We start from the raw sequence: 274,717 nt of genomic DNA on the forward strand, positions 1-274,717 counted from the left end.
CCCCAGATAGCCACTGATTTTGGGGGACCTGGATGAAGTCAGTGGAAGCTGCAGAGGCTTAGCACCTCTAGAAAGGTTTCAGAGTAACAGCCATGTTAGTCTGTATTCGCAAAAAGAAAAGGAGTACTTGTGGCACCTTAGAGACTAACCAATTTATTTGAGCATGAGCTTTCGTGAGCTACAGCTCACTTCATCGGATGCAACAGGGAGCTGTAGCTCACGAAAGCTCATGCTCAAATAAATTGGTTAGTCTCTAAGGTGCCACAAGTACTCCTTTTCTTTTCACCTCTAGAAATTAATCCCCTAGGTTCTGAAGTCAGAATTGCATAGGCACCCTTCTTCAGGAAAAATTGACCATTTCTGTAGCTCAGTTTCCATCTCTGTAAAATGGGCCTAATGATAGCAATTCCCCTTTGTAAAGCACTCTGAGAGCTACAGCTGAAAAGGACAAGTAGTTATACTTTAAATTAGTGCTCAGTTTAATTTGTAATCTACCCTAGTACAGTAGGGTTTTATGCTTGCTAATTTGGTAAAATTCAGACATTCAGTCTGCTTTTATTTTCCAACTAATGATTTAAGGGGGGGGGGGGCAGGAGGGGAGAGGGGACTTCAAACTACTGGCCTGATGTCATTCTTGCTTACTTTAGGGTAACAGGTAAAGGAAGGAAAAGGCTTCACACTACTGGCATGATGTCATTTCCAGCCACCATGTTGGAAGCTGGCAAGACTGAAGCACGAAGTTTCTTCTGAGGTTAGGATGTTCCCTATCCTTGACATATATGTACAAAATCTTCTGGGCTATGTGATCTTTACAGACTAATGGCTTCATTCACTCTATTTACCTTCTCCTTTACAGAAAAGATATAGAGCATTTGCCTTTTTCCTAGGGCCTGATCCAAAGCCCACTGTGGTCTTGGATAATGCTCCTAGTGCTTCCATGACAGATATCACAGTCATGATGCAACATAGTGATACCATGGAAAAACAAAATCACTTCCTAATGTAATGTTGTGCTCATCATGTGACATACTCAAGATGTGATGACACTTTTCTGGCCTGACACGCTTTTTAGGACATGCAAAATGGCATTGCAATCAGGATGTGTGATTGTGTGGGTAAAATAGCTACAAAATTAGAACTGTTAGCACTGGCATCTGCAAACACTGAAAGAGCCGCTCAAACTGTCCAGAAAACCACAACAAAATCTTTGTCTACAGAAAACACACATTCTGAGTTTTAGGAATTTCATCCCCATCGCTTTCTTGACTGGGGTCATTTGTATGAAAACCAGGCATTTGCAGTGTGGTTCAGACCCACAACCTTTATCACACTTTCAGTAGGGCCATTTAAATACCGTTACAAATGTAGAACTGCTTCCTCTTCCAGTCTTCTTCCATCATCTCTAAAATAAGTAGAACCACATTCTAATTTCTCCTCAGTTCTACGTTAATGCAAGTTCATGGATTTCAGGAGGTTAGAAAAATATAAAATAGAAACAGTACAACTTCCTAATCTCAAACATTGGAAGCAGGAAATAGAAGAGGAGTCTTTTTGACCAAATTAAATACTCTTATTGTGTTGACTTCAGGTAGATGTTTCAGAGTGGAAAGTATTAGGAGTTTCAAAGGGGGAGAATTGACTAGAAGTCTAAAGGAGGATTATTATTTATATTGCAGTAGCAAGCAGGGGCCTTGGTCATGGATTAGGCCCCCTCTGTGCTTGGCACTGTACAAATAACAATGAGGCCCCATCCCAAAGATATTACAATGTAAGTATAAAGAGGAAATTGTGTCAGCCAAGACAGTATTTATTTCCCATCTGCAGCCCTTTTATTACAATATTGTTAGTTAACCAATGTAGAAGCAATGGTGATGTTACAGAGATTTATGACTCTAGTGGGGATGAGCAGCAGGAATAAAAAAGGATCCTTAAAGAAGCAAAAATCTAAGCTTCATGTAAATATCCCTATAAACAGTACACTGGAATATATATATGTCAGCAGGAGAATGGTTTCAACTGAAACATTTTTTCAGAGATTTCCACAAGGCTGCAGCACTTTAACAGCAAATCCTCTATGTGTTTGCAAGAGGACTGTGTATTTAAAGCCCATAATACAGCCAATTAGTTTGGGGTTTGTATGTGTTTTATGTTGTTTTTTTTTGTTTGTTTGTTTTAAAATATATTTCGGGAAGATATTCAGGTGGCCTAACAATAGGTCATAGGTCAGGGGTTCTCAACTTTTGTCTTTCTGAGCCCCCCCCATCCCCGCACATGCTATAAAAGTTCTGGGGCAGGGGAGCCTCAGGACTTCATCTGCAGAGGGGCCTTGGGGTTCTAGGCTTCAAGTGGCAGGGGGCGCATTCAGGCTTCAGCCACAGGGTACCAGGGCTCCGAGCTTTCTGCCCTGGTTTGCGGACCCCCGGTTGAAAATCACTGTGTAACAGGGTTCACAACCCGCCCCTCTTGCTGGGACCCGCTTGCTCTCCACAATAAGGCTCAGAGAGGCGCAACACCTGTGTCTTTATTTACTTAAGGTTGTCCCACCACCAGTGTCTATCTACATACAAGCTTTACAGGCAGTCAGCCTTTAGCTAAGAGGCCTCCAGCTCCCTCCCTGACTGACTTCTCCCTTGCTGCCCCCTGCCTTCTGGTTCCCTCCCAGCCTCTATAGCCCTTGGCTTGTCAAGTTAGCAGGTGTTGCCAATCCTCAGGCTGGTGTTACCGGCACCCAGTGCCGAGAGGCTGAACAACAGCTTGAGTTGGTTCGTTACCCGGTGCGCTACACCCAATTTTCACAACGGGGTGGAGAAGCAGAAAAGTTTATTTGAAGCTTCAAATAGGTACAGGGAGATTTGACTCAAATCCTGTACACAGAGCAGGAAGTTACACAGGCTTTTATACATCCTTTTTCCCAGCATACTTATCCAATAGCAAGCTGCCCCAAGTATCCATATAGCCAGCCAATCCAGTTCCCAGCTAGTTCCCTGGTTCTCTGTATCATTTGTTAAACTATACATAAAGCTGCTTTATTCAGCATTGTTCTTCCATATCTGCCCTGTTTGGCCTTGCTTAGTTTCAGGCAGTCTGACTCTGCAACATATTGTTGCAGATCCTCAGCATAACTGCTGTGTGTGCCTCCAGGCGGGGGGGGGGCGGGGGGGAAGGACACTTGGGCCTAGTACGCAGAGCTGCTGCGAGTGCCTCCAGGCGGGAGTGGGGGCCAAGGACACCTGGGCCTAGTGCGAGGGGGCTTCATCGACACTCGTGGTCTTCCATCCCCTCGAGTTACCTAGTGGCCATGCCCCAGTGTCCCCAACAACTCCCCCCTTTGAGAACACTCAACAACCTTGGCTCTGAGTTTTCTCACTTGGGCTACTTATTTCTTTACAATAGGACTTTGCATAAGCACTTTGTGATAGCCCTGAAAAGAATGACTTATTAACTTTTGCAAAAGGGCCCTAACACATGATACTGTACAGCATAATATCAGTAATACAAGCAATACAGGAAAGAGAATTTTCAATAGCAGGCTAAATAAACCACCAAGCCAAGACGACAAACCCCAGCCTGAAAACAAGGTTTGCAACCAATCGTTCTCTGGGGCAGTATAGGCAACCTGTGCTCCGGCTCGGGCATGGGCCTCAGCCTGTACCACCTTTTCATAGATCTCATAACTGCTCTCATTTACATATACACAACATCGGGGCCCAACGAGGGTACAAACGCCTCCTTGGGATGCCAAGAGATAGTCCAAAGCCAGCCTGTTTTGGAGGGAAAACGTCCTGAGCTGCTGTACCTCTTTATTTAATGTTTTTACTGCTGACCCTAAATCACTAACCGAGTCCTCTAACTCTAAGGCCACTTTCTCAAGTACCATCTGCAGCCTTAAGTATAGCGGCCTATGCATGCCATGGCTGGTCCAGAAACTAGTGGCGCTATTCCCAGTACAGAGCACCCTACAAGCTTCTCGGTTGTGAGGGGATTCTTCATATTGCCCTCCAATGCCTTAGTTAGTCGCCGCAGGGTCTTTTCTCGTGACTCAACAGAGGTGTCTCGGGCATTTCTAATCTTTCCTTTGGGCAGTGTGGCAGTTATGGAAAGATGAGGAACTCCATGAGCTATATAACAGCTACCTGTCCAGTTGGCTGGCAGCACCTTGTAAGCCTTTCGGCCACATACAAAATAGTGACCCTGTAGGGCCCAGTAAGGACTGTTTCTTAAGGGGATTCCTGGGATATTTAAGGCTGCTTTGGCTACTTTTTTAAACAATTTATATGCCCCTAAGGGGGCATCTTATTTTTTTGATTGGGTACAAGTGGGGGCGTTTCTAATTGTGCTGTTCAAATTACACTCTCCATAGAGACCACTACAAACCCACCATTGGCTTGCTACATTGGAGATGTTAACTGGATGGCAAGTTACATTTCCAAACCCCTCTTCTGTGGTAAGATTATTTGTAAGAGTTTCCCTAAAAGGGGAGGAACTATTACACCCACACTGTTGGCCTCCCCTGTTGGTCTTTATCCAATACCCATCAGCCCACTGTGTAATAACACAGGAGCTTTTTCCCCACAGGACGCCCATAGTGATCAGATTGGTTTCGGGTAAAACATAACACTCCCTCACTGAGTACTGCAACTGAATACTCCTGGTCCTGATAAGTGGCTTGCTGTAAGGAGGTCTTATTCCAGAACGGCGAATCCGTTCTTTCCTGCTCTTTGGTGGTGGCTATTTCTGGTAGGGTCAGGGGCAGCATGTCAAGGGACATTCCCGTTTTGGGGGACAGTGGAGTTGGAGCACATACCCAGCAATCAGTCTGGTTTGTTAAAGTAGCAACATGGTATGCAAGCGAAACAAAAGAGTTATGCTCCCAATATGCACAGTTTGGAAATACCAATACAGAGAATAACAATGTTACCCAATTAATTATCACCAGAGTCTTCCCAACCCAGGGTCTCCAGTACCTGGGTGGGCCCATTTTAGCATTAAGGTGCCCGCTATTTGTGTCTTTTAAACAGTAGCTTTAGCCTGAGATCGTCACTGGATGAGGAGTCAGCAGTTTGGACGGTCCACTGTTCTGCGGACAAGGGGGCGGGTACTGCCTTCAGATGAGAGTGATGGATCCAGTTCTTGTGTCCCTCGATCTTTGCCACTGTATGGGAGATCAGCAGGACGGTATAGGGTCCTTTCCACTTTTCCTGGAGAGGCTCGTCTTTCCAGGTGCGAACAAGCACAGAGTCACCGGTCTGTAAGGAGTGGACGGGAGTGTCCAAGGGGAGAGGCTGGGAATCCTTGGTATACCGGTGAAGAGACAAGAGAACAGCAGACAGGGAACACATATACTGTGACAAAAAACCATTACCCAACTCCCATTCCTCTGACAGAACCGGGATGCCATTCATAGGCCATGCCCTTCCACACAATTTCAAAGGGACTGAGCCCTAATCTACCCTTTGGGAGAACGCGGATACAGAGTAGGACGAGGGGCAAAGCATCAGGCCATCGCAGTGAGGCTTCTTGGCACACTTTTGAGAGATGTCATTTAAGAGTCTGATTGGTACGCTCCACTACCCCACTGGCTTGCGGTCTCCAGGGTGTATGGAGTTTCCAGGGGATCTGTAAGGCATGTGAGATGCTTTGAATGATTTTTGCCATGAAGTGTGTCCCGTTGTCAGATTCCATTCACAGGGGGAGTCCAAAGCGAGGAATGATCTCCTTAACAAACTTGAGGGCCACTGTTCTGGCAGTGCAGTTACGGCATGGGAAGGCTTCTGGCCATCCGCTGAACCGATCCACTATAACAAGGAGATATTTGAACCCTTGGGTCCGGGGAAACTCAGTGAAGTCTATTTGCCACACTTGTCCAGGGCCCGGAGTGGGTTCTAGGGCAGCTGGTGGCACAGGATGTCCCGGTCGGGGGTTATTCTTTTGGCAGACTAAGCAGTCCGCTTGTACCTGGGCAGACAGGGGTCGGAGTCTGGAAGTGATAAAGTATTTTCCCATTAGTTGGATAAGTGCTTCCCTGCCAGCATGAGTGGTTTGATGTAGTTTCTGCAGCACTGGCCGGATTAGGCCCTTTGGTAAGAGGACCTTCCCTTCTGGGGAATGGAGCCATCCCTCCTTTTCCCAGAGACCGAGTTTGTCAGTTAGCTGTCTCTCCTCCCCAGAGTACTGAGGGGTTGGAAGCTCCCCTACTGATGGGATAAGGGCATGCATATGGGCGTTCTCAGTCTGAGGGGATGGCAGGGTGGCAGCATTCTTAGCCTCTCTATCTGCCCGGGCATTACCTCTGGCCACATCTTGATCCTCCCTTTGATGGGCTTTACAGTGTACCACCGCCACTTCCGAGGGAAGTTGTACGGCTTCTAGGAGCTGGAGGATTTGGGGCCCATACTTGACTGGGGAGCCTTGGGCTGTCAGCATTCCCCTTTGCTTTCATAGGCCAGCATGAGCATGCAGCACACCAAAAGCATACTTTGAATCAGTAAAAATGTTGACCCACTTTCCTTTTGACAGTTCAAGTGCACGGGTCAGGGCTATTAGTTCGGCAAGCTGGGCAGAGGTCCCAGCAGGCAAACCTTCAGCTTCCACAGTGTCATGGAGGGTCACAACAGCATAACCCACCCTCCTTTGCCCATCTATTACAGTACTGCTACCATCAGTGTACCACTCAATCTGCAATTGGGAGGGGTACATCCTTTAAATCCGGACAGCTGGAGTACTGGACATCTATGATCTCTAAACAGTCATGTTTCTGTTCCTCTGTTTCTGGCAAGAGAGTGGCTGGGTTAAGGGAGGGGCAAGGCTGTAAGGTGACTTCAGAGTTCTCTAACAGCTTAGCCTGGTACCGAGCAATCCAAGCCTGGGTGAGCCAAAGCCCTCCCTTTGCATCCAATAAGGCTCGGACCATATGGGGAGTATGTATTTGCATAACCCCTCCCAATGTTAGCTTTTCGGCTTCCTCAAGCACTAGGGCAGTAGCTGACCACCGATAAACATGCTGGCCAACCCTTTGCAACCTGATCCAATTGCTTAGACAAATAAGCCACCAGACATCTCCATGCTCCTAACAGCTGTGTGAGCACTCCTAGGGCCACCCCCCTTCGTTCATGTACATACAACTGAAACAGCTTAGAGAGATCCGGCAGGCCCAGAGCCAGGGCTTCCATCAATTTTCTTTTCAGGATTTTAAATGCCCTGTCAGCCTCTGGGGTCCAATAGAAGGGGTCATGATCTGCTCCTTTTACACAGTCGTACAGGGGTTTAGCCCACAGTCCAAACTCTGGGATCCATATCCTGCAAAAGCCTGCCATACCCAGAAATGCCCTGAGCCGCTTACGGTTACTTGGGGTAGGAACTTGACAGATAGCTTCCTTTCTTTCGCTTGAAAGCTGACGCTCCCCTTGCCATATGTGAAACCCGAGGTATCGTATCTCTGGGAGGGAAATTTGAGCCTTACTCCGTGCTACCCGATATCCCCGGAGTCCAATAAAATTCAGGAGGCTCATGGTGGCTTTAAGGCAGGGGATTTGGCCCACAGTGGCAATTAACAAATCATCTACATACTGCAGAAGGAGGGCCTCCTCATTATCCCACTCCTCTAGGTCCCTGGCCAGAGCCTGCCCAAAGAGGGTGGGGGAGTTTTTAAAATCGCTGGGCCAACACTGTCTAGCAAAGTTGCTTTTTAACCCTTTTTCGGTCCTCCCACTCAAAGGAGAAGATCTCCTGTGACGGGGTGGCAACTGGGATGGTAAAGAAAGCATCTTTCAGATCAAGGACTGAAAAATGGGTATACTGTCCCCCTATAGAAGCCAATAAGGTATATGGGTTAGGACAAGAGGGTGCAGAGTCTTAACCCATTCATTGACTGCCCTTAGGTCCTGTACCAGCCGATACGTGCCATCAGGCTTCTGTACGGGTAGAATGGGAGTGTTCCAGGCTGACTGACATTCCCGGAGAATACCATACATTAGGAATCGATCTATAGTTTCCTGTAAACCTTCTCTGGCTTCCCTCTTGATTGGATACTGTTTTACTTGCACTGGGCCTTTCCCTGGTATGAGCTGAATAGTAATGGGGGTCTGGTGGGTGGCCTTTCCTGGAATCCCTGATGCTCACACGAGGGGGTACACCTGGTCTTCCCACGGGCTCCATTCTGGGGCTTGCATGGCTGAGGGCTCAACTGCAAGGGTCATGATCCATGCATTCTCAGGGGGTAAGGTAAAGGTTATTTTGTCCTCAGTAAAATGCAGGGTGGCACCGAGGCGACAAAGTAGATCCCGTCCCAGCAGAGGTGTTGGATACTCAGGGAGGTATACCAGCTTGTGGGATATAGTCCTGTTTCCCAAAGCACATTCCGCTGGGGCATACACTGGGCACTTGGTGTCCCTGCCTGTGGCTCCCACCACCGTAAGGGAATCTGCTACTGGCAACTGAAGAGGCTGATTTACAGCAGTTTGGGCCGCTCCAGGGTCCACTAAAAAAAATCTATTTCTGAACTTCCCACCCACATCTTTACTCAGGGTTCCGGGGGTAGGGTGGTCCGTCTCCCCTGACATCCCTATTCCTGCTCCGCCATCGCCATTATAGGGGAACCCCCCCTTTCTTTCCTCCTTGGGCACTCATTTTTCCTGTGTCCCTCCTGTCGACACAGGGCACACTGGTTGCGACCCAGTCGTCTCTCCTGCGGGCCCGGACGGTCGCGTCCACGGCCCCTTCCTCCCCAGCAACTTCTCTTAGCGTTGGCCTGTACCGCTGTTACCATCAATCTCACTTGCTTTCTCTCCTTCTCTGTCTCTCTCAGCCTATAAGCTCGGTTTGCAGTCTCTAAGATTTGTGCCATGGTCATGCCCATTAAATCCTCCTTTTTTTGTAACTTTCTCTTAATATCAGGGGCTGCTCTGCTCGTAAAAATTCCCTTAATAATTGACTCAGTTGCCTGATCATCGGGGTCTGCATTAGTGTTCTGTAGAATGGTGTCCCGAATACGCTGTAGAAAGGCCCCTGGGCTCTCTTTTAAATCCTGCATTACTTCATATGGCTTTGCCCAATTATTATGTCGGACAGCCAAGTGACGGAGTCCATGCAAAAGCAACTCCTTATAGGAGGTAAGGCGGGTCATATCCCTTTGATCGTTTGGATCCCACCTGGGGTCTGCTTGGGGGACTTGTGCATCCAGGTCAGGGACATTAATACGATCCCGGTCGTACCGTCTCTGCGCCTCCTCCCTTGCCTTGGACACAACCTGTTGTCTTTCAACCTCAGACAATAGGGTTCGCAGGAGGACGTTACAATCATCCCAGTCCGGCTTGTGACTACTGAGGCACCCCTCAAAGACTGATATAAACCTGCTTGGGTTGGTGGAAAACTCTCCTGCCTGTGCTTTGAAAGCAGCCAAATCCACAGGATTAAAGGGCACATGAGTATAAACCTGCATAGTCGTGGCCGGACGCCTGTCCGATCCAGACCGGGCGACTTTAGTTTCGGTGATTAAGGGGTATAGGCCAATCATTGGGGACTTAGAAGGTGTGGGTGTAGGGGCTGAAGGGGACACCAGCTCTGCCATTACAGTGGGGGTGGGGATCTGGGGACTAACATTAGCTGCTACCGAACCAGTCGGAGTCAGATTACAGTGCTGTAAAATATCTGGTCGAGTACATAAAGTCAGAAACAAATGTGCATACATATGTTTATTCCATTTCCTTGTTCTCTGACAGAACAGGAGTAACTGAAGGATCATGTTGTAATTAATTGACCCTCCTGGTGGCCACCACTCCTTGTCCTCTAGTTGATATTGAGGCCAGTCAACTGTACAGAATCGTTTTAATTGGCTCTTAGTCATCGGATCCGCACCAAATATCTTCCAGTTTGCTAGAATGCACTATAGGGGCGTACACCGTGCCCTAATCCCTGAGCTCTGTCCCATACCTACAGGGTAACTCTGGGCGTCCCCAGGTTCCAACAGAGCATACAATCTGGATTTCAAAAAGGTTCCTACCTTATCCAAGGGACCAGTTCTTCACCGTTGTCCACCACAGCTGCTTCTCCACTATATGAGTGCGTTGCACCGTTGTGCCCTTCGGGGTCGATCAAATCGCGTCTTCTCAGAGGCCCCAGTGAACTCACCAGTGCGCACTGGGCGTCGGTTCTCGCCGCAATCCTCAACCTCCAGGAAGGGTCTGGGCAAGGCTAAATTGCAGCCTCGTCGCTCACCCAGGGACACCAAAAGCTGTTACCGGCACCCAGTGCCGAGAGGCTGAACAACAGCTTGAGTTGGTTCGTTACCCGGTGTGCTACACCCAATTATCACAACGGGGTGGAGAAGCAGAAAAGTTTATTTGAAGCTTCAAATAGGTACAGGGAGATTTGACTCTCAAATCCTGTACACAGAGCAGGAAGTTACACAGGCTTTTATACATCCTTTTTCCCAGCATACTTATCCAATAGCAAGCTGCCCCAAGTATTCATATAGCCAGCCAGTCCAGTTCCCAGCTAGTTCCCTGGTTCTCTGTATCATTTGTTAAACTATACATAAAGCTGCTTTATTCAGCATTGTTCTTCCATATCTGCCCTGTTTGGCCTTGCTTAGTTTCAGGCAGTCTGACTCTGTAGCATATTGTTGCAGATCCTCAGCATAACTGCTGTGTGTGCCTCCAGGCGGGGGGGGGCCAAGGACACTTGGGCCTAGTACGCAGAGCTGCTGCGAGTGCCTCCAGGCGGGAGTGGGGGCCAAGGGCACCTGGGCCTAGTGCGAGGGGGCTTCATCGACACTCGTGGTCTTCCATCCCCTCGAGTTACCTAGTGGCCATGCCCCAGTGTCCCCAACACTGGTATCAGGCCTTTTCTGTCAGCCCCAATCTGCTTCCCTTGATTGGAGCTGACTGGGCAGGGGCTAATTAGGTGTTTTTGCACCAGCACCCCGCTACATACCTCCCCCCTTAAGCCGATGCCAGGCCTGCTCTTGCTCGGCCCCGCTTTTCTTGGCTTGGGGTTTTACTCTGGAGATGGCCTCCCTGCCCATCTGGGTGGTCCCCGGGCTCAACCCTTTGGGATTTTGGCACGCCCCACCCACAAAAGGTGCATTGGGTAGGGGGTGGGCCACTCCACAAGTCCACCTCTCCCCAGAAGTCATCACACCAGTCACAACCTTGGGCAGGTTGCCCCGGCCGTTCTCTTTCCTTCCCTGGTTGGGGAGACGGATCGGCACCAACTGACCCAAGGCTGCCACGTATCGCCGGTTCTGGGCCTCTGCCTATTGGAGTTTGAGCCTCCCCCTTTTGGGTTCCTATTCTCTGAACTTCCTTCGGCTTTTCTTCCTCTATCACGGGAATTCCCTCCCCTGGATGGTCCCGTCCTGGGACCTTCCGTTCCCTCTTCGGTCCCCTATCCTGGCTGTATTGTCTAGGGTTCCTATCATTTTCCTCTTGAGGGTGTGGGGGCTCCCCTTTCTCAAGATCCACCCCCGGTGGGGCCTTGCCCCCTCCCTCCAGGTTCTTCCCTCTTGCTTTCTCTGTTGGTCTCCTCCCTGTGCCTTCTTTCCCTTTTGGAGCAGGGTTCCATTCCAACCCCAGTACCATAGGGTAGGGCAACCCCACTATTACCCCTCACCCACTTCCAGGCAGACCTTCCCTGCACCTCCAGGGGTACCTGGGCCACGGGACAATACTCCCCATCCCCGTGAATGCACTCCTCCACCATCCTTTCTCCAGGGATAAGCCAATGTGGCTTTACCAAGCACTGCTGTATGAGGGAGTGGGCTGAGGCCGTATCCACTAGACTCCTCTGGGGCTTTCTTCCCACCCGCACAGGGATAGTGGCTATCCCACGCCTCTTCTTCCGCCTCCCAACCTTGGTCCAGCCACAGAATTCAGTAGCCCCACAGTCCATCACCAGGCAGTAACGGCTCTTATGCCCCAGCTGTCCACAGCGCCAGCATACAAGCTGTCCTGGGCAGGTAGGGGTTCCCTTGTGCTCCTCCCATCTCTTGTCTACCGGCTTCCCAGCAGGATGCTCTCAGGGTTTCTTGCCTCCCTCTGTGTCACGCAGGGTCCAATGCTCCCTCAGGGGGAAGTCTGCCTCTGCATATTCCTCCGTCCTTTTGACGGCAGCTTCTACAGTGCCAGGCTGATGTCGCTGCACACAGACCTGCATGCTATCGGGGAGGCACTGCACAAACTGTTTGAGGATCACCTGATCCATAACCTGCCCCACTGTTTGGGCGTCGGGCCTCAACCACCGCATTGCCCAGTCTGTCAATTTCTGGGCAAAGGCCCAGGGCTACACGCTCCCGGCTCACTGGGCTGCCCGAAACTTTTGCCGGTATTTTTCTGATGAAAGCCCCAGGCCATCCAAGATGGCTGCCTTCACCGGGTCATAATCTCTAGCCAGGGCATCTGTCAGAGCCATATACGCTGCTTGCGCCTCCCCAGCAAGATATGGCTAGCCCCAGGGCCCATGTTGTCCTATCCCATCCCATGCCCAGGACCACCTGCTCAAAGGTACCCAAAAAGGCATCAGGGTCATCCCCCAGGGCCATCTTACAGAGGTGGAGGCCCAGGGGGCGAGAGCCATCTCGCCCCACAGGACTCACCAGTTTTAGCAGGAGCTACTGCTGCACCACTGCACGTTCTTTATTAAAGTCCTGCAAAGTCCGTTGTTGCTTGGCCTGCCAAGCCAGTAAAGCTTGCCTCTCTGGCTGGTGGGACTGCTGAGAGGCCTGCAGTGTCTTCTGCATCTCCCAGTGTTGCTCCGTGAACCACTGCAGAGTGCCCCCCATCTCCAAGTCACCAAACTGTGTCTCTGGAGAAGGATCCTGGACAAGCCCCCATGTGTAACAGGGTTCACAACCCACCCCTCTTCCTGGGGCCCGCTTGCTCTCCCCAGTAAGGCTCAGAGAGGCTTCAGGATTGTGCAACAACTGTGTCTTTATTTACTTAAGGTTGGCCCACCATCAGTGTCCATCTATATACAAACTTTACAGGCAGAGTCAGCCTTCAGCTAGGAGGCCTCCAGCTCCCTCCCTGACTAACTTCTCCCTGACTGTCCAATACCGTCTGGTTCCCTCCCAGCCTTTATAGCCCTTGGCTTCTCAGATTAGCAGGTGTTGCCAATCCTCAGGCCGGCATCAGGCCTTTTCCATCAGCCCCAATCTGCTTCCCTTGATTGGAGCTGACCAGGCAGGGGCTAATTAGGTGTTTTTGCACCAGCACCCCACTACACACTGTCATAGGTAACATGGTCTTCACCCTATATTTCCACCACCTTGAAACCTGATCTTGTCATTCTTGTGTTGTTTCAGTTGCAAAAGGACTGCGGGGGGAGAGGAGGGAAATGAACACACACACAAAGAAATGTATATACAAGCAGAACCCCATTTATCTTATCTAATTGAGACCAGGGCCAGATCAGATCATTAAAAAATTGGATAATTCAGAGAATGGGAAAGTGCGAGGCTGCATCACCATCTAGCGGCCATAGGAGAGATCTTCCGCTTCTGGACCTGCATGCTACTAAATCTCTTCAAACATCCCTACCACACATATTTTTCTTTAACATCCTCTTCTTGGCACATGGTTTTGTTTCACCTTTAGAGCATTATTGCCCCCCTGTGGCCAAAGACATTTTGGGAAGTATTGCCAAAGGACTATTAATTTTTTAGCATCCAAAAACACACAACATGCACTGAAGAGCTTACAATCTAAGGCAGGGGTGGGCAAACTTTTTGACCCAAGGGCCACATCTGGGAATAGAAATTGTATGGCGGGCCATGAATGCTCACAAAATTGGGGTTGGGGTGCCGGAGGCGGGGGAGGGCTCTGGTTGGGGGTGCAGGCTCAGGGGTGGGGCTGGGGGTGAGGAGTTTGGGGTGTAGGAGGATGCCCTGGGCTGGGACAGAGGGGTTCAGAGGGCAGCAGGGGGATCAGGACTGGGGCAGAGGGTTGGAGTGTGGGAAGGGATGCAGGCTCCAGCTGGGGGTGAGGGCTCTGGGATGGGGATGAGAGATTTGGGGTACAGGAGGGTGCTTCAGACTGGGATTGAGGGGTTTGGAGGGCAGGAGGAGGATCAGGACTGGGGCAGGGGATTGAGGAGTTGGAGGAGGCTCAGGGGTGGCGCTTACCTCAAGCGGCTCCTGGAAGCAGTAGCATGGTCCACCTCTGGCTCTTATGCGAAGGCGTAGCCAGGCAGCTCTATATGCTTCCCCTTCCACAGGCACCTCCCATGCAGCTCTCGTTGGCCATGGTTCCTGGCCAATGGGAACTGCAGGGCGATGCTTGGGATGGGGGCAATATGCAGAGCGGAGCCCCCTGGTTGCCCCTACGTATAGGAGCCAGAGTGGGACCATGCTGCTGCTTCTAGGAGCTGCGTGGAGTGGCCCCCGGCCCTGCTCCCTGGCTGGAGAGGGGCAAGCTCCAGACCCTGCTTCCATGTGGGAGCTCGAGGGCCAGATTAAAACAGCTGGTGGGCCAGATCCGGCCAGCCAGCCGTAGTTTGTCCACCCCTGATCTAGGTAGACACAATAGATGCAGACTAAGAAGTGATGCAGCACCCTTTGGAGCTGGGGGTATTACCTATAGCTTTCCCTGTCAGACAAGACTTCATAAAGATTGTATGTATGTCTATCCATGTAGGTACTAGAAGTTCCTCCTGAGTACCATCCTGGGGTTTGGCTTTATTTTATGCCAGAAACATAACATAAACCTCAGTCTAAGCCTTCTCCCTAAGTTTGGCTGTTCTTAGAGTTTCTTTCCATTACTTTCTCTGGCCTAGGTTTTTAGTTCACATATACTTGTGTTCTCCCCCTTTATATCCTGTTTGGAGATAACTGAACTCACCTGCCAGCGTGTCTCAGCAGCACTTACCCTGAATTGTAATACAGTGTTTAAACACTGAGCTTAGTGTGAGTCAACAAAAGAGCCCCTGCATTTCTGTAGAGTGTCTTAGGGCTTGTCTACACATATGGCACCACAGGGGCGCAGCTGCAGTGCTTTAAGTGAGAGCTTCTCCTGTCAGCGTAGTGAATCCAGCACCACAAGAGGCAGTAGTTATGTCAGCAGGAGAAGTTCCCCTGTCGACATAGTGCTGTCTACACCCGGGGTTAGGTCGCTAGAACTACGTTGCTTGGGGGTGTGGATATTTCACACTCCCATGCGACATAGTTATACCAATGTACATTTGCAGTATTGATCTGGCCTAAATCAGCAACCCTTTTAACAGCCCATTGAAAAACCTGAAATAATTAAATCATGATGAAAGCCTGATCTTAGACTTTAAGGCCCAGATTCTCAAAGGCATTTAGATTCATAACTTCCATTGAAATCAAGTTTTTAATGGGGCACAGGAAAATGATTCCCCTGGCATGTTTTAATTTGCAGGACCCAGGCCCTAATTATCTCCTGTTGGCCCAAAAGCATGATTTATCAATACCATCAGAAGGTGATTTACTTAAATACTTAGCTATGTTTCAGAGTTGTGTAACACTGTGGGGCATGGAGTGACATTGTGTCACTCCCTTTTTATTCATTTTCTCTCTCCTTTCTGATAATTGGAACTCAGTCTGTCAATTTACACAATGTTGGAATTTATCTGGCAAAATGACAGCTTTAGATTATGGACAATGCCTTTACAAAATTGGCTAATTGATAGTAACAAAGGTTTAATTGCTCCTGCTTGTGTAATATTGATCAAATGCAATTGGGGCCTTTTTTGCACTTATATAGGCTCAGATCCACAGATATATTTAGAACCTAACCTTAGATCCTAAATACCTTTGAGGATCATTCTAAGCCATTGTTATGGCATCTAAGATGCAAATAGGCACATAGTGAAATTTACTCAGATGAGTAAGTATGTAAAGTTTCTCATGTACATAAGTATTTGGAGGATGAGGGCCTTGATGATTTTTCACCATGTGTTTTCCTTATTCCATCACTTCATAACTAAAGGCTTGTGTGAAAGACCTGAACTCTATGACTCAACCTCTTTTGATCTGATTTCTTCATGAAACCTAAATAAAAACAAATATTGAAAAAAAAATACTTGCCACTTTTGCAGGATGTCTGTGGTTTAACAGTATTTGTAAAGTTTATAGAAACCCCTCACTGGAAGGTGCCAGTGAAGTGCTAAGTAGTAAAGTATTTGTTATTACAATCCCGTAGACTCTGGGTTTCTGTCCCACTTGGGGAAGGCTCTTTCTCTCTTCTATCCCAGTCTGATCTTTTCTCCTTCAGAACTTTATCTACCTTCAGCTTGCTGCTTATGACTGCTATTCCCAGAGGTATTTAGTAATAGAAAGATTTGAATGTCAGAGGAGAGTTCATTCATGAAGACACTTAGTAGTTTGAAGGCATCTTTCATCCTAGGATCCAAGAGCGCTTTGCAAAGGTGGGTGAGTTTTGCTAACCTCATATAGTTAGGTAAATGGAGGCACAGAGGGGTTTAAGTGATTTGCTTCAGACAAGTCAGTGGCAGAGTCAAGACTAGATTTGTCAGGTCCTTGCTCTAACCACTGGGTAACACTGCCTCCTTGTTTAGAACACTAGAAACGTGTGTGGCTCTTATCATTAGTCCTAGTTGAGATGTAGTAGAGAACCCAGGGAGTTACAGAAAGGAGGGAGAGAAAGATGGCACAGGTCTGTTTTGCAGCATTGGTCTGGGGAGCTTGGGGAAGGATTATACCACACAATCCCTCCATGAAATCCCCAGCACTCTGAAAAAGCACTTGCAAGGAATGCACAGGGAGGGAAGGTCAGGTGGTCCCCAAGGAAACTATAGGGTGTGTATGTCAAATCAAGCTATTGTGCACAAAACCGATACTGATACCTGGGAAATGCTGCACACATCAGTTCTCACCTCCTCTGGGATGATAGTTGGCATTGGTCTGCATTGTCTGTGGAAGGCAAGGAGACAACGATGACCCCTTCCAGTGCAGAGAGCACTCAGGAGAGCTGCATTGTTTCCTTCCTTCACTACATACAAGGAAGGTGTTCGTGGAAACCCAAAGGTGTTATAAGAATTGGGGCTCCCAAGATCTGAATGAAATGCTGCTGACATGAGCATACATCCCCTCCATCCTACTCACGTGCTTGACTAGCAAGTACATCTTCTGTCAGTCACCACGTGTTCTGGGCTGCATTTGTCTCACAGGCCAAGCTCCTCAGAGTTATTTAGGCACCTAAATTTCAATGAGAGTTAGGATACCTTTGAGGATCTGGACTACAGGGACCACTGCAGTAGCCACTAGGTGAGCAGGGAAGACTTGAAGTATCTGTGCCCCCTTTGTGCATCTTACTCTTAAATCTGCCTGCTGTCCGCTAGGTCTATTAAACCCTCAAACCACAGCTGCAGATATTTTTCCTGTTATAAAGTGTATGGTAATTTGATATAAATTAATATACATTTTAAAAAAAATTAATTATAATCTTTTTATTTAAAGGAGATTAGTCTTTTAAAAATCTAACCCTCCTGGAATAATGCTGAGGTCTTACTAGGACCAATACTGGGGCCAGTACTGGGGTCTGTATTGAAACCAGTGCTGCAGTCTTACTGGGTCCAGTACTGGGACCAGTGCTGGGGTCTTACTGGGACCAGTGTTGGGACCAGAACTGGGACCAGTGCTCAGCACTCTACTGGGATCAGTACTGGGGTGTCTATTGGAACAAGTGCTCGGGTCTTACTGGGCCCAGGTCTGGAACTAATACTGAGAGTCCCCTGTACTGATCCTAGTAAGACTCCAGCACTGGTCCGAAGATAGTTTCCAGTACTGTTCCCAGTACAGACTCCAATACTGGTTCCAGTAGTGGTCCCAATAGAGACCCCAGCACTGCTCCCAGTACAGACCCCCACATTGGTCCCAGTGATACACCAGTAATGGTCTCAGTGCAAACCCCACACTGGTCCCAGTATAGATCCCAGTAATACTCCAGTACTCATCCCCATACTTATCCCAGTAAGACACCAGTACTGGTCTTTGTACTGGTCCCAGTATAGACCCCTGTATTGGTCCCACTAAGACCCTTTCTAATCTTGCAGCTGCACTTTGCTTTCGTTCACTGGAGGTGTCCTCCCGACATGCCCCGTGCTGCTTATCTGCCGCACATTAACCGTCTCCTTCTGGGGAGTGTGAAATGTGGCCATAAATCATCGTGTGCAGCTGGAGCCAGGAAACTCTCACTGTTCCATCGCAAACTGCACAGGGTGGAAATCCTGTCCCACCAGGCCACTGATTTATGCTGAGGATGTGAGACCAACCGAAGCCACATTGCCATTGAAAGAGGCTGTCTAACATAGCTTTTCACTGAGATAAGTTGTTTCCTGTCTCTGTTACTCTGAGCTGCTTTCCCTGCACCCTTCAGCTCACACCTGGTTATGACTCGTCCAAGGCTGGTTGTGTTTATGCTGTTCTTGCTTCACCAGGATTCACCCCTCCTCCAAAGGGGCCAAATTCTGCCATCGGATCCATGGTGCTGATCTCAGATAATCACCTTGATGGCAGCAGTTTGGGGCTGAAACACAGGTATAGCCACTCTGAATCAGGATGGATCTCCTGTCTGGCACACTGGGGCCAGTAGATCCCAAAGGGGATGTTCAATGCAAATCGCCACTCAGCTAGTTCTGCTCCCTTAACGCTTACTGCAATGGAGGTCAGTTCAGAACTGAAATTAGTTTTGAATTTAAGTGAAAGTTATTCCAGTCTTTAAGTAGAAGTGGGCCATGTTGATTTTCACAGTACCTCGTTTGTGCATTCCATAGGGCTGGGTTTTTCATTGTGGTAAAATCTGGATCCTTCCTAAAAGGAGTTAGTGACCATCTTATAATTACAGGATAGCCCTTATATGGCATTGCCATCCTCAGTACATATGCCTAGCTAGCATGACATAGGAAGATCACAGCAGTTTGCAATTTTGTCAAGGCCCAATCAATTTCATCCTGTAAGTGTGGTACTCTGGATCTCAGGAGAGGAGGAGTACCTCCCTGCCCTGCTGACTCAACAAGCCAGCTCTTATCTCCAGTGCCCTGGGCTTGTCCACACCTGCCAGAGGGAGCTCGCCCCATGTTGCTTTGTTTACATGAAGCAGCAGGAGCCTGGCCTCACAACAAAAAGAAAGGAAATTCCAAAATAAAAACATCATCCCCTTGCAGTGAAAGTGGCTTATTGCAGCTCAAGGAAAGGTGCAGTGTCAAACACCTCAACGAAAAACCCAGCCCTATGGAAAGCACGAGCCAGGATTACACTTGTCTTATAGCTCAGCTCATGCACATACACTACTACCCCAGAAACCATCTCAGTGATCAGCACCCAAACAGTGTGAACTCAGTCCCTACTTTTAGGGCCCAATTCAATTATTTTGGGGCTGGATCCAGCTTCCGCTGAAGTCAGCAGTAGTCCTTCCTTTGGCTTTAATGTTAACTGGTCTTTATATGTCTTATTACAGGCCAGACTGGTAGATCCTCTACCTAGTATTAAGGTTGCCTGATACTTCCCATTAGAAAACCCTGTTTTCAGTTGCTTGTAACTTTGCCGAGCTTTAACTGTCCAGGTGAAGTTTCCATGCTAGTTGTCTCCCTCAGGCTGGCATGGTTCTGAAAATTTCAGCCAAAACAGGCATTCCCGCAGAACATTTAGATTCCATCAAATCAGCATTTTCAGACAGAAACCTGTTCCATCAGACAACTTTTGACCAGCTCTGCTTTTGACCTTAATCTCTGTGCCTCAGGTTACCATCTGTAAAATGGAGATAACACCCCCCCTCCTCTCACAGGCGTGTTGTGAGGCTAGGTTAATCAATGTTTGTGAAGTGCCATATAACAGCCTACATGGAATGTTACTGGGTGGCTGGCCCCTCAAGAGGAGATGGGCCCTGCCCACCTGTGACACAGGCTATACTCCCCAGACGGAGGAAATGAATTGTGATGTGCGACAAATGGTTATGTGACTAAACCAAGCCTTGGGGGTGGAGGGAGTGTTAGAAAAAGAGAGGCTTGTGGACAGTCAGGGGGGACAGGCTGAGAGCTGGAGCAGAGAACAGGCTCCTCAGGAAGGAGGAGCTAAACCCAGGTGGAAACTGGTGGAAAGATGCTGCAGGGACCCTGAGAAACCAGGAAAGCAGCAAAGCTGGTGGAACAACTCCAGGTAGGAGAAGCCTAGGAGAGGCCACTTGAATTATTTTGGGACTTTGAGGATGGTTTGAATTATTTTAAACTTTTTGTTAATAAACCCAGACCCCAGGGAGGGGTGTTACTAGACTGTGAAAGCTTTTTTTGAGTTATTGAGGAATCCAAACAAAGGGAAACTGAGGCAGCATGCGTTGGAGCCACCTCTGGCCATGAGGAGGTGCTTGGGAGGTGGCCAGCTCAGTTACAAGGAAATTAATAATTCGGTCTTCAGAACAGGGTTTGAATAGTGTGCGGTAAACAAGGCCTGGGCCACACATTGAAGAATAAGGATAAAACGAAGTTTGACTAGCTGATCATTCACTGAGCACCATCCACCCTGGGCGCTAAATGATGCAGGGGTCCTGTGGAAAAACAACAGTGCGAAGCAGTGGGAAAAGGGGCTAATGCAATCCTTGAATGTGTAAACAGGGGAGCAGTAAGGAGGAGGAGAGAGCTGATTTCACCTCTGTTTACAGCATTTGGGAGACGAATACTGGAATCCTGCTGATAGTTCTGGTGGCCACATTTCAAAAAGGATGTTGAAAAATTGGAGAGGCTGCAGAAAGAGTCACAGCACTGATTTGAGGGCTGGGGGAATGCCTTATAGCGAGAGACCTGAAGATCTCATTCTGATTAGTTTATCAAAAAGAAGACTGAGAGCATTAAAGTGCATTAGTTCTGTCACAGGGAGAAAATACCAGGTTCTAAAGGACTCTCTAATCTAGCGGGAAAAGGCAGAACAAGAGCCAATGGCTGAAAGCTGAAGCCAGTCAAATTTAAATGAAAAATTAGGCACATATTTTTAACAGTGAGGGTGATTAACCATTGGAATATACTACTAAGGGAAGTGCTAGATCCTCCATCTCTTGATGTCCTCCAAGGGGTCATCTTGATGTCATCTCTGGATGGCTTTGTGGAAGATAGGCTTTAGCCAAGCACAAGTTATCTAGCTTAATACAGGAGTAACTGCGTGAAATTGAATTGCCTCTGATACACAGGAGATCAAACTAGATGATCTATGGTCCCTTCTTGCATTAAACTGAAACTACTAAGTATGTGATCATAGAATTAAAGACTGTCTCATAATGTGTACACACAAGAGAACTGAACTAAGATTGTATTTGCTAACTTGGTAACTCTCATTTTCTAACTTTTGAGGGCTTGAATTTACAACAGCAATAATGTTCTTTTAACATAGTTCTTTTGTTTGTAACTAGTGTTTATAATGCAGGATAATGAACTGTGCATTATATTTCCTTTGTCTGATGGTTTGCTGTATCATGAAGAGTTCCTGATTTAGTATATTGGGTGTCATTTTATGTTCTGGCCCACGCATTATGGTTATTCTATGTTTGCACAGTTACTTCATCTCTAACGGTATCTATCTAATTAGGAGCACATGCAATTATTTTGCTCCTTAAAAAAGATTACAGTTTGGATATATTTACGAACTACAGTGTTGGGAGCTATACGCAATTTTTAATTAGTTAGATTCTGGTAGCCTTAAACTCAAAGCATTTTTGATTTTGTGGATGACTATGGTTGCATGAAAGATCAATCTTTTTATAACATATGTACTATTATTATTATTTTGATTATACTAGCATCTAGGGGCTCCAGCCAAGATCAGGGCCCCATTGTGCTATAGGGTTGGCACCTCTGAGCTACAAAAAAACAGGACATCTGTTATGCTCCTGAGCGCATAAAACTGGACAGCTGGCAATGTGTACTGAGCTCACGTGCAGATTTCCCAGGACAGCTGCCTCCAAAAAGGGACAATCCTGGGAAAACATGGACAGGTGGCAACCCTACTGTGCTAAGCACTGTGCAAACGCGTAGTGAGAGATGGTCTCTTCCCCCAAAGAGTTTACAGCATAAATAGGCAAGGCAGACACAAGAAGTATTATTATCCTCATTTTACAGATGGAGAATGTGATTTGCCCAAGGTCACACTGGAAGATTTGTAATCAGAGGAGTGAGGTTCTGGAACAGCCTCCCGCTACGAGTTGTGGGAGCAAACAACCCAATTCATTTTAGGCTAGAGCTTAATAAATGTCTGAGTGGGATTTTATGCATCAGTGGACACGGCAGCCCTGGGATCCCTTCCAGTTCACGTCTTATGATCCTAAAATCTCATGCTTCAGGTAGACCTGTAAGGTCTAGAAGGGATTTCCTGCCACCCCCAATGTATTATGGTGTGTGGTTGTTCTGGTTTGATTTTTGTCTCCTTCCTCTGAAGCAGCAGAGATGGCCACAGCTGAAGAAGGGACATGGGACAGTGTGGCCAGTACTCAGAGGTGACACTGAGAATTCTTTCTTGAGCACTGTCTGGTGCGTCTTACTCACATGCATAGTTTCTGTCACCGGATGTGGGAAGGAATCTTCATCTAGGTCAGATTGGCAGGGATCTTGGGCATTGGCACACCTCTGTCCCTCCTGTTCTCTGCCTATGACACACCATAATTTAGTGTCCTGAGGGCTGTAATACTTTGCACTAATTTTGATGGTTAGCCTTGGTGTATAGGTGGCTGGGGTGGCCTATGCTATACAGAAGGTCAGACTAGATGAGCAGTTTTCAAACTGTGGGTCAGGACCCCAAGTGGGTCACAACCCCATTTTCATAGATTCATAGATATTTAGGTCAGAAGGGACCATTATGATCATCTAGTCTGACCTCCTGCACAACGCAGGCCACAGAATTTCACCCACCACTCCTGCAAAAAACCTCACATCTATATCTGTGCTATTGAAATCCTCAAATCGTAGTTTAAAGACTTCAAGGGAGCAGAGAATCCTCCAGCAAGTGACCCATGCCCCATGCTACAGAGGAAGGCGATCGGGGTCGCCAGGGCTGGCATTAGATTTGCTGAAGCCCAAGCCCCACTGCCCTAGGTTGAAGCCCAAGCCTGAGCCCCACTGCCTGGGGCTGAAGCCCTTGGGCTTTGGCTCCTTTCTTGGGGTGGGGGAGTTCGGGCTTTGCCCCACCTAGAGTAGCAGGGCTCGGGTGGGCCTAGGCTTTGGTTCCCCCTCCTGGGGTTATGTTGTCAGAAGGGGTCACGATGCAATCATGTTTGAGAACCCCTGGACTAGATGATCTGATGGTCCCTTCTGGCCTTAAACTCTATGTGGCAGAGGCAAGAATTGAACACAGATCTCCTGAATCCCAAGTCCAGTGCCTTAACACCAGGCCAATTTTCCTGTACAAATAAGTTCAAAGGTAACATTTTCAAGAAGAACCTAAGTTCCATTTTCAAAGCAACTCAGGAATCTAAATCTCAAGGAAAGTCTTTATGCACCATTCTGAAAGAGAGTTATTAGGCTGCTGGTTCATTTCAATGTATTGTTTGTGTAGGTTACTACTTGCCTTGAGGTACTAGAGTTTGGCTCTTAGGTAGATCAGTTGAGTTACACAGGGTGTGGAGTGCAGGTAGAATTTGGCTCTTACTCAAACTCCCTGTTTTAATTGACACTGAAATACATACCAGTATGCCAGAAACCACACCATGCATATTAAAAGTCTGTATTCTCATCTGCAAAATACTCACAGCAGCCATGATTAAAACTTGCATCAATATGATACGTACATAGCAAGACAATATCACTTCTTTAAACTCCCATCAAAGCACACCTAACCCTAACCTGGGCCACTTTCCAACCCTGGGTGTTAACTATGGCTCATGGCAAAAGTCCCTACAATTATTTTGGACCTGGCATAGTAACCACTTTGTCTCATCTCAAGCCAGACTGATGCTACACTTGGTTTTTTTTCTTCTCTAACGGTCTTAAAATAAGGTCAGAGTAAATATAACCCACCCCTGTTGGAAGTGGGGAATTTGTGAAGCGATCTGTCCCTTCTATTCTTATTTTTAGTAAGCAGGGCAGTTGTAAGGGCTGCCTAGCTCAGTGGTTTAGTTGGGGAGTTTTTTTTTTTTTTGGTCAATTTACTGCAAGATTCCAGCTGAGTTAAAGTGAACTTTTTTTCAGTTTCACTTGCTGTCACTACTCAGGACTGCCATCAGAAGGAGATCACAGGCAACGCTTGCACTGCTTTCCATATCACTAACTGGGAGTGAAATAAATAGTGCGCGGCTCATTGTAAGGCTCCTGAAATGAATGTGTGTAGAAACCTAAGCTAGCTCCTTCTCCCCAGTGCAGGAGGAGTGTCAGTCACTGGAGAGCTCTGTCTCTTTCTCCCCTGTTTTCACCATTAGCTCTACTGGGGCCAGGTCAAGTGGAGCTGTCCAAGTTCTTGACAGGTAATTTTGCTTCTTTCTTATCGCGTTACCGAACCTGCATTTGAAATGCATGTGCACAGCTCATGTGTTAGAAATGGAGAGATCACCTAGCTCTGGGAAAGCAATGATTATTAATTGCATCTTGGGAACCAGAAAGCTCTGCACAGAAATAGGTCATGGAGCAACATCTGGTCCTAGTCCATCCCTCTGCCAGATCCCTGAGATGTCTTTGCTCACTGGCCATGCAGAGGACCATCTCCTGGGTGTGTGCATGAGGACACCACATAGTAAATGCCAGTTACTGGATTTGGGTGCCCCAGTGACTGCTGAGGGTTGGAGCTTTGCATAGGGACTGGATGCTATTTGGGATAAGAGAAGCATAGGATTGTTTTAGTTTGTGCTAATAGGTTTCTCTTTATTCTCTTATTTCTCTGCTGGTTCTGGATTATTCCCACTGGGTCTGCTCTGGATTTCCACAGGGAGAGGTGTCTAGACAGGGAAATTAGGACTCAGAGCTGGGGAAGGAGGTTAGTAGGGGAATCTGGGACCTGGGACAAAGACCCTGAAAGGGATCTGCTGATTGGATTAGGGGGGTCTTCAACCTGGGAGGCGCTTCAGGTGTCTTGGATCCAGACATGGACCTTGGTACTTTTGGTGGGAGGGTGCTGGGGGAGTCTGGGACCTAGGACCATGCCCTCGACCTCAGGACCACCCCTGTATGTGAATCTCCCTGAGCTGGGCTCTGATCCCACCTTTCCTCTCTAGCTTGGGGCTGGATGTGGCTCAGACACCCTGTTTAGCTGAGCATTTCAGCAATACCCTCCAGCTCCCAGCAGTCCCAGCCTGTACTCAAGCTGCTGCCATGGCCCCAGGATTTCAGGGGGGGAGTCTAACTCATGACTTTGTGCCAACATATGTCCTGCCAACCTGGCCCCATGGGAGACACAAAGCTGTCTTCACCACACAGCAGGGTGTAGCAAGCAATTCCTACATGTGCCTGCAAATCTTGGGCTGTAGCACAGCCTCCCTTGGTGCCTCCCCATCATCTCCTAAGCCAGGGCTTGCCCTTGTGCTCACTAGCACAGCAAGTGCAGTGAGCTATCAGATATAATCACGGCCCCCTTCTTTAGCTCCTTCGCCCTGAGGATCCCAAAGTGCTTTACAAACTGTAGTGACTTAACCCGCCATTTCCCCCATCCCCGGAGGTAGATGACTATTAATATCTGAATTATTACTTATGCCATAATTTTAGACAGGGAAACTGAGGCACAAAGCAGCTACAGAGGCTGTGGGAGAGCCACAGGACTAGATCCCAGATCTCCTGAGTGCCTATCCCCTGGTTCTAACCACTGGGCAGAGCTCCCTTGTGTGAGTATTGACATTTGACCTCTGTTCATATCCATCACCCAGCAGTGCTACTCAAGGTTCCTCCATGCTCTGCCTGGTCAGAGTCCTGATTGTGAAGGCTCCAGGACCCTGGTAGATGTTGGGGGAGGGGCTGTTGGAGCCTGCCAGTCACTGTAAGAAACATAGCCATCCACACTACAGGAAATTAACAATTCCATGTGATGGTACATGCCCTCCTGTGCCAATACTCCTAGGAAGACACCCTGGGGACTCATAGCTGCTAGGGACTAAGGGTTGAATGCTCAAAAGGAGTTAGGTGCATAACTTCCATTAACTTCATTAGAAGTTAGGCTCCTAAGTTTTATTTAGGCTTTTAACTATTTTTGAGTAGTCAGTCCTAAATACCACCAGTCCTCCTGTGTACGGAATCCTGAGGGCTAGGGACAGCTCCTACTGTAAGACACTGTTAGAGAGGACAGTGCACACCTGGCAGCACGAACTCAGCCCCTGCGGGGGATAGGGGAGAAGACAAAAGCTGAGGCAATGGAAGAATAAAAAGGAAAAAAGTTTGTGCCTCCAATTCCACCTCCCCATGTCAGCTTTCAGATTAATGGCACCTCCCTGCGACACATAAAGCTGGGTTGACAGCCAGTGTGACCTGGGATGTTAACCTTCCCCAAAGTACCTTTCCTAGGCAAACTCATCGGAAAAGTAGCAATGACCAGGCTCCAGCAGTCCCATTCCTTTCAGATGAAAGCCTACCACCCGTGACTCATGTGCTCATCTCCACAAGACTGTGGTACTGTAATCCCTGCTGCCTAAGGCAGCCGGCCAAGGCCTGTTAGACTCCAGGCTGTGGGCTGGCAGCTGTGAGCACATCAGATCGGTTCTGCATGTTTTACACCAGTTCCCTGATTGCTTCTAAATCATCTAGTTGAAGGACGTAGTCCTAATCTTCCAGGCACCAGATTTTCAAAAGTATTTAGGAGCCTAAACATTCAGAGGAGTGCCTAGTGTGATAGGCACCTTTGGAAAAAAATAAGTCCCATTGATTTCAGTCAGAGTTAGGTGCCTAGGCACTTTTGAAAATCACACTTGGTACCTATCTGTATCCTTAGGTGCCTAATGCTTTTGAAAATCTTGCCCAAAGTCCTCCAGGGTCTTGAATCAGGGTATGTCAAGGCCCTCCTCTCCATATATGCTCCACCAAGACAGCGGTGCTCACTGGGGACACAAACTAGAAGGGGCTACAGTGAAACTGGCACAAGCTGGAGTCAAGGCATTCTTAATGCTGGGTCCTTGCCTGTGGAACCTCCTACTGGAAGAGTTCTAGGGTAAATCCTGGCTCTACTTAAGTCAGTGGCAAAACTTCCATTGGCTTTAGTGGAGCCAGGATTTCACACCTAGTCTGTCTGTTTTTAGAGGCAGGGGCAAAACCTGCCCTTTCCTGGGAGAAGGGTAGGGAGAGAGGGAGAATTCTGGACTGTGTGGCTGGACTCTGGGATAGCAAGAGCAGAGCCCGCTGGGATGATTTATATGATTAACTTAATGAATTTTGCACCTAGACACTACTCTCATTGGCACCCAGGTGGCTGGGCAGACAAATAGATTGACTAGAATGGCACTAAACATGGGTTTTCTGTCTAGAAATCCCTCTTACAGCAGGTTGAAACTGGATGATTCAGGAGCTGGGTAATGGGAAATAGAGACATTTACACCTACATCACTGGTTGAAACCCAGCCGAGGTCAGCAGTAAATAGCCCTTTTGTGGAGGTAGCTGTCTGGTGGCCCCTATGTGAAATGAGCTGGTGGCACTATTCTGTTTCTTAGCAGACAGTCCTTTGATCCTGAAAGCCGCCATCACAACTGGCAGGACTCAGCAGCCTTGCTGGCTATGAAGGGACTGAATGGACAGAGAGTAAACTCTTCCCCCCTGGCTTATTCAGGTACTTATCCCATGCCCATCACCATAGTATCTGAGCACCTAAAGGATTATTCCCATTTTCCAGTTGGAGAAACTGAAGCACAGAGAGAGACTAAGTGACTTCTCCAGGGATGCCCAGGAGAATCTCTGGTACTGTGAGGAACGGAACCCTCAGAACCCAAATAGAGCTTCTCCCTCAGCCCCCGAATTGGCCTTCTCAGGACAGGTGTGAAGCAGGGAAGCTTGCACACCTGCTGTCCTTGTACCTTATGGGACTAAAGAGAAGATTCCAGTTTCCTGCACTGTGAGTTGGGAACCTTTCACCACCACTATAAAATACCTGGTCAATGGTTTGCTTTAGAGGCAGCCCACCTCTCCCTCTCCTGAAAGCAAGTTGTCAGTGATGGGCATAGAAAACGCAGAACTGGTACTCATCTCTGCAGGTTCCTGGGGCGCTGGTTATACACACTTGGAAACTCACCTCGTTAACATTGCGCAAGGGCGGAATTTTTCCAGGTGATTTGGTGCTGCACTGTTTCTGCAAGTGTATTTCTCTGACATGTCAGGGACAGGCTAGACAGGATGGCTTCATTTCCATATAGGAATCTTCCAGGGAGGGGATGTTTTCCAAACTGTTGCAACTGTCCCCTTCTCCTGGAGATAACATTTAACTTCCCAGACAGCGCAGTGCACTTTCTGAAGAGTTCATAGGAAACGACAGTGAGCCCCGATATCTCTTGATCTGCCAGCAGCATCTGTAGAGACATGAGTGTTTGGTTTCTCGGAAGGTGAAAGTAATTTCCCATAAGGTTAAAGCAGATCATTCTTGCTACAGTCATTGAAACGAAAGGTTTCTCTTTGCATTGCCTTGCCTTCTCAGTCCCTGTGTATTCAGTATTCTGTCCTCAGTTTGATACAGGGCTTGGGTCAAATTCTGCTCTCACAGCTACTGGTGTGAATCACGCCTGACCATATTGATGTCAGTGGAGTTACTCTGGACTTACATCATAATAAATGAGAGTGGACTGTGGCTCTTTTTTTTTGTGAAATGAGAGTTTTGCTCTGTGAATGTTTCCTTTTGAAGAGAAAGCCACAGTTCTATAGTCAAGGCTATAACAAGGGCTCCATTATCTACCCCCTCGATAGTCCTTTAAAAAAGGTTGTGTGTACTCCACATTTTGCAGGTGTGCATGGTGGCTGGAGGATAGGTTTCTGGCAATCATACAAACCGTTTCTGAGGTCGGGGTCTTACAGAAAACAAATGTATTTTTGGCATGTATTTCTACAAAACGAAACTGACTTAGCAACTGCAGATTTCCCTAAGGAGATGAAGTGCTCAGGAGTGTTTCTGGAAAGTGGGGTGTTCAGTTTTGGAGATAATAGAAAGGTGTGAATACATTACAGGCCTCCACTGAGGGCATTCTTGTCATTCAGGCCTGGTGCACTTTGCAAAATTCATCACAGGTCCACAAGTTCTCTTATGGCAATTATAAATCTCATGGTGTAATGGCTAGAGTGCTGTCTTGGGACTCAGGACACCTGGGTTCTAGTCCCATGACTACCAGTGGCCTGCTGGGTAACCTTAAGCAAGTCACTTTGCTTATCAGTACCTCAGTTTCCCCACCAATATAACATGAATGAGGTTACCTCTTTGTAAAGCCCAGAGATCTACTGATGAAAAGTGCTCTGTAAGAACTAGGTACTATGATTGTTACAAGTGCTGCTGTCTTGTACAAGCCTAGCATCGACTCCTGTGGTGTTTAGAAGCCACCCCTCCAAGGACTTTTGCTTGCCAGTCTCTTCTAATCCCCATGCCCCAACAAATACACACCTCTGGGAAAAAATGTATGAACACACTGTCAGCTCCAGGTGACCTTCATACATTTTTCTGCAGGCCTAATAGACTTTATGAAGCTTGCCACACACTATAAAGTTTGCCATCGGTCTGGTAGGATTTAGAAAGTGTCCCTGTACGGGGACTAGGCCTCTCCGAATCTGTACAAAGGAAAACACTTGAGTTCTGCATGCTATGCCTGCTAAGCTTGAACATGTACACCCAACACACAAAGTCTGGGGTTAGTCCACCCCTAAGCTACTCAGCAGGGGGATAGTTTCCCTGCATGCACACATCCCCTGGGAAGTTTGCTAGAACTTAGAAGGAAAGCTGGAGGGATTTGTAAGTTTCATTGGCAGATCCAGCACAAGACCCAGAGCTCCTGTTCCAGGGGTTTGTCAAGACCTCTGTTGGATCCAGCACTCATTACAAGCGTCATTAGACTCAAAGTTCTGACTGCAACGCCGAGGTGTGTCAGATCAATCCATACAAATAGAGTGGGCTGGGGCAGAGGGGGATGGAAATTCCCCATGCAAAAGATTGGTTGAGCTAGGATTAAGGTTGAAAGATCATATCAACACATAAGGTAAAATCCTATTAGATCATTGTAGGTTTACAATAAACAAATGTTGGAAGATCACAAAATTCTAAGTTAAGCCTGCACAATTTAAAAATAAAACCCAAACAATTAAAAATATGGAAGTGCGGAATTAAGGTACCATAGCAACCTTAATTCTGCCCCCTGTCCCTGCACACTCCCCCTCCAAATACATCCTTTACATTGTATTCCCAGTCTGGCCAATGGCCTGCTAGTGACCTTGGGCAAATCATTTCGCTGCTCTGGGCCTCAGTTTGCCCAAGTTTTCATTATCTGTGAAATGCAGATAATGACACCGACCTCCTTTGTAAAGCCATTTGAGAGCTACTGATGAAAAGAGCAATATAAAGGCTAGGTATTATAATTATTTCATTGGCAATGTCAGCCACTCCCCATCAGTAATGCTCTCATTCTGCATTAGAGGTTGTCCAAAAATGTCCATTGAAAGTAAATTGTTTTCATTGTCTGAGTGGCATTTCTCCAAATACAGTAAGTACCCACTGTCCACAGGCTACCTGCATGACTACAGTTTCTTCACCACTGCTTTGCTCAGCAAGCCAGCTTCACTAACATCTTGTCATGCACTGCACATATACATGCTATAGCCATGTCCATTCTACCTGTTTACTCATCTTCTCTTCTACGTACGCCACAAGCAGCCTCCACAACCCACTCTCCACCACTATTCTAGAAGTGTCAAAGCCACAAGAAACTGAGGGAAAAATTAGGCCCTCCGGGACACCTGTGCAACCCAGTTTCCAAAGGTGCAACTGGGTAGAATTTAACAAACACTGCCATTCAGGTGAGAACAGGAACTTCTAGGCATTATTTTAGAACAATACAGAAAATCTTATGCTATTCTATAAATCGACAGTGCACCATCACCTGGGATACTGTGTTCCACTTTAGTCACCTCGGGTAAAATCTTCTACAGTGATTCAAGCACTCGGCAGCCTAAATCTCATTGAAAGCCAGTGGGATGTAGGCTCCTAAGTACCTACATCACTTTTGAAAATGTGATTCACCTAAGTGACTTAGGAGCATTATTTAAAAAAATGTTACCCCTGGGATGAGGGGAACCCCATCGTGGGCGAGAAAAGGTTAAAGGTCACTTAGGAACATTCACTCCACCTGCATGGTGGTTAGATAGCTACTTGTCAGCCAGAAGGAGCAGGACTTAAAGACAGATCAAGTGCTAGCTGATACCTGGGCTTTATAAGTAAGTTGAGAGTGTTCAGACGCAGGGAGAAGCAGTTGGCTGGCTTGCTCCTCTGAAGGGCTGAAGAAAGACTAAGATGGGGTGGACCAGTGTGGGATACCAGAGCTGGGGAAGGCAGTGGAACCCCAGGCAAGGGTTGAGAATAGGATGGGGTGTTACCTCCCAAGGGGTTTGGACTATTCACTTCTCAGCTGGAGGGCTGAGTGGTGTGCAAAGACAGACAACCTGATGGGCATGCTGGAGATGAAACCCCATGCAACATTACACCCTAACGCATGGGAGCACACTGGTGGTGAGCACTCACCATTCCAACCCCTCATTCAGGAAAGGGAGAAAGAAATTGGCCCTGAAAAGGGCAATAACAATGATCCTTGGTTGAGAAGGGGATGGAGCTTCCACAGGAGGAGAGATTAAATGGACCAGGAGTCTTGAGATTGGCAAGAAGAGGAGAAAGAGCTAAGGGCTTTCTGTCGGGGGGAGAGATACGCATTGTCTTTCCATATTCAATGCTGTGATTCCTGAGCAGAGAATGGTTTTGATTCCCTGGCCACACTATTGTTGACTATTTATTTTGTGATCAGAATTCCTGCCGAAAGGGGATTCAGATAAGGCTGCAATCTCCATCTGCTTAGTCACTCCAGTAGGGCTCAGTTCGCTAGGCTTAGCATAGTCTTCTAGATGCTTTCTGTATTCAGTGCAGTAGGAAATAAAGAGCAGAGATCTGGCAGGTCAGATAGCAAGCATAGTAAGCATCCTTCCCAGGCAGAGCAGCAAACTGGAAGCTGTGCTGAGAACCAGGCAGGCACTGGCTGCTCAGCCCTCCACCAGGGATGGTCTGACACATAACCAACACAAGTAACTGCTGGGGGCTCCACCTATCTGCCTCAACTCAAGGCCGGATTTGCTCCACTTCCACCACCCTCTTCTGACAACAGAACCCAGGGAGAAGGTCCATTGACCCAATCTCCCATCACCAGCCCTGGGGTCAGAGGGTGAGGAGCTTCACAGTCTGACTTCCTTCTTCTCTCTGGCAACAGGACTGGAGGAGAACAAGCATGAACAAGAAAAATGACTGGTCCCCACTGTGCTCTCAACAGCTCATGGCCTCAGTTACTACTTGGAACCATACATGCACTAAGACCAGAGCGGATTCCAACCACAGAGAGCTCTCAATGGGACTTGGGGAGAGAAGGGTCAGATGGGAAGGGATGGAGTGGACATTAAACAGTTCTGCTCTTCTGACATCTTTCCCTCGATGTTAGTTTGTCTAAAGCAGTTATAGAGGAACCAAACAAAATAATGTGTCGAAATGAAAACCCACCAGAGAGAGACCTGGCCCTAGGTTGTACATGCTTGCTGTATCCTTCACAGGTTACTCCATCCTACTGGAAACAGTATCACTGATACAGCACCTGTCATCCAAAGGAGCTAAATGTTCTACAATCCCTGGGCTGAATTTACCCCATTCTGTCATTGTCCATCTGGTACCCAGTCCGTGAATAATTAGAGAACTTCTACCTTAAGGGCTATCACCAACGCCACATTCACCTCCTAAAAATAAATAGCAGCGCAAGGCTTTCATGTCAGAGGAGCGGGTGGGGAGAACAAATAACTGCTTACAAAATGTTCTTGTGCTTCTAGAAGGCAGCTGTGTCCTCAGACCCTCCTCATGAGCAGGAATGGTGACATGCTGTTATGCCTAATTCTATCTCCAGTTCTTGCAGGTGGAGACGGGGTCTGCTTGCAACAGAAGAGAAAGAGAGCAAGGAGGTGCGATTTTCATTCCCATTGCTTCAGCTGCCCATGGAAAAATAGCCTATTGGGTCATCATCTGGAAGACGTGGCGAGGGGCACCATGAGCAGCAGTGAGAAGCAAATGGACCCTGACTCATCCCCTCTGCCTGAGCCACCAAAGAGGAAGAGGGGAAGACCAAAGAAGCAGCCACAGGTGAGTACCCAAGGCCTTAGGAAGACAATGGAGAATGCTGTGTTGTTAGACTGTTAGATTAATAAGTAGCCACTGAGCAGGCAGTGGCTCACTGGCAGCACCAAGAAAAGCTGGCATTAATGAAATTATTAAACTAAATTAAACTATGCTGTGCAGGACAAGGAGTGTGAGGGGTCTGGGAGCAATGCGCTCTGTAGTAAACACTGCTGCTGCTCAAGAAAGGGACAGCATGGTACACTACGTGTTATCTGCCACCAATGGCAAGCACCTCGTTGTCTCAACCAGGTCTCCAAATTGGCAGCCCACGCCCACCTGGGCCATGGAGCCTCATCAGGAGAGTTAACCTGATGAGTGCCAGGGAATAAGGCTGGGTGCAATTTTTTTGGTGAATAGTTTATTTACTGAACAATGCACATTGGGGTTGACTGAAATGATTTGCAAATCAGGTTCAATATGGTGAATCGTTTTGGCCACAGAAAAAGGGAAGGAACTTCCAGATAAATTGAAACGTTTTGTTTAAAAAGAGTTTAAACAAAATATTTTGACTCTTTGTTTCAAAATTCAGCTATCTTTACTAAAAAACACACAAAAGGATGAAAAACACTTGAAAATGAAATGACGTGTTTAGTTTCAGATGGAACACAATATTTATTTGACCCAAAACAAATATCGGGGCGGATTTTTTTGGTTCATCCACTGAACTGAAAAATCAGTTATTCCCCAAGCTCTACTACTGTTTTGCTTCTGTGCGCATGACTTGGGGGTGGGGAGAAGAGGATATATGCTCTTTCACTCCTCATTCCATGCATCACAGCTCGAATGAACAAAATTTTGTCCTACATATATACACAATGCACTCAGGTTCATATGCCTACAAAACCAAATACATGCATTTGTGTTTATATATGCACCAATATATAGATAGAGTGCAGCTAAATTAATAAATATATGCATCAGCATATGCATCTTCGTGTAATGAAATGTGTGCATAACTACACACAGACATATCCACTGTGACGAAGTGGAGAATTTTCTTAGTGTTTTGCATGAATACTGTGTGGGTCTTAGTTTCCCTGTGTGCTGTGTGTTTAACGAGGTGGTGGGAGAGGGAGTTTGTTGTTGCAGAGGACCAGGTGTGACCTCGCTTAGCAGCAAGGACCCCGGACAATTGCCTGGATATGGGGGACCCTAGCAACTGGTGACCTGGTGACCAGGAGGCCCACCCCAGCTTGGCAGTCAGCCAGTTCTGGCCAGTGGGAGGACAAAGGGATGAGGAGAGAGGACCCTGGTGACCTGACCAGCCAGGTCCAGCCAGTGGGAACGAAGGATGGAAGAAAGAGGGCTAAGATGACCTATTTACCTAGGACCAAAGACAAAGGACAGGGGAGGAACTGTTGTGGGAGGTGATATAGGATGATCGGCTGGAAGGAGTGGGCTTCTGGACTGGGGAAAGAGAGCAGCCAGAGCCCACCTGGATACAGGCAAGACCAAGATGTACTGTGCTGAGGGTTGCTAGGCCCGAGGGCCCAGAAGTTTCCAGTGCTGTGTTCAGATGCTCAATAAACCCTTCTGTTTTATGCTGGCTGAGAGTCACTCCAGTCTAGAGATCAGGGTTGCATCATTCCCTCTGGGAATGGAGGCCCTGGGGGTCCAGAGCGAGTGGCCTCCCTGAGGGGGCCCACGGTGAGAAACAAGTGTGCTGAAAGCTCAGAGAGGTGCGGTTCCAGGAAGCGGAGGAGCCTACAGCTTAACCCCTGAGAGAGTGGACCCCGGAAAAGGGCTGTCACACTGAAGGGGGTTCCTCCCAGGGACTGTATGGAGCCGAGAGACAGCACAAGTCCTGTGAATCTGTGACACCCACAGATGCTAAGGCATCCTTCTGTCTATGCACACACCTATATGTAGGCTTGGAAGGATTAGATTTTATAAAGGTAAATGTCAGTAAATGTAGATTTCACCCTATGCACACAAATCAATGAAAAAATATTTCCATCAGTGACCACTGAAATTTGCAGATAGGCAAAGTAAGAAAAATGCTGCTTGAGAATTTATTAGTGTTTGACTTAAGGATATTTACTTGGTATAGTTTGCCATGCAATTTGTGTTTGAAGAGTTATAAAGCTTTATAACTTTTTGAATCTCAACATTGACGGTCATTAAATATTTATTGTCGGACTGCTGAGCTTGAATTAATATGCAAACTAGATACCATTAACTTGGGTTTGAATAGAGACTGGGAGTGGCTGGGTCATTACACATATTGAATCTGTTTCCCTAAGTTAAGTGTCCTCACACCTTCTTGTCAACTGTCTACATGGGCCATCTTGATTATCACTACAAAAGTTTTTTTCTCCTGCTGATAATAGCTCATCTTAACTAATTAGCCTCTTACAGTTTGTATGGCAACTTCCACCTTCTCTGTATGTATATATATCTATATCTATATATCTGTATATATCTATATCTTCTTACTATATGTTCCATTCAATGCATCTGATGAAGTGGGCTGTAGCCCACGAAACCTTATGCTCAAATAAATTTGTTAGTCTCTAAGGTGCCACAAGTCCTCCTGTTCTTTTTGCGGATACAGACTAACACGGCTGCTACTCTGAAAAAAATGCAATTATTGAAAAGGATTGTTTTAAGTTGATGACTGAGCTGACATGTTGTGAATTCCTTATAGCTATCTACATAGGCGGGTGGCTCCTAGACGGCTCAGAATGGGATTTGTATAGATCCTTTCATGTCTTGGTCATGGTGGTTCCAACTGAGATCAGGTCATGAGTGATGGAAAGCCGGTAGCACCTGATGGCTGTTTGGTAGCTTGTGTGAAATGAGTCTGAGGCCTAAATCCACTTCTTAGTGGACCATAACATGGTTATGCATCACATAGCTGAATTGCTTTCTCTCCATAGAGGTCAGCCTTTCAGGGCAGGACCAAGGCATATTAATAGGGAGGGGAAGAGAGAGCTTGTACAGCTTCCGTCCTATGGATAAACAGAGGACTTCTGCCTCCAGGGCTTTCAACATAATACATCTCACACTCTCCTCATTTACAAACTTAAAACAAAGAACCCTGCTTGTTTTTACTTTTTTCCATCAGAGTTTAAATAAGGAACCCACAGAATGTGAGCCAATTCCTGTGCATGTGCCAATTCATATAGGTTTGCTTTATACAACCAAATACTTTTTCTCTCTTCTTCCCTTTCTATGCTTCTATAAAGCTTTATTCTCCTGTGGGTACTGATCCAGTGAAAGTAAGATGCCTTCTGAGTCAGTACTGAATAGGTGGCACTGTGCTGCTTAGATGCACTGTCTTTTAGAGGTGACATAAAATCAAGGGCTTCCTAACTGCTTGTGGTCCCTTGGTACTTTCAGCGAGAGTTGAGAAGTTAACCCTGGTGTGTTGGCAAAATTCCAATTCAGGTAACTACTTCCTGAATTCCCTCAGCAGTTTAAATTGGAGCAGGTGTTCTTTGCTCGCTGTCCTGCACTGTTCTGTAGTGCTGCTGTGTTCCATACCCAGCAGTGGCTGCATTTTAGCTCTAGAACGTGTGATCCCTTGCAGCCGGTATAAGGTGTATACTTTCCTGGGAACCTTTAGGGGTTACATCAGGAGTTCTATCATGCTTTCAGGGGGGAGGGGCACAAGGGACACCTCCTATTCCCAGCTGCATAACATCCTTTTAGCAATTTTTAGCACAGGAAAGTATGTATCTATCTTGAGAATGTCTCTGACTCCCATTGCTGTAGTATCAGAGCACCTCACAACCACCATGTGAGGTAGGATGGGGAACTGGGGCACAGAGAGATTGTGTCTTGCCCAAGGTCACATAGGACGCCTGTGGTAGAGAGTGGGGAATTGAACCCCTGTGGTCAAGTCCCAGGCTAGCACCCTCATCACTGGGCCCTCCTTCTTCCCTGGATACTGTATGTTCTGCAAATGTACTTTAACTGTCTTCTAATGCAGTTTAGCCACTGGAAACAAGGAGCAGAGCCAGTGCCATGTGACTAGCCAGCACTCTGTGGAACACCAGCAAGTGTGTTGGGCGCCGCTCTTGGTCCACGGGCCGCAGCAGGAAATACACTGGGCTGCATACTTGAAGTTATCGTTTGACTGCTTGGTGTTCAGAGTGTCAGAGTAACAGTTACCCTCTTTTTGTCCAAGCAGGAGCTTCTGGGACCTTTGCCCCTAAAGAAACCACGAGGAAGGCCAAAAGGAAGCAAAAAACGGAATGCCCGTGATGGGCAGACGGTAAGAGACCATGGCATGTGCTCAGCTTATGGAAGGATGCAGAGCTCACCGGAAAGCAAATCCTTCTCTCCTCCAGGCTTTTGCTGGGAGAGCACGAGAGAGGCGCTCTCTCATTTAAAGGCAGGCAGTTTGTGTCATCTCCTTTTTCAGTTTTGTTTAAGTCTTTAAGCTCTGACAAACTTTACACTCCTCTCCCACTGTTACCATTACATCATCACCCTCTGCACTCTGTCTGCCACCACTGATTGTCCTCTATCATCTGCTGCTGCCTAGTCGTCTTCATCCTTCTCCCTTTTTGTCAGCCCTGCCTAGTCCTCTTTGTAGTCATCCTAAGCCTTTTCACACTAAGCCTCTGGCACCCAAAGGGCTGCCTCCTTCTTTTCTTCGTTCTAGTCGTTGTCAGCCTCAGCATCATCTTCCTCCTCATCCTAATTGTCCTCCTAGTCATAGTTATCCTCCTCCTCACCCTACTCCTCCTAGTGGTGGTCCTCCTCCTCATCCTTCTCCTCTTCCACTGTGTCTTTCCTCCTCCTCGTGCTTCTCCTACACCATAGTCCCCATCTGGCACTCTGTGCCTCCTAATCATGTTCCTCCTTCCCTTAGTCCACTGCCTCCGCTTCCACTGCCCAGTCCTTCTCCTAAATCTCCACCTCCTGGTTCCGCCTCCCCCTACTTGTTTTTGTCTTCATCCTAATTTGCCTACTCCTCTGACATCCTCCAATTCTGCCTGGTTGATATCCTCCTCTAGGCTGCCTCCGTCTTCTGCTTCATCTGTTTAGTCATCTCCCAAGTCCTCCTTCCCATAGAGCTCCTCCTTCTAGGTGTCCTAGTCTTAATCCTAATTTGCCTGCTCCTAATCCACGTCTGCCTGTCCTCCTCCTCTCTGATGCCTGGCCAGCAACCTCCTCTGCTTCCTCTGTCTCTACCAGGTCATCACCACTATTTGCCTTCTCCTCTTCCTCCTAAGACCCTGCCACCTCCTCCTAGTTAGTATACTCCTAATCATAATCCGCAGTCACACAGGAAGACTTTAAAATGAAGTCACCCTGACCAAGTTTAGGCCTCGCCTACACTTAAAAGTTAGGGCAACATAGCTACAGTGTTATGGGGTGTAAAAAAATTCACATCTCTGAACACTGTCACTATGAAAAATTCACACACACACCCGAGTGCTGTACCCATGCTGATCCAACGCATGGTGTAGATGCAGCTAGATCAATTGAAGAATGCTTCTGTCGACCCAACTACCATCACTTGGGGAGGTGGGGTTCCTACAGTGGTGGAAAAACCCTTTTCATTGCTGTAGGAAGCATCTACAGCATGGCACTACAATGTTATAGCTGTGCCACTGTAATGCAGACATGGCCTTAATGTGTTGATCACAAGTGCAATAAGTTATGAAAGAGGACTAGATCATGTCTTTTGTTATAACTAAAGGTAGAATCTTCAGCTGAGAAAAGACCAAGAGGGAGACCCCGAAAGTGGGTAAGTACAATGACATCAAAATCCTCTTTTGTTCCTTCTCCTTGAGTTCCTTCTCTCAAAGCCCAGAGGATCCCCCATCTTTCTGGTCTGCTCCTCTTCTCAAGCTTCTTAGCTGTGCTGATGCTCTTTCAGCCTAGGAAGCCCTGATGCAACCTTCTTTGGGTCTTGAGCACTGATCTGGCCAGATAGGAGAGCAAGATTCTTCCTCCTTCCTCTCCCCTGCCACCCCCAGGGGCTGAACATGCTGCAAAAACATTCTTATTCAAGAACCTCTGGCAATATGTTACACTTAATTCAGGAAGCAACTCTCTTCCACTCCCTATTCCTGATGCTTCAAAAGCAAAGATTCCTGAGTTTCTCAGCAAGAACTGTGCTTTCCTTGGGAATTCTGATGGAGTAAGAGGGATTCATAGATTTCAGGTTCATTTCAAAAGGGGAATTTAGAATTCAAGGGAAAGAGAAGGTCACTGGAGTGAGAAACCTAGAACTCTGACAGCAGAGGGTTCATTAATCTAGCAGACAAAGACATAAAGAGACCCAAGGTCTGGAAGATGAAGCTAGATGCTTTATTTCTAGCCTGAAGATGTGCATTTGTAACAAAGTGGGTAATTAGCTGTTAGAACAATTTACCAAGGAATATGGTGGATTCTCTTCACTTTACGTCTTTAAGTAAAAATGCGGTGTCTTTCTAAACAGAATGATCTAGCTCAACCACAAGATATGGGCTAGTTGCAGGAATCTGTGAGTGAAATTCTGTGACCTGTTATGCAGGAGGTCAGACTAGATCAGTGGTCACTAACCAGTTTATCGCGATCGACTGGTCAATCCTAGAGGACCTCCCAGTCGATTGCGATCTCTGGCGGCGCAGTGTGGCTGCTGCTAAGACAGGCTCCCTGCCTACCCTGGTCCCATTCTGCTCCCAGAAGCAGCCAGCACACCTCATGGCCCGGGGCTGGGGGGTTTGTGGGCAGGGGTCTCCCTCCGCACACTTCTCCTGCCTGCAAGCACTGTGCCCGCAGCTCCCATTGGCCGGGAACAGGGAGCTGTGGCCAATGGGAACTGTGAGGGTGGTGCTTGCAGAGAGGGGCAGCACAAGGAGACACATGCCCCCATCCCAGGCCACAGGGGTGCGTTGGCCCCTTCTGGGAGAGGCGTGGGGCCGGGGTAGGCAGGGAGCCTGCCTTAGCCTTGCTGCACCTGCCACCGACCGGGAGCCACCAGAGGTAAGTGCTGCCCGGCAGGAGGCCGCACCCCAACCCCCATCCCTGAGCCCCCTCTCAGAGCCAGCAGCCCATACAGTCTCCCAGAGCCCCCTCCTGCACCCAAACTCCCTCCTAGAGCTTGCACTTCTCACCCCCTCCTGCACCCAAACCTCCTGTTCCAGGCTCAGCCCAGAGCTCCCTCCCACACTGCAAACCCCTCTGCCCCATCCCAGAGCCTGCACCCCCTCCCAAACCCCTACCCCAGCCCAGTGAAAGTGAGTGAGTGTGGGGGAGAGCGAGTGATGGACAGAGGGGGGGATGGAGTGAGTGGGGCGGGGCTTTGGGGAAGGGGCGGGGTAGATCCTGGGTTGCCCTTAAATTCAAAAAGTGATCTTGGGAGTAAAAAGTTTGGAGACCACTGTACTAGATGATCACAGTGCATCCTTCCGGCCCTAAAATCTATGAACTCAGAAGATGATGCCCATGGAATTCCTCCCTAAGAATAAAGAAAAGGAGTACTTGTGGCACCTTAGAGACTAACCAATTTATTAGAGCATGAGCTTTCGTGAGCTACAGCTCACTTCATCAGATGAAGCTCACGAAAGCTTATGCTCTAATAAATTGGTTAGTCTCTAAGGTGCCACAAGTACTCCTTTTCTTTTTGCGAATACAGACTAACACGGCTGTTACTCTGAAACCTCCCTAAGAATGTAATAAGAAGGCTGTGGGAGATGGGAGTTGGAGCTCAGGGAACCCACAGGCATGAGGGGAAACTTGTGTCAGAAACTAATGCTGCATTAAATCAGTTCTGCAAGCTTCCTACTCCCAAGCCTTCTGATGGCTTTGACCAGACTGGTCCAAGTTGAGACCCTTCCTGTGACAGATGATCTGATTCATCAATAATATATATTTATAACCAAGGAAGATAAGTACGGAGGGAGGATAGGATTAAAAAACTCCACTGAAGCCAGACTGTAGTCATGCTCTGATACCTATCCCCAGAACAATGGATAGACCCATGATAAACATATAAGCCAGATAGGTTCATTGGCTTCTTTCAGAGCAACCAATGAAGGGCTGCACTGGAGGCTTGGAGGGAGGGAATTCCCATGGGGGAAGTGCCACAACTTGGAAGGATTGCAAGGTGAGCTCCCCTAATACAGTACTCCTAGGAGGAAGCACTTGACAAACAGTTCGTGAGGGAGGAATGTCCTCTGGACATAGCTCAGGGCTGAATCTCCCACAGGGAAGGCCAGAGAAGAGAAATGCTATTTACATATCAAATGGCCTTTTCTTCTCTGGCATCCAGCTGAGAAAAGGCCACATCTAGTTCAGCTTGTGAGAAGTGTAAATCCAGAGACAATACTCTAAACACTTCTTCTGTTTTAATTTCCTCTTCTCTCTTTTTACTTTCAATGCCTCTAATTCTAAGGAAATCCACTGTTGTGTGGGGCTTTTAGCCCTGGCCCTGAAGGGAGTAACCTCTAAGGAGGGTACAGAAGGCAAAAGGAGTTCTGGAACTTACGCTCTCCTCCCAGTCTTGGTCAAGGGCCATGGACAAAGGTGTCCTATCCCATTGAGTTGTGTGGCCTTCAGGCTATGGCAGGCAAACGCAAGGGGTGAGGCTTAAGGACCTAGGTGATGGGAGTTGGAGGTAGTGTTTGGTTTGCAGTGATAGCAGCATATTGGGTCTGGCTGTGGTGAAAACTCATAAGAAGCAACAGGTGAAAAAACAAGAATTATAGAGGGGGGAAAGAAAATCTGTTCTATACTTATTTTCTTTTTGGGTTAAGATTAGGAAAAGGCAGAAGGAGGAGGTGAGCTACGAGATGTTAAAGAAGGAGTAACAATAGAGCTGTGTGGGGAAAGAAAACTACTTTAGCAACTTCAGTAACCAACAAAAGCAAGTGTTGTATCCATGGTCACATGCAGCCAAATGGAGGCTCAGGAACTGCAGAGAATGGAGAAACCTCGAAAGGGAGGAACCAGGCACAGCCAGTGCCAGCAGCCAGGTCAGGGCCTGAGGAAGTTGAGGGAGACCAGGGCCACAGCAGGCCAGGAGAAGCTGGAGAATCCAGGGTGGAGGATGAGACCTCAGCGGGGAGCTTGGAGGATGAATGGAATGTCTGCAGTGACAGGAAGAACAGCAGAGCATCACCTGGGCAGAGTGCTCAGGGCAAATGGGTCTGGGAGTGGAAGAAAGACCAGCTGGAGACAAAGTGACTACAGCTGCAGGAAAGATAGTGTGTGGAGTAGGAATTAAAATGCCAACGTAAGAAGGGAGAACATGACAGACGGCATTATCATGAAGTGGTCACTGAGTGGTTGCACAGCCAGAGGCTAAGCTATTGGGTAAGTGGAGATAGAAATCACACATCTAATTCCACAGGCAATGTAGCTCTTGAGCTGTTTCCTAAACATAAAGAAGGTGGTACCATCTATGTTTTCTAAAGGCTTTGAATGAAGGTGCACACTGAACTGGGTAGCTGCTGTGGATAAGATGCAGTTTCCAGCTCCCTTATCGAATGGTTAATGTTAGCAGCATGATCTCAATGGCCAGTGAAGACTGTTTGAATGACAAGTTTAAAACCACTTTGCTGCAGAAATTTGAAGAGACCTGTGACTCATACAGAAAGAAATTTCAGGGAGCTTGGAAGCAGGGTATTGAGGGGTATTCTGAAGTTGCTGCTCAGTTTGGAGGAGATGGGTATATGGGAGAGGACTCTTCATAACAGAAGAGGCCTTTGCGCTGATTGAAATGGAACAATTTTATATGCTGTGCGCTCAGGAGTTGAAAGTGTGACTCATGGATCGGAAACCCAAAACTCTGTACACAGCAAGCAGATTAGCTGAGGAGTACATCGATAGTCCTTCTGGGACAGATGAAAGGTCGGGGGTGGGGGAGGTGATCACTGTAGTGCTTAGGAGTCCTAGTCATGGACCTTGTTCCCCTTGTGCTAGGTGCTGTACAAACACAGGTAGGAACTTCAGAATGATTTGTAAGCTGCTGAACTTGAAGCTTGGGAAAAGAGAGATTCCCCTGGGGGTTAACCTGGCTGGGGAGGTTGGCAGAAAAAAATGTTTGGGGGGATAGAAGATGACCTCAGGATACTTGATAATACAGGATACAGGATACACGAAAGCTCATGCTCAAATAAATTGGTTAGTCTCTAAGGTGCCACAAGTACTCCTTTTCTTTTTGCGAATACAGACTAACACGGCTGTTACTCTGAAACTTGATAAACAGGGTGGTGGAAACTCTTTCTAGTCCAGCATGACCGGGGAAGGTAATTGCTCTTTAAATGCACAGGGGTGCCTTTTCTTCTCTGTAACTGAGCTGAGAAGGCAGCAGCTAGTTCAGCTTCTGAGAAGTGTAAATTGAGGGTTGTTAAGCAAAACATTTCTTTTGTTTAAATTCCATTTTCTCTGTTCTTATTCTCACCACTTGTAGTTTTAAGGAGATCTGTTGTCATATGGGTGTTCCAAGCAGTCTGGCCTTGAAAGCAGCAAACTTGAACTTCTAAGAAGAGGTATAGGAGGCAAAAGGGGTCTCAGTCAAGGGGGATAGACAAAGGTGTCCTATGCCCGTGAATTGTGTTACCATCAAGCTACAGTAGGTGTATGCAAAGGGAGAAGCTGCCAATCCTTGATGAGAGTTAGTGGTGGTTGGTTTATACTCCTGATAAATTTACCCATTGGTCTGTAATAATCTGAGTTGGTTCATCTCTAGTTATTGCCACAAGACGCATCTTTTCTCCTAGGTCAGTAAGAAGATGGGTGAGGCTGGATACTTGTGTGAGCGGAGCTCTGGTGGGTCTCTGTTGGGATGAGTGCATGAAACATTGTCATCATGATAGTGATGCCTCTGTTTATCTGAGCAATGAGTTTAGCAGCAGTTGGAAAGCACTATTATTATAGAGCTGCAGAAATCTAAGCAAGTAAATACACAGAAAGCTGAGGCTCCCTAAAGAGCATGACTTGGACGGGAGGGGGGTAAGCACTAACCAGCTGTCAAACACCTGCTGGCACAGGCTGCCCTGTGGTTAAACTGACACTAACATGTAGGAAGGAGACTGGCTTAGCCATGATTCTCAGCCCACTTCGCAACTGTTCAGTGTGCCTGACATGGGTAGAGACCAGGATCACCCCAGGTGGCATTTGAAGTGCAATGGGTGGAGGGGAGGGCAGCTAGGCATGAGTTTAAAGGCATATGGATATCTCCTTGGGGCTCTAAAGAGAAAGTGAGGTGAGGAGGAGTAGGAAGAACTGAGAGAGAAGGACTAAGACATTCCTCCAACATGAAATAATTGAGCTAGGCAGAAAAGGTTGTTCCAGCAGAGGAAGTATTGTCCAACGGTTAGGGCACTAGTTTGGGGCCTGATTTCTCTGCTCTGCCATAAACTTCCTGTGTGACTTTGGGTATGTCTACACTATGAAATTAGGTCGAATTTATAGAAGTCGGTTTTTTAGAAATCGCTTTTATATATTCGAGTGTGTGTGTCCCCACAGAAAATGCTCTAAGTGCATTAAGTGCATTAACTCGGCGGAGCGCTTCCACAGTACCGAGGCAAGCGTCGACTTCCGGAGCGTTGCACTGTGGGTAGCTATCCCACAGTTCCCGCAGTCTCCGCTGCCCATTGGAATTCTGGGTTGATATCCCAATGCCTGATGGGGCTAAAACATTGTCGTGGGTGGTTCTGGGTACATATCGTCAGGCCCCCGTTCCCTCCCTCCCCCCGTGAAAGCAAGGGCAGACAATCATTTCGCGCCTTTTTTCCTGAGTTACCTGTGCAGACGCCATACCACGGCAAGCATGGAGCCCGCTCAGGTAACCGTCACCCTATGTCTCCTGGGTGCTGGCAGACGCGGTACGGCATTGCTACACAGGAGCAGCAACCCCTTGCCTTGTGGCAGCAGACGGTACAGTACGACTGGTAGCCGTCATCGTCATGTCTGAGGTGCTCCTGGTCTCCTCTGTGAGGTCGATCAGGAGCGCCTGGGCAGACATGGGCGCAGGGACTAAATTTGGAGTGACTTGAGCAGGTCATTCTCTTTAGTCCTGCAGTCAGTCCTATTGAACCGTCTTATGGTGAGCGGGCAGGCGATACGGACTGCTAGCAGTCGTACTGTACCATCTTCTGCCGAGCAGCCATGAGATGTGGATGGCATGCAGTCCTTCTGCACCGTCTGCTGCCAGCCAAAGATGTAAAAGATAGATGGAGTGGATCAAAACAAGAAATAGACCAGATTTGCTTCCCCCCCTCCCCTGTCTAGGGGACTCATTCTTCTAGATCACACTGCAGTCACTTACAGAGAAGGTGCAGCGAGGTAAATCTAGCCATGTATCAATCAGAGGCCAGGCTAACCTTCTTGTTCCAATAACGACAATAACTTAGGTGCACCATTTCTTATTGGAACCCTCCGTGAAGTCCTGCCTGAAATACTCCTTGATGTAAAGCCACCCCCTTTGTTGATTTTAGCTCCCTGAAGCCAACCCTGTAAGCGCCCCTCCCAGCGTCAGAGCAATGGCAAACAATCGGGCATCTGAGAGTGCTGTCCAGAGCACTCACAATGGAGCACTCTGATGGGGCTAAAACATTGTCGCGGGTGGTTCTGGGTACGTGTCGTCAGGCCCCCATTCCCTCCCTCCCTCCGTGAAAGCAAGGGCAGACAATCATTTCGCGCCTTTTTTCATGAGTTACCTGTGCAGACACCATACCACGGCAAGCATGGAGCCAGCTCAGGTAACCGTCACCCTATGTCTCCTGGGTGCTGGCAGACGCGGTACGGCTTTGCTGCACAGTAGCAGCAACCCATTGCCTTCTGGCAGCAGACGATGCAATACGACTGGTAGTCGTCCTCGTCGTGTCCGAGGTGCTCCTGGCCACATCGGCTGGGAGCACCTGGGCAGACATGGGCGCAGGGACTAAATTTGGAGTGACTTGACCAGGTCATTCTCTTTAGTCCTGCAGTCCTATTGAACCGTCTTATGGTGAGCGGGCAGGCGATACGGACTGCTAGCAGTCGTACTGTACCATCTTCTGCCAGGCAGGCAAGAGATGAGGATTGCTAGCAGTCGTATTGTACCATCTTATGCCAGGCAGGCAAGAGATGAAGATGGCTAGCAGTCGTACTGTACCATCTTCTGCCAAGCAGCCATGAGATGTGGATGGCATGCAGTCCTTCTGCACCATCTGCTGCCAGCCAAAGATGTAAAAGATAGATGGAGTGGGTCAGAACAAGAAATAGACCAGATTTGTTTTGTACTCATTTTCCTCCTCCCCTGTCTAGATCACACTGCAGTCACTCACAGAGAAGGTGCAGCGAGGTAAATCTAGCCATGTATCAATCAGAGGCCAGGCTAACCTCCTTGTTCCAATAACAACGATAACTTAGGTGCACCATTTCTTATTGGAACCCTCCGTGCAGTCCTGCCTGAAATACTCCTTGATGTACAGGCACACCCTTTGTTGATTTTAGCTCCCTGAAGCCAACCCTGTAAGCCGTGTCGTCAGTCGCCCCTCCCTCCGTCAGAGCAACGGCAGACAATCGTTCCGCGCCTTTTTTCTGTGCGGACGCCATACCAAGGCAAGCATGGAGGCCGCTGAGCTCATTTTGGCAATTAGGAGCACATCAACCACCACACGCATTATCCAGCAGTATATGCAGCACCAGAACATGGCAACGCGATACCGGGCGAGGAGGCGACGTCAGCGCGGTCCCGTGAGTGATCGGGACATGGACACAGATTTCTCTGAAAGCATGGGCCCTGACAATGCATGCATCATGGTGCTAATGGGGCAGGTTCATGCTGTGGAACGCCGATTCTGGGCTCAGGAAACAAGCACAGACTGGTGGGACCGCATAGTGTTGCAGGTCTGGGACGATTCCCAGTGGCTGCGAAACTTTCGCATGCGTAAGGGCACTTTCATGGAACTTTGTGACTTGCTTTCCCCTGCCCTGAAGCGCATGAATACCAGGATGAGAGCAGCCCTCACAGTTGAGAAGCGAGTGGCGATAGCCCTGTGGAAGCTTGCAACACCAGACAGCTACCGGTCAGTTGGGAATCAATTTGGAGTGGGCAAATCTACTGTGGGGGCTGCTGTGATGCAAGTAGCTCACGCAATCAAAGATCTGCTGATATCAAGGGTAGTGACCCTGGGAAATGTGCAGGTCATAGTGGATGGCTTTGCTGCAATGGGATTCCCTAACTGTGGTGGGGCTATAGACGGAACCCATATCCCTATCTTGGCACCGGAGCACCAAGCCGCCGAGTACATAAACCGCAAGGGGTACTTTTCGATAGTGCTGCAAGCTCTGGTGGATCACAAGGGACGTTTCACCAACATCAACGTGGGATGGCCGGGAAAGGTACACGATGCTCGCATCTTCAGGAACTCTGGTCTGTTTCAAAAGCTGCAGGAAGGGACTTTATTCCCAGACCAGAAAATAACTGTTGGGGATGTTGAAATGCTTATATGTATCCTTGGGGACCCAGCCTACCCCTTAATGCCATGGCTCATGAAGCCGTACACAGGCAGCCTGGACAGTAGTCAGGAGCTGTTCAACTACAGGCTGAGCAAGTGCAGAATGGTGGTAGAATGTGCATTTGGATGTTTAAAGGCGCGCTGGCGCAGTTTACTGACTCGCTTAGACCTCAGCGAAACCAATATTCCCACTGTTATTACTGCTTGCTGTGTGCTCCACAATATCTGTGAGAGTAAGGGGGAGACGTTTATGGCGGGGTGGGAGGCTGAGGCAAATCGCCTAGCTGCTGGTTACGCGCAGCCAGACACCAGGGCGGTTAGAAGAGCACAGGAGGGTGCGGTACGCATCAGAGAAGCTTTGAAAACCAGTTTCATGACTGGCCAGGCTACGGTGTGAAAGTTCTGTTTGTTTCTCCTTGATGAAACCCCCCGCCCCTTGGTTCACTCTACTTCCCTGTAAGCTAACCACCCTCCCCTCCTCCCTTTAATCACCGCTTGCAGAGGCAATAAAGTCATTGCTGCTTCACAGTCATGCATTCGTTATTCATTCATCACACAAATAGGGAGATGACTACCAAGGTATCCCAGGAGGGGTGGTGGAGGAGGGAAGGAAAATGCCACACAGCACTTTAAGCACAGCACTTTAAAAGTTTACAACTTTAAAATTTATTGAATGACAGCCTTCTTTTTTTGGGGCAATCCTCTGTGGTGGAGTGGCTGGTTGGCCGGAGGCCCCCCCACCGCGTTCTTGGGCGTCTGGGTGTGGAGGCTATGGAACTTGGGGAGGAGGGCGGTTGGTTACAGAGGGGCAGCAGTGGCAGTCTGTGCTCCAGCTGCCTTTGCTGCAGCTCAACCATACACTGGAGCATTCTGGTTTGGTCCTGCAGCAGCCTCAGCATTGAATCCTGCCTCCTCTCATCACGCTGCCGCCACATTTGAGCTTCAGCCCTGTCTTCAGCCCGCCACTTACTCTCTTCAGCCCGCCACTTACTCTCTTCAGCCCTCCACATCTCCTCCCGGTCATTTTGTGCTTTCCTGCACTCTGACATTATTTGCCTCCACGCATTCGTCTGTGCTCTGTCAGTGTGGGAGGACAGCATGAGCTCGGAGAACATTTCATCACGAGTGCGTTTTTTTTTCTTTCTAAGCTTCACTAGCCTCTGGGAAGGAGAAGATCCTGTGATCATTGAAACACATGCAGCTGGTGGAGAAAAAAAAAGGGACAGCGGTATTTAAAAAGACACATTTTATAAAACAGTCGCTACACTCTTTCAGGGTAAACCTTGCTGTTAACATTACATACACAGCACATGTGCTTTCGTTACAAGGTCGCATTTTGCCTCCTCCCACCGCGTGACTACCCCCTCAACCTTCCCCCTCCCTGTGGCTAACAGCGGGGAACATTTCTGTTCAGCCACAGGCAAACAGCCCAGCAGGAACGGGCACCTCTGAGTGTCCCTGAAGAAAAGCACTCTATTTCAACCAGGTGACCATGAATTATATCTCACTCTCCTGAGGATAACACAGAGAGATAAAGAACGGATTTTGGTTGAATGCCAGCAAACATACACTGCAATGCTTTGTTCTACAGTGATTCCCGAGTACGTGTTACTGGCCTGGAGTGGTAAAGTGTCCTACCATGAAGGACGCAATAAGGCTGCCCTCCCCAGAAACCTTTTGCAAAGGCTTTAGGACTACATCTAGGAGAACCGCAAATGCCAGGGCAAAGTAATCCTTTCACATGCTTGCTTTTAAACCATGTATAGCATTTTAAAAGGTACACTCACCAGAGGTCCCTTCTCCGCCTCCTGGACCCAGCAGGCAGCCTTGGGTGGGTTCGGGGGGTACTGGCTCCAGGTCTAGGGTGAGAAACAGTTCCTGGCTGTCGGGAAAACCGGTTTCTCCGCTTGCTTGCTGTGAGCTATCTACAACCCCCTCATCATCATCATCTTCTTCGTCCCCAAAACCTGCTTCCGTATTGCCTCCATCTCCATTGAAGGAGTCAAACAACACGGCTGGGGTAGTGGTGGCTGAACCCCCTAAAATGGCATGCAGCTCATCATAGAAGCGGCATGTTTGGGGCTCTGACCCAGAGCGGCTGTTCACCTCTCTGGTTTTCTGGTAGGCTTGCCTCAGCTCCTTCAGTTTCACGCGGCACTGCTTCGGGTCCCTGTTATGGCCTCTGTCCTTCATGCCCTGGGAGATTTTCACAAAGGTTTTGGCATTTCGAAAACTGGAATGGAGTTCTGATAGCACGGATTCCTCTCCCCAAACAGCGATCAGATCCCGTACCTCCCGTTCGGTCCATGCTGGAGCTCTTTTGCGATTCTGGGACTCCATCATGGTCACCTGTGCTGATGAGCTCTGCATGGTCACCTGCAGCTTGCCATGCTGGCCAAACAGGAAATGAGATTCAAAAGTTTGCGGTTCTTTTCCTGTCTACCTGGCCAGTGCATCTGAGTTGAGAGTGCTGTCCAGAGCGGTCAGAATGGAGCACTCTGGGATAGCTCCCAGAGGCCAATACCATCGAATTGTGTCCACAGTACCCCAAATTCGAGCCGGGAACGTCGATTTAAGCGCTAATCCACTTGTCAGGGGTGGAGTAAGGAAATCGATTTTAAGAGCCCTTTAAGTCGAAATAAAGGGCTTCACTGTGTGGACGGGTGCAGGTTTAAATCGATTTAACGTTGCTAAATTCGACCTAAAGTCCTAGTGTAGACCAGGGCTTTGGGTAAGTCAGTCTGTCTCTCTGTGCCTCAGTTTCCCTATCTGTACAATGGGGATAACAGTCCTGCCCTGCCTCTCAGGGGTGTTATGAGGATAAACATATTAAAGCTTGTGAGACACTAAGATACCATGTTAATGAGGACCATATAACTAACTACCTCAGACAGACAGAAAAGGCAGCGAGTATCCAAATACAGTTACCGAGGGTTCTTGAACACAAAACCAAGTAAAATAAAGAATTGTCCCTATGTGGCATAGCCTTGCACTGTCCTTTGACAGCTAAAACATCCGTTCACATTTTTATGTATTACATCACAAAAAAAACTACATTAAAAAGTAGAGCTGGTTGGGAATTTTCCACCAATGTTTTTTCATTGGAAATTGGTTTTCACAAAATTGAAAATTTCCCCTCAGGGAATTTTTTTTATTTCCCATCAGAAAAATCTAAACAAAATAGATCCTTCTGGGTTGGGTTGACCCAAATCAGAACATTTTCAGCTCAAATTGAATCAAAAAGTTTTGTGTCAGGGCAGTTCGGTGTTAGTCTGTGTCCGCTGATGCAGTGTCTCATGGGAGACGGTAGTTCAGGTGCTTCCTGCCCGTGTTCTTCTCTATGGGCCAGACTCCCTGACGAGACTGCATCTCCCATTATGCACCACAGTCTTCTCTCTGGCTGAAATGATGTGATGCATCATGGGAGTTAACGTAACCATGCATTTCCATCATGAAGATGTGGTCCAGCCAGGGAGCGCCAGCCCACAGAGGAGAATAGGGGGACCTTGAATTGAAACGTCTATGAGACACCATAGCAGCTGATGCAGGCACAGATTAATGCTGAACCAACCTCAAACAAAACATTTCAACAGGCTCAACAAACCAAAATGAAAGAGTTCGATTCAGCAATGTTGAAATGAAAGGTTTTGAATCAACCTTTTTTTTGCACTTACTGTTCTGTGATATTTCACTTTTCCGTCCCAATTCCAGCTGAAACCAAATTTCACAATATCGCCATTTCCACAGGACAGAAATTCTGATTTGAACCAGCTCTAGTTAAAAGGACATTACAGCTGCAAAGTCAAACACCCCAAAATTAGGAATGCCAGCATTAAGGATGCCTGTGCAACTCAAATTTTGTTCCTTTGTGCCGATGCATTATGATACAGTCTTTAATTATCTGATCCCATACTATTTTTTTCGACAGGACCCCTGCCTCTTTCAGTGCCGAGGATGAGACTGGGTGGAATAGAGCAGGCATTTAACAGAACACAGCAACATTACACAAGAGTTTTAGGAGAGGAGGAAAGGAAAGAGACTTTATGCATATAAAACTATAAGGGCAATCCAGGGAGGTAAAATATAGTTTCCCAAGATGGAATTTGTGGTTTACACCGCTGCTCTTGAAAAAAGTGCCATGGGATGTTTAATGACCACAATTGGCCAGGACCTCAATTTTACATCTTATCCTGCAGCGCAGCTTTCCCTGGTGCCATAGAGGGCCACTGGCTTAGTATTGACAGAAATCCTTACTAAGCCACCACTACTACTTCCTGCATCTCCTGTTTCTTCCTTGGAGGTCATCTTTCCACATACTGACCTGGCCCAACTCTTCCTTAGCTTATGAAAATGGATTAAATTACAGCGCAAGTGGGTAAAGCACAATGCCTTTTGGTGTTTAATGAACACCTGTAAAATGCTAATAGGACTCCAGGAGCTGGGGTCAGCCTGATGTTTGGACCTAAGCCCCTGACACAGTGGTATCTAGGAGCCCTCTTTCCATGAAGCATCCTTAGTAGTTAGAGTACCATGGTGCACAGAAGAACCAGCAAGGGAGGAAACTAGAGCACAGGTGCAAGTCAACCAATTCATAAGAGAATGTTACGGGGTGACTTGATCACTTCATAAGTACCTACATGGGGAACAAATATTTGATAATGGGCTCTATAATCTAGCAGGCAAAGGTAGAACATAATCCAATGGTGGAAACTGAAGCTAGAAATAAGGTGTAAATATTTAAGTGAGGGTAATTGGAACAATGTGCCAAATGTCATGGTGGATTCTCCATCACTGGCAATTTTTAAATCAAGATTGGATGCCTTTAAAAAAAAAGAAAAAGGATATGTTCTAGTTAAAAAAGGGATTATTTGGGGGAAGCTCTGTGGCCTGTGTTGTTCAGAAGGTCAAAGTAGATTGGGATGGGCAAACTACAGGCTGCATCCAACCTGTCAGACCTTTTAATGCAGCTTTCGAGCTCCCGCCAGGGAGCCGGGTCAGGGGCTTGCACTGCTCTGCATGTGCCGTGGCTCCATGCGGCCCCCGGAAGCAGCGGCATGTCCCCACTCTGGCTCCTATGCGTACAGGCAGCCAGGGGGCTCCGCACACTGCCCCCACCACAAGCACAGGCTCTGCAGCTCCCATTGGCCGGGAACCATGGCAATGGGAGCTGCGGGGGCAGTGCCCACAGACCAGGCAGTGTGCAGAGCTGCCTAACTGCGCCTCCACATAGGAGCCAGAGTGGGGACATACCGCTGCTTCCGGTAAGCGCTGCCCGGAGCCTGCACCTCTGACCCCCTCCCGTGCCCCAACCCCAACCCCCTGTCCCAGCCCTGATCCCCCTCTCACCCTCCAAACCCCTCAATCCCAGCCTGGAGCCCCCTCCGGCACCCCAAACCCCTCATCCCCAGCCCCACCACAGAGTCCGCACCCCCAGCCAGAGCCCTCACCCCCCGCCCCAGACCCCAACCCCCTTCCCCCATCCTGGAGCCCCCTCCTGCACTCCGAACCCCTCAGCCCCGGCCCAGAGCCCCCAGGCCCCACCCTGGAACCCAACACCCCTGGCCCAGAGCCCATACCCCCTCCCACACCTCAACCCCCTGCCTCATCCTGGAGCCCCCTCCATTATTCTGAGCCACTCTGCTCCACCCCCAACCCCCTCCTGGACCCCAAAGCCTTCATCCCTGGCCCTATCCCATAGCCTGCACCCCCAGCCAGAGCCCTCACCCCCTCCTGCATCCCAACCCCTAATTTCATGAGCATTCATGGCTCACCATACAATGTCCATACCCAGATGTGGCCCTGAGGCCAAAAAGTTTGCCCACCCCTGGGCAATGGTCCCTTCTGGTCTTGGAATCTATGCATACTGATAGTGAAATCTGATCAGTGGCTTGTGTCCTATTGTGATGCCATCCTTTACTATCCTCAGTGTGATATAAAAGCATCAAGGAGGAATAGACCAATGGGTTTATCTTGATAGTTTCAGGATCTATGGTAAATTGATATGAGTATCAAACTTTCTGTAAATCCAGCACACTGGTGCACATACGGTCCTCTTTATTTTCCATCTGCAAATGGGTTAAATGGGCTAGAAATGAGACGAGAGCAGAGCTGAATGGCTACCCTCTAGTTTCATAGACTGCAATCGATTTCTATTTCTGATATTCCACAGGCAGGCTGTGGGATTTCCTGGTTTGCTGTCTTGTGCGCCTGCATCATAGGTGAGAGTGTTCCCCACTAAACCGACATTGCACAGGCTGCGGGGCTGCCTCCCTCACAAATAGCATAATAACTGAATGCCTTCAACAACCATTTCCACACTCTCAGACATCACATACGCATATACCACAGGAACACATCCTGACACCACACACAATACACATTGAGTGCATGCATACATACAGCCAGCATGGGCACAGGCTGAGAAGATGGGCCTGTCCTCACTCCTGCACAGCTAATTGTTTAAAAGGCACTAATTAAAGATTTTTTTGTTCGGATCTAATTCGTTTGGTTGTATTTTATCTTCTCTGACATGATTTCTGTGTTGTTTGTTGGTGATTTGTTTGTTTTTTCTTTACAGCCTCAGCTACTGATCCAGGAGAAAGAAACTCAGGAAGGATATTCCCAAGAGAGCAGTGACCTGAATTCTAATTCACCGCCTGCCACAGGAGGTTTGGGATTAGATACACAGAATTACACACGGTTAAAATATACAGCCATCCTTGCAGTAAACCATGTATATATCCCAGCATCTATAACACCATATGCTAGGACTCTGCTGGATCTTAGAAACTAAGCAGTGTTGTGTGTGTCAGTACTTGAATGCAAGACCTCCAAGGAACACTGCATCAGTATGTCTTCTGCAGTTTCCACAGTATGCATCCGATGAAGTGAGCTGTAGCTCACGAAAGCTTATGATCAAATAAACTGGTTAGTCTCTAAGGTGCCACAAGTCCTCCTTTTCTTTTTGCATCAGTTTGCAAAGCCAGTATGTGACACTTCCCCCTGTATCAGTACTGAATAGTCCAGCATGCTGTTACAGGCAGAGAGAGGAAGCACTGTACTTCTGGTTTTCCAAGAGGTTATGAGACTGAGGTTCTGGCCACTTTGGATGTATTTAAGATCAACCAGAAATTATGGGCTTGATGCATGAATCACTGGATGAAATTCTCTGGGCTGTGTTATGCAAGAAGTCAGACTAGATGAGGTACCTTCTGGCCTTAAAAATAGGAGTGAAGGCTCTTCTGCTCTTTTCAGGAGAGTGTGGAAGTTGTTATTGTCATGGATAAATTCCATTCTGGATAACTTCATGCTGCCTCCAGTATGCTGTTCCTCTCCCCTTCCAGTCGTAAACTCTCGGTTAGTATTGTGTGCTGTTAAACGGTGGCTGGGATTTTACCAGAGATGCTAACATTTCAGTGGTCGATGAAATGACAGCAGCATATAGTGTCAGGTTTCAGAGTAGCAGCCATGTTAGTCGATATCCGCAAAAAGAAAAGGAGGACTTGTGGCACCTTAGAGACTAACAAATTGATTTGAGTATTAGCTTCATATTCTCTGTGTATATAAAATCTCCCCGCTGTATTTTCCACTGCATGCATCCAATGAAGTAAGCTGTAGCTCACAAAAGCTTATGCTCTGATCAATATGTTAGTCTCTAAGGTGCCAAAAGTACTCCTTTTCTTTTAGCATATAGTGTGTATATCCGATTGTAAAGTGCTTTGAGATTCTCCAGGATGAATGGTGCTGGGTAAAAGTAATACCATTGTCATAAATTTAGAGATGGGCCACAGCTAAAACCTTGGTTCTGAATACACCAGACCCTTGGAAAAGTTTGAATCCAGATTTGACCTTTGCAGCTTGAGCCCATTTCTCTCACAAAGACTTGTGCAGAATGAAGTTTTACCATCAGTGAATTTTGCAGGAAGCTGGTCCTTTAATGCTTTCCCTTGAGTGGGTAGGGAAAGGGAACCAGCAAGAGGTAGAAGTTGTCATTAACACTGACATGCGGTCAGCACAGCTGCACCCTCATCCCTTTACCGTTGGTGGCGTTTAACCTGGCGTGCAAAGCAAGCTAACTGACGTCGGGGAGCCAAACCCAATCTTGATTTCTTAGAAAGTCCCTGGAGATGCCACAGGATGAATGCCAAGTTTGTTAACCTCAGTTGTTTGATTCGGTTTCCTCTTTGACTCCTGCTCCCATATCACTTTCCTGCCACTGAGTTGCATGATGACATCAGCACAGCCCCAGGCTTATAAGTGATGACCTCACTTCCTGCCCAATTCTCTGTCTTATTTCTGCTTTTCATAGAGCTCTTAGCATCACCCAAAACCGCACCCTTTCAGTTTGAGCAGGACTGAGGGCACTGGCATGTGGAATACATTTCCCTCCTGTTACACCGACAGGCAAGCACAGATGTGTTAGGATAAGCAGATGCTGCAGTGAGTGTGAGATGGCAGTGTAGCATGTGGTACTGTAACACAGCCAGCTAGTTACTTCAGTACTTTCTGCTACACAGATGGGGATGCTTTCTTCTAGTGTGTGTGGTTCACTTCCTGGAGGTGCAGAGATTTGTAGCACTGGAGACAGGAAAGCTGCTGTGTCCTGGAGTGAAGTGTGGAAGGTAATACAAAAGCATGCATAGTATGAAATCTAATTCTCCTCCTCTCTAGAGTCATTCATAGCAATTTTAATTCAAACAATAGCCTGAAAATGAATCTGGGATGCAGTCTTGTATGCGGAGCCTTTAAGCTGCCTTGCTGGAGACTTTCTAGATTTCAGATTCATTCAGGAATGTGATGCAGCTGTAGCTGCTTCCAAACCACGAGTTTCTGAATGTGAGCCAGGTCCATGCATCTGCAACTAACTTAAAAACTGGGTGCTATGCTGCGGACAGGATTTGCACTCTCCACACAGAGTGTGACATCTCTAGGGCAGCTAATCACTGAGATGTCTATTGTCTTTATTGAGCTTTTGCAGGACAGGACTGAGATGCTGTGATAGGAACAAGGAGTCCTTGTGGCACCTTAGAGACTAACAAATTTATTTGAGCATAAGCTTTCATGGGCTAAAACCCACTTCATCAGATGCATGGAGTGGAAAATACAGGAGCAGGTATAAATACATGAAAAGATGTGAGTTGCCTTACCAAGTGTGAGGTCAGTCTAACAAGACAATTCAATTGACAGCAGGATACCAAAGGAGGAAAAATAACTTTTGAAGTGTTGATGAGAGTGGCCCATTTCAAACAGTTGGCAAGAAGGTGTGAGTAACAGTAGGGGAAAATTAGTATTGGGGAAATTAGGTTTAGGTTTTGTAGTGACCCAACGACTCCCAGTCTTTATTCAGGCCTAATCTGATGGTGTCCAGTTTGCAAATTAATTCCAGTTCTGCAGTTTCACTTTGGAGTCTGTTTTTGAAGGTTTTTTTGTTGAAGAATTGCCACTTTTAGGTCTGTTATTGAGTGACCAGGGAGGTTGAAGTGTTCTCCTACTGGTTTTTGAATGTTATGATTCCTGATTTCTGATTTGTGTCCATTTATTCTTTTGCGAAGAGACTGTCCGGTTTGGCCAATGTACATGGCAGAGGGGCATTGCTGGCACATGATGGCATATATCACGTTGGTAGATGTGCAGGTGAACGAGCCCCTGATGGCATGGCTAATGTGATTAGGTCCTGTGAAGGTGTCACTTGAATAGATATGTGGACAGAATTGGCACCGGGGTACGTTGCAGGGTTTGGTTCCTGGGCTGGTGTTTTTGTTGTGTGGTTGCTGGTGAGTATTTGCTTCAGGTTGGGGGGCTATCTGTAATTGAGAACTGGCCTGTCTCCCAAGGTCTGTGAGAATGAGGGATCGTCCTTCAGGATAGGTTGTAGATCCTTGATGATGTGCTGGAGGGGTTTTAGTTGGGGGCTGAAGGTGACAGCTAGTGGCGTTCTGTTATTTTCTTTGTTGGGCCTGTCCTGTAGTAGGTGACTTCTGGGTACTCTTCTGGCTCTGTCAATCTGTTTCTTCACTTCAGCAGGTGGGTATTGTAGTTTTAAGAATCCTTGATAGAGATCCTGTAGGTGTTTGTCTCTGTCTGAGGGATTGGAGCAAATGCGGTTGTGTCTTTAGAGCTTAGCTGTAGCCAGTGGATCGTGTGATGTGGTTTGGATGAAAGCTGGAGGCATGTAGGTAAGTATAGCGGTCAGTAGGTTTCCAGTAAAGGGTGGTGTTTGTGTGACCATCGCTGATTTGAACTGTAGTGTCCAGGAAGTGGATCTCTTGTGGGGACTGGGAGTGGATGGGTTATTACATAATTTTTAGTTTATTTCCCCATACTAATTTTTCCCCCTACTGTTACTCACACCTTCTTGTCAGCTGTTTGAAATGGGCCATCCTGATTACCACTATAAAAGTGATTTTTCCTCCTGCTGATAATAGCCCACTGTAATTGATTTGTCTCGATAGAGTTGGTAAGGCAACCCCCATCTTTTCATGTTCTCTGTATATATATCTTCCTACTGTATTTTTCACTCCATGCATCTGATGAAGTGGGTTTTAGCCCAGGAAAGCTTATGCCCAAATAAATTTGTTAGTCTCTAAGGTGCCACAAGTACTCCTCGTTCTTTTTGCTGATACAGACTAACATCGCTACCACTCTGAAACCTGTGATAGGAACGTGTCAGGAAGCTTGCACCTTCTAGGAACTGCCCTATGCACAGCTCTACTGGGGCTGATGGTCCCTTGTGTCGTGATCACTATATTAATACACAAATAAAAAAAACAAACCTGGAAATATCCAACTGGACATGGTCTGGCCTGACTCCTTGCTGGTCTCTCCTTAATGAGAGCTTGGAGGAGGAAGAGGGAAGTGGAGGGGAAGAATCAGAGAGGAGGGGCTCCTGCAAAAGTGCTGTGGGCGAGGCAATGACAAAGAGTTGAGAGAACTGTTCCAGAAAGAGTGATTTGTTTCCTGGGCCCTGTGCAGCCTGAACCCCTTCTTTCTGAGATATTCCCAGGGTGCTGATTCTAGGGTTTCCTAACAGCTCAGAGATTTTGCTTTGCGTAGATTTCATTACTTTTCAGTTGCCTATATCCTGTGATGACACCAACTGCAGCTCAACCATTGAAGTTTCTCTAGTTGCCCAGGCTGGGTGTTCCTGCCACCCCTCATGACAGAGTGCTGCATGATTAATGAGCCTGACATCACCTACTTCCCCAAAACCACAGAGGAAGCCTTGACTTGTTTTGTTTTATTATTTCAAAAATAAATCATCCTTTCTAGTGAAACATAGGGGAGCAAGAGAAGCCCCCAACTCTGCAATCAGTGCTGCCAGGACCCAGCCAGAAGCAGGAGGGAAATTTGTATTTTGTTTCCTCCCTGCCCTTCTCCCACCCTTCGCCTCCTCCCTTCAGTCGGGTTGGTGGTGTGAGAGTTCAGCCCACTGGCAAACCGCGGAGCCACTCCTTTCCCGGGACCAAGTCTAACAGCCATCCCAGCTTTCCCTGAAACAGAGAGCCAGGTACAGGTCGGGGGAACTCCCTGATCATCTGCTCTGACCTCCTGCATAACGCCAGCCAGAAAACTTCCCCCAGGGACTCCTGCATCCAGCCCATAACCTCTGACCTTTCTGAGCACACACTCATGTAACCACTGCAAGGTTCAGATATTTATTTGGACTCTGGGCCTGATTAGCTACCCACTGCAGTCGCTGAGTGTGTTGCCATTGACGTCACTGAGTCAGGGATCAAGTCCTTTATGAGTTCCCTTCAACCCACCTCCTCGCAATCCTCCATTTACTTTCTGACTCCTCCTTTCCTTCCTCCCCTGCTCCTCAGCAACCTCAAACAGCTGTGCGACTCCCACTCCATGCTCTCCCTACACCCTCCCAGTCCTTCCAATCTCTCCTGCTGTCGCTCCAGTGAAAATCTGGTACAGGCCACTGAAACCACCCCTGAGCATTGCTGCCCAGGTGCACCTAACTACTGTAGTTCAGGTCTTTGTACCTTGGGGATTTGGAAGGAGCCCCTCAAGGCTGCATGATGCTCAGGGACCACCCCTATTGCACATGGTGCTGGGAATTCTTTAACCCAATGCTGTTGCTGTAACAGGGAGGTGTGTGGGACTCCAGAGCTCTAACCCCATCTTTCTCATGCTATCTCCCTTTAGGCGCTCCTGGAAAAGATTCTCATAGGACGGGCAGGACTACAGGCCTCAGGAGATCTCTGAGCACTGCCCCGGCTGCACCACAGTAGCACCCTGCCTGCTGATGTTGTACTGAAGCCACAAGGATTAGGAAAATCAACCAACCCAACCAACCAACCTTAATTTCACGCTTAAAATACCCTCCACCCCATAACTTTGGCAAAGCCAGAGCCCCTGCTGCCCTCCTGCTCACCCAGACAGCAATCTCAGGCATGACAGCCAGAAAGCTGTATTGAAAAAACAGCAGCCTCCTTGTGAAGGGGATTCCCCCACCTGGTTTGTATTAGACCTTTGCAAGGAATTAGGGTTACATTAATCTCTTAAAAAGACTTTACAACTTGTAACTTGTGCTGTCAGGAATAGCCATAGTCCCACAGGGAAGGGAAGCTGACTTAATATATGCAAACACAGTGCATGTGACCTAGTCACACTGGCACTCTTTGAGCTCACCTAGTAACACCATCAGGGGGAATGGGGCATAAGCTTCTATTTTCAGGAGAGCATTGAGAAAGCCTTTGGGGACCAGCTCCTGGATTGGTTGCTGCTCATTTCCTCGGGCAGTGAAGAATCCTTTCTCCCACTCTCCCCAAATAGAAAAAACAATGGGAATTGCCAAACTGCCATGGGCCAGTGCTTCATCTAGTCAGTTACCCTTGCTTCAGTCTAGAGACCTTGGAGGAAAACGTAAGACTTGAAAAAGCTGGACTGCTGGGCGGGGGGAGGGGTAGGTCTTCCTCCCCTGTTGATAATCTTGCTCCCTGAAACATTTGGGTTGATGAACCTTATTTTTTATCCTAGCTAGTGTCAGTCCAGGGGTTATTTGGGGGGCCATATCCCCACAACCAGTCCACACCCAGGAACAACTCTCAGTGAAGTCAATGAGAATATTTCATGAGTAAGCACTAGATAAACACAGAGTAAAGACCCCTGGATTCTTAACAGGTGTGTCTGCAAAAAAAAGGGTTGCTTCTTTACTGAGCCTCATGACTGGTATTACCAACTCCAAAACCACCTTGGAAATTCAGTCACCCCCTGGTGTGTCTGCATGTTTAGAAACTAAACATATGGCATCCTCTGATCTTTATACTATCCAATTTCAGGAGTGCCTTGGGATATAGCGATAGCCAATAAGTTTCGGGTTATTGCAAGTGGCTGTTGGCCTCATGCTTCTGTACCAGATTTGATCTATCCAAATCTTGGGGTCCAGGGTGTTTTTAATATCCAGTCCCACGCAGTGGAAATCCACTGGTATTTTCTATCCCTTGGAATGAATTCCTGCCTCATAAAATCGGCGGAGTAGATATTTCAATTATATGGGACAAGATATAAAAGTGGACAGCTTTTACACTCGTTAAAATATTTAGTAGGACATAATTGGCTATATATGTAGGGAAGCAACAGCAGAAACCTGTGAAATGGCTGGATTTATTGAGCTCAAACGTTGACCTTTTACCAAAGATCTGTTCCTTTAGCAGGTAATTATTTCACATAGAAAAATCCCTGTAGCTTTTTAGGAGGAATGGTTAACTCTGGAGATGGGTAATAGAATGTGGGGCATTTCACCTCTAGGCTCTGAGATCAAATCCAATCCAACATAATAGTAACAAAGGATTTTAGACCCCTAACTTCCATTTATTTTAATGGAAGTTTGGCATCTAAGGCCCAGTTCCAAAGGGATTAAGACCTTGATCCTGTAGTTGACTCCACGCAGGGGGACTTCTTGCACTAATAGTTGTTTCTGTCTAATGGCTGCTCTATGGTAGTCTACTTGAAATGAGTTAGAATGACTCAGCTGAGTTCCTAGTGGAACACCACATCACAATAACCATTTCCGCTCTTCTGACAGTCTTATCAGAGCAGGCAAGGCTGAAGTGGTGCAGATACTGAATGACTTTATCAATGTGGTGGTCACTCCCAAGTCAAGAATGAGGCAGGTGGGTGAGGGTTGGGGAAGATTGCACTGCTACTTATGCTATCCCTGTTCTATAGATAAGTAGAGGAATTTAGGTCCCAGGGCTGACAATGTAATGGCTTTCCTAAGCAATAAATCTCCTCCCAGATATACAGAGAGAAAATTTTAGCCTTGCAAAATTTCCATGAAAATTTATCAGCACAGGCACAAAAACTGCCCTGGACTATGCTGCTGATGCAAACTGATGAGGAAGGAAGGAATAATATTTCCCTCACCTATAGTTTTCTTGTAAGTATTCTTGCTGAATAGTCCATCTTCCCCAGATGGACAAAATATTATTTGTGGTTTCCACCATCCTTCTCCATGAGTGCAATGATGGTGCTTTGGAAGGGAAAAGGTGAGCATGTTTCCTGCTGCATTTTCCTTAATTTTTTTTAGATACCTCCACTGCTTACCACTTTTAACTATTCCCAAACCTGGCTGCAGCGGCATAATGGGCGAGATTCATATTTTTTGGTACATTCCATTAGAGGATCCATTTTATGCTCTTCTGAGTTCAGCTACTGGAGCTGGGCTTCGTATCAGGTGGATACAATCATCCAGTTGTGGCTCATCTCACAACTCAAAGGCTGTGCTGGATGGACACAGAAATCCATTTCAAGTTCTTGACTCCAGGTGAATTGACAGACTGTAGGAGTTCTCTGTCTGCCAGACTCTAAATGCTGATTTAGCTAATATTTTTCATCTGTGAGTGTGACAGGCAAAAATGCCAGACTGGGATTTTCTCTTCACCTGAAATGGATTTGGAGTAAGCATTTGTACAATATGTGGTCTGGTTAATTACTGTATCGTGATTGACGTTCAGGCATTTCTCAGTATATTATCTAGATCTTTCTCAGTTGGGAAACGACAGGGAAAGGAGACTGGCTTTTGTTTTAACACAAATGACTGAAAAATCTGGTTAGTTTCAGGTAGGGAGGGCAGTTCCCCTTTGGCCACATCAGTGTCCTCTGTCTTGTAAAACGGGTCAGTCTTTGCTACCTCTTGCTGTCTCACTCAGCAACCACAACAGAAAAAGTTGCCATAAAAGCATGGCTATATTGGGAACAACAAGCAGAATTCTATATTGTTGGGAGATAATCTGTGTCTGCTCCTTTTAAGAGTCTGGTGCTGTGAAAAACTTACCTGTACTTTTTGTTTCAATCTTCCTGTAGAGACTGGGGGTGAAAACCTGGCCCAGCTGAAGTTAATGGCAAAATTGCTGTTGCCTTTAATGGGGCCAGGATTTCACCCTATAGCTTTATTAGTTCTTAGGAAAAAAAAATAGAATGCTTTTTATTCCCCATGTTTGACTTTTCAGTCTGTGCAAAACAATGGGCCAGAACCAAAACCCTGCATCTAAACAAATGAATTTGTAACCTTTGCAATGCAATCAGATCAAATATATCAAGTCCTGCAATCAAATCAAAATAATTACAAGACAGACAGATTCAAAATCTCAGTAGCCAGATTCTGATTTTGCAGAATAAAAATTGCGGTGGTTTGGATCTACATCCCATTTTATATGTGCTCTAAAGTTTGGTAGGATCAGCTAAATGGTTCTGGTTTTGGCCCATGGATAATGATAATGTTAATTTGGGATTAGCTTTTAATTTTGTTAATAAAGATGTAAGTCAGACAGCACCTCTGGGTTCAATTTTCTTGTTCTTTGTGCTTTCTCTTTGAGTGATGAACCCAGTGAGAGTGCATGGCATTTGCAAACCACAGGACATCTGAGCTTTTCTTCCTTCACCTTAAACAAAGATTATAAAATAATAATTGGTCTGTATGACACAAACATGATAGATAATGAACTCCAGGGAATGCAGCAGAAGAATGAACAGATGTTAGAGAGCTTATTCCTTCACTCTCCCACTTCCCTGGTCCTTCTCACATGAACAGAGAGCAACAATACCCGAAGTCCGAAGGAGCAAACAATTCGATGTTTATTGGGGTGAACTTCCAGCAAGCTTAAATACAAGTTCCTTTTCCTTATTTCCGAATCCCAACTTACTTCCTGTTTGCCCCTAATTTATATAGTAATATTCTTAGCTATACCTTAACCAATCATTCTACTAAAATTTAACTAACCAATCCTAACATATTGTAACATGATTATGTAACCAATTATATCCCACCACCTTAGTTTACACCCAGCAAAATTAATTATACAGCAGACAGGAACAATCACAGAACCAGACAGAGATTATACAGACAAACAATAGCAAAGTGGGAACTATAATGGCAAGACAATACAGAAGTGAGGATTTCACATCCCAGTATTGATAAGTGAGTTCTTGCCAGACAGGATGCTATCAAACTAAGTTTTCTTTTACATTTTCTAGGCACTTCCCTTTCTCTGGAGCTGATAGGCACTATCAGGACAGGATTGTATTCCTAACAGCCCAATAGCACCTTCTTTCCATGTGACTACTTTGGAATGTGAGGATGTGACCGGTCGCTTCCCAGCTTATGGCTGCCTCTGTCGCTTAGCCAAAGGCCTTAGCCTAAGAACAGGGGCCCAGACTGTCACAGTAAGAGAAGGACCTTACATTGGCAGACAGTGATTTTGATTCTCTTTTATACCTCTAACTAGCCAAGTGATAAGAATATACCTAAATTCTTAAAGTACAGGCCTTTACAGACAGGCCTGAATATCTGTATCCTAACAACAGACAAGTCACATAAGCCAAATTTTCAAACTTGAGTGCCTAAAGTTAGACACCTAAATCCTTATTTACCAGCATCTTCTGATAAAAAGACAGTAAATTTAAAGGTGCATAAACTGGAATTGGTTTAATCAGAGTAACAATTAATTCTGCTTCCCCCTGAACAAACGCATACTTCCCACAATTTATTCCATAATGCACACATCCCACAATAAAATTAATTCTGTAGTTCTTTGTACAACTAATTCTGCTCTCACACACACACAGGCTCACCAGTTAATTCCACAGCCTGCTGATCAGTCCTTCACCCCCACACAACTCCCCAGCACAGCATGTGTCCTCAGTCAGTCCTACCTCTCCATCAATTCTGACCCCATATGCTATCCCTCATCCTAATCAATCCTGTTCCCAAACACACCTCTTTACAGGATCTGTGGTTGAGGGAGTGGCAGCAGCCCTGGAGGGCTTTTCACCATACTCCTGGAAAGAGGTGGTTTTGTGGGGCTGTAACTGAAGCCCTGGGAGAGGAGGGCTACTTCTTCCCCCTCTGCCAGGGCAGGCTGTTTGTTCTCAAGGCTGGATCATTCCAGGAAAGCTCCAGCCCTGTGTTGGCAAGAGCAATGCCTGTTTCTCATGCTAATGGACAAGCTGGTCCCTAAGCATGTGCAGCAGCTCTGATCGGCTGTCATTCCCCAAAAGGCAGGGAAATAGGGCAGAGAACTAACTGTATGGGGATTTCCCCCTTAGATTCAGAGTTTTCCCTGTACACCCTGAAGCCCCACTTGGTTTTATGCCTACTATGAACATCTTCCCTCCCTGCATAGGGCTGCCCTACATTTCTGCACAGGTCAGGGGGATCTAAAGCTAGAGTGGGAGGTAGAGCAGAAAGGGAACCAGTAACTCTGCAGCATGCTCCCCCCAAGCCCTGATTCACAGCTCAGAGAGAGCTACACCTCTGCAGTGTTTGGGCTGCCTGGGTCAGGAAGGGCTGCAAATATGGTGGAAGAATGCAGGGAGCCACTGCAAAATGCAGCCTTCACAGACTGCAAAGTCAGAAGGGACCACTGTGATCATCTAGTCCAAGGGTGGGCAAACTTTTTGGCCTGAGGGCCACATCGGGGACTAGAAATTGTATGGTGGGCCATGAATGCTCACAAAGTTGGGGTGCAGGAGGTGGTGTGGGCTCTGGGGTGGGGCTGGGGATGAGGAGTTTGGGGTGTAGGAGGGTGCTCTGGGCTGGGACCAAGGGGTTTGGAGGGCAAGAGGGGGATCAGGGCTGGGGCAGGGGGTGCAAGTTCTGGCTGGGGGGTGCAGGATCTGAGGTGGGGCTGGGGATGAGAGGTTTGGGGTGCAGGAGAGTGCTCCAGGCTGGGATCGAGTGGTTTGGAGAGCGGGAGGGGGATCAGGGCTGGGTTGGGGCATGGGGAGAGGTTCAGGGCATGCAGGCTCCAAGCAGCACTTACCTCAAGCGGCTCCCAGAAGCAGTGGCATATTCCTTCTCCGGCTCCTACGCAGAGGCACGGCCAGGCGGCTCTCCACGCTGCCCCATCCACAAGCACCTCCCCTGCAGCTCCCATTGGAGTGCATAGGAGCCAGAGCAGGGCCATGCCGCAGCTTCTGGGAGCTGTGTGGTGTGGCCCCAACCCTGCACCCTGGCCAGAGGGGGGTCAAGCCACTGGTCCAGCCCCCGACACTGCACCCCTGCCAGGGCAGGGTCAAGCTGCATGGTCTGACCCCCAACCCAGCCGGAGCAGGGCCGAGCCACGTGGTGCGGCTCGCAGGCTGGCTTAAAAATGGCCCGTGGGCCATAGTTTGCCCACCCCGATCCAGTCTGACCTGCTGTATAACACAGACTGGAGAATTTATTCAAAATAATCCCTAGAGCAGAGCTCTTAAAAAAACAGCCAGTCTTGATTTTAAAATTGCCAGTGATGGCAAATCCACATCAACCCTTGGCAAATTGCTCTAAAGGTTAATTACTCTCAATGTTAAAAAGAAAAGGAGGACTTCTGGCACCTTAGAGACTAACAAATTGATTTGAGCATAAGCTTTCATGAGCTACAGCTCACTTCATCGGATGCATGCTTAAATCAATTTGTTGGTCTCTAAGGTGCCACAAGTCCTCGTTTTATTTTTGCACATACAGACTAACACAGCTGAAACCTGTCATCGGTCAACGTTCAGTCATTGAATCATGTTATGCCTTTCTCTGCTAGACTGACGAGCCCATTATCAAGTAATTGATAGGTAACTAAATTGAGTTCCTTGAGTCTATCATTATAAAGCATATTTTCTAATCCTTTAACAGAGATGCCAAGGGTTGGCTGTCCTTAAGAGTGAGATTTACAGCCCCAAAGAGTGTGATTCAATGACAAAAAGCGAGACTTTCCAGATGGAGTGTTAGGTCATTGCTCAGGAGCGGTGCTAGGAGAGGGTTGTGGGGGGCTATAGCCACCCCAAAATTTGCCTTATCCCCCCTGTAGCAGCTGCCACTCTCCAGCCACCCAGCTCTGAAGGCGGAGTGTAGAGAGTGGCGGCTCTTGGCTGGGCGCCTAGCTCCAGCAGCAACACAGAAGTAAGCCTTCTTACAGAGGGCAGAGGGCTGGGGGGCCCAAGAGCAGCCCCATCCCATGTTCCCACCCACTGGAGCATGCCGCTCAGGCCAGGTGGAGGGTCCGGGATTCCCAACAGCAGCCTGTACTGACCCGCTTCAGCCCAGGCTCCTGGGCCTCACCCTCCATGGTTGCTGCTCCCTGAGGCCTCTGTCAGCCTTGGAGCTGGGTTCCTGCCTAAGCAGCTCTTACCAGCTATGACCAGCCAGTGCCCCGCTCTGTCCAGCTCAGCTCTGGCTTCCAGCCCCTGGCCTGGCCAGGCCAGGGCCACAGATGAGGACAGTGCCAATGGAGGGATGGGGCCTCATGCCTAGGGAAGGTGCAGCCCTCCCAGTTTTCTGTCTTGTCACCTCAGCCAGTTAATAACCCCTAGTTTAGGCACACAGTCAGTGGACAAAACGAGAAATATTCAAAAATAAACTGTTTTTATATAAACTTAATAAAAAAGAAAAAACTGCTTTATCAATACAACAATATGTTTATTTTGCATATCACTTTGTCCTAGTAATCATCCATTTGAAAAACACTTTATAAGTACAAATACTATTTGGTTTGGGTAACATTGCTCATGTTACATTTACAACAAACTAAAATGATCAGATTCCAAAATAAATAAATGCAAAATAAATTCATTAAAATTAAATAATTAAAATAAACCACAAGCAAACAATACATTTAATAAATATAAAAATACATAAAATAATCAAATTAAATTTAATTAATTTGAAGTTAACAAACCATAGATAAAGGATTCAGATTCCACATTTCTTTTAATATTTAATTTGGTTTCACGTTTTATTTGTGTGCTTTGTTATATCGCCATGAGACCCCCTTTGCTGTTTTTATAACTTCTTTTGGTGGCTTAAACTTGTACCATGGCTGAGGATTTGCCAGCTTCGCTTGGATAATAGAGACCAGTGGCCCTTCTAGTCCAAGGTTTGGTTTGAATGGTGTCTTATTCTTTCGAACAAGACTGAACGCTCTCTCTTCTCCTGCATTTGAGTGGGATAAAACTAAGACAAGCCTGGCAACTGTGAACAGTAATGGGAACTTGAGAAGACCTAATTTAAAAAAAGAAGTCTTGCCTGCTACTGGGACAATGAAGGGCCATGGATTTGTCCAGTATGGTTTAAATTTTGAACTGGATTTTGCAGAACCTGTAATCTTTCAATCAAGTCCTGCTCATTTTTTGGGCAAACTCATTTTTTTGAGCATCAAGTATTCACACACACAACCATACCTCACTGCCGGATAGCCTCGTCTCTTGGGCCTATAGTCTTCATGGTTACCACAGTACACAAGCTTTGAAAGTGGTTGCCAAGCTCCAAGCCCTATGCCTGAGGCCCCAGGTGTATTGTTGTCTCTTTCAGCCCTTGAGTAAAAGTATTTTAAATCTTTGTATATTTACTCAAAATGAGTGAGATAAGTTTAGGAATATGTGTGAGAGTGAGATAGCATGCTAACAAGTGAGTCTCACATCCAGTGAGTGAGACTTGTCATGTCTGCCTTTAATCATTCTTCTGGCTCTTCTCTGAACCCTCTCCAAGTTACCAACATCCTTCTTGAATTGTGGGCACCAGAACTGGACACAGTATTCCAGCAGCGGTTGCACCAGTACCAAATCACCTCTCTACTCCTACTTGAGATTCACCTTGTAAAAGGGTTGAATTAGGCCAGGGGGTCCAATCAACCAATTAAGCAGCAAGCAGGGAAGAGATTTAGGCTAATTGGGAGCAGGCTCAGCTGGACAGGAATAGGAGGGGCCTGTATAAAGCCCAGGAGCTGGGGGCTACTGGGAAGTAGGTGGCAGTCACTCTTTAGAAGGAGTGTTTAGGTTTGTAGAGGATAGGTCATGGCTACTTTCTGTAGAGGTGTGTTGGGAGGCTTGTGAACCCAGAGCAAGAGAAGCGGCTTAGGGGAAAAGTAGCAAAGAATAGGAGTGTAGATCTTGGCTGCTGCTTAAAGGGCCCCTGAGCTGGAATCTAGAGAAAAGAGTGGGCATAGGTTCTCCTACCAGCCTCCTGGAATGTGGCACCAACCAGGTAGAGAACAGTGGACTACCTGGTTATGACATTCTATACCTTGGGGGAGCATGTTATAACCCCCATATTCCTCATTTTCATATAATTGTGATCATATGTAAAAAGTATGCCTTGTAAGGTATCATGGGGAAGGTTATGATCTGCTGAAAGTAATTTCTCTATCCATATATGTAGTTATGAGAATTGTGTAGTATGGTTGTCACTAAAACATGCTGTAAGTTGGGGGAATCAGCCAGATATTAGCTACCTAGAGGCAACAGCAAGGAAAGTAACCAGTGCCTGGGTGGGGTGTCAAACAATCCATCAACAGCCATTGTCCAGTCTAGGAACTACAATGCAATGACTCACCTGCATGAGGCCACACCAGGGAAATTGTTCAACCTTGCTTGACTTGAGGGGTGGGAAAAGCCAAGAGGGAAGAAAGGACATGGTAAAAGGTGGAGACATTTGCCCTGTGCGCGTGCGCTCTCTCTCACCGACATCTACAGACACCACACCAAGCGACTGAAGCACTGATCAAAGGGGAGAGCCTGGCTGAAGAGCAACCAGCCAGCCTGTGGTGAGAAGCATCTAAGTTTGTATGGGCACTGAAAGTGTTAAGATCAGCTTAGAATGTGTTTTGCTTTTATTTCATTTAACCAAATCTGACTTGTTATGCTTTGACTTATAATCACTTAATCTATCATTATAGTTAATAAATTTGTTTGTTTACTCTACCTGAAGCAGTGTGTTTGGTTTGAAGTGTGTCAGAGGCTCCCCTTGGGATAACAAGCCTGATATATATCAATTTCTTTGTTAAATTGACGAACTTATATAAGCTTGCAGCGCCCAGCGGGCATATCTGGACGCTGCAAGAGGGAGGTTCCTAGGTTCGTGTCTGGGACCGGAGATATTGGCTAGTGTCCCCCCACGCAAGGAGAAACATGTGGTGACCTGGCCACAGGGCCAAGTCATGAAGAGGGAGCCCCCTGGGGGGCAGATAGTGAGAGAACAGTGGGAGAGACACCATGGGAGAAGGGCACAATGCCTGGCCAGAGCTAATCCCCAGGATGGCCAGGAGGAGGTGCCACCAGTGGTGAGTGGACCCTGTGACACACCTGTTTATGCATCCAAGGATTGCATTAGTCCTTTTAGTCACAGCATTGCACTGGGAGTCCATGTTTAGCTGATTCTCCACCACAACCCCCAAATTTTTTTGAGTCACTGCATGCTGGGATAGAGTCCACTATCCTGAAAGGATGGCCATTTATTGTACCTAGAACAGGGGTTCTCAAACTGCATTGCACTGTGACCCCCTTCTGACAACAAAAATTACTACTCATCCCCAGGAGTGGAGGCTGAAGACTGAGCCTGCCCAAGCCCTGCTGCCCTGGCTGTGGGGGACAAAATAAAGTCTGAGCCCTGCTGCCCCAGGCAGGGAGGCTAAGGCCAAAGTCAAAGCCCAAGGGCTTCAGCCCCAGGCAGAGGCCCTGTAACCTGAGCTTAGGCTTAGGCCCTGGGCAGTGGGGCTCAGGCTTCAGCCCCGGCAAGTCTAATGCTAGCCCTGGTGACCCCATTAAAACAAGGTCCCGACCCACAGTTTGAGAACCACTGTCCTAGATGTATACATTTATATTCAGCCATATTAAACCACGTATTTGCTTGCGCTATGCTTACCAAGAGATTCAGCTGGCTCTGTATCAGTGACCTGTCCTCTTCATTATTTAATCACTCCCCCCAACTTTTGTGTTTCTGCAAACATTATCAGTTAATTTATATTTTCTTCCAGGTCATAATGTGTTAAGTAAAAACGTTAAATAGCGTAGTGCCAAGAACCAATCCTTGCAGGACCCTATTTGAAACACACCCACTCAATGATAATTCCAATTTACATTTTGAGACCTCTCAGTTAACCAGCTTCTAATCTATTTAATGTGTACCATTATATTTTATATCATTTTCATTTTATTGAAACGTCATGCTGTACCAAGCCAAATGGCTTACAGAGGTCTATTACATCAATGCTATTACCTTTATGAACCAAACTTGTAATCTTGTCAAAAAATAAAAAGTTTTAAACAGGCTCTACTTTCCGTAAACTCATGTTTATTGGCATTAATTATATTTCCTTCCTTTATTTCTTAGTTAATTGAGTCCTCTAGCAGCCACTCCATTATCTTGCCTGAGATTGATAGGTCTATAATTACCCAGGTCACCCTGTTTACCCTTTTTAAATATTAGCAAAACATTTGCTTTCTTCCAGTCTTCTGGAACTTCCCCAGTGTTTGAAGTCTAATTGAAAATCAACATTAGCAGTCCAACAAGCTCCTCAGTGTTCTTTAAAACTCTTGAATGAAAGTTAGCTGGACTTGCTCATTTCAAAAAAATTTAACTTTAGTAACTGCTGTTTAATATCCCCATGAGATAGAATAGAAAGAATGTCATCATCAGATGACATGACAATGTTTTTTCCCCAAATACAGAACAGAAATATTTATTAAACACTTCTGCCTTGTCTATGTTGTTGTTAAGTCTATCATTTCCATCTAGTAACAGACCAATATATTAAGAAACCTCCTTGTTGTCCTTAACTTTGCTGGCTGTAGAGTTTGCTTGTGTCCTTTTGCCTCCCTTATCAATTTTCTACAATTCCTATTGTCTCTGCAATCCTGGTAGATAGTCTAGTGTATAACAGCAAGGGACTCTCAGGGCCTCTTCAAGTAGTATTCATCCCCACTTTTTTTGCAATCTCAGAAGGATTATTATTGGTATGAGTGGGGATGTCCATGAGAATGTGGCTTGTCCAGAAACTGGGCTGCCAGAGCACAAGTTCCAACCACAGAAGCCCTGGCTTCTATACTCCTTGATCATGCATCCTTGTGATCTGCAATGTGGGTTGTCTCACCCCAGTTTGCTCTCCCCAGAGAGGAGCGTTCAGCAGAAACTCTGCAAGCCCGATTTTGTCGATCTCAACCTGTTGATATTTTTTCTCATGGAGGGGGAGTGTTTCTGCTCAAGTATTCAGTGTCTAGTACTGTGCTTGGAACATGCTGATTCAGCATGCATTGGGTATATGTGCTCAGCAATTTTTCCTGAAAAATGAAAAGAAAAAAAGACTAAAAATCATGCCAGATTTCATGTAAATACTTTAATTACATCTGAATGCTTAAAACTTGAGTTAAATTACACCTTAACACATCTACTAAATTATATGTATATGTCCAGTACCCTGTAAGGAGGTGCTATTACACTAAAAGAATGCTAAAGCCCAGCCAATAGTGGAAATATTCTTTTAGTCTTGTTATCTGTATTACATTGATTCAACGGCCCCCAGCACAGGACAGAGCCCCCTTATATAAGAGAACTGTTTGAATCTGAGTGGAATTCTGTCCATTTATTATATAATATAGGTCTTACCCCTAATACATGACAAGGTATGGGTTTCGTTCTGGATACACAGCAAGTGCATCACTCAGCAACTGCCTGAGAAATGCAAGGAAGGGGTTCACAGCGCTTTGCAAAGCATATTGTTGCTTTTAGGAAATACTTCCTGTTACCGTTTTGTGTATTGAATCAAAGAATTACAAAAATTCATGTCAGTGATAAGGAGTCTTGAAAAATGTTCCCCTAAAAAGAAAAAAGCCAATGTTGTTTAGTTTTCAAATAGTTCAGAAGCCCTAAGGCCTGCCAAGCCCCAGTGGGCCTTACAGCAACAGCTGAAATCTACAAGGGAGAAATCTGACAACTCAGTTGCTGGCAGCCATTTCTGAGCCAATAGAAAGAGATGATGGTTCTCCCAAAGCAGAGTAAAGTGTGTGATGTGTTTGGTTCAGATTCTCATCTGGGGTAAAATCAGTGTAGCTGCATTGAAGCCTCCAGGGCTCAGAACCTCAAAGGTATTAGCACCTACCTCCCATTAAATTAGGCACCTAAATACGTTTATGGATCTGGGCCATTGACAATGTCCACCAAACCCAGCGGAGATAGGCTGTATTACACCAGCTGAGGATCAAGCTTATTTCCATACACCTCACCCTGTTGTAAGCAATCCTTTTGGAGTGGGAACACTAATGGCAGCCTGTAGCTAAGGTGCTGGGATGCCTTTTCGTAGATTCCAGTTTTCTTCTGGCTATGAGCTGAGGGCCATTTTCCCAAAGGCAGCTACAGACTCCAGGATCAAACAGGTTCCAAGAATCCTCAAGCTTTTAACAGGGAGGGGAAGTTTAAAAAAAATAAACCTCCCAAAAGGCTCAGTCCTGCAAAGTCTTATGCAGGTGAGTAGTCAGTGAATACTCCGCTGGGTAAGGACAAGTTGCATGAGAAGGGGTTGCAGGATCGGGCCCATAAGCAGGAAAGGTATGTGCACGTATGAAAGGGGGAAATTTGTCAGAAAATGATTTGAGGGCGGGTACGCTGACCAGCAAGTCCTGACTTGTGCAGTTCGATGAATACCCAAACTACTGGACACTCTGACAGCCAGTCACCTGCCTCTTTGCATAATGCCCACTTTCTAAATATAGGTATGCATTCAGATTTTGGCTGCCAATTTAAAGAGAGCTCTTTACTTTGAGAGTCATGGAGTTGGCTCTCTCTGCACTGGAACACCTGGGCAGAAGGCAGTTCTGTTTGACAAATGCATGTGCTGAAGGAAAATCAATAGATAATCAGTGCATCAACTGTGATGGACACATGCATGTGCTGCATACATCAGGTCTCAAACTTATTGGTGGGACAGCTGGATCTCTTGACTATATCTATATAGATCCATAGGTACAGACCCATCACCTGGTCTTACAATTGTCTTATGATCTGGCTCTGCTGGGGGACATGGGTGAAGGGAAACTTACAGACAGCCTGTTTTTACACTTTCCTACTATCATTGCTTAGGTCCTGCTACTTGCTTTTGATGTTCTCCCTGCAGTGCCTGGCCATATTGCGCTTCCTCTTGGTGACTGCCAGAAAGCTCTGCTTATTACAGTGCCAGCTCCCTACTGCAGTGTGCTACGTTGGCCAGATGCAGTGGGGGCCTGGCAGGCACCATTACACCACTCTTGCCCAGGAGCTTCCTCTTCAGCACTCGCCCTATCAGTTAATGGCACAGCTGAGAGAGAAGTGCACCAGTCATAAAGGTGAACCAAAAGGATTTGTTTTTACCTACCAAGACCCAAGTTCAAGATTTTGCATTTCTTCTGCATTGCTGGCTGATGTGACTGAGACATAAAGCAGAGCGTTTTCTTATACGCTGTACACTGCTTTAGATGGGGTCATCTATTTCAGCAAGAGAAGCAAAGAACCCTGAATCCAGGTTCTGGCAGGTAAATAAGTAAGGATCACACTTTTGACTATTATGTACTGAAATTTATTTGTCCTATATTTTCTCACTCTCTCTCTCTCACACACACAGACTTCCTCAAAGTGTTGTTCTTCCCTTAGAAAACTTTGCTCTGTAAGAACCATCTTCCTTGGCCAAAGCACAGGAGTGGATGGGACTACATCCAATCCCATTTATTTATTATTAATATATTAATTCTACCACTGTGGTATCCGGTCACCAATCACTGCCACTCCTAGCTAAGCCAGAGGGAGCTCTACAGAGGGAGATGAGAGGTCCCAGCTTCTATGAGCTGAATGGCTTGTCCTTACATTCTTATTACATCACTGATCTGGGACATTCAACCATTTCCTCTCTTTAGATTTATGTAATCAATTTATTTTTCCAAAGCTCTTTGGTTCACCTTTAAAACTAGTGAAACTCCAGTGCTACCAAAACCCAATGGAAGACCACAAGGAATCTTTGAGTGCTACCCCGTGAGTGTGTTTATGAACAATCCAGGCAGCACAAGAGGCAAGACAGATGAGCTTGCCTTTGGGATAATATCATGTGCACTGCCGAGGAGACAGACACAGCTGCACTGCCTTCCAGCTCAAGGGGGCTTAAGTTGCCTCCAGGCACCCGCTAAAGCTCCGTGGAAACCATTAGATTACACTGCAGGACTCCAACCATGAGATGTTATGGTATAAAACCACTGGGAAAGCCCTTCAAAACAAGTGCTCCCACCCCTGCCACGATCCCATGACTTGGTAGGGTCCTGTGTTCTGACCGATTTAGCTTCAAGACAGTTTATCTTCATCCCTGCACAGCTTGGTAAAATGGCACTAACCAGGATCGCTCCTGAAATCTGAGCATGGCAGCTCAGGGCCCTTTGGTAGCGACGCACGCACCAAAAGTTGCTGCAGCCAGCCACCACCAAGCATTTGCTGCCTGAAGTGTGTAAATGCCCAGAACTGCTCCTCAGTCACAGCACAAACTGATGGGGTGGTCGGTAAGCTCGGTATCCTCATCCATGCTTGTGGTATGTAACTGGTTGGCTCCGTCCTCCCCGATCTCAGCGTGATCCAAAGCAGGGGCAGGTGTCGTTCACGCATTGATAGCGTTAGCGACGTCTGTGAACACAAGGCGGCTGGGTCTCTGGACGGTTCCCTGGCTCATCAGGAGGATCTGCAAAAATGAAGCAATGAGAGATGAGACAAGGCAAGGATCTGCAGAGATATTTGCAAACCCACATGTCTCTTCATAAACTTACACACTGTGTCTTACCTACATTCACAGGCCTGCGCAGCACATTTCATTAGGATGTGCACCCAGGGAATTTTTTTAAAAGGCAAACATTTATTGAATTACTCAGTCATAAAGGACATTATTTTTATTCATCAAACAAACTAAAACTAAAACTTACCTTAATTTTTTTAAATTAACAACGAAACTTTACTTAAAATATGAGGCACAAAATACCAAAGTTTTGCTGTAGTGATAACCAGGCGTATACAAAGATAGTAAATTTTCATGATCTTTATCTTTAACCAGATAATGAGCTAACCCAAACCGACCAAAACAGATTAAGGTTTCTTCATCTTCCTGTCCTAGAGAGTGAGACTTCGCTCACCAGGTGTTATGGACTTAAATTCCTCAATCACATCGTTGTAATTAACTGACAAAACCAATTCTTGTTCAATGTACAAAATCATGAGTGAGTCGAGGCGCTGTTGGGACACTGTACCTCTTAGATTGTTTTTTACATGTGCTAGTTTCGAAAAGGCTCTTTCACATGAACAGCTTGTCTGCTCCTTTTCTTAACTTAACAATGAACCAATCCATATTTTAAAATTAAAAGGGGGTGTCATACGATTGAATTAAAACGTAAAGCCACAGGCTTGTTAGGCTATTTCAGCAGAGTACATGTGACAAAGCTTACAAACACTGTAGACACTGCGCTGGGCATGCCTGACGCAGCCGTTTATATAGGTCAGGGGTCTGCAACCTTTTAGAAGTGGTGTGCCGAGTCTCCATTTATTCACTTTAAGGTTTTGCGTGCCAATAATACATTTTAGCGTTTTTTAGAAGGTCTCTCTCTATAAGTCTATATATTACCTAACTAAACTATTGTTGTATGTAAACAACGTTTTCAAAATGTTTAAGAAGCTTAATTTAAAATTAAATTAAAATGCTGATCTTACGCCGCTGGCCCGCTCAGCCCATTGCCGGCCTGGGGTTCCGTTCACCTAGGCCGGCAGCCAGAACCCCAGACTGGCAGTGGGCTGAGCGGGGCTGGTGGCCGGGACCCCAGACTGGCAGTGAGCTGAGTGGCTCAGCCCACTGCCGCTTAGCCCCCTGTCGGTCTGGGGTTCCGTCTGCTGGCTCCTGCCAGCCAGGGTCCCGGCTGCCAGTCCCACTCAGCCCACTGCCGGTCTGGAGTCCCAGCCCCGTCTGCATAGAGTAGGTACCTACCTTCTCCCTGGTTCTAGCCCATTCTCTTCCTCTCTCTGCACTGAGATGAGGGTGGGAGTGTGCTGAGAATAGGGCTGGGGGTGAAGAAGCAGGCTGGGGATTGGTGTGCAGGGTCTGGCCAGGAGCTAGAATGAGGGATGGGGCTCAGGGTTGTGGCAGGAGGTTTGGGTGTGGAGCGCTTACCTGGGCAGCTCCCACTTGGTACGAGGGGTGCAGGTGGGAATGTGTGTGTGTGTGTGTGCAGGAGCTCCCGTTTAGTGCTCAGGGTGGGAGTGGGGGTGCAAGAGTCAGGGCATGGGGAAGCCTGGGTATGTGTGGGGGGTGCAGGAGTCAGGGCAGGGGGGGCTAGGGGTGTGTGAGGGGGTGCAGGGGTCAGGGCAGAGGGCTGGGGGTGTGGGCGGGGGTCATAGGGGTGCTCCCAGCCCCCTGCCGTGAGCGGTTCACAGCAGCGGGCTGGAGGGGATATCCCCTGACTCCACCCCCTTCCCCAAGGTCCCCGGAGCAGAGAGCGAACTGTGGCTCTGCTTTTCCCTCTCCCCCTCCCTGCCAAGGGCCATCAGCTGATCTGCGGTAGGGAGGGAGAGGGGGAAGGGCAGGAACCCAGCATGCTGGGGGAAGAGGCGGGGGAGGGGGAAGCTTGCCTGCCGTGCAAGGAGAGGGCGGGGGGGCGGAAAAGAGCGGGCCGGGGCGGGATTTTTGGACCCCCGGAACTCCCACACTCCAACCCCCCGTTCCCCGTCCCCTGACCGCCGGAGCCTCTGCTCCAGCCAGCCCCTGATTGTCCCCAGGACTCCCGGCCCCCTTACCGTGCCGCTTAGCTCCACCTCTCCCCGGCGCCTCAGCGTGCCGCGTCCGGGAGCGGCCCTGGACAGCGCTGCAGCGGCGGGACCTGCGCTCGCAGCCCCGCCCCTCACCACACGGCTCCGAGCGGCGGGAGCTCAGGCCCCGCTGCAGCCGCGCTGTCCAGGGCCGCTCCCGGACGCGGCGCGCTGAGGTGCCGGGGGAAGATGGGGAGCCTCCCTGGCCGGGAGCTCGGGGTGGGCCAGGCAGGACGAGCTTACCCAGCCCTGCATTAGGGTGTGCCTGGGTACACCCTGTACGCACGCCTATGCCTACATTCATCACCAGGATTAGTCTGATTAGAAAACACTGGGCTTAACAAATATGTGACCCAAATATATATTAGGCCAGATATTGAAGTCAATGGAGACAAGCCAATTTACACCATCAGACAATGGGGATCATTAGATGTAGTTTATCCAGGCTGCATGGATAAACAACATGTAACACTTTCTTTCTCCCTGCATCATTTGGATGGCTTATCTCTTTATCAATATTTGTATGTACAAGGCAGTCACTTCCAAACTGTTGCAGCCCTATGGCTCTTGCACCTTGGAACCTATGAAACCTGCCACATGCTATACAGTGGCTCCATTTTGGATGTTCTCTCTTACTCTTTCGAACCTTTACAATTGCCATTTATCATCAGAGGCAGCTGTGAGGCAGCAGGCCCCAGGCAGATCTGAGGAGTCCAGCAGCACAGTCCTGTCCTAATCAGTTGCCTTTGGCATTGCTACTGTGCCATTGTTTCCCTCCCTCACCCACTTCATTATCTGAATGAGCTCTTCCTTATGCATCCTATATTTCTTCCTAGTCGCATTTTAGTCAGAATCCCTACTTTATATATTATTCCTCTACTTTTCAAAAATCAACATGTTAAACACACAACCCTCTGCCACCAACAATCCCTCCAAAACATACACACAAGCAGTGATACAAGGGGTAAGTGATCCCAGAAGAACCGGTCACCTAAAATGCAGTAACCCAACTCCCTGCTCTATCCTGTCTAGTAGAGTTGGGTTTGAAGAAACAGCCCACATTTTGGGGCAGGCAACTGGAATCTAAATCCAGATTTGGGTCCAAATTTGGCCACTGGCCTTTATTCTGACAATGGAACTATCAAAACCCCTTATCCAAAAGCCCTGTGAATTTCAGGGCAGTCAGCCTGCAGATCAAAGTTTTGTAGTTTGTGCCCATGTCAAGCGCAGCAGTGTGTATTCTCAGGGACGCTTTGTTAGTTCTCAAAAAGAAAAGGAGTACTTGTGGCACCTTAGAGACTAACCAGTTTATTTGAGCATAAGCTTTCGTGAGCTACAGCTCACCTCATCGGATGCATACTGTTAGTTCTGGAAGCAGAATTTTAAGATGGTGACTCTGTGAAGGAGAAGATACAGAAGCAAAAGCTGCCATTGTTTACTTGCTACCTCAGGTGTCTCTACCTGCCCACATGACAGTTTGCTACTACATTTTTACATGTGTGCTTAGGCAATAGGGGAGGTTCCTTTGGGGAAAAAGGCTTTACAGTTACAACTTCTACGTATTTTTCCTCTCCCACACTCACCTCCATTAATCTGCTGCCAATTAGTTAAGTATATAAAGTGAAGTATGTGTGTGAAAACAAGAGCACTTTCCACCCCTAAGGAAAAGCTCCATAGGAAATGGAAAGGAATATGTGGGCTGGTTGGTACAGCTGAAAAGAAATCTAAAGAAGGGGAGCTGTTTACTCTACAGAGGGGCTGCACCCTCACATCACTTGCTCCAAGACATACCTGTTCCAGCTATCCCTGATGCCTCTGCATTTCATAAGAACTTTTTCCCCCAACAATGAAAACAAAGAAGATTGTGAAACTGGCTGAGAGTGGTAAGCAGCTCCTTTCCCTGCTCCTCCCACAACCTGGTGCCCTGGGCAAATTGGCACAGAGCTAACATGTTGGCTGAGATACTGCAAAGACTATACCAATAGCAATTGAAAACCACTAGTGGAGACCCTCTTCTCAAATCACTCTAGTGTAGCAAATCGGCAGCATTGTGGGACTTTGCAGTTGTCATTATGGTGCATGCCGTGGCCATTCAGAGGTCTGCAGCAGCTGTCAAACCTAGAGCCTGGGCGCTTCTGCTGCAAAAGCCCGTCCCACTTGAGCTAAAGCAGAAACTCGCCTCCCGGTCTTTCTTCTAAAGCCTTGTATGCAGTAGCACTCAAGTAACCTGCTTAGCCAAGTCTATGCGTACTTCACCATCACTCCTCTACTTGGAAATGCAATGTGTGCTAACTGCAATGATTGGAAACTCACAGGAGGCTGCACCCCTACCCTCCACAGCAAGGCCCTTGCTGAGACACACTTCTCCACAGCTGCCTTATGGGCCAGCCAGAGGGTTAGATTCCTTCATGCAGATGAGAAATTGGTTACTCCCTTTGATGGGGCTTAACCCCCACCAGCTGCAAAGCAAGAGACAGAACTGCAACTAGGCATGCTCTGCACCTGGAGGGGAGACTTACTAATTGCCTCCTGACCAGAGGAGGCAGAGCTGGTCTGTGGAGCTCAGTTTGGGAGAGATTGCTGAGGTGGCAGATACTGGTGGAGAGGTGCTCTGGGACAGGGTTTAATAGGCAGGAAACAATGGTGAAAGAACTCTAGGCTAGAGGGGCAGGTTAGGTTCCTACAAGGGAACCTCTGAGGCAGAGGAAAATAAGGGAACTACACTGAAGCCTGAGGGGGCAGAAGCACTATTAGTGTGAAGATTGATTTGGACTTTTATTTAGATGGTTAGTTTGTGCTCCTGCGGAGGGGGTTTAGACTCTATCTAGTTTGGCTAGATGACCAACCTGCAGAACCACAGAGAGGGAGTCAGGGGAAGATGTGGCCTGAGATGCAGCCCCAGGGAGAGCCCAGAAGGAGGAATGCTAGAGACCAGGACCCCATGCAATGCTATCACTAGAGAGGAAGGGGTGCTCATGAGGTGAAGATGCCCTTCTCCATGGCCTGTGCAAGGGCTGCACACTTGGCCATGCATGTGCTGGGCTCTGTTTGTCAGCTCCCACTACCAGCACGTACCAGCTCCAACTCCATTTGATGCTCTGCTAGGCCCTTGCAACATGTTGAGAGATTAGCTATAGGAAACCTATCCCCTAATTGCTGAAACCCTCCCTTCCCCTTCTTCTAGTTTGCCAAATTTTGCATTTTCCCTCCCACCATCTCTCTGTAATGACAACCCTGTGACCTTCCCCTTTCCCTGTTCCCTTCCAAGCTGCTCTGGCCTTCTACCCCAGCCTGTACCACATGGTTAATGAAGACCCCAGAGGCTCTGTGTGGCTTATGCCACACACGGCGTTCATTACAAGACTAACTCCAATGCATTTGCCAGGCTCAGTAATAACAGGCCTGCACATCTCTGAGTGGGTTGGGTAGAAAGAAGCGTGATGTGACTGTGGAAGGCAACTACTACCTTGCTCTGGGTGGCCTGGGAAGATGCAGCATCTCTCCCATGCTCCAGCAGCTCTTGTTCCAGCTCGTCCTGTTCTTCTGTGGGGTCGAAATTGTACATGGGCATGAGCTGGTGCCGCAGCTTCTCTAACCTGCCAAAGGAAAGAAGAGCAAAGTGCAGCATCGAAACCTGTGGCTGAGGAAAGAGGGAGAGTGAAATAGACTGGTTAGTCTTCCCTCCCCACTCTGTTGCTGGGCAGCTGCTGAAACTTGTGTATGGATCTGTGTGTAGGGGTATATTTTATATTTTAGGGTGCTTCTTGCTGTTAAGAGAGGATTTGGCTGTAACTCACTAAGTGTCATGTCCCCATCCAGGGGCAAGAATAAGATCCAACTGCTGCTACCAGCTAACCAGGTTGTTTTGTTAGACAAAGTGGAAGAGGCCGGTACTGAATGTGCACGGTTCAGTTACTCCCGGTAACCTGTGGCTGCACAGCAGGGGCTCATGTGGGGATTTAAACTGACCTAGAATCTCAGGATAAGCTTTATGTGGCAGGGGGAAGCACGTACCACGCTGGCTCAGTGTGCTGTACACACACACACCCCCGCCTCCCAACCACAGTGGCTAGTCCACATGTTGGATAAAAACCTCCTACTGCTGGCAGAATTACATCTTCAGCTCAAGTGGTAGAGGCCTGTGTCTGGTTCTGAGTTCAGTCTCTGCCAACAACCTGGGAAGGAGGAAGGCGGGATTGGTACATAAAATCTAAAAGGAGCTCTTGAGGGAGCTCATGGACACACAAACACTTTGTAGTTCTGTGTGGCTTACCTGCTCTCACACTAACAATGTAGCCTGACCCCACAAAGAGTCTCCCTTCATGCTGGCCTAGACAAAGCAGTGATGAGAGGGACTGCTGACCCCATCACACAGGCATACTTGTGTGTAGCTGTCAAAGCCCCGGCATATGCTGTGGGTGTCACTTTGTGGGGAGGCAGGGATTCCTGAACTGTTCACCACCACAAATATCCCTTTTGGCCCAGGCTCAGATGATGTTCTCCACATGACCCTTGCCTGCTTCTGGCTGGGTTCTGCCCACTAAACCATCAGTATGTTTACAGGCTAAATGTTTCAGCACTGCCATTAGCTGCTTCTGTTTCTCTCAAGTCCCTGCTTTGGGAACCAGCTTGTAAGTTTTCTGGCTAGTAGCAATGTATCCTGCAGGCTGTGTGTAGCCTAGCATTGCCCACTGCAGTCACTAAGTGAGGCACCGTCCATGGCACAGAAATTCACCAGTGTCTGTGTCCATTTGGAAATAGCAGGAGAACCAAGGAGAGATGTCTTTCCCTGCTTGCCATCCTTCTCCTGATTTTCAGCAGCAAGCTTAATGGGTGGGTGAGGGGGAGACCACTAAATCTTGAGCTAGGAAACTTAGTGTCTTGCAAAACTGGATCCAGGGGAAATGTGGAGTCCATCATTCCGCCAAGTAGCACTGCCATAAACAGAGGAAAGCAGGGGGAAAGGTAGGCCCACAGCCCTTGCCAAGCTAAGCCGAAGCTTTGGAGAACTGGGGTCTGGCACATGTAGCCTTGCCAGGCAAACTTCATTACATAAGGCAGCTGGAGCAGAGGAGCCCTGCCTGTAAGCGTAGCATTTGAGATTGGCTGAAATGTGACAGACTCCACCGCTGATAGGACATGCCTGTTATATGGATAACCGCTTCTTTGTACAAACACAGAACCTTCCCCCTCTCTTTATCCCTCCCTATGTGAGATAAGTTAGGTGTTGTGTAGGAAACCTACCACACATTCAGAGGACTTTTGGCTTCCCAAATGGCAAGGAGCTGGCTTTGAAAAGGAAATCTACAACGGGGGGGGGGGGGGGGGGGAGAAAGGGAGGGAACTCTGCATTGCCATCTGACTCCCTTCCCCTGGCCTCTCTGTCTGCTAGAGATTACCTGGTCTTTGCCTTAGCTTTGATGCATTAAGATTCCCCAAAAGCAGACTGCACTTACCTCTTCCTCTTCCTGATATAGAGAACCTAGAGGAGAAAGAGAAACATCATTAAAACAGTTCCAGTGAGGAGAGGAGCAGGAGATTGTGCCTATCTTTAAAAAGGGGAACAAGGAGGACCTGGGGAATTACAGACCAGTCCTGGAAAAATACTGGATCAAATTACTAAACAATCAATTTGTAAGCACATAGAGGATAATAGGGTTACAAGGAATAGCCAACATGGATTTGTCAAGAACAAACTACACCAAGCCAAACTAATTTCCTTCTTTTAACAGGGTTACTGGCCAAGCAGATGGGTGAAATAGTAGATGTGGTATATTTCAATTTAGTAAGGCTTTTGACACACTCCCAGGTGATAGTCTCATAAGCAGACTAGGGAATTTGGGTCTAGATGAAATTACTCTCAGGTGGGTTTATAACAGGTTGAAAGACTATACTCAGAGGAGTTATGGTTTGCTATCAAGCTGGGAAGGAGTACCTCGAGGGGCCTGCAGGGGTCTGTCCTGGGGCTGGTACTAAGCAGTATTTTCATTAATGACTTGGATAATGGAGTAGAGAGTGTGCTTATACAATCTGCAGGTGATACCAAGCTGAGAGGGGTTGCAAGCACTTTAGAGGACAGAATTAGAATTCAAAACAACCTTAACAAATTAGAGGATTGGTCTGAATTGAACAAGATGAACTTCCGTAAAGACAAGTGCAAAGTACTTCACTTAGGAAGAAAAAAATCAAATTCACAGCTACAAAATGGAGAATAACTGGCTAGGTGTTAACACTGCTGAAAAGGATCTGGGGGCTATAGTGGATCACAAATGGAATGAGTCAGCAATGAGAAGTAGTTGCAAAAAAGCTATCATCCTGTGGTGTATTAACAGGAGTGTTGTATGTAAAACATGGGAGGTAACTGTCTCGCTCTATTAAGCATTGGTGAGGCCTCCGCTGGAGTATTGGGTCCAGTTCTGGGTGCCACACTTTAAGAAAAGATGTGGACAAACTGGAGAGAGTCCAGCCGAGAGCAACAAAAATAATGAAAGGTTTAGAAAACCTGACCAATGAGGAAAAGTTAAAAAAAACTACAAAAAACTGGGCATGTTTAGTCATGAGAAAAGAAAACTGGGGAGGACCTGATAAGTCTTCAAATATGTTAAGGATTGTTATAAAGAGGACGGTGATCAACTATTCTCCATGTTAACTGAAGGTGCGACAAGAAGTAATGGGCTTAATCTGCAGCAAGAGAGATTGGTTAGATATTAGGAAAAACTTTCTAACTATAACAGGTGTTAAGTTCTGGAATAGGTTTCCGAGGGAGGTTGTGGAATCCCCATCACTAGAGGTTTTAAAGAGAAGGTTGGAACAACACCTGACAGGGATGGTCTAGGTCAGGGGTTCTCAACCAGGGGTACATGTACCCATGGGGGAACGCAGAGGTCTTCTGGGGGTACGTCAACTCACCTAGATATCTGCCTAGTTTTACAAAAGCCTACGTAAAAAGCACCAGTGAAATCAGTAGAAGCAAAAAGTTCATACAGTGACTTGTTTATACTGTTCTATATACTATACACTGAAATTAATTGTAATATTTATATTCCAATTGATTTATTTTATAATTATATGGTAAAAATGAGAAAGTAGCAATTTTTCAGCAGTAAGGTGCTGTGACAATTTTGTATTTTTATATCTGATTTTGTAAGCAAGTAGTTTTTGAGGTGAAATTAGGGATACAAAAAACAAATCAGACTCCTGAAAGGGAAGGGGTACAGTAGTCTGGAAAGGTCGAGAGCCACTGGTCTAGGTTGACTTGCTTTTGTCTTTGAAAACTTTATTGAAAGTCTGCAAGAAAATTCTGCAGCAGCAAGTTCCACAAATTAACTTGTTGCAGTTTGTAAGGGAAACTGACCCTAGGAACTGATTTTTGTTGTTAACACCCATCTTCTTCTGAAAGGTAAACTAGCTTATTCTACTAGAGAAGGACCCCAGCCCTTTGCGCTGCCTTCTTTATGAGCAACACGCATTTAGGACTAAGTGAGAAGAAAGGTTTAGAAAGCCACTACCTATAGTGGAGATGGAAGGGCTGGCTCTGTGGAGCAGCTCGGGGAATTTGTTCAATATCCCACGGGAAGAGTGTGACGGACTCCACACCACACATCATTAGACATGCCAGTTGTTATTTGGATAACAGCTTCTTTGTACAATCACAGAACCTTCCTTTTTTCTTTAACTCTCCGTATGAGAGATGGGTTAGGTGTTATGTAGGAAACCTACCACACATTCAGAAGTCTTTTTACTTCCAAATTGCCAAGGGATCTACTCAGGAGCTGGCTTTGAAAGGAAACATGACAATGGGGGAAGAAGGGGAGGGGAGATCATTCCCCTCTTAATATTTCACTGCTTAACAGTGCATCACCTCATGTAATCTGAAGTGCTGACCTACTTCTGCTGTGTCCGTATCACAGGAAGCTAGACAGCCCCCGCCCCCGCCCAACTCCACCTCAGTCAAGGGAGACAGAACTTTCTGCAGGGGCAGAGACTGTGGAATGAACTTCCCCAGGAACTAAGAGCCATCACAAACCTCACTATCTGCTCCAAGTGCAAGGCACATTTCTCTGACCTTGTCTCTTCTAACACACTTTTAGTAATAGGTATATTTTTATTAAAAAAAGACACCCTACCAGACCAAGACTTTCCACTGCACATGCATGTTCCTCTGGGGGGAGGATGAGAGCATAAACAACAGATGGATAGTCATATGGCTTAATGCACTACTGGAAGGTGATTAGATGCCACAGTGATAAGCACGGTATAAAAACCTACATAGGACAGAGTAGAGTAGCTCACGAAAGCTCATGCTCAAATAAATTGGTTAGTCTCTAAGGTGCCACAAGTACTCCTTTTCTTTTCGCGAATACAGACTAACACGGCTGTTACTCTGTAACCCAGATTTACAACTCAGAGCAGAATCTGCCCCATTTTCTTTTAAATAAACTCAAAGTTATTTTAAAAAATGCTCATACCACATATGGGAACTGGTTCCTGGCATCCTCAAAACTACTGGGCACCCTGCCTGGACTGAAGTCCTGGGAGATCCCAGAAGCACTGATCATTGTGCTGCGATTTGGGTTCCTACTGGGAGCCTACACATACCTCCCAGACTTGGCTCTTTCTGAGCACTGGATAAAGACAGTTAAAAGTTGTGGATCTCCGACACTTTCGGTGCCCAAAACTTTTGTATGGTTCTCCGGTGTGGTGGCTCTTTCTTGGTTCAATCAAGTTACTGGGACTAAAACTCATGTTGATAAATCACACCCACCCTCCCTACTTTAGAAAGAAAAGTATTTAAAATGCTGGATGGAGTGGGTCTCTCTTACCATTGCTACAGCCAACCCAATCATAGTAATGATTCCAAATGAGAGAAGCATTGTGCTCAGGCTGGGCCCACTGCTGACCACATCTGGGATTTTGGTGCTGTTAAAGCTGGTGGTTTCAGGGCTTACGGTAGCAGTTTCTGGTAGAGCCCTGTCCATGGTTGACCCTGGGTCTGGCACAGAGGTGGCAGTGGTGCTGCGGTACAAATCGTGTACAGAGGGCATGATATAACTCATCCTGGACAAGAGCCCCACGTCCTCCCTTACTGAACTGTCTCTACCCACTCGGGACGCTTCGATTTCTGCTACAAAGTCATAGGGTCTCTCCTTATGTCAAGGGCGCTCCTGTGAGCACTGTTGTGCAACATCGTCCTTGTTGGCCCTTCTTTGAGGGAATCCTGTTGCTTCTCCCTGTGTTTGAGAGAGACAAGCAGAAGCTTTATGAGTCACAGATGCACAAGGTGACAGTCCTAAAGATACATGACCAACATTTTCTGAAATGGCAACTGATTCTGAGTATGAGATAGATTAGATATAATTGTGGGGGATAGGGGAGGCTTAGAGAGTATTTTTGGGTGCTCAACCTGAGATGGAAAGTGGCTGACTTTTCAGAGATGCTGAGTGCCTCCAACTCCAGTTGAAGTTAGTGGGATCTGTGGGTGATCAGCACCTCTAAAAATTGGTTAGTCTCTAAGGTGCCACAAGTCCTCCTTTTCTTTTTGCGAATACAGACTAACACGGCTGTTACTCTGAAACCTATCTAAAAATCAGACTACTGATTTACATGCCTAATTTCAGACACACCCAGATTTGCATAGGTGCTGACTTTTGTTTTTGCTGGTGGGTACTTTTGAGGAGGTGTATGTGACTGCCAGTTTTGGGGGGGAGGCTATTTTCAGCATATTCATATACTTATTTCATATTCTAGTTATTGAATGCATCTATATTGGTATCTTTACTATTTTAATAACGATTAAATGGCTATGAACTACATAATTACATTTTCATAAATTAAAGTATATTAAAATAATTGCAATCACCTACAAGCTGTCTTCACTAACCTCCAGGAGTGAAAATAGGGCACTACCCTCCAGTACACAGTACCAGCAAGAGATTTTTAGCGGGTACAGGATACCAGAAAGACTTGGAACTAGCTCCCCCCTCTGCTTAAAGGAGCAGAACGTGGCTAGGGAGGGCATTCAATCTTTAAATGGCATTAACAGCACAATACATATGCTAACAAACTTAAGCAAAGGCTTTGTTTAAGTTTGTTGGTTGGTCAGGAGTCCTCAAGAGGGGAGGGGTGGGAGGGACGGAAGGTGTTTAAACAGTGTTTTTTATTTTGTTTTCCCCATTGGTCTGAATTATCCATGACATCCATATTACATCACATAAAGTCCAAATCATTAGAGGAATTCCTCTGCTTGCACTGACCAGAGGATGTGTGGATTCTGATGTCAGCCCAATTCTGCAGCCTTACAGGAATCAGGTGTTGTCCCCAGTGTACACAGAATTCTTCTTTGCAGCCAAACTAGTCTAACATGCATTTTGTTAACTAGAAGTGGAACAGCAAAACAATGAAAACAAATGCCTCATTTTTCAGCTTTGTGGGTGAGAGAACTATAAGTGAAGATTATAATGGCAGACACTGACCGCCTTAAACCAGCTACCTCAGGAATCTGCCAAGAATTTTGCTGAAAATATGTTCCTCATCTTAGCAACAGAGCTAAGACTTATCACACATCTGCCCACCTTTATTTGAATGAAATTCCTTCTGATCTGACAGCTCAGGCATTGTCAGCTTCATCCAGAACAATTTACGAACTTGGAATTTAATCCTGTAACCCTTAATCATTTGATCAATCCCACTGAACACAATGGGACTATTTGCATGACTATTGACCACTTTTGTGGAATGGTAAGAGTTTTAGGAGTCTGCTCCTATAAAGGAAGTTGAATCCCCGATTGAAATGCCATATTTGGGTACAATACCATAAAGCAGTTTAGTATACAGTTCTACTTAAAATTTATCTTTTAATAAGTCATACATATGCTGAAAGAGCTCCTCACCCAACTCCCATATTCCATACAAACAGACTGAAATACTACATATTTGGGGGGAAAGTGAGTAGTTAAGCATGTTGATGATTGTATATACAAAGTGGAGTGTCAGAGGGGATGGGGAGAGCGTGGGGGTCCCAGACTGAGGGCAGGGAGGAGTCACATGGAGGGTCACGTGGGGAGGTCACATGCCCCCCTGTGTCTCTCCCATGAGTGTAGTACCAGCAAGAAATTATTTCTACTTGCACCATTGCTAACCTCCCAGTTTAAAGACATTATGTCTCACTGTAGCTTTCAAGATGAAACTGCCAGCAATCTTATTTGCATCTAGTTCCCTGGTATTGCCTTGATGCACATTAAGGCCAGCTACATTATTCAGTTGACTATCCCATTGATGACTGGAGATGATTTTTAAATCTTCTCAAGCTGGAGAATGAGTTCAGGGTAATCCAGGCATAGTGAAAAAGATTCTTATAAATTTGTAGTACTCTGGAAACATAGTGCTTCTAGAGTACTGCAAATGACTCCAAGCTCTCTTTCTTGATGGATAACAGCTAATTTAGACACCATCATTTTGTGTGTAGTTGGGATTATATTTTGCCATGTGCATTACTTTGCATTTAACATTGAATTTCATCTGCCATTTTGTTGCCAAATCACCCAGTTTTGAGAGATCCCTTCCTAACTCTTAAGTCCAAAGTAGACTGCAATCTTGAGTAATTTTGTATCACATTCCACACTCAAGATTTGGCTCCTGGGTGCTGAGCACCCACTATTTTTTTCAATGGGTGCTTCAGCCCCAGAGCACCCACAGAGTCAGCGCCTATGCAGGTTTGACAATTTTAGTTTTAATATCTCTATGCTTAGTTCCCCATCTGTATGGCAGGGCACTGATATTTACCGAAAGGCTTTGGATGTCTGGATAAAAAGGACAAGGAATTATTAGGATGTACATTATTACTATGGCTGGACCTATCACCCAAGAGAAGTATATTCAATATCAACCACCATCTCTAACAAGTGGTATTTGGTCATTGCAGCCTCATGGGATGTGGGTTTTCAGAGTGAGACCTTGAGGTTTCCTCCTTTCCTCCAGGTTTCCACCCTGTAGGTGGATGGCCCCTCAGCCTCCTATGTAGTCCTCTGTGGCACAGCCTGACTCCCACAGGCCCCTTGCCGCTCTGGTTATCATCTTTCCGCAGAGAGAGAGAGAGAGAGGCCATCCATTGAGCAGACTTCCATCCTACCCCTCCTCCTACTCCTCTATTCCAGGACTGCCATGTTGTCTGCTCTTTCATCCACTACTCTCAGGAATGTTCATTGCATCTTGTTGAGAAAATTCACCTTGACATCTTTCCCCATTATGTGTGGGGCAGGAGAGGGACTGCCCTGGGGTTACTATTTGCTCACTATCTGTCCTTAGGTACAGTATAACAGGATCTCACTTAGAAGGTGGTGGCTGGCTCCACAGCGTCTCCCAGACCAATCAATTATCCAACTTTTGTGAGCCTTTGCAGAGTGGGGTTTGGGCAGATGCCATCCCTAGTCCATTTCAAGGACTAGAGGAGACAACTGAATTCTGCAGAGTTGCCTGTCACAGCAAGGTGCTGGGGTCTGAGCAGAGAGGGTTTCAGGGATTTAGCTTCATGGACAGTCACTTCCCCCAGCACTGGGAAGTGTCCCTTCAGACTTTTCCAATGAGCCAAGCCTTCCCAGCCTGAACCATTTTGGGGCCTTGAGAGATTCTCTTGAGCAGAGGCTGGGACATGTCTCTCCTGGAGGAGAGACTGTTACTCAACATTGCATTTCTATCAGGATTATCCATGACTGCTGAATTTCAAACCTGTCCCTGAAGACAAGTCTGCCTGCTGTATGAGAGCGTGTCACAAGGGCAATGGGACCAGCCCTGCCTATGTCATAATTAGCTACCTCCCAGCTGAAGAAGAGAGGATTAACTGGGGTCAAATGACAATCTTATGAATACAAGGGCTACTAAGGGCAGAGAATGCAGTTTAGAGGAGGAACCATAGGGAAAAGGTTGGGTGCCCATGGAAGGGCCTGAAGTAGGGGCTAGAAGAAGCAAGGGAGTCAGGGCTTCATTGCAGAGAGATTTAAAAAGAGCCCAGAAGGGACTGGGAACTGAGCCCAGAGGACAGACTAGAGAGGAGTCCAAGAGGAGCAGAAGAACTTTTTGTTTGTATAGACTCTTGTTACCCAGGTTAAGTTTTGGCTAGTGACTTGGATGGAGGGCTAAGCCACATCACTAACTCCACCCTATGTGGGGAAGGCTGAGGGGACCTTCAGAGGAGGAAATTGAGGCATGGAACATCTGCAGAGCTCTCCTTTCACTCTTGGTTTCATTCAGTCTTGGGTGGGATATGACATACTAGAATAAGGGGAATGGGTGGGGGAAATTCATTGCCTGCCTGTATTAACCCCAATGTCCTGGCCAAATTCCAGCTCCATCACTTCTATTCTCCCTATATAAAATAGCCTGAACCCCCTGCATTTCCAATTAAAGTTACTCTTCACCCCCTCTTCTAAAAATATCTTTTTACAGTACTGCTGTTACAGGATGGCCCCAAATTCCACCCCAGAAGTAGCTGCATGTCCTTGCTGGGTGATGCATATTCACACAGCAATATGCTTTCATTGTTTAGGGCCAGGCTGATGCTACTGCTTCTCACATCAGCTTTCAGTCCCAGTGGCCTGCTCTGGATTCATCCCCTTCCCACTTACTTTCAGTGTAACAAGCTGGTGCATGCTCCCTCCTCCCTAACCGCCTGAACAAAACCGTGACATCAGCACTTACTTAATTCCTCCCAGATGAGGAATCGAGTCCCCTTCTGGTTCCAGTCGTCCGTCTCAGACTGGAAGAGTAGCCCAGGCCAAGCCTCCCCAGCCGGCAGGCAGGGGGAGTACCCACAGCCCACACAGAAACAGTAGCCGCTGGCCTTGTCCCCGGAGAGCTGCTGTCTGTCTGTCTAACCTCGTCGTCTCATACCACAACTGGGACAAGAGCAGAAGTGCAAAACGTTGGGTGATGTGTGTGTGAGTGCGTGCACGCTAGGGGATAGGAACAAATTGCCCTCTCATACAGAAAGCTGCTTCCAATGGACAGCAGAGAGCGACCTGAGCAGACGGATAATTCTTGGTTTGGTGGAGACAGGGCTGACGAGCCGCCTTGGGCAGTGGAACTCAGATTGCTTGTACCGGAGATAGAGGACCCGCGGCTGCTGTTAGTGCGCTGCTTGCCATTGTATTTTCCAAGATGCCAGGAGCTGCCCACCCCTCCTCCCCTTTCTCTGATCTCCTGCTTTGATCTCCTTTTTGCCGGGGATTGGCAGGGCGAGGACGGGGTTCTGGCTCACGGTTGGCCAGCCTGTTTGTCACTCATGAGCTTTTGCTGCTGCAGAGAGATTGAGGTTAAACAGTGGGAAACTGGGATTTGTAGCACCATGCACTCTCAGCCTGGAAGGATGCCACATGCCATTGCCCCCACAGAATTGGCGGGGGCGCGGGGGCTGGGAGATTTTAGCTCCTGTATAACCTTTAGGGTTGTGTTTCGCTTTGCAGTGCTGCCATCGGGCTTGGTTATACGGAATTCCAGCCTTGCCCAAGTCTTCCCAGGGGAAATCCACCAAGAGGGCATTTGTCCCCACCCATAACCACTGTGCCTTTTACCCAGTGCAATTGCCTCCGGTCCCTGTCAGTGATGGTCATGACACTTGGTACTTTGCTCTCTTGTCTTGCCAGGGTGCTGGAACAATTTTTATAGTGGGGGTGTTGAAATCAGAAACCACATATTTTGTTATTACTCCATCAAGCGAGGGGGTGCTAGCCCTAGTTCCAGCACCCCTGCGTCTTCCATCTTGTTTCTGAGGATCTCAAAGCGGGCGCTCTCTCTCTCTCTCTCTCTCTCTATATATATATGTTAACTGAAGTATAACTTTAACTGGCCCCTCCAATCCAATCTTGTAGTTTCAGCCTCTGTCTGTGGGAAAAAGGAAAGGAGTACTTGTGGCACCTTAGAGACTAACAAATTTATTTGAGCATAAAGCTTTCCTGAGCTACAGCTCACTCACGAAAGCTTATGCTCAAATAAATTTGTTAGTCTCTAAGGTGCCACAAGTCCTCCTTTCCTTTCCTTTTCTTTTCTTTTCTTTTCTTTTCTTTTTTGCTAATACAGACTAACAGGGCTGCTACTCTGAAACCTTTCTGTGGGAAGGAATTTGGAAGATAGAGGCAGTGGAAATCAAGCTCCTTTACACTGGGGTCAGTCAGGATCAGCTTTATGACATTTCACCAGCAGAAAATCAACCTGCTCTAAGTGGAAGCAGCATCGGCATCAGATGCACACTGCTCACCTGTCTATTTAGAAAACATCCCCGGACATCGGCAATACCAGGAGGGAGAAGCTGGAGTGTCTTTGAAAAGCGAAGTCAGGAAAGTAACTGAAATACTTCTCAGTAAATACAATCCAGTCATACAGTCCCTCAGTAAATACAATCCATCCTAAATTCTCAATTACTGAGGGACAATCTAAACTTATTACTATATTTGCTTTCCACAAGCTAACCTTTAGTATAACCTTTTATGAGTGATGTACCTGAATATCTGGATGCTAATATCTAAACTTTTTTGTTAAATTTATTAACCTGAATTTGGGATGTTGCAGATTGTGTACTATATATATTTTATGACCTTTAAACCTAACTTTGTACTTTTGGAACAATTCAAGCATTACACCCAGATGTATAGTCACTCTTTCCTTAACCTGTGTATTTGATAATTTTAACATTAGCTTTAATAAAACAATTTAAATATTTTATTGGATTAACTTCTGCTGGTGAGAGAGAGAAACTTTCCAAGTTCCTGAGAGGAGACCCTTGTGTTAGTGGCTGAAACCAGTCCCCTGAATTATTGTTTACACTGTGGCTGCCCCTAGAGGTTTCATGGGCGGCTGAGGATTGGAATTGTGCACAGGTGTAACAACCAAAAATCAGTCCTTGCCCCCAAAGGTCTTCCAGTCTAAGTAGAACAGATTCTGGTGCATTAGATCCCATGTCTGGATCATGAGGCATTGGGTCCAGTCTTCAAAGGTGACTGCCTGAGTCTTCCAACGAAGGGCACTGTTGATTGCATAATGAGGTTTAATGAAACTGGGGAATATCTGGTCTGAACTCCTGAAAATTACCCCAGCCGGGACGTGGCAGTCACTACAGTGCAAGTGGCACTGTTCGGGGACGCTCCCTTGTCACCCACCTCTGCACTGGGACCTTTTTTCCAGGGCGCAAGGGTGGGGAAGCAGCCCCCTCCCCGGTTTCCTCCCAGCTGCGTGGCAGGGCTGTTGGAGCGGCTGCTGCTGCCCTGAGCTCTCCCTCTTCTCCCCGGAGTGCTGCTGGCGGGGGAACAGTGCAGCGGAGGGAACCCGTGCACGGAGGCCGCGGTTGCACGCTGGATTGCGCTGCCTGCAGCCCCACCAGGAAGTGCTCCGAGTGCTCGTCGATAGAACGTGCTGCTGCTGCTGCGCGCGCTGCAGGCTCCGGCTTTTCCCGGGGAGTCCCTGACTCAAACCCGCCGGCGGGCTCGGGGCCGGACAGGGGAAAAGGCAGCAGGGGCTGCCAGGAGGTCTGGGTCGCTGGTATGTTGTAAATAACCCGGTGGATTTGCTGTCCCAGCACCTAGGCTCCGAAACAGGAGGGAAACCCCAAATAACTCCCCTCCTCCCTCTGGCTGGTTGTTTCTGGGGTTGGTTTTTATTTTATTTTTTTGCGTTTCCCTCAGCACAGCAGGATAAAATCCGCGGAGTCCGTCTGGCTCTTTTTGCTTCTAGTCAGTTCCCCTCCGGTCTGTTGCCGCGCTGGGAATGCAAATGCTGCAGGGAGGGGGGATGTGGCAGTGTGTGTCGTTAAAAGCCACTGTTCCCACTAGTCTAGTTTAAAAACAAACCAAGGCGCGAACATTTCCCCTAGTAAAATTAGTAAAACTTCCGGCGAACGGGGAGGTTACAAAACCCAATATTTTGGACAGAGGTGGGTTGACTCGGTCCCTTTAATTCTCACCTGATTGGCTCTCTCCCGTGTTCTTCCTCATAGGAAAACCTTTGCCGTTCTGTTCCAGACCATATTGCAGCTGGGAAAGGTTACTTTGCTTTTCACAGTGGCTCTCTATGCACTGGGGACAGGCATCTCGCAGGGTTGTTAAGCAGCACCCCATCAGCCTCCCAAAAAGAAAATGTGGGGGTAAGGAGAAGCCATAGCAACTGCAGGGAGCAGGGACTGAAAAGGGAGAGCATCCCCTCACAGAGCAAAACTGGGGAAAGTTTTGGCTTGTGTTTTCCATTAAATCACAGCTCCAAAGTGCGGTGTTGAACAACTGTTTTATAGAGTTCTGGCTCCCTTTCTCTTTTCCCTCCTGGACTTCCTGTTTATTTCTCTTCGTTCCATGCATGGATGCAGCTGTTCTTCTCTCCCCAAGATGCCCAGGGCTTCCCTCTAGCAGATTTTCCTGTCCTGACCTGGGCTTTCTCCACATTAGCGTGTTTCTCTCCCCCTCATTCCTACCCTTCATGAGCCAATCTACCTTCCATCCCCTCTTCCCAACCTGTCTGTCCTCTCTCCTTTCCCATGCCCAACCTCTTTGCATGGAGACTGGAGCCCAGCTCCCGCTCACTCTCCAATGCAGCTGATGAGAGTGTTTTGGAGGGTGACTGGCAGTGAATTTGCAAGGCTTTCACTCTTTCACTCCAAGAGTGGGTGAATGTCATGAGCTCACATTAAGATGGAGAATTTGGGACAGACTGGAAATAGAATGAGGGTGGCAGGATACAGAGATGGTGAATTGGGGAGAATAGAACCAAGGCAGCAGGACACACCATCCAATGCAGCCACCTCAGGTGCATTGTGGGACAAAAGGTCCCAGGCCAAGAAGTGGTGGCTGTTTAGCCATAGCTGTGTACTGGCTTCTCCCAGACCAAATGTGGTGACTGGCCCATCCTTAGAGGGACAGGCCTGCAAAGCTGAGCAGCGTTGCTATGATATGGACTCCAGAGGCAGCACTCTCTAGGTGAGAGACTAATACGCCCCCAGTTAGATTTCATGAGTCATTGTGTTTGTGGAATTATTTTACACTTTGCAAGCAGGTTTTGGTACTGAGGAGAGGTGCCGAAGCCTGGAGTCTGTTTATCCACAGCACAAGCAACAGCATGCCATGGTCTCTACAGGCTGCTCCAGCAACGTACTTCAACCCTGCAAGGACCACCTATAGGAGTGACAGGGGAGTCTGGATTCTGCATCTATTCGCTGCCTTTTCTGTAATGCCAGCAAGAGGATGGGGAGCACATCGAGCCAGTTATGGCAGTGGTTTGGTGTGTGGACAGGGCAGGGGGCTGAGACTATGGACTCATTTCACATAGGAGTCACCCTTTGCACTGTAACTCTCAGTTGCTACTGTCCAAGGCGAAACGGAGCTGGTGACAGGCGAAAAGCCCCGTTCCCCATTCCCAGTGTCCTGCCTCTACTAGTTCCCTGCTGTTTAATCTCAACCCTTTAAACATAGATGCGTTTTGTGATAGCATGAATGATTGTTTGTGTTTTCCTGTGGGCAGTGAGTGCCTTTCTGGCTGGGAGTGAGGAAAGCACCCTGCTCTCTGGTGGATGGATTCCCTTTGACTCACTAGCCCATAAGCTACATGTGCTCTCTCTCTCTCTCAGCAGAGGAATGATGCCCTGAGCTGGTGCCTTGATGTGAGGAGATGCCCACAGGATGCCTTTCACAACGCCTGTGGGCATGAGAAGACTCCCGCAGTGGCCGAGTGTCTGGTGGGCGTTTAGCAGCCGTGATGTGGGAGTGTCAGGTGGTGAGGAGACCATGTCCCCGGCCTGCTGAGCCTTGAGATTGACTAGGTCTGGTGAAGGTGGCCTGGGAAGGAAGGACACACGTGGCATCTTGGAAACTAGAAGTGGCGTCTGACGAGATGAGGCTCCTCACCAGCCCATTGCGCCGGATGCTGTTGGGCCTCCTGAATCTCTATGAAGGAGAGGGAGGGAGTCCTGCCAAATGCTGTGTCCTAAACCCTCACCGCCTGCTTCGGAAGCAGAATTTCAGTGCTAAAATGACAGCCACTGAGCTGGTCAGCTACTGGCGAGGTGTGTTTGAGGCAAACGGGATCCCTGAAGCACAGGAATCCAGCGAATATATCGTTTCCTACGTCCTGGGAGCAAAGACAGTTAAGTGGTGCAGAAAGGATTATGGTTGTGTAGTCACAGCACTCGTGATTCATCAGCGGACTTGGTGATCTTGACTAGATTGTTGAATTTCTCTGGGCCTCTGTTTCCGTAGCTATGAAATTGGGAGACTGACACTTCCCTGTCTCATACGGGGATTGGGGTGAGGCTGAATTCATTAATGTTTGTAAAGCATTTTGCCCTCCTCTAATGATTTCTATACAGGGGTCTGCCAGAGTTAGCACTGGTTATAGCATGGGAAACAGGCACCCAGATTGTGCCCGGACCTATGGCTATGTGGCCTTGAATTTGGCCCACTCTCCTGAACCCCAGAACTTAGCAGGTAAATGCAGAGGAACTGTTTGAGTAAGTCACTTCTAAGTCTCTGTGTAGATTCTGCTATTGATTTGGGATCTCAAAAAGTCTGGGGTGTTATTTATTGGTGAATGTTCCAATACCCTTTAAAGGTGCTGTTCAGGGACAGGAGAAGGAGGTGAGCAAGCTGCACAGTTGGGCAGGTATTAAAGCTATTTCCTCTTCAGTTTCACAGCTTGGGTGCTGGCAGCCTCTCCACCCCGCTCACATTGGAGCAGCAGCAGCAGATCCAGAAGCTGAGTACGAAGCGGCTACAAAGGTAGGAACGTCCCCTTTTAAAACCATCCCACCATCTTTTCCTTCCAGTGGGAAGGAAGTAGCATGGAGGAAACAAACAGAGCGAGGAGGGTTGTGTTCACATTCAATGGGCTAGAGCAGACGCTAGTGCTGTGTTGTCGCTGAATGACCAGGGAGTGGCGGTAATAGGAGTCTGCCATTGGAGCAAGGAGGCTGCATCGGGTGGAACTTTACAAAAGAGGCCAGGGCCAGCTGGATGTTAGCTCTGAGTCCATTAGAGAAACTATGAGTAGTGCCTCGTGCTTCCACTCCCCTGTCAGTTTCCACTGGCTACGGTCCTCTTCTTGGCTCCCTGACCTCAACTGTTGTGCAGTGTTGCTGTGCAGTGTTAAATAGCTGTCACGTTCCACCCCAGAGATGGCAGATCCAGCCTCTGGGGAATTTTCCTGATGCTGGGGTCTCTCTGGCTGTTGTAGAGTTGGCAAAACCCAGTATTCCCCTCCCTTCCCCCCAGGATCTCTCAGTACAGGGGTGAATTTGGCCAATGTCTGCAAGTCACCTGGAATTGGAGATGGTGTGGCAGTCTGTGAGGAGAGGAAATGCTTAGGGACTTGGATTATTGAGAAAACTGAGACCTCCAGAAGGCATCTGGAGTGAGCCTAGAGGAGATATGGAAAAAAACCTAACTCTTTGGATACTGCAGACATACATCCTCCCAATTATCCATGTGACTGGTGGTTGTGGAACATGCTTGTGTCCTGCAGTGAGGGTTAGCAATGCGATGCATGACAGAGGAGTCTGTTGGGGATTCTAGAAGAGGCATCATGTGTCAGTAGTGGATGCTGGGCTTCATGTATTATCCCCTCACTGCCCATGTGTTCATGGGTCATCTTGTTAGACCCCTTCAGTTCCACATCCAAGGATCTTTAACAGTGCTAGGCATTGCCCTCCATCCCCTGAAGTGAAGTTGCTGGCAATGACAGTGCCCATGGCTTGGAGGTTGATAAGAAGGTGATTGAGGGCTTGTCTGTAACAGGGGAGTCTAGTCCTAATGTGATGTGTAACCCACCCCCTCCTGTTGCAGGATGCCTGTGCAGTACGTCCTTGGTGAGTGGGATTTCTGGGAACTGACCCTCAAGATGAGACCCCCAGTCTTCATTCCTCGGCCTGAGACAGAGGTAAGACCTTGGAAAGGAGGTGTTTAAGCTGCTCTTCCATACACTGCGTTGCTACAGATGTGCCCTGTACTTTATGAGAGTCTATAGGTGATGAGCTGCCCAGACTGACCATCTCACTCTTCCTTCGGGGTCGGGTGCAGGAGGAGGCAAAAAAGGAGATATGAGACTATTGTAGGTGAACTTTGCTTCCTGGCCCATGCTGTTGGGGGAGAGGTTGTGTTTCTCCCAGTTCCACACTAAGGCAGGTTTTGTTAGCGATTCTATTTCACCTAGGCCAGTCACAAGGAAACCCCAAGTGGAAGTAGTTGGAGCGTTTTCCTTTTTTTCTGCTATGTAATGGCTTTCTCCATACCCTAAGGACATTGTTAATGGAGCCTAATGGCTTGGTACTTTGATACCAGAATAAGAAGCCTGCAGCTATTCAGAGTTTATGTTAACAAAATCAGCCTGTGGTTGGAGGTAGCAATCACTCTTCTTGAAATCTCAGGATATTGGTAGTGGGTATTTGTGTCTTTGCTGGTTCAGATTGAGCCTGAGTTAGTAGGGGATGGAAGCTGGTCCCTTTGGGTAGCTTCTGCAGGACAGGCACTGAAGAAGCAGGACTCAGATCACTGACTCATTCCCTAGGCCACCAAACCGGTCATTTCTGGCATGGGCTGGATTTGAACCAGTGTCCTAGACATGGTGGGGTCCATATCTCATCAGCGACCCCTTGAGTCACCATGTTTTCCTTATCTGCCTGGACTGATGAGAAAGTAAGGAGACTGGATGGCTAAGAGGATTGGCCATGGAGCTTTTCACCTCTAGCTCTCTGGCTCAGATCTGCTCCCTGCTGGTTAGTAACTAAGTACTTTTACCATTTGACTACAGCTTGGTGGCCATTATGAACTAAATTGGTGCGTCACTGCTTAGTTCCTCCTAGGCAGGTGCCCACGTCACAAAAATGACCGATACAATTAGCCCCCTTGCTGGCAGTCTTAGAGGTGCCAAAGGCAGTGAGTCATGGAGACTGAAATACCTCACCCATATAGGACTGATCTGCTACCTCAGGGGTGAGCCATGTTGAGGGGGGGAGAGAGACTGTGTGGAAAGCACCTAGATATACTGTACTTGATCTGTAGATAAAGAGAAGACCTCCAGTCCCAGGGTTTTTCATCCTGCTTCTTTCATTAACCAAAAATAAAATATTTGGGAAAAAAACATTTCTGTTATTTGGTTAGGCAAGAGAATTGGGGCCCAATCCAGCTCTTCCTGAAGTCAATGGCAAAGCTCCCATTGATTTTAATGGGAGGACGAGCAGGCCCTCGGTGAAGAATCCCATTACCCTCGCTTGTACAGTGACCGTATGAATGTTCAGCGCTGGAGTCACATTCAGGACTGTGACATCAGCGCAACCTCATTAGTTTCCTACTAATAGAGCCCTGGAAATCTGTGGCTATCTGCATCCATGAACCATATTTGCAGATTGTGGATTGGATGCAGATACAAATTTTTTATCCATGCAGAGTTCTACCTACTAGGCAAAACTGCACCAAGATTGCTTTCTCTAAATGTAGTGCTCGCATCCAAGAGTGGAGACTGCCCGAGTTGTGTCTGATGCCTTGCTTTTATCTTGCTGGTTATGGTTATTCAGTTTGGAGCAGGGGCCCTGAATTATTGTTTTCTTAGTTAGAAAGCTGCCCCTCAACAGCTACATCCAAAATCAACCACCAAAAAGGACAGTTTCTAGCAGCTGTGTTGCGTAGGTAGTCCTGTTCTTCTCAACTTCAGAGAGCATTTCCAGCCTCTGACCCTCTTCTAATTCAGCGCTGCAATGTTGGCACAAATGCCAGAGGGAGCTTGTATGTTCTGAAAGTCAAAACATCTGCTGATGAGGCTTCCTTAGGTGCTGTGCTCCAATTCTTTCCATGCAGCACCAGCCCCGCCAGTCCTTAAAGGCCTATTGCATACAGAGCAGGCCATGATTGCCAATGCAAGAGAGTATTGCTGGTTTTGCCCATGTGCTTGCATTGTTTGGTAAATACATCTCCACTGGCCCAAATTACAATACAGTGTGCTGGAACATGCTGCATTTAAAGGTGTTCAGCGCAGGCAGGAACCCAGAGTGAAAAGCTAACTGAAGCCATGTCTACAAGGGAAAGTCTTATCAGTTAGACCACTATAACCCACTGTGTGGACACTCCTATTCCAGTATAAGAGTGGCTTTTTTTTGGTATAGCTTGAATCCCTTCACAAGTGACATAAATTAAACCTAAAGGAGGTCTCTGTAAACTGGAATAAGACTGCCCACATAGGAGTTGATCCTGGTATAACTACAGTGGTTCACACCTTAGGTCGGGATGGGCAAATTTTTTGGCCCGAAGGCCACATCAGGGTTGCAAAACTGTATGGAGGGCCGGGTAGGGAAGGCTGTGCCTCCCCAAACAGCCTGGTCCCCGCCACCTCCCCTGCTCCTTGCCCCCGACCACTTCCCCTCCCCCCGCGGAACCTCCCACCCCTAACCCCCCCCCCCCCCCGGAACCCCACCCCCTATCCAACCCCCCCTGCTCCCTGTCCTCTGACTGCCTCGACCCCTATGCACACCCCCGCCCCCTGACAGGCCCCCTCCCCTCCCCCCCGGGACTCCCACACCTATCCAATCTCCCCGTCCCCTAACCGTCCCACCCCAGAACCTCTGCCCCATCCAACCACCCCCTGACTGCCCCCCCGGGAACCCCTGCCCCTTATCCAGTGCCCTCGCTCCCCACCCCCTTACCATGCCGCTCAGAGTGGCAGGACAGGCAGCCGCACTGCCCGGCCAGAGCCAGCCACACTCCCCGCACAGTGGCGTGGCTGCGGGGAAGGGGCGACAGCAGGGGAGGGGCCAGGGGCTAGCCTCCCTGGTCAGGAGCTCAAGGGCCTGGCAGGACGGTCCCGTGGGCTGGATGTGGTCCACGGGCCATAGTTTGCCCACCTTAGGTTATAACAAAAAATCTTTTCCATACAGACAAGGGCATAGATATCCTAGCCACAGTGCCTTTTTAACCAACAAAATGCAGCCACATTCCTTCATTCCACCCGATGGATCCCAGCTGAAATCTCCTCAGGGTCACCCCTGTTCTGCACATGGGTGCCAAACCCTTTGTTGGCACAATCCTAGAGATTCAAAAGGCTTTAAATTTCCCCTTTGTTGAGGTTCCTGGGAGTGTTTCTTATGTCAGCGAATTCCTTTGCAGAGAGACGTGGCATGTCTTGCCACCCACTAATTTACATCTAATTTGCCAAGCCTAACTGGAAGGAGGAAGCAATCAGGCAGGCACTTGTGAGAGGCCAGAGGCTGGCAGGCAGGTGGTCTGTGCTGCTGCTGAGTTTGGGAGGACAGAGGAGTTGTCCTATGTATCATTTCATCTGGAAATATAAGAGGAAATAGCAAAGGATCTGATGAGTGAGGGTGATAGGGAGGAGTAGTGGGAGGGTGCTGATGAGTAGGGTTTAGAGGGGAACCTACCCTGTGGCAGAGTAAGTATCTGTCATACTCAGAAAGCGCAGCAGCATATACCCCAGGCTGCTGTTGCTTCTCTTTTAGCTGTTGCTGTTTTTTGGCTTTCTGTTGTCTCATCATCATTTCTATAATGTCATATGCTGGTCAGCAGTGGCATGGCAAGAGATGGTGAGGTATGCTGAGCTTCACTCTTGCTGCTGTGTAAGTCTGTGTGTTGCTCAGGTCTGATTCTGTTGATCCTACATTAAATAATGGGAGCACCTGCTGCTGGCTCAGATGAAGCTGCTGTATTTTGAGCCAGCCACTTCTGGTATCTGATGCAGAGAGATACGGCTGAAGATCTGTGTGTTCTTTGTCTGGCCTTAATCCCATCCTACACTGTCACCATTCCCAGCCGTGCCCTCTAGTTTAATGTCAAGCTAACAAAAACATTGGGAACTCAGTTGTTTGTTGTCTCGAGAAGGTGTGTGGGCAAGACCATTTATGTCACAATCACAACAAACATGTGGCCCAATTGACAGGCCATTGACACTACGTGGGAGCACTCCTGGGCCAGCTTTGGGGGAGGATAGTTGGATAGGAAGTGGGTAGGGACAGGTCCAGATATTGAGCACCATCCAGCTGGGTGATGCTTTGTGCATGTACTCTTTCCAAGCACCACATACTGTGTATAATCTGTTGCACAAGCTGAGTGGATGTTCAGCTCCTTTCACTCTGCTGCTTCAGACATTGAACTCTGTGTGGTGTGTTTCAGGGGTGAATGTTGCTTTGCATATGTTGCCAATGTAACTTTTCAGGAATTCCATTTTATTTTAAAAATGCAACAGGAAAATCTCTGATTTATTTTTTGAGCAAATAATGTAGTCAGTACATTTGAGCTGTCTTCCTGCTTGTGATTTGTCTGCAAGCAGCTTGCAATGTTCTCATAGCGATTGGTGGTTAGAAATCATTCACCAGATAACGTCTGAATAATTCTTGGTCTGTAGATCATGCACAGGCAGCTCACTGCCAGTAATTCTTATCCCATATTTGAACTGGTTCATTCTGTTTGCACGCAAGTCATCTGGCATGTTTCTGTTCCCTGATTGGCTGAGTGTAACTCTTACTATTGAGACTCTGATGCAGATATATTTACAAGTACAAAATGTGCTTCCTGTTGCTACTTGGTGAAACTTGGCTGCTTCCACAAATGTTCCTGCCTGTAAACATGGACACAAGCTTGGAGAAGGGGCTGTCTTTATTACACATTTGTAGAGCACTTAGTACAATGGGGTCCTGGTTCTTGATTGGGGCCCCAAGGTGCTACATTAATACAAAAAAGAATAAGGAAACAGACGTGTAAGGGGTGTGAAACCAGCAGAATAATATTTGATTGTATGAGCAAATATATAAATGAAAAATAAACACCTTTTTCTGGTTTTCTTTTTCACCTGTTTGAAATTCATCACTTTCTACTCTATTCAAGTTCTTACGCTGCACCCATCTCCATGGTGTGTAAACTCTCAACCCACATTTTTTTGCATTCATTTCAGCTTATATGGTTTCACACCCTTTCTTGTATTTTACATTAGCATTTGGATTCCTTTGAAACCCATCATGGTAAAGCTGAAATTCCATGTGAAACCGGAGTTCTTTTAAGCTCTAATAATTGGCTTTGAGTCCATGAGTGCTCGTTCAGTTCAGATCCTTGCCAGATTTCTTTAAGAAACTGATACTAAACTCTGTCTCAGAAAATTTCTGCCTATTCAAGGGCTGCCTAAGATTTCTGAGAATCAAAGTGAAAGGCTCAAGACACCAAAAACCTTTTGTAAGCAAGGTGGTTGGCTTTATTTCTGTGTTTACATCCCAGATTTACCTATATCAGCAGTTTGCATGAGTGGAGATTTTCTTGCCAAAGGTTGGCTTTTCTCTACTTTTGATGTACTGTTATATATCTTATTTTTTGGATTGAAGTGGTGCCTAGTAGTCTCCAGCATGGACCAGGACCCCATTGTCCTAGGTGCTGTAGAAACACAAAACGACCGTCCCTAGCCCAAAGAATTTACAGTCTAGATAGAGTATAATTTCACAATGGGTCCTTGGTCTTTTGGGGAAACACCTTCCACAAATTCCCAGGCTAGATTGTGTGCTGTTCTTCTGCATAATGTACAGGTGTTTTAGCCTCTTATGCAATAGAGAAAAACAAAATAATGTGAAGGATGCCTCAAGCCAGAGGCAAACCATATATTATCTTACCTGTGTAAGCACAGGCTAAATTAAGCCTCCTCATAATTTCATGTATATGAGTTTTTAATTTGATCCTATTATTTACCTCCTAGATTATTTTGGTAATACACGTCTCACCTCTAGAGGGCACTCCAGGCTCAGATTCACTCTCTAGGTTCATTTGACGTCCAGGAATTATTTTCCTGTAGCTGATGATTAACAGGGTTTCCCGTGTCTGTTTTCCTCCCTGGCTGGTGAGGCTGTATTTTTAGGCAAATTAAGGCTTGCTTTGCTTTGGAGATGGCTTTCCTGCCAGAGAGGGATAGTTGCTTCCATCCAGAACCTTCTGAAACTCCTTCCTGTGGACTTGCTGAATGGAGAGCCACAGGAAGGGACAACTTCCAGTTATCCTTAGGAGGCTTTGCCCCCTAAGCCACAGAATGGTTAATTAGCACTACTTCTGACCCTCCTCTTAGGCCTTGTCAGGGCCCACCGCCCCACTTGAGCCTTAGGGGATTCATCATGACAACCTTTGACACCTCCACAGCCCTGTGGCTGGCTGGGATATCAGCACCATTTCAGAGCTGTAGGAGGCTTTTTAACCCCAGACAAGCCTGTCTTAGATTAGTTGTGGGGGCTAGATCATAGAAATAGATCACTGACCTGTAAAGAGGAAAGGATGGAGTCAGGACTAAGAGGCACATTCAGCATGAGAGATGTGTGCGTGTGTGTGTATGAATCGTAAACCCCATATTCTATGATGCACGTTTCCGATACTCCGTGTGCAAAGACAGGAAGAGGGATGGCTAGCTGGTTATCATTGCTGTGGGGCAGAGTTAAGGTTTTTTTGGGGAACGTGCATCCTTAGTTGTGCATTTCTTAGGTTTCTGACTCCTTTTTTTGTTTGTTTGTTTTTTGTTTTTGTTCTGGCAAGAGCAGGGGTATTGTGTTTTATTTATAACTCTGATGTTCTTGAATGGGAGTATGCACTAAAACCACTGCTGTCTACTTGCCCCCTTCAGCTAGGGGTGTGATTCCTAGATTGCAGAGAGAGACTCACGTTAGCTCAAAAGAGTAGTGTAGCCACAGAAGCCTGGGGAATGGTATCCTGATCCAGCTGCCCTGATTTACGTACCCACAGGGTTCAGGCGGGTTTGTACTCATGGTAACTAGCCTGTGCCACTGCTCACCGCTGCCCATGTTACTGTGACTACAGCCATCGAGCTAGTGTAAGTATGGCTCTGCAAGCTGGGGATCATACCCCTACCTTCAAGTGTAGGCTTTGCCTGAGTGACATTTTGTTTGTGTTGAAATATGTTCTACAAGCATGTGATCAAAATTGGACTCATTGAGGGCTTTCATGGATTATAACTGAACTTTTAGTTAACCTTAATTATGAACTTTTTAATTTCTTCAGAGCCGTACAAAAGGGAGAAGAACGAGAAAGATCTGGACTCGTTAATCTGTGTATTTTAAATAGACAGATTGCAAAGTGCGGGATTTCTCCACTGTTTTATGTGTAAGCGGCATTATGTTCATCTGCTTGAGAAGCCAGTATTGATGCTGGATGGATCGAAGCCTCTGTTTTTATTCCTCAGACTCCTTGTTAATGCCACAAATTGCATCACTTTTCAGCAAGTGCAGAAGACATGTAGTCTAGTGGTTAGAGCCATGGATTGGGAGTCAGGAGACTTGAATTCTCTTCCCAGTTTTACCAGTGAGCTGCTGTGTGACCCATGGCAAATCGCTTCCCGCCTTTGTGCCTCTGACTTCCCTGTGTATGAGGTGGAGATGCCAATGCTTGCCCACCTTTGGAAAGGGCTTTGGGATCCTTTGATAAAAGGAGCTATGCTAGGGCAGCTGGAGAGTGCCAAAAGAGACTCAGAAATGTCAATTTTTAATTAAAAATCCCCAACCTTCCTTTGCAAACACAATTTGCTCCCCTCGGTGCTGGGCAGAGAGGAGGCAGCTTTCCTTTAGGGACACACATGGACCTAGACATGCTTGGAGTGGATTGACTTAATGCATGCTCTGGGTATCGCCCCTCCACCATACTAGTTGTTCCCTGTATCTCTCAGCCCTCATACCACACATGGACTCTTACTTTCCTGCCTTCCAAGCCTCTGCTCCTTTGGAATCCTATTCTGTTTGAGATTGCGATCTCAGGTCCATGTTTTTCAGGTCCTTAGCTAAGAGGCAGTGTGATTTAGCAGTTAAAGTACAGGGTGGGAAGTCAGGACTAGAGCTGTGTGAAACTACCGCAGAAAAGTAATTGGGAAGAGTTATTTGAATAAAGCCTGTAGATTAGCTTGCACAGAATCCACAACCCATTTCCTTTGTCCCTCACCAACATTAGCCTAAATGGGGTTTTAAGAACACAGAATCCTGCCAGACAGGATGAGCTGAGTGGTTCATGTTGTCTGGGATCCTGTCTTTGATAGTGGCACCCGCAGCTTCAGAGGAAGCTGGCATTTTGCAAATGTTCAGGGGCAGCTATGAGGGGATGAAGATTAACGCTGGAGGCATCCATGTAGCTGCCTCCTGGTCCGTATAGGATCAAAGGCCCCCCTCAGTGGCCTTGTGTCCGAAAGCACTAGCGTGGCTGCCTCAGCACCCCATTGGCATGGAGTTGTCTAGGGTCTGTGTGGGAGGCTTGTGAGGTGTGTCCCTTTCCCCACACTGCCAGCCAGGGGATGAACTGGGATTGCTGTGAGCTGTGCTGCCATCTGAATATGGAGCTGGCCTGGAGGCCTTGTGTTTAAAAGGGGTCAGGGGGGAATTTCCATGGCTTCCATATGCTCACGTTTCCTGCTTGGCCTCCGTGTGCCCTGTTGCAGATCGATTGGGAGCCAATGGACAAACAGACAGGAAGGGGGCGATCAGATTAGGCTCTGCAGGGAGTCCTGGATTCTGGAAAGTGCAGTTTCTGGGGGAAAAAAAACACATGTAAAAACATTCCCAGGAAGCGAGAGTGTGTGTCTCTGGGTATTTGGACAGGGGTGTACACCCAACCTTCTGTATCGCTCACTGTCTCTCCCTGCTTCCCAACTCTAACCTGAGAGATTCATAGGCAGAACACCACCCTGAATGTTGACCCTCAAACCTCATTGTCCTTGCTGCCTCAGGACACTTGAGCCAGGAATGGCATGACTCAAAGGGATGCTCCCAGGGAGTGCTGAGAAGCATCAGAGTCAGCCTGTAGGAAGCGTTTGGGGTGCTAAGAGGGTTAACATGCTATCTCCCTGCCCCTGCAGCTGTTAATTTTGTGTTTTGTGAAAGAAAAACATGGGGTTACTCTCCAGTTTTTCTGACAGTACTGATTATTAATATTTATTATCTATGCTATCATAGCCTCTAGGAGCCCCAGTTATAGACCAGGAACCGATTGTGCTAGGCGCTGTACAGACATAGAACAAAAAGGCAGTCCCTGTTCCAATGAGCTTCCAACCTATAATACTCTATCATCCCATTGCTGGGCCCACACACTGCTCTGCCACTGCACCTCAGCCCTGGCCTACAGCCCACCCTGTGGTACCTGTCCTACCCTCCAGTATGCACAGTATTGAACTGCAGCACCCCGTCCTAAGACTGTTAAGCACAGAGGCTGCCAGCAGCACCAAACTGTGTAGGGTTTCTGTGGTACTGTTATACAGCCACTGGAGGATGACTAGATATCAGCAGGTTCTTTTGGCTTGTACCCATAAGAGATTGCATGAGCCCCCCACCAAACTCTAAGCTGAATCGCTTGCTATACCTCTGCTGACAGCTTTCGCACTGCAGTCTCCTAATGCAAATGGGACGTAGGATGACATCAGCAAAGCAGTGCTTGACCAAAGTTCGCACTGTGTTCCATCCTGAGCCGCAGAGAAGTGGTTGGGGTGAAGAGGTTAATTACACAGGGGCTTTTCAGCATTTAACTAGTTTCTTAAGGAAGATGTTTTTCAAATGATTTGTTCTTGTAATGAGCCTGGACACAGTGAATAGTTTGTGATGAATAACTTATTCCATGAAATTGACTTTTTTAAATTTAATTCACAAATTTCCTGTGAATGGCTTGCAAAATTCTATTAATCTGTCAGATAATTTTCCTGAACAATCATGGCCCTCGAAACATTAGCGAACAGTTCATTGTGATCTTCCGTACATGTGAAACATTGGTTCATTTTGATTGGAAACATGCATCACACCCTGCGGTTTTTGTTCCCAGAGTGGATGACCATTAACTCTTAGGGCTTGACTCACTCTGGGTGTTACACTGGCACAGCTACAGCCGTTTAGCATCATAGTGTAGGTGCTTCCTACAGCAACGGAAGGCTTTCTTCCATCAGTGTAAGTAATCTACCTCCCTGAGTGGCTGAAACTAGGTTGACAGATTTCAGAGTAACAGCCGTGTTAGTCTGTATTCGCAAAAAGAAAAGGAGTACTTGTGGCACCTTAGAGACTAACCAATTTATCTGAGCATGAGCTTTCGTGAGCTACAGCTCACTTCATCGGATGCATACCGTGGAAACTGCAGCAGACTTTATATATACACAGAGAATATGAAACAATACCTCCTCCCACCCCACTGTCCTGCTGGTAATAGCTTATCTAAAGTGATCATCAAGTTGGGCCATTTCCAGCACAAATCCAGGTTTTCTCACCCTCCACCCCCCCACACAAATTCACTCTCCTGCTGGTGATAGCCCATCCAAAGTGACAACTCTCTACACAATGTGCATGATAATCAAGTTGGGCCATTTCATGCACAAATCCGGAAATGGCCCAACTAGATTATCATGCACATTGTGTAGAGAGTTGTCACTTTGGATGGGCTATCACCAGCAGGAGAGTGAATTTGTGTGGGGGGTGGAGGGTGAGAAAACCTGGATTTGTGCTGGAAATGGCCCAACTTGATGATCACTTTAGATAAGCTATTACCAGCAGGACAGTGGGGTGGGAGGAGGTATTGTTTCATATTCTCTGTGTATATATAAAGTCTGCTGCAGTTTCCACGGTATGCATCCGATGAAGTGAGCTGTAGCTCACGAAAGCTCATGCTCAAATAAATTGGTTAGTCTCTAAGGTGCCACAAGTACTCCTTTTCTTTTAGGTTGACAGAAGCATTCTTCCATTGACCTACCAGCCTGTACTCTGGTGGGGGGGGGGTTAGGTCAGCAGAGCTACAACGCTCGGGTGTGAATTTTTCATGCCCCTGAGCGATGTAGCTAGGTTGCTCAACATTTTAAGTGTAGTTCAGGCCTAGGAATCAAGTTTCCGAGGTGGATGCTTGTACTTTGAATCTTAGATTTGTTGTTTACTTGAATATTTTTGCTGTTGGAAAGTGAATAGAGGAAGGACATTCGGTGAATGGGACGGGGGACTGGGACAATGGAGATCTGGGTTCAGCCACAGATTTCCTGTCCTTTGGTTTCCTCTCTGTAACATGGGGGTAGAGTTTCTTACAGGAGGGTGGTGAGAATAAACCCATTAATGACTGCAAGGAGGTTAGATATCCCGGGGCATATGTAAGCGTCTCTCTAGAAGACAGTGGAAAGGGGTGTGAACCTGGCCAGTTCAGATTCAGCATTTTGATTCTCGCTAATAGTAACAAACAGGGTAAGGTATTTTTATAGGTATTTGCTCGGCTCTAGTCATGAGACTCTCAAGTGTATTTCCACCTCCCCATCTTTGCATTGCAAGCTGCCTGGCCATATACTATCTGCCGGATGGAGCTGCATAGGTGGAGAGCTTGTGGTTTGGGTTCTGGCGAGCGGTGCCCTGACTTTCTCTTTGTGCAGCTGCAGTTCCAAGAAACACAGTGAACGAGAGACCCGGCCACAGGGAGTGGGGAGCTAATACCGAGAACCTGTGAGAATGTGTCTGCTGGAGGGGTGGGGTTAGGGTTCATGGGGAACTGGGAGTGTTTGCAAATGTACACATTTATTTCACAATTAGCTCGGGAAGTGGAAAAAATAAATCATAGCATGAAGTTAGCTGGATTCAGACAGTGAAGTCAAACAAGTCACTTTGGAAAAGCGGCTGAGGACTCGGTGGGTTGCTTTGTTAAGGCAAGCGAAAGTTTGAGAACCTCGGAATGATGGGAATCAAGCAACAGTGGATACACTTTTTTTTTTTTTTTTTGCTTGGTAAAGGAGATTGTTTGGAAAGCTCTTCCCCCTCTCCCCCCCACCAACTCCAAGGATGCCCTGCTCCATTCCTTTTCCAGTCTCTTCTTAAATTCCCTCCCTGTGTCAAAGATAAACAGGGGCTGGAAATCACTGCCTCCAGAGGCTGCGAACAGCACCCCATTTGTCTGCCAAAGAGGGTCACTAAAGCAATGTACTCATGGAGCTCACGGCCTCTGAAGTTTCATAGATTCATAGATATTTAGGTCAGAAGGGACCATTATGATCATCTAGTCTGACCTCCTGCACAACGCAAGCCACAGAATTTTACTCACCACTCCTCCTACATGAACTGTAAGGCAGTGCTACTCAAAGTGGTGGTCCGCGGACCGGTGCCAGTCCGTGAGCTATCGGCTACCAGTCTGCGCACACATTGGAAAAAAAATTGCTGGTCCCCCACATCAGATAGCTTGAGAAGCACTGCTGTAAAGTAAGGACTTGTCTGCAGCACAGGAAAATTGACCAGCATAGCTATTTCTGCTATAGCTATGCCAGTCAATTTCCCCTTGTAGACAAGACCTAGGTAATGTGGGATGTATAAGCTGAAGAGTGTTATACTTGTGAGCAGTTCTCCCAGCCTGGTTCAATGGGGGTGCCAAACTTGGATCCCCACACATAGCAACCCTTTACCCTCTTCCTACATCCCCAGCCCAACATCCTATAGATGATTACACAGTGTATGGATCACAGGTATTATGTATGGATCACCATGGATGGGGCTATTATATTTGTGGATTTATCCCCACACTGCCCCTGTGAGATGAGGAATTATCATTGTCCCCACTGTACAGGTGGGAGCCTGAGGAACAAAGAAAGAACATGACTTTCTCATTCTGTGGCAGAGCTAGGAATTAACCCGTGGTCTCCTGAGTCTCAGCCTGGAGCCCTGCTGCAGCACCATCCATCCTTCGCGGGCTAACCAAAGGCAATAGAGCAAAGCTGTGCTGGACAATAGACAGCACGAAGGTGGGCCATGCCCCTGCTTGCTGGACTTAGAGTGCAGCAGATGGGCACTCCTTATGTGGGTAAGGATAGGAGCGCTGCAGATGTGGGGCAATAATCTCTGCCCCTGCCCCCCTGGGTGGGACTGGAGGAAACTGGCCGCCTCGTCTGGGGAGGGAAATTCCAAGCTTTCGTCTGGTAGTGAAACTTCCACATTAAATGCATCACTGGTCAAGTCGATCATCTCTACTCTATCCCCTTGTCACTCTTTCCCTCCTGGGGTCAGTATTCTGTCCTTGCTTCACTCCATCTGCTACACTCTAGGGTCACCATCCTCTTCTCTCCCTCCTTTCTGCAGCCTTTCCTTCTGCTGTGGATCACCTTTAGGTATCCAGCCTCTGGGAGAAATGTACAATCTCTCCTTGAAGGCTGTTAATGGCTTTGTGGGTCATGCCAAAGGGTGCCTGGGTCCCATTTCCACTGGCAAAAGGAGAGGAGGATCTCACAGTCCGTCCCCTCTCCCCCTGTTCCCTCTCCCCCTAAAGACTACTGCGTGCCAGAGCAAAGGTGCTGGTAGGGGTTATTCTTGGGATTAGATGGGGAATTTTCTTTTAAACAACCTTTCCTCACACACACTCAGTTGCATAGAAAGGAGTATAAATCCAGCAGCTCTGCCACTATCTGTGGCAATGACTCAGGTCAGCAGGATTTTGAGCGTGTGAGCTGCATGCACACTGGCTCTGACATTTATTGTAAGCAATAATTTGCATTTTAATAGCCCCGTAATTGAGCATTTCTCCATCAAGTGGATAACACACCTCTCCAGTGCCCAGTGATAAATATCTAACTGGGTCGAATTTCTAAGGTGAATTGTTAATGTGTGTCTTAGGTTTTTAATATGCAGCAGTAAAAGGAAAACAAAAAAATAGTTTGGCGGTAACCAAGCACTGTGTTGACATGATCTGCACCATCTGATTCTGACCTTTCTGTTCTTCACTTTTCCCAGCTGCCTGAGAGGGAGACACTCAGCACAAGTTTTCAGAGCTATGCCAAAAGGGAAAAAATGAACTTGGGTCTCCCATGCCCCAGGTTAGGCCACTTCTCTGTTTTGCCACAGCCGCCTTCTTGTGTGACCTCAGACAAGTCACTCAGGCCTGGCCTACACTTAAATTTAGATCAGCCAAGCGGTGTTGCTCATTTGCTTAGTTACACTGGCCTAGCCCCCAGAATAGAAACATTCTTCCATTGATCTACCTACTACCGCTTAGGACGGTGGATTACCTACATTGATGGAAAAACCATATCCATCAATATAGGAAGTATCTATGCTATGGCGCTACCGGAGTATAGCTACAACTGTGCTACTCTATCGCCCATAGTGTAGACATGGCCTCAGTCTCTCTCTGCCTCAGTTTGCTATCTTTACAATGGGGATAATAGCACTTCTCTACCTCACGGGGTGTTGTGTGGATAAATACTTTAAATAGGGATAGGTGCTCACCATACTGTAGTTAATGGGGACATACAAACATCTAAGCTAAATAGGATGACTAGATATTCAATTTTTGTAGATTTTTAAGAGCAGTATGATTATTTGGTCTAACGTACTGCATGTAGTTCCTGCAGTAGGGGGAATTACTATTCCTTTTTATGTAATTGGCACTACTGAGCCCAACAAATTGTGTCTGAACTAGAGCATATATTTTAGAAGGGCATCCAATGTAATTAGTTTAAAGACAGCAAGTGATGGAGAATTCACCATATCCTTTGATGATCTGTTCCAAAGGTTAATTACTTTGACTATTAAAATGTTTCCTGTGATTTCCAATTAGAATTTTCATAATTTCATCTTCCAGCCCTTGGATCTTGTTATGCCTTTGTCTGCTAGATTAGTGGATTGAGATGACTGAAAGGACATCTACATTCTATAGCAGTAATTAGCTCAGTAAATACTCTCAATATGAGACTATATACTATATATTGTATAATTAATATGTAAAGCCATTTTAGAAACCTCTATTTCTAATCTATATTTCTTATAGCATGCTCATCACCAAAGTATTTGAGCACTTTCCAGTATTTCCTTAAGCAACCTAAAACCTTTCACATGTTTGTTTTCTCAGCCTCTCCCAAGGGGGAGCAGCATGTGCAGTGGAGAGGGGTTTCTGATAGTGTTTAGGAGGGAAGGGGTTAGTATACATATGGCTGTATATTTATGTTAGGGAATATAAGGTCAAAGAAATGTAGCTTGTACTTGGAGTGCAAGGTGGTGAGGTTTGTGCTCAGTTTCTCTATGTCAAGTGCTGGCGTCTCTAATACTTCCATTTTAATGCTACTTCCCAGCCGGAAGCTCCAGTCTGATGATGTAGAGTAGGATCTGGGGAATGAAATTTCCATCTGAATACAAGCCTATTTACCAAGGGTTTGTCTGTTTAGGGAAATTGACTGGCACAGCTGTAGAGGAATATCCTGCTATAGCTATCCCGGTATAACTCCCATTTGTGGACACTCTATTCTGGAATTCTAGAATAAAGTCACTTTTATTCTGGAATTGTGTCCTCGGTGGGGTGTTATATTGACACAACTTTAGAGGAACAATTAGGCTACACTGCAATGCAACTGCCATCACTGGCCTCTGTCAGCTGACACGGACTCGCAGGGCTCAGGCTGTGGGGCTTTAAAATTGCAGTGTAGATATTCAGACTCGGACTGGAGTCCAAGCTCTGGACCCTCCCCACTCGTGGGGTCCTAAAGCTCGGGCTTCAGCCCGAGCCAAAACATCTCTGTTGCAATTGTACAGCCCTGTAGCCTGAGCCTAGTGAGCCTGAGTCAGCTGACATGCGTCAGCCACACATGTTTAATTGTCATGTAGGCATACCCTTATTCTGCTATAGCAATGCTGATCAATTTCCCTGTGTAGACAAACCCTTAGTCTCCTGGCTGTGTATTCACATGAGAGCTGATTTCTCCCAGGTGAGCATATTTCCCAAATTAAATACCAGGGCGCTTGCCCTGGGATGGGGTCTGTGAAGGAGAATACTGCGCCTTTGAGGGATGGTCTGGAGCCTACAGCTAGGGCAGCCTGGAGGTAATCCAGGAGGCTTTTCCCCACCTAAGGGCTGGGCTATGTAAACAGGAAGAGGAAGCAGAGCAAGAGAGAGGAGCAGAAGCCATACAGGCTTCAGGAGGGCAGTGGGGTTGTTTCTGCTCAGGCTCTAGGATATTGACCTAACTAGAGTCTTTGATTGTGAACATTAAGTTTGGGAGCATAAGCAGGGCTCTGAGGTGAGGGCTTTATGACTTGTTTATTGTAATTGTTCCTGCCTTGAAGCCTTATATAAAGATAACTTGCTTTTTTGTTAGTGTGTTGGCCTCTCCTTTTCCCAGCTCCCACCCCATCTTGGGCTGTTCAAGTGAATCTATTGACATCCCAATCAGGAGGAGTCAAGGTGGGGCACATCTGCAGCACCGGGCTGCGCCACAAGGGAGCCTGTAGGGACAGCCCATACTTTTACTTATGGTGCTTGGATATGGACTTGAAAATGCCCTGCCATCAAGGAGGGATGAGAATGCAGAGAGGTGCCTGTGCTCGCCCTGGTTGTGAGACGTCCAACCTCCCAGGCTGGGGGACAGAAAACAGTGATGACCCCAGACCTTCTGGTCCCTGGCATGGTGTGGGGGGAGGTGGTAGGTTCAGCAAGGGTAGCGATTGGACAGGCTGGCCCATCCTAAAAGCTGAAAGGGGAGGAGACATGCGGTCCTGCCAGTCAGGTGCACTGGCTGTTGCCAAGATGGGCATGTAGGTTGGGTCTGCCCCTGTGAAACCAGAGACTATCTAGATTGCTGACCAAGACAGGGCACTGAGGCACCTGGGCCAGTCTGGACTATTAAGGATATTGGGACCCAGACATCTGCAGAAACTGAACAAAGGACTGAGGGGACACAGTGTGGGGTAAGGAAGAGTGATAACCTGGGGGTAACTTGTAAATAAGTGTGGGGGAAAAGGGGCCTGTTAGAAGATGCTGCCCTCTAAGAACTTTGGACCAGGGGGCTCTCACCGAAGAAAAGATACTGAAGTTGTGGGCAAGCCTGGGGGCAAGCTTCAGGGACAGAGGTCAGCCATGGGTTTCAGATTATTTCCAACTTGCCGAGGATGCTTTGACTTATTTGTCATCCTCACAGCATGAGGGTGGTAGGATCTTGAGTAACCTGATATAGGAGCCTGAAAAAGACACAGTTAGTTACTCCAAAGGACAGCGGGGTTCCCAGACTGGGAGAACCAGGGCAAAGACTTAGAGGCAGTCAAAGGTCCCGGGAAGTGGGTGTCATTAGGGTTCAGATGGTGATATTGAAACAGTCCTAGGTGATATTGCAGTCCTAGATGCTGGGTTCTTATTGAAACTGGCCGAACAAATCTAGCTACTAGAAGACAGGCAAAAAGAGCTGGTTGCAGAGAAGGAGAGAAGCCACTTGGTTGTGGCTGTGAATCAACACACTGGAAAACAAGTATGTCATTCTTCAGAGAAAAATCTCGGTTTGCCTCCATGAAGCCCTGCAGTTAAAGAAGCAGTACCAGCATCTGCATGCGCAGATGAATGCTGAGATGATCCAAATGCAGGAGAAACTAGCAGCTCATAAATATGGCAAATGCCAGGCACTGTACAACATAGATGGTCTGATAGTGGGAACTGCTAGTATCTGGGATCAAGGAGCGCTGGACCTAGAGAAGAAGTGGTGCCGATGGAGAAGCAGAGAAACAATGAGATAGTGAACAGCCGGCTCAAGGAAATAAGTCTTCAGGTCAGCCAAGTCCAGACGGATTTGTAGGCCAAGTTGGAAGAGATACATTCCTCCAGGGACAGTGTCTTGGCTCAATCCATAAAACTGGACCAGGAATATGCCCGCCTGAGGGCAAAAGAAGAAAACAGTGAGCAACAGCATTTGTTGTTGGAGAGAGACCTGGAAGAGCTTCATGAGGAAATACTCTGGCAATACGAGATCATTGAGGCATAGGATAAGAAGGAACTACTGCTCTGTACTCACTCCCTGTGATTGTCTCCTCTTTGTCACACTGGAGTGTTCCTGTAAGCATAGCCCTTTCGTAAGTGATCAGAGACGGCCAGCATGCAAGGGCACTCTTGCTGACCAAGCTTTCTGGGTACTAACCCCTTCCGAGGACACGAGGAAGGGTGCTGCTTCACGTCTGCAGCCAGCCTCCCCAAAACCAGCTGATTCTGCTCCAAGAGAGGGGTCTTGTCTGCACAACACATGCTTTGCTGGAATAGGTATATTGGCAGAGTCCGCTAATGAAGGTGCACCTTATGCCGACAGAAGTTTTTCTGGCAGCATATTTACACCACCTCCCTGAATGACGTTAGCTAGGTTGACAGGAGCCAAGATATCAGCCAAGTTGCATCTACACTGGGGGGTTTTCCTGTTGGCTGGGGGGCAGTTTTTTCACACTGCTGACCAATGTAGTTATGCCACTTTGTAGTGTAAACCTGGCCAGAGGCATGCTAGACCCCCATACACTGCGTCCTGAGTACACCTGCATGTGATCTTACCCTGTTGCAGGAGGAATCCACAGACAAGGAGCTCCCTTTAAAAATGGGACAGTCAAACTGCCTTTCCCACAGTCAGGTCCAGGTCAGGGGAACATTGAAACAAGCCAGGCTGCTCATCAGCTACAAGCTCCAGTTCTCGCTTGGGACACAGTGTATGTGGATTTTTTCTTTAATGGGTTGAAGAGCAGCTCATGCATTGTACAAAAATGTTTGTGGAGGTTTCTTAGGAAGGCAACTGACCTCTCCCAGGTATTTCACCTGCTCGTCTTCCTTTATTGCTAGGGATAGCTTGCTGCATGGAAATAGGATCTTTGTTTCTTAAGGGCTCGTCTGCCACAGCTACTTATTTCTTCACCTGTTTGCAACATCTTAGCTGTTTCCACACCAGCTTGCTGTGATGCAACAAACTGGTCTGTGGTGTGGAATAACCAGCAAAGGCAGATGAACCAAGCAGTTTTGCTTGAGGCCTCCTGTGCTCTCTAATCCACTTTAGGCCTGATTTCCAGAGCAGGGTGTGGGAAAATGCTGGGATGTCCATGCAAATAGGGTTCACTCTGCAGGCAGCTCAGTGCTGGCTCCTGAGAAAAATCTAGCATTTTACATAAAGGACTTTGACCTTCCCACCAGTCACTCATTGTTACTTTATGGTGTGACAGGGTCTGGCCAGATGGTCGAGCAACCAATAAGCGCAAGACCCACCAAGGTAGAGGAGGAACTTTGTCACACTGGATTGACATAAAATGCTGCTAGTTAGAATGGGAGGCCTGTAATTTACCCTGGAGCATCTTTCTGCTCATATACCTGTTGGCAAAATCCATACAGTTCTTTGTTGTGGGTTTTTATATGTGATTCACAATAAAGATCCTAGTGCTGACTTGTCAAAATAAAATAAAAATCCATGCTAACAACCAGCCATTCCTGAGTGTGACCCTGCAATAACAAACCAGCATTTGTAGTTGTGCAATGCAAGCCAAAACAGGAAGCCTACTTGATTGGGCCATTTACTGTATTTCTTGTCGATTTGCTGGTTGGCTTAGTGCTTTAGGGGTTGGTCTTAAGGGATTTCAAACCATGAGTAAAGTTTTGGACAAGGCTAGGCTAAGACTGGTGAGTAGTGAGGCTTTCAGAGATAAAAGTTAATGATTGTGGCAAAAGAAATGGGGGACAGGCAATGTGTGTGTGTTCCTGTTGCTTATTCTTTTCAAATGTCCTAAAAGATATCAAAGGATCTGTAGGGCACCTGCAGATTTGGTTACAGTCAAAGCACTATGTGGAGCTGAAGTTGTTTCTGGGATCTCAGTCCTGCTGCTGGCATGTGTTGCTTTTTTTAAAATACAAAGATGCATTTGATTTGTTTGCAAAGGTGAGAAATGGGGCTCTATCACCCTCCTTTTCCCCAGCTCTTGGGTGTTAGTTTGAGTCATCATCAGACTCCCACAGAAACAGCTCACTTTTCCTTTTCTGCTAGGATCTTGTCTCCTTGGTGTTGGAAGAAGAAATCCAGAGGAACGGGAGCCCTGCAGTTAATGTGGGTCACCAGTGCCCCACTGTTGTCTCTCACCCAGTGATCCTGGAAATCGGCTGTGGCTCAGGGGCCATTGCACTGAGTTTACTGAGCAAACTGCCCACGGTGGGTGAGCTTTTCATCCTTTGTATTATGGTAGCACTGAGTCCCATTGCACCAGGTGTTGTACTGACAAGTAGCAAAAAGATGGTCCCTGCCCCCAAAGAGCTGACAGTCTAGGTATAAGACAAGAGACAACAGGTGGATACAGACAGACAAAAGAGCACAAGGAAAGAATAAGGCATTTATGAGCAATGCGATGAGCAGTAGTCACAGTTCACCAGCTACCTGATCACTGCCAAGAGCCCATTTTGGTGCCTGTCCCTTCCCCAGTAACATAATTCCTCACCGGTCAAGGAGAAAACAAAGTCACGGAAAGGACTGGGATCTATAAGTGACTAAAGCCCCCTTCAGTCTCAGGTTATCAATCACTTGGGATATATCCCACCCCAACCCAGACCACAGTGGATAATCCCTGCTCAGTGCTCCAGGAGGGAAAGAATGACCCCACCCACATGCTGTGGAGAGAAAAAGGCCTTCCCTTGCTCCAGATCTGGTCATCAGTTCATCCCTCAGACTCATCCAGGCTGATTATCATCCTTGAAGAAGAATCAGTGGTATGCCGTTTATGTATGCAAGGCACACTTTGCATGCTGACCAACAGTGTGTTGTCCAACTGGTGGCCCGTGGGCCGCATCCGGTCCGCAGAATAACTCCATCCAGCTCTCATGATGGAGGACACCATTTGGTAGAACAAAATCGTGTCCTCCTGTAACGGTGCAAGACTCACCCCTGCGGTGCCTCCTGCTGGTCTCTCAGGGAATTAGCTCTTCCAGCCTTCAGAGTGCCCTCTGCAGGCCGGTGTCCCTCTTGCTGCTGGCCCCTGTGTCCCTCCTGGACCCCGGTGTCCTTTTTACCCAGGGTGCTGCCCGCTGGCAGTACCCCCACAGTCCCTGGGTCTCCCTTCCCCGGGGATCCCTCACTCACTATCCCCACCTCGCCTCAGTCTTTGGCTACTGCCAGTGACCACTGAGCCCCTGCACACTGGGGCGGACTGCAGTGTATAAACCAATCATCACAGGCAAGGGGGTTTTGGACCTGCTGCCTCTGCCTACCTTTGGGCTGCCCCCTGCAATCCCAGTACCTACCCTAGGCCGTCTGCCAAGCCTACAGCCAGGGGCTTTTCTAGTCCGGAGTCTCCCAGCTCCTCTGGCCTTCCCCAGCCCTGCTTCACCTCAGATACCCTGGTACACTCCCCAGCAGCCAGGCCGATCTCCCTCCACAGCTAGAGGAGACTCTGTCTGCTCTTGGCCCACTGCCCTCTTATAAGGGACAGCTGAGCCCTGATTGGGGCATGGCCACAGGTGAGCCTGCTTCCCCAATCAGCCTGGGAACTGCTTGCTCCTAGCCACAGCCCTCTCCTGATTGTTTTAAGCCCTTCAAGGCCGGAGCGGGTGACCACCCCACTACACCTCCAAACAGCATCACCTTGGCCCATATGGTACATGCGAGGTCACGTGGCATGGATGACACTATTTTGGATGCCTAAGGTGTGCCAGTGAGTTGTTGCATGCCTTAATAAAACTGTCCTGGCACGCCACTGAGAAGAAGCATCGAGGGTTAGTTTGTAAGGTCTATGGAAGGTCATTCCTGTAGCTCAAGTCCCTTTGCCCGGTGACCTGTTGGGCTGATGTTTAGTTTTCACTAGGCCAAATTATAAATTGCTCTGGTTTCCCTACTCAAGCACCACGCTGCTCTCCTTGCCTTTCAGACATAAATGACTGTGTCAGTCTGTCCTTGTATGTTACGTCAGCCCTTCCCCAAATGGCCAACATACATGAGCCTTGAGTGAATACACCAGCTTAGATCTGTGCAGGCTTACGCACCACACAACCATACTAATGTCTATGACATGTACATCAAGACAGAATTTGGCCCTAAAGTGCTGCATTAAGATAAAGAACTAGCAACTTGTCATGTATGGTTATATCAAGGATAGAGCTCTCCGCAGAACAGTCTGTGTACCCCAGGTCACCTGTCCCAGCATACAGTGTATCTCCTTTTAAATCTGGAGTGGATTCCTTAGGGCATGGATTCTTTCTGCATCAGACATGAGGAACCTATGAAGCTCTTCCCTCTCTACTCCTCACTCTCTGTTCTGCTGGGCTGCTCTGTCCCAGTTTACCAGTTGATACTGTCAAGCTGTCTGGAGTGGCTCACAAACATGGGTGCCAGCCTCAAGGCAGCCTTACAAATTGGAGCACAAATCCCAAACTGGTTACATGTTGTATAATTAGATTTTGCCAACAGAATATCAACTGTGAACTCCTAAAGCACTAGAACAGCCTTATTCTGGAGTCACAGACTGTCCCCTTGGGCACTTTTGCCTCCCAGACAAGTCTGCCGTTGTGACAGATGGTCTCTTACACCAAAAATCATAATAATATTCAGGTTACTTCTTGTCCCAGACACTTACCCCAGGTTAATTGTACCTTAGAACTCTCCCCAAAGACAGTGCTTGTAGCCAGTCCTGTGATAAACTAACTAAAGATTTATTAACTAGGAAAAATAAATGAGTTATTTACAAGATTAAAGCAGGTAAACACACACTTGAGTTACAGTCTTAGGTTTCGAAAGGCAATAGAAGCTGCTGTAATTTGCAAGCTCTAGATGTCCTTTAGGGCTAACCCAAACTAAACAGCTGGGGATCCCTTGCTTATGCTTAGAAGTCTTGCCTCCTCACTGAAGTTCAAACAGCATAGGGACACAGAGCCTTCTGATCAGAGATTTTTATTCCCTTTCCCAGATTTCAAACTGTTATGGGATGAGGGTTTGTGCATGTCCCCTCTTCCTGGGTGTCGGGGAGAGCAATCAGGAAAGTCTTTTTGTCTGCGGACGTTCCACAGTGGTTCATCTGGTGTCTATAGGCCTTCTTTTGTTGGGTAGGAGATCTCACCTCTTGTGGTAAACTGGTATCTCACACTTGGTAATGCTTCTCTCCTGACAGTGGGGGTTTCCAGTTTCATAGCAAACACTTAACTATTACCATCTCCCAATAATAGCTATTATAAGTGAGATTAATGCAGGCAGCAAGTCATAAGCATTTTATTAAGTCCAAACACTCAATACATTTATAAAAACTTAACATCTGTTTTAACAATGCTAACACACAGGTGAGCCAGATTGGTTTCCAGTTATGCATTTGTCAATATTCAGTGTGGCCTAGGGGCCTTGGCATGAGCTGGCACCTGGCCTGCCAGAATCACAGATATATTTAGGACTAGGTCGTTAGCTGATGCAAATCAGTGTAGCTCCTCTGACTCCATCTGATTCACACCAGCAGAAGGTCTGGCCCTAAGACTTTTTATTAAGGTAAAATGCTGGCAATGGTAATGAAAATATTCAGTCATGCTGAAGGCCTAGCTACAAGCGCAGGGCCGGCCCACAACGTTTTGGCACCTGAGGCGGTGAGCTCAAATGACGCCCCCATGCCCCCTCGCTTGGGCCAAAACTTTGAAAGGTCTCAATTCTGCCTTCTTCCTGTTCTACTCCTCTCATGGTACTGCTCTGCTACCTACCCCAATAAAGGAGCACTAATAACTTTAAATGCCTTGTTCAAAAATGTTAAGGAACACTTAACTTTCAAACCCCTGAACAGCAAATGTAACTTTTCTTGTCTGCATAGTAAACACTGGCATTGAATAATCAAAGTGGTGCTTTCCGTGCCTTCTTGGTTGCAAAGTTTTGAACTGCTTCCTGAAGGTCCACAGTCTGGGCCAGCTCATGCTCTACTGAGATGGTTGCAAGGTTGACCAGCCTCTCCTGTGTCATTGTGGAGCGTAGATGTGTTTTTATTAACTTCAGCTTGGAGAAGTTGCGTTCTCCACTGGCAACTGTTACAGGAAGTGTTAGAAGTATGCGCAGAGCAACAAAAGCATTTGGAAAGAGGGTGGTAATCTTATTTGTGCACATATATTCCAGAACAGCCTTTGGAGTTGATCCTGCTGAAATGTATCTTGAAAGGACTTTCAGTTCATCACTTAAATCACTCGCGTCAATATTGTGCATGTCATCATGTGTCAACACTGTCTCTAGTGCCCTGCATTGCTTGTGTAGGTTTTCTTCAGGTATAGTGAGGAGTTATGGAATAAGCATACAGCATCCCAAATATACTGCTTTGTTCCTTGAGCTGCATGAAACGTTCTTCAACTGACTGTATTGCACAATCTAGCAGCTGGTTAAAGAATTCAACTTTGAATTGTTGTTTGGGGTCTCTTATGGGATTATTTCGTGCCTTGTAATCAAAATGTCGTCTTCTTCGGTGACTCGTGTATTCTTGAATGGATGGGAAAATAGCTTCAGTGTCAAGTTCCTCTGCCAACTTCTGTGCACTCTTCAGAACGTTTTGAAATCCCTTATCTGACTGGTAAGACTGTAGGTATGACTTTGCTTTGTCCAGTTGTTCATCGCTCCAGATATATCAAGGTCAATACCTTGGAGTCTCTTGCTTACAACATTTATTTCAAACAGTAAGTCATGCCACAACACTAAGCCACTCAGGAATTTGACGTTATGTATGTTTCTGGTGATTCCGTTTTCCTCTGCCACTGTTCTCCCACAAACAGTTCCTGTCATAGCATTTTCCTCCATAATGTCAACTATGGCATCAGCTATCTTCCCTATTTGGTGTTTGATAGGCTTTATTGCCTCCACTCGACTTTCCCATCGTGTGGCACTCAGTGGTTACAGTGTCAGAGAGGATGTTCCCAGATGTTGCTTCAAAATTTGCAATTGATGAGTTGATGCAGAGAAAAATACATAGATGTTTTGAATTACATTAAAAAATTCAGCAGCCGCGCTAGAAGCTGATGCTGCATCACTGACCACCAAGTTCAATGAATGAGAACTGCATGGGACAAAAAAAGCTCGAGGGTTTAACTCTCTGATCCGTGTCTGCACTCCTCTGTTCTTTCCTCTCATGTTGGCACCACTATCGTAGCCCTGACCTCTCATGTCAGCTATCGCAATTCCCGTGTCTTCCAGCTTTTTAAGAAGCACATTTGTCATACCAGCCCCTTTAGTATCATCAATGTCAATAAATTCTAGAAAATACTCTCTGACAGTCACCATTGCAGGGACTAGGTTCTGTTGTTGTTACAAAACGCACCATTAAAGTCATTCGTTCCATATGGCTGATGTCAGGTGTGCAGTCCAGAATAACAGCGTATTATCTTGCTGACTTCAGATCTGCTACAATCTTCTGTTCGACTTTTGTTGCCAGTAACTGTATGATCTCATTTTGAATTGTTTTTCCATGGTAATGGTGTGTGTACATTTCTTGGGTGGTGACTCTTCTTAGATGCTCCTGGAATACAGCATCAAACTCAGCCATCAGCTCCACAATTTTAAGGAAGTTTCCCTAGTTTGGCACATACAGCTGATCTGAAGTGCCAGGCCGTGCTAGGTTTTGAGTTGCAAGCATTCTCACAAGGGCAATGAGCCTTTTCAGAACATGTTGCCAGAAAAGAGACTCTGATGCAATCTTCTCTTGATGCTGATCATCTATGGTGGCCTTTAACCTTAGTCTCATCTCAAGCTCTTTCCACCTATGGAATGCTCTCTGGTGATTTGCTGCCTTCTTGTGGCATGCCAGATTTCTATCCAGATTTTTCCAGTCCTTTGTTCCTGTCAAACCCAATGTGGCTGGAACGTTAGACTGGAAGAGTTTGCAACAAAAACAGTATGCAACATTCTGGGTTTTTGAATACATAAGCCATGGCCTCTCCACTTTGTCACCATTGGGGATTCCACGCCAGTAATGTGTTGGATGGAAACTTCTATTTTCATTGTCTTTGGAGAACATGAAGTTTTTCACTTGCTGTGGCCCATGCAGTACAAGGAAGTCCCTCACGCTACTGCTCAAGTGGGTCCACAGTCCTGGATCATCTAGACTTAAGGAACTAAACTCAGCAGCAGCTGTTGCTTGCACCTCCACCACAGTCTTCTCTGATCTACACTTTTCTTCAGGAATGTGCATGGTTACATCCATTTGAGATGAAGATATGGATGCTGCAGTAAGCTGCCAGGTCACCTGCACTCTGACTAACTGGAAGATCAGGCATCTCCTCACCACTCACATCCTCACTGGGGCCAGAAGGCTCACCGTGAACATTTGTGTCTATGTATCTCAGGAGAGCTCCTTCCTGCTTCGATAGAAAAGCTTCCTTTGCTTTCTTTCTTTTTCTGAATGCTGCCCCAGAGGGGCGTTTTCTTCTTTCACTGATGACTGCTGTTCTGTGCCGGCTATATTGGCTCTCAACACTCAATTGAAGGGGACAAATAAGCAGGCTGGTAGCCAGGCCTGAGTGAGGGAGGATATCAGCGTCTTAAGGGCTCCTACTACTTCAGTTGACTGCCTGTTCTCCTCCAGTGGGTTCAGGGAAGTAGCAGAAACAGGAAGCTCCCTGAGAAGCTGGTGTTAATCAGTCCAGGCTCCTGTGGGTGCTAGAGAGGTACATAACAGGCTCCTCCTCTTCTCTCTCCCTGCCGCTCCTGCTGCTTTCTGTTATTCCCTCTCACCTTTTCTCCTGCCTGCCTGTTATGTTTCTTGTGCCCTCCTTCCTCCAGCACAGCACTCCACCATCTCTGTGCATCTAGAGCAGAGAGAATACATATGCACCAGCAGCAGACACAATATTCTACACTCTGGGTCCTAGTGGCCCCCACCCCCACCCCCACACAGTCTGCCACCTGAGGCGGCTGCCTCAGTTCGCCTCATGGTAAGGTCAGCCCTGTGTGACTACACAACCCCAAAGTATCCTGCTTCCGTGGAAGTCCTAAGATGGATTCTTCAGGGGCTATATCTGATTTTGGTGTTAGAAAGACAGAGAGACCTTTTCCAAGACATTATATTGGCATCATCTGTCTCATTTGCCCCTTTTGCCACAGTCTGTATGTCCAGTCATCAGCTAACAGCAGTAATGTTGGTGATATAATGTGTATTTTGTTTCCTTCTGTACCAGAGCCGGGTGATAGCTGTGGATAAAGAGGAAGCTGCTGTGAATCTCACCAGAGAGAATGCTCAGAGGTAGGAACATATGCATTGCTCATTTTTTCTCTCTGTGAGTGCCCATTGCTTCCTAGGATCCCTCACACTGATCCCCTGAGACAAGTGAATAGCCACCAAAGTCCTGGCTTATGATTCTCAAATATGCCCAGTGTCTCAGCCACAGGCTGGATATCATGTTCATCACCATCAGGTGCCAGGGTGCGTTAAACGCTTTGAACCTCTGGAAAATCCAGAGAAAATTAGAAATTTTTGGAACAAATTTTCCCTGAATTTTTATTTTGGTTAAAAAAACCCTTTTTCTGACCTGTGAATCCCCTTTGCCAGACCACCAGCTGGGAAGGAAATGGCATAATAGCGATGTTTTGTACTTACGTTGCACCTTTCTTGCAAGGAGACCAAAGTACTTTGGGTCAGTAGACTTGTCCCTGTTTTGTTAATGGGAAAACTGAGACGGTATCAAGTGGAGTGCCCCAAGGGTCGGTCCTGGGGCCGGTTTTATTCAATATCTTCATAAATGATCTGGAGGATGGTGTGGATTGCACTCTCAGCAAATTTGCGGATGATACTAAACTGGGAGGAGTGGTAGATACGCTGGAGGGGAGGGATAGGATACAGAAGGACCTAGACCAATTGGAAGATTGGGCCAAAAGGAATCTGATGAGGTTCAATAAGGATAAGTGCAGGGTCCTGCACTTAGGACGGAAGAACCCAATGCACAGCTACAGACTAGGGACCGAATGGCTAGGCAGCAGTTCTGCGGAAAAGGACCTAGGGGTGACAGTGGACGAGAAGCTGGATATGAGTCAGCAGTGTGCCCTTGTTGCCAAGAAGGCCAATGGCATTTTGGGATGTATAAGTAGGGGCATAGCGAGCAGATCGAGGGACGTGATCGTTCCCCTCTATTCGACATTGGTGAGGCCTCATCTGGAGTACTGTGTCCAGTTTTGGGCCCCACACTTCAAGAAGGATGTGGATAAATTGGAGAGAGTCCAGCGAAGGGCAACAAAAATGATTAGGGGACTGGAACACATGAGTTATGAGGAGAGGCTGAGGGAGCTGGGATTGTTTAGCCTGCAGAAGAGAAGAATGAGGGGGGATTTGATAGCTGCTTTCAACTACCTGAAAGGGGGTTCCAAAGAGGATGGCTCTAGACTGTTCTCAATGGTAGCAGATGACAGAACGAGGAGTAATGGTCTCAAGTTGCAGTGGGGGAGGTTTAGATTGGATATTAGGAAAAACTTTTTCACTAAGAGGGTGGTGAAACACTGGAATGTGTTACCTAGGGAGGTGGTAGAATCTCCTTCCTTAGAGGTTTTTAAGGTCAGGCTTGACAAAGCCCTGGCTGGGATGATTTAACTGGGAATTGGTCCTGCTTTGAGCAGGGGGTTGGACTAGATGACCTTCTGGGGTCCCTTCCAACCCTGATATTCTATGATTCTATGACCTAGTGAGACCAGACTCTGGTCCATGCCACAGGCTATTACCAGTGCCTTGAGAGTGACCCTTTTAGTGTTCTGGGCCCCAAGGACCCACACAATTCCACAGGGCAGGGCTGCAGCCTCTGAGACACTGAAACTGGGTCTTCAGGCACCAGAGAACCCTTTCTCCTTCTGTGGCTCCCTGCAGCAAGTCTAGCCAAGCAGGACTCCTGCAGGAGGCGTGTACTGTAACCATTCAGGGCTGTCTGTGAGGATTTGCAGTGACACCAGGCAGCCTTTTCTAAAACAGCACAGGGTTTATTAGTTGACTGGAACACAGCAACGGCTAGTCCTGAGGTGAGTGTAGAGAATCTCGGGTTAAGACATGGTCCATACTGGCCAAGCCAGTCAGCCAGCCAAGCTGCCATGGACTCCATTTCAGGCTCTCTGTCAGTCCTTAGAGAGAGCTGCAGAGTCCCTCCAAGAATCCAAACTTATCCCATTCCTGCTGACCCATGCTGAGTTCATATGTTCCTGGGACAATGTCAGTCGTTCGGTTCGGTGCAGCTTCCTTTGTCTTTCTGGAGGCTTCATTGATATGGGTCACTTACAGCCAGTCCTCTAACAATCCATTCATTCCACCCCAGACAATGAAGTGACACAGCACCTCATGTCCCCCGCTCTGCCCCAAAAGCCACATTCTAACCCTTTTTGCAACCATTGGGTAGCAATGTAAAGTACATGGGGAAACTGAGGCACACAAAGGCATAATAAAAATATTACAGAAAATTGGCACTTGGTCACATTATGTCAGAAAGTGAGTCATTGACAAAGCCAATAGCAGAATCCAGAATGCCTGGCTCCTTCTGCCTCACTACACCATATTGACTCCTGTCAGGGTTCCTTCCCCACTCTGAACTCTAGGGTACAGATGTGGGGACCCGCATGAAAGATCCCTTAAGCTTATTCTTACCAGCTTAGGTTAAAAACTTCCCCAGGGTACAAACTTTGCCTTGTCCTTGAACAGTATGCTGCCACCACCAAGCGTTTTAAACAAAGAACAGGGAAAGAGACCACTTGGAGACGTCTTTCCCACAAAATATCCCCCCAAGCCCTACACACCCTCTTTCCTGGGGAGGCTTGAGAATAATATCCTAACCAATTTGTTACAAAATCATCAAAGACCCAAACCCCTGGATCTTGGAACAATGGAAAAATCAGTCAGGTTCTTAAAAGAAGGATTTTATTTAAAAAAAAAAAAAAAAAAGAAAGGTAAAAATCATCTCTGTAAAATCAGGATGGAAAATACTTTACAGGGTATTCAGATTCAAAACACAGAGGATCCCCCTCTGGGCAAAACCTTAAAATTACAGAAAACAGGAATAAACTTCCCTCTTAACACAGAGAAAATTCACATAAAACAAAAGATAAACTAATCCGCCTTGCCTGGCTTACCTATACTGATTGCAATATTGGAGACTTGGACTAGGATGGGTTGGAGAAGATGGATTTCTGTCTGGCCTCTCTAAGTCCCAAGAGAGAACAACCACGTAAACAAAGAGCACAAACAAAAAAGCCTTCCACCCCCTACCCCCCGCCCCCTCCCCAAAGATTTGAAAATATCTTGTCCCTTTATTGGTCCTTTGGGTCAGGTGCTAGCCAGGTTAGTTGAGCTTCTTAACCCTTTACAGGTAACAGGATGTTGCCTCTGGCCAGGAGGGATTTTATAGCACTGAATACAGAAAGGTGGTTACCCTTCCCTTTATATTTATGACAACTCCCTTTTCAGGCCTTGCTTCTTTTCTTACGTCTAGATTTTATCTTGCTCCTCAGGCAGTACCTAGACTTCTGGGTGTGCTGGTGTGGTGTCCCACAGGATCTTTCTTCCTTTCTGGGCTGTCGCTATCACTGACTTGTAACCAAATGAACTACAATCCACAGCAGCCACCTGTGCTGTGGCTCAGTTTTAAGGGCTTCAGAATCAGCTCTACTCTGCAGCTGTCTAATGCCACAATGCACTCTGCCATAACTGTCACTTGACAGTGAAATCATGGCCAGGACAGTGCTGGTGTCAGAATTACACCATCTCATTTACCCGTCAGCTCCCTGTGCCAACTCTGCTCTCTGTTACACCAGTGGAAATCCAGCATGGCTCCATGTGAGTTAATACGAGTTGTAACTGACACCAGAATCTGGCTTCCTTCCGTGTCTCTGCATCCTGGGACCTATCTTGTGCTGCTCCTGCAGGAAGAGGAGGACAGGTGGCTTGATCATACTCGTCCATCCCCAGGATTCTGGGCTGCTCTAGGGGCTGAAATGGCCACTGGTGTAGATTAGAGCAGCCTCAAAGGTGCTCTAATTTACAGCAGCTTCCTGAGAATTCCCAGAGGCCTGTTCTACAGTCTGGAGCAGTCCCAAATCTTCGTAGTGGTGTGCACTGTGGCGATTCCCCTTTCTATCCTCTATGTGCTCCCTGTCCCACCCACCCGTCCTGCCCCTACACACTGTTTGCGCAAAGACTTACAAAGCGGGGGGAGGGGTGCAACATAGGGCTGCTTAAGTGGCCCTGTGCAATGGGGAATTCTGCCCCAGCTCCTTGCAATACAGTTTGGCCCTTACATGCTGATAGAGTTAGTATAGAGCACAGGACTGAGTCTGTCCTGCTACATCCATCACACTGTTTCTTCCCCACTGCCAATGTGTGCTGGTCTTACAGCACCCTCTGTGCTTGCTCCCTTAGGGAGCACAAGGTGGGGTCTAGGAATGGAACAGGACTCTTTCTCGCCCCGTGGAGCATGAGGCCCCCTATGTGTCCCAAATACACTAGTGCATTGGATAGAAAAGTTGGTGAGGAAAATCCTGGATGCTGTACTCCCTTGACTGGGTTTTAGTCTGCTACGTGAGTTATTCTGCATGGAGGGAGAGTGTGTACTGGGAGGAGCTGGATGGTTTTTGAAAAGCTGCTTCTAATTCAGTGTATAAATACAGTGTAGGGAAATGGGAAGCGTTTTTGGAATCCTCACAGAATGCTCTCAGTAACATGCTGACCTGGATGTCACCTCTTGCCTGGGTCTCATTCCTCCAGCAAACCCTGAGAAATCCTGTGGCTTTGCAAAGAAGTGATCATCTGGTGTTCAGAAGAGAAAGGTGATTTTGTGATTAAGGCAGACAGCCAGGGGGCATCAGGACTGCTGGGTTCTATTCCTTACTGCCACTGTCTCAGGCCACGTCTACACTATAGGAGCGCTTTTCCAGGGATAGCCGTACCAGTATACTATACCCACAAAGCGCTCCTAGTGTGGACGCAGCTTAACCTGGCAAAGCTGTGCTTTTGCTGGTATAGCTTATTTTCCAGCACCACCATCCAACCCCCCAAACAAAATAAGCTAGACTGGTAAAATCAGTTTTTCTGGTATAACTACATCTACACTTGCTCTTTTGCTAGCCCAGCTCTGTCAGTCAGGGATCCCATCTCACCCCCCTGACAGACAGAGCTAAGCTGGCAGAAATCTGTAGGGTAGACCTGGCCTCACTGTGCAACCTGGAGCTTGTCACTTCATTGCACTGTGCCTCAGTGGCCCCATTTGTGAAATGGGATTACTGCCAACGTAGCAGGTTAATTTAATCATAGCTTTCCCATGCCTGGACCCACTGTGCTCCACCCCAGCAGCACCAAGGGGATTTACAGTGGTTATGAGGGCTACAGGTAAGAGTTCCCCTAGTTAAGAGGAATCCTCATCTGGCCCCTGCCCCCTAGGATGTGGGACATTATGGAGCAGATTTGGAGTGGGTATGGCAGGACTGTGACAGGGTGGGACTAGAGCATAATGCCCTTCACATCCCCTGGCAGCCCCAAGGCTTGCCCCTCTGACTTGCAGCAGCTAAGGGGGTGGTCTGGCCTCTGGCAGCCTTGAGGATCAGAGGGTTCAGAAATATGTCGGAAAGTCACCTGGGCCTCTCAGGGCCATGTGCTTACTGTCTTGTTCTTCACCAGCAAGAGAGAAGTGCCCACATCTCCTGAGTCCCTAGGGAATCTAAGTAGTGCAGAGAGTTCAGTGAGGTACAGTTCAAGCTGAGAGGCACCGCTACGGCTGTGTGTTCTCTTAGAGATGCCAGGGGTGGAGGGAGAGCCCATGTAAGGATATTGTACCTGAGAAGCCCTAAAGCCTCTTTCTGTAGCATTGCACCGTAATGGACCTAATCCTAAATAAGTCCCACCCTTTTAGTATGTGTTCTGCCTGGTGAATCAGCTGCATTGTGATGCTTTCGTTTTCACTCCCTGCCTCACATGAGCACATGATATTATCATGTCACCATGACACTGCATGTTAGATGCAAACACCTAAATGTCACTGTGGCGTTAGAGCCAAATACATTCACATTTCACAACTCTTGCAAGGGCCAGGTTTTCAAAGCAGGGTAGAAGAGGCATGTAGAAAAACGTGCGCGTGCCCCTCGCACTCACAGAACCCCATTTTTGCATGTCTGAAGCCAGCAATTGAGGGTTGTTGGGGGTTTTTTGTTTGTTTTTTGCAGGTGTGGTGGGTTCGCACGTAGGAGATTTTGCAGGCATAATTAATGTACAGATGAGGTGGGGTGGCGAGTGCACTAGGTGAATATGTATGTGTATGCATTGTGACAGGGTCGGGCCAGATGGCTATAGGAGAGTGATAGAAAGCAGCTGTATTAGCCCCAGATTAAGCAGGTCCCTTTTCCCTGGGTGAGGTAACAGGGGCGGTTCCAGAACAATCAAGAGGCTGCTAGAATCCATTAAGACAGGCAAGCTAATCAGGTCACCTGGTTTAAAAAGGACCTCACTTCAGTCAGTGAGGGGCATGCAAGGAACAGAGAGTGAGAGGGAGTGCTGCTGGAGGACTGAGGAGTACAAACACTACCTGGCATCAGGAGGAAGGTCCTGTGGTGAGGATAAAGAAGGTGTTGGGAGGAGGCCATGGGGAAGTAGCCCAGGGAGTTGTAGCTGTCACACAGGTGTTACACGAAACACTGTAGACAGCTGCAATCCACACAGCCCTGGGCTGGCACCCGGAGTAGAGGGCGGGCCTGGGTTCCCCCTGTCCCCCTAACTCCCTATTGGATACAGGAGGAGTTGATCTGGACTGTGGGTCCCACCAGAGGGGAAGGTCCCTGGCCTGTCCCCTGACCCACTAGGTGGATCAGCAGAGACTACGGGGATTGTTCTCCTTCCTTTTCCCCATGCTGGCCAGTGATGAGGTTAGCTGAGTGAATGACAGGTTTGAGCCACTAGCAAAAGTGGCCAAACTGAGGGCTGCCATGAATCTCTGAAGCAAGCAAATCCGCCAATAAGTGCAGGACCCACCAAGGCAGAGGAGGAACTTTGTCACAGCATGCAAAAGGAGAGGATGAGGGTATAAAGGTGTCACGGATCCACAGGATTGTTGCTACAGCCTCAGCTTTGCAACAGTCTCTAGGAGGAACCCCTTCAATGTGCCAGACTCCCAAGGGGTCTCACCCTTTCTCCAGAATAGGCCATGCAGCCTCACCACCTCCTGGACTGAACCTCTGGGGCTTCAATGCTCCTGCTTCACACCATGAGCTCTGTTCGGAGAGGTTTCAGAGTAACAGCCGTGTTAGTCTCTATTCGCAAAAAGAAAAGGAGTACTTGTGGCACCTTAGAGACTAACCAATTTATTTGAGCATAAGCTTTCGTGAGCTACAGCTCACTTCATCGGATGCATACTGTGGAAAATACAGAAGATGTTTTTATACACACAAACCATAAAAAAATGGGTGTTTATTACTACAAAAGGTTTTCTCTCCCCCCACCCCACTGTTCAGAGAGTCCAACTGAAGTAGACTCCTGGTAGAGACATAAATATTTTGGGGATTAACGCACGTCGCCAAGTATTTACAGCACCACTCAGGCAGCGTTATCAGAACAGTAGAGTTTATTAGTCAGCTGGAACACAGCACAGGAAGTCCTTATTTTAGCATAGAGAATTGAAGGTTAACATATAGTCTAGTCTGGTTAGCCAAAGCCCGGCCAAGCTGGAGTGAAAGTGAACCCCATGTTCAGGCTCTGTCTGCCTCAAGCTGTCTGACCTCCTTGGTCAGTTCCCAGGTGAGAGCGCTGACTCCTTCCAGAGCCAACTCTTATCCCCCACCTCACACCTTCCCAGTCCTTTGTTCTCAAGCTGGGGTCCCTCCTTAGCTTCCCTGCTGAGAAGTGGGGAAATGCATCTACCTCTGTGTCATTTTAACTGGAGTCAGCCTTGGCCAGTCCTTTGTAATGACCCATTCAGGCTCAGACAGCTAGGCAGCACACACACTTGTGTCTCCAAACCAACAGTCCTTTCCCCCGCCACTGTGTAAAAGTACAACATATAGGGGAAACTGAGGCATGCATAGGGGTCACACAAATATTACAAAAAAATCCCACTTTATCACAAAAGGATATGCACAGGGGTTTGAAAGGAAATTTTGAGGTGCACAGTGGGCTTGCGCACAGAGGTCTTTCTGGGTGCACAGGTTGTGCCTTGCTTTGAATACTTGCACCTAATTGCTTTGCAAGCAAAGAACAGACCCATGACTTCCCTCAGATTTTGTGCTAGGTAATAGTGCTGCAGATTGTGGCTGGGGTTTGCATGGGTAGGTGTGATATCCTGTGTTTAATTATGTGTAAGGCTATGATTTTTTCATGGAGGTTGCAGAAGTCACAGAATCCGTGACTTCCAGTGACCTCCATGAATTCAACCCTGTCGGTCGGGAGCTTTCGGGTCCCCCCTTTGTAGCAGGGGGACCCCACAGCTCCTCATGGCTACAGGTGCCAGGGGCCCTCCGGAGTTCCCAGCTGCCGTGGGGACACAGCGGGCATTGCGGGGCCCCCCTCCCGCAGCTCCCAGCAAACACGAGCAGTGGGGGCCCCTCAGAGCTCCCGGCTGGCCGGGACGGCAGAGCTGCTGCTCCTGACTGCCTCCGGCAGTGTGGGCCCCTCACAGCTCCCAGCCACTGTGAGCAGCGGGAGCCCCGGCAGCTCTGCGGGCGTACCCCAAAGGTTCCAGCTGCCGCAGATGGTAGAGGTTTCCCGGAGTTCTGAGCCAGGCCCCCAGTGTTCTGAGCTGCTGGGGGTCCTTCAAAGCCCCAGAGTTCAGAGCGGCCCCTGCAGCTGCCCAACCTCTGCAGGCAGTGTGGGGAGCCCACAGCTCGGCTCCCTATTTTGTCAGGGATATTTTTAGTAAAAGTCAGGGACAGGTCACGGGCAATAAAGAAAAATTCTCGAAAGCCCATGACCTGTCCCTGACTTTTACTAAAAATTTCTGTGACAAAATCTTAGCCTTAATTGTGTGCCATTGAATGACCTGAGTGTATCTCTTACTTTCTCTGTTCTTGAGCCTGCAGGTTGCAGCTACAGGACAGGATAAGAATTCTCCGCTACAATGTCTCCTCCGGTAATTTCTTTTCATATTTCTACCTCCCCTGATGTTTTCTCCATTTTATTTTACTGAGGGGAGGTGGGCATGAAAACAATAGGCAACTGGGGCAGGAATGACCAAATCCTGGCTGATGGGTAACTCAGGAGACAGCTCTGGCATGTGCATGTTTCTGGTTGTTGCTACGCTTAGATCTCATCTCACATTATGTGCATATGGCCAGAAGTGAAAGTAAGCCGGTATGGTACGGCATACCGACAAGAGCCAGTACACCGTGCCAGACCGGACCAGCTTCCCCAGGCCAGCATTTTAAAGGACCCGGGGCTCCCTACAGTGGCCGGAGTCCCAGGCCCTTTAAATCACCGTCCGAGCCCTGCTGCCAGAGCCCTGGGGTAGCGGTGGCAGGGCTCCAGCAGTGATTTAAGGGGCCCTGGGCTCCGACCGCTGTTGTGAACCCCGGGCCCTTTTTAAATCACTGCCTGAGCCCCGCTGCCAGAGCCCTGGAATAGCGGCGGGAGGGCTCCAGGGGTGATTTAAAGGGCCAGGGAATGTAAAGGCCCTGCCTCTTCTGGTTGAGGCCCCGCCTCTTCCGGTTGAGGCCACGCCCCCTGCTCAGGACTCCGGCGTACTGGTAAGTCCTTTAAGTTACTTTCACGCCTGCATATGGCTGACTGCAAGCTGGTAACACACTGTGCACCTGAGAGGGGCACAGGTCCCTATGCTGCTGTGGAATGTCAGGTGTCAGTACAGTATTGAAGTAGCAGAGGAAACATATTGTGAGAACTGAGAGTCAGCCTCTTCAGTACAAGCTTGTATCTTCAAAGCTCTCCTGGCCGTACTTTCAGTTTGCAGAGGCACCGGTGTACAGAGGAGAATGTGCGCTTAACATTTGCATCCTATCCAGATGAGTATGGTATTCTTCACTCTGGATCCAGATGGATTCGATATCCTCGACTACATCAAGGCATTGTGTTGCAGCACATTGTTTGTGTGAATGATTGGTTCTTTCCATGTGCTTAGCTCTCTGTTATCGTATTCTGTGGGTATGTCTACACAGCAGCCTATGGTGCATTTACAGCTTGGGTGGACAGACCTACTCTAGCATTGCTAAAAATAGCAGGCCAGACATGGTGGCATGGGCTTCAGCATAGGTTGTGCAATCCCACCCAGGACCTTGGGGACATACTCTCATTGCTAGCCTGCATGCCTGAAGCCCATGCCGCCATGTCTACACTTCTATTTTTAGCAATGCTAACATAGATGAAGCAAGCACAGACTTGTCTACCCAAGATGCCATCACCTGGGATTGCAATGTAGACATGCCCTTTAAATTAAGGTGGGAAGGTGGACCAATTCAGGTTAGTCTAACAAAAATGTGAAATTAAATCCTGTCCATAGAGAGAGAGAGAAACCTGTGCCTATAGAGTCACTGTTATCAAGATCTTACTTGAGTGATGAGTTTTGAAGGTACATAGTTATGGCTGAGATTTGGTTTTCATTCTTTTTCTGCTCTAGGTTCCTGGGAGCAGCTCCTCCCCTGGGGTCCTGTGGACACTATAGTCAGTAACCCACCTTATGTCTTCCATGGAGACATGACTCACCTGGCTGAAGAGATCCTCAGGTGGTCAGATAAGACCTTTCTATCTTTCTCTTTCCCATGCATTATTTCACCCTCTTCTGTTCTCTGTAGAGAAGTTTCAGGTATCTAGTACTAACAAGTTAGGAGATATCCGTCGGGGATGGGGAGTGGCGGAATGCAGTCCAAGAAGGGCAACCACCTGCCTATACACTTATTTGGAAGCCCGTCCCTTTAATTCCTGCACAAACTGAGGATCTTGGTATTTTCTCTCCTTCAGACCTAGTTCAGAGATTCCCTCTTGGCCCATTTGTTCCCTGGTGAGCTTGCCTCCTTCTGATACTGTGAGGAATTGGGCAGAAGACATGTGAAAACGCTACATGACTTAGAGAAAGGGTCTGTGAGCTGGAAACACTTTCCCTTGTTTCTGGGAGAGCAGGAGTGGTGTTGAATGCCTGGCAAATTCCCGTGCTAACTCACCGTAGTACACTTCCTAATGTCTCCTGGGTAGTGTTCCCCTCAGGGTTCAGTGGACCAGTTGTAGTAATCAGGCTGCAGCTCAGAGGGGCAAGAGCTTAGAACTGACTTGCTTTCCACTGATAGCTATAACAAGAGCCACCATCTGTTACAAGGCTTTTGTCTAATGAAAAAGCTCTGAGTAAGGCCATTTGGGGACAGTAGCTGGACCTATGATGTGATGCGATACATCACCTTCCTCTTTGCCTGTTTCCCACAAAATTGATTTAACTGGAGGTTAGAACTGGTTCCTGAGCCCAACGTCTGGCATGATGCCAGGTATTCCCTCCCCCCATAACAAAAACAAATCACCCCCATCCCTGAAAGGTGGAAACTTCCTGTCATAATGATGTGCAAATTCAAACTTTTCTGAACTAAGTAGATCCTTCTGTATTGTACCACAGTGTGTTAGGTTAGATGGCAGCTCAACTTGGCTGTTGGCAGTGCTTGAGCCTGGAGAAAAAGTGATACGTTGCCCTGTTGCCTACTCACCCACCCACTTTTCCCTTCCAACTGGCACCAATGAGAAGTATGGATTGATATAATTGCACCTAGCAGCCCAATTGAAGCACTGAATAATAATAATGCCACTTACTGGCCAAGTGAGTTGCAGTTCTGGTGAGCGCCCTTAAGCTGAGGAGGCAGCGTGGTGGGCACCAGATGGCAAGTGAGGAGACCTAGTTTCTAGTCCACGTTCCGCCCTGAATATGCTGTGGCACCTGAAACAAATCATTTAACCTCTTCCCCCCTCAGTTTACTCAAAGTAAAATGGGAGTAAAACATTTATCCACCTTTGTGAAGCACTCTGAGAGGAAAAGGCCTGTGCCAAAGCTAAGAATTACTGCTACTGTTGTTATTAAACGTGACCGGCAGGAGCAGTGCTATAGCTGTCATCAGGAGATCAAGAATGCCTGATGATGTTTGCCCCAAGACTCTCTCAGCCTAGTCACAGTGGCAATCTCTGAATAACTTCCTCTATTACACATACCACCCATCTGAGTCACCAGAGGGGTCTTACAATCTTCCCTCTTTACAGATTCCAAAGTTACTGTGACTTTTCCACTGGGACGCAGCCCCACAAGCCATCGCTTTCATGTGCCATGTGCCCAGAGACCCCTCTAGTGCTTGTTCCCAGTGGGAGATGCTACTAACAACACATTTTACTGCTGTGTGTAATGATGGATAATGGAGAGATTTCATCCCTTGTCTTCAACCTCCAGCTATGAGGACCTTGGTGCCCTGGATGGGGGAAATGATGGGATGACAGTGATCAAAAAAATTCTGGCTCTGGCTCCTTGTATCCTGAAGGATCATGGGTAAGCGCTGATACATAACTAAAATCCTAATGCCTGTCTACATTTGACTTTTCATATCTTCTGCCTATTCCCACCTCACACTTTTTTATGATCAGAAATATAAGCAAATACGAGGGGGAGTCAAATGCACATAAGAAAAGAGGGGAAAAAAGCCATTCCCTCTTAACATAAGAATGTCACGTGCATTAGTAAAGAATTACTGATATTAATACAATCAGCCAGGGGATTATGCACCATGCTGGTGACCCCAGCTGCTTGGTATTGTTGCTTGGTCATTATTTAAGTGGGTACCTGAAACTTAAAGAAGTGAGGAAAAGCAGAGAGAAGAGAATAGCAGGGGAAGAGATGAAAAGGGAGAGCAGAAAAGAAGAAAACGGTTAAGCGGAGAGATATCTGGAGAGAGAAGCACTATAGACACCCCTGGGTCACTGATATTTATGGACTGTGGTAAGATATCTTATAAAACACCCCAGGAGGGGGAAAAAAACATCCCAGGGGTTAAAAGAAAAGGAGTACTTGTGTTACCGTAGAGACTAACAAATTCATTTGAGCGTAAGCTTTTGTGAGCTGTAGCTCACTTCATCGGATGCAGTGAGCTGTAGCTCACGAAAGCTTATGCTCAGATAAATTTGTTAGTCTCTAAAGTGCCACAAGTACTTCTTTTCTTTTTGCGGATACAGACTAACACGGCTGCTACTCTGATCCCAGGGGTTGTTTCTTGAGGGATTTATCTTCTCCATGATAAATGACAAGGAGATTTCCTGCTTCCATTCACTACCTTGTGATGTCCCTCATGAGATACTAGAGATCAGCACTGTAGCCCTCCACTTAGCCAGGACATTCTAAGTGTCTTCTGTGTCAGTCCTGACTTTTCACCAGCCCAAGAGAATTCATTGAAAATCTCCTGTTGTGCAATGTTGGAACAGGAATATTCAGTGTCATTGTGCTATAGGGGTGCAGGCATGGAGCCATATTCATTCTTAGAGCTTTGATGTGACCACTAAAGCACAAAATCCTCTTCAGAGTTTCACAGGATTAAGCTCTGTAGAGTGCTTATTTTGTATTTTAAGGTAGAGCCAATGTTGATGGGAGGGAGTTTTTAAGGTCAGGAATGAGATCCAAATCCAGGCATGTAATTAATTTGGCTGAGGTAAAGAAAGTGTTCAGTGTGGGAAGGTTTGGGGATTTTCAGAGGAGCATATGGTTGGGGTTTGGCTCTTTTTTTGCAGTTTGGTATAGCCTACGAAACTGCCAAAAGCTGTAATCAGTTCCAGAAGACTAGGGGTGAATTCAGATAGTTCAGTGATAGCAATACCTGTGTACATGGAAAGCTATATATTCCTAGGTCCCTAGTTTGATACTGGAGTGAATTTACAGCTGCTGAAAGCTGCTGGGTTGACAGTTCTGGAAACTGATGTGCCCTAAGTATTCACCAAGCTGGAACAGTATGAGCAGCAGCAGCAGCACAAACCTGCAGTGTCATTCCCTGCTGATGTGAGTCATGTGCAACCTGCAGCACCTACACCAATGGATGCAATGTAGAGTATAGAGTCCAGGCCCAGCTAGTCTTTGGCCTCTCTGCTGAGACATCCGGCAAGGGGGCCATCTGGCGAGGTGGTGGCTTTTTTGAGTTGGGTCCCTGTCCAATAGGAACTGGACTGAGACCAACACCACATCATGCGTAGAGCACCACTTGTCAGGTGACCAGATTCAGACAAGCAGCCTGGAGATATAGGCTCCTGTCACACTGGTGGTGTGACACCATTTCCCTCAGTGTTGCTACCCTGGTGTGAAGGTGCTGTGAGAGGGGACTCAGACACCTGTGTACCTCAGGTCTGGCCAGCCCTCTCCACTCATCCTAGTGCTTCAGGATCACAGTCGTTCATACTGCAGTGGCCTCCATCATCACACGCTCCCTTTTAGCCTCATCTCTGTCTTTAGGTACTTAGATGGTCCTCATTACCATAGTATCTGAGTGCTAGTGAGGCGGGGCAGGACTCCCATCCCCTTTTTAGAGAAGGGGGACTGAGAGACTTGCCCAGAGAGACTTGCCCAATGTCACACAGAGTCCATGGCAAAAAAGGGAATTTTCCGCAGTCTCCCAAGTCCCAGGCTAGCGGCCTAACCCCTAGACCATCCTTCCTCCTATCTAGATCCTTTCCCTGTCCCCCTCTCTCCTTTGTACGATCCCCTGCTATGTGTTCAACCTGTAGAACTCTTTGCCAGAGGATGTTGTGAAGGCCAAGACTATAACAGGGTTAAAAAAAGAACTAGATTAATTCTTGGAGAATAGATCCATCAGTGGCTATTAGCTAGGGTGGGCACGTATGGTGTCCCTAGCCTCGGTTTGCCAGAAGCTGGGAATGGGCGACAGGGGATGGATCACTTGATGATTACCTCCTCTGTTCATTCCCTCTGAAGCACCTGGCATTGGCCACTGTCGGAAGACAGGATACTGGGCTAGATGGATCTTTGGTCTGACCCAGTATGGCCGTTCGTGTGTTCTTTTAATTGGTCGTTTTATGAGGGTGATTCTATCAGGCTGAGTTATGAAGACATCTGGACCATCCTAGGAAAGAGAGTCTGGTGTCTTTATAGAGAGAGTCTATATTTCCAAGCTGGTCAAACAAAATGTGTTTGTTTCCCCTCCACATCCCCACACACATGTTTTCAGGAGTGTGTTTCTAGAAGTTGATCCCAGACACCCAGAGATGGTGGAGAACTGGCTGCAGAGTCACCCTGACCTGTCTCTTTCTGTCTCTGCCATCCACAAGGATTTCTTTGGCAAGTAAGTGTTTTCTCTTTCACCGACTGTTCCCTTCAACTTTATGCAATTGCATCCAGCCCTGGGTACAGTTGCCCTCTGCATCCTCGTGTCTTGAGGTTAAACTCAGAGGGACTCAGTCACCAACTTAGTGCACCCCCTTCCTAAACACCTGCATTCTTCGAACTCCGCAAACTTCTAGTTTACCTTGAAGTGGGGGCACTGCCAAGCATTCCTGACATATCTTAGTGTTGACATTATCTGATGGGATTACCGTTCATGGAAAATTGTGGCTTTATATGGTGGGTGTGGATTCATATTCTCCGACAAAATGCAATGCCATGTTCATTCTTGTCCCCAACAGGCCGAGGTTCCTACACATCCAAAAGCATAAAGCAGGTGACTGCATCAACAAGAACAGCTTTGCTTGATCCAGTGTTCATCTCCCTTGAGTTTTTTGCTGAGTCGTCTATGGGATCCCTGCACAGCAATAGGAACCGGACCCTCCACTGCATTTCCCAGCATTCCGATCTCTGCAGATGGTCACTGGTGCATCCATTGCTGACAGAGGATTTTACTTGAAGGATCACTAGAAAGGAGGTGGGGCAGAGGTCTGAGTCTGCAGAGGTGTTTCAGCTCCCATGGATGGTCCGACACCGATTATTAGCTCAGTCAGCTAAAGCAAGAAATAAGTATGAGAACCTAGCATAGAGGGAATCTCAATTCCAAGCATCTCATTTTTGTTGATGCTGCAAATACATATGATAAAAATACAATTTCTCCATGCATCGGATGGCACTTTTAGTTCATAATGAACAGCTTAGGTCTTGCTCTGGAAAAAGAACTTAAGATTGTTGGTAGGTCTGCTTCTTTTTAATTATTTTTTTTTAAACCTCCACTTTCAAAGCCTATGAATTCTTTTGGCGGGTATGCTCGGAGATTCCAGAACGAATGCTTCAGATTTAGTTCTGTCCCAGCAACCCCTGTTGTTCCTGAGTGATCTTACCATGACAAAGCACCGAGTGCAGCCTGTTGCTTCTGAGCAGCCCTCCAACAACAACAAGCCAGCATGCACAGTCTTGCCCTCCGGAGTGACCTTTCAGTAACAAACCAGCACATGTGCAGCCATTATTCCCAAACAGGCAGTATTTTTCATCTCAGACAATGGGATCCATAATGGAATGCTTTGTGAGGAGGATGTGGGATGGGTTTAAACCAGAATTTAGTGGTAATCGACTCCTTCCTTTGGCAAATCTTGTTTTAGACAGGAAGGGGAAAGTATCTGAAGACTTGAGGACTGGACACCCCATCATCTCAGGCATTGGCACTCTTACATCAAGATTATCTGGCTATTTGGATTCTCTCCTCAGACTCTATGCTACCAGCACTCCTAGCTATCTTCGAGACACCACCGACTTTCTGAGGAAACTACAATGCATTGGTAATCTTCCTGAAAACACCATCCTGGCCACCGTGGATGTAGAAGCTCTTTATACCAATATTCCACATGAGGATGGACTACAAGCTGTAAAGAATAGTATCCCTGATGAGGCCATGGCACACCTGGTGGCTGAGCTTTGTGACTTTGTCCTCACCCACAACCATTTCAGATTTGGGGACAACTTATACCTTCAAGTAAGTGGCACTGCTATGGGTACCCGCATGGCCCCATAGTATGCCAACATTTTCATGGCTGACTTAGAACAACGCTTCCTCAGCTCTCATCCCCTACCGCCCCTCTTCTACTTGTGCTACATTGATGACATCTTCATCACATGGACCCATGGGAAGGAGGCCCTTGAAGAATTCCACCTGGATTTCAACAGTTTCAACCCCACCATCAACCTCAGCCTGGACCAGTCCACACAAGAGATCCACTTCCTGGACATACAGTGCAAATAAGTGATGGTCACATAAACACCATCCTATACCAGAAACCTACTGACTGCTATACTTACCTGCATGCTTCTTGCTTCCATCCAGGACACATCACACAATCCATTGTCTACAGCCAAGCCCTAAGATACAACTTAATTTGCTCCAGTCCCTCAGACAGAGACAAACACCTACAAGATCTTTATCAAGCATCCTTAAAACTACAGTGCCCACCTGGGGAAGTGGGGAAACAGATTGACAGAGCGAGACGGGTACCCAGAAATCACCTGCTACAGGACAGGCCCCACAAGGAAAATAATAGAACACCACTGGCCATCACGTAAAGCCCCCAGCTAAAACCTCTCCAGCACATTATCAACGATCTACAACCTATCCTGGAAAATGATCCTCACTCTCACAGACCTTGGGAGACAGGCCAGTCCTCGCTTACAGACAAACCCGCAACCTGAAGCAAATACTCACCAGCAACTACACACCACACCACAGAAACACTAACCCAGGAACCAATTGCTGTAGCAAACCTCGTTGCCTGCTGTGTCCCCATATCTACTCCAGCGACACCATCAGAGGACCCAGCCACATCAGCCACACCATCAGAGGCTCATTCACTTGCACATCTATTAATGTGATATATGCCATCGTGTGCCAGCAATGCCCCTCTGCCATGTACATTGGCCAAACCGGACAGTCCCTATGTAAAATAATAAATGGACACACATTGGACATCAGGAATGGTAACATACAAAAGCCAGTGAGAGAACACTTCAATCTTCCTGGACATTCTATAACAGACGTGAAAGTAGCTATACTTGAATAAAAAAACTTCAGAAACAGACTTAAAGAGAAACAGCAGAAATAAAATTAATATGCAAATTTAACACCATTAATTTGGGCTTGAATAGGGACTGGGAGTGGCTGGCTCATTACACCTCCTCATCTATTGTTGGGAGTGGACTACATCCACCCTGATCGAATTGGCCCTGTCAACACTGATTCTCCAGTTGTGAGGTAACTCCCTTCTCTTCGTGTGTCAGTATATTTATGTCTGCATCTGTAATTTTCACTCCATGCATCTGAAGAAGTGGGGTTTTTACCTACGAAAGCTTATGCTCAAATAAATCTGTTTAGTCTTTAAGGTGCCACCGGACTCCTTGTTGTTTTTGTGGATACAGACTAACATGGCTACCCCCTGATACTTTAGAAAGAGTAGCTCTTTCTGCCATCCTTGGTTTATTTCCAGAGTCTTGTTACTTTAGGTCCTGTTATTTTAGCTCTAGAGCAGTGGTCTCCAACGTTTTTACTCCAAAGATCACTTTTTGAATCTAAGGGCAACCCAGGATCCACCCCGCCCCTTCCCCGAGGCCCCAAAGACCTGCTCTACTCACTCCCCCACCCTCACTCACTTTCACTGGGGCAAGGGGTTGGGGTTCGGAAGGGGGTGCGGGCTCTGGGCTGGGGTCGAGGGATTCACAGTGTGAGAGGGGGCTCTGGACGGAGTGTGGGGCAGGAGGTTGGGGTGTAGAAGGGGGTGAGGGGTGCAAGCTCTAGGAGGGAGTTTGGGTGCAGGATGGGGCTCCGGGCTTGGGCAGAGTGTTGGGGTGCAGGAGGAGGTACAGGGTGCCGGCTCTGGAAGGGGGGTCAGGGCTGAGGCGGGGGTTGGGGTGCAGGAGGGGGTATGGGGTGCTGGCTGGGGAGGGGGGTCAGGGATGGGGCTTGGGGTACAGGAGGGGGTATGGGGTGCTGGCTCCAGGAGGGGGCTCAGGGATGGGGGTTGGGGTGTGGCTTCCCGCCAGTCAGCACTTACTTCCAGTAGCTCCTGGTTGGTGGCAGGTGCAGCAAGGCTAAGGCAGGCTCCCTGCCTACCCTGGCTCCACACCACTCCTGGAAGGGGCCAACATGCCTCTGTGGCCCCTGGGGTGCGGGAGGCGGAGGGGCACGTGGCTCCACATGCTGCCTCTCTCTGCAAGCACCGTCCCCGCAGGCAGGAGCAGCGCGTGGAGGGAGACCCCAGGGCCGTGGGGCTGCAGTGGCCGCTTCTGGGAGCTTCTGTGGGACCGGGGTAGGCAGGGAATCTGCCTTAGCAGCAGCCACACTGCACTGCTGCCGGAGATTGCGATCGACTGGGAGTTCCTCTAGGATCGACCAGTCGATTGTGATCGACTGGTTGGTGACCACTGCTCTAGGAAAAGCCCCTGGCGGGTTGGATCAGTTTGTTTACCTGCCGTGTCCGCAGGTTCGGCCAATCGCAGCTTCCACTGGCCGCGGTTCGCCGCTCCAGACCAGTGCGGGCTGCGGGTCAAGGGGCGTGCTGGCCTCCCTTTCCTGAACAAGTGGCGGACCAGCTTTGAGAACCACTGCTCTAGAGGACTGGGAGAAAAGCTTCCGATATTCAGTTTGAGCTTTCTGTTTATATAACACCTAGCACATTGTGAATGTTACAAGTAACAAATATAAAAACCTAATGAAACCAGTGCTGCATGTTCTGTAGATGGAAATGAGCTTCAGTTCAAACCATCACACACAAGAATTGCTGGTAAAGAGTAAAATAATTCTTTTACGTATTGCAGTGGGCCCGAATCAAAACCCTCATCCACACTCCCCATCAGATGATAATACCTAGCTCCAATGTAGCATGTTTTACCCATAGATCTCAAAGCACTTTACCAAGGAGGTCACAAGCATTATCCCCATTTTACAGGTGGGGAAACTTAGTCACAGGGAGAAGTGATTTGCCCAAGGTCATGCAACAGGCCAGTGGCTTAGCCTGGAATAGCAGCCAGGTCTCCTGGCTCCTCAAGCAGTGCAGCTGGAATAGCGAAGGTTTATTTTCTTGTTCTATCAGGGGAAGTGACTCAAGCAGTAGAGATGCCTGAAAGAGCAGGGGAAGAATTCACTGGAGTGGAGAGCCAGAGCAGTCTGTTATAAGTAATGGAAGGATTTAAAGCCAAGTTGCTTTCTTGTTTCGCAGTCAGTAGCTCCTTTCCTGGCCAGCAGGAAGGAATAGCCAAGTCAAGGAGTCTGAGCTGGTCTCAGAGGAAAGCTCCTAGAGGTCATCAGAATGGACCGCACACTCATGGGATGGAAATATCCAGCTGGTGACCTCTGCGGTCTCTGAGCACAGGAGGACATGCTGCTGGGATATCCTCCAAGGCTGGGCTGTGAGTGCCTTCCCAGACACTTAGTTGGGACCTGCGTCAGTGCTGCCTACATCAAGCCTCAGCAAATACGTGTGAGGCTGTTTAGAAAGCACCACCAGATTCCAAGGACTTTACTAAACAGCAGCACGCTCTCATCCTCCCTCTCTCTCTCCGCTGCTTTCATAATCACTCTTTCACTCTTGCCTGCTCCTTCATTCTCATTTTCCCTCTGGAGTCTTGCACGCAACTTTGCAAGTCACCTCAATCCTGACTGATGTGCCAATGCCCAAACCCCAGCCTGGATCCCAGCCAGAGCCACCCCACCATCACTCACAACCCAGCCTTTACCTCGGTCCCGCTGTTGCCTATTGCACAATCATGTCCCTGCCCCTTCTTTCCCCCAAAAGTGCATCCGGTATCCAAAAGCCTTCAAAATAGAAAAGGACCCTACTTCATGTGAACATGCTAAGAGAAATTTAACGAAAGAGCAGCAGGGCTGCATCTGCAGTGATGCTCACCCAGGGTTTGTGTGTTGGGGAACCATGTTTTGTCTTAGTTTTACCCCCATTCCAGCTGAGATGATTCTTAGCAGTTTTGCAGGCCAGCGAGGGAGAGACCAAGCTGTTTAAAAAAACAACAAAAAAACCACTTCCACCTAAATGGAGACCTAGAACTGTCTTTTTAAACTGAGTTTCAACGGAGTTCTCAGACTCAGCAATGGGTGCAGCCACTAGATGGTACTTATTTATGGAGCATATAGACAACCTATAACTCACTCCAGCAGGATTTTTAAAAGCATGATTTAATGACTGGGTGATTTAATGACTGGGTAATTTAATGACTAGATGAGGCTTCAATATCATCATACCGCATTCTTCTAGGCGTAAGTGGTCACCTGCAGCAGTCCAGAACAAGCTGCCCCTGTGCAGATAAATGAACGGGTGGCAAGGAGCGTTATTTTCCTCTGAATCATTGATTACTGGCCTCAGCCAAGAACAGGACACTGTACTAGGCAGGGTCATGGTCTAATCCAGCAGGGCAACTACTATCTTCCAACATTTGTCTCTCTTTTTTAGAAAACTGATTACATCACAGCCATTGTATTGTGATTCTGTGGTACAGAAGATCATGTGACACTGCTGATCTTCTCTTAAGGACAGGAGTGGGGAGAAATCCTGTTCTATCCCTGATGTGGCTGGGTTTACTGGCCAGCATGTCCCAGCTCAGGGAACGTGTTTGTCTAGTGTGTTCCACAGTGCTTGATACTCCTTTGGCCAAACTCTTTTTGGTGCAGAAACTTTTCAAAACGGCTGTGACAGCTGTGAAGGAGCCACTGACACTCCCAGAATTCTTGCTTTCCTAGAGGGCTGGGCAGTTATCCACCCAGAGAGGGATGATGCTAACATGTAAACTTTAGGGTTTGAGATTAGCTCTCTGAGAAGTTTGCAATTGATTAATGAAGCTGCAAGAAGACTAACATTTCTGCTTACATTTTACACAATCAAGTAACTTATTGGGGCTCATTCTCAGTTACTTGGCACATGCTTTAATTCCATGGAGTCTTATCAAGGAGGTGGCTTGTTTTTCTGAAACAACATTTGCAGAGGTTTGTTTGGTTTTTTTTCTGTGGGGGTTGGAGGTTCTGTTTTTAGGGGCTGTTGATGTATCTGCTGGGACCATTTCCTGGAATAGGGGCTGCAAACTGCATGGCCCAGTAGGTGGCGCTGTGATCCTGCATTGGTGTTGGTGACTGCTCTTAAGCAGGAAGATACAGATGTAGAGGGAGAACCATTCTGGTTACAGGTATGGTTGCCAATCTTCCAGGATTGTCCTGGAGTCTCCAGGAATTAAAGATTATTTAATTAAAGGATATGCCATGTGATGAAACCTCCAGGAATGCATCCAATCAACATTGGCAACCCTCACTACAGGATTGTTAAAAGAAAAGGAGTACTTGTGGCACCTTAGAGACTAACAAATTTATTTGAGCATAAGCTTTCGTGAACTACAGCTCGCTTCATCGGATGCATTGTTATTTGTTTCAGAGTCACTATGTTTTCTGAAAAGTCTGTTCTGAAATACAGACACTATCTTTGTTTATAGCATTCTAATCTAGATACTACAGTGATGAGGGCTATTTGAGTACCTGATAGTCATTAATCCAGGGCTCTCAGCCACTGTGAGCATCAGGGGAGACTCCGGAGCCCTAGCTGCAGTGGCTGCTGGACCCTCCTCCTTCCCTATTTTGTCACAGTTATTTTTAGTAAAAGTCAGGGACAGGTCACAGGTTTCTGTGAATTTTTATTTATTGCCAGTGACCTGTCTGTGACTTTTACTAAAAATAACCATGACAAAATCTTAGCCTTAGGGATGAGCCATTTCGTGAACAGTAAGAGCCAACCCCAAACTGCTTTCTCTTTGAGGTTTGAAAAGTTGGGTTTAATTTTGTTTAAAAGACCATTTCTGTGCCCTGCTTGTGCTCCAGCCTGCGTCCAGAGGCTGGGATACTGAAATACAGTGAGGTAAGCTTTCCTTGGGTGCCCAAACCAGAGAGTGCTGGAAATCTCAAGAAAGTCTGATCTGTCCAGCCCAGATGCTCTTTGGATGGGCATCTGGACTTTCAGATGCTTCTGCAACCTGAGGGGAGGGCCAGAGGTACAGTCCTGCTCCAGTCCCTTACAGTTGAAACTGCCTGCATCTCCCCAGCTTGGAGGAGTCCCCAGAGGGTTTAGGGCCAGCATAGCTGCTCTTACAACACCTGCCTCTTGCAGCCCAAGTGTTGGGAACATGGCCAGAACATGCTGTGTACAAGCTGTCCCCAACTGAGAGGCTGTCCTTCTGAGGCTTGTCAGGGGCTGCGGTGACCTCCAGGGCACTCTAGCATGTGCTGTGGCTGGGATGAAGCCAGGTAGGGACCCAAGGAACAATAACCAGCTGCCCCATCCCTGAATCCCTAACTATACCAAGCAGATTTTGGCTATAGCAGAGAATCTGGGTCTTCAAACCTCTTTGAGGTTTGCCCTTTGTCAGAGGCTTGTCTCTTTCATCTGCACCTGCTGGTGGCGAGAGAGTGGTTTACAGGTGTAACGATGCTGGTTCTGGTGGGACCCAACTGAGAGTTCCAATTCAGGACAAATTGCTTAAAGCAGGGCAGTTACAGCCCAAGGCTGGGGTTTTTCCACCTCTAGGGCAAACCAAACCAGCCAGACAGAGAGGACTTTGGTTTTACCTCACTGGCTAACCACAAGTCACACAAGCAATTGCCTTAGACACTCCAGTTTCCCAGTATCACCACCAGTGCCACTCATTATGGGGACAAATGGTTATGAAAACTAATACTCCAGTAAAAGAAAAAAAAGATTCTCTCAATCCCAGAGGACCAAGCCCCAGACCCAGGTCAATATACAAATCAGATCTTACCCACAAATCACGCTGTTGCCAATTCTTTGGAATCTAAAATCTAAAGGTTTATTCATAAAAGGAAAAAGATATAGATGAGAGCTAGAATTGGTTACATGGAATCAATTACATATAGTAATGGCAAAGTTCTTGGTTCAGGCTTGTAGCAGTGATGGAATAAACTGCAGGTTCAAATTAAGTCTCTGGAGTACATCCACAGCTTGGATGGGTCTTTCAGTCCTTGGTTCAAAGCTTCAGTGTAGCAAAGTCCCTCCAGAGGTATGAAGCAGGATTGAAGACAAGATGGAGAAGCTGCAGCAGCTTTTTAAATTCTCTTGCCATCTGGTCTGTCTTTCTTTGTTCCAAAGACAAGCTGCCCATCACATGACATGGAAAAACCTCAGAGTTCTGTCCATAGGCATGTCCCTGCATACCTTGCTGAGTCACAAGGTGTGTGTGCCTTCTCTCAGTGGGTCAGTTGCATAGCTGGTGGTCCTTAGTGGGCCATCAAACAGGCTAGGCAGAGCTGACACCAACTTGTCGGGGGTGTCACCCAGAAGCATAGCATAAGTTTGAAATACAGACAGCATAGAGACAATATTCATAACTTCAACTACAAAATGATACACATACACAGATAGCATAATTATAACCAGCCAATCATAACTTTCCCATAGACACCTCACACAACAACCTTTGTACAATATTTGGTGCCACTATGGGACCTTGGTTGCAACAATGATCTATACGGTCCCAGTTCAAGTCAATAACGTCACAGGTCACTGCTCTTGATGTGCTGGCTGCTGCTGTGCCCTGAGAACACACAGATTCCTAGATTCCAAGGCCCGAAGACACCATTGTGATCATCTAGTCTGACCTCCTGCATAGCACTGGCCAGAGAACTTCTCCAAAATAATCCCTAGAGTAGAGCCTTTAGAAGAACATCCAGTCTTGTTTTAAACATTGTCAGTGACAGAGAATCCACCACGACTCTTGGTAAGTTGTTCCAATGTTTGTCACTCTCACCATTAAAAATTTACACTTTGTTTCCAGTCTGAATTTGTCTAGCTTCAGCTTCTAGCCATTAATCATGTTATACATTTCTCTGCTAGACTGAAGAGCCTATTATTAAATATTTGTTCCCCATGTAGGTACTTAAAGACTACAATCAAGTCATCCCTTAACCTTCTCTTTGTTAAGCAATGCAGATTGAGCGCCTTGAGTCTATCACTATAAGGCAGGTTTTCTAATCCTTTAACTGGTCTCGTGGTTCTTCTCTGAACCCTCTCCAATTTATCAACATCCTTCTTGAATTGTGAGCACCAGAATCAGACACAGTATTCTGGCAGCGATCGCAGTAGTGTCAAAGACACACATAAAATAACCTCTCTACACCTACTTGAGATTCCCCTGTTTATGTCTCCCAGGATTGCCACAGTGTCACACTGGGAGCTCCTGTTCAGCTGATTATTTGCCCCCATATCTTTTTCAGAGTCACTGCTTCCCAGGATCGGGTCCCCCATCTTCTAAGTATGGCCTGCATTCTTTGTTCCTAGATATATACATTTACATTTAGCCATATTAAAACACACATTGTTTGCTTATGCCCAGTTTACCAAGCAATCTAGATGGCTCAGAATCAGTAACTTGACCTCTTCATTATTTACCACTTCCCCAATTTTTGTGTCGTCTGCAAACTTTATCGTTGATGATTTTATGTTTTCTTCCAGATCATTAATAAAAATGTTAAGTGGCATAGGGCCAAGAACCGATCCTTCCAGGACCCCACTGGAAATACACCTATTTGATGGATGATTGTCCATTTACAGTTATGTTTTGAGATCTATCAGTTAGCCACTTTTTAATCCATTTAATGTGTGGCATGTTTACTTTTATATCATTCTAGTTTTTTAATCAAAATGTTGTGTGGTACTAAGTCAAAGTATGTTGTGTCAATACTATTATCTTTATCAGCCAAGCTTGTAATCTCATCAAACAAAGATATCAAGTTAGTTTGACAGGATGTATTTTCCATAAATCCATGTTGATTTGCATTAATTACTTTACCCTCCATTAGTTCTTCTTAGTTCTATTAATCGAGTGCTCTGTCAGCACCTCCATTATCTTGCCTGGGATCAATGTCAGGCTGACAGGCCTATAATTACCCGAGTCACCCAGCTTACTCTTTTCAAAAATTGGCACAACTTTAGCTTTCTTATTGAAAATCAACATTAATGGTCCAGCGAACTCCTCACCCAGGTCTTTTAAAACTCTTGGATGCAAGCTATCTGGACCCGCTGATTTAAAAATGTTTACATCACCCACCTTGTCTATTTAAAAATGTCTATGTTGAGTAGCTTCTATGTGTGACTGACAAATTGTGATCACCCGAGTTGCATTCAGAAGGGGCTAGAATAGCATAAGCCAGTTGCTGAATTTTTAATTGGTGGTTTATTAATTTATTTCATGCCATTCTATTAGCTCTTGACTTGTTCTTCTACATAAATGACAACATATCAACAATATTGGCTTACAAAAATAATGTGTACCTGAAAGATGTGGACCAAAACACATGCTATCCCAATCAGGTAAGTGTCAGAGAAGAGAAGGTCTGGTTAAAGAATGTTAAGTGTCAGTGTTTGTAATGAGGCAGGTAACCTGTCCCATTTAAATGCCTAGCTTAAAGTTTTATCCTGGTGACTGCTAGTTCTGAGCCTTTTTTAAAAAGGCCAGTCTTTTTCTAAGTGGCAGTTTGTTTTACAGTTCAGCACGTATTGCTGTGTTTCAGTGCTCAGACAAGTAATATGCTGGAGAAAAGACTGTGGCTTTAAGCCATTACCCACTGGCAGCAGCTCCCTGACATGAGCAACTTGTGCCTGAGTGGGCCTTGCTCCAACCAGTAACAGAGTGTAGCTTGCACTCCCCGACACCGCCAGATGGTGCAGAAGGGAGGCATGACCACTGGCCCTTCTTTGTTTCTTTTATGAAGTTTAACTCTGCTATCTGCCCTAGACTTGACAGACCTCAGGAGGTGAGATCAAAGTGAGAGGGATGATGGTTAGTGCGCTAGCCTGGCACTCAGCAAACCTGGGCTCAGTTGCTTGCTTCTCCAGAGACTTCCTGTGTGACCTTGGACAAGTCACTTAGCCTTTCTTTGCCTCAGTTTCCCCATCTGTACTGTGGGAATAATAGCTCTGCCCTTCCATACAGGGATGTTGTGATGTTGTTTTAGTACATTAAAGATTGGAAAGCGGTCAGCTGCTACGATAACGAGGGGCACATAAGTACCTTATATAGACAGACCAAAAGGGCCTTGACTGTACCTATTAACCATCCTCCCTTAGTGCATGTCCATACAGGCCTGGGCATAATCTAACCCTCATTAAATAAATAAGTCTCTTGTGCTGACCAGTGTCCTATGCATGCCCAGCTGCAGAGATGGGGTCATGAATGGTACATCATTGCTGTGCTAACTCCAAGAAATGTTTTGTATGCCAATGCAAAACCAAAGGATGTGGGAGCAAGTTGTCTTGTCACCGCTTGCTTTTCTAAAGCAATTATCTTTCTGTAAGTGCATGAGAACACAACATGCAGACATAAACCAGCCTACTGCCTAGTGCTGAGAAAGTTGAGCCTACATCCTGTTCACAAAAACAGTGGTGTTTTTACAGTACATAAACCCGTTTGTCTAATATCTCATTGGTATAAATAACAGTTAAGAAAAGTACTGGTACACAGTGTGGTCTGTCTAGCACTCGTGTGTGGTTATAGTCAGAAAAGTAACAATGTTAAAGTGGTACCTTCTGACTCTGAGTGTCTCCCTGTTTACCTACAAAACGGTGCCTTACAGCCCTGTAATGGGACAATGAGCTAGAGTCTATTCTGCCTCACACATTGTAATCAACAAAAGCATCAGCTGAATTCCAGTTCCACAAACTGCATTATTTGTGAGGATATAAGAGACTGACAGAACCAGGGGGATCGTTAGATCCCAGGTTTGGATCTGCCTCACTGTCAATTAGAATATCTGTCACCTGACTTGTATGCAGGAAATTAGATCTGGCGTAAGCAAATCAATATACAGCCACATACAGGCGTTCATGTGCGCTTTATAGTGTGTAAATACTGTCATGAAGGTTTGATGCCTCATTATTGTGTGGTCTAGAATAGTGCCTGAAGGTTCCAAGCCCAGCTGCTCTAGGCACTGTACAAACATGTAATTAGAGGTGATCCCTGACCTAAAGAGTTGTACAATCTAAATAGATAAGACAAACAAAGAGTGGGATGACACTACAAAGGAAGTGACCCAAAGTCACCCAAGAGGTTCATGGCTCGGAACAGAGCACTACCAGTTTAGTGCCCTACCTACTGGATCGTCTTCTATGCTATTTTCAAGTCCTTTGTTAAAGCAGTGCATTTGAGTATTCCTTGCCATTTGTCACCCGGAACCTACTATTTTGGGAGGATGATAGTGCTGTGGAAGCAGGAGAATCTCATTCTTACTCCTCTTTATTTAAGGAAAATGGGAGAATTTATCACTCAAAGACATGTCGAGTATCATCGCATCCCTTGCTCTCAGTATTTGTTATAAGAATGCCTTTTGCAGCATGGATTGCTATGAGAGCCACTGCCAAATGCCCCCGGATCTAAACAGATAAAAATGGGAAGAGCAGGTTTCCTCATTTTGTCACATGATAGAAGGGGAAAGGAACTGGTGGTAAGAACAAGGCACATGATCACTACGGAGAAGTCCAAGCCGCTTTAGGAAATGCTGGCATTTGTGATGTATTAGGGGTTTGGAAGAGGTTTCCCACTCTAATGTATTTAGGGTTGCCAACCCTCCAGGACTGTCATGTGATGAAACCCCCAGGAATACGTCCAACCAAAATTGGCAACCTTAGAATGTATTCCTTCTCTGCTTCCCAGAGATGATGCAGGGAGGGCTTTGGGTCCCACAAACTGAAGACCACATACTGGAGATGAGTGCCCCACCCCATTAACCCCTTATGGGGAACGGTGTGCAAAGGACGGAACCAGTCCCCTCGTCCTGTTAGACTGGCAACTTGGCCTAGGTTTTAAACAGGAAGAGAGCCCCATGGCAGACACAGCACAACATCATGGGGGTTGGTGTCTGCTATTCCCCTGGGATCAGCGAAGGCATGGGAGCACTGTGTTTCATTTCTGTAAGCAGCTATTGCATTGTTGGCATTGGTTCTTGGCAGGCTGTATGAGATTCAGCAGATAACCTTTCCTCAGCAGGGACCACCTTGTACTTAATGATGTGGTGTCTTAAGCAATCTTCTCCTGGCAGACTGCTATGCTTACTAAATCTTATGCAAACACACCTGTCCTTAGGTTACTTTGTTTCCTCCCTCTACACTCCCTTTGTCAGTTTCTGCACCACTTATGACTGTCTAAAAGCTATATTGTGAGCTCTCTGGGGCACAGCCTCTCTGTGTGGTGGTTTGTTTGCATCGTGCCTAGTACAATGGGGCCTCGTTCCTGTGCTGGGATCCTCAGGCTCAGCCATCATAGAAATAGTAAATAATGATAACCAACAGAAGACCGGCTTCCCCACTGTAGCTTCTCAGTGTCTGTTACTGAGGTTTGTCTGAGTGCCATCAACAAGGCTGTTGGTGTTGTTGCCTAACTCTGGTGTATAGAGATGTTGGCAGAAATTGCAACATTCCCAGCTATCATTTGAGTTATGGTTAATTAGCGATGTTTGCATGATGCCTTTGATGTTCCAGGACCAAATTCAGAGCGGGTATAAGTGGGTGCAACTCCATTGCCTTCAGTGGAGCTGCATCTTCCTGCTCCACATTTGAATTTGGCACACAGCAGGATGAAGTAACCACCCTGCTCTTGTTTTAGAACACGTCTGCGGACTTGCCCCAGCTGACCTCACAGACATTATCTCTCCCTTTTGACAGCCTGTTTCCTGCTGCTGTTGTAAGACCCTTCTCTGCGGCTCCTGACATCTGGAATTGCCTTCCTAGCTCTCTCCTCTTTGTTCGCCTTCCATCTTTCTTCAAGTTTCCAGAGAAGACTTGTCATTTCTCCCTTGCCAGTATCTCCTCTCATATCTCCCTTGCTCTCACTGTTTATGATTGGACTGGATAAGTGTATCTCTTAACCCTAGATAATTTGAGGATATGTTTTGTACAAAATGCTCTACCAAAGAAAGCGTTGCATTGCCCTTGATGTGGTTATGCTAGGGATGGGGCTTGCTGGGATTGGAGCTGTGCTGCCAACAGCTTACCAGCACTCATGCTCTTCATGCTCATACATAGCAGATTAAGATCATATCTTGCTTGAATGAGATCTCTTCCGTCCATCCACGTGGGCAGGGGTCCTCAGGCTGCGAACAGGTCTTGTGCTTCAACTGCTAGGTCAGTGATTTTGTGTTTGTGTGTTTGTTTATTTGTACCAGCAAAGTCCACAGTTTTAATTCGGGTGGTGCCTTAAGCTGTTATTTTGTAACTTGTGTAATTTCAGACACTGTTTGAGCATGTCGTACTTGTTGGTCAGTAATGGCAATGCCAGGAGAACAGAACTGACTGTCCCAGGGCATGTCCCTCTATTTGGACTGACTGTGATAGGAGATAGAAGCCAATGTGGGAGAAAGGGGGAGAATAGACTCCCTCTCTTCGGAAAGGTTTCCTTCTTCCCAGCCAGGGCCTGTGGCAGTAGTAAGTTCTTCCCTCTCTTACAAGGGGAGAGACAGGGATAAGGAGTGGATTAAAAGGGCACAACATCCTCTAGTTCCTGATCCAAGACTGGAACTCAAGGCCTTCTCTGATCCTACAGTGTGAGCTTCCGGTCTCCAGGCTTTGCATGGGTAAATTCTGGATTTTGCCTGGGTATTTACTATTGCTAATAGCCTATACCTAAAGTTCCAGACAGGAGCAAGGCAGGTGGAAATCATCAGGGAGAAAGGCACTGTCTGTGTGTTGAGGAGGAGGAGGGATTCCTGTCCACCTCTGAAGAGGATAGGTCTGTTCTGCAGAGGCGTGTGTGGGATTTAACATTTTAGTTTCAGGCACATGAGACAGATGAAATGCTCAGTCTCCCACGCAAAGGGTGTGACCTTTCCTGTATAAAGGGAGCTTAGAGTTGCTGCTGCTTTGGTGGTAGCTGCGAGAACAGAGAAGGCTGCTGGTTTGCCTGCAGGGGAGAAAGGCAGAATAAAACTGTGATGAGGTAGTCTGCCCCTTAAGGGTGGTGGAGCCTAATGGCCAGCCCACCCCATCATGTGGCATGGCCCTTTAAGAGGCTCGATGGTCCGACTACATATATAAAGACCTGGGAAATATTGGGAGAGAAGAAGTGGTCCTGGGAGTAAAAAGTGTTCAGAAGGAAAATTCTGTTCCTGCTTCTTTAAGGGGCTGGGGCCAGTAGCCTTGCAGAGAGCATGGGGCAAGGTTCTCCTCTCCCCCAGCCAATTGGGGATGAGCTGGGAGACAGGGACCAGCATAAATGCTGCCTTCTTCTTAGCAAGGCAGACACCAGCAGGAGAAGATGGGCCTGCTTTGCACCCTTGAGGACTAATGGGGGAAGAAAAGGCCAGCTAGGGAGAAGCTGGCTAAAGCCCTACAGTGGGCGAAATTACAGTCCAACTCCAGAAGGAGAGCTGGAGATTTGTAGTTTAAGGAGAGAGATAATAATTGCCGAGCTCCAGGAGGGCTGGGACTCCTGCTCTAAGGAGAGACAGAGGGCTGGGAACAGAGCTTGGAAGGCAGGCTTCAGAGGAGCCCTGAAAGCCACAAGGATCATTTGCTTATTTGGGACTTTTCAGGACTGTTTATGTGGGGTTTTGTAATATACCAGCCCCAAGGAGGGTATTATTGACTCAAAAGGGCCCAAAGTAGAGTTATTGGCTTCCTGTGAGGAGAAATGTTGGCAGGGCTTACCTGCAGTGCCATGCCTGACTGAAAGGGGGTGCACCGGGTGACCTCCCCACTGTCACAAAAACCTACCCTCATCAATAGCTACAAATTACTCCAGTTGCTGCTAATGTGGGGGTAACTTTAGTGCTTGTGAAAGTGTGACACTCTCAGTGCTGGTTTGACATGGACATAGTGCCACACACTTTTGCCATTGCAGCTCCATCTAGACTAGCATCTCCACCTGCTGTTCTAGTCCTGGAATCTTCCTCCCACCCCTACCACAAGGCTCTTCTAATGCACTTCAGTCCTGACCTGTAGTTCCCTGCTAGTCCAGTACTTGACCTCTCCCCCTTCCTCCATCCACTCTGCTGATTCACTTCTACCTGCGCTGTAACAACCCTTGGTATTCAAGTCTTGGATCCCTACATAAATACCTCAGTCCCGATCCTCAGCATCACTTATTAATTCCTGCCGTGTGTCCTTAGAAATGTTCGGCCAGTGCTCCTCACTGCTAACCAGTGTCATTCTAGCTCCTGGGCCCCTCCAGCAAAGGGACTGACAATGGTGCCACAGAGGGTTTGTGATATGAACATACCGGACCTAGACAACCAGTCTGATTTTCATTTCTGGTCTACGTCAGGATTTAAGCCTGGGTTCTAGTGAAGGGCTAGTGCACGACTAGTGCACTCATCCACTGCATTGGTCATCTCTTTCCTCTGCCCTCCACAATGTATTTTAGCGCTGCTTGTAATGTCTCATATCTTCCCTGGCATTGGTTACTGTGAGATAAACTCTTGTTATCTTGTGGCAGGAGCATGGTCTTCAGATTCTTTGTGCCCCTAACTTGGAGAGGGGAGTGCGTGCTCTCACCCCCAGGTTTCATAATCATGGTATCTCAGAACTCAGGAAGGTAGAGAACTTAGAAGATTCTGTCCCTCTCTTTCCAGGCCACTGACAGGTACTGCCCAAACAAGCAAGACAAATGCATTCCAGAAAATAAAATACAAGGGTGGCCGGAAAGCTGGGGATGCCACACATGGTTTGGAGGTTGCAGTAATTGATAGACCAAAGAGTTTCCTTTCCCATCATGCCTTGGGGTGAATGTGTTGTAATTTGATACTTCGCTATTGTGTCACTTGTTTGCTGCTGATATGGTGGGAGCTCTTTATGAAGTTACCTTTCAGTGACTATCACTTTTATTCAAGAAAGGCCCAGGACTGGAATAGCTGGTGGAACAGCAGGTCTAGCGTGAGGTGCATTGGCACCACGACTAAAATATTGAAGGAGCTGCGGGTGCTTTGACAGTGCTATGGTGCAGCTCAGGACTGGGATGGCAGCAGGGTTGGGCAGACTAGGATTCTGTAGTGAAAAACCATTCCATTTCTCATCTCCTTTTGCACAATAAGCACACCAGTGCTTTAAAGCTATAAAGAATCTTGGGAAAGCTTGTATTGTGTCTGCTTGTGCTGGCCTGGCCTTATCCAGCCAGGGTTGCCAGTTTCTCAATGCTATAAATACGTGAAAAGCTTTTTCAATGGTACCAGCATAGGGGACTCTATTGTGCTAGAGAGAGGGCTGATCCATCAGGCAAAGACTTGCAACAAGGAGGAATGGAAATGCCAACAGCTAGACAGGAATGAGCTCCAGTTAAAGACCTGGTAACAGCAGGACCTGGCACGTAGGAGGAGGAAAAAGATGGCAGCGTTTGAGTCAAGGCTAGTATATACTTATAACATAAAAACCTGGTTCCACTGCCTGGACCAGGGAGAAGTGCATGGGGGGGAGCCAGCCTATAGGAGCAGCTGCTGAACCTATGCTAATAAAATAGCCCAAGACCTATTCCCAGGAGTGTGCTCAACCAGATTCACTTTCCACAAAACAGCATGTGTTCTTTGTTGCCTTTTTCATGAGAGCAAATTGGGGTATGAATAATATAAGAATTTTTTTTCTCCCCAGACCTTTGTTCAGAGTTTAACCACATCCAAACAGGAAAATGTTTTCACTTGTCTTTAAACTACAGTGGATTGTACTTAGTAGCAACATTTTCAGTTCCCAGCAGAAAGTTGCTATTATCGAAGAGTTGCCAATAAGGGAAAGTTATGTTTGTGAGGCTGCAGCCAGGGAAGAAAGCCCAGGGGCCTGTTCGGTCTGCACGTCCCAGCATTTTTTGTCCTGGCGGCAGCCCCACAAACCTGCCTCCTGCTGGGACCTTTCTTCCAAAAAATCATTGTGGATCCCATTAACATTAGATTCAGTGGGACGGGATCAGTTCCTGATAAAAGGTGTTAATATTGGGACTGCTGTTAAGCAGCATCCACTGTATGTATGTATTTAATTATTGCGCCATTTTTCTTTGGGTTTTGGCTAAAAGCAGAAGTTTCAAACACCAGTAGAAAACCAATTCTCAGAGGAGGTGAAGTGCAGAGGACATAGGACTGAAATTCAGGAGACCTGGGGTAAAACTCTGGCTCCAGTGTAGTCCGTGGGAGTTTTGTCACTGTGATAGATTGAAATCCTCCACCCCCATTCATGCTCTTACATCACTGACTTCAGTGGGGCCAGGATTCCACCCCTAGTTTCTGTTCTGTTCTTGTGAGGATCTGCAGTGCGACATTGGGAATGTCAGAAGCCTGACCAGTGTAAGTTCATTACCCAGTCTGCCCCTCCTTTGGTGTGGAGTGGACACACATTAGCCTTTGCACTTCAGCTAAAATGCACTGATTTAGGTAAACTATAAAACAGATTTACTAAGTACAGAAAGATTTTAAGTGATTAAAGGTAGTAAGCATAGAAATGCAAGTTGGTTACCTAAGATATAAAAGTAAATTTCCAGTCTGAGTTCTATAAATGAAACAGGATTTGAATAAAGCAGTGTGTCACCCTGATAGATGGTATAAATAGGTCGCTGATCTTCAATACACAGGCTGGAACTGCCTTCCAGCCCGGGACCACCCACTCCAGTTCAGTCTTTGTCCTCCAGATGTTTTTCCAGGTGTTGAGTTATGGGAGGAATGAGGCCAAGTCATGATGTCGCTTCCCCTCTTTATAATTTCTTCCAGTTTGTTGGAAAGATGTTTTGCTATGAGGTTGGTCAAGCAGTCTCCATTGTCTACGTGCTCTCCCTGAGAAGTTTCCATTGTATATAGTTCCTGGGATAGTGGATTCTCTTTAATGGGCCATCAGTACATCTGGCTACTCCACTGTTGTACCTGAAAGGCTGGATGTGGGTGTTCCCAAACTCACAACGTATTTCAGTAACTTATACAGCAATATTTCATAACCTCACATACAATGATAGCACATTCAATCCAACAGGATATTAATGTTCAACAGATCAGGACTTTTAAAATGATACCTCACAAGGCATACTGTGTACAAAATATATCATAATTATATGATAGTGGTGAATATGGGGGTTCCTGGGTGTTGCTTTGAGTGCCACAAACATTCTCCTGTAGGATAATCTGAACCTTTGGATGACAGAAAATGGAAGGGAAATGTGAACAGCCAAGCCAGAAGAACTAGCTCCCAGTACAAAAAGGTAAAGAGGTGTTACTGAGAATGCCGACAAATTTGTTAGGAGACAGAATTAGCACAGAAATAGAAGGGTTGCAAAAAGGAAGCACTGCCCCCCGTATGTGACTGGGAGAAGAACATGGGCAGTGGAGGAAGGACCAGTATATGGAGCAGGTGGCTGCCTCAGTTCCCAGTGACAAATTTTAGTGTCCAGGGCAAATACTTTGCTTCCCATTTCCCCCAAGTACCGAGTACAAATTACTGCAGAGTGCTCAGTTTCTCTCATCTCCCACTGAAGTCAACTGGAGTTGAGGATGCTCAGCACCTCACAGGAGTAGCCTCTTTCTCGGTGGGTGGATGGGTGGGGGGGATTCTGGCCCCGAGGACTGTAAAGGGATGTGCAACTAAGAGTTGACCCAGAGGGCATCACGAGCATGTCAAGGGAGGCTGGAGAAAAAGTTGCTCATCTGGCAACAATCTGCTTTTCTCTTGGATCCTGCTAAAATGTCCATCATGCAGCTCTGCTTAATTTTCACTTCCTTGCGTGCTTTCTCTGTGACTCATGAGCAGACACAAGCTGTTTGGTCTCATGCCTGATACTGGCTTGGCAGTAAGACAAATTGCATAAGCAAAGCAGCTTAAAAGTTGCCATTAATGGCTGATACAAGCCAGAAGGAGAGATGCTAAGGGAGAAAGTGACTGGGAAATATTCCACACCTCCCAGGAGGCTTGGGTGGAACTCAAGAATTCTGGTAATAATGTATCAGAGGGAAAGGTAATCTGGCCTTGTCAGTCTTGCTTTTCGCCACCTCCCTGAGTCATACTGTCTCCATGTTTTCAAAAGCTCTTTCTGTTAGAATCAGAGTTTCAGTGCGGGGGAATCCTGCGGGCTGAGCCCAGCATGATCTGATAGAGGCTCCACTAGTTAACAAACTGCTGTCCTCTTCAACGCAACCAATGGTCCATCTCCCTTACCTCCACTCCCAGGAAGCACACACCTTAGGGCCCAGAGACCTTGGAGCACTTCTCTCTGTTGGAGTAAAGTTCACTCTCAAGGCAGGTATTGATTTGATCCTTTGGTTTCAGTGCAATTCTTTTCCCTCCATCGTATTACTGTGGTTGTACATGAGTGACCTGGGGAAGCTAGACGTTGGTGAGGAGCTCCAGTACCTTCCAGAGCATTGCTTGCCCCTGCTGGCTGGCTCTTTGCAGTACCCTCTCCAGCTGCCAGGCTTTTAGAAACATTCTCCCATGTTTCTCTGTGATCTCCCCAGTGCCCTCTTCCACATACTGTAAAGGCAAAGAGACAGAACTGAAGCCTAAGTCTCATTTTACACACACACAAAGATGAGCAAGGAGCCAATGAGCACAGCCTATTGAGAGCAGCCTTCACAGCTCTGCATTTCACAGCCCTGTCACCAGCACTTGAAGGCCAGCAGTATTAACAGTTACTGAAAGACAAGGAGTGTTCCTCACCAGTTGGAGACTGTCAGCTCTAGCAGCTCTGAATTTGTCAAGAGAGAATAATTATCTCACCTTTGTAGTTTGGGGTTCTAAGCATTCTAGATACCAAGATGCCAAGGTGTGGAGTCTGGGTGCATTTCTGTCTGCAAGACGTTCACAGCTGAGATTCATGTGTGGAGGGCCTGGATCTGTAATCCTTGGGTAGCAGAGATTTCATTTTAGCTTCATTTGGAAGGTGCGAACAGTTTGGTCTCTCTGAGAATGATTTAATTTTGTTTGCCTCTGTATCAGAAGATGCTGCCCCCTCATCCACTTGGCCAAATGCTGCCTAGTAGCCCTGTTCCAGTGTAGTTTAGAAAACCTGCCTGAGCAGCAATGAGTTTACATGCCATACGAAAGATCAAGATCCTCTCTTTAAGTGAATGGGAGCAGAGGATCTACTCAGTACTTTGAATAGAGAACATTTTCCTCATAGGTAAGAAAAGTAACCTGGAGAAATTCTCTCTCTTCTAAGAGCTTCTACAAACTTTCACAGTGTAGGCTGTACAGCATGTACCAAGGAGTAGTGAAATCACACTTCTATAGCTCTCTACCCCCTTAACCTTTCTATTTCTCTCTCTTCCTTTGCTACTCCACTCTCTCTGACAGCTTAAGTTAAATCAGTTTGAGTGCCTTATATTGATTCAACCAAATTGGTTTGTAAACTCTGTTAGTTAAATTGTTGAACTTCTGTATGTAGACAAACCCTTACGTATCCTCCTGGCATCTCGTTCAGTAACCCAGCAAATAGCAATGGTGAAGACAGAAGGCCCAATTCTCAGTTGTCCTACACTTTGTGTAGCTATTTACACCCAATCAGAATGGTCATTTTTCACATCCCCTTTGCTCTGCCTCTTGGGCAGTTCTTTACATCTGTGCAATGGAGAAGCAGGTACGGAGTAACTAGCATGGCGCATGATCCACTTGTCTGTCGTGTTAGTGTCGGTTGTCTTTGGCTATGTGTATGGCACTCTTTGCCCTTCCAGTGTATTGAATGTTGTTTTTTAGTTTGCACTTAGCTGATGTTTCCACTTCTGTCCTCACGCACTCCTTATAAAGGTTTAGAAACTGCTTCAGAGTAATCCACAACGGGCAGAATGTTTGGGGCTCTGAAAACCTGACCCTGCTTCCATTTAAGTAATCAGCAACACTGTCAATTTCAGAGGTGCACAGGATCCGACCCATAGGCAATATTTTGAGAGGAAACTTTAAGTGAGCTTTAGGGAAAAGTATCATTCCCTTTTTATTTTTCCTAAGCCCTGTGCCCACTTTTGCAGCATGAGTTCCTGCAAAGTGTCTGAGCACCATGCAGCTGTTTTTCACGCGTGCTGAGTTTCCACAGTTACAAGTCTGCTACTACTTGAAGCCAGTGGAATTTGCAGGTGCTCAGCAATCCTATAACTCATGATCAGTAGAGCTCAGATTGGGCACCAAACACAACAATTCTCCCAAATCATTAGCTACTTGGAAAAAGTCTCAAGTGTCATGTCCAAAGTCAGTGTCAGAGCCAGGAATAAAACTCGCATCTTCTGGCTACTGGTCGTATGCTTTAGCCGCAGGACCAGACTTCATCTGAGAGACAGCAATGGGCTCAGCTAGGTCTCCTATTAACATATTCTTGTGTGGCTTTGTTTTCCCACTTTAGGTTGATGAAATAGTCACAAAAATGGGTAACCTCTCCTTTGTGGTGCCCAGGGTTCCTCAGATGCTCAGTGCAGAGTAGGCTAATGCAGGCAAGTGGCAACACAATCAATCACACAACCATGTTCACAGGAGCTGTCCCAGTGACATGATGGCATGGGGCCAGCCCTCACCACCAAGCTGTTGGAAGAATAAATGTTCCCGGAGCTACCCGATCAGTTTTCTCCAATAAAAGGAAACTGAAAGCTAGTTGGGTAGCTAACCAAGATGATCATGTTGAAAGAAATAAGGAGGTTTTTTAAATCAACAGATGAGTTTTCCCACACACAAGTGCAGTCCTACCCCCTCAAGAACAGTCAAGGGGAATCCCTGTGTTGAGTAATCCCGAAGAGTGAATTCCTCTCTTCACCCAGGAGAGGCTGTGTCCCCCAGGTGGTGCTGGGCAACCCCTGATAGACAGGACAGGAGAAGCCAGGTTTGAATGGACATTGATTTAAGAGAACCCCTCTTTCTCTCTTTCTATCATTCTAAAACCCTTCGCATTTGCTGAATGTCACCTCTGTCAGCCCTAGCAACTGAGGCCACTTTCAGAGGGAGATCACTATAGGAGCTTTGTGCCTCTCCTCTTCCTCTCCTCCCTTGCAGACTGGATCTCTACTCAAAGGACTAGCAGACTGGATCTTGCAGCTTTCCCTGAAAGATGAGCCAGCCACAACAGGTTATAAATACCCCTTTTATTGCTCCTGTAGGGGAGGGAACGCAGCAACACCCAAACCCAATCCCTTTAGCTTGGCTCAGCATCAAGTGACGTAATGCTATCCTTTAGTCATTTCACCTTTTGCTCTCACCAGACGGCCAGATTCCACCATGGCTAGGAGCAGAGTCTGGCCTGGAGGGGCAGATTCTGCCCATAGCTTGCTGGATGTGGAAGGACTGTTGGTAGCAGAATCAGTTCAATCAGGACCCCCGGAGTGCTCACAGTGTAGGGTGTCCGACTGGACTCAAGAGGCGAACAGAATAGACAAAGGGGGTGGGAGGGTGAGCTGACAAAATGAACTGAGTAAAGGGTGCTAGGCCCACTAAGGTTACCCTGCTCTTCTCCCACATGGATTGGAGGAAACCTTCTGACAACCACCATCCCCAGCAGAGAGTCCCAGTGCCCAGACAAGATACTTGCACTGGATTTGACCCCGAGTGGCCTCTTACCCCTGTGTCTGGCTCTTCAAAGGATTGACTGGAGAAGCTGTCTTACCGCAGAGGTGCACTGCTGATTGGTGTCAGGAGACCAGTGACGAGGATGGATGCCCCTGCTGGCAACAGGAATGTCCCCAAAATGACCAGATTTCCTTTTAATGTCTCAGGACAAGTAAAGCTAGGACACAGGCTTCTCACTGCACTAAAATTATACTGACAAATAGATGCACAGTGGAAGGAGGGGACGTGGCAGTGGAAACCAGGAAGGGTCTGGGTTTGGAGCACAGGGTGGTGCCTGGCAGGAGATCAGGCCCAGCAGAAGTCAACTAAAACAATGTAAGATTCTGAGATAAACCCCACAAGTCAGGGATGCCACTCTGTCTTTAACCCTTCCTATGCTGCCCATGTACATGGAGTGAAATCCTAGCCACCATTGAAATCAGTGGGAGTTTTTCCATTTATTTCATAGAATCATAGACTATCAGGGACTTCAGGAGATCATCTAGTCCAACCCCCTGCTCAAAGCAGGGCCAATCTCCAATTTTTGCCCCAGATCCCTAAATGGCCCCCTCAAGGATTGAACTCACAACCCTGGGTTTAGCAGGCCAATGCTCAAACCACTGAGCTATCCCTCCCCCAAGGGGTCAGAATTTCATCGACGGCAGGTATCATCTGACACTCAGATCTTTGCTGTGTAGACAACACAGTACAGCCTTTTGTGGCTCACTGCCAGACTAGGGCCTCACTGGACACATTTCTTCACAGCCAAATGCAATCAAGTTTCCATTTCTCCATTCTGCACTGGAAGGAACGTGCCTAAGCAACTGGAGGCTGAGGAGGGCTGAGACACTGGTTCCAGGATCTTGGCATCTGGGCTGTGGGGTTCCACTGTCCAAGAAGGGTCTCAGACACTGGGCTATGTATCTGGTGTTTGCCTGAGAGACCCAGAGCTAGGGATAGTGACCAGTCACCTAACAGCACTTGAGATTCAGCAGTTGCCATCACAGATTGGTGTCCACCCAAACAGAGATGGACTGAGCCAGGTGGTAATAGGGGCTATATTAAGTTTGTTGAATTGTATTCCTAATTCTTCCTATGGTATTCCCATCATGTATAAAGAGCAAGGGAGAGAAAAGTGTAGAAAAGTGCATAATTTTCTTTCTTTTTTTCAGTTGTGGTTAATTGGACGACATTCTGAAACACTACAAGTGTAGAAATAACTTCCCCCCGCATCCAACTTTTCTTGCTGCTTTATTATGTCAATATGTATGAATATACTATGATCTTGATAGGATGGCTGTGTCAGCATGGGAGACTTTTTGCTTTGTCTGTCTTCAGATCATGTGTTCAATAAAAATAGTCTTGCTGGCTGATGTATGCTAAAAATGGGATTTTGAATGCACTTAGCATTGGCTTAACTCTAATCCCAATTAAATCAGTGATAAAACTGCCCTTCATTTCCATGGGAGCAAAGTTAGACCAACACTGACTGCTTTTGAAAAGTCTGACCCCAAAGTAATATAAAAATATTCATTTTGATAGATATAAGAAGGTAAGGTCCTTATTAGACAAAGTTAAAAATGCCATTTTTTCCCTTGCAAAAAACCTGAAAACAAATCAACCAAAAAAAAAAAACAACCCTGAAAATTTGAAAATTTTCATTTTGGTCATTTCTATTTTTCATTTCATAGCTCTGCTCCTCATTATTAATTGTGTGTCACTCTAACAGCATATTAGGCACTATGAGTACCTAATACATGTGAGTTAGTTATTGTAGAATAAATCAGCAGTTCTCAAATTGTGGGTCGGGACCCCAAAGTGGGTCATGACCCTGTTTTAATGGGGTCACCAGGGCTGTTTTAAATTTGCTGGGGTGGCAGGGCTCAGGTTACAGGCCCCCTGCCTAGGGATGGAGCTCTTGGGCGTGGACTTTGGCCCCCCACACCAGGGGTGGCGGGGCTTGGACAGGCTTGGCTTCCATCTCCCCTCCTGGGGTTGTGTAGTAATTTTTGTTGTCAGAAGGGGGCCGCAATGCAATGAAGTTTGGGAACCCCTGGAATAGATCCTTCAGAGAGGAGCTAAAAGTGATATAGTCTCTGTGCTCCACTACCCATTTCAGAGTGGCAATGGTTAGTTAAGATAAGATCTCCACTCTATTTTTTTATCTAATAAGAGGTACAAGAGAGAGTGGAAAATATTAGTCTTTTGTTCTTTAAATAACAAAAATTGAGCCAGTCACATGACAGGCACGAGCTGGATCAAATTACAGCAGAGATGTAAAAACTCAGCAGTTCTGAGAGTATCGGGAAAAACAAAATCTCTGTAAAAGTAAATATGGGTTAGGGTTTCAAGGCAATGTGCCAAATTCACCCTAGCGTATTCAGTGTGTACTATGGAGTCCAAATAAAAACTGATATTTTTTCTCTTGAATGATAGTCCTGGATTTGCAAGTTAAGCATATTCTGGTCAGAAGGAGGATCCCACACAGATTGCAAATAATACCACATATATCTGTGCTAGAGTGTGGATTTCTGAGCCCTTTTTTTTCCTTTTTCTTCTTGCAGATGAAGTGAAAGGTGCCAGATGGACAGCTCTTGCGACTGCAGCCCTTTGTCTATCCCCGCAAAGTAAGTATAGCATGAGCAACAACAGTCCAGGCTTGTCTGCACCACGTTGCTGAGGTGTCCTGAACCTTCAGGAATCTTCTCTAGGGCAGTGGTTCTCAATCTTTCCAGACTACTATACCCCTTTCAGGAGTCTGATTTGTCTTGCATACTCCAAGTTTCACCTTCCTTAAAAATTACTTGCTTACAAAATCAGACATAAAAATACAAGAGTATCATAGCACACTACTACTGAAAACTTGCCGACTTTCTCATTTTTACCATATAATTATAAAATAAATCAATTGGAATATAAATATTGTACTTACAGTTCAGGGTATAGTATATAGAGCAGTATAAACAAGTCATTGTGTGTATGAAATTTTAGTTTATACTGACTTCGGTAGTGCTTTTTATGTCACCTGTTGTAAAACTAGGCAAATATCTAGATGAGTTGATGTATTCCCTGGAAGACCTCTGCATACCCCCACGGGTACGTGTACCCCTGGTTGAGAACCACTGCTTTAGGAGACAGAGTGTTATTCACTTTTCCAAGTCCATTTGGTCCTCTGCCTTCCTACTGAGTTTGCCAACAATTATTTGACTGGTGCACTTTTGTAATGCTGCTTCTGTCCACAAGAAAATGGATACCCTAGTGGAAATTCCAGAAGGTTCTTTTTGAATTGTTCATTTGGCTTCCATTGAACAATTCAGTGGAAGACAAACAGGCCCATTTAGCTTGTTCAAAATCTGTTTGGCCACCTGGAAAAAGGGAGCTTTTTTAACTGGACTTCCCTCTAGGGCTGAGACCAGCTCCTTTCAGATAGGTCGTCACCATAAACTCAGGCCAGATTTGTTCTGGTGCCCTTCATAGAATCATAGAATCATAGAATATCAGGGTTGGAAGGGACCCCAGAAGGTCATCTAGTCCAACCCCCTGCTCAAAGCAGGACCAATTCCCAGTTAAATCATCCCAGCCAGGGCTTTGTCAAGCCTGACCTTAAAAACCTCTAAGGAAGGAGATTCTACCACCTCCCTAGGTAACGCATTCCAGTGTTTCACCACCCTCTTAGTGAAAAAGTTTTTCCTAATATCCAATCTAAACCTCCCCCACTGCAACTTGAGACCATTACTCCTCGTTCTGTCATCTGCTACCATTGAGAACGGTCTAGAGCCATCCTCTTTGGAACCCCCTTTCAGGTAGTTGAAAGCAGCTATCAAATCCCCCCTCATTCTTCTCTTCTGCAGACTAAACAATCCCAGCTCCCTCAGCCTCTCCTCATAACTCATGTGTTCCAGTCCCCTAATCATTCTTCAAGTGAGTGGTGCTCTGTGATTCATTACCTATCAACCAGACTCATCCAGCCTCCCTGATAGGCAGCAGACTGTAAAGCTGATGAGTGAAGTAAGAAGGATTGGGCATTTCATCCTAATTTTCCAGGACATTCATAATGGTCAGTTGACCACTCTCTGCCAGCACATGCCATTCAGAGAATCCTACGTTCTCCAGCTATTGTTCATGCCAGGGAGCTGTACAAGTACAAATACAGTGAGACCACCACCAACATACACACACCAATGGTATTTTTACAGGTTTCTAAAATTATCCTTTTCCTCTAACTCCAAGCCTTCTACAGTTGCCCATGGGGTATTAAAGCCCCTTAGCTTTACATACAGAGGGAGTTAAAAAACAGTCTTAACAAAAATACCTCTCTCAAATATTTCTAAACTAGCTGATTTGTAAAATGTGGTATATGCACACAATGTAGTAGAGTGGGATAAAGGTTGTCTCAGCATTCGTTTGGGATGATTTGCATAACTCATTCTCTTGTGGCTTTGATGTTTGTGAATAATGCAGCCATCCTAAATTTGTGCTAATAAGTCTTTGACTGCACGCTACAGCACCATGTACTGTATAAATCTCCAAGGGTTTACATTTAAATTGAAGCTGGTTAAGGAAGACAGAGCTAAATTTATCACTAAGGCTTTTAAGTTTTTCTCTCTATTTCTCTTCTGCTTAATAGTTTTTTTTCCAAATGTGTTTGCATTAAGTGATTTATCCTGAAATGACCCATCCTGTTTGGAGAAGAACAGGAACTGAATGGGTTCTGGGTGCAGCTTCTGGGAGGAAAAGTACCTGGTCAGGGTGCTCCTGGAAACATGCTGAGTGTAGCTCCTGAGAGGAGAGAAGCAAGGGCTTATAGCTCCAGACCAATGGGTTAAGCATGTGCTGAACTCTTGCTTTTTGCATGGAGCCCTCTGAAGCACAAGCACTGTGTTTACACGGAATGATCTTGTGCTAAATGTGGTCTGTAAGCACAGTCCTCCCCCTCCCTGCTCTGTTACATGAAAGTCTCGTTGTGTTTCATCCTAAATTAAAGAGGCGGGAAAGATGTAAAATATCTAATCATATATGCACAGACTGAGGCTTTTTGTGACTGCTGCATAAAGCAAACAGTGAAGCACGCACAGAGCTTGGCAGCAGCTGAGACAGACACCTCTCCTGGTGCTCGTTCTTGCTGAGTGTCTTTTATGGTGATCTGAGTCAACTGGATTCATACCTGCATAGGTGGGAGGTTTAAAAAAGAGCCTTGGCACCTTGATCGTGAGCAGTGCTAAGAATGGGTCACGTTCCCAATGGAGGAGAGAATTCGAGGGCTGCCTGTGTTACGGGGTAGAACAGAGAATCCAGTGCAAAGCAAAGAGAGAGGTGGCTGGCACAGTCTCCCAGCTGATACCAATCGGTATATCTAGGTTTTTATATGTTCTCATCACCATAGTATCAGTGTAGGAGAAACTTTCATCTCATTCTAAAGAGGCTGAGTAACAAGTTGAGGGAGAGAAGGCTGCAGAGAATCATGTGGGGTAGTTGGCCATGATTTTCAAAAAGAGAGGCTTAAAGTTAGGCTCCTAGAGTAAAATTCACGAAGAGCCCAACTGACTTAGGAGCCTTTCAGTGGGATATAGGCTCCTGAGTCAGTTCGGTGCTTTGGAAATTTTTACCCCCAACTAAGTTTTCAGAAGTGCTGAGTACCCACTGGGTATGTCTACACAGCCAGTGGCCATGAGCCTCCACGTCTAGATCGACAGACTGAGGCTTGCGCTAAAAATAGCTGTGTAGACAATGCTTTTAAATTGTGGCTCAGGCGGAGCTTGGGATCTGAAGCCTGTGGTGAGGGATGCCACCCCCCACCCTGGGCTTCAGAGCCTGAGCTCCAGTCTGACCCACAGTGTCCATACAGCTATAGTTAATGCCATAGCATGATCTCAAGTCTCAGGAGAGAACTTTGCTCTGTACATGTTCACAAACATCACTTTATCCAACACTGAACACAGTCACCATTGGGCTAGAAAAAACATTACAATAACGTTACTGTCAAGCTAACTAGAGTGGCTTATGACCATGAGTGCCAAGCTTAGCACAGACTGTTAAGGAACAGGGCACAAATCCCAAACTGGTTGTGTGTTCTATATTTAGATTTCATCAACCAAGTATCAAGTATGAACTCCTCAAGCACTACAACAGCCATTAACATGGAGTCACAGACAGTCCCTTTGGGCACTCGGGTCTATCTAGACACCTACGCAAGCTTGCCTTTGTGATAGATGGTCTCTTATACCAAAAATCACAACAATATTCAGGTTACTCCCAGTCACTTACCCCAGGTCAGTTGTACCTTAGATCTCTCCCCAAAGACAGCACCTGTAGCTAATCCTCTAATAAACCAACTAAAGATTTGTTAACTAGGAAAAAAAATTGAGAGTTAATTACAAGGTTAAAGCAGGTAAACATATATACCCATACAAATGAGTTACAGTCTTAGGTTTCAAAAGACAATAGAAGCTGCTGTAATATGCAAACTCTATATGTTCCTTGTGGCTAACCCAAGCTGAGCAGCTTTGGGATCCCTTGCTTATGCTTAGAAATATTGCCTTCTCCAAATTCCACAGTGGTACAGTTCCGACTGGTCAGGGACTTTTATTCCCTTCCCCCAGAGCTCACATGGATGCACCAAGTATTGGTGCCTGCCTCCTCTTCATGGGTGTGTGGGGCGTGGGAGGGCGATCTTCACTGCCAGTGTCCTTTGATGTTTCGCTATGGCTTATTGGGTTTCAGTTGGCCTTCTTGTGTGCAGGACCAATGCTTTACATTAATTAACACTTCTTTCCTGTTTGGTGAGTTACACGATTACAGAGGTTTACAAAGCAAACACTCCATATAACTTCATACCATGGTCCAACCATAACCATACCAAGTGAGATCAATACATGCTGCATCCTACAAGCATTTCATCAAGACTAAACACTCAACACATTCTTAGCAAATTAACATCTATGTTAACAATGCTAGCACACAGATGAGCCAGACTGGTTTCTCACTATGCTTTTATCAGTGTTCAGTGAGGCCTGGGGGCCTTGGCATGAGCTGGTGGCTCATAGTTACCTAGAGGTTTAGGAAAGAAAATGAAGATCCATGCATCGAAACTGCATCATTATCTAGAGGGCCTGGGATTTCAGGAGACCCACTCAGATGGGAAAACCTGAGTGTTAGCTATAAATACACAAAAATATGGATGACTACCATGACATAACATTCAAAGGACATGCTGTGCCTGCCAGTTTACAGTACAATCCGTCCATGGAGTGTTCCAGTAAACCTGGAAGGAGTTATGGGACAAAGTGACCACAGCCTCTGAGCCTGGGGGGATCAGTGTTCTTCAAACTGATTGAAAGTTTGCCAAGTACAGTTAGTCCTCTTGGAATTAGACCACACTCAGTAATTCCTTGTGCATTAACTGCAGCCTCCTGAGTTTACTGTTCTGATAGCTCACAAGTGTTTCATGCAATTCTAGATCTTTGGGCCCTGGTGCAGCTACATCTGGCTCAAACTGAAATATGTTTAGCTGACCAGAATGGGTGTTTGCAGTTTAAACTGATGTGAGGTTCCTTCTCTTTCCATCAGGCTGATTACCATGAATTCCGTTGCCTTAATTTCAGCTCTCCGTGATTCTAGGAATAGGTCCTTGATTAAATGCTCGGAAACTAATCTATTTTTAGTGCTTCAGTTACAGTACAGTATACTAAATATAGACATGAGCCCAAATCAAAACCCTAGATCCCGGGTTATGGGGGTGCTTGAGATCCTTGCCCAAATTTAAATTTTGTTGCTTGGGCCCATCTCTAATTAAAGCTAATGGGCCAGATCCTCACCTGATATACCTCAGCATTTACACCAGGTGCGTATTTGGTCCAATGGCGATCCGAGTGGCTGCAAAAAGCCTAGCTTCTTCGGTTCCTGATTCCAGTGTTAAGATGGCAATACTTAATAATGCCTCAGGTCAATGGGGAATAGAACTCTCTAAGGAGCAGCAGGGCAATTAAACCTTTTGGGTGGCGTTTGGTGTCTGAGAACTCTGAAATCATAACTTGGGTGAGTTGAAAATGCTTATTTACATGCAAACCAGCCCAGTGGTTTGCTGACAACTTTGCATTGCTCACTCTGCTGGAGATGTTGCTATCTCTGGTCCTGTCCTCCTTTTTGCAACAGAGCAATGCTGAAGCCAGCTAAAGGTAATAAAAATATATTCCCCTCAAGCTGTGAAACCTGAGAGACAGATCTGGCAGTGCAGAGAACTTTGCAGAAGCCTCATGACCAGACTCATTTACATCCTGCTCCGTTGGAGCTAAGGAAATATTTTATGTGGCTAGCACTTGTGATGGACCAATAGCCCTGGAACCTGAAGTCTTCTAACTTGCCAACTGACCAGTTACTCTGCATCATAGGGAACAGCAATGGAAGCTGCTTGTACATCTTTCTCAGTAGAAAGTTGTCTTGGCCCTCACCAGGTGGTCACCTGTAGGACTGATGTGCTCTACAGACCATTCAATCATTGGCCTCTCTGCTGAAACTCCCAAGAAGGACACTGGTCTACTAGGAACCCCGTTGAGACCCTCCCACTCAGTTCACCTTGGCTAATAACTTTCAGACAATAATGACTTGCAGTCACTGCTAGCCAAGGTTGGGGTTGAACCAGGGCTTTAAGGTGAAAGGCTGTGTAATGCCTCATCCTGGCAAGCTGCCCAGACACTAGCCTCTCCAACAGAGCTCCCTTTTGTCTTGGCTCATTACCACCCCTCCTGAGTTTCATAGCTAGCTCCCGGAAGAGTAAAATAGACTCAATCTGATTTTTATTTTCCCTTTGTGTCTCTCCCATTCGTATGCTGAGCGCTGCTATTTGTCTCTGCTCTGAGTGGCACCGTGGGCAGTCACTTGCTCCTTGTCACTCTCAGCATACTTCACCTATGAACCAGATTATTGCCTTTAAAAATGGAGACGTCCCTTTCTATAGAAGTTTTCACTGGAGACTACCGGGTAAGGGTTATTGTAAACTCCCTCCATGAACAGCTCTGCTGGGAATGAGCTCAATTTCCAGTCAGCTTTTGGAATTTGTATTGCATGTTGATAAAATAGCCCAAAATAGCTTCCATAAGCTGGGTGATGTTGGAGGGTTCTGTATTTATTTCTGGGAAAAGTTTAAAAAATACAGTAGGTCACACCGTAACTGAACAGGCCATGCGGTGGTGGTGGTGGAAACGGAGGGAATGATCACTCACCCAGTGATCTGATCTTTGGTGGTTTGATGAATTCAGCCTCTTTCTGCTTGTGAGCTGCTTACAATGTCCAGGAAGTTATTTGATAAAAGGAACGAGCCCAGCTTTAGAGCAAGGAGTTGCAGAACTGGCAAGGAAGGAGTGCTCATACAGCCCTGCCAACGCCTTATTTTCCTCTGCCTTCCAAGAACAACACAGTGTTCCATTGCCTGCCGCCTCCTCAGCTGGTGCTGGGAAGAGCAGCTGAGTTTAGCTCATTGTTCCTGGAAGTAACTGAGATCTGAGCATTCTCTGCTGTCAGGAACTGCTTGCACAGAAAAAACGAGCAACTCTGAATCCTTCTCCCTCACTAGTGCACGTATAAAACTCTGCATCAAAAGAGACCACATAGTTGTTCAGGGACCACAGGGCTCTCTCCCATAAGCCTGGAATTTGGGAGCAATTAGCATATTCAGACTATAATGTAACATCATGTACCCAATTCATCTCTGGTGTAATTCCAGCGAGTTCAGTAGAGTTCCACCAGGGCCAATTTTTTTCTTTGTTTAGCAAATTGAAGTAACGTCAGCTGTTCAGCCAGTCCACATGATCTATCAGCCAACTATTCCACAGAGTCTGTGTTTGAAGAGATACCTGGCCTTGCAACACAGAACAGGTGGAGCAAGGGGCCATTCGAATGTGACTACCCCAGGAGGTGGACTCGTCTTGTAACAGACAGTTCCATTGTGACTATGCCCTGGGGATACTGGAGAGGAGGGTATTCAAATGTTAATGCTACTTGAGGACACAAAAGATATTAATGCTACTTCACACCAGGCTATTAGGGCCATATCCAGACCTGGTGTGAGTGACTGACTGCAAACTCCATTGAATCAAATGAAGTTATAATCACTTCTATCAGGTTTGAATTTGGCCCATAGATAGGTGGATGGTTTGGGGAGTCATGTGGCCTGGGTTTTTTTCCTGACTGTGCCACAGACTTGTTGTGTGACCTTGGGCAAATCATAGCATCACCTGTTGCTTCAGTTTCCCCATTTGTAAAATGGGCATAATGATACAGAACTACCTTGCAGGGGGGACAGTGAGGATTTATTAATGTCTGGAAGGTCCTCAGAGGGAAAGAACTATAGAAATACAAATTATTACTATGCCACTTGGGAGGTGCTCCCTGCGAGGCTGCTCAGTTCAGAGTCAGGGATAGAAGAGCTCTCTCTTCAGGCTAGCCCAGTGCTCTAATTGAGCAGCCATGTGAGGGATCTGCAGTCCAGTCTCACACTCTGTCCCTGATGTGCTGTGCTCTTTTTAACTTCAATACAGAGTGGTGGCAGAGAAAGCTTTAAAATGAGTGATCAGTGAGGAAGTTAAAGCTAGAGCAATAGATTCCTTAGTTCCTGGAATAGAGTCTGGCAGGAACAGGTCTAGTAGTTGGGGTATGAGGACATTTTTCCTAAGGTAGCGAGTCTGCAACAAGTCCTGATGGACAGGAGAATCTGGCACTCAGATACTGCGGTGATGGATGGGCAGTACAAAACCCCGAGACAGACTAAAGACAAAAAATTGTCTTCTCTTGGGAAGGCTAGTCTTCGATGGAAGGTTAAGGAGAGCCAAGAACAGGAAAGACAGAGAGAGCCCTGCTGAAGTGTGTGGCTTTCCAGACATCTAAGCTGGGGCATTCAGGCCAGCTGGGGGACTGATGGGCTGGAAATTGCTCTGGGGCAAACTATGGCAGATACCCTGACTTGGTTAGCTGTGGTGTGGAATGAGGGACCATCTGTGAATACTCTCATTGCTGCCTTACTTGGTGTAAATGGTCTGCAGAAGAAGAGCCTAGGAGGTATTGCCATATCATCCACTCCGGGATTAGTTGATGGGAAAGTCCGTGTTCAAGAGGGAGAAAACCCACTCTGGTTTAATTTTATATGCTTAATATCTCGTCGCCCCTCCCCCCACACACACACTGTCAACATGGGAACTTGCAGACATTCAGGCTAAGGCTTTACTTTCAGCAGTCCCCAAACCTGATGGTGTAAAGCTGCACCAAACAAACAATTTCCGTGCTCTGGAAGCCCTTCCCCAGAACACAGAGAACCAGTTGCATGGATACCCCTTTCTCCTTCTGCCCTCTGTATGGCCCATTACCAGAGAGCAGGCTCTGCGGGCTGGGGCAATAGCAAACTTTTTGCCCTTCCCTGTGCTCTGGGGATGTGTGTATGGCCCAGCCAGTGGCATTTGCATTACGATGCTGACAGCCTCAAACGTCTGCTGTTGCTGCCATACTTGGGTTCCACTGAGCAGCGGAGAAGGTGCCATGTCAGACCGGGCTTGGTCTCAGGCTCTGGTTGTTCTTTGACTGTATGGCTCAGCCCTCCTGTTACGTGCAGCTTCCTCTGGGTCTGTGTGAATTCTTGCTCTTGATGCGCTTCGTTGGGACCCTGACACAGCACTGACTGTGGTGTTGAGGAGCCTTTCAAGTTTCTCTCTTCGGCTGCCTCGATTCCTGGAATCGGCTCAGGCCAGGCAGCAGCTTGAAAAAACACTAACCAGAAAAATAAGCACGCTTCCACTTGATGCGTTCCTATAAACGTTGCTGCAAAGGGAAAACCAGAGCAGTGCAAGATGAGCTGAGACATCCTGTGTGGTGAAGAGGTGCTGGCAGCTGAGTCAAACTCATAGAAAACAGCTAACTCAGAAAAATCCACCCATCCCTACACTCCGCTCCAGAGGCAGCTTCATCCAGATGCCATCACCATGGGAAGGGGAGGGGAAGGTAGGGGGCAGCATGACAGTGCCTGTCCAAAGTAGCATACTAACTAGGATTTCCCTGCAGGTCTGTGATCTCACATGTTGCCTATGGTAACAACATGTTGCTGCTCCTTATTGCTGAGTAACAGTCTCTGACCTCTGCTTGCCCTTCTACCAGTTAGCGAGAGCTTAACATGCACACACACACTCACCACACCGCTAAACCAGTGACACTGTTCACAAAGCCGAGCAAAGAATTCCAACCAATTGAAGTGCCTAGAGAATTTTGAATGAGTTGTCATTTCTCATTTTTCAGGGGTGGTTGGGTATGTGGATTAAAACCAACTTTTTTTGTTTTTTTGTTAATAGAAACTCTGGAATCAGTTGCTCCCTGCTGAGACTAAAACACTGCTACAGTATTCTCTTTCATAGAAGGCATGGCCCCATAACGCTAGTCCAGAAGAGCCTCTTTCATACTGCCATGAAATGAATCTTAGAAATATCAAGCAGAGAGCTTTTATTATGACTGATATTAGAGGAGCATCTAGAGTACCCTACAGAGACTGGGGCACATAGACACATACTGTGCCCAAAGCTCTTACATTCCAAATAGGCAAGACAGAGAAATGATGGGAGGGGAAACAAGGCAGTTGGGGTATGTCTACTCTGCAGCTGGGAGCCAAGCAGACAGACAAGAGCTAAAAACAGCAATGTGGCCATCACAGCACTGACTAGCCACCTGACCTCAGACCTAGGGGGACAGGTGGGTCTGAGCACCAGTGGTTAGCCTGAGCCGTCACTCCAGTTAACTATCCACTGCTGCTATTTGTAGCATAATACCTTGAGCCTGTCTCCTCAGGCTTGGAGATTTGCTCCCCACAGCCCTAAGACATGCCCAAAGCAGAGAAGCTATTTGCCTGAGGTGATACAGCAGCCTAGTGGCAGAAACAGGACTGGAACCCAGGGCTCCAGAGAGCCAGCCAGTTTAGTATCAACACCACCTCACAATGTAGAGTTAGAGTGGGTTTCTAAAGAGCACAGAAACTGAAGATTCATCTCCTCCCACCTCAAAGCATAAATATTGTAGCAAATCTGCAGGCATCGGTCTTTGCTACAGCTGCTCAGCGGCATATCACAAGCACTCAGAACTCCAGGGCAAGTGGGACTAGAACTCAGCCCTCCAGTTCCAAAAATCACAAGCCTTCTACAGCTTGAGCTAAAGACCACTTGTGCACACCCCTCTTTGAAAATCTATAGCAAAGCCATGCTCTCTGGGAAGACCTCTCTAGAAAATATACCTATTAAAAGCTAACTTTCCATGCAGCAGGGCCTGGATTTTCCCACCTCCCACTGTATCATGGGTTTTCCTGTGGGTTTTAAGACAGATAAACTGGGAAAGAGAGAATAAAAGGTGCCTTTATAAAAGTGCTCGTGACAGGTTTGGGGGACCTGCTGAGAAACAGCAGAAACATACTTACATTCTCACCAGCACAGGAATATTACTGTGTTCAGGGGCAGTGAGCACTTGACAAGTGGCGCAAGTGCTAGAGGAGCCAACTAGGGGGGGCGCTTTTCTTGACCTGCTGCTCACAAACCGGGTAGAATTAGTGGGGGAAGCAAAAGTGGATGGGAATCTGGGAGGCAGTGACCATTAGTTGGTTGAGTTCAGGATCCTGACACAGGGAAGAAAGATAAGCAGCAGGATACGGACCCTGGACTTCAGGAAAGCAGACTTCGACTCCCTCAGGGAACGGATGGCCAGGATCCCCTGGGGGACTAACTTGAAGGGGAAAGGAGTCCAGGAGAGCTGGCTGTATTTCAAGGAATCCCTGTTGAGGTTACAGGGACAAACCATCCCGATGAGTCGAAAGAATAGTAAATATGGCAGGCGACCAGCTAGGCTTAATGGTGAAATCCTAGCGGATCTTAAACATAAAAAAGAAGCTTACAAGAAGTGGAAGGTTGGACATATGACCAGGGAAGAGTATAAAAATATTGCTCGGGCATGTAGGAATAATATCAGGAGGGCCAAATCGCACCTGGAGCTGCAGCTAGCCAGAGATGTCAAGAGTAACAAGAAGGGTTTCTTCAGGTATGTTGGCAACAAGAAGAAAGCCAAGGAAAGTGTGGGCCCCTTACTGAATGAGGGAGGCAACCTAGTGACAGAGGATGTGGAAAAAGCTAATGTACTCAATGCTTTTTTTGCCTCTGTTTTCACTAACAAGGTCAGCTCCCAGACTGCTGCGCTGGGCATCACAAAATGGGGAAGAGATGGCCAGCCCTCTGTGGAGATAGAGGTGGTTAGGGACTATTTAGAAAAGCTGGACGTGCACAAGTCCATGGGGCCGGACGAGTTGCATCCGAGAGTGCTGAAGGAATTGGCGGCTGTGATTCCAGAGCCATTGGCCATTATCTTTGAAAACTCGTGGCGAACCGGGGAAGTCCCGGATGACTGGAAAAAGGCTAATGTAGTGCCCATCTTTAAAAAAGGGAAGAAGGAGGATCCTGGGAACTACAGGCCAGTCAGCCTCACCTCAGTCCCTGGAAAAATCATGGAGCAGGTCCTCAAAGAATCAATCCTGAAGCACTTGCATGAGAGGAAAGTGATCAGGAACAGCCAGCATGGATTCACCAAGGGAAGGTCATGCCTGACTAATCTAATCGCCTTTTATGATGAGATTACTGGTTCTGTGGATGAAGGGAAAGCAGTGGATGTATTGTTTCTTGACTTTAGCAAAGCTTTTGACACGGTCTCCCACAGTATTCTTGTCAGCAAGTTAAGGAAGTATGGGCTGGATGAATGCACTATAAGGTGGGTAGAAAGCTGGCTAGATTGTCGGGCTCAACGGGTAGTGATCAATGGCTCCATGTCTAGTTGGCAGCCGGTATCAAGTGGAGTGCCCCAAGGGTCGGTCCTGGGGCCGGTTTTGTTCAATATCTTCATAAATGATCTGGAGGATGGTGTGGATTGCACTCTCAGCAAATTTGCGGATGATACTAAACTGGGAGGAGTGGTAGATACGCTGGAGGGGAGGGATAGGATACAGAAGGACCTAGACAAATTGGAGGATTGGGCCAAAAGAAATCTGTTGAGGTTCAATAAGGATAAGTGCAGGGTCCTCCACTTAGGACGGAAGAACCCAATGCACAGCTACAGACTAGGGACTGAATGGCTAGGCAGCAGTTCTGTGGAAAAGGACCTAGGGGTGACAGTGGACGAGAAGCTGGATATGAGTCAGCAGTGTGCCCTTGTTGCCAAGAAGGCCAATGGCATTTTGGGATGTATAAGTAGGGGCATCGCGAGCAGATCGAGGGACGTGATCGTTCCCCTCTATTCGACATTGGTGAGGCCTCATCTGGAGTACTGTGTCCAGTTTTGGGCCCCACACTTCAAGAAGGATGTGGATAAATTGGAGAGAGTCCAGTGAAGGGCAACAAAAATGATTAGGGGTCTGGAACACATGAGTTATGAGGAGAGGCTGAGGGAGCTGGGATTGTTTAGCCTGCAGAAGAGAAGAATGAGGGGGGATTTTATAGCTGCTTTCAACTACCTGAAAGGGGGTTCCAAAGAGGATGGCTCTAAACTGTTCTCAATGGTAGCAGATGACAGAACGAGGAGTAATGGTCTCAAGTTGCAGTGGGGGAGGTTTAGATTGGATATTAGGAAAAACTTTTTCACTAAGAGGGTGGTGAAACACTGGAATGCGTTACCTAGGGAGGTGGTAGAATCTCCTTCCTTAGAGGTTTTTAAGGTCAGGCTTGTCAAAGCCCTGGCTGGGATGGTTTAACTGGGAATTGGTCCTGCTTCGAGCAGGGGGTTGGACTAGATGACCTTCTGGGGTCCCTTCCAACCCTGATATTCTATGATTCTATGACAATTTTCACAACCAATCTCTCTTTTCAATCGCTCAGACATTGCACAGATTCCTTTGGGGCAGGAATTTTCCAGGCCTGGTCTTGGCCCAGAGGAGAATAGTTTGTGGGGGGAGATGGTTAGTTGGTTGTTGTTTTGGTTTTAATGATGGAAACGTGGTTGGCCAGTTTTGAGCTTGTGAAGATGTCTGAAAGCTTCCTGCACCAGTTAGTAGTAGTAAGATTAGTAATACTGTAGCACCCAGGAGCCCCAGTCATGGGCCAGGACCCTGCTGTGGTAGGTGCTACACAAATGCAGCACAAGCCCAGAGAACTGGCTCTGGACAAGGTGGGGAATCTTGCTGGTGCTAATAATACCACGTGAGATTCCCCCAGTGCCCAACTTTGTGGTGAACAGGCATGAAACAGTAAATACCTAGAAACCCAACACCTAGAAATCCCTGGCTTTAGGGCTGTGCTGAGAATGAAGAGGGGTCCTCCCTCAGGCAGCTGCCTGCTCCCTTCCTGCTCTTTCTCTGCCTGTCCTCAGCAGACAATTTCTTCTTCTATTTTTCCTCCACCCTCCAAAACCCTCAGTTTCGCTCATTCCCCTCCCGCTCTTTTGGGCTCTCCTCATCCCCTCCCTGCTTCCCTCCAAAGTTTCTCTTGCTCCCTCTAATGTTTTCTTCTTCCACCAACCCCTTCAGTGCTTCCCATCTCTCTCCCCCCGACCCAGTTCCCCTCGTCTCCCTGCTCTCCCATCTCTCCCAACCACTCTGGATGTCCCTTACTCCCTGTCTTTCCTTCTCATCCCTTTCATGCCTCACCCCCTTGAAGAGTCTCTTGTTCCCTCTCTTTTCCCTTTCTCTCCCACCCTTCAGCAGTCTCTCTGCTCTCTCCCCTTAACCCCCCTTCTGACTGCTTTTCACTATGGCCTTTGGACTTGTGTCCCCTGTGCAACCGAGAAGGAGCAAGTAGACTAAACAAGAGGCTTCTGCCAAATAGTTGCAGAGCTCTTGATAAATTCAGTGCTTCTGCTGCTCCTTGTTCGTCTGGCAGCATGGCAGGCAGCCCAGCATCCTGACTCCCACTTGATGAGCTCACCAGGAGCTGTGGTCGTTTATTCTAAGAAATCAGCTAACATACAGTACTCAGTAGAGGCACCCCTCCCCTGGGAGAATCAGCAGAATTAAGATGTTCAGTGAGCTGTCTTGGGGATTACACAATCTTATCGCCTCCCGCAAGGCCTTGGAGAACAAGACTAGCACTACATGCACTGAGTCACACTTCCCCCTGAAACAGTGCAGGTTCCTTGACTCACATCCTCTCACAGGAGTGCTGCTTTCTTACATCTCTGTAGCCAGATACCCCAGTGCAAGCACAACAGAGACAGAGATGTAAAGGCAGCTGGGGCTTTAAACCAGAATGGAAATTCCAACAGGCTCCACTAAAATCCTCCTATTTGTCCCCATTGATTTTAAGTGGAGAACCAGTCCCCCGGGAGCCAGTACACAACAGACCCGTTCATTGATCGCACGTTGTGGAAGGCAATAAAGATTGTTGGTCGGCCTATGGGAACTAACAGGAGCTAGCTGAAAATTTTCTCCTATTCTTTTTACTCGGAAATAGCCCTGTACACACCCCAAAATTATAATGCACACAAAGGCACACACTTTAGGACAGGAAGTTTATTAACAGAGTCATCATCCTGCATAATCTGGATATAGCATGATGAGTGGAACTGGAGAAAGAAGGTCAGGTTCCACAAGGGACTGCATTTGGTGTGATATCAGGGGCTCAGGCATGCAAACTGAGCCAGGCTCTTGCCAGACACACGCACACCTCTCAGCAGGTAATAATGGCTTGTATGGATGGTCAGTAAAGAGTGCCTTCCTACACCGCTACCTCAGTTGACACAGCATCTGCAAGTACCTAGCATTGATACAGAGCATCACTCTGTAGCAGTGAGTGGTGCAGTGTCTGTTGGAGTTGCTGTCGCTCTTTGGTATTTTTCTTAAAGCCCCAGCTCCTGGACTCACGTGATTAGGTGAGAATCTCAGCTTTCATTTTTATTTTATATATATATATATATATATATATATATATATATATAAAGATATTTCAAGCCCTTATGATTGCAGAGAAAAGAATTTATTTGAGCATAAGCTTTCGTGAGCTACAGCTCACTTCATCGGATGAAGTGAAAAGAAACCAGAGAAAAGAATGTAGGCATGGCTGTGTGATGGCTTTGTGTTGCAGGAAGAACCTGGGTGGGGCCTACACACATTGTTTACACTGGCAGTTTTATGGAATCTCCAACCAGTGGGAACACTAGTACAGGCAGGCCCCTGGTGTTTTTGCCATCATGTTATCCAGACTTGCTTTGAGAAGCCTGGCAAATTCAGGCTGGAAATAAGGCACATGTTTTTAGCAATTAGAGCAATTAACCATTGGAATAATTTACCAAGGTTCATGGTGGATTCTTCATCACTGTCAATTTTTAAAACAAGACTGGATAGTTTTCTAAAAAGTCTGCTCTAGGAGTTATTGTGGGGAAGTTCTACGGCCTGTGCGATACAGAACGTCAGACTAGATGAGCACAATCATCCCTCCTTGCCTTGGAATATATGAAACATGATAAAATCTCCTAAGTCCTGTCTGCATAGCACTCCCACTATTGCTATCATAGCATAGGCTGTAGCGGGAGATTTCCCAACCATTGTCACTATAGACACAGCCCAGGTATTCTTGTAAATTTTGCATCATGAAGCCAGGGCTCAGGGTAGTTCAGTTCTTCCTGTCTCAGAATTCATTATAAGAGAGTTGGCAAAATGGAACATCCTTTCTGATGTGTTAAAGTCTAACTTAACAGAGCAGGAGGGAGTACATTCAGTACTTATCTGAGAACACTGGAAGGATCTTAAGGAAAGAGCTGGAGAATGAACAACCTGCCCAGCTGCTTCTTTTGTGAGTTTGCTTGTATTTTGGCTGAAGAACATGAGCAGGCAGTAGCATTATATTCAGAGTCTTCATTGAGTACTTTTTTTTTTTCCCCAGCCTCAGAAGAGTAAGTTCTTGAGTAAAGATTTCCTCACACTACCCAGGTAATAAGTAGTGACCTGGTTTAGTTTTCCAGGAAGTTCAGCTTTCTCTATTTAAGTGTGGTGACCAAGCTGTGAGTTTAAGTACTGGCAGTCCTATTCTGACTTTCAGATTACATGTTACTGGGAATCGGAGTAGACTTTGGCCTAGGGTGAGGTTATAGTGTTCTGCCACTCTGGCAGCAGAGATGATAGAGGAAAGGGCTATTTGCCATCCAGCAGGAGTGTGTTCTCCTCTGACTTGGTAGCTGCTAATAGTTCAAAAACTCCACTAGCCAGCGGTGATGACCCCATGTCTCAGTATGGAGATAATTGTCCTGCATTCCATCCAGTTATGGTTTTACAAAGTAAGCAGGGCTGTCACAGAAGTGTTCAAACAAAAGTAGCCCTGCCCTTGGGAGTCATTCTCTATGAAGCCATATATTAATTTCAGATTCCTAAGAAGGATAAAGACACCCCCAACTTCTGTCTTATATACTCCTATATTTGGAGAATGGAACCCAGAGCCTTGTATCCCACTTCAAGAACAGAAGAATCATTGTGGTACACCTGAGAGTGGAGCATCAGCAAGGGAGGGAATTCCCTATAGCATGTGCCCAGGGCATTGCTGTAAAAGCCAGGAATTCAAAATGTAGGCAGATTCTAATTCCAACAGCCAGCGACTGTAGGCGTCTCAAACTGGGAGAGCTCTCAACAGCTAGTTATCCTGTCAATCCCTACATGCATATGTGACTCTGTCATTGCACTTTATTCTGATTCCTTTTTGAGCCTTGGGCATTTAAAGGCAAAAGTTAGAAGTTGCAATGGATGGTTTGATTCCAGCTTGTAATGTCTGTCTACAGCAAGGGTCAGCAATCTTTCAGAAGAGGTGTGCCGAGTCTTCATTTATTTACTCTAATTTTTAAAGGTTTCACGCACCAGTAATACATTTTAACATTTTTAGAAGGTCTCTTTCTATAAGTCTATAATATATAACTAAACTATTGTTGTATATAAAGTAAATAAGGCTTTAAAAATGTTTAAGAAGCTTCCTTTAAAATTAAATTAAAATGCAGAGCTCCCCGGACCAGTGGCCAGGACCCAGGCAGTGTGAGTGCCACTGGACATCAGCTCACGTGCCACCTTTGGCACATGTGCCATAGCTTGCCTACCCCTGGTCTACAGCCTTATTCTGCCTGCACTAACCTAAACTTAAAGGGCCAGATACTGGGCCCCCTCCCAAGTGCCCTAGTTAAAGCAGAAACTGAGGCTATCCCGAGTTGACATAGCCAGCCCAGCCCATACCCCTGTTTCCCCTAAAATAAGAAACATTCCAGGGGTGGTGAGTATGGGAACAGCAAAAGGGGAAAGAGTGAAGCACAATGTGCCCAGCTGTGATCCTGTGTGGCACAGCAGTCCTGCTGAGTTTAGTCTCTTACACCAGTTTGGCCCCTGGCTGCACCAGGTTGAAGGAGTTGGAAAGGTGTCATAGAACCACCTAATCTCCTCCCTCCCCCACTTCTCCAGCATCACTGAGAGTTACACTGGCACATGTGGAGATCCATCCCCAAATGCAACATTGTCTCTGCAGGCAGGCAGGGTTTTTTCTCTCCTAGTATCCCTGACATAGCAATAGGTTTATCCTGTATGTCACACGCCAGGAAAGAGAGGCCGTTCCTGACCTTGATCTTGCCATCTAAATAATTCAAGACAAATGAACACTAGATAAGATACAGGGCAAGAATTCAGAAAGGGGTCATAAGGAGATGATTAATGATGCAAGGAGCGGTGGAAGAGCATTTATTCAGGTGGAGAGACACTTTGAATTTTCATTTGGAAATCTTGAAATTCTTGGGATGGGAAGGAGACTTTTCTCCCAAGCACTGGGGTGTGTTTGGAAATACAATCCAAATTAGAGTTTGCTACACAGCTATCTCTGTGCCTCAGCCCGACAAGTCAGCAGAAGGGAAAGACTGTTCAAGCGAACAAAAGGCAGTTTTGACGTCAACGCCGGGGAGTGTTGCCCTGACAATGGAAGGTGGAGCAGGGGAAGGAATCTGCAGTTAATAGGTTCTGGACTGGAGTGTACCTTGGCAGAAGGATGGCAGCTGCCCCTAGTTTCTAGGAATAATAGATCATTTCTGTGTTACTCTCCCTGGCCCAAGTTATGTGAGTCAGTTTTCAATTCACCTTCCCCCACAATAAAGTCAGTAGTCCTGGCAAGCTCTAATGTCGGGTTTCTTAACCTGTAGGTCGGGACCCAAAATTGGGTTGCTGGAATGTTTCAAAGGGTGGCGTGGCAGCTCCTGTGACTCCTGTCCCACAGGGCTGGCTGGGCTCACCTCCCAGCTCCAGGCCCTGCAACCTATGGGGTCCCAGTGCCACTGAGGTTTAGCCCAGCTGTCATGATGACAGGAGTCCGTGTAGGCCAAATTTGAGTGAATCGCACTGCAACCCCGTGAGCCAGGTCAAAACTCCACTCAGACAAATCTGATCCAGTCTGAGAGTGGGGCCAATCCTGAGCAGTGCTGCAACCCTGGAGGTTGCAATGCTTGGAGTGGAGAGCCAAGCCCAGCCGGCCCCACGGCACAGGAGCTGCCACTGTGGGGTGAGTGCCCAACCCACTTGGGCGACAGGACCTGACTGAAACCACCCCAGGGCCTCCACCCCCAGACTATTTACTGAGTCGTGACAGGCCATAAACATTGACAAATGGGTTCTAAGCCCAAAAAGGTTGAGAACCACTGCTTTGTATTTCCAAACATCCAGTGGTTCTCAAACAGGGGTATGCATACCCCCGGGGGTATGCAGAGGTCTTCCAGCGGCTACATCAACTCATCTAGATATTTGTCTAGTTTTACAACAGACTACATAAAAAGCACTAGTGAAGTCAATACAAACTAAAATTTCATACAGACAATGACTTGTTTATACTGCTCTATATACTGTACACTGAAATGTAAGTACAATATTTATATTCCAATTGATTTATTTTATTATTATATGGTAAAAATGGAAAATCAGCAATTTTTCAGTAATAGCATGCTGTGACACTTGTATTTTTATGCCTGATTATGTAAGCAAGTAGTTTTAAAGGGAGATGAAACTTGGGGAATACACCAGGCAAATCAGACTCCAGAAAGGGGTACAGTAATCTGGAAAGATTGAGAACCACTGCTCTAACCCACACCACCCATCCCGCACACTCCTTTCCACTAAGAAACTGTGCATGTCATTGTTTCTTTCCTTGCTTTGATCAGTTTGTTTCACGTATCATTCTTTCAATAGAGCTTTTGTTAGAAGAATGTGTTGTAATGTACTGCAGTGCACGTGTATGTACCACAGCTCTCTGCTGGATAGAATCAGAATTGTTCAGTTGCTTGTATGTAGTCCCTGTACTGCTAACAGCTAAAGGAGATTCTTTCTTAACTCAAATGACAGGGCCCTGTGGACAAGAGTTCTGTCCTTCCGAAGTTCCGAATGGCCACAGTGTAACAGTGGCGACCCTGAAGTTCTGGGAAGCTGGAATTTGTTACAGTACATGTACTGCTTTACAGTAAAATGCAGTTGAAGGGTCCAGGCCACTCTCAGGCAAACTTTAAAATTACTAAGGCTGAACCAAACCCCCATTAAGCTGGAGTGTAGTTTGTTTCGTACTTTCCTTTCCCATCTCTGCATAGATTCCTGTGTATCAGTGAATACTGGTTCCCTGTCCAGTCCCCCTGGACGAGGAGCCCTGAATCCGAACACTTTGGAAAATCTGAATCTGAACTCCATGGTTCAGGCCCACTGCACTTTGAAATCTGCCACTGTTTGGCAAAGGCCCCTTAAGATACAATTTTGCATGGCTGCATTCAAGCCAGGATATTTAAGGTTAAAGCTCAGAGTCTGTTGTTCACTCACTGCTACCCTGTCCTCAATTCACTTTGTTGATTCTAAGTACAGAATAAAGGTAGTATGCAGACCCTTCTCACATGTTTACCCAGTCTAGTGCTGTATATAGGTAAAGGGGAGCAAGCTAAGGTTGTTCTTCCCTGGGAATTTCCTGCCTTTTGACTTTGGGCCAGGAGGAAAAACAAGTGCATTTTTCATGTACTTAACGTTTGCCCTTAATTAAATAGCTGATATGACATGGACAAAAACATCCATAAGATTGCCGTTGGCTTTATTGAAAGGAAGTGTCCCCTAACCATAGGTGAGCTTGCCTGTCTATTTGAATAGTTAGAAAACTCCTAGTGGTGGCTCTTATTGGCCAATGTCATGGACTCAGCAATATTTGTTGGGGTAAAAAAAAAATTTTTTTTTTTTTTTTGCATTCTAAGGATAGATTTTCAAAGTACCGAGTGGGGATGCACTGCTAGCTGTACTGTGAGGATGTAAAATGTTCTTAACCTTATAACCCTATGTTCTAGCACAGAGCAAAACCAAGCAGTTACATTGGACAAATGGCTGCATCATTTTTAATGAAACATACATACTGGATTGATGCTGGTGATATATAAGAGTAACAAGAAGGGTTTCTTCAGGTATGTTGGCAACAAGAAGAAAGCCAAGGAAAGTGTGGGCCCCTTACTGAATGAGGGAGGCAACCTAGTGACAGAAGATGTGCAAAAAGCTAATGTACTCAATGCTTTTTTTGCCTCTTGTCTTCACAAACAAGGTCAGCTCCCAGACTGCTGCGCTGGGCAACACAGCATGGGGAGTAGGTGGCCAGCCCTCTGTGGAGAAAGAGGTGGTTCGGGACTATTTAGAAAAGCTGGACGTGCACAAGTCCATGGGGCTGGATGCATTGCCTCCGAGAGTGCTAAGGGAGTTGGCGGCTGTGGTTGCAGAACCATTGGCCATTATGTTTGAAAACTCATGGCGATTGGGGGAAGTCCCGGACAACTGGAAAAAGGCTAATGTAGTGCCCATCTTTAAAAAAGGGAAGAAGGAGGATCCTGGGAACTATAGGCCAGTCAGCCTCACCTCAGTCCCCGGAAAAATCATGGAGCAGGTCCTCAAGGAATCAATCCTGAAGCACTTGCACGAGAGGAAAGTGATCAGGAACAGTCAGCATGGATTCACCAAGGGAAGGTCATGCCTGACTAATCTAATCGCCTTCTATGATGAGATTACTGGTTCTGTGGATGAAGGGAAAACAGTGGATGTATTGTTTCTAGACTTTAGCAAAGCTTTTGACACGGTCTCCCACAGTATTCTTGTCAGCAAGTTAAAGAAGTATGGGCTGGATGAATGCACTATAAGGTGGGTAGAAAGTTGGCTAGATTGTCGGGCTCAACGGGTAGTGATCAATGGCTCCATGTCTAGTTGGCAGCCGGTATCAAGTGGAGTGCCCCAAGGGTCGGTCCTGGGGCCGGTTTTGTTCAATATCTTCATAAATGATCTGGAGGATGGTGTGGATTGCACTCTCAGCAAATTTGCGGATGATACTAAACTGGGAGGAGTGGTAGATACGCTGGAGGGGAGGGATAGGATACAGAAGGACCTAGACAAATTGGAGGATTGGGCCAAAAGAAATCTGATGAGGTTCAACAAGGAGAAGTGCAGAGTCCTGCACTTAGGACGGAAGAATCCAATGCACTGCTACAGACTAGGGACCGAATGGCTAGGCAGCAGTTCTGCGGAAAAGGACCTAGGGGTGACAGTGGATGAGAAGCTGGATATGAGTCAACAGTGTGCCCTTGTTGCCAAGAAGGCCAATGGCATTTTGGGATGTATAAGTAGGGGCATAGCCAGCAGATTGAGGGAAGTGATCGTTCCCCTCTATTCGACGTTGGTGAGGCCTCATCTGGAGTACTGTGTCCAGTTTTGGGCCCCACACTACAAGAAGGATGTGGAGAAATTAGAGAGAGTCCAGCGAAGGGCAACAAAAATGATTGGGGTCTGGAACACATGACTTATGAGGAAAGGCTGAGGGAACTGGGATTGTTTAATCTGCAGAAGAGAAGAATGAGGGGGGATTTGATAGCTGCTTTCAACTACCTGAGAGGTGGTTCCAAAGAGGATGGTCCTAGACTATTCTCAGTGGTAGAAGATGACAGGACAAGGAGTAATGGTCTCAAGTTGCAGTGGGGGAGGTTTAGGTTGGATATTAGGAAAAACTTTTTCACTAGGAGGGTGGTGAAACACTGGAATGCGTTACCTAGGGAGGTGGTAGAATCTACTTCCTTAGAAGTTTTTAAGGTCAAGCTTGACAAAGCCCTGGCTAGGATGATTTAATTGGGGATTGGTCCTGCTTTGACCAGGGGGTTGGACTAGATGACCTCCTGAGGTCCCTTCCAACCCTGATATTCTATGATTCTATGATTCTGTTTGACAATGTAAATGTTCTGGGCCGAGCATTGCCATTGGCTGAATTTATGTATTGAAATTAGTAGAAGTAGGTATTAGTTTTGCCCACTCTCCATAGTATTCTTGGAATGGTGATGAATATACTGTCCTGTCATGTATTCTATTTTGTAGTCTGAGCTTGAGTTTCCCTTGCCATGAGGACTCACCAGTTCCATCCTGTTTGACTGTTACTGTTTTATAGATTAGTAATGTGAAATTACTATTTTAGTCCATATAGGACCAAAGAGGCGGGGGATCCCCCATCTGTGAGAACATTGCGACTGACTCTGGAAAGGTTTATTCTGTGAATTAAGGGTAGGTCTCCCAGCCATTCTTAACTGCTATAATACAAAAACTGGGGGACTGGTAAATAAGAAAGAGGACAGGTCACTGATGCAGAGCGATCTGGATCACGTGATTAACTGGGTGCAAACAAACAATATGCAGTTTAATACAGCTAAATGTGAAGTCATACATCTAGGAACAAAGAATGCAGGCCATACTTACAGGATGGGATGCGAGGGGGAATTATTCTGGGAAGTGGTGACTCTGAAAAAGATTTGGGAATCATGGGGGATAATCAGTTAAACATGAGCTCCCAGTGCAATGCTGGGGTCAAAAGGGCTAATACAATCCTAGATGCGTAAATGGGGGAATCTTGAGTGGGAGTAGTAGAGAGGTTCTTTTACCTCTGTTTTTGGCACTGGTTGGAATGCTGTTGGAATACTGTGTCCAGTTCTGGTGTCCACAATTCAAAAAAGACGTTGACAAATTGGAGAGGGTTCAGAGAAGAGCCATGGGAAATGATTAAAGGGTTGGAAAAGATGTCTTAAAACTAGTGATAGACTCAAGGAGCGCAATCTGTTTAGTTTAACAAACAGAAGCATATAAGCAAAAAGAACAGGAGTACTTGTGGCACCTTAGAGACTAACAAATTTATTACAGCATAAGCTTTTGTGGGCTACAGCCCAAGGGGTGACTGGATCACAATCTACAAGTGCCTACTTGGGGAACAAATATTTGCTATTGGGCCCTTTTAATTAGTTGACAAAGATATAACGAGATCCAATGACTGGAAGTTGAAGCTAGATAAATTTGGACCAGAAATAAAGTGCACATTTTTACAGATTACCATTTACCAAGGGTTGTGATGGATTATCTGTCACTGGCAATTTTTAAATCAGAAATGGACAGGCTTCTAAAAGATCTGCTCTAGTTCAAACAGGAGATCGTTCAGGGAATTTTTATGGCCCATCTTATGCAAGGGGGCAGACTAGAATAGATGATCACACTGGTTACTTCTGGCCTTAAAATCTATAAATACATTCCAAGAGTCATAATCCCCAAGCCCTTGCTCTCAGCAGCAGACAACACCATCTCTAGATCGAGATCTACGCACACAGCACTGTGCATTGTAGCAGCACTGCTCATGCTGCTATAATTAAGCATTTCCTCACTAGCTTTTATCTAACTTCCCTGATCTTAAAGGATCATAGTAGTTCTCTATTGCTGCCTTCACACGCACATGTATACCACCAATGAGAAATGCTGAAAATAGGTTCTGTCTTGTAATAATTTTAGTGGAGCATGAGCCACAGTGCTGCCTAAACCCATACGGACCATAAGGAACAGGTGGCATATTTGGGGACCTATAGCCCCTTTAGAGCCAAATGCTTCCCTTAAAAACACTGGGCCTGTTTCTGCTCTCACTTGCATTGGATTTACACCATTTTCCTCAGGCCTTCTTTGTTTAGTGGCACCTTCTCCTCTTGCCCAAAGGAAAAGTGTTCTGATGCCGGTGTCAGGGCTGAATTTAAGGTAAGTTCATGAAGTGTATGTATTTTAAAAGCATGGGCCAATCAGGCTTATGACTGGGAGTTCTACAACTCTTCAAGTAGACAAGTCTAGGAGTATAATGGAATGCTAAACTGTATAGTACTGTTCGGCCACTGGATAGTGCTGTGTGTAAAATACCTTATTTAAACTAACCTCAGCCACACCTAGCAGAGCACTAAAGAATCTTATGATGAACACATCTGATGCATATCTCCCTCAGAAGTAAGCTCTGTAGTCAGTCTGTATCTGATACAAGAGCATGGCATGGTGTCAAAAGTAAACTAAGAAGAGAAAGAGAAGGAAAACAGCAACAAAGGTTGCAAACAGGAGGAACAAAACAACAAAGGTTGCAGGATCTCATCAGCATGCCATTCTTCAATGACCCAGAGAATTTCAGCTTTGACAAACCTTCTCAACGGACATACTGGAAGCAATATTTTGTGAAAAAGCATGTTTTCACCAGAAAATTCAAGAACCGGGGGAAATATTGAATGTTTACAAGAGCTCTGCATCCATTGGCTGAAAACTGAATTTTTTGGAAATGCAAATTATGAAAAGATAAGAGACAGGCTAGTTATTGGGTTAACATAAAAATCTTTCACAGCAGTTACAACTGAAGTCAGACCTAATCCTAGCCACAGATGTACAGAAAGCAAAGCAGTCTGAATTAGTCAAACAACAGAACAAAAGGCAGGAGCAACTTGAAAAACCTGAAATTAGCTTAGACACTATAAACAGATACTTGAGTGTTAAAAGACATCATCATAAAACCCCTGAGGCAAGAAGAGAGAATGCCCAGACTAAGAGGGACAAACTTCAGCCTACGTGCACAGGTATGGAAGAAGTCATGTCCCCAGAGATGATGCATGTTCATCCAGAGACACATGGTGTAATAAATGAATGAAATATGGACATTTTCCAGCTGTTTGCTGCACCAAAGCAGTCAGGAAGTTGACTCATATTACAGACAATCAGGAGCCATTGTTTCTGGAATCTGTCACTTGCAGTGACACAGAGCCTGCTGGAGAGTGAAACTGAATATTCATGGCAAGATTATTGACTTTAAAATTGGCTCAGGAGCAAATTTCACAGCCATCTCGGACGGGATTTACAATAATCATCAACCCCTCCTAGAGCTGAAGTCACCTAAGACAGCTCTGACTAGCCCTGGAGGTATTCTGAACTGTGTGGGCCAGTTCATCATAGGAACAACTTGCAAAAGCTATGCATTCAGAGTGTACATGATCAAAGGATCACACACCAACAGCCTTCTCAGCCACAGTGTGACAAACACACCAACAGCCTTCTCAGCTTAGTGAGAAAGGTGGAAGAACTTAATGAAATATTCAGTGATATTGAACTTTTGAAAGGAGATCCAGTACAAATAACCTAAAGAGGCAATGCTGAACCATATAGTGTACATACACCTCACAGGATTTCAATCCCAGTACTTCATAAAGCAGAAACTGAGTTAAAAAGAGAATGGAATGGATTGGCATAATCGAGAAAATCTCTGCCAACAGCATGGAGTGCCACAATGGTACCAGTTATAAAGACAAATGGGAAAATACAAATCTGTGTGGATCTTAAAAGACTTAATGAAACAGTTGTGAGAGAAAGCTATATCCTCCCAAGACTGGACGACTTCCTCCCCAAAGTGAAAGGAGCTACAGTATTCTCCAAGCTGGATGCCTCGAGCAGATTCTGAGAAATTCCTTTAGCCAAAGAAAGCACTAAACTGACTGCATTTATCACATCCTTTGGGGGAGTTTGCTTTCAAAGATCACCATTTGGGATTACCAGTGCACCTGACATTTTCCAAAGAATGTCAAAGAATATCGGACACACATGGAGTTGCAGTTTTCATGGATGATATTTTGATATATGGATCTTAGATGGAAAAACATAACAAAACCCTCAACAAAGTCCTAAGTCTAATCAGTCATTGTGGACTGAAGCTAAACAAGGAAAAATGCATTTTTCGCCTACCCCAAAGCGAGTTTTGGGGACAGACAATAAACAAAGATGAAATCAGTCCTAGCCCTGAAAAAGTAAATGCAATTTGAGAATTGAATGCACCAACTAATGTTCCAGAACTGAGACACATCCTGGGGATGGTAAATTACCTTTGTCAATGCCCGCAAGACCTTTCTACAGTGACAAAACCATTGAATGAATGGTTAAAGTCTAACACATCTTGGGTGTGGAGGCCAAATCAAGACATTGCCTTCAAAAAGGTAAACAAAATTATCTCAGTAACTCCAGTTCTCAAGTACTATGTTGTGAACAAACCCACCATGGTCAGTGTGAGTGCAAGCAGCTGTGGCCTAGGGCAGTGGTTCTCAAACTTTTGTACTGGTGACCCCTTTCGCATAGCAAGCCCATGAGTGCGACCCCCCCTTTATAAATTAAAAACACTTTTTTATATATTTAACACCATTATAAATGCTGGAGGCAAAGCAGGGACTGGGGTGAAGGCTGACCGCTCGCGATCCCCCGGTAATAACCTTGTGACCCCCTGAGGGATCCCAACCCCCAGTTTGAGAACCCCTGGCCTAGAGGGTGTATTGTTTCAACAAAGTGGGTCTGAGTGGAAGCCAATTGCATTTTGCTCTCACATACTCACAGAAGCAGAAAAACGATATGCACAGACTGAAAAGGAGTGCCTGGCAAGCGTATGGGCATTCATTACAGATATCTGTGTGGATTGGATTCATTTATACTGATGATAGACCACTAACCGCTTGTAACCCTCAACAATGGAAAAGACTTGAATCAAGCACTACTGAGATGATAGCATTATTTTTCGGGTTAATGTGATTTAACCCTGTTTATAAATATGATCCTGGGAAAAATCTGGTAGTAGCAGATACTCTGTCATGGAGCCCTGTGTCAGAAAAGAGACTACACCAGTTATGGAAAGCAACCTTGAAAGACACACTACTTCAGGAAGTTCTAAGTTACATTCGAGCCAGCTGGTCCAAATATCTAAAGGACAACAAGGAAGTGACAAGAGACTGCTTTGCAATGCGTGGACAATTAAGTGAATCAAAATGGACTTACAATTAAAGACAATTGCATCTTAATTCCAAACAAAATGAGAGGAGAAATCCTAAACCTTACCCATGAAGGACATCAAGGATTATCAGAGAGTATTTGGCACTGGTGCAACCACTACTGGAATAGTGTATCCACAATTGGGGGGGCGGGGTAGCTCAGTGATTTGAGCATTGGCCTACTAAACCCAGGGTTGTGAGTTCAATCCTTGAGGGGGCCATTTAGGGATGTGGGGCAAAAATTGGGGATTGGTCCTGCTTTGAGCTGGGGGTTGAACTAGATGACCTCCTGAGGTCCCTTCCAACCCTGATAGTCTATGATTAGCTAAATGCTGCTAATGGACCAACTAGTCAGTGTAGTAGCTAGGAACCAGCAAAAACAAAGAAGAAAGTATCTGCATGTGAACACTACAGAACTAACAGACAAATACAACACAAAGAAACTTTAATAACAACACCTCTACCAGAGAGATCTTTAAAGAGACTAGCCACAGATTCAGAGAACATCATTACGTGATCGTCATGGACTATTTTTCCAGGTATATAGAAATAATGTGCTTGAAAAACATAACATGTCACAATGTTATCGAGAAACTGAAGTGCACTTCATTATTCCAGAACAACTAGTGACGGACAATGGACCACAATTCATTGTAGCAGAATTTGTCATTCCAAACAAAATAAGATTTTGATCATATTACTAGCAGCCCACATTACCCACGAGCGAATGGAGAGGCTGAGAGAGCTCTACAGACAGCCAAGAAAATCCTATAACAGGAAAATCCATTCCTTGCTCTTCTGAGTTACAGATCAACACCAATAGCAGCTACTGGGCATAACCCAGCACAACTCCTGGTGGGAAGACAACTCAGAACTACTGTTCCAACTTTGGAAAAGAATCCAGCTCCAAAGTGGCCAGACTCGAAGAAAGTTGCCAAATTGGATAAAAAGGCTTAAAGAGCTTATGAACGCTTTTGCAACAGATTTCATGCAGTAAGAGAACTGCCAGGTCTAGAACCTAGTGACTGCTGGATGGATGGAGAAAAGGTGTTGACAACTCCAGCTGTCATAAAGAAAAAGAATTCAGTGCCCAGATCATATGCGATTGAGACTGATAATGGTGGAGAGTTCAACAGAAACCATTGACATCTACAATTTGTTCCTCAGAAAGAACAATGAACAGAGCAAACTCTACAGATGGTGGATGGAGAACAGAAGAAGAAGACTCAAGGATTCGGGACCAACTGCAGCCAGTCATTGTAACTAATGGACAGTCAGATGGCTAAGTGGTTGCGTGTTTGGGTTGTGTAATTGGAAAACAAGTACAATTCAGAGACACTTAACAGACTGATACATCCTGAACTTCAAAGACAGTGTGATAGTGTAAATATTGTCAGGTTTCAGAGTAGCAGCTGTGTTAGTCTGTATTCGCAAAAAGAAAAGGAGTACTTGTGGCACCTTAGAGACTAGCACATTTATTTGAGCATAAGCTTTCGTGAGCTACAGCTCACTTCATCGGATGCATTCAATGGAAAATACAAGTGAGGAGATTTATATACATAGAGAACATGAAACAATGGGTGTTACCATACACACCGTAGCCAGAGTGATCACTTAAGGTGAGCTATTACCAGCAGGAGAGCGGGGGGGCGGGGGTAGGGGGTGGGGAACAGTGTGGTTACAGTGTGTATGGTAACACCCATTGTTTCATGTTCTCTGTGTATATAAATCTCCCTACTGTATTTTCCACTGAATGCATCCGATGAAGTGAGCTGTAGCTCACGAAAGCTTATGCTCATATAAATTTGTTAGTCTCTAAGGTGCCACAAGTCCTCCTTTTTTTTAGTGTAAATATTGTAAATGATAGGAAAGTAGAACTTAAATGGAGAGATGTAATGGAATGTGAAACTGTATTGTACTGTTCAGCCATTAGGTGGCAGTGTGTGTAAAATACCTCACTTAAACTAACCTCAGCCATACCTGGCAGAGCATTAAAGGATCTTATGATGAACATGCCTGGTGTGTATCTTCCTCAGAAGTAAAAGCTCTTTAGTCAGTCTGTGTCTGATACAGGAGCATGACAGGGGAGGGGACTGGATTTCTCTTGGGTTCCTGAAGCAAGCCTTTAACTCTTGTTCTGACATGCTCTTTGGGCTGTGCATGTTCCAAGCCTAATTCAGAGCTTTGCACACCACCATCCCCCACTTTACTTCTGCCTGGTTTTCATTTGGGTGGCGTCATCCAAGTGGTTGGTTTTTTTGTGTGTGTCATGCTGCACAGAAGCCAGGTCCTGAGAAAAAGCAAAGAGCTCCTTTTTTTTCAAACTAGTTTCCTCTAAAAAATCTCCTCACCCTGCTGTGTGATTGGGCGGCTGGTAGAGGAGTGACTCGGCTTTTGTCTTGTCTGATTTCCTGGAAGATTCCAGCTATTGGCTAAAATGACTACGGGGAGAAGAGGGGAGGCACAGGCTGTTCTGCAGAAAGCTGATGGCAGAGCGGGGAGATATTTCTTAGAGCTCATTATGTTATATTGCCACAGTCTGACGGAGAAAGGGGAAAGAATGCTGCACACAGGCTGTGCCAGGTCACTCATCATCACACTGTTAGAGCCCCTTACAGCCTCCCCAAATAGGTACTAGCTCAGTGCTTCCAAGTCTCATTTAAGAAACTATATCAGAGCATCCTCACAAAGGAGACACTCCAGTCTGGCTCTTAAAGGCATCAGCTCTGGGCATCTTTCAACAGTGTAGGTCACGTACCCATTACCCCTCTGCCTCCCATTTCATTTTCACCATGTTTTCTCTGCTCCACATATTTTATTCTTCTCTTTTGAACCCTTTCCCCCAATGATGTGACTCAGACCATATTGCCATCAAGGAAGGGGGAAATCCAGATGTTTTGGCAGCTGGATAGGGTACAGTTGAGGCTTTTGGCACCTGGGGACATAGTATGGGATTGGGAGATGAACACATGAGCTGGTTGTTTAAACCATCAGCAGTGAGATATTTACCACTGGCATTTACATTGTCATTTTTAAGTTTCAGTGTGAACACTGCAGTTTACAACAGTATTGCTTCAGGCTCTCTGCAGACTCAGACAAACAGCATTGCATCGGATTACGCTTAGCTCATGGTTTTTGAGGTTTGCTTCTCAGCCGTAGGGGCTAGTAACACTTTTATTTTAATAAATGCTTAAATCTGGGTGCATAGTTCTGTGGGAAGTGGTGCATTGTGTGGCAAATTCTGTGGCTGCAGGATCGTGGCATACACAGGCCTTGAATAAAGTCAAGAGAGGATGAAGACTAAGCTGTGAAAGGGAAACAGAATTTCTGAGTGGTAGTAAAGGCAATCTTGGTGGCGAAAAACAGCTCCCTGAGAAATTATTTCGAACTTTATTTTAAGTGTTCAGGCACTAGCACTGGTGTGGGTACTAAGCCATGTGAGGTGCACCAGTGGCTCACGTGGTATGTAGAAAAAGGAGGTGACAGGTTTTTTTAGAGCCGAAGAAATTACATGAGAAATGACTCTCGGTAGCTGGCTGGACCAAGCACTGTGCTGTCCTGCCCTGTGGCCATACTGTGAAGGAGAAGAGAGCTCTACAGAAACACTCTGAAGAAAGTGAAATCAGCAAAAAAGGGAAAAGATACTTCTTTACAGTGCAGACACTATCTTTCTGTAGGTCCATCTGATGTCAAGCAAATGGCTGTCTTGCTATTCAACTTAATTTAAAATGTATGAGTCATTTTCCACTGATGGGTGCATATGTGTTAAGGCCAGAATTAAAGAGGGCTGGGGAAATAGAAGAAGGTGAAGGTCCCAGGGCAGAGGTAAGCAAGATGGGATGAGAATGGAACATGGGGTAATTGAGGAGGGACTGTACCCATAGGGAGGACTGGAAGGCTGCAAAGAATAAGAGGCAAGGAGATACTGCTTTCCAGAGAAAGAGAAAACAAGTGGTAAACAAAGAAAGAAAAAAGAAACAGTGAAAGGAGAGAATGAAAGTGGGAGAGGGATAGAAAAAACAGCCTTTGCCTAAAACATGGTAGCTCTGTGCAGTGCTGGGTTAGGGCTGAGTATTCCCACGCTCTCCCTATGGCCATGAGATCTTGGCTGTTGCTTCTACAATTCATTGTGTGATCTTTAAAGCCCACTATAAACCTTAAACACCTGCTCTCCTATCACCATATTGCTGGGAATCTTACTCCCGTAGGAATGGTATAAAATGTAAGTTTCTGGTTGGCCCAACCATGTGGTAGCAGATGGGCAGGGCTGTCACCACCATGTAGATTTGAATTAAATATTGATCCCGGGCTGGGAGTGCTGCAGAAGCAGCACATGCAGTGCCAGCTGGTCGGAAGGGGGGATCTCGCACAGTCCCTCAGAATGAAGTGCACAGGCTAAGAATGGAAGCCCGTTAAGTTGTGTGAAGCTGGAAGGAGTGTTGCCACCACCAGGGTTATAAAAAGGAATAAAGGCCAGAAATAGGGGATTATGGAGGACTGCAGCTGCCACAAAAAGTTGAGTTGATTGGGTGAACTGGCATTGGCAATGGGCTGTACAGACCATATTAGGAGCTCTTTACAGAAAGGTCAGATTTCAATTTTGTTTGTGCAATTTGCTTCATATGAAAAAATCTGTTTTGTATTTTTGAGCCTTTTATAGCTCGGACTCAGTACATAAGCCAAATTTGAGCGAAGAGTGAGAAAAATATCTGTTTTCTGCAATGGATGAATAATAATTTCAGGGCTGCCCCATCCATCCTTTTTCTCCTCAGTCAGCCAACCTGATGAAACCATTTTGCTGAGATGTGGTTCTTTTTGCTCTTACATGTTTAATTTGTATCTAGTTTGTAGATGTGTAACAATCAGGAAAACCCTGGAAGGAGGCAGACTCAAGGATGTGGTCTTAAAGAGGCAATGTCAGTCTGAATCTGTGGTGGAACCAAGCAAGGAGTACCTGCTGTGTAAGGGTGACCAATCATAGAGAGAACAGCATATGTAAGGAGAGCTGATCACTGCCAATTGCAGTACCCTGTAGAGTAAAGGAACTTCATAACACTGTAGACCAGCCCTCCTGATAATCTCCTCTTGCTGCCCCAGAAAAGGGTTGTTTATATCATTCTGTCTCAGTGTCAGATTATGAGGATGTGCTAAGCCCTCCCCTCCTGGAAACCCAGCACTAGCGCTGTCTTGCTCCATCATCTAGCAGAACATGTGAGAGAGGCTACAGACAGAGGATGCTCATTCCTTCTGACACTGCCTTTGGTGACATCAGTGTGACTTTCTACTGTTTCCTGTCCCCCTTCCCTTTTGCACTCTTCCATTTTGTGTCAAGAGAGGGGATTGGCTGCTAGGGAGTAGGTGACTCAGTCTCCAGAACTTTGTCTGCATCACATCCTGACAGTGACCTCAGTAGCCTGTGTTAGGTGGAAGTGCCGTTCTACCCAGAAATGACATGACTCAAGTTCTAGGACCTTTACAGGAAGTCACCTGATACTGGCCTCTGGAGGCAGCCCAAGGGTACAGGCTTTTCCATCTGTTGGTTTAAACTCACTTTGCATTGGTTCCCATAGGAAAAGTGGGGACTAGATGTGGAGCAATGCCAGGTTCCTAATCCTGCTTCTCACGGCCGACTACCCCAGTGGTCACTCCAAATGGGCAAAGGACTATAACTAAACTGGCAGAGGGAGTCTGGTGGAGGGGAGGAGAGAACCTTTCTTTTGGACTTAAAAGGCTTTAGGATAGTGGCATACACAAAATAATCTTGAAGCCTCTCGTTATTATTGCCATTGGATTTCTGTTTTTAAAAATGTATATTTATTTTCGAAAGCCTAAAATGCATTTACAACGGTTCAGCATTTGTTAGTATTTGACAGTGGATAATGGCATCTCCCAGAGCAAAGGGGAACTGGGGACCAGAATGTGACTGTCTGAGTTACTATCTGGTTCCTGGTCTACACTAAGGGTAATGAAACTAAGTACTGCTCCTTGCCCAGCGCTTGTGTCAAAGCCACAATTTAGCCTTTTAGGTACATAATAATTCATACTGCTGACTACTTCCCTGTTGTCTATGACACCAGTGGCTGGATAGGCTCAGTGGCATGGCCTGAAAATATTCTCAGGCTATAGGTCTGAATAATTTCCTCTTCTTTTTTTCATTTCCCTGGCCCTGCAGAAACCAAATGGCTAGGACCCACATAGGAGAGCAGTTAGAGAAAGAATGAGAGATCTCCTCCCTATTCCCTTTCATAGCCCCCGTTCAATGTACTTGAGCAACAATAAATATTTTTCCTGGACACTGGCACACTCAGTTGGAGATCCTGAGGGTGAAAGTCCATAGTAATTTCTCTCTGCTACACAAACATCCTCTCTCAACCTTTTGTAAACCAAATAAACACATGGGATTTTGACCTTGGGGACAGGACAGGAAATGGAACCAAGTTGTCATCTTCCACCACCGTGCACACAATTGGAAAGAGAAATTGGTAATGGAGGAGCAAGGAAATCCATTTAGCTTATTACCATCTTTCCCAGTCTACTTTCCTCCTGGCTCCTCCCACATCTTTTGCTTTTATTTTTCAGTCAGTTAATTATTTTAAGAGCTCTTCCCTTCCAAGACTGCCTTTTTCTGGTAACCTCAAACCCATCAGCAGGTGTGTCAACTCTTTTGTATTAATATATATATTAATACAATATTAATACAATGGGATATACATGCAACTTCTATGAGTAGGGCTAAGAGGAGGCAGCTCCCATTTGAATGTATTGGAAAGCATATATATGCTTTCCAATACATTCAAATGGGAGCTGCCTCCTCTTAGCCCTACTCATAGAAGTTGCATGTATATCCCATTACACATTTGGCTGTAAAGTGCATTTCTAGGGAATAAATGTCTACAACGTTAGCCAGTCACATCTGGGGACAAATTCTTCTCTTAGCTCTCATGTGCTCCCTCCCTCATTTTCATGAAGTTGTACCAGTGTAGTGGAGAAGAGAATTTGGCCCACAGTCCAGTTTATTTCCCAGCATTCCATTTGGTTGGTTTCTGATTCACACACATGCACTCTATGTCACAATCTCAGGGCAACTGCACCTGTTTTCCCCATCCATAGTCCGAAAGGGCACCCCGTTTACTCCTCTGGCTCCCAGCTCTCACCTCTCTTGGGTGGAATAAATCCATGTCTCCCTCCCTCTTGATTTGGGATTTTAAGTCTGAACAGCTCCCTGCCTTATACTGTGATATCCCCAGCAAGCCAGACTGCCTAAAATGGCTAGCACCTGTGCTTTGCTTTCTCTCCAAGGGCTATGACTAGTGTATGACCTGTAGTTATATGTTACCACACTGCTCCTTCTAATATTCTTAAGATAAAAGCATTACAGAGAAAACATTAAAACAATAAAAGATCCTGCACACATGCTAGAAGGCTTACCAGAGGTCACTTCCAACTCCAAGCTAGGGCTCTGGTAGGTTTTAGTCCTTCAGAACCCCCAGCTGGGTTTTCCCCAGGGTTACAAATTCATCTGTTTTAGATCCACAACCAGAACAAAGGCTGGGCAGATCAGCCATTATTTTATACTGCTCAGGCCTTTGATTTTGGCCTCTTGTGACAGGTACATCAGAAGACAATGACCCTCTCCTGATGGCATAGCTTCAAAAGGCTAGGTTTTTTCATCACCAGAATTGGGGAATTTGCATTAACCTCTCCCTGGGGATTCCCCAGGAAATCCACTTAACACTTATTGTCCCAGAAGTCCATACCTGTCTGACACATTTTCAGAAAAGTTTTTTGAACTCCTTTACACTTCCCAGGTCTCACATCTGTCACATCTCCCCCCAGGGAAGTTACATGCAATCCTGGCCCACCTTAATACATAAACTTCATACAGTAAGGTCTTCTGAGAATATTTCAGGAGATTGCCATATCTGTCACAATAGAGACACAAAATATGGGAAACTGGTTACTTTAAAAAGCCAGGAAGTTGTTCTATAAAACAGTTTATTTTCAATGTGTTAATCACAGGTTTCCTTTAAGACACATCACAGGCATTAGCCATGAAACCTGCCAGCAAGTGAAAGCTTATAAAGGATATCATCCCTTGGGGGAAATCCATCCCAGCACAGATCTTCCGCACAGGCCCCAACACACAGTTTAAACCCTGCTGCATTGGGGTCCATTTCACCCTAAACTATTCATACCCAAGACAACACTTTGCATAATGTCCTTTGAACACTGAGAATAAAATCCAGTTTGAGAGACCATCAACACTCAAATATTGCTGCCTCCTGTCCCTGAGTCATTCTTAAATTTGAGAGACGTGATTACTGAAAGCAAGCTCCAAGACATACCAGCAGTGGGGAGCAGAGCCAGCTGGGGGAATTCCTTCCAGCATGGAAAGAGTGGGAATGGGGGGCAGCCTGCATGAGTGGATGTCCTAGACAGGCTGCAGCTGGGCTCACAGCTCAGGTTCATGCACTTTCTGATACTTAAAAATAAAATGAAAATAATCTTGCTGGGATTTGAATAAAAGGGGAGGGACAGGTTCTGGTATCCTTGGAACATGGGGTGGTGAAGGGGTAAGGGAAATGCGGCCTGTTTTCTGTGATTCTTCTCTCTCCACTTGCACCCCCTACCCCCTGACTTCTAAAATGTTTTCTCATTTTCTTCCCTCCTTTAGAATGAGTTCCCCAGCCCTGGGTGGTGACCAGAGGCCCAGCTGTTCTAGGAAAGCTCAAGCCGAGTCAGCAGCTGTGAATTCCAGTTCTAGGAATTGCAGTTGTGGGTCCTGGCGGAAACTTCCTGGAATTCTCTCTTCTATTTGAAGGAAAACAAAATAATTATTTCAGTGACCTTAAACTTCCAAAGACTTAGGAGCAAGAGTTTGGAGGCAGCAGAGATAGAAGGGATTAATATTTTTCTCCTGTAATTCAGTTGGTTGTTTGGCTTTTGCACTTTATTTAACGTCAGGGCAACTGGCATGAAAAAGCGAGCAAGAGAACTCGCTACACAGACAGAAGGAGATAGCTGTAGTGACCACAGGAATTTTTAAAAGAGAGGTACGGTAAAAAGGTCAGAGTTTTCAGGTATCAGCCACAACCTCTTTGTGAAAGGTCAGTGTCAGTGTCAGACCTGGGAGACACCCATAACCAACCTCACACAACCACATGGCCATGAATAAAAGGACCCAGAAAGCCACCAACAGAAAATGGTCCTGTTGTTTAAGCTGTAACTCAAGACAGCAGGTGCCACCTGGCACTATGTTGCTTCTGTTAATTGTTCACCCATTCTCAACCCAGTCAGGGATTTGTCACTTGCTCTCTCCAAACCGGAAATGATGAGGAGATTTCTCCAGTAAACCTGCAAAGCAGTTAAGGAAACAGACTCAGCATGGCATGTACAAAGTAACCCTGTTTTGCTCACTGTCAGCAGCCATATGCACATCTGCTCCTCAGTCTGGGGGAGGAGTGTTCTCACCATCCTAAGTTATTTTAATAGTCCATCTCCCTTCTGTGCAGCACCACTTAGGCACCATGGGGTGACTTAAAATCAGCAGCAGCATTACGGGAAAATTTTTTGACAAGTGGGCATTCAGCTCAAAAGCACTGTCATAGGTTATGTGCAGCCCTGTTACAAGTGTGCACATTAGTACCTATTTTTCTTCTCTTACAAGTTTTAACTCCCAAGTGGTCGGGCAGCCCCTCTTAACAGATTCTGAAAGAGATACTCTAGCTCTGCCATAAGTTATTGAGCTTGAGGCAGGAATCATGGTTTGAAATTCTCTGGCCTATGTTATCCAAGAGGTCAAACTAGATGCTCAGAATAGTCCCTTCCAGCCTTAATGTCGAAGTATCTATGCATTTAACCTGGCTGTTTCCACTCAGCACTTATTCCTTAGTTTAGATTTGCCCCCAGTCACCCTCTGAGGATCAGATGACAGATTTTGGAGACTTCACATCCAAACCACGATCTTAACCCCCTTCTTGCATTTCACTGTGTGTCTGTACATAATGGGATGGGTTTGCTATGAGATGGCAACTGACACTAGACAAATTCAGGCTGGAAATAAGGTATACATTGTAACAGTGAAGGTAATTAACCATTGGAACAACTTAACCAGGATTGTGGTGGATTCTCCATCACTGGCAATTTTTAAATTAAGATGGGATTTTTTTAAAAAAAGATCTGCTCTAGTTTGAAATTATTTATTCTGTGGAAGTCCTGTGTGCTTTGCTATACAGAAGGTCAGACTGGATGATCACAGTGGTCCCTTCTGGCTTTGGGATTGCATTTCACTGCAGCTGAATGAGAACCAAGGCACCTTGTGGCATCCTAGGCAGCAGATCTACTAGGTGAACCAAAGGGCACCCTCCCATTGGCCAAGTCAGCAGGAGCCATGCTGAGCTACTGTCAGGAGAAGCAGAAGTAGGTGTGTTTAAAATAATTTGCCTTTGCTGCTTGTTTCTTTCCTTTCAAGAAAAGAACAGGATGGAGATTAGGGGAGCCAGACAATTTCATACTGAGTTTAAAAGCAAACCAAGCCCAGGATTCTTTGTGTTTCAGTTCCTTTCGCTGGTGTAAGTAGCTACAGGTGTCACATTTTACAAATTTGCTCAGTAGTATGCAAAGTTATTAGCAGCTAATGCTCATGTTGGTGAAGAACCCATCAAGGCTTCAGATATTATTTACATGCAAGAAAATCTCCAATAGTGATATTTTTAAAGGAAAACTTTTTGCCTTTATGGCAAACTAAAAACAGACAGAAGCTATGAAGTGGCAGTCAGTGTGATGAATTCATATATTCCATGGCTGGAAGGAACCAGTGTGATCATCTAGTCTGACCTCCTGTATAACACAGGCCAGAGAACTCCCCCAAAATAATTCCTAGAGCAGATCTTTTAGGAAATCATTCAATCTTGATTTCCTAAAAGTTATCAGTGATGGAAAATCCACCACAACTCTTGATAAATTGTTCCAGTGCTAATTACCCTTGCTGTTAAAAATTTACACCTTATTTCCAGTCTGAATTTGGCTAGCTTCAACTTCCAGGCATTGAGTCATGTTATATCTTTCTCTGCTAGATTGAAGAGCCCATTATTAAATCCTTGTTCCCCATATAGGTACTGTGACAAAGTTCCTCCTCTACCTTGGTGGGTCTTGCGCTTATTGGCAGATTTACTCGCCTCGGAAATTCACGGAAGCCCTCAGTTTGGCCGTTTTCGTGAACCCACAGTCCAGGTCAACTCCTCCTGTGTCTGATCAGGAGTTTGGAGGTTTGGGGGAAACCTGGGCCCGCCCTCTACTCTGGGTTCCAGGCCAGGGCCCTGTGGAATGCAGCTGTCTAGAGTGCCTCCTGGAACAGCTGTGCCTTCCTTTAATTCTTTTTGAATTGAGTGTGCTAAATCCTGGGCATGGCATTGGTGAAATTGTTCTACATGGTTGGCTCTTAACTGAAAGGATGGTGGTTTGGCCTCCTCAGGAATGAAGGCCAGGATGGGTACCTGAACCTGGCATATGGCTCGCACTCAGGTGAGGGAAAACTGGTATTGTTCTTATGTTTACCATATATCACCCCATGCATGAGTCCCTCATAGGAAGGATACACTATGAAGGATATATGTAGCCTGCTTTGGGAGGTGATGATGTGCAGAGCACTTAGCAAGACTCGGCTCTTTCTGCAGGTAACATCTCCAAAGTAAGTGGCTTAATCTCAGAGAAAGCAGAGGAGACCTTGTATCCTTTCCTACAAGGAACAGATGTTCTAATGACAAGGATTCACCCTCTACACTGTTATAAAAGCCCCTTGGGCAGCAAAGGGAGCATTCCTCTTTCACTGGCATTGCATTGAATAGGGGATGGGCACTGTAACATTCCGTAGGGAACCTGGGTTGGGCTACATAACTCAGAGGAGCCCCTTGAGCTGACTAAAGGATTCCATGGACCCTCTCAGTCCCTGGAGCAGCCTGGAATTTGGGGGGCACGGAGATCAAATGTGGAGTGACACTGCCTTGCCCCGCTTCCTGCTGTGTTCTGAGTTCTGCTTCGAGCATAGCAGGGGACGCAACACAGAATCTCACTCAATGTGTGTAATGGCACTTGCACACTGGTGACAGGACCCCTTGACAATGTGAACATGGTGGTGGCACAGGGAGGAATTTTGGCAGCTGGAAAAAAGTGAATATTGGTGGCAGCACAACCCTGAAAAGCCCTCTGTCTTTGTTGTGATGTATGCCAGGAGCAAGGAACATGAGCTTCCCCATCCGTTTTGCCATATGAAGCTTCCATCTCCTCTTAAATTAGCACAAAATAAGGAAGTGGCTCATCCCCTGCATGCACATTTTAAATTCTTTTGCAATGTTCTTGCTTGGTAGTTATTGGAAATTATAAAAGATGCTGGCTGTTGCACCACCCAGGGAATAAACTGGTGGGTTACCCTTGGTTGCCAGTGAAGTCCCTTAGTTACACCCACTTCTTTATGGGGCCAATGTGACAGATGTTGCAATCCCATGCAATGTCTTTAGGGACCAACTATATTGCTGTTATGAATGGTTTAAAGTGGTTTAAATGGATTCAAAACTGGCTGATGGGTCTCAATGTGTAATTGTAAATGGGGAATCATCATCATTGTGGGTACGTTGCCAGTGCGGTCCCTCAAGGATCAGTTCTTGGGGATATTCTATGGTCTGTGTGATACGGGAGGTCACAATGGTCCCTTCTGTCCTTGGAATCTATGAATATGTGATTGCATTCTGTTCCATGGAGGGCAGGTTACCATAGCGCCTACAGGAACTAAAAACAGTGGGGAGTGTTAAGGTGAGTCACTGAGACTAAACAGTGCTAGAGAGGCCATCCCCTGAACTGGTTGGCTGGGTCATTCAAACTATGAAGGAGTTACATTAAGGATGAATTTGGCCCATATTTTGTGAAGCCTTTTGAGATCCTCCGCTGAAAGGCTCTATAGAAGGGCAGAACATTATAAGTACATGGGAACTTGGCGAGCTACTTCCCCCTACTAAAATGAACTATGTGGTGTATATCATAGCTATGACCATATGCCCTATCTATTGCATCTTATATTTCTAGGTATCTCCAGCAGGCATCTGCTATTTTGTTTTGAGTCCAGATGCATCATGCTACAGAGGGGAGAGATGCACACTTTGCTCTCTCAGGGAGATTTTCCTTTGTTGGTTTTCCCTTAGTGTCAAATAAGAAGTCATTGAAACTGAAAGTATACAGCGGCTTTTTGTGTCTGGCAAAATATTAGGAGTGCGATTCTGTGCTGTGCCTCTAAGCCCAGGGAAAGTGGGGGCTGAGATGTGCTCACCACTGCCAAATGAGGTGTATGAGCAACAGAAACCCCTCTCCCAGTGTGAACTCAAGAAGTGATTCCCACCCCAAAAGTCCACAATGAAGCCTACAAGTAAAACTCCACCACCGTTTTCCCAGGTCTTCAACTGAGACCCAACAGACAAGCTGTAAAGTGCAGGCCAAGAATATGTCCCTATTCCCTTTCCGAAAGAGAGAGCACAGTTATTCATCAGAACAACGCCTGCAGTACCCTCATGCCCAGGCATCTCCCTGTATTGTGTTTGTTTCTCATGCGTCACCTAATTCATACATAAACAAGAGGTTTTTTTAATAAAACATACTTAATTAGCTTCCTTTCAAAAATCTCTACTCCCTGCCATCTGATGGGTTGCTGGCAGAGGAATGACTTGGCCTGCTGCATGTCTGGGTTCCTGGAAGAAGCCGAGTGCCAGTGAAAATGACTCCAGGGAGGAATGGGCGGGAGCAGAAGGAGCTAACTGAGAGGAGATAGGTCTTGAAGCTCATTTTGTTTCCTTTCTGCAGCCTGACAGAGAAAGGGAGGGAAGGGGAGAGCTGCACACAACTTCTGCCAGGTCACTCATCATCTGAGTCCTGGAGCTCCCAGCCTCCTGCTTGCCAAAGGCAACAGCTAACCACTCCGTGTTTCAGTAAAGACGTATCACGGGTATTCTTGGGGGGGATCAAAGAGCTACTTCAGCCTAGCTCTGACCATCTTAAACCCTGTAGGTCAGACACTCCTTACCCCACTCCACATTCTCTCTTTCTTACCTACACCATAGATTTTGTTCCTGTGTTTGGGATATTTCTCTTCACGTGTTTATTTTTAGTTCGTTAACGGACAGCCTTTGAGTTGCAACTTTCAGCACCTACTGTCCTTATACTTTTGAGGTGTTCTTATCACGGGGTTGGGTCCGGCCCATTATGGAATGAGGATTTTGTTTCCACTTTCACCAGCACCCAGACTTGGACAAATGCTGGGATATGGAGGGTAAGGGGTGGTTCAGGCTCATATCAAGTTTCTTGCCTCTAAAATCTAAATGTCTCTTAACTGGTTGGTGGAGACAAATTCCACTTGTCATTTCAGAGAATGGAGAAATAGCCCCTCATCTGAGGGCTGGGCAGCTACATGAAATGTAACATTAAACAACAAAGCAATATACACTCTGGTTTTGGAATTACAGGCAGATGGAATTGGGGAGCTGAAACCTGATCTCTAGCCCACATGCTGTCTCTTTATCTTCTTACCAACTGCATCTTGCATCTTTATCTTCCCTAGTCCCTGTGGGAAGGATGGAAGCCATTCTCTTCTCCTGCTTCCAAAGCAAACGCCTATAATTTTTGAGTCATGACTCAGAATGCTGTGTGGCTTATGAGGAAGTGATCAAACAGCTGGCACCTATAATTTGGGCTCCCTTACTTAGACTCACTTTAGGAATCCAGTTGGAGTCTAAATACAGCAGGTCATATTCATCTCTGGTGAACCTCCCATTGACATCAGTGAAGTTATATTAGGGATTAATTTGGCTCACTGACTGTACAGTATTTTAAAACCAAAACTGGGGCCCTCTCTGGCTCTGAGGCTATGGTGCATGAAGCTTTTTTCCTGGAGAGCACCACTAGACTGGTAGTGACTGAAAGCTATCACTACCCGAGCAAAGACTGTTTCAGAAATTACTTGAGCTCATTCCTGTTCCTAGCAATCTGCTGTCAGTGTCATCGCTGTTAGTCTCTGGTCAAGGACTAAATGGGATAAAAGATTAAATTATCTTCTTGACTCCAGAGGTGTTCTCTCCAGATTTAGCGTAAGCAGCATGCTGATACTTAGGTTATACTTCATTTGTGGATAAAGAGCTTCAGGGCTGGCAAGCCAAAACTTTTTCTCAACACCAAATTGCAAATATTAATTCTCCTCTTAGCCACTGAGAAATCTGAAAAAGGTACACACTTCTTTCTCCCATAGATTACACGAGCAACCCAGCAACGCATGAGTTCACCCTGCTGGCTCTCCAGTTCCCACAGTCATTGTTGATTGTGGTGCATACTCAGAGGACTAACTTGCCTCTCACTCACCTTGTTTCATATCCGTGAAGCTCCACCATCTTCTGTGGAGCCCCTTCTGACTTACACTGGTATACATGAGAGGGGATTGAGGTTCAAGGTATTCAATAGGGGATAGGGTATTCAATAGGCAACATAAAACAGCAGGAGGAAGACACTCTAGTGTAACTGACTACCTTCCAGTGATGCCAGTTAGCAGTTAAAGTCAAGTTGGAATAGGCGTTCTCTGTCACATATAGAAAGGGTGTAGCTAGGACCAAAGGGTGTAGCTAGGATCAGTTTTCCACGAAAAGCTCATTAGCCAGCATAGGTATTAACCCTGTTCAGGAATTCTGTTGCTGTAAACAGGGAGTGCTGCTCCAGCCACGTCGTGTAATAATGGATTACCAACCAGCAATTATGTTTTATTGTATTCGGCTCCTGGCTGCCAAAAGATTGGGGATTGCAGGGCTGAGTTTAAGACTCAATCAAGCAAAAGGCTCATGAAGTAATCATAGCAACTCATGATCTGATTCCCTAGCGGAGGGGAGGCACTGCCTGATTTTCCTCCCCATTCTAGGGGAAAGAACCAGAGGGAAACCCTGTGCTTAAGGAAGCCATTGTGGCAGCTTTACTGCCTGAGTATTCTAAAGCCATTACTGGAGAGAGTGACTTTTTCTCCATGTGATATGCAGCAGATTCCTTCAGCAAGAAGGGAGGACAACGTTTAGCAAAGTCCCCTTTGCTCTCTCTTTCCTCTTCTGTCCCTTTGCTCCCTTGTTGCCCTTCAGTGGGCTTGGACCAGGTGTAACCAAGGATAGAAAGGGGGTCCAGAGGGTCTACAATGAATAGTCCCCACTAGGACCTGAGCCAGTGGCCCTACTGTTGGTTTGGTAGAGGGCTACAGAGGTATTCACCTCGATGTAGAATGCTTTGTGCCTGACTCTAGATCCTGTTGCCCTGTCCTTTGCCCATTTGATGTCAATGGAGTTCCACTGCCATAAAACAAATGGAACAAGGTGGAAAATTGGGCCCTCTGTTTTACTCTGCTAGACAGAATCTTTCCTTAAGAATTAGATTATTTTTAGGTTGCACTGGGCCAGACCTTGAGCTGATATACATTGATGTAGCTTCAGTGACTTCACAGGAGCCATACTGGTTTATGCCAGCTAGAGATCTGGACCAGTGTGTCCAGAAAGTGTCCCAGTTGCTTCAGTTCTTACCTTGTTCCCAGCCCAAATTTCTGGGTGGAATGCTGTACTGAGCTTCTTAGGGTACGTCTACACAGCAAAACACAAAAAACAAACAAACCTGCAGCAGGGAATCTCAGAGTCTGGGTCAACTGACTTGGGTTCACGGGACTTGAGCTGCAGGGCTAAAAATAGCAGTGTAGATGTTCAGGCTTGGCCTGGGGCCCAAGCTCTGAAACCCGGTTTTGGGGGTGGGTCTCAGAATCCATGCTCCAGCCCGAGTGGAATCTCTACACTGCTCTATTTAGACTCATAGCTTGAGCCCCACGAGCCTGAGTCAGCTGACCCAGGCTGCTGCAGGGTTTGTTTTTTATTTGCTGCATAAACGTACCCTTAGACTCAGAACAGCACAGAACTCATAGCCCAGGGGTAAGGGAATAGGGAACCTTCAAGCCACCCTTGACTTCTCCCAGGCCTGAGCTGCTGCAGGGGCTGGAGATGCCCCCATATATTTTAGCCATCCCTGGGCCCCCTCCATCCATTTGTTTGGTGGCTGACAAACGTGCAATATATCAAGAATCTGGAGGTTCCTGGCCTTTGCAGCCGGTAGTGATTGGTGTAGGATATGAAATGTGCTGGTTGTAATCCTTTCACTGGCCCTAGTCTATGTTCTGTGTTATATTAAATAGATGAAATATGAATAGCCAGCTTAGACGTATGTTACCTGTTTAAGTAAAGGAGTGATTTAACCACACCCTTTGCTCCAGGATTATTCACTGCAAAGGATTATTTTGTTTAAAACAAACAGGAATTGCCTAGTAACTGGAATAACCGGTTAAAACAAACATAGCTATGCTCTGCATTGCACTGAAATTGATGTTGAAGAAATGACCTACTTTCTTCAGAGAGAGCTGTCATTTTAAAGCAAACGTTGTTAAATTGATACTTGGTAATATTCCTGCTTCCTTCTCAGTTGCTCAATTTTGTAGCATCTCAAGGTCAGGCTGAAATGAAGCAGGTCACCAGATGAGAAATTTGGATGGGTAGATCTCTCAGATCATTTTCTAAAGATGCAGAGACAGATTACCAGTGCAGGAGACACAGACAATGCTCACCCCATCTCTTCATCTCTTCACATTAGTATGTAGGAGATGTTCATTCAGTCCTCATATTGGTTTTTATCTCCCCAGCTGAAGCTCCTGCATCACTCTGACTATGATGAATAATGGAACAAGCTTTTGTTATCTACTGGTAATCCCGAGTTCCAGGACATGCAAAGGGAAGCAGTATATACCCTGTTCAGTTGTAGAAGGTCCAAGCACCACTCATCTGTGCAGAAATGAAAGCTTATTTTTGCTGGTATTTTTATTTATTTACTTATTTAATCTATTTTTAAAAATATTTTTTGTTCAAAGACCCAGAGCTAGGTTCTTCTTTATGCAAATAGCACCTCTTTAACAGTAGCAGACACAGTTGCCCCTGCTACTTATCGCTCATCAACCATACCCTAGATTTATAGACTATAAAGTCAGAAGACACTATTGTGGTCATCTTGACTGACCTCCTGCATAACACAGGTCATAGAACTTCCCTGAATTAATTCCTGGATGAACTAGAGCATACCCTTCTCTTTCTCCTCTTTGCTGCTGTTAAGAGGAGAAACAATCACTTATATATTCTGATTGTTCATTTAGTTCAGTAAGGACGTCTGCCTTTCTCGACTAGACCATAAGAAGCTTAGTTGTATTTCGTCAGTCACACTCTAGCTAGGTGAGATCCCCACTTACTTCTCAGCAGGCATTCTGCTCACAGGGACCCAAGAGAACAGCTAGGGCCTGGACTGGAAGGTATACTCAAGCCAAAGAGATCCTCCAGGAAGAGTAACTGGTTTCCTAGATCCATACTGGTGGCTTGGATGGAGGTCTTCCACATTAAGGAGCTAGGTTCTGTCAGCTAGAGAAGGTTGACCCCGCAGAGTCTGGACACCCTGTTGCCGCAATGCTCATGGAGCTGGAAAAGGACATGATCTTATCCTGTTAATTTTTTTTTAGTTTTTCATCTGTTTGTAGCTAAAAGGAGTCAATCATAGAATCATAGAATCATAGAATATCAGGGTTGGAAGGGACCCCAGAAGGTCATCTAGTCCAACCCCCTGCTCAAAGCAGGACCAATTCCCAGTTAAATCATCCCAGCCAGGGCTTTGTCAAGCCTGACCTTAAAAACCTCTAAGGAAGGAGATTCTACCACCTCCCTAGGTAACGCATTCCAGTGTTTCACCACCCTCTTAGTGAAAAAGTTTTTCCTAATATCCAATCTAAACCTCCCCCACTGCAACTTGAGACCATTACTCCTCGTTCTGTCATCTGCTACCATTGAGAACAGTCTAGAGCCATCCTCTTTGGAACCCCCTTTCAGGTAGTTGAAAGCAGCTATCAAATCCCCCCTCATTCTTCTCTTCTGCAGGCTAAACAATCCCAGCTCCCTCAGCCTCTCCTCATAACTCATGTGTTCCAGTCCCCTAATCATTTTGGTTGCCCTTCGCTGGACTCTCTCCAATTTATCCACATCCTTCTTGAAGTGTGGGGCCCAAAACTGGACACAGTACTCCAGATGAGGCCTCACCAATGTCGAATAGAGGGGAACGATCACGTCCCTCGATCTGCTCGCTATGCCCCTACTTATACATCCCAAAATGCCATTGGCCTTCTTGGCAACAAGGGCACACTGCTGACTCATATCCAGCTTCTCGTCCACTGTCACCCCTAGGTCCTTTTCCGCAGAACTGCTGCCTAGCCATTCGGTCCCTAGTCTGTAGCTGTGCATTGGGTTCTTCCGTCCTAAGTGCAGGACCCTGCACTTATCCTTATTGAACCTCATCAGATTCCTTTTGGCCCAATCTTCCAATTGGTCTAGGTCCTTCTGTATCCTATCCCTCCCCTCCAGCGTATCTACCACTCCTCCCAGTTTAGTATCATCCGCAAATTTGCTGAGAGTGCAATCCACACCATCCTCCAGATCATTTATGAAGATATTGAATAAAACCGGCCCCAGGACCGACCCTTGGGGCACTCCACTTGATACCGGCTGCCAACTAGACATGGAGCCATTGATCACTACCCGTTGAGCCCGACAATCTAGCCAGCTTTCTACCCACCTTATAGTGCATTCATCCAGCCCATACTTCCTTAACTTGCTGACAAGAATACTATGGGAGACCGTGTCAAAAGCTTTGCTAAAGTCAAGAAACAATACATCCACTGCTTTCCCTTCATCCACAGAACCAGTAATCTCATCATAAAAGGCGATTAGATTAGTCAGGCATGACCTTCCCTTGGTGAATCCATGCTGGCTGTTCCTGATCACTTTCCTCTCATGCAAGTGCTTCAGGATTGATTCTTTGAGGACCTGCTCCATGATTTTTCCAGGGACTGAGGTGAGGCTGACTGGCCTGTAGTTCCCAGGATCCTCCTTCTTCCCTTTTTTAAAGATTGGCACTACATTAGCCTTTTTCCAGTCATCCGGGACTTCCCCGGTTCGCCACGAGTTTTCAAAGATAATGGCCAGTGGCTCTGCAATCACAGCCGCCAATTCCTTCAGCACTCTCGGATGCAACTCGTCCGGCCCCATGGACTTGTGCACGTCCAGCTTTTCTAAATAGTCCCTAACTGCCTCTATCTCCACAGAGGGCTGGCCATCTCTTCTGCATTTTGTGATGCCCAGCGCAGCAGTCTGGGAGCTGACCTTGTTAGTGAAAACAGAGGCAAAAAAAGCATTGAGTACATTAGCTTTTTCCACATCCTCTGTCACTAGGTTGCCTCCCTCATTCAGTAAGGGGCCCACAATCATATAATTCCAGGCCCCTATACCCCCCAAACACAGCTGTTTCAGGCGAACCCACTTGCAACATAGGATTGATTTAAAACATAGTTGGTTGAAACTATAGTAAAGAACATGATTATCAGCCATATATATAAACATGATATGTTGGGGAAGAGTCAACATGGCTTTTATAAAGGCAAATCATGCTTCACCAAGCCATTAGAAGTCTTTGAGAGTATCAACAAACATGTGGACAAGGTTGATCCAGTGGATATAGTGTACTAGGTCTTCCAGAAAGCTGTTGACAGGATCCCACATCAAAGGCTCTTAAGCAAACTAAGCAGTCATGGGACAAGAGGGAAAGCCCTCTCATGGATCAGTAACTGACTAAAAGACAGGAAACAAAAGGTAGGAATAAATAGTCAGCTTCCACAATGGGGAGAGGTAAATAGCAGGGTCCCCTAAGGAACTATACTGGGACCTGTGCTGTTCAACATATTCATAAATGATATTATGAAGGGGGTGAACTGTGAGATGGCAAAATTTGCTGACCATACACAATTACTCAATATAGTTAAGTCCAAAGCTGACTGCAAAGACTTACAAAGGGATCTCACTAAACTGGGTGACTGGGCAACAAAATGGCAGATGAAATTCAGTGTTGATAAGTACAAAGTAATAATGCACATTGGAAAACATAATCCCAACTATAGGTACAAAATGATGAGGTCTAAATTAGCTGTTACCAGTCAAGAAAGAGATCTTGGAGTCATCATAGATAGTTCTCTGAAAACATCAGCTCATATTAGAAGAGATCAAAAAGCCTGGGACTGTTCATCTTAGAACAGAGACGATTAAGGGGGGATATGATAGAGGGCTATAAAATCATATATGGTGTGGGAAAAGTGAGTCGAGAAGTGTTATTTGCCCGTTGACATAACACATGAACTAGGTATCACCTGATTAAATTAAAAGGTAACTGATTTAAAACAAAAGGAAGTATTTTTTCACATATCACACAGTCAACCTGTGGAACTCATTGCCATGGTATGTTGTGAAGGCCAAAGCTATAACTGGGTACAATTAGCCAAGATTGTCAGGAATGCAACCCCATTCTCTAAGTGTCCCTAAACCCCCCACTGCCAGAAGCTGGGAATGGGCAACAGGGGCTGGATCACCTGATGATTGCCCTGTTCTGTTCATTCCCTCTGAAGCTTCTGGTGCTGGCCACTGTCAGAAGACAGAATACTGGGCTACATGGACCAGTGGTCTGACCCAGTATGGCCGTTGTTACATTCTTATGACTCATGGTATTCAGGAATCTGATAAAAATGTTCTCTTTACCATGTGTAGTTTATTCTTTACTCTGGGTTCATTTGCCAGGAGTACAGAGGTGGCTACACAAATACATATACTGAATTGTACAGCATGCACATCAGAATAAACATATATCAGTCTGGCACCAGAGATACATCGATTATTAGTGACTGGTTGAGATAAAGATTAGTGGGTATTTTACCCCCATTTGAATTTGTGAGAGTTTAGGGTGGGTGAAAGGTGCTGGATTGCCAGTCCTCAATACTAAGACCTCAGTTCCCAGAATAGGTACAAAACCAGCTGGGACAGGGCAAGCTTCCCCCACACATTGGCCCCCCCAATGTGCACAATCCCTGATCTGGAGGGACCATCACTAAAGGAGAAAGAGGCACTCGTTGCACATTGTCTGTTTAATTTTTGGCCCCTCTGCTGAAACTGCCCACAAAGATACCAGTTAGCACTACATTTAATGTCAGTTCTTGATGTGGACATTTGCCCACTGAGAATTAGATGGACAGGACTGGGCACTGTGTCATCCTAATCAAGCTCATTTCATAGACCAGTAAAGAACTATTTGATGGTGACACAACTGACTTGGGCTATATTTGCACTAGTGACCTGGGGGCCTAAGACACATTCTAAAGCTCCTGGGGCATCCCCCCCATTTTCTTATTTGTTGGACCCTTGTTGCTAGCTCAGTGTAGACTCACTGATTGGGACCCCTTACCTTAATTGGGAAGATTTAATATTCTCAATCATAAGGATTGTCTTGTGAGAATTATATGCTCACTTCCTCTGTCACAGCAGCATGATTCAAAATCAAGTTGAGAGTTGGCAGTGCCGTCGGGATATAGTGCTTGTCAAAAGTTATTCAGCTTGGTCACGATCCCTCCCATCATGTAAACCTCTTAACATTCATTGCTAAACCTTGGAGACACAGAGTTCAAAGTGCTACGTGTAAGCCCATATGTACTTGTTTTCTGGCACTTTGCACAGCAGATGCAGTGTGTGTTAGAGAGCATATGTGTGAAATACTTAACTATTAGCAAACACGCTGTTGTGGTACCTATCAGACTGGGACACCGCCCTTCTGGGAAAACCTAAACTGTGACTGATTTTCGTTATTTTCTTGTCTCTTTTTTTGCAAAATCCAGGTAACACTTTATATGAAGGTATGTGAAAGATGCACAAGGGGCAGAGCACAGTTTCAAAACAAATGTTTCAACACTCTTGTCTTCAGGTTGTTGTTCACATGCCTCCCAGACCCCAAGGATTCCTTTGCCCTTCACCCACCTCCCATTTGTTTGTAGCTTATTGCCCGCCCTGTGTCATGGAAGCTGTCCTTCTGGCACAGCAGGGCTGGGTAGAATACCCCTAAGAAGTGTGAAGTTCTCACCAGGAGCTGAGTATGCTGCCTCCACACTACCTTTAATCCATTTTAGACACGGAAGAATAAGCTAACAGAGGGCACCTAAGTCCTTCCTCAGTATGGAAGGACCTATCATGCAGTCCTTACTACAGAAGGGCAGAGTATTACAGAGTGACTTGACAGGCTTTTGACCCAGGGGCGCTCACATACTCCAGTTCCGAGCTGATGTAATAACCTCAGTGCCTCAGGGTGTGTGAACTAGCTGGGAAGAGTAGATTGGTCAATAAAGTAGCAGGGAAGCACCCTGTTGCAGTGATGTTGTTGTAAAGTACACAGCTGAAAAGATGCGCCGTATTTATTTTACTTTTCACATTCAGTAACGATTACTCTGGTGGCACAGACCGGAGCTAATAAATTACTTCCACAAACTGCTCTGCGCTGCCTGTTATCCAGCTCCACCCAGCTCTCACCCATCTGACACATGTTGAATCCTTCATGCACCTCCAGGCAGCAATCCAGATGCAGTCTGCTGGCTTGGCTCTGCTTTAAGAGCAGGGTTTTGCTGTACATTGATAATCTGTGTGCCAGACAATCACAGAACATAGCCAGATGATCTTCACATACAGTTGCATGCAGTACTCTTTATTTTTTTGATATGCCACTGGGAGGAGGATATTGCTATTTTTAAACCTTCATTCTGATCGTTTATCCCTACTCTTTGTTTCATGTCTTTTAACCAGTTGCTGATTCATGAGAGACCCTTCCGTCTTAGCCCAAGACTACTTCCTTTGCTTAAGAGCTTTCGGTGAGGGACCTTGTCAAAGGCTTTCTGAAAGTCCAAGAATACTATACCCACTGGATCACCCTTGTCCACGTATTTGTTGACCCCCTCAAAGAATTCTAAAAGGTTGATGAGGCATGATTTCCCTTTACAAAAGCTCTGTTGACTCTTCCCCAACATATCATGTTCATATATGTTGTTTCAACCAGTTTGCCTGTTAGTGAAGTTAGGCTTACCAGCCTGTAACTGCCAGGATTGCCTCTTTTTTTTTAAATTAGGTGTTACATTAGCTATCCTCCAGTCCTCTGGTACAGAGGCTGATTTAAGTGATTGGTTACATACCACAGTTAGTAGGTCTACAATTTCATATTTGCGTTCCTTCAGAACTCTTGGGTGAATGCCATCTGGACCTGGTGATGTATTACTGTTGAATTTATCAATTTGTTCCCAAACCTCCTCTATTGACACCTCAGTCTGGGATAATTCCTCAGATTTCTCACCTAAAAAGAATGGCTCAAGTGTGGGATCTCCCTCACATCCTCTGCATTGAAGACTGATGCAAAATAATTCATTGAGTTTTTCTGCAATGGCCTGTCTCCCTGAATGCTCCTTTAGCACCTTAATCATCCAGCGGCCACACTGATTGGCAGGCTTCCTGCTTCTGATGTACTTAAAATTTGTTTTTGCTGTTAGTTTTTGTGTCTTTTGGTAGTTGCTCTTCAAATTCGTTCTTGGCCTGCCCAATTATACTTTTACACTTGACGTGCCAGTGTTTATGCTCCTGTCTATTCCTCAGTAGGATTTGACTTCCAGTTTTTAAGAGATGCCTTTCTGCCTCCCACCACCTTTTTCACTCTGCCGTTCAGCCAGGGTGGCATTTTTTTATCCTTTTCCTGTTTTTGTTTTTTTAATTTGGGGTATACATTCAGTTTAAGTTCTTGTAATAGTGTTTTTAAATAGCCTCCATGCAAGTTCCAGGCATTTCACTTTTGTAACTGTTTCTTTTAATTTCTGTTTAACTAGTTTCCTCATTTTTGTGTAGTTCCCCTGTTTGAAGTTAAATGCTGCTGCAGTGCGTTTCATTGACATTTTCTCCTATAAGGATGTTGAATTTAATAAAATTAGGGTCGCTATTTCTGAACTGTTCAGCTATATTCACCTCGTGGACCAGATCCTGTGTGCCATTTAGGACAAAATCAAGAGTTGCCTCACCCCTAGTGGGTTCCAAGACAAGCTGCTCCAAGAAGCAGTCATTGATGGTGTCTAGAAATTGTATCTCTGTATCCAGTCCTAAGGTGATATATATCCGGTGAATATGAGGATAGTTCAAATCCCCCATTACTATTGCATTTTCTGCCTTTGTAGCCTTTCTAATTTTCTTGAGTCTTGTTTTGGGGTGGCTGAGAAGCATGGCTGTTGCTGTATCATTTCATTTCCTACACTGTGTTACCTGCTTTTACAAATGCTTTTACAAGATTTTTAAACATAATTTAGAAATAGGTTAAAGGAACGTAAAAATATGTGCGTAATAAGTAGATAGGACTACATTCAACCCCCGCATAATAGGTGCATCTTCCATTAAATTTGATGAGAATGTATGCAATTTGATTGGAATGGTAGCCCTGTTAGTCTGTATCCACAAAAACAACGAGGAGTCTGGTGGCACCTTGAAGACCAGTAGATTTATTTGGGCATAAGCTTTCGTGGGTAAAAAACCCACTTCTGCATCTGAAGAAGTGGGTTTTTTACCCACGAAAGCTTATGCCCAAATAAATCTGTTAATCTTTAAGGTGCTACTGGACTCCTCATCGTTTTGATGGGAATGTATTTACTTGAGGGCTGAATATAGTTCGTTTAGTTTTGCAGATTTCACAGGTAGGGATGCTTCAGGAAGAGCACCACCCAGTTCTGGTGGGTGCTCACCCACCAGCAGCTGCACCCAGAAAATTTCAACAGGTGAGAGGTTGTGCTGTGTGCCCTTCTTCACAGGCGTGTGGTGTGGTTCAGTGAACAGGGCACTTGCCAGGGACCCGTGAGCCCTGGGTCCTATCCCCTGCTCTGCCATAACCTGTTGGGTGCACTTGGGCAGACTGACTGCACCTCTCTTTGCCCTCTGTCTCTCTTGTCTGATTAGATCACCAGCTTTCTTAGGCAAGGCATGCCTCTCACTTTGTGTTTGTACAGCATTTTGCAACACCAGTGCCCCGGACTTGGCTGGAGACTTTAGGTGCTACTGCAAGACAAATAATAACAATGATAATTGTCTGGGGCAGAGCGATGGAGCAAGCGAGTTACCTGCATAGATGGAATCCTCTCTTAAAATGCCTGTGTTATAAAAAATGAAAATCACAGACATAAGGGACGCCTCCTGAATCACATCCATTTGTGCATACTGTCACAGAGCTTGCGCTGCTACAGACTCCAGCTTCTTCACCATAGTCAGGCACTTCAGGGCCTAGCACAGAAGGTCATTAGTAAAGGTCAGAGGGGCACCTTAAAGCACTGATAACAAAAGCCCAAAGTCCATGTGTCTGGTATATGTGCCAGTGATTGGAAACCGCACTGACCTAACCCAATCCTTTGTTGAGGTGGGACCGTTCCCTATATTATATCCTCCAGTGCTTTGCCCTGCCCTATTTTAAATTAGTCAAGTGACAGGGCTTTCCTAGGAACATTGGGATTGCTAGACTGGCTCAGACCCAAGGAGCACCTAGTCCACTGTCCTCCCTCTGACAGGGCCCTACACCAGATGCTACAGAGGAAGATGTCAGAACTCCATGGCAGCAGATGTGGAATAATCTTCCCCCACCCCCATCATGTAAGGTATCATCCAGATCTCTAGTAGTTAGAGATTGGTTTATGCCTTGCAGACTGAGGTTTAATTTCCCTTCCCAAATGTTTATTAACATTAGTGTAATTTTGGATATTCTTGTTATACATACAAATGTCTGATCCCTTTCATGGGTTTCCTCTGGAGATTATTTCACAGTCTAATGTACTTTAACATTAGGCAGATTTTTCTTTTATCCAGTGTAAATTTTCTTCTACCAGTGCCTCCCCTGACCAATAATGTAACCCATTTTGACTGTTAAAGCTGCAGTTAGTCTGTGGAATAAGCCTCATTCAGTTACGTGCACACACACACCCTTGCCAGTAATAGATGCTTTTAATCTAATTTTCTTCCTATTCCCAGCCTGTGTTTTTTCTTTAAGCCTTTTTTGCCTTACACCACAGGAGCCTTTGGCCTATTTGCTTTATTAGACGCATAGACTTTAATGCCAGAAGGGATTGTTATGATCATCTAGTTTGACCTCCTGCACATCACAGGCCACAGAACCTCACCAACTCCCTCCTGTAATAGATCCCTGACTTCTGGCTTAGTTACTGAAGTCCTCAACTCATGATTTAAAGTCGTCAAGTGACAGAGAATCCACCATTTACATTAGTTTAAACCCGCAAGTGACTCATGACCTCTGGCAATCTGACCCCAGGGAAAATACTTTCCCAACCCCAATATGGTGATCAGTTGGACCCTGAGCATGTGGCCAAGACCCTCCAGCCAGACACCTGGGAAAGAATTCTCTGTAGTAACTCAGAGCCCTCCCCACCTAGTGCTCCATCTCTGGCCGGTGGGGATATTGCTACAAGCAGTCACAGGTAAGCCACATGCCATCATAGGCAGTCCCATCATACCATCCCCTCCATAAACTTATCAAGCTCAGTCTTGAAGCCAGTTAGTTCCCGCCAATCCCCCACTGCTCCCCTGGGAAGGCTGTTCCAGAACTTCACTCCCCTGATGGTTACAAACCTTCATCTAATTTCAGGCCTAAACTTTCTGATGGCTAGTTTATATCCATTTTTTCTTGTGTCAGCATTGGCACTTAACATAAATAACTCCTCTCCCTCCTTGATCTTTATTCCTGTGATGTTTCTATAGAGAGCATCATATCTCCCCTCAGCCTTTGTTTTGTTAGGCTAAACAAGCCAAGCTCCTTGAATCTCCTCTCGTAAGCTAGGTTCTCCATTCCTCTGATCATCCTAGTAGTCCTTCTCTGCAAATGTTCCAGTCTGAATTCATCTTTCTTAAACACGGGAGACCAGAATTGCACAAGTATTCCAGATGAGGTTTCACCAGTGCCTTGTATAATGGTACTAACACTTCCCTGTCTCTACTGGAAATACCTTGCCTGATGTATCCTAGGATCGCATTTGCCTTTTTCACAGCCACATCACACCGGCAGCTCATAGTCGTCTTCTGATCAACCAATACAACCAGGTCTTTCTCCTCCTCTGTCTCTTCCAGCTGTTTTGCAACTTCACACCTACTCCCAATGGCCTCTTTCCTTGCCTAGCATGCAGCATGAGGGACAAGGTTTGTTGTCTTCCAGTATAGTTCTGAGTGGAGAATCCACGTGAGGCTCAAGTGAGGTTAACCATGATGTTCCACAGTGACTGAGAGTATGTTTTGAGCCTCCTTTCATTCCCGCTCCCCAACACTCAAGTGCACTTGGAAAAAAGGTGTGGGACTGGGGTGTGGGTGGAGAATGGATGTGTCTGAGAAAAAATGGGTTTGAGCAGGATCCTCAGCATATTATCAAGACCTTTAGCTCCTGTCAGGGTTCCTTCCCACTCTGAACTCTAGGGTACAGATGTGGGGACCCACATGAAAGACCCCCTAAGCTTATTCTTACCAGCTTAGGTTAAAAACTTACCCAGGGTACAAACTTTGCCTTGGCCTTGAACAGTATGCTGCCACCACCAAGCATTTTAAACAAAGAACAGGGAAAGAGACCACTTGGAGACGTCTTCCCCCAAAATATTCCCCCAAGCCCTACACACCCTCTTTCCTGGGGAGGCTTGAGAATAATATCCTAACCAATTTGTTACAAAATCATCAAAGACCCAAACCCCTGGATCTTGGAACAATGGAAAAATCAGTCAGGTTCTTAGAAGAAGGATTTTATTAAAAAAAAAAAAAGGTAAAAATCATCTCTGTAAAATCAGGATGGAAAATACTTTATAAGGTATTCAGATTCAAAACACAGAGGATCCCCCTCTGGGCAAAACCTTAAAGTTACAGAAAACAGGAATAAACCTCCCTCTTTCCCTTTTCCTCTTTTCAGGGAAAATTCACATGAAACAAAAGATAAACTAATCCGCCTTGCCTGGCTTACCTATACTGGTTGCAATATTGGAGACTTGGATTAGGATGGGTTGGAGAAGATGGATTTCTGTCTGGCCTCTCTCAGTCCCAGAGAGAACAACCAAGTAAACAAAGAGCACAAACAAAAAAGCCTCCCCCCCCCCACACACAAAGATTTGAAAGTATCTTGTCCCCTTATTGGTCCTTTGGGTCAGGTGCCAGCCAGGTTAGCTGAGCTTCTTAACCCTTTACAGGTAACAGGATGTTGCCTCTGGCCAGGAGGGATTTTATAGCACTGTGTACAGAAAGGTGGGTACCCTTCCCTTTATAGTTATGACAGCTCCATCACCCCATTTTCTGGTATCCTGCTATGGGGGGAAAGTTACTTGGTGCAGGACAGCAGCATCAGGTTGCCCTGCTCTCCCTGTGCTGCAAATCGCATTCTGTCTGGCTCTTATACATGAAACACTGTGCTGCTGCTAATCTAACAAACCAAGAGGTGCCCAGGTGCTCTGCAGAATGGCAGGGCATACTCTGGGAATGTAGCCCTGGGAATGAAGCACTGGCAAAGAGCTGCGATGGGAAGGCTCCATTCCCTGGATAATTACACATTCAGGAAGATTTGATCTTATTTTTTTATTATCTCTCATTTTTCTCTCTTGGCTGGTTCCTCTAATTATGGGCTGCCAAGTTTAATGGTTTTAAAAATTTCCCACCTGTGGAGCTAGGGGCAGGGCTTGTTAAAGGTGATGCATAAAATGTTTTAACTTTGCAATTAGGAATGGGGATGAGATGCAAAATTCTGATCTGCATCCAAAGCTGTGGGTTGTTCAGACCATCTCTACTTTCTGTTCCCCTCCCACATATTCCAGTCTCTTGGACAGCAGGTGAGGTGGGGGAGGGAGACATTAATGGTGGTACCATCCATTGTATATGCGCCAGTGATCGCTAAGGAGATATTGGAAGCTGCAGATAGACAGGCTTTCCACGGACTTGACCATTAGTAAATTGCTGGGCCGAGTGGAAGAAGTGGAAGAACTGTATGTGGAGTATCCAGTTATTTTGCTTTTTGAGTCTCCATTTCCTCTGATAACTGGTGAAAATAGCAATGGTCGGTGGCCCAGAAATGCAGTGTAACAGGCCAGCAGGGTTTGCTAGAAACATCCCACCGCATCTGTGGGTGTTGGTTCTGCCTCAAAAGGGTTAAGTGGATTGTGGTGATTCATTGAGAGTTTTGCTGACTAATTAACCCATTTGATTATAAGGGACTGCGTCTTCAGAGAGACGATCCTAGGCATGGGCTGAGCAGTCCAGGGGAAGGAACCCTTGAGCAGCGAAACCCAGAAAGAAGGTTGAAACTAAACCACGTTAATGTATAATTGGTTCCCTGGTTAATAATAAAGCTAAGCCCCAGGAGAAGGGGTGAGATTTCCCTGTGTTTGAGAGCAGGGTGGGAAAGATGTCTGCTCACACATACACACGCTGTCTGCTCAGAAGGGTGATTTCTTAAGGCATGAAGTGAGACCATAGGAGCTAGTGTGGAACACACTTTACCTGCTTATTTCATTTTGAAGCACTGCAGGGTATCTCTGTAGCACATTTTCATGGTTTGGAGGATCTGTCACATATCCTTCCAGCCTGCTTAGAGATCTGCTTCAAACACTCTGTGTGCATCTGTATGCATCTCGCCAGAAATAATATGCATGCAGAAAAGAATACCATACGCTGGCCCGGCAGCAATGATACTTAGCACACTACATAAGCATCCCAGGGAGAGATATTAAAGCAGCACTTTTCATGATGTTATAATTAAAGCGCTGTCTGGGTTTTCATTCACACCCCTATTTTCAGAGATGTATAACGCAGCTGTAAAAATAAATTAAATCTGGGTCAAAACTTGGCACCTGGGCTCTCAGAGCATGAACACATTTTCCTTGGCAAAATGTCCTGAAGTTGCAGGAGTAGGAAATAATAATTACAGTAACATAAGGCGTCAGTAAAACCACCTGTGAGCAAAACCACCCATGACTACCTTTGTGTGTTAGTGGGTCATATGCATACCCCAGATGACCTACCTCCAACTTCAAGGGGTTGCAGACCTGTAAATGAGGGAAGAATTTGACTTCAGGGTATTTAAAATTATATTCAAGTAATTTCTTAGCGCTTTTCTTCTTTCTTTTTAATGCTCTCCATTGTTTGCAAATATTTTTTCCAAGTCTGGTCACAACTTCCCTCTTGATTTTATTTTTCCATTTGACTTGCCTTGATTTCACCACCCCTCCATCCCTCCAATGGAACCAATAGAGACATGTCTGTTTGTGTTTAACAACTTCAGCTTGAGCAGCAGCATTATCCTGCCCGCATATCCTCGGTGTGCAGTGGAAGTCTCCTCATGCGTGTGGTACTGGCAGGAGTGTTCGTTAGTGAATGACCGTTCCAGGGCCAGTGTAGCGAGAACAAAGTGTGGATTTTGGGGGGCCCCATGAAAACAGAAGATAATATTCTTGGCTTTCAGACAGTGGATTTTAAAAAGAAAAAAAATCCCAGATTGGGATCCAAATTCTACTCCCTTACACAGGGGTGAATCTGGAGTACAGTAGAACCTCAGAGTTATGAGCCCCAGAGTTACGAACTGACCAGTCAACCACACACCTCATTTGGAACCACAAGTACACAATCAGGCAGCAGCAAAGACCAAAAAAAAAAGTTTTAAAAAATACAAATACCGTACAGTACTGCATTAAACGTAAACTACTAAAAAAAAAAGAAAAAGGGAAAGCAGCATGTTTCTTCTACATAGTAGAGTTTCAAAGCTGTATTAAGTTAATGTTCAGTAGTAAACTTTTGAAAGAACAACCCTAACGTTTTGTCAGAGTTATGAACAACCTCCATTCTGAGGTGTTGCGAGGTTCTACTGCAACTCCATTTAAGTGCATGCAGCTATTCCAGATCAGTATCAATGTAACTGAGAGCAGAGTTTTATCCTTGGGGCCTGTGGTGGGGCAGGTCCCCACCCTCATCAGGAAGGAGTTAAAGAGCTCCTCTGGGCACAGTCAGCCTCAGCCCGGCATGCCTGTGAAGCCTGTCAAGCCTGGAGATGGGCAGGTCCTGAAGTGTATGTGTGCACTGCAGCTGGAAGATGTGATTCCCAGCAGAGGCAGTCAGATGTGTGCCATTTCAGCTCAAGGTAGTGCACTGAGAAGAGCAGTGTGGACATTGTGGTAAGGGCTGTGGCTCAGGATAGATAACCCAAGCCTGGCCAGCTTCCTGGGTCCAAGCCTGGGCAGCTAGCCTGAGCCAACACTCGCACTGCAACATCCCCACTGCTATTTTTAGTGAGCTAGCATGAGTCTGTTTACCCATGCTGGGAACGACACCACACAGCTGCAATGTAGACATACCCTAAAAGGAAGGATCCCTGCTTGGTGCAGGGTAGCTCTCTGGAGCAGGACTGCAAGTCAGAGCTCCCCCTGCCACTGGAATCATGGGTTGCTGACCAGGGAAACGCCTTGAGAGTATTGGCTACCCAGGCCCTCTCAGAAAGAAGAAGAGCTGGTACTTTTTCTTTTCTCTTTGGCTTCCCTAAGAGCTTCTCTGTGGGCTGCGAAAGCATGACGACTTTTTGTTTGGATTACTTTAGGTCTCCATGCAAGGGAGCAGAGACCCTGAACAGCATGGCCAGAGGACTATGCCCCAGACTCCAGTACAGAAGAGGAGCCTACCATCTCCCCAAGGGAGTGCTAGAGGTGTATAGCCTACAGTAGGGCCAAATTCAAAACTGGTGTAAAAAGGTGCACTTCAAAAGACTTCTAGTTGCATTGCACCTACTCACACCCAGATTTTAGACTCTGGAGGGTTTTCTCTCCCAGGTACTAGCAATATTAAGATGGGTCAGACGCTTTCATAAACTATTTGAGAGTGTTCCTTCCATCCCTGGCAACTGGAGACCTGTGATTTTGCTGCCCGTAACTATTGTGTATGGAGTGGCAATCAGATTCCTATTCACCTTGTGATGTTCAAATCAGAATTTTCTAAAACTCTGAACTCTCCTGATAACTACAAAATAAAAACTTGGGTTTGTGTGTATTTGGCAGGACAGGGAGGCTGGCTAAGAGCTTGTTCCGTGTTCTCAGACTCGGTTTTTGAAAAGATTAAATGAAGAGTCACTGTTTGATGATCCTACTTGGATATGACCACAGAGTTTTAGATTGAATGGCTTTAAAATATCAGACTTTTATTTAAAATCCAGGTCAAATGATTTAAAAAAAACTGTTTCAAGGCTAGAAGAAAGTGACTTTTTGGAGTCTATGTATATTATTATTTATATTACAATAGAACTCAGAGGCCCCATGTGCTAGGTGCTGTACAAATATCACAGAGAGCACCCTTGCCCATAAAAGCTTACAGCCTCCAGTTGTCCCTGTGCATCCACTCACTTTCAGATGGACCAAGCATGCCACATTGTTACCCTCTTCTCCCACCCACTCTGCCTACCCAGGAGCTCTTTGGGCAAGAGCTCCGAAACCTGCAGGCTCGATTCCCGCACCAGCCCCACAAAGGAAAAAGGTCAGCTGTTGGGCCACAGCTGAACGGGAGTCACCAGTGGATGGTTCAGAAAGCAGAACCACCTACCCGCTCCCTATGCACATTACTGTAGTGACTGGGTCTCTCCCAGAGAGCTGCCACATATGCAGCTCAGCTTGGCAAGTCATACGGGTTTCCCAAGATCATTATTGTGAGTTCCATAGCTGGAGTTTCCCAATCTCCAGCCCCCCCACCCCCACCTCCACCCAGCGGACAGATGAGCTTGTCTAAAAGGAAGCCTTGTTCAGTGGTCTTATGGGTTTTTTTTAAATGTATTTTCTATTTGTTTTTTAATTTTCTATTCTCATTTGGTTGACTTTCCAAAGCCTCTGCGTGGGGGCAGAGGTGCAGTAACAGAGAAACCTGACCTCACACATGCATGCTGTCAATCATCAAAGTATGGAAAACAAAGCCAGCAATACTACCAGTGTGTAAAATGTGACAAGAAATGAGCGTTGACTAAATACACTGGGCCGTGTTGCCCCTTAGGCAGGATGCTCCTATCTAGTGGAGAGGAAACTCCACTGGTTTCCTTCAGACTATTATCCCCTGGGGTGTTGTCCTATCTCTTCCTCCCCTTCCACCTCTGTGAACAAGCTGGGATTTCTCTCCCCAAATACACCCAGCCCTGGGACCTCTGTAGGCCAGGGCCTACTGCCTGCTAAAGTCCTAAGGGTTCAGAGGTGAGGGAAGATGCTGTGGAGAGGAGCAGCCCCCCTAGACCCATGTGTCCCTTTCCCAGCTGCATCTTCCTCAAACACACACCCCACCCCCACAGCCCTGTGGACTGGTCTCCATGAGGTTGGGCAAGTGGTAGGAGATAACGATGGTTCCGAGGAGGCAGTCTTCCCCCTTCCATGCTCATTTCTGTGCAGAATCCACTCACTCTGTGCCCCCTCCTTCTGCGGGGGATGATATGGCCCTTTGTGACCGATTTGCTGCATGGGGGCGGAGGCAGAGGGCTGGGGGTAATAGCTTCATTTTAGAATGCAAGGGTCACAAGACATTGATCAAAGATTCCACAGATAGAGGTCTGGGGGAGGGCGAAGGCAGGGCTGTAGGGTGTGGATACTGGCAAAGGGAGGAAGCTCAATTGCTGTTTCTATTATGGGATGCAAAAGCAATACTGGCATCAGTTAAATTAAGTCTCTTTCAAGTGAGAAGGTGCTACCAGCAAATTAAACAGGGGGTAAAAAAATCATACACAGCTCTGATTGAAGCTGCCTGGTGGTGGTTGGCTAGTTATTTAGTGCTGAATGGGGAAGAGGGGCTGGTTATTTGGCAGCATGGTGATGATGGAGCAGGGACAGGTTTTTTTTTCCCCTGTGCCACTGAAAGAATAAATAAATAAATAACTTCAAACCATGTGTCATCAGTGCAGCTCAGCAGAGCCAGCTTTGAGCAGGGCCAGGATGCCACCACCCTTCTCCCTGCTTCACCAAGGCAAGGGCAGTGCCAAGAGATTGACACTGATGGGAAGAAAACACAAGTCATGCAGGATAGATGCTCACAACCCCCAATGCCTGAAGATAATCAGCTGGGGACTTGGGTTGCCAAGGACTTGATTTAAAAGTGTTACTTGGAACTTCCTTTTGAAATGGGAAATAGGATGGGGGTGGGGAGGGGAACAGAGTGGGGCCTCCTTGTCCCAAACTCAATATCCAGAACCTGTGAACTTGCAGGGGAGAGGTGTTTTTGTCCAAAAATTCTTCCAACCTTGGGCCATCTTCCAACCGTGGTGATATCCCAGTGAAATATATAGATGCCTGCCATACATACACTCTGAGGTCACAGCATTTCCAGTTTGTGAAGAAAGGAAATAGACCATATGTTTCAGAGATAGGGCCCAGGTGCCAAAGTTTGGATCCAGACTTTCATCTGAATCTCAGTTTCCCCCATGCTTCCAGGGGTGTTTGGATGTGGAATGTAGAGTGGCTTACTACAAAGACAGGGTCAAAGAGGTGACACTCAAATCCAGATCCAAACTGCCCTGGAGTTTTGGGTTTGGTCTGGGTTGGGATCCTTTATTCCAGCCCAGGTCCATCCCTAATTCCTTGAAAGGAAAAGAAACAAAAACAATGGACTAAAAGGTGCCTTAAAGTATCAGGAGAGAGGCTAACAAGGAAATAAATAGTGATAAGAACAATGGTAATACTCCTAATGTCACGGCAGCTCTGAAATTCAAGTAGTGTGCATGTATCAAGAGCACTTCCTTCAAGCCTCTGAGGCTCGGAGGTCGGATTGTGTCCCACAGTTCACTGGTACAACCAGGCCCCTCCCTGGTGTAGGCATGGAATTGGGGGAGGGGAGAGAAAAAGTGGATGCAGTCACTGCTGATGACCATGTCTTTACTGTACCCCCTTGATGCCATGCTTCAGCAAGATAAAAAGACATCAAGATTCTAGTCTGTTGGTCAGAGGCCCATCAGCTGCACCTCAGAGCTGGAAGGGATATTGCTTCAAATAGTACCCCATCCTCCTGGGCAGTGGCAGCTGGTCCACCTCCACTGTTGACTTGTTGATCTGTAGCCGGCACAGGTGCTGTAGGCTGGGGACACTGTCCTTGCGGCTGAGCGGCCGTATCAGCTTCAAGTGCACTGCCGCAGCCACCATCTCCTTTTGCACGGGGGACAGGGGCGAGGGCGGTGGATAGGGGGCCTCATTCTTATTCTCCACTGTGCAGGACATGACATAGTGCTGGATAAGGCTGACCACATCTGGGAAGGCCAGGATGCGGGGTTTAGACAGGCAGTTCGAGTCGAGCCGGAACTTGCTGTCGGCATATTCAATGCGCACGTTGGTGGGACCCCGGTTGGTCTTGACAGAGAGCGTGAACAGGTAGCTGGGGTGGGTGCTGTCCCGTACCAGGAAGGTACCCTCAGGCATCTTCTGAAGATGCTGCTTGGCCTCGCTGGCTGTGATAGATCCCCAATACCAGCCTGGAAAGGAATCACAGAAAGAGAGTTCATTTAGAAAGAAAGAAAGGTCACTAGACTGAAAACACAGGCTGCTCATAACAGGGAGGCAGGAGCAGGCTTTATGGGAAATACAGTAGAGATGGCATAGTCAAGCTCTGCAGGGTTTCCAGCTTATGTTTTTCATCAGTGTGCTCAGGCTGGAGGAGGGGAGGCCATGCTGCAGTGTTTGGGGCTTACAGAGACAGAGGAGCCAGTTCCTCTTTCTGTCAATGGAGAAATTAAAGGGCAAAGCTCCCATGTATGCTAGTGGTGGGCTACTTTGTGATATAAACACTGGCTGTGTGGTGGCTGAGACCGGGACCACTCATTGCTCCGATAAGTTTCCGCTGTAACAGTTTCTGGGGCAAGACACATACAGCAGACCAACCTTAGTGCCCAGCAACCTTCCTAGGAAAGGAGTTTCTTATTGGAGGTGGCTCACAGAGAGTTCTTCCCCACACCCTGTGGCCTCCTCACCCAGTAACCTCATGCTGGTTGGTAGAAACTTACCGGATTCTCGCAGGTAGGAGAAGGTTTTTGCAATGCATAGCAGGTCTTCTTCAGGATCTCGCATCTGAGGCAGGTTATTCTCAGGAGCAGGTGCCATGAAGGCAGGAGCAGATTCTCCTTGGAAGACCGTAACGGAGCGAGGTTGCATGATCTGCTCTGACAAATCCACTGCAATGCCTCTGAGCGACTGTCTCCTGATCTTCTCCTCTGCGAGCAAAGGATGGGGTCTGAAACAAAGGACACATTGTATGATTTTTAGCTTGCCTTGCCTAGGGCTGCATTATCAGCTCAGATTCTGCTATGCGTGCTACAGCACGTGTTCTGTAAACAGATCCTCACTATGCTTATGTATCCAACAGAAGTAGAAAAGGGAAAAAACAAACATCACAGAGCTAAAGATGAGCCCCTCGATGCAGGGAGGGATGGGTGGCTTTTTCCACCTTGGGAGGAACACTAGTTCAAACACTACCTTGAAACTCCACACCAAGAGCCTGACATTCCTCTAATCCAGTGGTTCTCAACCAGGGGTACGCATATCTCTGAGGGGTATGCAGAGTCTTCCAGGGGGTACATCAACTCATCTAGATATTTGCCTAGTTTTACACCAGGCTACATAAAAAGCACTAGCGAAGTCAGTACAAACTAAAATTTCATACAGACAACGGCTTGTTTATACTGCTCTATATACTGTACACTGAAATGTAAGTGCAATATTTATATTCCAATTGATTTATTTCATAATTATATGGTAAAAATGAGAAAGTCAGCAATTTTTCCGTAATAGTGTGCTGTGATACTTTGGCATTTTTATGTCTGATTTTGTAAGCAAGTAGTTTTTAAGTGAGATGAAACTTCGGGGTACGCAAGACAAATCAGACTCCTGAAAGGGGTACAGTAGTCTGGAACGGTTGAGAGACACTGCTCTAATATATAGGATACTGCATTTTTAATAAGGCTGTGGGGAGGAGATACAGATAGGGTTCCTGATGACATGCAGTGGGCCTGATTCTGTTTCACTGGTGTAAACTTCACTGGAGTTACTACAGATTTATGACAGTGTATCTGAAAGAAGAATCAGCTCCTTCATGTTATCCTCCTGTCACTGCAGGTTGGCCTGATCTTGTTATGCCTGTTAGAAGCTAAGCGTGTGCTGATCTTGAAATGCCATCACAGAGGAATAACTAGCCAGTCCCTGGCATCAAATGGCATGAAGGAAACTTAGTGTAAAGTGTAACCACCCAACCCCTGGCATATTTATCATGGTAGAAGGGTTCCAACAATGTAGTGCCATGGTGAGCATTGTTCAGTGTGGTTATAAATCTTCAAAGGGAGCAGTATTGTAGCCTTCTAGCAACTAGCTGTAATGTGTCCCATTGCCCTGTGGTCAGTCCTTCTCTGTACCATGGGGAATGCTAAAAGAAGGTGTGACCTGTGGTGAGAGTACAGGATGATGGAGTGTGACGAGGGAGCTCCCATTCCCAGTCAGACTTCTAAGTCTGAGGAATCAGCCCAGAGTTTTCACTGCCAAGGGAATGTACAAAGCTGCGTGTCCTGCAGGAGTCTGAAAATAAGCAGCACGTGTCTCGGTGCTCTAGGTGGGCAGCACCCCACATGCATTGCTCCTGCATGTGAAAATCCTACAGAGCTGGCAAGAATGAAATGCAAAATTAAAGGAAAGAGAACAAAAAGAGAGCAGCTGATAGGAGGGTCTGATTGGGCCTGGCTTGGGCCTTCCATCTTCTGGCACTCTTCACCCTCACTCAACCCTGTGCCACAGCATATCTCAAATGTTTATCTCTACTGCACCTGGCACCAAGGTGACCTCTCTAGGGTAAAAAAATATAAGGTAAATGTGTTCCCAGGGAAATGCAATACAATCCCCAACTTGAGACCTAGGGACTGTCTGAAGCTAATGGAGATTAAAAAGGCAGCTGCAGCATTCTCTCACGTCATAGGAAAAAGAGGGCGAGAGAGGACGGATGTCCCTGGCGTTTCTCCTCCAATCTTATCAACTTTGTCCTTTGTATAGACAGTGACATTTAATGGGCACACAAATGTGGATGAGGCAGGGGATAAGGTTACAGACTGATCTTCCCCACCCTACCTTGACTTGGCCCACTCCTCTCTCCAGCCCTCTCACCCTGCTGTATCCCAATTGTGGGACAAAGACCCAAAAAGAGAGACATATGAAGAACAATAGCATGGAGGGGATTGAAGGGGAGCTTTTCCTTTAAGAGAGAGAGCAAGCTGCAGTCAGAGTTTCATGGTTCTGCATTTCAAATGTAGCTACGTAGAGAGTTTTTATGGGGCCATAGGTAAATCTGGCTCTAAAGTGAGGGACGCACAGTATTCTCAAACAATGAAGGGCAGTCAAGGAGGACACACTGATCCCACAAAATCAAATGCTCCACAGACTTTCAGAAGAGACTGTTGTGAGTTAAAACATCAGCCAAATACATCCCTGGTCTTCTTCAGCCAATCCCTACTTTAGAAAAAACAAGATATGACATGCATGGACTTTGAATCCTGCCTATTAATTTCTATCCTAGAAGACCTCACCTGCTAAATCTTTGTTCTAGCCCCTAGTCTTCACCAGTATTCTCTGATAACTAGTGTACAAAGCGTTTCTCTGTGGCTCTTGTCTTGCAGGCAATGGCTCTGGATAAGATTCCCTTCCATGGTAGCACTGTCATGAAGGAAGCCCAGGCACTTTCTCCAAGGAGAGTCTCACCTGGGTATTATTCAGTAGCTTTTGGGCACTGCCTGTACTCTTTCAAAAAGAAAGAGTACAGGCCTGATCCTCCACTGCCTTGCACCTTGTGTAATCACTGTGCAAAGTGGGTGTCAAATGCTTACTCTCAGTGGAGGATTCAAATTTGGTAGCTTTCAACACCAGCAGTTTGTGTTGCACAGGTATAAATGACTGCACAAGGTGAAAAGTAAGGGAGAAGGAGTCCCATAGTGCACAGGCCCCATTCCCAGCTCGAGAACAATAACACTGCAGCTTGGATTCCAAAATTGAGCTTGCTTCTTCTTGGAAATGTTTCTGCTATGCCCACAGGCAAAGTCTTGTGTTTAAAGAAATGTTTTCTTGTTGCTAGCATGAGAACCATTTTGCTTTTTAGACACCTGATTTGGGAAAGGGATTAAGATTTGTCTGAGGGAGATGGAGAGATCAGGAAGCGGTTTTGAATGGAATCTTTAGACAATCACTAGGAACCTTAACTGATCATTTATTTGAAAGTTCTGCTCCTGCTTTCACTATGCTGCTTCTGTATCTTCCATTTGTCTCGTGGAATGCTGTCTCTGAACCTCCAGGACCCATCTTGAAGCCACCCTGGGGAGGCCCTTTCACTAAAGGAAGCTGTGAATCCCTTCACTTTTCACTTCAGAGATGTAGAAAGGGCTCAAATCTTTAAACTCTATGTACAATCACAGGTGCTGGAACTAGGAGTGCGGGAGGTGCTGGCGTACCCTCTGGCTTGAAGTGGTTTCCATTATATCCAGGGTTTACAGTTTGGTTCAATAGCTCTCAGCACCCCTACTATAAAAATTGTTCCAGCACCCCTGTGTACAGTCCCCTCTCTGTAGTCACAAGGGCTCTTGTGAAGTGGGGCCAGTGTGGTTCGGAGAAAGATGAGTTCACCTACAGTGCTCATCCTCTGGCTCCCATATGCTCCCTGACTATCCTGCCACCTAAAACCCGTGGAGCCCAAACCCCCATGCATTTCCAGAGGGGGTTCTTCCACAATATCCAGGGAAAGGCCACAGGGGATGCTGCATGGATTGTGCTCCCCTGTCCCCTCCCATACATATAAAAAGCCTGGGGTGACACAACCTCTAGTGACCACAGTGCAGTGAAAGAAAGTTTCAAAATCCATGTGTGGCAGGAACGTGGACCCATTAATGGAGTCTAATAAATGATGAATCAAAGGTGGCTGAGCTACTAAACAAGACAAAAAGAAAAGAGGTCAAGGATCAGGAATGAACAGAATACACTGTGACTACAGCCGCTATTATGAACCAGATAAAGAATTATGTGGAAGAAACTGTATTTATAAAAATCAGCAGGTCCAGTTGATATGCATCTTTTTGTCCTAAAAGTAGCAGCAAACAAACTTTTTCTGACACCTCGAGAAAAGCCCTGGAGAACGGAGAAGATACAAGAGCGCAGACACAAACGGTACCAATTAGAGTGATCTTTGCCATTCCCTCGGTGATAAGTCAAACTTCATAATAACACACATAGTGAAACAGTACAGGAAGAAGGGTCCAGTCCTACACTCCTTATATTGGCAAACTCCCATCAACTCCCACAGGACTTTTGCCTGAGTAAGAAGGGCAGGATTGGGTCCAAAATGCATACAATTTTAGAGGACAATGGAACTTGGAGCAATAAACAAGCAGCTTTATAAAGACAAACAGTGGACAAACCTCCCCCATTTGAATGAAATACAGGTTATTAATGGATGATAGATACGCTGTAGATATGATATATTTGCACTTCAGTAAAGCATATGATAGTGTCCTGCAAAGCTTAACCTGAAAAATTAATTTCAAGCAGCTTGACTATGAGCACTGTCATGTGGGCTGAAAACATGGGAGAAATCAAGCAAAGGAAGACATAGGTTGAGCAGCAGGAAAATATTTGTAATAGTGAGCTCTATGAGACATTGGAGGCTCTTTGGGGAAGTGGTGGAAATCCCCACACTTGAGTCACTTAAAAGTAGACAGAGCAGAAGTATAACACTGTGAGGAAAATCTTCTAGTGGCACACAGGATGGTTAAAATGACATCATGGCCAGACATTAATGAAGGTAGGAGCTTGCAAATATTTCCAAGTGCACAAATGCCTGATATATTCATGCAGATCAGGTACGTACATATGTAGATGACCCATTTAGTGCCTAACTGGCCATGTGAGCATGCAAATGCCAATATGCATGCTCCAGCCAGGGGTACTTACATGATAAAATTAGGCATGCACAAGAATTTATTTGCACCTTATTGGCTATCTGGGGCACTAGGGCTTTTCCCCATCTTAAATTTTTATAATGCACTGTATGTATACACATGTATGTGTACACACACACACACACACACACACTCTTGTATAGAAAAGCTATCCAAGAAGAAATATGCATTCATTCTATATATTCATTTAGAATTAGACAAGGACAGTTTAAAAAAAATCCTGAAAAGCTTTTAAGGTAGTAAGTAGTTCGTTTCTATGGAGAAATCGGATAGCTCCTATTATTCTGTGCTTCTGTCCTCTGTAGTTTTACATATGATACATTGTATAGCATAGTCAGAATTTTCCCCTAGCTAATGTTTACCCTGTAAGGACCTTGAGTGCCATGTGATTTCTCAGCTATAGAGAGAGCATGGATATCAGGGTGTCCGTTCATGCCCTTCTTGGACAAAAGATATAAAAAACCAGAAACACAAGACACTCACATGTACTGAGGGCCAGATACTCAGCTGGTGCAAAACAGCATAGCCCCATTAACTTGAATAGACCTACGCCAGTTTATACCAGCTGAGGATCTGCCCCAGAGTCTGTTATTGACAATTCTCAAATCAAACGTTTAAAATGAAGGCTGCGAGGAATCTTACCCCTGAACACAGAGGATCATGTCACTCCAGGACCAGGAAAAACGCATTAAGTCTTCAATAGGATGGGAAAAGGGTCTTCCCCCTTTCCTTGCCTTCTTCTTCTTTGTTCCCTAGAGGAGCTAGGACAAGTCTTTAGTTAGGAATTCACAGGAAGAAAAGACTGGACTGCTCCCAACAAACCTCTCCCACGGCACTCTGGAGTTCACACACCGGGAGAAGCCAAGCAGAAAGCAAATCAGGCTGCCCAGAGAAAGACTTTACTGATTTTTCAGCAACTTTAGCTAGGAAAATATGCGCAGTCTTGGTACTGTTGAAGATAAGAAAATATATTCTTGCTCTGATTAAAAAGAAAAACAAATTAAAATGACCAGAGAAAAGGAAAAACGATTTTAAAAGAAGGAATGAAATCTCCTTCAGAACGACCTTTCAAGTCAGGATAAAGCTCCTCCGAAATAACAATAAATATCAATAAATAATCTCCCTGAATGTAGAACTGGGAGAGCTGCAACCTACTTGAACGCTGGCTCCAGGAGTAATGAAGCTCTGGAAAAAAACACAACTAAGTAATCTTTTGTTTGCCCCTTTTAATCTGTTCCAGGAAGTGACGGATTCCTGGAATTGTATTGTATTCACATCACTGTTCTGACATTAAAAAACAAAAAGTATAAATAGACGTGTCCATAATGGACATCTTGATGTCAGCACTGCACTCCAGAGAATTGGGGGGGGGGGGGGGAGGGAAGGGAAGAGCCTCCAAAATATACCAAAATCCCCAAGGAAAAAGGCAGGATCAGGTCAGATTGGTCATCTCCTTCCAGGGACCCAGCTGAAAAGTTGTAAATTGTTTTCTGTTTTATAAAGCATTTGGCTGCTGTCCCTCTATGTGTTCAAAGAAATACCTTTGATAGATTTCCAAGAACTTTCCAGGAAAGCAGGGCTGGACCATAGAGCTCTGCCAATCAGAGCAAACCGAGGCTGGGCTGGACCTCAGAGTTCTGCCAATCAGAGGCGAATGAGGCTGGGCTGACGCTGGAAGCTGCAATGAGCCCAGCCCCACAGTCACAGAGAAACGCACGCACACAGTAGAAAAGAGGGAGGGAAATGCAGGCAGCAGTTACAATCACCAGGGGCCCTTTATTCTCTGGAGTGCATATGACTAGGAAAAAGCGAGATTAGAAACCTCGCTGACCATTCCCAGATGGCTATGTAAAAACAGAGAGTTGCTGTAAGGCACCCCCTGCTGCAAATATCAGCAAGTAACCTCCTTGTTAGGCTGATATGTACCACAAGGCTGTGATCAAGAAATTTCCCCTCCTCTAGTTTTAACTTGAAGCATCAACCTTGCCAATACCCCCGCTTTCTCATAAAAACAAACAATCTTTCCATTTCCTCACCAACCTGGCAGTGTCTGGCCAGACAGGCTGAGATTTCAACACTGAGATTCATGTTTTCCAAGTGGATTTGGTGAAGGTGAAAGGTGCTGAGTTGACAGCCCCAGAGATAATTCCTCTTTAATTCACAACACAAGGACAGCAGGGGCAACAGCTGAGCAAACGCCTTCTAAGGAATATAGAAGGTAAGACTGGAAGGAACTTCCTGGGTCATTGAGTCCAGTTCCTGCTATTGCAGGCAAGCCCATCCTATAATCCTATTAATAAATTTATCATGTTCCCTCTTCAAACTAGTTAGTTTGTTTGCCCCCATTCCTCCTACTGGGATGCTGTTCCAGACCCTCACTCCTCTGATGGTTAGAAACCTTTTTCTGTTTTCCACTTAGATTTATTAATGGATAAATGAATAAATTCAATACCACCCAGGCCAATGCATCTCAGCCACTGACCTGTGGGGACCACCTTAAGGGATAAGACAGTAAGCAGGTCGAGCTCTAGAGCAGTGGTCAAACTCTTTACCTCACACTCCCCTTTACTCCTGTCCGTGCCCCTCCCGGCCGCTCTGGTTGAGGGGTGGGTGATGCAGACAGGAGTAAGGGGGCCAAGGCTGGGGCCACAGCTGAGGGTGGAAGAGGGGGCATAGCCTCAGACATGGGCTGAGGCCAGGGCCAGGACCAGAGTTGGGTGGTGCTCCCTTCCCACCCCCCTGTAAGGGCTGGCCTGGCCCCAGCCACACCTCCCCCCCAAAAATGTTCTTCCATGCCCCGCTAGGAGAGTGTGCCCCATAGTTTGGGGACCTCTGCTCTAGAGAAATTGAATCCTTGGAACCTCCACTGTGACTGTCTACAAGAGTGCCATTGAAGAGTCTCTTATAGTCAGAAAGACAGCTGAACACTAGACATTGGGCTGTATAGGGTGGCCAAGTGCCCTCGTAACCTGGGAATTTCCTAGTCTTTGAAGGCCATCCTAGCCTCCGGGTAAGGTTTATAAAACCAGTGATTCCCCCTACCTTCAGAGACACTTTTAATGTAGCCATGTGGCCTCAGGAAAAGGGAAGAGGGAAGAAAACAGAGCAGGTCCCCTACAAGCTGCCAAAAAATTCCATTTGCATCTTCCTGACTTTCCAGGTAGTAGTCTCTGGCAATGACTAACCTTTACATTCACAGTGCATCTTCCTCTTCAGTTATGAACAGGAGTTAAGAGCATAAGAATGGCCATACTGGGTCAGACCAAAGGTCCATCCAGCCCAGTATCCTGTCTACCAACAGTGGCCAATGCCAGGTGCCCCAGAAGGAGTGAACGTAACAGGTAATGATCAAGTGATCTCTCTCCTGCCATCCATGTCCACCCTCTGACAAACAGAGGCTAGGAACACCATTCCTTACCCATCCTGGCTAATAGCTACTAATGGACTTAACCTCCATGAATTTATCCAGTTCTCTTTTAAACCCTGTTCTAGTCCTAGCCTTCACAACCTCCTCAGGCAAGGAGTTCCACAGGTTGACTGTGCGCTGAGTGAAGAAGAACTTCCTTTTATTTGTTTTAAACCTGCTACCCATTAATTTCATTTGGTGGCCCCTAGTTCTTATATTATGGGAACAAGTAAATAACTTTTCCTTATTCACTTTCTCCACACCGTTCATGATTTTATATACCTCTATGATATCCCCCCTTAGTCTCCTCTTTTCCAAGCTGAAAAGTCCTAGCCTCTTTAATCTCTCCTCATAGCCTCTAATCTCTCCTCATTGAGATTATAGATTTATTATATTTTAGGCAGGAGCACTGCAGCTCCAGTAGGACATGGAAGAGACATCTTCACAGATTTCTTAGGTTTGTAATCAGGCTCTATCTAGTGGCCATTTTCTGAAAAACACTTCTCTCTCTCTCTCTCTCTCTCTCTCTCTCTCCCCGAGGAGTAGGAGTACATAACTAAGTACTGAGTGGCCAATGCCAAGAATCAACAAATGCACTCAATTTGATAACTCAGTTCTTTGGTGCTGTGGGAGTGGTGGTATGTGGGTGTGCACAGCAGTAAAGAAGTATACTGGTGTGTGTATATGTAACTCAGTTTGGTAATCCCCTGAGAGGTGGTGGGTAAATCTGTTCCAGTGAATGTCCTGTTTCTAAGTACTAGATCTATTACTAAAACCTGTCACCGAAATATGGAAGGAGAACAGCCACATTTTAGTCAGATCTACACACACTCCCTTTTCTGTCTGTATTTAACTTACAGATGGTGAGGCAGATCCTCAAAGTTCCATTGACTTCAATAGCTCTACGTCGTGATACATCAGCTGAGAATCTTGCCTCTCATTCCCATTCCTGACATCCCTGATGCTTGCACCAATGCACAAAAAAGGTAATAAACAAAACAGAGAGCCTGATTCACCATTGTCCCTCACCTTGTGTAATCATCTACCCCTGTGCAAAGCCAGTGTAACCCACTGCCATTCCGACTAGGTAGGATTCTCTACCCTCTTTGCGCTCACTGGTGTAAATGTCTGCAAAAGATACAGGTCAATGGAGAAGAAGGACTTTGAATTGGGACTTAAAAGACACAGCATTACTTACTGCTGACCAAATGGAAGAGAATTTGTTTAAGAGAGAATTTCAAAGTATATCAAAGCTTTGGGAGGGTTTACAATAATGATAATGGGAAGTAAAAAATATAAAAGTGAATAAGATGACAACCTCCCTTAGGAAATTCCACCAACACACTATCACCATCTACTGGTAAATGCCTGTATATACGAAAGGATAAATGGGCCTGACTCTTCTTTTCACTGACACTTTACACGACTCTAGTTGTGCAAATGGCCCTTAAAGTGGGTTTAAATATAATTGTTGCCCACTTTAAAGTTGCTTCACACTGCCAGAGGGGTGTAAAGTGGCCTCACTGTAAATGAGAATCAGGCCCAGAAATGTTTCACATGCACCATTTACCCCTAAGTGTGAAATGTTATACCCACAAAGGACAGGAAATTCATAGGCCAGGTTTTCACAACAGCCTTAAATCTAACCCAGCTGCTCCAGTCTGCTATCATTTGATCCCTAATCCCTGTAGGATCCCTTGACAAGGAGACAGAGCTAACGGCAGGTTTAACAAGCCACCTCCTAAGCCACCAGAGGAGCTAGCAAACAGGAGCAGGAAACAGCGGAGTTTTGCAAGGGAGCATGAGAGCCAGTCACGCCTAACAAACACACTCTAAATTTAGGCCAATAACCCCCCCACAAAACAAAGAACGAACAAAAAACCCCACAACAGTAAAAATAATGCAGGCAGAAATGCAACAGCAGATGGGGGCTATCCAATTCATTGCACTGAATGCAGCATGTACAATTTCCTGCCTTGTGAGCAGGTGGCATGTGTGTACATTTGGTGCGATCAACTCATGGCCCTCAGAGACTGAGTACTGGCTTTTGAGAACCGAGTGGCTGAACGGGAGGAGCTAAGGGAGACAGCGATGCACATAGACGAGACCAGAGATCGGCAACCTATGGCACACGTGCCAAAGGCAGTACGCAAGCTGATTTTCAGTGGCACTCACAGGGCCCAGTTCCTGGCTGCCAGTCTCGGGGCTCTGCTGCTGACCTGGGGTTCCATCCGCTGGCCCCCTGCCAGCCAGGGTCCCGGCGCCAGCCCCACTCAGCCCGCTGCCGGCGTGGGATTCCGGCCGGCGGCCCCCTGCCAGCCGGGGACCTGGCCGCCGGCCCCCTGCCAGCCGGGGAACCAGCTGCCTGCCTTGCTCAGCACACTGCTGGCCTGGGGCAGGGCCGGCCCACAACATTTTGGTACCTGAGGTGCGAAGCTCAAATGACGCCCCCATGCCCCCTCGCTTGGGCCAAAACTTGGAAAGGTCTCAGTTCTGCCTTCTTCCTGTTCTACTCCTCTCATGGTACTGCTCTGCTACCTACCCCAATAAAGGAGAACTAATAATTTAAAATGCCTTTTTCAAAAATGTTAAGGAACACTTAACTTTCAAACGCCTGAACAACAAATGTAACTTTTCTTGTCTGCATAGTAAACACTGGCATTGAGTAATCAAAGTGGTACTTTCCGTGCCTTCTTGGTTGCAAAGTTTTGAATTGCTTCCTGAAGGTCCACAGTCTGGGCCAGCTCATGCTCTACTGAGATGGTTGCAAGGTTGACCAGCCTCTTCTGTGTCATTGTGGAGCATAGATGTGTTTTTATTAACTTCAGCTTGGAGAAGCTGCATTCTCCACTGGCAACTGTTACAGGAAGTGTTAGAAGTATGCGCAGAGCAACAAAAACATTTGGAAAGAGGGTGGTCATCTTATTTGTGCACATATATTCCAGAACAGCCTTTGGAGTTGATCCTGCTGAAATGTATCTTGAAAAAGAGCTTTCAGTTCATCACCTAAATCACTCACATTAATATCGCACATGTCATCACGTATCAACACTGTCTCTAGTGCCCTGCATTGCTGGTGTAGGTCTTCTTCAGGTATAGTGAGGAGTTATGGAATAAGCATACAGCATCCCAAATATACTGCTGTGTTTCTTGAGCTGCATGAAACGTTCTTCAATTGACTGTATTGCACAGTCTAGCCCCTGGTTAAAGAATTCAACTTTGAATTGTTGTTTGGGGTCTCTTATGGGGTTATCCCGTGCCTTGTAATCAAAATGTCGTCTTCTTCTTCGGTGACTCTTGTATTCTTGAATGGGTGGGAAAATAGCTTCAGTGTCAAGTTCCTCTGCCAACTTCTGTGCAGTCTTCAGAACGTTTTAAAATCCCTCATCTGACCGGTAAGACTGTAGGTATGACTTTGCTTTGTCCAGTTCTTCCATTGCTCCAGATATATTAAGGTCAATACCTTGGAGTCTCTTGCTTACAACATTTATTTCAAACAGTATGTCATGCCACAACACTAAGCCAAGCCACACAGAAATTTGAAGTTATGTATGTTACTGGTGATTCCGTTTCCCTCTGCCTCTGTTCTCCCACGAACAGTTCCTGTCATAGCATTTTCCTCCATAATGGCAACTATGGCATCAGCTATCTTCCCTATTTGGTGTTTGATAGGCTTTATCGCCTCCACTCAACTTTCCCATCATGTGGCACTCAGTGGTTTCAGTGTCAGAGAGGATGTTCCCAGATGTTGCTTCAAAATTTGCCATTGATGAGTTGATGCAGAGAAAAATACATAGATGTTTTGAATTACATTAAAAAATTCAGCAGCCACACTAGAAGCTGATGCTGCATCACTGACCACCAAGTTCAATTAATGAGAACTGCATGGGACAAAAAAAGCTCGAGGGTTTGACTCTCTGATCTGTGTCTGCACTCCTCTGTTCTTTCCTCTCATGTTGGCACCATTATCGTAGCCCTGACCTCTCATGTCAGCTATCGCAATTCCCGTGTCTTCCAGCTTTTTAAGAAGCACATTTGTCATTACCAGCCCCTTTAGTATCATCAATGTCAATAAATTCTAGAAAATACTCTCTGACAGTCACCATTGCAGGGACATTTTCACTAGGTTCTGTTGTTGTTACAAAACGCACCATTAAAGTCATTCGTTCCATATGGCTGATATCAGGTGTGCAGTCCAGAATAACACAGTAATATCTTGCTGACTTCAGATCTGCCACAATCTTCTGTTTGACTTTTGTCGCCAGTAACTGTATGATCTCATTTTGAATTGTTTTTCCAAGATAGTGGTGGGTGGTGACTCTTCTTAGATGCTCCTGGAATACAACATCAAACTCAGTCATCGGCTCCAGAATTTTAAGGAAGTTTCCCTCGTTTGGCACATACAGCTGATCTGAAGTGCCAGGCAGTGCTAGGTTTTGGGAAGCAAGCATTCTCACAATGGCAGTGAGCCTTTTCAGAACATTTTGTTAGTAAAGAGACTCTGATGCAATCTTCTCTTGATGCTGATCATCTATGGTGGCCTTTAACCTTAGTCTCATCTCAAGCTCTTTCCACCTAAGGAATGCTCTCTGGTGATTTGCTGACTTCTCATGGCATGCCAGATTTCTTGCCAGATTTTTCCAGTCCTTTGTTCCTGTCGAACCCAATGTGGCTGGAACGTTAGACTGGAAGAGTTTGCAACAAAAACAGTATGCAGCATTCTGGATTTTTGAGTACATAAGCCATGGCCTCTCCACTTTGTCACCATTGGGGATTTCACACCAGTAATGTGTTGGATGGAAACTTCTATTTTCATTGTCTTTGGGGAACATGAAGTTTTTCCCTTGCTGTGGCCCATGCAGTACAAGGAAGTCCCTCACGCTACTGCTCAAGTGGGTCCACAGTCCTGGATCATCTAGACTTAAGGAACTAAACTCAGCAGCAGCTGTTGCTTGCACCTCCACCGCAGTATTCTCTGATCTACACTTTTCTTCAGGAATGTGCAGGGTTACATCCATTTGAGATGAAGATATGGATGCTGCAGTAAGCTGCCAGGTCACCTGCACTCTGACTAACTGGAAGATCAGGCATCTCTTCACCACTCACATCCTCACTGGGGCCGGAAGGTTCACCGTGAACATTTGTGTCTATGTATCTCAGGAGAGCTCCTTCCTGCTTCGATAGAAAAGCTTTCTTTGCTTTCTTTCTTTTTCTGAATGCTGCCCCAGAGGGGCGTTTTCTTCTTTCACTGATGACTGCTGTTCTGTGCCAGCTATAGTGGCTCTCAACACTCAATTGAAGGGGACAAATAAGCAGGCTGGTAGCCAGGCCTGAGTGAGGGAGGATATCAGCGTCTTAAGGGCTCCTACTACTTCAGTTGACTGCCTGTTCTCCTCCAGTGGGTTCAGGGAAGCAGCAGAAACAGGAAGCTCCCTGAGAAGCTGGTGTTAATCAGTCCAGGCTCCTGGGGGTGCTAGAGAGGTACATAAGAGGCTCCTCCGCCTCTCTCTCCCTGCAGCTCCTGCTGCTTTCTGTTATTCCCTCTCACCTTTTCTCCTGCCTGCCTGTTATGTCTCTTGTGCCCACCTTCCTCCAGCACAGCACTCCACCATCTCTGTGCATCTAGAGCAGAGAGAATACATGTGCACCAGCAGCAGACACAATTTTCTACACTCTGGGTCCTAGTGGTATGTCCCCCCCGGCCCAGTCTGGCACCTGAGGCGGCCGCCTCAGTTTGCCTCATGGTAAGGCCCGCCCTGCCCCGGGGTCCCAGCTGCCAGCCCTGCTCAGCCTGCTGCCGGACTGGGGTACCGTCCGCCGGCCCCTTGCCAGCCAGGGTACCAGCCACCAGCCCTGCTCAGCCCACTGCCAGCCCCAGGTCCTCGCCACTGGTCTGGGGGGCTCCGCTGCCAGCCTGGGGTACCAACCACCGGCCCGGGGTACCAACCACCAGCCTGGGGCTCTGCTCCTGGCCTCAGCCCGGCGTTCTGCAGCCGCCCCCAGCTGTGGCCCACTGGCCCCAGCCTGGGGCAGTGAGGGGTGCAGACAGGGGCAAGAGGGGGCACAGCTCAGCACCCCCACCTTAAAAATTGTTCCAGCGCCACTGGGATATTTTTAAGTCCTAATTTGCTGCTTACAGAACTATCACGCCACGTGGAACAGTGCATTGTGTTTGACATTGTGCGTGCTGTCTGTTGCAATTTTTTTCCCCACTGTGAGTTGAGGGGTACATTTGACAAAATGTTAGCTCCTAAGAAAGCAAAATTAGATGTCCATTCATTTCAGTCTTCTTGGATAGACACATTTGGATTCATTCAAAAGAAGGACCGTGCTGTTTATGCTTTCTGTTGTGAAAGTGTTGTTTGTCGCACATCAAGTGTTTGACGCCATTTTGAAACAAAGCACAAAAAAAAGCAACACCTTTCTTGATGAAGCAGACAAGACTGAATCAATCAAAAAAGGCAGTAGCAGGATATGAGAAGCAAAGCAGTGTTTTTAAATACTGAAATGTAAGTAAAAATCAAGCCACAGAAGGAGTTACAAGATTGCACAGTGCATTGCAAAAACTGGAAAGCCATTTACAGTTGGGGAATATATAAAAGAAGTTTTTCTCAGCAGTTCGGAGGTTTTGTTCAATGATTTGCCAAATAAAGATATGATCGTATCTGGAATAAAAGAACTGCCTGTCTCTGCCAGAACAGTTGGGAGATGCGTAAGCGAAATGGCAGAAAAAACATTAACTAAAAGCAGACAACTGCATTAAAAGATACAGCAGTGTTTAGTGTTGCAGTTGATGAGAGCGTGGATATAAACGACGATCCATGTTTGGCAGTTGTTGGAAGATATTGTGCTTCTGATGAAATCCAAGAGGAACTTTGTTGCCTAAAACCCCTGCATGGCACAACAAAGGGAGAAGATATAGTAGAAAGTTTTCTAAACCATTTTGAAGAACGAGGAGTTGACATCAGAAAAATATTTTATGTGACAACAGACAGTGCTCCTGCCATGGTCAGAAAACAGAAGGGATTTGTAAAGTTACTTGAAGATCAAATTGGCCGTCTGACAGTCAAATTTCACTGTATCATCCATCAAGAAAACCTGTGTGCTAAAATTTCTAATTCAGAGCTTAATAATATGATGAATACAGTGGTGCAAATTGTGAATTTTCTTGTTGCTCGATCAGCTTTGACTCACAGACTTTTCAAGCACTGCTAGAAGAGATGGACAGTGCTAAAAGCGACATCCCACTTCACAGCCACATTTGGTGGCTAAGTCGTGGCAAGGTTTTGGTGCGCTTTGTAAACTGTTTTGATGCAATCAAGGCCCTTTTGTCAGAAAAAGGACAAAACTACCCCAAACTGGATGATGAAAAATGGCTGTGTAAGCTCATATGTCTAACTGACATCACCGCTCCCCTAAAGGAACTCAACCTTTGTCTCCAGGCTACTGGGCAAACGGTTCCGGGTCTTTATGAAGCCTGGAAGTCATTTGTTGTAATACTAGCAGTTTTGTCTCGGGATATTCAAACTTAAACTTTCCACTACTTCCAACACGTAAATGAGCTATCGACATGTTGCACTGTCAGTGTCGATGAGATTGGAATGTACATGCAAGAACTGGAATCAGAATTCTAATTGGTACTGAGGCCAGTCAACTGTACAAAATCGCTTCAATTTACCCTTAGTCATTGGATCTGATCCAAATACCTTCTAATTTACTAAAATACACTCTAGGGGCGTGCACCGTACCCTACCTCCCGTGCTCTGTTCCTGTCCCATACCTACAGGGTAACTCTGGGCGTCCCCAGGTTCCAACAGAGCATATAATCCAGATTTCAAAAGATTTCTACTTTATCCAAGGGACCGGTTCCCCACCGTCGCCCACAGCTGCTTCTCCACTATGTGAGTGCGTTGCACCGTTGTGCCCTCCGGGGTCGATCAAACTGCGTCTCCTCTGAGGCCCCCGATGAACTCACCGGTGCGCGCTGGGCGTCGGTTGTTGCTGCAATCCTCGACCTCCGGAAGGGATCCGGGCAAGGCTAAATTGCAGCCTCGTCGCCCCACGTTGGGCGCCAAAAGCTGTTGCCGGCACCCAGTGCTGAGAGGCAAAACAACAGCAGGGGTTTGTTACCCAGTGTGTTTCACTCAATAATCACAACAGGGTGGAGAAGCAGAAAAGTTTATTTGCAGCTGCAAACAAGGTACAGGGAGAATAGAATCTCAGATCCTGCACACCAGAGCATGTCATTACACACACTTTTATATTCCTTAATGCTACTGTACTACACATCAGCCAATTAAAACTTTGCACAAATACTCTGCCTTCCTTATATGGGTTACAACAATGTTTATTTCCTGCAACCTCTAACAAGCATTCCTAGCAACTTAAACAACCAACACATTCTGTCTGGCCTTGTAACTATCTCCTATTATCTTTAGCTTGGCGTCAGCAAACCTTACACTATGAGGCATTATCTGCGGCCGCAACATTATTTTAAGAGCAAAAGAGCTTACTCAAACCAGCCAGGCCTGAATTCTATTAAGGGGGGTTGAGAAGAAGCCCTTAGGCCTTCAGCAGGGAGACTTCCTCAACCCTTATGGCCTTCCATCCCCTCGACTTAACTAGTGGCCATGCCCTGGGGTCTCCAACAAAAGCGACTTGGATTTGTCTGTATTTCAGTGGATGGGTGTTGAAGATTTTGAAATGCAGCTCATTCAGTTTAACAGCTCAGAATTGTGGGCATCAAAATTTGGAGATCTGCAAAGTGCACTTGAAGCTACCGAGAGAGATCATGGGGCCTCTATTCTGACCTGTTGGACATCCCTGCCAGTGAAATTTAACTGTTTGTAGAAAATTGCATTTGCAGTGCTTTCAGCATTTGGATCCACATACCTGTGTGAACAGGTATTTTCACACATGAAATATGTCCTCTGTCCCTCTTGGAGCCGGTTAACAACTGATCACTCAGAAGCCTGTGTGCAGCTTAAAGTATCCAAATACGTGCCAGACATTGGAAAACTCAGCAAGGAAAAGCAAGGGCAAAGATCACACCAAACTGACAAGATCTGCATTTTAATTTAATTTTAAATGAAGCTTCTTAAACATTTTAAAAATCTTATTTACTTTACATACAACAATAGTTTAGTTATATAATATAGACTTATAGAGAGAGACCTTCTAAAACGTTAAAATATATTACTGGCACACAAAACCTTAAATTAGAGTGAATAAATGAAGACTTGGCACACCACTTCTGAAAGGTTGCCGACCCCTGGACAAGACTTTCAGGGACACAGTAGAGTGGTCCGAGCCCAGTCTGACAGCCTCTGTGCTGTTGAGGACGATAAAAGTCTTAGGGAAGGAGAACATCAAGCTGGAGTGGAGGGAAATGATCCCAGATGATGATGTGATATCCTCTCGCACTGAGGATGCTCCTCCTGGGGAGGGAACCCCAGTTATTAGGAAGAGACAGGTAGTAGTAACCGGGGAGTCGATTATTAGAAATATAGATAGTTGGGTTTATGGTGACCAGGAGACCCACATGATGAATTTCCTCCTAGGTGTGAAGGTTGTGGATCTCTCAAGACACCTGGACAGACTTATGTGCAGTGCTGGGGAGGAGCCGGTGGTTGTGGTACATGTAGGTACCAATGAAATAGGGAAAGGTAGGAGAGAGGTCGTGGAGGCCAAATTTAGGCTGCTAGATAAGAGATTAAAGTCCAACCTCCATGGTAGCATTCTATGAAATGCTCCCAGTATCATGTGCAGGGCCAGTTAAACAGGCAGAACAGCAGGGTCTCAATGTGTGGATGAGACAATGGTGTTGAGAGGAATGATTTAGGTTTATTAGGAACTGGGGAACCTTTTGGGAAAGGAGGAGCCTGTACAGGAAGGATGGGCTCCACCTGAAACAAAACAAAACTAGATGGCTGGCATGTAAAATTAAAAAGGTCATAGAAGAGTTTTTAAACTGAGGGCTGAAGCGAAAGCCAACTGGTGCAGAGGAGCCCATGGTTCAGACAGACATATTCCTTAGGCAAGGATTTATTAAAGGGGATACTCTATATCCCAGTAGAGAGGAGAGAATGGAAGTTGATAAAGTACAGTAGGAACTGAAGAGACAGTCAAATGAAAAAGAGTCCCATTCAATTATATCACATGAAGGCAGACAACTAAGTGCTTTTGTACAAATGCTAGAAATGTAAATACTAAGATGGATGAACTTGAGTGCCTGGTATTAAATGAGGATATGGATGTAATAGGTATCACAGAAACGTGGTGGAATGATGATAATCAATGGGACACAGTAATACCAGTGTACAAAATATATAAGAATGACAGAGTAGGTCACGGTGGTAGGAAATGTAACATTATATGTGAAAGAAAGCAGAGAGTCAAATATAGTAAAAATCCTAAATGACTCAAATTGTACCATACAAACTGTATAGATAGAAATTCCATGTTTGAATATTAGGAATATAGCAGCAGGAATATACTACTGACCACCTGACCAGGATGATGACAGTGATTGTGAAATGCTCAGGGAGATTAGAGAGAAACAGAAAACCCCATAATAATAGGGGATTTCAACTATTCCCATATTGACTGGGTACATTTTACCTCAGGATCTGTTGCAGAGATAACATTTCTAGACACCATTAATGACTGCTTCTTGGAGCAGCTTGTCCTGGAACCCACAAGAGGAGAGGCAATTCTTGATTTAGTCCCAAGTGGAGGGCAGGATCTGGTCCACAAGGTGTATATAGCTGAACCACTCAGTTATAACCACCGTAATGTAATTAAATTTAACATCCTGGGGCAGTGGCGGGGAGGGAGGATAATACCAAAGAAACCCACCAAACATTTCACTTCAAAAAGTGGAACTACGCAAAAATTAGTTAAACAGAAATTAGAAGGAACAGTCACAAGGGTGAAATGTCTGAAAACTGCATGGAAACTATTTAGGACTCAAACTAAATATTTACCCCAAATTAAAAAAAACTGTAAGAGGATCAAAAAAATGCCACTATGGCTAAATCACAGAGTAAAAGAGGTGGTTAGAGGCAAAAAGTCATCCTTTAAAAATTGGAAGTCAAATCCAACTGAGGAAAATAGAAAATAGAATAAACTCTGGCAAGTCCAGTGTAAAGTATAATTATGCAGGCCAAAAAAGAATTTGAAGATCAACTAGCAAAAGATAAAAAAAATAAAAATAGCTGTTACTTTTTGTAAGTATATCAAGAGCAGGAAGCCAGCCAAACAGTCTGGATGATTAAGAGCTAAAGGAGCACTCAGGAAAACAAGGCCGTTGCAGAGAAGCTAAATGAATTATTTGCATCAGTCTTCACTGCAGAGTTTATGAGGGAGATTCCCAAACTTGAGCCATTCTTTTTAGGTGACACATTTGAGGAACTGGCCCAGATTGAGGTGGTTTTGGAACAAATTGATAAATTAAACAATAATAAGTCACCAGGGCCAGATGGTATTCACCCAAGGGTTCTGAAGGAACTCAAAAATGAAATTGCAGAACTGCTAATTGTGGTGTATAACCAGTCTCTTAAATCAGCCTCTGTACTTGATGACTAGAGGGTAGCTAATGTAACGCCTAATTTTAAAAAAGGCTCCAGAGGCAATTCTGGCAGTTATAGGCTGGTAAAACTAATTTCAGTACCAGGTACATTGGTTGAAATTATAGGAAAGAACACAATTATCAGACACACAGATGAACATAATATGTTGGGGAAGAGTCAATCCAGCTTTTGTAAAAGGGAAATCATGCCTCACCAATCTATTAGACTTTTTTGAGGGTGTCAACAAACATGTGGACGAAGGTGATCCAGTGGATATAGTATACTTGGACTTCCAGAAAGCCTTTGACAAGGTCCCTCACCAAAGGCTCTTAAACGGAGTAAGGAGTCATGGGCTAAGAGGGAACATCTTCTTGTGGACCAGTAACTGGTTAAAAGACAGGAAAAATAGGGTAGGAATAAATGGTCAGTTTTCACATTGGAGAGAGGTATATAGCGGGGTCCTTACTGGGACCTGTGCTGTTCCATCTATTCATAAATTATCTGGAAAAGGGTGTGAACAGTGAGGGGGCAAAGTTTGCAGACAATATAAAATAACTCAAGATAGTTAAGTACAAAGCTGATTGCAAGGAGTTACAAAGACATCTCACAAAATTGTGTGACTGGGCAACAAAATGGCTGATAAAATTCAATGTTGATAAGTGCACACTGGAAAACATAATCCCAACTATACATACCAAATGATGGGATGTAAATTATCTGTTACCATTCAAGAAACAGATCTTGGAGTCATCATGGATAGTTCTCTGAAAACATCTGCTTAATGTGCAGCAGCAGTCAGAAAAACTAACAGAATGTTAGGAACCACTAGGAAAGATACAGATAATAAGTAAGGCTACAATTTAGTCATGGGTATTTCTAGTAAAAGTCATGGATAGGTCACAGGCAATAAACAAAAATTCAAGGCCTGTAACCGGTCCACGACCTTTACTATAAATACCCCTGACTAAATCTTAGTTGGGGGGCCCCAGGGTGCCGCTGCTCTTAGGGCCCCCCAAAGCCAGCCCCACTGGCTGCTGCTTGGACGGTCCCCGGTGCCAGGAGAAAGGGGCTGCCAAGTAGCAGCTGGTGCAGCCACCCTCAGGGTCACTGCTCTGTCCGCCTCCAGGACCACTGCTCAGGCGGTCCCCAGGGCCAACCACACTGGCTGCTGCTCGGGCGATCCCCAGGGCCAGCTGCCTGGGGCCGCCTGAGTGGCTGGCTGCGGGGTCGCTCCAGCAGCAGCTTTTGTGGCTGTTCCTGGGGTCACCTGAGCAGCTGGCCCTGGGGTCAGCCACACTGGCCGCTGCAGAAGTCACGGAGGTCACAGAAAGTCATGGAATCCATGAGTTCCGCAACCTCTGTGACAGAGATGCAGCCTTAATGATAAGACAGTAAATATCATAATGCCATTGTATAAATGCATGGTACACCCACACCTTGAATGCTGCATGCAGTTCTAGTCACCCCATCTCAGAAAAGAAATATTAGAACTAGAAAAGGTACAGAGAAGGGCAACAAAAATTATCAGGGTTAGGAACAGCTTCCATAAGGGGAGATATTAAAAAGACTTGGACTATTAGACTTTAAAAGAGATGACTAAGGAGGGATATGACAGAGGGCTATAAAATCATGACTGCTGTGGAGAAAGGGTAAATAACACGTCCTTATTCACTTTCTCATAACACAAGAAGTAGGGGTCACCAAATGAAATTAATAGGCAGCAGGTTTAAAACAAACAAAAAGAAATATTTCTTCACACAATCCACAGTCAACCTGTGGAACTTGTTGCCAGGGGATGTTGTGAAGGCCAAAACTATAACTGGATTTAAAAAAGAATTAGGTAAGTTCACAGAGGATAGGTCCATCAATGGCTGTTAGCCAAGATGGTCCGGGATGCAACCCCACCTTCAACTGCCAAAAGCTGGGACTGGACGACAGGGGATCACTCAAAATTGTCCTGTTCTGTTCAATCCCTCTAAAGCATCTGGCACTAGCCGTTGCTGGAAGACCATTCTTATGCTTGAGCTGTGATGGTTTCAATAATAAGGCCACAGAACACTGGGGAAGCTGACCTCCCCGTCAGCAAATGTTTATTTTACAGATATGGGTGAACAATGAGCAGGTACAGAAATATATCATACTGCACCCAGTTAGACTATCTGGATTATATGACACAGGAAAAGTTTACCTTGTCCCTTCACCTGACTCCTACTCCCTTCCTCTGCTCCTGCCCCTCTTCCCCCGGTAGAAAGGAAGTTGATTCCAATGAATACAGGTACAAGGAATCAACTTCCTTTCTACCGGGGGAAGGGGGTACTCGACCCCACCCTCTGCCACAGGCCCTGCCCCCACTCCATCCCTTCTCCTAAGCCCCTGCCCCGCCCCACCCCACCTCTCCCATCTCCGCTCCGCCCCCACCCTGCCTCTTTCCACCCTCTCCCCTGCGCACGCCCCATCCCTGCTCCTTTCCCTCCCTCCCAGCGCCTCCTGCACAACGCAGAACAGCTGATCATGTGGGCCAGCAGGCACTTGGAGGGTGGGGGAGGAGTGGATCAGCAGGGCCATGGGTGGGCGAGAGGTGCTGCGGGGAAAGGGAGTTGGGTGGGGAGCTTGGTTTAGCACCCACTCATTTCTGTCCCTGCCTCCAGCTCCTAACCCCCTTTCCCCGGATTCCTATCAACCTCACCCCACCCCACCCCCGGGTTCCTGTTCCTGCCCCCGTCCCCGCATTTCTTCCCCCTTGCCACAGTCTTCCTCATTCCTCTGCATTAGGGAATCAGGCTGAATTCCCCTTCTCCAGGCCATCTGGGTGCCAGCAGGTGCCAGCAGAGCATTAAGAGCACAGAAGAGATTGGTTTCCCTGCTTTCAGTTCTGATGCCTGATGCCACAGCAGGCCCGGCAGCTTGTGGGATCAATTGCAGGGAAAGCCCTGCTAAGTTCCTGCAGTCCCAGCATGGAGCACACACACTTACATGCTGTGTAAGGATGGCACTTTTGGCACACGTGCAGTCCAGCTGGTATGCAAGAGATGCAAGGGGAGGGAGGATGTTCCATGCAGATGGAATCTTCAGAGAATTTAACTGCCAAACTAATGAGTAAAAAGAAAAGGAGTACTTGTGGCACCTTAGAGACTAACCAATTTATTTGAGCATGAGCTTTCGTGAGCTACAGCTCACTTCATTGGATGCATACTATGGAAAGTGTAGAAGATCTTTTTATACACACAAAGCATGAAAAAATACCTCCCCCCCATCCCACTCTCCTGCTGGTAATAGCTTATCTAAAGTGATCACTCTCCTTACAATGTGTATGATAATCAAGTTGGGCCATTTCCAGCACAAACTAATGAGTCTCTACTGAGCATGTGCAAACAGATTTTTCAGAGGCTGATAACTTGGCCAAATGTAATGAATTTTAATGGTGGTGACAAAAGGCATATAACTGACAGCGTGCCAAATATCAAGTCCCTGCACCAAAGGATGGAGGTGGTAGATCTTCTCAACTAAACAGTTGTAAGGATATTTTCATGTAGGCAAAATAATGTATTTTTCCCTAACTTCATTCTCAGAACCATTTTAGCTTAAAATTTCCCCAAAAATTCTGCCTTAGGCAGACACCTGGCATAGAAACTTTAAGCCTGAATGGTTTGAATTTAACAAAATTATAAGGATTTGAAAAATGGGGTCTTAAAATGGAAAGTGTCAGGTAACCTTAACTATAGGCATCACTGATTGCACCACATATTATAGCATTCTTATATACAGTAGAACCGCAGAGTTATGAACACCTTGGGAATGGAGGTTTTTCATATCTCTGAAATGTTCATAACTCTGAATAAATTATTAGGGTTGTTCTTTCCAAAGTTTACAACTGAACATTGACTTAATACATCTTTGAAACTTTACTATGCAGAAGAAAAATGCTGCTTTTAATCACAGTAATTTAAATGAAACAAGCACAGAAACAGTTTCCTTACTGTGTCAAATCTTTTTTCCAAACTTTTCCTTTCCTTTTTTTTCAGTAGTTTTCGTTTAACACAGTACTGTATTATATTTGCTTTTTGTTTTTTGGGTTTTTTTTGTCTCTGCTGCTGCCTGATTGCTGCTTTCGGATGTGTGGTTGACTGGTCAGTTTGAAACTCTGGAGTTTGTAACTCTGAGGTTCTACTATATATATAGTCGGTTATATTCTCCAGTCACTACTCACTTATTTGCAACATGACTAAGGAAAAGTACGAAGACCAGGCTGAGGGATGGATAATAGTTGGGGAGACTTTCAATGACATTATCTTCACAGATTGGGGAGATAGAGACACACAGAAAAATGTCTAAAGCTCCTGCAGGTAAGGGTTCTGTTCCCTTGCCCTGACAACACTAATGGGGGGCAAAGTATCCATGCCCTCATGTACCCATTCATTACCCTTTCCCTTCCTTATTCCTGCTGGTTCCCCTCCCTCCCCAAACATCCCTCCATCATTGTCGTTAATCCCTCGAGGTCAAGGATGATCTCTTTCACAGGTGTTATTTTTTTTCGGTCCTTTGCTGCCTGAGGAGTCTGATCCTTGAGCCGAAGGCTCATTGGCAGATGTTATAGCTAGCGTTGGAAGTCAGGGTTGGGCCACAATTGCTGCATGATGGTGGTCTGTCCTTTCTTTTCTGGCATTTTTCTGTGACCTTTTCCCTCAAAAGTGGACATTTCTTCTCTGACAAGTCTTCACCAGTTATCCCTGTCCTGGGCTGCTGTCTCTCAATGTGTCATGTTGATGCCACATCTCTTGATGTTTATCTTGAGGATGATTTTAAAGCATTTCTTTTGGCCTCCCGTTTCCTTTCTCCTTTGTTGAATTGGGCATACAGCAGTTGTTTTGGTAAGCGTACCTCAGGCATGCACACACAGTGCCCACTCCACCTCAGTTGGTGCTGGATAATCAGGGCCTCAGCACTGAAGATGCTGGCCTCTGTGAGGACCCTGACATTAGTGTGGCGATCCTCCCACTTTGAGGAGCTTCCAAAGAAAGTGCTGGTGCTGGCTTTCCAGGTTTTTCAGATATTTTCTGTAGGTCACCCAAGTCTCACAGCTGTAAAGGAGAGTTGGGATTACTGCTGCTTTATAAACTAAAAGTCTAGTATGTGTTCTGATGTTGCGATCATTGAACACCCGGCGAGACAGTCTGCCACAGCATAGAAGGAATCAACCCTGCCCTCTAGCATTCTTCTTTTCCCCATGTAGCCCCCACAGAAATGCCCCCTGGCCTCAAGGGAAGTGATTTCCCTCCTCCTCAGGTAGTGCCTTTCTGATGAGGTTCCTTTTGGCTTGTCAGACCAATAGTCCCCCCTGTTGATTATCCTGCAGGAGGCCTGCCTGTTGAGGAAGCTGTGTAAGGAGCTACGGTGGCCCCAGAACTACTGTGACAGCCCCAGAGATAAGGCCTCTTCCTGCCTCCACACTAGCAGCCACACTGCCCAGAGGCTGAACAACAGCTTGAGTTGGTTCGCGACCCGGTGTGCTACACCCAATAATCACAACAGGGTAGAGAAGCAGAAAAGTTTATTTGAATATTCAAAAAGGTACAGGGAAATTTGAATCTCAAATCCTGTACCCAGAGCAGGAAGTTACACAGGCTTTTATACATCCTTTTCCCCAGCATACTTATCCAATAGCAAGCTGCCCTAAGTATCCATATAGCCAGCCAATCCAGTTCCCAGCTAGTTCCCTGGTTCTCTGTATCATTTGTTAAACTATACATAAAGCTGCTTTATTCAGCATTGTTCTTCCATATCTGCCCTGTGTGGCCTTGCTTAGTTTCAGGCAGTCTGACTCTGCAACATATTGTTGCAGATTCTCAGCATAACTGCTGTGTGTGCCTCCAGGTGGGGGGGGGCCAAGGACACTTGGGCCTAGTACGCAGAGCTGCTGCGAGTGCCTCCAGGCGGGAGGGGGGACCAAGGACACCTGGGCCTAGTGCGAGGGGGCTTCATCGACACTCGTGGTCTTCCATCCCCTCAAGTTACCTAGTGGCCATGCCCCAGTGTCCCCAACAACTACCTGTTCTGTTCATTCCCTCTGGGGCACCTGGCATTGGCCACTGTCAGAAGACAGGATACTGGGCTAGATGGACCTTTGGTCTGACCCAGTCTGGCCATTCTTACGTTCTGGCAATGAGTTCCACAGGTTGTGTGAAAAATTACTTCCTTTTGTTTGTTTTAAACCTGCAGCCTGTTAATTTTATTTGGTGACCCCCAGTTCTTGTGTTATGAGAAGGAGTAAATAACACTTCCTTAGTTACTTTCTCCACACCAAACTATGATTTTATAGACCTCTATCATATCCCCCTTAATCATTTCTTTTCCAAGCCGAATAGTCCCAGTTTTATTAATCTCTCCTCTTATGGCAGCCATTCCATACCTAATCATTTTTGTTGCCCTTTTCTGAAACTTTCCAAGTCCAATATATCTTTTTTGAGATGGGGCGACCACATCTCCACGCAGTATTCAAGATGTGGGTGTACCATGGATTTATATAGAGGCAACATGATATTTTCTGTTTTATTATCTATTCCTTTCTTAATGATTCTCAACATTCTGTTAGCCTTTTGACAGCCGCTGCACATTGAGTGGATGTTTTCAGAGAACTATCCACAATGACTCCAAGATCTCTTTCTTGAGTGGTAACAGCCAATTTAGACCCCAGCATTTTATTTATATACTCGGGATTATGTTTTCCAATGTACATTACTTTACATTTATCAACATTGAATTTCATCTGCCATTTTGTTTCCCTGTCACCAAATTTTGCCACCTCACTGTTTACCCCTTTTTCCAGATAATTTATGAATATATTGAAAAGGACTGGACCCAGTACAGACCCGTGTGGGACACCACTATTTACCTCTCTCCATTCTGAAAACTGACCATTTATTCCTACCCTTTGTTTCCTATCTTTTAACCAGTCACTGATCCATGAGAGGACCTTCCCTCTTATCCCATGGCAGCTTACTTTCTTAAGAGCCTTTGGCGAGGGACCTTGTCAAAGACTTTCTGAAAATCTAAGTACACTGTATCCACTGGATCCCCCTTGTCCACATGCTTGTTTACCCCCTCAAAGAATTCTAGCAGATTGGTGAGGCATAATTTCCCTTTACAAAAACCATGTTGGTTCTTCCCCAACAAATTATGTTCATCTATGTGTCTTGACAATTTTGTTCTTTACTAACGTTTCAACCAGTTTGCCCACTGCCGCAGTCAGGCTTACCGGCCTGTAATTGCTGGGGTCACCTCTGGAGCCCTTTTTAAAAATTGGCGTCACATTAGCCATCCTCCAGTCATTTGGTACAGAAGCTGATTTAAATGATAGGTTACAGACTACAGGTAGTAGTTCTGCAATTTCACATTTGGGTTCCTTCAGAACTCTTGGGTGAATACCATCGGGTCCTGGTAACTTATTACTGTTTAGTAGGGCTGTTGATTAAACACAGTTAACTCACGCGATTAACTCAAAAAAATTAACTGTGATTAAAAAAATTTATCGTGATTAATCACACTGTTAAACAATAGAATACCAATTTAAATGTATTAAATATTTTGAATGTTTTTCTACATTTTCAAATATATTGATTTCTATTACAACACAGAATACAAAGTATACAGTACTCACTTTATATTATTTTTTATTACAAATATTTGCACTGTAAAAATGATAAACAAAAGAAATTGTATTTTTCAGTTCACCTCATACAAGTACTGTAATGTAATCTCTTTATCGTAAAAGTGTAACTTACAAATGTAGATTTTTTTTGTTACATAACTGCATTCAAAAACAAAACAATGTAAAACTTTAGAGCCTACAAGTCTACTTAGTCCTACTTCTTGTTCAGCCAATTGTGAAGACAAACAAGTTTGTTTACATTTACGGGAGATACTGCTGACTGCTTCTTATTTACAATGTCATCTGAAAGTGAGAACAGGCATTCACATGGCACTTTTGTAGCCAGTGTTGCAAGGTATTTACATGCCAGATATGCTAAAAATTCATATGCCCCTTCATGCTTCGGCCACCATTCCAGAGGACATGCTTCCATGCTGATGATGCTTATTAAAAAAATAATGTGTTAATTAAATTTGTAACTGAACTCCTTGGGGAAGAATTGTATGTCTCCTGTTTCACCCACATTCTGCCATATATTTCATGTAATAGCAGTCTCAGATGATGACCCAGCACATGTTCATTTTAAGAACACTTTCACAGCAGATTTGACTAAACGCAAAAAAGGTACCAATGTGGGATTTCTAAGGATAGATACAGCTCTTGACCCAAGGTTTAAGAATCTGAAGTGCCTTCCAAAATCTGAGAGTGACGAAGTGTGGAGAATGCTTTCAGATGTCTTAAAAGAGCAACACTCCAATGCAGAAATTACAGAACCTGAACCACCAAAAAAGAAAATCAACCTTCTCCTGGTGGCATCTGACTCAAATGGTGAAAAGGAATATGCGTTGGTCTGCTCTGCTTTGGATCGTTATCGAGCAGAATCTGTCATCAGCATGGACGTATGTATTCTGGAATGGTGGTTGAAGCATGAAGGGACATATGAATCTTTAGTGCATCTGGCACATAAATATCTTGCGATGCCAGCTACAACAGTGCCATGCGAACGCCATGTGAAAGATGTGGGCAGCATTATCTCCTGTAAATATAAATAAACTTGTTTGTCTGAGTGATTGGCTGAAGTAGCACTGAGTGGACTTGTAGGTTCTGAAGTTTTACATTGTTTTATTTTTGAATGCAGTTTTTTTTCTACATAATTCTACATTTGTAAGTTCCACTTTTATTATAAAGAGATTGCACTACAGTACTTGTATTAGGTTAATTGAAATATTCTATTTCTTTTGTTTTTTAGTCAAAAATAAATATAAAGTGAGCACTGTACACCTTGTATTCTGTGTTGTAATTGAAATCAATATATTTGAAAATGTAAAAAACATCCAAAAATATTTAAATAAATGGTATTCTATTATGGTTTAACAGTGCGATTAATTACGATAAATTTTTTTAATCGCTTGACAGCCCCACTGTTTAGTTTATCAGTTTGTTCCAAAACCTCCTCTAATGACACCTCAATCTGGGACAGTTCCTCAAATTTGTCACCTAAAAAGAATGGCTCAGGTTTGGGAATCTCCCTCGCATCCTCAGCCATGAAGACCGAGGCAAAGAATTCATTTTGGTTTTCCGCAATGGCCTTATCATCCTTGAGTGCTCCTTTAACATCTTGATCGTCCAGTGGCCCCACTGGTTGTTTAGCAGGCTTCCTGCTTCTGATGTACTTAAAAAATGTTTGCTATATTTTGAGTCTTTGGCTAGTTCTTCAAATTCTTTTTTGGCCTTCCTAATTATATTTTTACACTTCATTTGCCAGAGTTTATGCACCTTTCTATTTTCCTCTCTAGGATTTAACTTCCACTTTTTAAAGGATGCCTTTTTGCCTCTCACTGCATCTTTTATTTTGTTGTTTAGCCACAGTGACACTTTTTTGGTTCTCTTACTATGTTTTTTTAATTTGGAGTATACATTTAAGTTGAGCCTCTGTTATGGGGTCTTTAAACCATTTCCATGCAGCTTGCAGGGATTTCACTTTTAATTTCTGTTTCACTAACCTCCTCCTTTTTGTGTAGTTCCCCTAGTTCTGCTGCTTTTTACTTCCAAAACCAAGATCTGATACGTTTTTATATTTCAAATGGTAGACCTTGCTTTTGCAACCACACACTGGATCTTATCAAGGGGAATCTAATGAGATATGTTTGCTGTATTCCTACTCATTGTTTTTTCCATAGCTGTTCACAAAAAGTGTTCAAAGAATTTTGTACCTTTAAAACAGCTGATTTTTAGGGTGCCTTATGTTGGGAACCTCTTGGTCAAAGGAATTCAAAGTTTCCCTCGCTCCAGACCCGACCTACCAATTTTCAAGCTGATTTTAAATTTCCTGTGGATTTTAGAGAGGATGCAAAAATTCAGCTTTAAACAGAAACTTAGCTGCAACCATAACTGTGGAGTGAATAGCAGTCACTCCATAATAGTTGTCCTGTGAGAAGATGAGAACAGAATCCCATTTGTTTGAGTTTCTTGCCTGTCCAGTGGCTCTTCAGATGATGATGTGAGACAGCCACTACACTGAGGTTAGCTGGAGCCAGCACAAAAGTCCAGCAGGCTAAGTGTGGCAGATAGCAAAAGTCTCAGCTGGCTCTCTAGGTCAGTACATTTGCCATGTGGACTAGCAGTGTGAGGTGGCAAAGAGATGGAAGCCTTTGTATGTTAGCACAGCTCTGGACACGATAGATGCATATACGTATTTGGCAGCCTGCTCACAGATGTTTCTCTGTGATGCAGGGCATCCCTGCAGGTTATGAGTATGAGATCTCAGTCACGGGAACTGGGTCATTTCAGCCTACTGGATCGCAACACAGCCATCCATGCAGAACTTACATTCAGTTCCTCTGGGTGAGCTTGGCATACAATGTGATTTGAGAGACGACTGCAGTGTGCTGCTACTGTCTGCTGTTCAAAACACCGCTAACATTATATGGCAGGGGTGGCCAAACTGTGACTTGTGATCTGCATGCGGCTCTTTTACAGTTAAAGTGCGGCTCGCGGAGGTCCCCCCTCCCCCAATTCTCCACCTACCAGACTTGCAGGGAAAGGAGCTCAGGACCTCTGCATTGCAGCAGGGTGGTGGAGTAGGGGCTTCTGCCCAGCAGGGTGGGGGGTATCAGGGCTTCAGCCTCATGGGGCACACCCCAGAAGTGTGCCCCAGCTCTCGAACTTCTGAAGATTGTTGTATGCGGCTTGAAGGGTCAGTAAGTTTGGCCACCCCTGTTATATGGGTTGGAGACAAGGTAGTGAGGTGGGGTGGCAATTGGAGGAGGAGATAAGAGAGGACAGATTGAAGCAAGACAAAAAAAGGTTAGAGGCAAAGTAAAATCCAAGGAGACAGAAATCAGGAGAGATGCTGCTAGTGACACAAGAAATGACAGAATCCATCCCTCCAGAAACTTTTCCTCTTGTTAATCCCATACAAGAATCATAGTTTCTAAAGAAATCAATTCAGGAGTGATGCAGAAGGCCATGCCAAGCCTGTTCAGACAGTGCTGCCATACCTGCAGTTGTACAGTCCCCTGGAGCCACATAGTCCCACTCCATCAGGGGCAGGTGATGCTGCTGTGAACCACTGCTCATTCTCCATTGGTGTGTGGTATGGCGCACAAGCTGCTACGGTTTGACTGGGAGCTTTGTGAGGATCACTTGAGACCCCTGGGGAATGTTTCCCCTTTATTGCTGGTTTCCCAGCTGCTCCTCCTTTTTAACTGGAACAGTATAATGTCCCCACCTCTACCCCAGCTCGCTCCGTGAACACACATACACAGTTTGCTACGGTAGCACCCAGTGACCCCACCTGAGATTGAGGCCTCAGCGTGCTAGGTGCGGTATACACAATGTAGGACAGTCCCTGCCTCAAAGAGGTTTGAGTTTAAATAGACAAGATAGAGTGAAGGGAAAGAGAATCAGTGATTTGCTAAAGGTTAGACAGTACCATGGAGCAGAGGCAGGCTGGTCTCCTGATTTATAATCCAGGGCCCTTTCCTCTAGAGATGCTGCTGGACATGTATTGCAGCTTGTCTCCCCCTGTTCCTGCCCCCAAGGGATTAAAGCTCCTCAGTTTGCATTGGTCTTTAGGGCAAGTGGGTGTAGGATGGAGGTATATCAGACTGTACGTTTAAATCTTGATCCTGGTAACAGGAGACCAAGTTTGCTTGCATTAACCCTTGGGCCACCTCAGGCAGGAAAACAGGAGGCAGTAGAGAGGTATGACCCTTACTTTCAATTCCTGACCCCCATTTTTCTTCACCCATGTAATCTATCATGGAGTGGCACTGTAAGAGGGAGCAGGGCCATTGCACCTGTGCCGGGCCAGCTGACCCCTGGTGGGCTATAAGGGAAGGCATCTGGGTCTTGCAGAGGGGAAGTATGGGTGAATTATATCTGAGAGAGTGGACAAGGGGCTGCTCATTGCCAGCTCCCTGGGAATTGGAAGACAGGCCTGAAAAATTCCCTGAAGTGACTGACAGAGTCCTCTGGGAGGTGAAGCAGCGGGAGCCTGTTGAGAGAGATGTGGTGAATCAGGTTGCTGCAAGAAGCAGGAGCAGCAGGAAGCTCCCTGGGAGATGAGGCAATGGGCACCTCCTGGGGGAAAGGAGCTTCTAGGGAGAGAACCCTGGGGATTGTGCTGTGTGAACAGAACATCAAAACTTCCTGCAGGAAGGGCTGAGTGGTACAGGGGAAAACCCCCTGAGTACCGTAGCCCAGGGTGGACTGAGGAACTGGTTTTGTTAATTTTGTCTGTATTGGGGAAAATAAAACTGCCAGGAAAGAGACTCTGGATATGGCAGTGGGCCCTTTGCCAGCGGGGCAGAAGGCCAGCTGGTTACGCTGTCCTCCTTGGTGGTGTTTCTGAACTGAACACTCAGCCCTCCTCCTATGCCGAGTACTGGAATTTCCATTACCAGTACTGCTGGTTAGATGTGTACCATGGCACAGGTGCCTTTCTAGGGCCCACAACTTTTGCAGCAAGGTGTGAATACTGGCATGATCACAGGCACAAGCCCACGTCAGCACAGTAGCCCCACAACCCAACCATGTGAGATAGCTACCGTCACAAATGTTGCAGTTTGTTTGAGACATCTCTGACCTCAGAATGGGGTAGCCATCAATAGAGGAGCAAGAGTGGGAAATAGTAGAGCCTTCTGGATGACTAGTAGGCCTGCCTTTAATAGAGTGTATGAGCCCAGGGTTATAAAGGGAAATCTCCTAAGCTAATACCACCCTGTCCTAGGTTTTCCTAGAATAATATTGTGATGGCATGTACCAGGTGTCTTTCCTCCCTTTCATGCATCCTACCTAAAAGGAGTCCTTGAGGGGGAGCAACTCCCTGAGTTTAGGAACTGCTTAGGAAGGCCACCCAGGACAGATGTAGGTGGAACCAATGAGAATTGGTCCTCCAGGGACTAGAACGACTGGGAGCAGGCAGAGGCCAATCAGGACCCAACATGCAGGATAAAAAGGGCTGGCTGCTTCTTCTAAGGGATGAATTCTCAGCAAAGCTAGGACCAAGGAGGAAGTCTTGCCCCCCCTTAGCCAAAGAAGCCTGGCCTAGTCAGGGCTAATCTTTGACTGCACCTTTGTTTCAATCAGTGAAAGACTAGTTTGTGGAAGGAAAGGCCTAGGTGTGCCATGCTGAGTTAATATTCATTTGACTGTTGTATGACTAAGGAAGCATGCTTTGGGAGATGGTCCCCTGGCTCAGGCAAGCCTGTGACAAATAGCTGTGTGAATGTGAATATGGAAACTGATGGGGAGGAAGCAGTGTGGAGTTCATAAAATAGCTCATGCTGATCCTTTGTTTTTAGGACAAAAGGCTAATTCAGTAGGCTAGCACTCCTGACTCTCCTCAGTTTCCAGTTAGCATCTTCCCTGAGATCCCCGGAAACAGGCCTCGTCCAGGGCCAGGCATACATTTTACAATTAGCTAAGATTTTTGCATCAGATCAACCCCAGCAGCTATGTTACTGCAACTGAACAGAAGTAAGTCAGGCTCTGCTGATAGGTTTTCCTAGAAGCTGTGGATAAGAGAAGCTGCTCACTTTGGTTTTTTTGTTTTATTTTTTCTTGTTTTTGTAAAGAGTGTGAGGCAGATGCAGAAAATTCTTCTATCTAGGATAGACTGGAAAAGAAGATCCTAGGTAGCAAAAGACTTTCCTGTTTTTATAAATTCTACAGATGTGCCTTGCCCTTGTCCACCTTCCCCTATACCTCCCTCCCCCCAAACCCCATAAAACCCTTATCTCTAAGAAAGCCTCTCCTGCATTAGCAGTGGATAGCAACAGGCGTATTGTCTGGCACCTCTGAAGGCAAGATGAGGATAGATGGGTTCCTAAAGACATCAGAACTGAAGGGGGTTGTAGACCATCAGGCTGTCCTGCCCCTTTTTCTGGAAGGTTGTGTCATAGTTTCAAGATAACTACAGCTGTATCGCTCTTCTCCCCCTCCCCCGGCTCCACCCCAGGAGGGCCCAGTCAGGTCTCCAGCCATCACCTGTTTTTCTCATTCCTTTCTGAACAGGAAGTTTTAAGGCTTCTGTAATATCCCTAACAAGCCAGTCTGCCTAAAGGCCAGCACTTATCTGTTGCTTTCTCACTCAATGAGCAGTGTATTGCCAGTAGTTGCAAGTTCCCACACAGCTCTTTCTAAGCAAGCACATTTATTTTTGAGGTAAAAGCATTACAGAGAAAACAAACAGATTTAACCACACACTAAACATACTAGGAGTCACCCATCAGGCTTATGAGTCCCTAGTAGGTCAAAGTTTTTCCATCGCTTCTGCAAGGGTTGGGGAAGCACCCTTGCACAGGAGGTCCTGTCTGTTTGTCTGAGTCCATTTAAAGCTAGCTTTGTATATCAAAATAACCTTTGTGTGTTGGTCTCTGGAAAACCCACTTTGAACCAGTATATGCAAGCTGGGCCAGGAGGGGCACCTCTCTGGAGGTGGTTACAACTTAAGTGACTCACATTAATCACTCCCTAACATGCTGGGTTTTTTGGTTCCTGGAAGAGCTGTGATAACCATTCCCCCTTCCCCGAATCGAGTTGCGTACAATTCCAGACTCACAGAGATGCAGAAATTTAATACAATATAGTCCCCCAAGATAGTGCATGGGATTGAAATACTTGGCACAGGGTGTCTAACCTATGGATTATGATACAGAGTATATGAAAATGCACAGACCTGAGGGACCTGCACTTAAGATGACTTCCAAAAGGCAATATCCCATTTTAAAAATATACTCGTGATTTCCAGTACACATTTTTTGCCATTGAGTTGAAGTCTCAGTTTAGTGAGGCAACTGACTTTTGCTGGTTCTAAGGATAGGTGCAGAAGATTTCATTGTATTCGACCACAGGGCCTCTGACGGGCTAAATCTTCAGCAAGTCATGTGGAGGGTGCAGATGCCGTAGATAGTGTAGTTTTGAAAAGTTGCTGCTTTTTCAAAATCCTAGATTTAAAATACTTTGTGACTTGATTAATGATCCAATGACTGAGGGCTTGTCTTCACTACTGCGCTAAATCAGCGCCACAGTGATTGATGCAGTGGTGTCGATTAGTGCACCTGATGAAAGCAGGACAGGAACACTCCCTCCTGTCGACATAATTAATCCACCTCAAGGAGAGTCAGAAGCTGGCGGGGGAGTGTCTCCCGCTAACATAACGTGCTGTAGACACCACATTAAGTCAATATGAATTACGTTGCTCAGAGGTGTGGTTTTTTCACACCCCTGAGCGATGTAACTTACATCGACTTAAGTGGTAATGTAGACAAAGCCTGAGATGTACCTCCTTTTCCATGGGGATGCTTCTGTCAACCTTCATAGGGGGGGAAAAAAAACACAAACACATTTTTGCAGAGAGAGAATCTGTCACTATCTACAACCATCACAGATGCATTGCTTCCCGAAGAACCTCCTGGGAAAGTTTAACAAGGGTATAGTAATTGCCCAGTCAGCCAAAGATCTGTCCTCACTTGATCCCAAAAAATGTAGAGTGTATCAGCTGCTTAGTGACAGCCTACATCACGCAGCCTGGATAGTGGAGTTCCCACAAGACAAAAAAAGATAGAGATTGCTCAGAGGAGGTGATATTCGAAAGAAACAAGTCAATATGTTTTCTTCCATTGGGGTTTTCTTTATTGAAACTACCATTATCCCCTCAGGAAGTTGCCACTGAAGGATAAATTTCTGAATAATTCACTATTTGTAGACATAAAGACCTAGATGACTTCAGAGTTTGCATAAGAGAAGGAAGACATGAGGACTTTAGATCTTCTGGCTTTCCGGATGATTGTGGGATGAGAAATCTCATTGCTTTTCTTGAAAAGAACAGTGTCTGAACAGGTGCAGAGCACAGATGTTTCTCAATAATCACTGAATGGATATTACAGAGTGAAAGCGACATGCAATGTGTGATAGCCAAAGTTAGCCCCTCCCCCCTTCTGTTTAAATATTATTGCCTCCCTATAAACCTAGGTGAACTCTAATTGGACACTCCCACACCAATTCCTGTATCCAATCACTCACCCATCTACAATAACAATCAACTCAGAAGTGCACAAAACGGAGCACTCAGATATTTAAAAAAACAACTTGTGAAAAAATGTAAATAGCGGGCCATATTTAGAGGGAAGTCTAAGAAAATCTAGAGGAGAACTAAGTTGGTGTAATGTATGCTTTCTTCTGCTCTTCTCAGTGTGTATGCTACACTAATTTAGGACCCCTCTAGAAGCCTATAAACTGACTTAAATTCCCATAGGTTTACAGGTCCTGACAAATGTAGAACTTACTCTGCTCTTACTCCTTATGCAGCACCTATAAATTTGGCTTATGAGTCTAAGCTGGTGTAACGGGCTTGTAAGATGGTGTGAGGTCACAGACTTTCCGAGTTAAACACAGACTCTGCTGCTACCACTCCAAAGCATGCTGAGGAGAGCACAGCAACCTGCCAGGCTGAGACACTAATGATTGCCCAATATAAGAACACCACCACTCCAGAATATGAGCCAAATTCAGAAGCGGTGTTCAAAGAGTGGTAAACTAGATTCCGTTACAAGAGTTAGACTCAGAGTCCTTCAGTCTCACTGGCACCCATTCACCAATGCATAACTGTAAGGGGATCTAAACTGGTGTAATGTAACTTGTGGGGGAGCCAGAAGAAAGTGGAAGTTTAAGTGCACTTTCTTATCCTCTTGTTTTGTTTCTTCTTCTCCTGGCTATGTTTCTTCCTTCAGGTGTTGAAATCTTAATCACCCATTTAGACTCCCTTGCCCTCTGAGTTAGTGGACCAGATACAAAGGTGATGTATAAGGTGGGATACAAGTTATGCCCTGGTAAAGGAAAGTCAAGTCTGGTAAGAGCCAGTTATTACCAGTTGCGATGGAAGTTTTTTTGACAGGGAAAGTGCACTTAAACTTATACCTTCTTCTGGCTCCGCAGTGAGTAATTAGGAAGCTAAGTGCTGTCATCTTGTTGCCTACATTGTATGCCATCAGAATTTTGACTTCTTAATGATAAGTGCTTTGCCTCGTGTTCTAAAATCATGTGTATTATTCATTTTTAGTTTGGGATGATAAAAAAATCTAAAATGGCAGCAAATGTAAAATAGTATAAACATGACAAAATTCCAGTATGAGAAGAGTTCGGTCATAGAGACCACCTTGGGACTGTCACCTGATGTGCTGAGACTACCTCGGAGCCCATTTTCTCTGCCAGTTTGGGCCTCCAGAACCCTGTTTTATTGAGCCAGATACACTAATCTGCTGCAACACAGACCCAGGGTCTGACCTACACCCCCAAAACTGCAGACATAACTGAAAATGGCTCACCAACTGCTCCTGTCTCTAGCACCCAGTTCCCAATGGGATCCAAACCTCAAATAAATCTGTTTTACTTTTTATAAAGCTTATACAGCGTTGTGACGGTGTTGGGACTCACCACCGCAGCACCTCCTCTTGGTACAATGATCTATATGGTCACAGTTCATGTCAATAATGTCACAAAGAGTACCACCAAATATCCAACAGGAAAAATCTAGAGCCTCACTGGGGTTTCATGCAGGCTGAGGGGTCTGCTGGCACACAGCTCATTGCAGGATTGGGACCTATACTTGTTCACCACCACGCATGGACTGCAAGTTTTGGGGCCATGGCAGAAACAGGCTGACTTTTAAATTCTGTGATTAAAATTTGTGGTTTATTTTGAGTGAAACCTGGATTAATATTTAACTTGCACGCTTAGGTTTGTTTTGTTTAAATAAGGATGAAAGGACTCTTGCCCCTGCTGGGCTCTTATCCAGCAACAGTAATGCTCTTCAGAGAGCAATAAAAAAAATGCTATCCAAAAGAAAAATGCCCCATTGCACTCTCAGCTGTAGTGGGCCTGTCAGCATCCCCTTCATTAGTATCTCAAAAGGATTCTAAGCCACTAGACCTGCCAGAAGCACAAGGGAAGCAGTAGGATCCACAGTGCAATTTCTGGATCACATTTAATATCATCAGTCCCCAGGAAATCTAAGACTAATATTTGAGGGCGGGCACAGCACAGCACATATTGCAGAGGTTTCTACAGCCAAAGGTGCAGAGAACGTGATGGTACAGAAGTTCCATTCTATTCTCTTGCCCCAAATGTGTGGGGTGGGGTTAAACTGCATCCTCAGGTATTTCTTGACCCAACATGCTTGCTCCTTCAGAAAGCTTGGCAGAGAAATTATAAAACGTTAACTGGCTCAAGAGAAGAATATTGCACATATGAATATCCGTACTTACATTGGAGAAGTCAGGATTTTATGATCAAAAGAATTTCAGAATGGTCATTCCAGCACAGAGAGCTGCATGGATTATGACCTTAAAAAGCATGAATTATTCAGTATGGCTGAATCATTGTAACACTGTTATGCCTAAAACAAATGATTATTGGTTCCTTCATTTCGGCCAAACTAACACGAAATGAAAAGCACTAAGTGGGAAGGGAAATCAGGTTGAATAAGCTCCTGTTCTGGAGGAAAAGGAGTTTTAAGGATTTAATAGGAGAGGATTCATTCTATGAGCAACAGGTGTCTGTAGCTGTCATGAGTTGCTCATTAGAGGCAAGTGGCTACACTCCACAAGTGCTTAAAAACAGCCTGCTGAAGAAGGAAGTTAGAGGAACTTTTGATTTAACAGTATTAAGGAAAGAACATTATTACAACCCATTGTAAGGACTTTGTACTAACTGGGTGAACTATTTGTGTTTGGGAAACCTGCCTAGAAAGAGCAACTTCTGTGCTGAGCAAGGTAACAAGTGTCTTCTCTGTTCTCTGGCAACAAATTTGGATTCAGTAGCCCCAAGTGGTGAGCTATTAAATACTTGTGCTGATGCTGGAAGGGATTCTTCAGAGTATACAAAAGGTGAAACTCACTCCTGTGAAGAGGACTATAAAACCCTCTTACAAAGCACCACTCAAGTCATATGTTGAAGATGTAAGTGGTGCATAGCCTCTATTCTGGCTCTCTGCAAAAGGACATGCTTTACCTGCTAAGAATATATCCTACTAACATCCAGCCATGAACTCAAACCAGTACTTGAGAGCTATTTCTGTGATACAGCACTTCAAATAGTGACTTCATAACACCCTACCTATAAGGGACTGCTATTTAAATTTGTCCTGTTGAGGAACTATTTGTTTGCCACTTATGAAAAGACTGTTCCTCTCTAGTTTGTTTAGAACCAGGAAACGTCAGAGAGTGGAAGACAACAATCTCATTCCTTCATTTTATTTTGTATGGGCAACTCTGTACTGTGTGCATTTATTAGTCTCTCATGATACTTGGTTAGGAGAAATGGTGACTTGTTAATTAACTTTTTGGCTGAAGATGCACCTTGTACATCTCTGGAGCCCATTTTAACACCAGTGATTTCCTAGGGAGGTTCCAGTTTTGGATTCATGCCTTCTCTTGTGATTGACATTGTGCTGGGCAGGGTACAGATCATCTTGTGCTAGCATTAAACAGGGTTAGCTGCCTGCTTTGATCAAGCTGAACCTTTCAGCACTTTTTGATATGACTGACCATGTGGTGTTACTTTGTTAATGAAGGGAAGTTTGTGGCTGGAATCACTCCCCAGTGGCTCTAGTTGCATCTTTCAACATAGTGATGATAGACAACTCTCATTGCTGTGGGAGTTCAGATCTAGTAATCCATCAATTCTCCTTCATCTCTCATGCTTCCCAACATGTGAGTCTTATGGCAAGGTCATTTCTCTACATCAAATATGGCTGTATGGCTCATATTTTGAGATTGGAGCCATGACTAGACAGTCCCTCTTTGTCCCACCAGTGGGACTGATGGTATAGACAGGCTTCCAGGCAGTAGTCTGGATTTAAACACCATGTCACTTAATTCTGTACAGGATGGTCTTCATGACATGATGCTTCAAACACCAGCATTTGTCAGCACGTTGTCTATGGATAGTGAGAGCTGCACAGGTGGGAAAAATCAGGGAAAACTTCTTAGTGTACACATTAGTGTAAATGCTGCTGCAACAAAATGGGGATTGAGGGGCCCAGAGAGGGAGAGAAGACTAACCATGTAGGAATACTCTGCTTCTGGCTGCTCCAAGGCAGGGCTCTGAACTTGTTTAAATCCAACTGCTATTTTGATCCTGAAAATCACTTTAAAAACCAAACAAACTTACTGTACACACCCTTGCATACTGTAGGAATGCTCAAAAGCAAAGTCAGGCAGAACAATGCGGTTCTTACTATCAGAGTTAGACCTTTGATACAAAGAAGAGACCGCTGTAATAAATTTAACACGTGAACACTGTGATACAGCTGTGATCACAGCTAAATGTTAGAGTCTGCTGATTTCAGTGATTACTGTTACCACATTTGCTTTTCGTGAGGTACACATAGCTTTCTCCTTGCGTACAAACGGTAACTTTTGGGGAGGACTGAGAGGGAAAGTAATGAACTGGCTAAATAAAACACTTTAAATTAATTTGATCCACCGTGAGGTGCGTGCACTCAAAATTAGACCAGCTCGTAGTTGGGAGTGAATAGCTTGGAAGCACAAGTGAATGAATTGTGCACAGAATGACACAGTAATTGCAGCCTGTACTCTACACCTTTGAACTAGTTAATGACTTATGCACCCAAAATTATTGAAACCTCTTTCTTGTGGGGTATGATCTCATTGAAGTCAATGGAAACAGGCCGATAGATCTCTGGATGCTCCTAACCGATGTGTTCCCAACATTAGCATTTTGGTGGAATAGCTCAATGTGGCTAAGGGAGACCACCTCAGACAATAGTAGAATCTGGACTCCTCAACACGTTAAAAGCATGTTGGAACAGTGAAAAATGTCATGCTTTGAGTCTAAATCCTGTCCATCTGCCCAAGAGGAGGTGAAGGGGGATGGGCTGTCTAGTGGATAGGGTGCTAGCCTGGGACTTGGGAGACCCAAGATGCATTCCATGCTCCACCACAGACTTCTCTCCATTTGTAAAATGGGGATAATAGTATTTTCCTATCTCCCAGGCACTGAGGATAAATGCATCAGACAATGAGGTGCTCAGATCATACAGTAATGGGTTCTATATAAACACCTTAGACAGAAAATGGAAGGTATATTAGAACAGACAGGATACATCTAATAATGCATACTACCCAGATAGTTGACAATGCTTCAGAGGAAGGTATATAACCACTACAGTGCACCTAAATGTCTACAGCCAAATGCAGAGGGTTCTTCCTAACTGTAACAATGTGGTCTGTCCCTTTTAAGGGGTGTCAGGCCCAGGGGCCTGCCAAACCCCTGTGCCAACGTAAACCTCTTTAATGGTAAGTATTTCATCAGAATGGGGGCAGGTGCTTTAATAACATGCCTACAATTCTTAGCAGGTAAAAAGACGGGGGGAGGGAAGAGTCTGAAGAGAGGTTCCCTGTAACCTGATAAGGGTAAACTAGGGAAGCCAGTGAGGATTACAGCACAGTCTCTGTGCAGGGAGGGGGCTGTGATAATCTTGTCTCAAGACAGAAGGAAGTTTGGGCTGAGGAAGAGGCGCTGGGAAGGAGAAACAGGACAACTTGAGGGGCAGAAAAAACTGATTATTTAGGATTTCCAGGTCTGGGAATTCATGGCAGAGGGAGGGTGTGGGTTCTCCCTAGGCTACCATCCTGGTAGAGAGTGCAGCAACAGCTGTTGCTAAGAGGAGGTAAAAGGAACTAACCAGAGCCCAGGAGGGCTGGAATTTGAGCCTGGGAATAGAAAGCCAAAGCCTGTTATGTGACTGGCGCAGGTCCAAGATAGAAGACTGATGTTTTTCTTTGGACTTTGATTACCCCAGAAGGGTTGGACTTAGCCAGAAGGCCAAGCCACCTCAGAAACTGAGTCACTGAAAACCCAGGAGGGAAACTGAGGCAGGTTGACTGCAGTGCCACACCACACAGGGGCCTGCTCTGGAACTGCATCCTGCTATGTTAACCCCATTTTATACTCTGGGGGATTCATGAACCACTGTAACTATTATCCTACCCACTATAATTGCAGATGCTGTTATTTTATGTAAAACATGAAATCTCCCTTTTAATCCCTAAGGAATGGATACATGGAGATCCTTGCATTGAAACAAATAGCTATTTTTCAATGGAATGATTAATATCTTCACATGTACAAAAAGCTCAGCATCTCACATCCACATAACAGCACTCTGTGCAACAGTCATGAGTGACAGTGTGAGAAGTATCATATTTTTAATATCCTGACTGAGCATTCAGATGTGTAATGAAACATTGCACAGCTGAGGAGGGTTGTGTGTGTGTTGGAGGGGGTGTGTGAATTGGATATCCATGTTGAATATTCCAGTAAGCTGTGTATCCATGGAGATAAAGCCTGTCCAAATCACTTTACTGATTCCTTTTGCTTAGCTGTGTACAAGAAATTTTACAGTTTAATAAACCGACTTTATTGAGACTGAATGTGACAATCCTTTCTCACTTTTAAAATAACAGGTGCAGGATACAAACTTGATGCAGGCTTTGGGAAGATTGCTTCAATCTTCCCTGTTATGCTTTACCAGTTTGCTGTTGGACTTGTTCTAGAGATATGCCCATTATCACCAGAAGGTGTCATACTGCTACCATGTCAGAAGTGGAGTGTTACCAAAATTCAAAGAAGGCTAATGCAGCTGCGTTTTGTAAG

The 274,717-nt window shown here is 46.1% G+C and overlaps 4 protein-coding genes across 13 annotated transcripts; 2 read left to right on the forward strand and 2 right to left on the reverse strand.

The window, feature by feature from the left end:
- Window positions 1-19,992: 19,992 nt before the first annotated feature.
- Window positions 19,993-63,420, forward strand: LOC311524411 (uncharacterized protein). Its single transcript, XM_084635473.1, has 6 exons — window positions 19,993-20,128; window positions 33,025-33,257; window positions 37,429-37,512; window positions 38,950-38,997; window positions 54,264-54,354; window positions 59,840-63,420. The coding sequence occupies exons 2-6, from the start codon at window positions 33,165-33,167 to the stop codon at window positions 59,923-59,925; spliced, it is 402 nt and encodes a 133-aa protein (XP_084491599.1). The 5' UTR covers window positions 19,993-20,128; window positions 33,025-33,164; the 3' UTR covers window positions 59,926-63,420.
- A 7,689-nt stretch (window positions 63,421-71,109) lies between these two features.
- On the reverse strand, window positions 71,110-91,911 carry LOC311523162 (uncharacterized protein C3orf18 homolog). 3 transcript variants are annotated; one of them, XR_014712279.1, is made up of 6 exons: window positions 91,425-91,911; window positions 86,555-86,962; window positions 83,189-83,214; window positions 81,199-81,328; window positions 75,290-75,627; window positions 71,110-72,220 (listed from the first exon to the last, which is right to left on the reverse strand). XR_014712279.1 is itself a non-coding variant. In XM_084632909.1 (6 exons), exons 3-6 carry the CDS (start codon window positions 86,786-86,788, stop codon window positions 75,547-75,549), a joined length of 471 nt encoding a protein of 156 aa, XP_084489035.1. In that variant the 5' UTR covers window positions 86,789-86,962; window positions 87,986-88,106; window positions 91,425-91,911; the 3' UTR covers window positions 72,290-75,546. The 3 variants fall into 3 exon arrangements, 2 of the variants coding, with proteins under 2 accessions (XP_084489035.1, XP_084489034.1); XM_084632909.1 differs by lacking the exon at window positions 71,110-72,220 and adding an exon at window positions 87,986-88,106 and having other exon boundaries at window positions 72,290-75,627; XM_084632908.1 differs by lacking the exon at window positions 71,110-72,220 and having other exon boundaries at window positions 72,290-75,627.
- A 2,206-nt stretch (window positions 91,912-94,117) lies between these two features.
- On the forward strand, window positions 94,118-228,026 carry HEMK1 (HemK methyltransferase 1, mitochondrial release factors N(5)-glutamine). Of its 6 annotated transcripts, XM_084634271.1 has the most exons (12): window positions 94,118-94,256; window positions 94,711-94,857; window positions 96,328-96,842; window positions 97,383-97,474; window positions 98,537-98,630; window positions 118,458-118,619; window positions 125,576-125,640; window positions 134,418-134,467; window positions 135,965-136,070; window positions 137,762-137,857; window positions 140,532-140,645; window positions 140,986-141,541. In XM_084634271.1, exons 3-12 carry the CDS (start codon window positions 96,591-96,593, stop codon window positions 141,050-141,052), a joined length of 1,098 nt encoding a protein of 365 aa, XP_084490397.1. In that variant the 5' UTR covers window positions 94,118-94,256; window positions 94,711-94,857; window positions 96,328-96,590; the 3' UTR covers window positions 141,053-141,541. The 6 variants fall into 6 exon arrangements, 4 of the variants coding, with proteins under 4 accessions (XP_084490397.1, XP_084490396.1, XP_084490398.1 ...); XR_014712430.1 differs by lacking the exons at window positions 94,711-94,857; window positions 140,532-140,645; window positions 140,986-141,541 and adding exons at window positions 167,361-167,423; window positions 227,530-228,026; XR_014712431.1 differs by lacking the exons at window positions 94,711-94,857; window positions 140,532-140,645; window positions 140,986-141,541 and adding exons at window positions 167,361-167,423; window positions 212,651-212,667.
- Window positions 228,027-228,102: 76 nt separating this feature from the next.
- Window positions 228,103-238,531, reverse strand: CISH (cytokine inducible SH2 containing protein). Of its 3 annotated transcripts, none has more exons than XM_084634782.1 (4): window positions 238,455-238,531; window positions 237,556-237,674; window positions 231,940-232,166; window positions 228,103-231,411 (listed from the first exon to the last, which is right to left on the reverse strand). In XM_084634782.1, the coding sequence occupies exons 2-4, from the start codon at window positions 237,600-237,602 to the stop codon at window positions 230,909-230,911; spliced, it is 777 nt and encodes a 258-aa protein (XP_084490908.1). In that variant the 5' UTR covers window positions 237,603-237,674; window positions 238,455-238,531; the 3' UTR covers window positions 228,103-230,908. The 3 variants fall into 3 exon arrangements, with proteins under 3 accessions (XP_084490908.1, XP_084490907.1, XP_084490909.1); XM_084634781.1 differs by lacking the exon at window positions 238,455-238,531 and adding an exon at window positions 238,320-238,433; XM_084634783.1 differs by lacking the exon at window positions 238,455-238,531 and adding an exon at window positions 238,069-238,288.
- Window positions 238,532-274,717: the final 36,186 nt, after the last annotated feature.

This window comes from Lepidochelys olivacea (assembly GCF_965140295.1).
Source record: "Lepidochelys olivacea isolate rLepOli2 genome assembly, chromosome: 7".
Classification (NCBI taxonomy): Eukaryota; Metazoa; Chordata; order Testudines; family Cheloniidae; genus Lepidochelys; species Lepidochelys olivacea.

Coding starts and splice junctions, on each gene's coding strand:
- LOC311524411 (XM_084635473.1), top strand. CDS start 33,165: ATGAGCAGCAGTGAGAAGCAAATGGACCCTGACTCATCCCCTCTGCCT. Junction 33,258..37,428: donor GACCAAAGAAGCAGCCACAG/GTGAGTACCCAA, acceptor TTGTCCAAGCAG/GAGCTTCTGGGACCTTTGCC. Junction 37,513..38,949: donor ATGCCCGTGATGGGCAGACG/GTAAGAGACCAT, acceptor TTATAACTAAAG/GTAGAATCTTCAGCTGAGAA.
- LOC311523162 (XM_084632908.1), bottom strand. CDS start 86,788: ATGAGTTATATCATGCCCTCTGTACACGATTTGTACCGCAGCACCACT. Junction 81,329..83,188: donor TATATCAGGAAGAGGAAGAG/GTAAGTGCAGTC, acceptor TTCCTTTGGCAG/GTTAGAGAAGCTGCGGCACC. Junction 75,628..81,198: donor CCCAGGCCACCCAGAGCAAG/GTAGTAGTTGCC, acceptor TCATTTTTGCAG/ATCCTCCTGATGAGCCAGGG.
- HEMK1 (XM_084634271.1), top strand. CDS start 96,591: ATGAGGCTCCTCACCAGCCCATTGCGCCGGATGCTGTTGGGCCTCCTG. Junction 137,858..140,531: donor TGTATCCTGAAGGATCATGG/GTAAGCGCTGAT, acceptor ACATGTTTTCAG/GAGTGTGTTTCTAGAAGTTG. Junction 140,646..140,985: donor CACAAGGATTTCTTTGGCAA/GTAAGTGTTTTC, acceptor TGTCCCCAACAG/GCCGAGGTTCCTACACATCC.
- CISH (XM_084634782.1), bottom strand. CDS start 237,602: ATGCGTTTTTCCTGGTCCTGGAGTGACATGATCCTCTGTGTTCAGGG. Junction 232,167..237,555: donor ATGATCCTCTGTGTTCAGGG/GTAAGATTCCTC, acceptor CCTTTGTTTCAG/ACCCCATCCTTTGCTCGCAG. Junction 231,412..231,939: donor CTCCTACCTGCGAGAATCCG/GTAAGTTTCTAC, acceptor ATTCCTTTCCAG/GCTGGTATTGGGGATCTATC.